The following is a 288,358-nucleotide window of genomic DNA, read 5'->3' as shown; positions in this document are numbered from 1 at the left end:
AAATTTATACCATGGATAGCTATTTATAAGCCCTATCAACTGAAATGAGTCATTTCAGGGAAAATTTCAGGAGCTCCGTAATATTATTGAGAAAAATGGCGGATAATGACTAAAAAACCATGTTTTTCACGGTTTTCTCGAAAACGGCTCCAACGATTTTCTTCAAATTTATACCATAGATAACTATTCATAAGCCCTATCAACTGGCATGAGTCTCATTTCTGGGAAAATTTCAGGAGCTCCGTAATATTCTTGAGAAAAATGGCGGATAATGACTAAAAAGCCATGTTTTTCACGGTTTTCTCGAAAACGGCTCTAACGATTTTCTTCAAATTTATACCATGGATAGCTATTTATAAGCCCTATCAACTGACATGAGTCTCATTTCTGTGAAAATTGCAGGAGCTCCGTAATATTCTTGAGAAAAATGACAGTTACTAAAAAACCATGTTTTTCACGATTTTCTCAAAATCGGCTCTAACGATTTTTTTCAAATCCATACCCTGTATAGTTATTTATTAGCTCTATCAACTGACATGAGACTTTTTCCTGGGGTACTTATGGGGGGGTCCACCCAATCCTTGAGAAATGGACTTTGTAACCTCCTTCTCGTGCATGAGGTAGGTAGGAACACGGTTTTTACTTTTTCTTCTTCCATATACCGTGGGTAGGTAGAGCAATTTATAAAAAGAACACAGTCATAGTCAAGATATTTCATCTGTAGAACAGCTGTTTTGACGAATTTAAAAAAAAAACATCGAATTTCACAATATTTACATAAAGGAAAAAGTACTCTGAAAACAATTGTATATACACATATACAGTAGTCTGATCGTAGTTGCAAATATGTTGCCGTCAATCGTCATTATGTTTTTCTCCTAAATTATTCTCGTTTGATATTGAGGCTTAGGTTTATTTAGCGAACTATATTGGAAATTTTAAGGTAGGGTTATAGAAAGGGCACTTTGTTCCGTGGATGTTTTTTTACAAGAGAAATATTTGATCAAAATAAGGGGAAAGGTTTTTAAGCGAAAATAGATGTAAAATTTTAAATAGTTCAATGAGCAAGGAAAGTTGTGTGAGTGTACCACACCAGATTTTTATTACAAGTAGTCTGTTAATATGTTGGAGTAGTTAGTGCGTGTAACTGTAAAAATGAATTAGTAACACTTGAATAGTCTTCATAAATGATGTATTATTCTACTTGTTTTCAAGACGCATGCTATGTGTTCTATGAAAACTTTGGTAAAGCTTGTGCGCAATGCACTATCATTCTGCCTCGGTATACATTCCTTCCAAATTAGACTGTTAAATGAACAATATCAATAAATTGTTTCGTTAAATTTAGGATTTTTATTTCTTAAAGTCTAGTTCTAAAGTTCTTAAAGGATTTTTATTGGAGTTATTATTATATTGTGGTAAGAAGCACAATTCGATATACTTATGTTTTCAGTAGTTTTATGGTTTCAACCACCTATAAAATATAGGTTTTTTTATAATTATTTTTATTTTGAGTTTTCTACAGTATAAGTCTGATTATTTAATAGTTTAGCTCTATTGGTTATATTGTGTTTAGAGACATAGGACAATAATAATAATATTAATGATAGTTGGACTGTAAGAAATGAGATAGAATACAGAAAAGAGATGAGACAATAAATTTTCCAATTTAATAGAGCAATGTTGTTTGATCATATTAATGCAAATAAACTGAGCTGGATAAGTATAATGGATAAGTAAGTAAGTTCTCTATCAATCATCAAATAATTAGATTTGCCAACTTGATGAAAAAATTATAAAAGTATATTTTTTAACAAATAGTTTTTCACGAAACTAAAACTTGAATAGTTTTTCATATTCAATTTAATCTACTTGCCATACTCAAATAATATTGAGATGACTTGACATAAGAGATCTGCTTCCTTATATTTTATTCTACTTACATATTCACTGTGCATATTACATTCACATTTATCAGTATCTATTTGGTACTATAGGACTGTAATATCCATTCTCCTTCATATTTCAACACTTTTCTTCACCATTCAAGGTGACAATGTTTTTGGTATTTGAATGCATGTATGTAATTGAAACTCATGATGAGTTCTGAGTCGTATTTTATTGACATTGAAACATATCCATACTATCATTATTATTCAAGTTTCAATGACATGTTTAAAGGTTGAGAGTGATTTTTATTGAAGTTTTGATAAAACTCTAACTTTGTGTTATATTGTAATATGTATGAGAACTGTTGATGGTTTAGGTTATTATAATATCGTTGTTCACTAACTGTTGAATCACTTCCTTTTTCATTATATATATATATATATATATATGTGTATTCCCGTGCCTTGAAAGTGTTTTTAGACATATATCTCATATATCCTTGAAAGAGTTGTCTTAAAACTTGGAAAAACTCTGATAATGGCCAAAAATATTTTTACAGATAACTTCTACAGAGTGAATTATTTCATCAATTCATTTCAAATTCAGTAAATAATATTCAATTCATGGTTTGTATTATTTTGCTTTACCATAACGTTCCAGTATCAAAATTAATATTATTAATTATCGATATTATTAAAATATCGATCTTACTTACTTCAATAACTTAAACAGTTCTTTTAGCGAATAACTCTACAACTTAAATTAAATGTTATAGTCATTCTTATTGTATTGTATTATTTTTAGTATATTACTGATTTATTGAAAATGGCCAAAGATGAAAGCTTTTAAATGTTTTGTAATGGAAGGGAACATTAAATTTTTAAGTGTATTTGTAGTTATCGTTGCATTTCCTTCTATGAACTGATAGCTCGATTTCTATTCTCCTTCTTGAATAAGGTAATCTTGCCCAAACCTATTCATATCATGAGTGAAGTGTTGTAATTCGAAGTTTTACGCTCCCCAAAATTGATGATTTTAATACCAATAAGTCAAATGAATGTCGTTCTATGTCAATTTGAATTTAAAATTTAAGATGAAATTCAAATTTGTGAATTTTTTTATTAAATAGTTCTATTCAATTGTTTTTTATTCCGTCTGGCTCAGGTCTGGTGTCAGATTTTTCAGGTCGCACCTGATCAATTTCAAGGTCTCTGACACGACCTGACGACTGTTATTAGGAAGTCGGGGCCGGTGATTAAACATTTTCATTTATCTCTAATCCATAAGATTATTAGAACCGATATGAATTCAAGTTATTTTGACTCAAACCAATATGAAAGGATTTGAACCTTCATTTCAAAGCATTTGTGAAAATGTCTTGTGAAATAATTTTTATTTTAAGATCATCATCGTTTGTTTGTCCTTGCGAACCAAAATGATGAGAATGTCTTCATTAAAAAATGTGAAAGATTCAGTTAACTAGATAATCAATCTTATGTAGATAGGCTGATTCACTGGTAAAATAAGTAAAAAATAATTTCAATGTACTTATTCATTCCATTTTATTTTTGATTACAGTTCTTTTTATGATCGACATTCCACATTGTTGAATTTAATAAATAATTGGAAAATCTTCTTTTCTTATTATCAAATAAGATGAGCTGTGTTTCACTCTTCCTATTAGAATAATAATGCTATTATATATTACCAAAAATTAAAGTCATAAAACTGGTTCTGTTTAGTGTATTTTATAGTGATGTTCACTTTATAATGGCAGTGTGTGGTTTGCAATTGTGTTGCTATCCTTGTCTATCGTTCAACAAAGCAGATAGCGCTATCTCTTTCACGCATTGCGATGTTGCCACATCGTTTATCAACAATGTAGAAATTCAAATTTTATCTAAATCATGAAAATTTATTATTACATCTTTAAAAAAATATATATTTTCTTGACAAATAAAATATGATTAACTATTTTCAGCAATAATGAACAGTCAAGTTTATCATCAGATATACCAGTATCAGCTGTTTGGGTGGCAAGGCTGAGATCTGGCAAACCTTTTCTCCTATCTTCCTACACTGCCATTATAACGTGGACCTCACTATAGGTGATATTTTTGTTACCCTGTATGGCATTATGAAACTGCATTTACTTTTAACTACCGAGTGGTTTAGAAAGTTTGTTTGTTTGAACCATATTGAAAATGTTATGTAACTTTTATAAGTTGTGAACTTTGGAGGAGATCTGTAAATGAAGAAGTTGATAATTTTTAAATAAAATCTTGAAAAAATATTCTATGTTTTTCAATAAATATTATGTACATGAACTTACAAACTGATTTTATTATTAATTCACATCAATCCTAGTTCTTTTTTTTAATAACAGCTGCACTTGGGCCCACATCTTAGCTGGCAAAAGATTTTGGGACTACAAAACTACATATCAGGATCACAGGATGTAAAATTATGTCCCCAACACTCAATCCTTATACAAAATTGTGCAAAATTGAAGGTTTCCAAAAAATCAATTCATTCGGAATGGTCAGTAGTCAACTGGTCATCTTATTTTAATCCGACTAAAATCACAAATTTGTACTTTGGTTGAAGCCAGAGGATCTCCAATGTTGATTATTATGGAATATCAAATATGGATTTGTTTCTTGAGCCATACTGCAGTTTTACTTTCTGGTCTGCTATACAGAAAGAGAAAATCTTTGGTTTTTACTGGAATGCTCATACATTTTCAGTCTGTCAATGTGTGAACACTCCCATAACAACGAATGGTATTATCTATCTGCTCAGCGGTTTCTTGAGTTACAAATATTGGAAAATTAAGCGCAGTCATATTTTTAATTTCATCTTGAAAGACTAATAACTTATTTCTTATTTGATTAAGTCTTGCCATCTTGTTAATTAATCATATGATTATCTTCAGGTTTTTGGGAAGGTAATTTGTTTTAATAAACGAACCTGACTGTCAGTTTTCAAATTGTATATTGGAGGTTTAGGCTACAAATTACACAGTCTTTGAAGAGTGTCTGTGTCACAATGTATAATAAGCTGAAAGTCACAAATCAGTCATGAAAAAATTGTCAGAATATCAAGAAGCCTTTTTCAGGCTGAAGGATCGCAAGTGTACAGATAATTCAATTTAAAGAGTTAGGTTCAGTAGCCTAATAGTTCAAAATGTAGAACTATATCAGATGTCTGATGAAAGGAGTTGACACACTTTTTTATATTTATTATTAGCACAAACTTGTATGACATGACTGTTTGAATTAATTGAAACCAGATTCAAGTTGGTGTGCATTTGAGACTACTGAGTAACAAAACGGTCTCTACAAATATAAATTCTGTACTGATAAGTAAAAAGGGGTTAAGTCACTAAATGTCGATTTTGACTTTTCTAAATGTTCTTATTCAGAAAAGTTTGCTCTTTTTTGGTATAAAGGATTTAAGTCTTTGTGGTATTGTTTTAGAGTATAGTTTTCTCAGAAAAATCATTCATGATTCATAATAATAAATACAACTCATTACCTTTAAGAGGTGGAATTAAATCTACACATTTTTGTTTACACCTGTATAAAAAAATGTCAATATGTGAGAAACCATTATTGGATGTAAAGAAATATGTAGAGCAACGATTAGCGTTCTAATACTTTCAAAAATGATTCATACATTTTATACAGAAGTTTTTGAACTTTGTTTTTGCTCTCCTGAAAAATCATGAAAACTGACTTAACACATTTATACTTATCCGTACAGAATTATCAACGTACTTTAAATTATTATCATTAATGATACCATCAATCGCTCAATTGTCTTTTATGAAATTTTTTCAGCACAAAGATACAAAATTACTCCCAAAAAAGTGAATCCAGTACAAACTGGAAATTCCAAAAAATTTATTGGGAATTTCAAGTTTTTTTTCTTAATATTCAATTACAAAAAGGCCTGAATTTGATAAAGCAGGCTTAATATTCATTTATTGAAAATGTGCAGTTTGTAAGAGCACTAGAGAGACCCTATTATCGCTCTCATAACTCACAGATTGTACAATCTATAATCACGGTGGAAAGAACACTTGATTCTTCTTCTATGCTATAATATAATAAAAAAGAATTTTCTTATACATGTATGAGATAAGAAATACACGAATGACGCATCATCACATCTGAATTACTGGACTAATTAACTTGAAAAATTTGCATAAAGATTGGTTCTTAATTTACCGAGGATGGTTATAGGCCTATTTTAAATTCAAGATTTCAGTACATTGAGTTTTAAATTGGTCCCTTGTGGAGCACGGGTCATCTGCTAGTATGAGATAAAATTAAGATTAGACTAAATCTGAAAAAGGAAAAATATTCATAAGCCTGAAAAAGTTATTAGTTGAGATAATAAATTAAGACCACAATGGAGGAGAAAAGATAATTCTATATAGTAAAATATAGATAGATAATACAACATATATACATTAGTATGAGTAAATAAATAAAACCAACTGGTATAAAAGAAGTAGTGGGAACTGAACAGGTAAACCGGTGTTACTTTGTACAATTTTTGAAATTTTAAATAGCTTGCAATAAATACTCAAGTTTGAAGAAATCACAAACAATATTTTTTGCAATGCTCCAATAGTAGTTTTCAATTTTTTTGCAATGTTCAAATAGTATTTTTCTTTATAAAAAGTAAGTATTTTTCTTCACTTCAATAAAGATATCTTTTTGGAAAATAAGAGACAATGTCAATCACATGTTGCATGGTGATTTTTTCTAACTTGGAAAAATATACAGATTATAGTTAATTTTCATGAGTTAGACAAAGTGAAACTGTTGACCTTCAAAATGAATAATAACATTAAAAACAATAATGAATCCGCTTTAAAAAAATGACAAACTATTCTTTGAAAAATATTCCTGTTCCTGCTGCCCAAAGATCTTTTGTAGCGTCGAGGCTTGTTGGCTGCAGCTATAGAATCTGCAACAAATCAGAATTCAGTATAAATGGTAGGCCTATGTGTTAATTTCAAGAAAGGTGGATATTTTTGTTTTATTGGATAGAGTACATAATTTTTATCATATTTAGCATATTATTTGCATCATATCCTGCATAATATCATAATTTTTATACTGAGACAAAGTAATCTCAAGTTTAACCTAAAAATTACCTTCTTGTATTAAGAGCAATGTTATAATTCGGAAAAAGGGCTGAAACAGGCACTTCGTTCTAGCGTGTTTCGGACGCTATTTTCCAACCGATAATCATGAAAATGGTACCAAATTGTTCAGAAAGATTTGGACATCTGGCGCCGTACCGCCAAATTCCAATTTTCCAACTATAAAATGACTTTAAAATTCGATGAACTTGGAGAAAATTTGGCAAAGTTTGACGTTCAATAGGAAAAAATTGATAAGTGATATCAAAATTTGTCGGTACGGCGCCAGATGTCCAAATCTTTCTGAACAATTTGGTACCATTTTCATGATTATCGGTTGGAAAATAGCGTCCGAAACACGCTAGAACGAAGTACCTGCAAAGAACTCTGAATCGAGAAAGCAACAATTCCCTACTAGCCTTTCGAAAAAGTGTGGTCGAACTCACTAACACAGTCCCAACTGCTATGATTGTGAGTACACACACTCACACCGGAGAACCGGAAAACTGGTTTTCGGTTGTCGAAACAATTGATTGTTTTTGTTCAATGAGATATTGCCCGTCTTCTTGTCTGCGCTATTGTGTTTTATGTTATATAAGTTACTATATTCATATAATTATGCTCTATTATTCTATATGCTTATACAGTAGTTTGACATCCATATTATTATTTATGCCCATTTCATTTCAATATCACATGAAATCTGTACTATATTCTATTTGTACAGCTATTTTGGAGACATGGTTCATTCTTCTCTCATCGAATTCTTTATTATCCATGTTGGGCCATGCATGGCAATTCAAATTCAACCCAAGAACTTTACATGAAACTGCCCGGAAAAATTTAGTTTTGGAGAGATCAAGTTTTACATGTTTTTTTCTTATACTGTAATTAGAAAACAACCAATCATTCCTAAATTCTCGAGAAAAAGTAAGTTATTGGATAATATGAATGAATGATAGTTCATGCTTCAACGAAAATTTCTGCAATAAAAAATACTTTTAGTATACTGCAAGATTTCCAAGATAAGCCAATTCTCTGTTCACTTTTTTTTAAATTTACATTTACTTTCTTTGAAGTGGTAATAGGGTACAAGTATTCAATTGGAAGAAAGGTGAAATGCAAAAACTAATGTACAGTATGACACTGTACATTGTCATTGTCCAGGAGTGGTAACGTTGTGGGGGGGGGGAGATTGCGCAGACTGCGTCCTTGTCATTGTAGTGTGGGGGGGTTTCCAATAGGGTCAATATTGTAACGACTGACGATCTTCTTGTTTGGAATGTTTTCTGAATCGTGCAGAATCACAAATACTTTGCTTCTGAATAAAATTATGCTTATATGAATCATAACTTTTTTTGGGTTTAGGCGCCTGCTGGCGCCTGCGCGGTAGATTCTATTAAATTCATAATTGACCAGAAATGAATTCGATTGTTTATAAAATAGAAAAATAGACAGTTATCAACTGTCCATTGTTCAGTTGTTTACAGGCCGTTGTACATGGTGATCTGCACTTGTTTTGGTGAATCAGGAATTAGGTACTTCTCGCAATATTTGCTACCGTATATTAGCCCAGTTCTGAATCGTGCTAATACAGTCACAAGTACTTTGCTTCTGAATAAAACTATGCTTATGAATCATTGTAGCGTTATAATATTTCGCGTTGTTGTATGATTTGAATTTTTGTGCCCTGTTAATTATTTATTTATTTATTAGATTACCACAAACAATATAATGATCGGGAAAGAAAAAACAGGTTATTGCCCAAAACTTTTTCATTTTTCCTAATTCAGTTTCAAATTGTGCAAATATTATACATAGGTTATGTCCATTTCAATTTTCTACACCAAATCACAATCTGAGAGTATGGATTAGAATAAAACAAACAATTTTAAATTTTGATAGATTGATAGTAAAACTTTTGTAAAAACATGAAAAACTCTTTAAATTCACAAAATAAAGAATAAAACCACTTAAATTTTGAGCTCGAAAATATAACGTTCACCTTAGCTATATAACAGCTGTTTCATGTTATCTTGGATAATAAAAACCAATTTGATTTATTATATTATTGGAATCATTTTTTGTTTGTGATTTTCCCTGATAATATACATAAATACATTGAAATATTTGATCCTGTACTCCAAACAATATTATAACTGGAAAAATTAATTCCTATCTAGAATCAAAATAAATATATTTAAATCTCAAGAATGAAGAATCATGATTTTTATTTGTCTATGCATAAACCATTTTATTAACAGCCTTCAGCACTTACTGTATCTATATAATACTAGTCGTCAGGCTCGCTTCGCTCGCCATATCCGTTTAGCCAGACATTTAGTCTGTACCCCCGACTGGATCGTCCTAACATATGATAAAAATGCACAAATGAAAAATGCAGGCGAGCGAAGCGAGCCTGCTGATCTCATTCTTGCATTCTTGGACAATCCAGTCGGGGGTCCAGGGGGCGGAGCCCCCTGGCTTGACGGATATGGCGAGCGAAGCAAGCCTGATGGCTAGTAGTAATATAATATTCCCAGGAATAGCTCTGATTGATGTAGCAGTACCCAATCAATTTTTCCTCGATAAATCAGGACCTCCTAAATAGGTATTTAGGAGGTACTGGATAAATTGGTATTTAGGAGGTCCTTGATAAATGCATTTCAATCTTCAACTTGGTGCCAATCTAACAAAGTCAACACAACTCATTGCCAATCTGAAAAAAATTTTAATTTAATTAACAGAACAACTGTTTCGAAGAGGAGCAGAACAACTGTGATCTCTCTAGATTATAGTTCTATATTAACATATGGTATGGATATTTCAATTATAATTTTAAGATATTGGAATAAGAAGAATATACATGCTAAAAGACGAACTTTAAACCCTTAAAAACTACCCTTAGAGTTAAAATATCGCCAAAAGATTTCTTAGTGCGCCTCTAAAGGGCCAATTGAACATACCTACCAAATTTGAACGTTTTTGGTCCGGTAGATTTTTAGTTCTGCGAGTGAGTGAGTGAGTAAGTCAGTCAGTGAGTGAGTGCCATTCCGCTTTTATTATATAGATAGTGCACTCATATTATATTAATGAACTTGTATGTCGATTTAGAAGAATTAGTCAAATGAAGTGTTCTTTGATGACACTGTTGAAGCAATAGAATACCATCTATAATAGCCAGGCTACTCAAAACCTCAAAAGCAGATCAGTCATGTAAGAGCAGCCGCAGAATGAGTAGACAATGCAGTGTATAATAATAATAATAATAATAATAATGGACTTTTCTAGGAATAGAAGACTGATGTGAGAGTGAGTGCGCGTGTCAATTGTGATAGTGGTGCTACTGAAGTAATGAACTTCTTTCTCTAGAAAGAGAAGACTGATGTGTGAGAGAGCGCATCGATTAAGAGAGAGTAGAGCTATGAAGACCGATGTTTTTGAGCCAGCATGCTTTTTCACTCCGTTCCCCATCTCATCAGTTAAATTTACCTAGTACTACACTTTTTGAACAGCCTTCCTAGACATGCCCCTTAACACAATCCAAACCAGTTCAACTATAGATATTATGGATATACTGATTGAAATATAATAAAAAGGCTAGAATAAAATGTAATCACCGATATCAGTTCAGTTGAGACAGTCGAAGAGGCAACTAGTGTTTTTGTAGCTCCCTTATCTCAGTTCTTATCTTGTGAAACTCAAACCAAGTAAGATGATCTGCAGCAAGTTTAATTGTGAAGTGCCGGATCGTAATGTATTGGTGTGTTCACAATGTAGGATTGATCAGCATTATGTTTGTCAATCTATTAAAGAACCGAATTTTAGAAAAATGTCTTCTGAAGCAAAATCGAAATGGTGCTGTCTGAAATGCAAGTTAGTTAGTGCAACTTCAACGGCGGCTGGTTTATCACCCGCTGATATACAATCGAAATCGTATCGAGCTCCGGACGGTAAATTTAGCGGCGCTCAACTTTCGCTCTCTGACTCAGGCTGACCTTGATGCGATAGGCCCTATTGTAAGAGAACTGAATCAAGAGGAACTGTCGTCATTCAAATAGGAATTTAATGAAATAAGGGAATCGATTGATTTTATGTCTATGGAATATGAAAGTTTTAAGGGTGAACTATCTGGTTTAAAAAATAATATTACGAGTATTAGGAGTGACAATAATCTATTGAAAAGTGAAAATGATCTACTTAAATCACAGTTGGCCTCTCTTCAGGAATATTCTCGCTGAGATAATTTAATTATATTGTTGAACTCTGATCGGCATTCAAAGATGCCAGATTCCCTGAACACACCCCCAGTAAATAGCTTGTTTCTAAATCCAACTAATGTGACAGAAATTTATGAAGTTATTGGTGAGTTGAAAAATAATGCATCTCCAGGTGTGGATAAAATCAGTCCATTTTGTCTTAAACTAATAAGAGATTATGTCGTTCGCCCATTGGAACATATTATTAATAGATGCTTTAGGGAGGGTTATTTCCCCAGGGCTTTCAAATCTGCAAAGATCATTGCGTTACATAAATCAGGTGATAAAACCAAACCGGAAAATTATCGACCGATAAGTATTCTGAATAGTTTTTCAAAAATTATGGAAAAAAGAATCTTAAATTACCTTAATTATAATAACTTTATGGAAAAAAATCAATTTGGCTTCCAACAAGGAAAATCTATAACTGATGCAATCTTACAACTAACTAGGATAATTTATAACAGTTTCAATACGAAACAAAAGACACTGGCTGTCTTTTTAGACCTTGCAAAAGCATTCGATACTGTCCCTCATAGTATTTTATTAGATAAATTGGAAAAATGTGGAATTCGTGGTGTATGTAATGATCTTCTAGCTAGCTATCTCCAAGATAGAAAGCAAACTTTGACTTTGGGTGGAATATCTGCAACAGATTATTTGTCTGATTTTGGTCTATCTCAGGGTACAGTGTCTCCCCTGTGCTTTTTCTGATTTACACAAATGATGCCCTAAAATTACCTCTTTCAAATTGTACACAAATTTCATTTGCTGATATTTTCAGCGCTAGTATTTTCGGGTAAATCCTGGATGGAAGTGTATCAGAGTGCTAATCAGGGTTTAAGAATTATTAAAAATTGGATGAATGATCATGTTTTAACTGTCAACTTGAATAAAACAAAATATATCACTTTTTCCTCAACAACAGAAGGTCAACCGGATGATGCATTACAGTTGAAGATGCACACCGACTGTATATCAAATGATATTGATAATTGTTTATCGGTTTATCTTTGTTTTATAAAATGAGTGGGGATAGGAATCAAACGTGGAATCTTGAACAAAATCAGCAGATAACTAGGCAAACTACAAGGATGCTAATCAGACTCCCCAAACCAAACAGCACTACCTTCCAGAGATGCTTTTTATTCCTTGGACCTAAATTCTTTAATATTCTCCCAGATGAGATCAGAAAGCTACAGAATCTCAAGAAATTTCTGAAACAAACGTAGAGTTGGCTATGGCTTCATTCACCATTAGAAGTAGAACACTACTTATTCAAAGTAGTAAGCTGAGAAACACATGGTGCTAATATCTAATCCATTATTGAATATGAATTTCAGTGTAGTATAGCCTTTTTACTTTAGTTACTTCTGTATCATTCAAAGTTTAACCTTTGCTTTGAGCTTTGATCTGCAAACATTGTTTTATTTATCACTGTTATGTCTCATCTTTTATTTTCATTTTATTCCTCTCTTGTCATGAATTATGTTGATGCAAAAATAATACTGGTGATTCTTCCTCCCATTTTTTTTCGCAGTTTGAACTACATTTCATAAGTATATTTAAAGAGAGGAAATGCTACAATCAATCAATACAATTACTTGATGATGGTGATTGAATGTGTGTGTGTGTGTGTGTGTGTGTGTGTGTGTGTGTAGGCTTTTTTCTCCTCTTATATCCCGATTAAACCTCAACTCCTGTTCACGGACAAGTGCTTCATGAAGCACTTAGTGAGCAGTTATTGTTCACATTAATATTATATTATATATTATTACTCACAATCTATTATTACATTTTAGATGGATTATTGTTGTATTTGTCAAGCTAGACTCTATTTGGTTTCTGTATATGTATTTATGAGTGTGAATAAATTTGAATTTTGAATTTGTTTGTGTCAACAGATTGAGAAGGTAAATTCTGTAAAATATTTGGGAATAATGTTGGACAGACATTTGAAGTGGGAGTCTCATATTAATTATCTGTCCTCTAAACTTAAATTTCCAATTTACAATTTTTACAGAATTAATCAACTCAAAGACCTTAATATAATAAGAACAATTTACTTTGCATATGCCCATTCTTTATTTCAGTATGCAATTGAAGCATGGGGCGGTGCATTTGACTGTCATTTTAATAAAGTGTTCACATTGCAAAAACATATTCTAAGGGCAGCGTTGGGTAGACCAAGAAGATACACAAGTCGGACCCGGTTTGAAGAATTGGATGTACCCACCCTCAGACAAATTTATGTAATGAAGATTATTTTGCATCTGAATAAAAATGTGAGTGATTTGGAAACCAGAAATACACCCTACCCGACGCGCCCATCAGTTTCAAATATGTTTAATATAGATTTAGTAAGACTGGAAGTATGTAGACATCAGTTTTTTTATTTTTGTAACATATTTTCTAACAAAATTCCGATATATTTCATCAATAGTAAAAATCTTCTCGAAAAAAATATCTGAATGGGCTGAGAAAAATATTTATTCAACACTTCCCAAATTCTAATAATTTAATGTAATAATTTATAATGTAAAGATATGGAACAATTATTCTCATAGATGTAGCCTACGATACTGTTGTCAATCAGTTATGGCATTGATAATATCACGTGGTATTGAGCAATGATTGTTTGTCAGAATATTGGCGTTTTATTGATAGTTCATTTTGTTGTTTTGGTTTTGTAGCCGGATGGGATATCTTATTTTTGTTTTTGCATTTATATTATTATTTTCTTTATACTAATCTTATTGTTTGTAGTTTTATTATTTTGTAAGAAAGTTTAAAAAATATATATATCGAAAATGAACTCACAGCTAGCGCACAAGTTCGCTTTGCTAGCTGTGCCAATTCTATTTATTCAATCGAAATGTATTATTCATTTTGATGATTATGTATCTACTGGTTATTTCAGTTATTATTGTATTAATGATTTGAAGTATTTCAAGTGATTTTGTATTTTGTATTTTTGTATTTTGGCAAAATAAAGATTTTGATTTGATATCATAAGTTGAAATAGGAAATAGGATTTCTAATACGAAATTTGCCGACAAAGAAATTACAAGATGAATCAGTTTGGTTTTATGTCGATAGATCAACTAATATTTCGAGAATCAACAAGATATCGATTGTAGAACTTCGATAATGATTGGGGCTACGGCTAAATGGCTATCGATGTTGAACATCGATTTCGGACAACAGATCAGAAATAAACGGAATTGAATATTTTCCCGTCAACTCGCAATTCGCAATAGACAATGTCATCCCAGTTGACGGTAATATTATGGAATAGTTTATCTCATGGATATTCTATCTATATTTTGATACTCCTACTTGCATACGAACTAGTGTTAACTGAAAAAGTAGTATGATATGATGAATACAGCTGACTTTTAATATGCAGCATTTATCATAGTTTGTTATTTCTTGTTATATCTTGTTTCATCACTAGTGTACACATTTTTCAATTAAACCCTTTATATCAATCTTAATATTGGTCATTTATATAACAATTTAATTAACAAAGTTGTACACTACTAGTGATGACACATGACGAAATCAAATTGAATGTTCTAATTTATCTATTATCTGCTGAGAACTTGAAAATAGTATAGGAATATATCTCATGAAGATAAAATATCGGCTAAGCATTTGTACCAAAGAAAACCAAATACTGCTGGTGATGCACTCAAATATCGAATTCATCCAGTGAGTATAGAATGTAACATGTAATGTAATGCAACTTCAATGCGGTTTCGGCAATTTCGAATAGGGATGCATGAGCATATAAAAGTAGCATACATTTTTATTGGAATAACTTGTCTGAAATTTGCCAAAGAATTCTAGAAAGTCCTAAAATGTCTCTACATGATACATTCAACCGTATTAGAGCTCTTGAATTATCAAGAAATCAATCGAAAATTCTCAAATCACATTCTCCTTGTTCAATAAATGCTACCAAATACTGTATGAAAGTGATAAAACCTTGATCTTATCTGACATCAAATATATTGAGTCTAATGCTATTTTGGCAAACTTGCTTTTTTGTTGCAAAGGTAATCCACGTTGTCTGGCTTGGGACATTTGCAGAAATTGCAAAAAGAAAGGTCACTTTGCTGATGTTTGTGACCACATAAATAGAAAATACCAAATCTGCATTAGTGAACAATTCAGTTCACGCACAGAAATCCTTATCAATGTGACTCATGATTTGGTAAAATCATGATTTCCATTTCCCATAACAATTGAAGCAAATAGGCTACTGAGGATCTACTGGATTGATTGATTGATTGATTGAGTACTTTATTTATGTAGATTACAATATATACTGGCTTATACACTCATATTCAATAGCTTACAATACAGCAAAATTATAGATGAATTTACATAATATAGACTAAGAAAATAATTATTGAACTGTATATGATATGATATATGATATATTTGCCAACAATAGCTAGAATATATGGAAAAGTTTTGAAGAATAAGCTTGAAAAAGAGATAGAAGGGAAGATTGGAGATGAACAGGCAGGGTTTTCAGCAGGAAAATCATGCGTAGATCACATTTATACCCTCCAACAGATAATACAAAAAAAGAGTGCCAAAAACCGATCAGTACATCTAGCGTTTGTAGACCTGAGAAAAGCATATGATACAGTACCCAGGAATAGACTATGGAAAGCTATGGAAAACCTACATATACCAAGAAACCTCATAAATGCCACAATGGAACTGTATAATGAAAATCAAATCAGAAATAAGATAGGTAAGACTGTAACTGCTCCTTTCCGAACATCAAAAGGCTTATTGCAGGGATGCAGCTCGTCCCCAACTCTCTTCAAAATATACCTGGAAGACACCTTAAGGACTTGGAAAAGAAAATGTCAAGGTATGGGTGTACCTATCAGGGGAGAACACCTTTTTACCCTGTGTTTCGCAGACGATCAGGTGGTTATTGCGCAGGATGAGGAAGATTTAAGTTACATGATGAGAAAGTTGAAAGAAGAGTATGATAAAGCCGGGATGGAAATCAATGTGGACAAGATGGAGTATTTACAAACGAATAGTGATGGCACACCGGATTTGTCCATTGACTGTAAAACCGTGATAAAAATTTAATAAATTTAAATACCTGGGATTTACCATAATGAAAAATGGTGATACAGACGAGGAGATAAAGATTAGGCTGGCCCAAACCAGGAGTTGTATTCGACAGTTGCACCCATTCATATGGAGTAAGGATATTCATAGGAAAAATAAACATAGAATATTCAATGCAATCGTCAGAAGTATAATGACGTATGGGGCAGAGGTTTGGGTGACAAACAAGAGAGCAAGAGATAAGATAAGAGCTGTTGAGATGGATTACTGGAGGAGATGCTGCGGGCTTACCAGAATGGACATAGTGAGAAACGAGGAGATAAGAAGGAGAATGAAAGTGGAATGGGATATTATAAAGTTGATTGAGGATAAAAGGTTGATGTGGTATGGCCATGCTAGAAGGGCGAGTGTTAGCAAATGGATAGGGATGGTGACTGATTGGAGTCCAATTGGGCGAAGGAAAAGAGGAAGACCTAAAAGATCATGGAGAAATGAGGTGGATGAGGCTATGGAGGCCAGGAATTTAAGGGATGGTGAATGGGAGGATAGGCAAAGATGGAGGTATATATATATATATGATATGAAAAGCAATTTATAATATAATAACTATAGATAATTATATTGTTTTTATATATAGACTAAGAAAATAATTATTGAACTGTATATGATATGAAAAGCAATTTGTAATATAATAACTATAGATAATTATATTGTTATGTATCTACAAAACTTGGCGGAGCTTTGAACATATCAATGTCCATTCTTTGGAAAGAATATTAAAAATAATAAAGTAAAATAATTATATAGGTAGATAAGATAAAATTATTATTGATTAATAAAATGGAGCAGATCAGGGTAATCAACTTTCAGTAATATACAGCAGTATGCAGTACTGCATTATCAATACAATTATACAATTCTAATACAAAATATACTATTCATTCTATAAAAGGTTTATAGGTTTATATTGGTGGGATGGGTGAGGGATGGTTGTCATGTGATCGTTCTAGGGCCGGACAGTTTCAGTCATTTGTTCCAAAAGATGTTTTTTTAAAGTCAGGATGAAGCTCGCTTGGCTCTCGATGGACCTGATAGAAACAGGAAGAGCATTCCATGCACGACAGGTACTGACTAAAAAGGATTTTGTGAAAATAGTGTTTCGATGGTTGGGTATCCTTAACGTACATTCTCCGGTTCTAGTATGTGAAGCATCTGACCTCCTACCTTCAGAAACAAATTTGAAATCATCTTTGAAATAGTTCGGATTTCCGTATTTCGAGATATCTCTAACACGTTTGACTATTCAAAAACGTCTTTGATCGGGAAGCTTCAATGTTGAACTGGCAATGTGGGCAGGGGTGATATGTTCATGACGTTGAAGAGAGTAGACGAAACATAGACAATAATTTTGGCAATGCTGTAGTTTATCATTCAGAGTAACTTGCATATCGTTGAGAACAGAATAACAATACATTAAATGTGGGAAGATAAGATATTGAACCAATAACAATTTAATGTTTCTAGGGAGGATATCATGCATTTTCTTCAATGAATGCATTGCTGAAAATACCTTTTCACATGTTTTTTTCACTTGTTCTGACCAGTCAAGACTATTCATAATAATTCCTAAATTTATCACTGAGCTACAGTAAGGAATGTCATTACCATCTACACTAATTTTGTGAATCGATTCAAAGTCAATATTGTTTATAAGATGATAATATCCAATTATAATGGGTTGTGTTTTGATGGGATTAAGCTCAAGGCCATTTTTTTGTCCATTCCACTATCGAATTTATATCCTGATTCATTATTCCAACTGTTTCATTAATTTTTGTTATGGGACAGCTTGAATAGATTTGAAGGTCGCCTGCATAAGTATGGAAACTGGAGAATTTGATAATGGAAGAAAGGTTATTAGCATACAAAGTGGAGATGAGAGGGCCTAAAATTGAACCTTGTGGTACTCCATGCATAACATTTTTCCAATTTGACTTGTTGTCACCAACAGAAACACATTGTTTCCTACCTAAGAGGTAGGATTTGAACCAAACTAGGGAGTTGTGACTAAAACCAAGAATAGCTAACTTATTTAAAAGAACTTTATGATCAACAGTATTGAATGCTTTAGAAAAATCAAATAGGGTGAGGATGGTGCATTTTCTTTGGTCCATAGCTGACCTTATATCATCAGTGACACAAAGGAGAGCTGTCTCAGTTGAATGGAATTTCCTAAAGCCTAATTGAAAGCTATGAAGCTTTCTATTGTTGTCTAGAAATTTTACAACTTGAGCATGAATAAGTCTTTCTAGCACTTTGGACAATGCAGGTAAAATACTGATTGTTCTGAAATCCTCAACATTATTGAGTGATGCAACTTTATTTAGAGGGCGAACCAGAGAAAACTTTCAGTTTTCAGGGAAATTGCCTTCTTCAAGTGACTTGTTGAAATTGTATGTAATGGTTGGTAAAACAGCAAATAACATCTTCTTGGTAAATTTAATAGGAATTTTGTCCACACCCATTGCATTACTATGAATACGTTGAATTGCTTTGAAAGTGTTTTTTTCTGAGATTTGATGAAAATGAAATTGATCAATAAGTGGTATATCTAAGTTTGTAACCTGCTCTTCAAGATCATTGATATGATTACCAATGACAACTCCATCACATTGGTTGGAATGTGAAACGCTGTTTCTGTTCTGGCTTAGGTATCTTATGGGAAAGTACACAGTAGATCAAATCATGTCCAGAAACAGCTGGGACTGGGATTTGACCTGTTTGAACAACCTCGTTGGGATCACTAACAATGAGAAGGTCAATGAGTGTGTCTGATTCATTAGTATTATGATGAGTTGGATCGAGAGGTAAAATAGTCATGTTTAGGCATTGGAAAATTGTAGTCAGTTGAAAGTAGTCAAAGTTACGATTTGTCATGTTTAAGTCGGTGTTCATATCCCCCATAACTAGTATACGGTTATAACAAGGCATAAGAGAAAGCAAGGCGTTTTCGAAATCTGTAAAATGACCTATTTTTGGTGGGCGATAACAGATACCAACGAGTAATATATCAGAAATAGATAAGGATCATTCAAGTAGCATGAACTCTGGTCTGGAACAATACTCCTGTTTAGATGTGATTAAAACTTTTGTTTTGATACCATCTTTCACATAAACTGCTACACCCCGACAAGCTTTATTTAATCTATCATTTCGGAAGAGATTATATCCAGGTAATGCAACAAGATTTGATGGAATACTAGGCTTTAAAAATGATTCGGAAATTCCAATTATATTGAAGTCCTGAAAACGGAAGATTGCTCTGAGTTCATCAACGTGGCAGCTGAGGGATTGGACGTTAAGGTGAGCAGCCTTGAAAAGTTTTTTGAAAGGGTGGAGCTTATTTGCTAGAAACATACCTGCGTCATTATTACTATTATTGAAATAATCATACCTACTTGAGGGCGAGCGAGCTGACGTGTCAGTGAGAGGCATCATGGAAGCAGCAGACCAACCGCGAACCGACCTTAGAACGACACATGACGGGGAAAATGGGGATGAAACTGATAAAACTTAACCTAAATGAAAAAGTCTCTTGATTCGAGTGCATTCTGTATGCCTTGACAGTTCGGCTCCCTTCACTATTTAAAAACACTAGTTCAAAATTCACTAAACACAATAAGATGTAGACGTTGTGATCTGTGGAGTTCCGGTGATGAATAATCCGAATGGTGAATGAGATGAAGATTGAGGAAGAACTGGTAGTGGTAGATCTAGTCCAAGTCAAGATAGAGCGAGTAAGTATCCAGTAGTGGAAGAATCGAGTCTAAGTGGAGGTAGAGCGAGAAGGAATCCAGTAGTGGAAGATCGAGTCAGAGTGAAGATTGTGCGAGAAGGAATCCAGTAGTGGAAGATCGAGTCAAGTGGAGACAGAGAGAGATGGAATCCAGTGGTGGAAAATCGAGTCCAAGTGGAGATAGAGAGAGATGGAATCCAGTGGTGGAAAATCGAGTCCAAGTGGAGATAGAGCGAAATGGGATCCAGTAAAAACTGCAAAAGAGAAGAAAAAGCCAGCAGAAAAACGAAAAAAATTTGAAGAAAGTTATCAATTGAAAAAAAACCATAATACAACTGATAATGAATAATGTTCGCATAAAATGGAAGAGGAATAGTATGATTTACTGTGAGAAAGAATCTAATATCAAATATGGATATTAGTAGAAAGTATTCAGATAGAAAGAGAAAAGGTAGAAAGAGAAATAGAGATAGAAAGAGAATTGAACATTTGAACTTGCTGGATAGCTAGTGGAAAAATCACAGGGGAAATAATGATAATAATAGGGAAGAAGAGAAGAGAAAGAAGGAATGTGCACAATTGAGAAGAACTTATGAAACTGAACTATAGAATGAGAAATAGAACATCGTATTGTGATCTTGAATTAATCAAGGAAAGAAGAAGAAGAAAAGAAAAAGGAAGAGAAGGAGAAGAAGAAGAAGAAGAAGAAGACGGAGAAGAATAGAAAAGAATAATAATCATCATCGCAACAATCACAACAGTTATAATAACTGTAATAATTACAACAATATTCTAGTAATCATAATAACTATACGATTAAGAAGAGAAATGAGAAAGAAAAAATAAGAAGTAGAGGAGACGATTGAGAAAGTGCTAGATTATTTAGATGAGTTTTAAATAGGATTGAACGGTGAAGTATGAAAAATATGTAATAGTATTAGAAGTATAATTAACTATTGGGAGTTGCAATAACGATGAAAGTAGTAAATTGAGTACTGTAGGTTTGTGAGTAGATATTTTTGTGATAAATGTCTGAGATAACGTTAAATGAAACACATCCCCTATATAAGCATATGAACAGACTATACCTACCCTTCTGTTCTATTAATAATTCTTCACACATGGCTTCCATTGTTCGAGCTGTGACAATAGTAGATGAGATCATATGTACACCTAATATAGAAGAGATTACAACCTATAACGTATCGCCTATATAACGAATGTTAATTATCCAATTTATTTGAAATTCAGCATTTCGAAAATTATTAATTATGAAACTTGTTTTGGTAAGAGATGTAATTAGTAAGAATAGAGATAATAATTTTCTTAGTACCCTCTGGAGTATAGCAGTTGATCCATAGAACGTAGTTTTGAGAATTAATATCAAGATAGATTATTAATGAGTATCAACAAATGTGAATTTCCTGAATTTGAAATAATTGCCGTATATGCAATCATAAATAGCAGTGAAAAGATTCATTCATAGAACAGAGAGTCAGCTCATAAAAAATGCCAAGGTATATCTACTGTGAAATTTATTAACGCGATTTTCCTATTATTGTAGTGAAGGGCACCTTAGTCATCGAATGCTGAAATGATTCAGTTTACCTTTAGATTTTGGAGGTCGGTCATCCTGTGTCGACTGTGTAGACCCTCTTGGATCCTCCCTCGCCGATACAGATCTTGATCCTCTCGTCAGATGACCAGCCGCAGCGTTGAGGATCCTGAGACGCTCCGTAGTCAGATCCTCGCGAATCGTGACGCCGGAACCCTTCAGCTTCCTCTTCGCGTCGAAGATCATCTTCCTGGTCCGGTAGCTGCAGAGTCGAACTATGATGGGTCGGTCCTTGGGTTTCGCTTGCCCTTGTTGAGGTGGTTGACGCCTTCCTACTCGATGAGAGCGGTTTACATCCGCCAGAGTCACGGGCAAGTTGAGCTTTTTGTTGAAGATATCAAGTGCCAGCAGGTCCGTATCTTCTTTGTCGCTTTCCGGGATGCCGAATATGCGAATAGAGTGTCGGCGACCATATTGCTCCAGATCGTCGACTTTAAGGTGACAATTCACCTCGAGCTCCCGAATTTTTTCATGCAGCCGTTGATTCTCAACTTTCAGCGCATGGACTTCTTCAAGAATGTTCTTCATAGCCATTGTGACAGATTTTTGAACGGACTGTTCAATTTGCAGTCGCATTATGCGAAGGGCCTCCTCAGACAATGAGGATTCAGAAATAGCTGGGGAACTCTCTGGCTTCGGAGCGTTGACCCCATTTTTAATGAAGAACTAGGAACGTTTATTGATGATAAATAAAAAGAGAGTGAGGTAATTGAAAAGATAATTTCACAATGAAATGAAGCTCAAAAAACTGAATAAATTGATGTATAATTTGTGGTGAATTGAACTGTATAACCCTACGAAATATGTATTCGAATGCGGAGCCGAACTGAGACACGTTCACTCACTCGACATAGCACACCACTGAGCATAGCACTGGACAGTCGTGGACACTGAGCTATAGCAAATTTTTTTGACACAAATTATGCATAAAAAGTGGGTTTGAAGAATCACCTTGTACAGGAAACGTTACATTGGGATCAAAGCGTTTTGCTCCAAGAACTCAATCAAGGAATGATTATTATAGAAATAACTTAACAAGGAAATCGGTATTCCAACGTTAATTTTATGCTAGTAGAAGATATTTGCGCAAATATAGACTGGAGAATAAACTGACAACTGAAAGAAACTAATGTCACTATCAAGCTGTATTTGAATTTAATTTATACTTTTTTATTCTTACATCCAAATTGTGGGTCTGAACTTCTAAACCATCTTGAGCTGCTAGTTTTCAAAGATATTTTTCGGTAATGATTATTCATTCTAAGGCTACAGTAAATAAACATTTATCATTCCATTGTACTACTGTATGGCTCTGAAACTTGGGGAATTAACAAAAAGAGACAGTCAAAGTATAAATGTTGTGGAATTTGATTTCTTATGCGCCGGAGTTGTGTTTCAATGATGGATCGAGTGAGGAGTATTGAGATAAGGAACAGAATAGGAAAACTGGACAGTAAAGTGTAGCAAATTGAAAAGAAGCGCGTTTTACGGTTGGGACACATACAGAGGATTGATTGATTGATTGAGTACTTTATTTATGTAGATTACAATATAAACAGGCTTATACACTTATACAATAGCTTACAATACAGCAAAGTTTTAGATGAATTTACATAACATAAACTAAGAAAATAATGATTGAACTGTACAATGATATGAAAAAAAAAGAAAAGCGATTTGGAATAACTATACAAGATAATATTGTAATGCATCTACATAAATTGGCGGAGCTTTGGACATATCTATGTCCATTCTTTGGAAAGAATATTAAAAATATACTTCCCAGTAACTCTCTGCCAAAACCGTTAGTTCCATTTATACGACTAAAGATTTGTTCACAAATAAAAATTTTGTAGAAAATTTAAGAACAAATCATATGATCAATAAAGTGATGTAATTATGCAATCAATTAAAAAAAAATATTGAAATGGAGTAGACTAATGGTGGATCAGGGTAATCAATATTCAGCAATATACAGCAGTAATGCAGTGGATATTCTAAACAATATGAGTTTATACAGGCCCGGCCCCAGAGGTGGGCGGACCGGGCGGCCGCCCAGGGCGGCAGATTTTTGGGGGCGGCAAATTTTAAGAAACTGAAAATTTTTAAATGCAAATAATAATAATAATAATATAATAATAATAATAATAATAATAATAATAAGTAATAGAATGCTTTATTCAACCAATAAAAATAAATAAATTACATTACAATCACATTCAAGAACACAAACGCATTTCACAATCATTAAACATTCAATAATAAATAAACAGAATCCTATGTGAAGATAAAATAGATAAAATAATACAATATTAAAAAAATAAAATAAAATAGGATATAATAATGAAAGGTAAGTGCCCTTGAAGAAATATTGATGGTTCATCCTTCTTTAAGATTATGCTTGTGCTTAACAGGATTCAGAAATTTAGACTTTTGCTCAAATTACCGAGAAAAATGCTCAAAGTAAACTGAAAAATATTTATAAAAATAACATAGACAACAGAGAATATTTATTGTAGTATTCTTATGTTTTTTATTATTTTTATTTATATGGATATCAAACGGTATAATCATTTAACCTCAAAATTCGAATTTTATAATGTATATTTGCTATTCTTCTCATTGCTTGCAGTTGAAATAATAATTATAAATAGAAAAGAACTATTATTTATTATTAAATCATGAGAAATCGTAAATGATGATTATTTAATTATGATTTAGATGAACATTATTCTTTTTTTGGATTTCTAGATTGGGATTTTATCATAAATGTAGGGTAGCCATTGAAATGATTCTTTTCTAAATCTAACCACAGTCATTGTTACCAACTTAATTTTTGTTTTCATGCACTAATCCTCTATATAACCCACCAACTATTTTGTGTTGCCATGTTGCAAATCTGGAGTACGCAATGTAATACTTTGCGCACTAGAGCGGAAAAGTGATTCTTTGCGTTCTGTAATCAGTGCAGGAATGGTCACTTTTCAAGGTAACTGTAGGAAAAGGAATTTTTCTACAACTGCACGTAAAAAAGAATTTACTTACTCAATTCTCCTCTTAAAACAGCTTATTATTTTCTGAGGAGAATCTATTTTTTTGTTTTTTTTTCTTTACTCTCGCAAATCATTCAGGCATGCGCAGAAGAGTTTCTTTATGATCGCCAATCAGTTGATGGCAAGCAGCTCGCCAAAGGTCAGATCTTAACCTAAAAAGTTGGTAATTGTAACTCCGCCGATATAAGTAATTTAACAGGTTTGGGCAGTTGTAGAAAAATTTTGTATGTGTAATTCACTCATAATGCTTCTTTATCGCTCTTGCAAAATTGATTTTTGCGCAAGCAAAAAACTGTTTTGCGCGAGCGATAAAATCGCGCATGACACTCTTAGGCAATTCTTTTGGCACTTTGGCACGACTGCCTTGAATAGAATAGTTCAACTGCACTTAGCTCTGGTAAAATTGTTAAAAATTAGAAGTTATTTATTTTTTTTAGAGTTGTTAAATTCACTTTTACTATTAACTAAACATATGTGTTTATGAGTTCTTACCAGTAAAGTGTGTGAGCTGTAAGTATTCGCGTAATAATTCGTAATTCTTGAAACACTGTGCTAGGTTAACCCATTATGATTTGATTGTTTGTTCTTGTCAATCATCATCTGCTGTGCTTTGTTTATCGGGACAAAACAACTGTTTACCGGTCCGCTTTTTGATTGACATATCAATTGACTAGCCGAATTACGGAACTGACAATAACAAGAATCTTATATTGTTTGTTCTTTGATACTCTGACCTTTCATAGCCGACCGGCGTGAGCAACAGTAGCGTCCTCTTGTCTCCATGACAACGCACAGGCGCTCTTATCAGCTAGCCAACTCTCGCTGTCAATTGGTCTACTGAGAGGCGGGAATTTTTTGAATCCTACCTATTCCTTCCACAACAATATTCAGGAGCTTCCTTCATCCGCCTTGATAGCTCTCTCGGCAAATATCCTCTGTATTCCTTTCTGTATTATCCTACATGCCATACTCCTTACCCCTCCCATAAAAAATGACGACACGCAGTAAACGCATGAACTTGATTCGAGGTGTTCAATCTGATCTTGATAATTTGAATGATGACTTATTCAATGAAACTGTAATAGATTTGGCAGTAAGAATTAGAGGAACTCTCTCAGTTTTGGCAGATAAATATTCCAGTGAGGCTATAATCGACTTGATCCCAGATTTAGTCGGAGTTCTAAGTAAGCTGGACGACTCTTTATCTGATGTCACCCGATTGAATAACAACTTAGAGGTTATGTCGGAAGAAAATAAACAGTTATCAAGACAAGTGGAGGTTGAAAGATACAGGAGGATGGAATGTGTCGAGGATTCTTTAAGCAATGAAGAGAGAGCAGAAGCGGAATTGAATTCTCTCAAATCGCATATAGAGTGTCTGGAAGCCACCAAGGCAGATTTGATCAACGAGTTGAAAACTAAAAATGCGATAATAGAATTGATACAAACTGAGGATAATTTACCATTGCATAGTGAGAATATTGATTCAGACGTAGAACAATACACAGTTGAAGGTAAAGATTTTACTAAGCCTAGGATCACAGCTAAGCCTAGAAAAATGCTGAGGGATATAAAGTCGGTTGAGGATGAGAATAGATTTTCTGTTTTATCCTCGAATGAATCGTCTCCTTCGAAACCTCATAGACAGCAAGTGGTGGCGCAGGTTCACAGGCCAGCATCACAAATTGAATGTGATCGAATGAGCTTTCCTCCAAGTAATAAACCAAGGCGAGTTTATAAGTCTATGTCGGGGATGAAAAAGCGAAATAAAATAGTAATATTATCTGATAGTCAGGGCAGATACTTTTCCAGATATGTTCAAGCACTTAATGATAATTATGACTGCTTTGTGCACACACAGTCCAGCGCTAAACTAAAGCAGGTGATTGAGGGAGGAAAGTGTTTTATAAAAAATATGACTGAGGAAGACTACGTGGTCATTTTGGCAGGAAGCAACGACATGCATGTGCATGAGCCCGGTCAGCTGACCATAATGCAAGGCCTAGATGCTCTGTTTTCTCTACCCAATCGGACAAATGTGATTCTAAACACGATTCCATTTCGTTTTGACAACACTGCCCTCAACGATGACATACACTTTGCCAATTCACTTATCAGAAATATATTGGAAAAGTATAAGGGAAAACTAAATATCACCCTCAAAGACACAAGTCAATATTTGAAACGCAGGTGCTTTACACGACATGGACTTCATTATAGCACAATGGGAAAAAAGATAATTTGCGAGGAAATTTTCAAAACTATTGGAAACTCAAGGATTTTATATGAAGCTGCTCAGAGTAGGAGTTTGGTCTGTTCGACAGAAATTGAATCTGTCCAGGACAGTCTTGCGGTGCGTTCTGAGGCAGTTACTGATGATGACTCCATCGTGGAATTTCGGGGGTTCTCACCCACTTGCCAGGAGTTACAAGGTTTCTCATTTACTCCAAGGGATTCAACAACTGACAGCGGTGAACATCCTTTTGCAGTACTAAGTGAAGCTGGTAACGTGAGTGACTCTTCAATTGTGAACTTTACAACTGCTCAATCACATTACGATGGTATTTTTTTAGACAACTCTCTATAACTGATCAACACGATCAAAACAATTTAGAGCTTAGAATGTGTTTACAGTCTAAAAGATGTGCAGGGTGTGTTTGCATATGTTTTGACAACTGTAATAAGAATTATTCATTTAAGCAGCATACTAAACAGAATACTAAATCTGTTCAAAATGTGACTCTTGTTGACACGTCAACGTTTTTATGTACTGATATAGGGGATACAACACCTAGCAGTAAAACAGTTACAGGGGCAATTATAAAAGGAAAAAGTTTTAAATGCGATTCAGCTAGCGGTAATATAAATATTCTCCACCAGAATGTACAGAGTCTATCTAATAAAATAGGTTTAATTGAACAAATCATTGTGGATAAGAAACTAGATATTTTATGTCTTACTGAGCATTGGATGACTGAGGTTGAACTGGAAGTAAATTCTAATCTAAAAGAACTTCAATTAGTTACTGGTTACTGCCGCACAACACGAATGCATGGTGGGGTAGCCATTTATTCAAAATATAGACCTTCACAGTATAGATTATTAAAATATATAAATAACATTTCTGTAGAGCTGGACTGCGAATTAGCAGGTGTAGAATTCTCAAATATTGATACTATGGTCATTACTGTATATCGTAGTCCTCAAGGTACTTTTGAAATGTTTTGTAAAATAATGGAATTAGCTCTTAGTTACTTGAATAAGAGAAACCGAAAGTCAATAGTTTGTGGGGACTTCAACTTACGTTTCAATGCAAATGACAAACAGGCAGATCACTTTGTTAATTTGTGTAGTATGTATGGCTTTGAAATGAGGGTTTATGAGCCGACTAGGGGGGCCAATTGTCTTGATAATGTTTTCTCATCCAGCTTCCAAGACAGTTTGAGTGTAGAAATAAGCAACTGCCATGTCAGCGACCACTTAGGACAGCTTATCTCAGTAAAATTCAATAAATCTCAAAAAAGCTTGTTGTCCTCGAGTAAGATTTATAGAAAAGTCACTAAAATAAATGAAAGTAATATTAATGTATTTAGATGCCACCTGTTAAAGGAAGGTTGGTCAGTTTCTATTTATGATAGTGATGTTGATACGAGCTTTGATGTATTTTTGAATACAGTTATATATTATTATGATCTGAGTTTCAACATGATCAAAAAAATTAATTCTAACTCAAGAACCGCTAGGCATTCTTATAATAAAATCAATTATTGGTTCACTCCGGAGCTGAAAGAGCAGAAAAATAGGTTGGACTTTCTGTATTTTCTTTCTAAAACACACTTAGATTATAGATATATGTATATTAGAGAAAAAAGTTCCTATAGACTAATGATAAGAGAAGCAAAGAAAGTAGCAAACAGAAATATTATAGAAAATTCTGAAAATAAGTCAAAAATGTTGTGGAACATTGTAAATAAAAGTAAAACAAAAAGAGAGGAGTTACCGCAAATAAATATATCTCCTGATAATTTTAATAGCTTTTTTGTAAATACAGCTGAAGAAATTAAGAAAAAACTTGTTAAAAACTATAGAGTAACATCGGCTGAACTATTAGAAAAGAAAAATATTCCTGAAAATATTAAGAAGTTCCGATTCAAACCTGTAACAGAAAATTGTATCTTGGAAGTTGTAAAGCATATGTCTACAAAGAATAGTAAGGACCACTATGGACTGTCCAATGCTCTAATAAAGAATATTATCAATTGTATTCTAACCCCGTTCACATGCCTTGTAAATAAAGTCATTGCGGAAGGGAAATTTCCCACCTCACTCAAAATCACTAAAGTAATACCGGTTTTCAAGAAGGGTAAACATGAAGATATTACAAACTTCAGGCCCATTGCTATAGTTCCTATTTTTTCGAAAATAATAGAAATTCTGCTTGGGAAGCAATTTTGCACATTTTTGGAGGAGAATGACTTGCTCTGTAAGACTCAGTTCGGTTTCCGAAAAGGCCTATCAACCACCCATGCTCTGATTAAATTGGTGGAGGAAATTCTGGACTGTTTTGAGGAGAAATGTTCTGCTGCTGTATCATTCTGCGACCTCAGTAGAGCTTTTGAATGTGTTTCACATGACATCCTGTTAGCAAAATTGAAGCACTTACAGATTGAAGGATTAGCACTGGATTTATTCTCCAGCTATTTGCAGGGCAGAACTCAATATGTATGTGTGGATGGTAAAAGCTCGGGTACTTTGTCTGTTAAGTGTGGAGTACCTCAGGGCTCGGTCCTGGGTCCTTTGCTCTTTCTTATTATGATTGATGATTTGAGCATCAATGTCCCATCGAAAATAGTTTTATATGCAGATGACACCACAGTTCTCAATAGGCATTCAGATGACACTCAGGCTGTGGCACTTTCTGAATCTAATTTGAAGGTAGTTCAAACGTGGTTGAATGCGAATGAGCTGCTTCTCAATGCAGATAAAACAACAACAATCACGTTTGGGCTTAAAAGTAGATCTGCTTCCAATAGCACAAATAATAAGGCTCAGAAATTTTTGGGAATCATTGTAGACCCTACTCTAACTTGGACCCATCACATTGCCAGTCTGAAAAATAAGTTGAGCAGCAGTGTATTTGCCCTCAAACGTCTTTGTGGTGAGCTGGACCAGGATGGCATTCGTCAGGCCTATTTTGGCATTTTTCAGTCGCATATCCAATATGGCCTAATAGTCTGGGGTTGTGCAGCACAAGCGCATGATATCTTTTTGTTGCAGAAAAAGGCTGTCAGAGTCATTGCCAAAGCTCCATTTCGTGAACATTGTAGAGAAATTTTCAAGGGATTGCGTATATCAACACTCTTTTCATTATACATATTACAATGTTTACTGTTCTTGAAAGCTAATCCCGATAAAATGGAGTTGAGAAGTGCTACACACACACATAATACTCGAACAAGTCAATATTTGAATTTCAATCCAATGTACTACTGTACTGTAAAGATATTCTATTCTAATAAATAAATAGCTATTTCCTATGCAAAGGTCAGACAAGTTCTACTTATTAAACAGGTGTGTTGAACAAACTTGTGTTGTAGCAAATGTGGTTTTAATTACTTAGCAAGATAAATAGGCCTGATACTCTCTTGCAGTCTCTTGATTTAGAGCTACCATCTTTATTACTGTATGTTTTCTTATTGTGTACCGTATCTGTTCCAAACATAAAAATAGTTTAATCGATATTTTATGTTACTGTTCTAGTCCAGTCAACAAAAGATTATAGAGTGAAAAGTTTGGAATACAATTTTCAACTCCTCAGCTATTTCAAGTATAGTAAGAGGATTAACATATAAAAAGTCCTCACCCCTACCCATGTGCTAAAGGGGTGGTGGTGGTTTGAAAGTACCATTTTTTCATTTTTCGCATATATCTCGGAAACTATGCATCTTATGAACATTTGTACTCTGTACAAAATTGAAGCTCATAAAATTACCAACAAGTTTTGTCCTCTACATTTTTTCCATATCTCTTATAGTTTCTGAGATATCCGCTCTTGAATGTGAGACATTTTTTCAAAAAAACACTTCTGCCTCCATTTTTTTCATCTTTCAGTTTTAGTTTTGAGTGTCTTGTTTGGTAGGAAGTTTAGAAACACCCCCTTTGTTCAGTTCCGCAGACGTTCCAATAGGTACTCAATACGAATGTCCATACTGAAGCACACTGCCAATTTATGATGACAGAATAGTGTGATATTCGAAAAAAGTCACTTGTTTCAAATCTTGAGATTTGACTCACAAAACTGAAACTGCTGCAACAGTTGTATGGGAATGCGTGAAATAGTCGAATTATACATGAAATGAAAGATAATTTAATGCTCTACTATCTCGTAATTAGCACATTCTTTTTTCTTCAATTGTTGAAAAGTTATAAGACTTGGAAGAGCAAAAAATGGAAGAAAAACTGGGTTTCAATAATGCATCACTTTAGAACATAATAATTATATATCTCGAAAAGTATCAGATTTATCGAAAACCTCTACCAAACAAAACTTGTAGGAAATTTATTAAGCTGTGTTTTTATGTAGTTGATTATGTCAATAAAACTCTTTGTTTCCATAATATAAGCATGTAAGTAATAAGTGGAAAATGCAACTTTCAAACCAACCTCATCCCTTCAGCACATGATGTAGGGGTTGGAATTTTTGATATTCTCACCTCCAAACTAGTGTCAACAAAGCTGCAAAGTCTAAAATTGAGTTCCAAACATTCTCTCCAAATTTCATTGTCAACTGATCTATTGTTGCTGACCAGAAAATTTCACTCTCACTGCTGCAACAGTCGTAGGGAAATGCGTAAATTAGTGGAAATATGCATCAACCTGAAGATAATTGAATTATCTTCAATTTGATGCTCCATCAGCTCATAATCAGCACGGATTTTTTTCATCAATCGTTCAAAAATTATAAGGCCGAAAAGATGAAAAAATTGGAGGCAGAAGTGTTTTTTCAAAAAATGTCTCACCTTTAAAGCGGATATCTCAGAAACTATAAGAGATATGGAAAAAAATGTAAAGGACAAAACTTGTTGGTAATGTTGTGAGCTTCAAATGTACTTCAAACAGAGTACAAATGTTCATAAGATGCATAGTTTCCAAGATATATGCGAAAAATGAAAAATTACTTTCAAACCATCCCCACCCCTTTAGCACATGGGGTAGGGGTGAGGACTTTTGATATGTTAATCCTCTTACTATCCTTAAAAGAGCTGTGGAGTTGGATATTTTGTTCCAAAATTTTCCCTCCATACCTTTATTTGAGCATTTGTTGCCTGTACTTATTCCTCAATATTTATATTTGTTTAAATGTCATTTTTAAGTTGAACAGCTGATAACCTTCGGGCAAATTTTTAAGTAAACAATTATTAGACAGGATACCTGATGATGGGGGGGGGGGGCGTTTGCCGATTTCGCCCAGGGCGGCAAAGTCCCTAGCACTTTGACTGCCACCTATACTTGAGAAAAAATGTCTGTTCTGGCCAAACTCCATTTTTCACATTATACCTATGCAGTTTTATATGTAATCAACAACTATTCATATTAGAACAACTTTTGATAAAAATTGAAGCTTCAATCGAAATTTTAAAATGTGGTGACACGTTGGTCTCATGCGGCAAGAATAATTGAACTTGGAGACCATAACCGCCATGTGAAGCCAATGTGGCACCACACATTTCTAATCCCTGCTAAGGTCTTTTTGTGGACAAAATGGATCACTATTCAGATAAAATATTCATGTCAATATAATAAAATTGATTTAGGTACCTATCTAATTTGAAAAAATGATAAATTATATGATAAGTTACATTTTTATTTAGTCAAAATAAAATATGGAAAAAATCAAACTTAGACTACTCAATATTACATGAATGGGCATCAAAAAACATTCAAGGTAAATATCCATGTCAATATTATGAAATTGATTTAGGTATCTAATTTGAAAAAATGATAAATTATATGATAAGTTACATTTTTATTCAGTCAAAATAAAATATGGAAAAAAATCAAACAGACTACCCAATATTACATGAATGGGCATCAAAAAACATTCAAGGCAAATATCAATGTCAATATTATAAAATTGATTAAGGTATCTAATTTGAAAAAAGTCAGAAGCACACTGCAAGCATTTATGTTTACGTAGTCAACATTGGAAACACAGACTTGTAATAAACAGACTGCTTTGTCATGGTACCAACTGCACAAAATGATAGTATAGTGAATAACATGTGTTATAAAAACAAAGCAAGCAGCTGATCTCATTATAATGCAAAACATCTGAATTATAAAACAAATAATATTGTGATAGAATAATTTTTTTGAGGCTAAGTTTAATTTCAAAATGTTTTTTTTTTTCAATGGCATGATAAAAATGTAACAAACTCGAATTTGCCCAGGCCACAGCGGTTTCAGGACCTACTGACCATGCACTTTGTAATAGCACACAAACAAATACAAAATGTGAAGCCACTATGGCATCATACGGCTGTATCTGAGAGAATTACATGTGAGTCCACAGTGGATTCACGCGGCTGGTGTGGACAGATACTGTGTGAGTCCAAGGTGGACTCACTCGGCAGTCAGCGTGCTAGGACCGTGCCTGAGTTTATATACAATTAATTCTATAATGGGTTTATGTTGATGGGATGGGTGAAGGAAAAATGTCATGTTATAGTTCTAGGGCTGAACAGTTTCAGTCATTTGTTCCAAAAGATGTTTTCTTAAAGTCAGGATGAAGCTCGCTCGGTGGACCTGATAGTAACGGGAAGTGCAATTCCATGCATGACAGACACTAACAAGAAAGGATTTTGTGAAAATAGTAGCTCGATGATTGGGTATCCTTAAAGTACTTTCCCCAGTTCTAGTATGTGGAGCATCTATCCTCCTACCTTCAGAGAAAAATTTGAAATCATATTTAAAAAAGTTCAGCTTACTGTATTTCAAGATATCTCTAACAAGCATGACTATCCGAAAAAGCCTTTGATCGGAGTAGGGGGAAAGTGAGAGTACTGAAGAAAAGCTGCCCCAAAGCTGGCTCAAAGCAGCCCCAAAGCTGGCTCAAGGCTGCCCCAAATCTGATTCTTGGTTCTAACCTCTGAACTTACTTAACCTAGCCATACCCCTAATCTCACAATAAACCTCAAATGAAGATCCTCATTTCCCACGTTTTTGGAAAAAACTAGATCCAGCTTTTTTTATTTCTTGAATAACTAAGAAACCGTTAATTTAACAAAAAAATTATAGGAATAACTTTTTCCAGTAAATCTAATTATGAATCCATTGACACCACATTTGTTAAGATTGAACAGAAAATAAGGATCAGTCCCACTCATGGGAAAAGTAGATCCAATTTCTTGAATAACTAAGAAACCATTAATTTTACAAGGATAACTTTTTCCAGTCAATCCATCTGTTAAGATTGAACAGAAAATATAGATGAGATATTTCAATTTTGAGCAGAGGTACTCTAGGTGAATGTTCCATTTGATATGGTGATTTACAAAAATACCAAGATATTTTATAAATTGCACTCTTTCTAAAGGTATATTTTCGTGGGCGACCTCATTCATTATTTGGGTGCCATTGTTATTTTTCTTTGATTTTTCTATAGAAAGTTCAAGATCTATTGATGGTTGACCAATTACGGTGGGTGAGAAAGTTATATATTTAGTTTTCTTTGCATTTAGGGTTAGTATATGATCTTCAAGCCATTGTTGAACTATTTTCAAACCATTGTTTGCAACTTTGAATGTTTCTTCCCATGTGTCTCCGCTAAAAATCAAAGTTGTATTGTCGGCAAAAGATAAAATAGTACAATTTTCAAGGTTTAATTTTAACATGTCGTTTACATAGATGAGAAACAAAATCGGGGATAGTACTGTCCCTTGAGGAGTACCGAACTGAGAGGTGTAACTGATGTCTGTCTGTCCATTTAAAGTGAGATACTGTTTCCTATTCGACAAGTAACTTGAGAATAACTTATTCACAGAACCTCTTACACCCACCCTGTCCAGTTTATAGAGGAGTATGTTGTGAGGAACTGTATCAAAGGCCTTGGATAAGTCCATAAAAATAGCCAGTGTTTTTTTGTTTCTATTAAAGTTATCAAAAATTATATTGTTGAGATGGATTACCGCATCTTTGGTTGAACTATTTGCTTGGAAACCATATTGATTGTTGTCAATGATTTTATGTTTATCTAGGAAACTCATTAATCTGATTTTCAAATTTTTTTCTAGTATTTTAGAAATATTACTCATTAAACTAATCGGTCTGTAACTATCCGGGTTTCCAAGGTCTCCAGTTTTTGGTAATGGTATAATTTTAGCTTCTTTGAATTTTTTAGGGAAATATCCTTCGCTTAAACATTTGTTAAATATATGAACTAAAGGTGAGGTTATAGAGGGTGATATTTTTTTGAGGAAAGGCCCTGTAAAGTTATCAACACCTGGTGTAAATTTATTCTTGAGTTGATCTATTAATAACTCTATTTCATAATCGTTTGTGGGAATGAGGAAGATACTTTTTACATTAGGATTTGCTATTGACTTGGGAATCTCTATATTGTCTGTATTATCGGTTATCTTTTTAGCGAACGATTCTCCAACACCAGCGAAATATTTATTAAGAGTAGTAGCATCTAGATTTATTGATTTTGAATTATTTTTCAAGTCGAGTAGTTCATTAATGTATTTCCAGGTTTTTTTAGAATCATTTTTGTGTTCCTCGAATTTACAGTTAAAATAATCAATCTTGCTTTTTTTTATCAGGGTATTGAGTGTATTTCTGTATCTCTTATATTGATTTATCAATTCTAATAAGTTATTGGGGTTTTTTAATAATTTTCTATGTAATTTATCTCTCTCCCATATTGACGCGACTAAGGCTGGAGTAATCCATTTTTTATAGGTTTTTTCTTGTTACTTATTTTTATGGTTTTAGTTCTAGCATGAGTTAGGTCTGTTAGTTTTTTAACAAAGTAGTCCACCATCTCGTCAATATCCATTGAATCATATATCTCTTTCCATGATTCTTTTCGTAAATCAGAGATTAGATTTACATAATCAATTATGCTTTTTGATCCTACATCGATATGTGCTGGTTCCTCATTAATATTCCTATTGAAATGCAGCGAAACACTAAAATGGTCCGTAATATTTGTTTTCAGAATAGTCCCTCTAACAACATTATTATTATTATTATTCTCTCCTCCCTTGTAAAATATGTGATCGATACAAGTACTGATGCCATTTACAGACCTAGTTGGTTTATTGATAAAAGATTTGAAACCATTAATATGCATTTTGCTCAAATATTCATTTGAAAGGCTATTATTAGCAAGAATATTTAAATTCATATCACCCAATACTATTATGTTGTAAATATCTTTCATACTCTTCAGAAATTTGTCTAGACTTTCGATAAAAGTTTTTAAGTTGAGGGATGGAGAACGATATATTGTAATTATTAAATATTTCACGTCATTAATCCAGCAAGCCATACCAATACAGTTAGCTTCTTCAATATGGACATTAATAAGCTCAGTTTTGATATTATTTTCAATGAACAAGCATAATCCATCACATTCCGAGTGTTTACTATTAGCATGAAAAACATTGTAACCATCTAAGTTATAATTGAAGCAAGCATCATCTGTGATCCACGTCTCAGTTAATGCAATCACATTGAAGCGAAACTTCATATTACCTATGTAGTGCACCAATTCCTCAAAATTTTTATTAATGCTTCTGATGTTGGTGTGTAGAATATTCAATTCCACGCCAACACTCTCAGACTGGTAAGGTAAAAAACTGAATACATCATTTACTTCGATTGTATCGTGAAACCCTATAAGGTTGTCAATATCCCAATCAGACATAAATGTAAGATAAGTGAATAAACGTATATTTTGTAAAATAAAATTTCAAAGTGGTTAAGACATTAAAGTAAAATGAAAAAATAGAGAGAAAAAAGTATCGGTTTTCCGATGAAAAGAAAAAAAAAAATCAGAGAGAATCAAGACATGGCCAGCCCACCGGTCCAGACAAAATGAATGTATGTACATCGACTTGAAACCTACCAATTTAGTTCATGCACAGAAACCTGTGATCAAATCCATTTGAATAAAATGAAACAATATTACTGAGATGATAAGGACAAACAGAGAAGTGGAAATCAGCATTAATTTAATTGAATCAATTGTTAGAAAATATTTCCAATTTTTCAATCAATTGTTAGAAAAATCTATTATCAATCCAAGTATTATTTTATCAATATTATAGGCCTTCAATTCTTTAGATTCAGAGAGTAGTAGCAACAGAGGTAATCGTGTCAATAATCCTCATCAACTAGCATACTAAATATACCTTGTAGATAAGATAGGAGAATTCATAATTTTTCTCATAATGATAAATTTTTTCAAATTATAATGATTTATTATTCTCTCTTAACTAGGCTACAGCAAATTGAAAAGCAAAGAATAGTAATTACATTACTACAAGTAATAGGCCTAGCATATTGGCAAAAAAAAAAACAAAAAAACAATTGAAACCTTTTCCATTTAATTGATACATTATTATCAATTGATAGAATATAATTAATAATTATTGTATAGAATATAATATAATTATCATAATTGGAAGATTGTGGAATGGAAATTATTCCTAAATTTATTTCAACAATCATACGCAATAATAAATAGTCTATTTGAGCTCATCAAAATAACAATAATTTACCTTGAGCAAAGTGATAAGAATGTAGCCAAGAGCCATACTTTGCAACTGAAATTCAAATAAAATAATTTATAATGATAATATTCCTCCTTCTCTCTAATTAACTATTTCATTGAACATTAAAATGTTAACTTAATCTGGACACACAAATCATGGTTTTATGTGTCATAATTGGTATTTTCTTCATACAGAAATTGATCTATATTATTTTTTACTTACACCGACATTGTCCTTATTTCTATTTGTGAGCTTGTTGAGGTCCTCCTCACACCTGATAATATTAACAGGACTGCCGTCCTCGTACCTGACTTTGATTCGGCCCACTCGGTCGATCCACACATGTCGAAACCCATTCTCCCGTTGTATCATCTTGGCTCTGCCGAACAGCTTACGTCTCTCCGCCATTATAGATTGGTTTTTGTAGATTGGACTATTTCCCTGCATGTTGATATGTTGAGTTGAAAAGTCTCTACATTCTTTCCTCTTTTTGAGCAAGGCATCCTTATCTCCTCGATAGACAAAACGAACAATGATGCCGGGCGCGGTGTTGTCTCTTCTTCTGGGGAGGCGATGACATGCATCGATCGATCTGCGGTCCAGCTTCACATCCAATGCTTTACCGATCTCCAGTATTCGACTCTGCACATCCTCGTTCTGCAACTCCAGAACACCGTATACTTCAAGGGTATTTCTCCAACCATATTGCTCCCGATCATCATCTTTCATCTCCAATTCCCTAATTTTTCCGTTCAGAACTGAATTTTCATTTTGTAGTTCCCTAACAGTTCCTCTTAGTTTAGCAATTTCAGCAGCATTTTCATCCAAGGTCTTCCTACAAGCAGCTATATCAGATCCCAACTTTTCCAGCAACTCATCCTTAACCCGTGTTTATATACTATTAATTGATCGACCGTTAGTGGATTATTGTCGGTACTTGAATTAGTGTTTGTTTTTGCTGGAGCACTGAGCTTGTTTACACCTGAGATAGATTTTACTGGAGTAGAGTCCGAATTGGCACGTTGGCGACGTAACTCACTTGAACATTTTTCACAAGTCCATGACTTTCCTGTGTCTTGAAATAATTCCAGATCATTGTCGGTGAGCTCAACACATACACCATGGAACACAATATTGCAGCTCGAACAGTTTATTTTTGATTTTAACGCACGATTCATCTGCTGGTTACACACTTCACAACTCATTTTTGTATGTCTAGTAGGATATGTTAAACAAATGATCACACTGCAAATTACTCACAACCAAAAAATAAAGTCTCAATATTTAAAATAACTAACCGAGTTGCGGCCATGCACTAAGATTCCCTAAAAACTTAGAAACATCGTAATTCAGTAATAAACGTGATTCAATGAAGAAAGCTACTTGAAAATGATTCAACTACTTGATTCAACTACTTGAAAACTCATCTTCTCTCAGGTTGTATTAAACATTTATTATAGAAATAGATCATGAGTGTTGATAAATTTGGTCGATATTTGTATGATAAAGATAATAATAGTGATATTAATGTTGATATCAAAAATTTGATTCAGAATTTTTTCTATTTTTTACAATGCATACCATTAGCTGCAACTTTCATACCAAACATCAATCTCAATAATGAAAAAGAGTGGAAGTATATGACTGATCCAAACTTAATCCAACAATTCTCACTTTTTTCTGGAATCTCTTTTAAAGAATGGTATGAGAAAAATGTAATAAATATAGATAGAAAAACTTAGGTTTAGGTGAGTACACCCAGAAAGAAATTGTAGGTGTAGGTGAGTACACCCAGAAAAAAATGTTGTTTTGGTTACCCAGACCAAGAACATTATTCAACTTTAATAAAATAAATTTATTTGAAAAATCTAAGCTCATATAGATGGCACAAATTTGACACTAGATCATCACAGTCAGTATTTGAATATCTTGTGCTTTGAAAGAAGCTGATAAATTGAATAATAATATAAAATAATATAACTACACTCTGTCTTTAACCAGCTAAGTTTGAACTACTTGAAAACTCACCTCATGTTTTATCGAGTAGAAAAAATATATAATAAAAATGTATAAGAAAGAAGTCAAGTCAGATATATTACTTGTTGATCAGAGTGTTCACCTTGATGAGAGTATTACCAAATATGAGTATATCACTCACACACCATATATTCAACAGACATTCAATTACAATGATGAAATTCGAATTTGTTGAAAACAAGAATATATTTATACACTTCCAAGTAGAAGTTTACTCATAATTGAAGGCGAAATCAAAGTGAAAGATAAGAATGATGTTGAAACCAAGGACTTTTCACTTATTAATAATGGAGTCGCATACCTATTTGATAAAATCAGATATGAATTGGGAGGGGTTGAGGTTGATCGCACACATAATGTAGGATTGACAACAACCATGAAAAACTATCTACATCAATGAAAACTCAATGAAAAAATTATGGAGAATGCAGGATGGAAGTTGACTGGATGGAAAAGTTTAGATAAATTCTGCTTTTGCATTCCTTTGGATATGTGGTTAGGTGTAATGGAAGACTATAGAAAAGTTCTATCAAATGTTTGTCAGGAAATTGTTCTATTAAGATCATCATCAGACTTGAATTGTATTGAATCAGAGACAGCAAAATCGGTGAAAATTGATATTACAAAACTACAATGGAAAGTACCCAACATACATGCTTCTGACACTGTTGATCTGCTGAGTTTGACACATAGTAATATACCAATTACCATTCCATTCAGGTCATGGGAATTGCATGAATTTCCACAATTACCTGAAACTACCAATCTTCAATGGACAGTTAAGACAACTTCGAACATATTATAACCCAGATTCATTATTCTTGGATTTCAAAAGAATAGGAAAAATGTTATAACTGTTAACAGGTCACATTTTGATTTCTGTAATCTGAACAATGTTAATCTCTATTTAAATGCTCAATTATTCCCCTATGAAAATATTGCTGGTAATAAACATTTATTGTATCACATGCTCTCTGAATTCCAAAATGAATACTATCCTTATAACAGCAGTACATTAATTGAGTATAAAACATTTGATGAATATGCACCATTGGTTGTTATAGACTGTAGTAAGCTGAATGAACTATTGAAATCTGGAGCAATAGACATGAAGTTAACATTGGAAACAACAAATAATTTCTCAGCAAAAACCAGTGCCTACTGTTTAATCCTCTATGATAATGAGTTTAAATATACACCACTGAGTGAAAAAGAGTGAAAAGAGTATTATAAATTTGAAAAAATCTTCTATAAAATAACAAAAAATTTTGTTAAAAACTAGACAATATTCAAATCAAAAGTATTAATGTCCCAACCACCTCCACACTATACAAATGCATCAATATTTTACCTTTAGTATCATCCCATTGATTACTAAACATTATCATCAATTTGTAGAATTGTTCTTGTCCTTCCATAGAATGATCTCCAACCATTTTCTTCAAATTTAATTTTGAAGCATTTTATATAATTATTCAATTTATCAGCTTCTTTCAAAGCACAAGATATTCAAATACTGACTGTGATGATCTAGTGTCAAATTTGTGCCATCTATATGAGCTTAGATTTTTCAAATAAATTTATTTTATTAAAGTTGAATAATGTTCTTGGTCTGGGTAACCAAAACAACATTTTTTTCTGGGTGTACTCACCTACACCTACAATTTCTTTCTGGGTGTACTCACCTAAACCTAAGTTTTTCTACCTATATTTATTACATTTTTCTCATACCATTCTTTAAAAGAGATTCCAGAAAAAAGTGAGAATTGTTGGATTAAGTTTGGATCAGTCATATACTTCCACTCTTTTTCATTATTGAGATTGATGTTTGGTATGAAAGTTGCAGCTAATGGTATGCATTATAAAAAATAGAAAAAATTCTGAATCAAATTTTTGATATCAACATTAATATCACTATTATTATCTTTATCATACAAATATCGACCAAATTTATCAACACTCATGATCTATTTCTATAATAAATGTTTAATACAACCTGAGAGAAGATGAGTTTTCAAGTAGTTGAATCAAGTAGTTGAATCATTTTCAAGTAGCTTTCTTCATTGAATCACGTTTATTACTGAATTACGATGTTTCTAAGTTTTTAGGGAATCTTAGTGCATGGCCGCAACTCGGTTAGTTATTTTAAATATTGAGACTTTATTTTTTGGTTGTGAGTAATTTGCAGTGTGATCATTTGTTAAACATATCCTACTAGACATACAAAAATGAGTTGTGGAGTGTGTAACCAGCAGATGAATCGTGCGTTAAAATCAAAAATGAACTGTTTGAGCTGCAATATTGTGTTCCATGGTGTATGTGTTGATCTCACCGACAATGATCTGGAATTATTTCAAGACACAGGAAAGTCATGGACTTGTAAAAAATGTTCAAGTGAGTTACATCGCCAACGTGCCAATTCGCACTCTACTCCAGTAAAATCTATCTCAGGTGTAAACAAGCTCAGTGCTCCAGCAAAAACAAACACTAATTCAAGTACCGACAATAATCCACTAACGGTCGATCAATTAAATAGTATATTAACACGGGTTAAGGATGAGTTGCTGGAAAAGTTGGGATCTGATATAGCTGCTTGTAGGAAGACCTTGGATGAAAATGCTGCTGAAATTGCTAAACTAAGAGGTACTGTTAGGGAACTACAAAATGAAAATTCAGTTCTGAACGGAAAAATTAGGGAATTGGAGATGAAAGATGACGATCGGGAGCAATATGGTTGGAGAAATACCCTTGAAGTATACGGTGTTCTGGAGTTGCAGAACGAGGATGTGCAGAGTCGAATACTGGAGATCGGTAAAGCATTGGATGTGAAGCTGGACCACAGATCGATCGATGCATGTCATCGCCTCCCCAGAAGAAGAGACAACACCGCGCCCGGCATCATTGTTCGTTTTGTCTGTCGAGGAGATAAGGATGCCTTGCTCAAAAAGAGGAAAGAATGTAGAGACTTTTCAACTCAACATATCAACATGCAGGGAAATAGTCCAATCTACAAAAACCAATCTATAATGACGGAGAGACGTAAGCTGTTCGGCAGAGCCAAGATGATACAACGGGAGAATGGGTTTCGACATGTGTGGATCGACCGAGTGGGCCGAATCAAAGTCAGGTACGAGGACGGCAGTCCTGTTAATATTATCAGGTGTGAGGAGGACCTCAACAAGCTCACAAATAGAAATAAGGACAATGTCGGTGTAAGTAAAAAATAATATAGATCAATTTCTGTATGAAGAAAATACCAATTATGACACATATAACCATGATTTGTTTGTCCAGATTAAGTTAACATTTTAACGTTCAATGAAATAGTTAATTAGAGAGAAGGAGGAATATTATCATTATTAATTATTTTATTTGAATTTCAGTTGCAAAGTATGGCTCTTGGCTACATTCTTATCACTTTGCTCAAGGTAAATTATTGTTATTTTGATGAGTTCAAATAGACTATTTATTATTGTGTATGATTGTTGAAATAAATTTAGGAATAATTTCCATTCCACAATCTTCCAATTATGATAATTATATTATATTCTATACAATAATTATTAATTATATTCTATCAATTGATAATAATGTATCAATTAAGTGGAAAAGGTTTCAATTGTTTTTGTTTTTTTTGCCAATATGCTAGGCCTATTACTTGTAGTAACGTAATTACTATTCTTTGCTTTTCAATTTGCTGTAGCCTAGTTAAGAGAGAATAATAACTCCTAATAATAAATCATTATAATTTGAAAATATTTTATCATTATGAGAAAAATGATGAATTCTCCTATCTTATCTACAAGGTATATTTAGTATGCTAGTTGATGAGGATTATTGACACGATTACCTCTGTTGCTACTACTCTCTGAATCTAAAGAATTGAAGGCCTATAATATTGATAAAATAATACTTGGATTGATAATAGATTTTTCTAACAATTGATTGAAAAATTGGAAATATTTTCTAACAATTGATTAAATTAAATTAATGCTGATTTCCACTTCTCTGTTTGTCCTTATCATCTCAGTAATATTGTTTTATTTTATTCATATGGATTTGATCACAGGTTTCTGTGCATGAACTAAATTGGTAGGTTTCAAGTCGATGTACATACATTCATTTTGTCTGGACCGGTGGGCTGGCCATGTCTTGATTCTCTCTGATTTTTATTTTTTTTTCTTTTCATCGGAAAACCGATACTTTTTTCTCTCTATTTTTTCATTTTACTTTAATGTCTTAACCACTTTGAAATTTTATTTTACAAAATATACGTTTATTCACTTATCTTACATTTATGTCTGATTGGGATATTGACAACCTTATAGGGTTTCACGATACAATCGAAGTAAATGATGTTTTCAGTTTTTTACCTTACCAGTCTGAGAGTGTTGGCATGGAATTGAATATTCTACACACCAACATCAGAAGCATTAATAAAAATTTTGAGGAATTGGTGCACTACATAGGTAATATGAAGTTTCGCTTCAATGTGATTGCATTAACTGAGACGTGGATCACAGATGATGCTTGCTTCAATTATAACTTAGATGGTTACAATGTTTTTCATGCTAATAGTAAACACTCGGAATGTGATGGATTATGCTTGTTCATTGAAAATAATATCAAAACTGAGCTTATTAATGTCCATATTGAAGAAGCTAACTGTATTGGTATGGCTTGCTGGATTAATGACGTGAAATATTTAATAATTACAATATATCGTTCTCCATCCCTCAACTTAAAAACTTTTATCGAAAGTCTAGACAAATTTCTGAAGAGTATGAAAGATATTTACAACATAATAGTATTGGGTGATATGAATTTAAATATTCTTGCTAATAATAGCCTTTCAAATGAATATTTGAGCAAAATGCATATTAATGGTTTCAAATCTTTTATCAATAAACCAACTAGGTCTGTAAATGGCATCAGTACTTGTATCGATCACATATTTTACAAGGGAGGAGAGAATAATAATAATAATAATGTTGTTAGAGGGACTATTCTGAAAACAAATATTACGGACCATTTTAGTGTTTCGCTGCATTTCAATAGGAATATTAATGAGGAACCAGCACATATCGATGTAGGATCAAAAAGCATAATTGATTATGTAAATCTAATCTCTGATTTACAAAAAGAATCATGGAAAGAGATATATGATTCAATGGATATTGACGAGATGGTGGACTACTTTGTTAAAAAACTAACAGACCTAACTCATGCTAGAACTAAAACCATAAAAATAAGTAACAAGAAAAAACCTATAAAAAATGGATTACTCCAGCCTTAGTCGCGTCAATACGGGAGAGAGATAAATTACATAGAAAATTATTAAAAAACCCCAATAACTTAGAATTGATAAATCAATATAAGAGATACAGAAATACACTCAATACCCTGATAAAAAAAAGCAAGATTGATTATTTTAACTGTTAATTCGAGGAACACAAAAATGATTCTAAAAAAACCTGGAAATACATTAATGAACTACTCGACTTGAAAAAAAATTCAAAATCAATAAATCTAGATGCTACTACTCTTAATAAATATTTCGCTGGTGTTGGAGAATCGTTCGCTAAAAAGATAACCGATAATACAGACAATATAGAGATTCCCAAGTCAATAGCAAATCCTAATGTAAAAAGTATCTTCCTCATTCCCACAAACGATTATGAAATAGAGTTATTAATAGATCAACTCAAGAATAAATTTACACCAGGTGTTGATAACTTTACAGGGCCTTTCCTCAAAAAAATATCACCCTCTATAACCTCACCTTTAGTTCATATATTTAACAAATGTTTAAGCGAAGGATATTTCCCTAAAAAATTCAAAGAAGCTAAAATTATACCATTACCAAAAACTGGAGACCTTGGAAACCCGGATAGTTACAGACCGATTAGTTTAATGAGTAATATTTCTAAAATACTGGAAAAATTTTTGAAAAATCAGATTAATGAGTTTCCTAGATAAACATAAAATCATTGACAACAATCAATATGGTTTCCAAGCAAATAGTTCAACCAAAGATGCGGTAATCCATCTCAACAATATAATTTTTGATAACTTTAATAGAAACAAAAAAACACTGGCTATTTTTATGGACTTATCCAAGGCCTTTGATACAGTTCCTCACAACATACTCCTCTATAAACTGGACAGGGTGGGTGTAAGAGGTTCTGTGAATAAGTTATTCTCAAGTTACTTGTCGAATAGGAAACAGTATCTCACTTTAAATGGACAGACAGACATCAGTTACACCTCTCAGTTCGGTACTCCTCAAGGGACAGTACTATCCCCGATTTTGTTTCTCATCTATGTAAACGACCTGTTAAAATTAAACCTTGAAAATTGTACTATTTTATCTTTCGCCGACGATACAACTTTGATTTTTAGCGGAGACACATGGGAAGAAACGTTCAAAGTTGCAAACAATGGTTTGAAAATATTTCAACAATGGCTTGAAGATCATATACTAACCCTAAATGCAAAGAAAACTAAATATATAACTTTCTCACCCACCGTAATTGGTCAACCATCAATAGATCTTGAACTTTCTATAGAAAAATCAAAGAAAAATAACAATGGCACCCAAATAATGAATGAGGTCGCCCACGAAAATATACCTTTAGAAAGAGTGCAATCTATAAAATATCTTGGTATTTTTGTAGATCGCCATATCAAATGGAACATTCACCTAGAGTACCTCTGCTCAAAATTGAAATATCTCATCTATATTTTCTATAAAATAAATAAAATTAAAAACAGGGAGATAATAAGAAAAATTTATTTTGCATATGCACATTCCTTATTCCAATATATCATTGAGGTGTGGGGTGGAGCTTTTGATACGCACTTGAGAAAACTGTTTGTCCTCCAAAAACATATTATAAGAGCAGCTCTAGGGAGACCACGTTTGTACCCAAGCCGAGATATTTTTATTGAATTTGATGTACCAACATTGAGGCAAACGTTCATGAAAACCGTAATACTCTACATAAACAAGAATCACTCTCTATTTTCAGCTTGCACTACCCCTTACAATATGCGAGTAAATCATTTCAATAGATACAATATGCTTTTGATCAAGCTCACTACATGTAGGCATCAATTCTTTTATTACTGTAATCTTTTCATCAACTTAGTTCCGTCAAATTTCATTATAGAAAAACCAACTGGTAAATATCACAAAACTGTGGAAGAGGATAAACAGGAATTTCTTTTTTAAATTAACACTACAATAGATTTAGTTACTCTTAAGTATTCTTTAGTTATTCGTAAGTTTTTGATGATGTTCAATCATATATATATATATATATTATATATATATATATATATATATATATATATATATATAATTATTTAAAAAGCCAAATAGAATAAGTATTCTACAATTAAGTTTTGATCTAATAATTAAGTTTAAGTTTTGCTTATTTGTTCAACACTTTGTAACTTAATATATTGTAATATTGTTTTGGCAATAAATTTTCAATTTCAATCTTTCAATTTCAATTTCAATCAGTTCAAACTTAGCTGGTTAAAGACAGAGTGTCACCTATGGATTGACTGGAAAAAGTTATCTTTGTAAAATTAATAGTTTCTTAGTTATTCAAGAAATTGGATCTACTTTTCCCATGAGTGGGACTGATCCTTATTTTCTGTTCAATCTTAACAAATGTGGTGTCAATGGATTCATAATTAGATTTACTGGAAAAAGTTTTTTTTATAATGTTTTTGTAAAATTAACGGTTTCTTAGTTATTCAAGAAATAAAAAAAGCTGGATCTAGTTTTTTCCAAAAAAGTGGGAAATGAGGATCTTCATTTGAGGTTTATTGTGAGATTAGGGGTATGGCTAGGTTAAGTTAGTTCAGATTACATTGGGTTGGGCAAGGTTAGAACCAAGAATCAGATTTGGGGCAGCCTTGAGCCAGCTTTGGGGCAGCTTTGAGCCAGCTTTGGGGCAGCTTTGGGGCAGCTTTTCTTCAGTACTCTCACTATCCCCCTACTGAACGGGAAGCTTTAATGTTGAACTAGCAATGTGGGCTGGGGTGATTTTATGATCATGGCATTGAAGAGAGTAGACAAAACGTACACAATAATTTTGGCAATGCTGTAGTTTATCATTCAGAATGATTTGCATATCGTTGAGAACAGAATTACAATACATCAAATGTGGGAAGATAAGAGATTGAACCAATAGTGATTTAATGTTTCTAGGGAGGATATTGTGCAATTTCTTCAATGTGTGCATGGCTGAGAATAACTTTTTACAAGTTTTGTTCACTTGTTCTGACCAGTCAAGAGTATTATTAATAATAATTCCTAATTTTTTCACTGAGTTACAGTAAGGAATGTCATTACCATCTACACTAATTTTGTGAATCGATTCAAAGTCAATATTGTTTATAAGATGAGAATATCCCATTATAATGGGTTGTGTTTTGATGGGATTAAGCTCAAGGCCATTTTTTTGTCCATTCCACTATCGAATTTATATCCTGATTCATTATTCCAACTGTTTCATTAATTTTTGTGATGGGACAGCTTAAATAGATTTGAAGGTCGTCTGCATAAGTATGGAAACTGGAGAATTTGATAATGGAAGAAAGGTCATTAGCATACAAAGTGGAGAGGAGAGGGCCTAAAATTGAACCTTGTGGTACTCCATGCATAACATTTTTCCAATTTGACTTGTTGTCACCAACAGAAACACATTGTTTCCTAACTAACAGATAGGATTTGAACTGAACTAACAAGTTGTGACTGAAACCAAGAATAGCTAACTTATTCAAAAGGAATGTATGATCAACAATATTGAATGCTTTAGAAAAATCAAATAGGGTGAGGATGGTGCATTTTGTTTGGTCCATAGCTAACCTCATATAATCAGTGACACGAAGCAGAGCTGTCTAAGTTGAATGAAGTTTCCAAAAGCCTGATTGAAAGCTATGAAGCTTACTATTGTTGTCTAGAAATTTTACAACTTGAGCATGAATAAGTCTTTCTAGCACTTTGGACAATGCAGGTAAAATACTGATTGGTCTGAAATTCTCAACTTTATTGGGTGATGCTACTTTATTTAGAGGGCGAACCAGAGCAAACTTCCAGTTTTCAGGGAAATTGCCTTCTTCAAGTGACTTGTTGAAAATGTATTTAATGGTTGGTAAAACAGCAAATAACATCTTCTTGGTAAATTTAATAGGAATTTTGTCCACACCCATATCATTACTATGAATACGTTGAATTGCTTTGAAAGTGTCTTTTTCTGAGATTTGATGAAAATTAAATTGATCAATAAGTGGTATATCTAAGTTTGTAACCTGCTCTTCAAGATCATTGATATGATTACCAATGACAACTCCATCACATTGGTTGGAATGTGAAACGAAATGGTCATTTATATTGTCCAATGGTAAATCAATTTGGGGATTCAATTTCTGTTTGCCAAGCCCAAATTCTTTTATTCCCTGCCAAAGTGATTGAGAGTCTTGTCTATTGTTTGTCATTGACGAATTCAAGTACCTAATCCTTGATTACCTTAATTTCTGTTCAACTCTATTTCTAAGGCTCCTATACTGTATCAAACTGTCCAAGTCAAATGTCTTTTTAAATTTTCGATGTGCTTTGTCTCTACATCCCATCATCTTAAGTATGTCTTCAGTCATCCACAGTACTCGTCGTTTTCTATTAATCCTCCATAAGGTGCATGTTTGTCATACAAAGGCAAAGTCCAATTCTCGAAAGTCTTGACCATGTCATCAACTGACGGTAATGCTTCAATTTGATGCCAAGGAGTTTGAGTCACATCAGTCAGGAAGGCGGCTTCATCAAAGTTTTTGAAGTCTCTATAAGTGATAATTTTTTGTTCTGGCTTAGGTATCTTATGGGAAAGTACACAGTAGATCAAATGATGTCCAGAAATAGCTGGGACTGGGATTTGACCTGTTTGAACAACCTCGTTGGGATCACTAACAATGAGAAGGTCAATGAGTGTGTCTGATTCATTAGTATGATGAGTTGGATCAAGAGGTAAAATAGTCATGTTTAGGCATTGGAAAATTGTAGTCAGTTGAAAGCAGTCAAAGTTACAATTTTTCATGTTCAAGTCGGTGCTCATATCCCCCATAACTAGTATACGGCTATAACAAGGCATAAGAGAAAGCAAGGCATTTCCGAAATCTATAAAATGACCTATTCTTGGTGGGCGATAACAGATACCAACGAGTAATTAATCAGAACTGGTTGAGGATATTCAAGTAGCATGAACTCTGGTCTGGAACAATACTCCTGTTTAGATGTGATTAAAACTTTTGTTTTGATGTCATCCTTCACATAAACTGCTTCATCCCCACAAGCTTTATTTAATCTATCACTTCGGAAGAGATTATATCCAGGTAATGCAACAAGATTTGATGGAATACCAGGCTTTAAAAATGATTTGGAAATTCCAATTATATTGAAGTCCTCAAAACGGAAGATTGCTCTGAGCTCATCAATGTGACAGCTGAGGGATTGGACGTTAAGGTAAGCAGCCATGAAAAGTTTTTTGAAAGAGTGGAGCTTATTCGAGAGAAACATACCTGCGTCATTATTACTTCTATTAAAATAATCATACCTACTTGAAGGCGAGCGAGCTGACGTGTCAGTGAGAGGCATCATGGAAGTGGCAGACCAACCCTGAACCGACCTCAGAACGACACATGACGGGGAAAATGGGGATAAAACTAATAATACTTAACCTAAATGAAAAAGTATCTTGGTTCGAGTGCATTCTGTATGCCTTGACAGGATGAGAGATAAGAGGTGGCCCAACAGGATACTGAATTGGGATTCACCTGGAAAAAGGTGGATATAAATAAATAATAGTGTGAGATTCTATGTAATGCTACACTTTGTAATGAATGTTTCAAGTTGGAAGTGAATCTCACTACAAAATGCACAATTTCATGCCTACCTGTTTACGGCTACAGTATAATATCCACCACTGCACTGTACAGCATAGCATACCAACCCTCTTTTTTGAATCAGTCTGGAGTCGGCTTCCATTCATTCCCGGAATGCTTTGGCCTCAGTCTTCTGTGATGGCTTCCTGCCAAACAAACACGCAATTTGTTTCAAGGAGGAAGGCAACATTTTTATCGTTCCAAGCCACTTTCTTATTTTACTCGGGTTCTCTTCCTATTATTGTCAGCTGCAATTGCAACCCTAGACAACGTTGTGAGCTTCGTCCGCAACATCTAGACAATAAAATAAGACTGACAATAAATTACTACGGCCTGATTAAAATAAGCTGACTGCTGGACGTTCCGAAAAACTAGTATTCATGGATACGGTACCTTCAATTTTATAGTTCGGTATGAGCAGTGGAAATGACGGTGATGTAATTATTCATAATGATATGAAGTTCAACTGTAGCTAACATACATATTTATTAAGATTCATTCATCCTTGTAAACCAATACCAATGTAATATGAAAGCATAACACATGATCTGAAAAGTAATAAGCAGAGAAGTAATCACATGTACAACTAACTAATGACTAAGTAATTCTCCAAGTCTGTGAAGACTCTGAATACTTTTCTACATCTTCTAAGTAAATATAGAAATATTTACAGCTCCACGCACATAATATTATTATCTTCATTTAAAAACACTACTATAACAGAGGCACATATAATGCTTATATCAGGCATTCAATTTATGAAATCTTCATCCAGTTAAGCTACAGTGATCTACAATAAATATAATATTATTTCAGCAATAATTTAATCGATGGACTGAATATTAATACGCGAAAATATGTTCTACGCCGAAATTAGTGAAATGATGTTCCACATGATGGTGGTGAATATTTAAAATTATTGAGTTGCAACCTCAATATTGGAATATCTTTATTTTTTCTTATTTGTTGCTGTTTAACGTCGCCTCATGTCTGCTATATGATTGCTTCGCCTACATTGGCCGAACCGATGACAGAGCTCAACCTTGATAGGCCACCCATTCACCAAATCATATATGGCTCCATTGCTCCATACCCTCTAAATACTCTGCTGCTAGATGTTTCAATCTTCTATTCAATTTACTAGAGATTGATAATGATATATGTGACAACCGTAACTAGTTTCTCAAAAATGTTTTAATTAATAATGATAGATGATTTCATGTTCTATATTTGATCTATATTTATAGAAAATTCAAGATCTTAAAGAACCGCAGTCTGTTCACAAACATGTCTTCATACTTTGCCATTCTGTATCCTATCATGTGATACCCAATACATATTTTTTTATTGAAATCAAAATAAATAGTAATAATAATATACATTGGAGGTGAATGTTGAATTGGCAAATGATCGACAGTACGTTATTTCCACTATCCAATCTCGATAGAATGTTTTATAAGAAAGGATATTATTTCATATTCTTTTGGAATTTCATCCAATGAAAGAACTCGGTTCAAATGACGATGGATAGATCCAACCAACTATAATATTATCGTTATTCGAATCGTATTCCATCTTCATATCGTTCAGTAGTTAGTAAATCGCTCCAGTTCATACTTCCGTAAAATTCATTGCATGGTTAGCTATTAGGTCGACTCATACCCAGCTATGTGTAGCTAGGAATACGTCTTCGGGAGACGTAGACGTTCTATCTTCTAATATTCTACCCTATGCTGGTGTGAACGGGACAGATTGATCAACATTGGGAGATAGGGACGGCTACGTCTTCCGAAGATGTATTTCTAGCTACACGGAGCTGAGTTTGTGTGACGAGGACCACCTTTAAAGGTACCTTTAAACCTAATTAGGTTATTTGAATTAATGAGAAGGCTATCTTTTAAAGAGTGCCCCAAAAGTTACTTTACAACTTTGATGATCCATGAAAATTTAATCAAGGAGGATATATTATGAGATCTGTATTTAGTGTTGTTACCAAGGGAAACACTTTACGTTTTTATTAGAATAATATTTCAAAGAACGGAATCGCGTCATAACAAACGATCTGACTTTAGTTACGGTACATTAAAAATGGCTGCCTCCACTGGACCCAAGAGGGCAACAACATCCATTCTTTATCCGAGATATGAAATCACAGAGATAGTTTATCTGAATTAATCCTAGCCTTGATACATTTAATCCATATGAATTCATTAAATTCATGAATCCATATGAATAGGATTGTCAGAGCTGTGAAATAACATTTCAAACACTATCATATTGTAAATTACATTAGACAAAAATGAATGGATCTAAAAAAACGCAAAGGGTGATATACTATAATATTAATAGCTTTGTACCCAAGTTCAATAAGTTCAACTTGTAACTTAAGCTCACATAAACCTTTTGGTTTTCAGCGACTCATATTCGAGTGGAAAAAGTAAGTGAATTTTTGGAAAAATGTAAAGTAAATTTTCAACCATCAATAAATAAACGTCAAGAGGTAACTGCGCACTGCGCAGCTATAGTTATATTAACTGTTAGCATAAAGAGCATCTCTCATTTAGGATTTAACTAATCATGATCGTTTGAAGTGAATCTCATAACTATAAAGAAATAAATTCCGGTGAAAAAAGTTTAATATTGGAAAAAGATAAATCCATCCATAACCAAACGCCAAGAGGTCTCTGTGCAGCCGGAATTTTTTGTGAATGTTTGACGTAGCACAGGGAGATATCTAGGAGGAATTGAAAACCACAGTACGTGTGAAAGTTCCCGATAATGGTTGGCCATAAATTGCTGCAGCCACTTGAAATTCAAGAGGCACGTGATTTTGTGTCGTCGCCTTCTTCTTAGTATTTTCATAATCGCAGCCACTTCACTGCAACGTCTGGCTTATTTTAAGGTTGATTTATCTACTTTGACAATTTGGACTATCTGGAGCTTAACTATAATAAAATTAACGGACGATAATAATTAAGCCACTTGGCAGCAACGCACCCTGGTTCACGCTTTTATTTATTTGTTCCTTTTATCACATTTATTGATTTCAATATCCCTAGTGGAAGTGATCAATAGAGATCAATAAAAAAAATGTATTGATATCAATAGGTATTTAGGGTCCAATACACATCAATAGGTATCCATGGATATGTATTGGCCCAAATACCTATTGATATCAATACAAATCAATACATATCCATGGATATCAATACATAACCAGCTGTATTGATATCAATACACATCAATACATTTCCATGGATATGTATTGATGTGTATTGGCCCAAATACCTATTGATATCAATACAAATCAATACATATCCATGGATATCAATACATAACCAGCTGTATTGATATCAATACACATCAATACATTTCCATGGATATGTATTAATGTGTATTGGCCCAAATACCTAATGATATCAATACACATCAATAGGTAGCCATGGATATCAATACATAACCAGCTGTATTGATATCAATACAGATCAATAGTCATCTATAAGCAGCCTGTCCCCTTTATAGAAAAAATCCTCTTTTAAATCTAGGAGAGCAGCTTAGGATGAAGATAACATTTGCAAGGATTATAATATTTCAACCCAGCTGCAACTGGCATCAGACAAGAGAGTATACCTGTTTAATTATCTATAATTAATATAAGTGAATTGGATTCATTGAATAGATGTTTATTGACATATTGATGAAAAATTAAGGGATGTAAATAGTTAAGACATAAATAATGTGAGAATACATATATATCGGGCAAACGGGTAGAAATTTCCATATCAGGTTTCGAGAACATATCCAAGCAATAAAATCTAAAAATTATACACAAAAGTCGGCATTTGCTGAACATTTGATAGATTCAGGCCATAATTTTACAGATATAAATTCCAATATGAAAATACTTAATTATGGTAATAAAAGTCAAAAACTGAATGTCAAAGAAGAATTTCATATTTATAAAGCAGCAAAATTAAACAGAGATAAAATAATAAACTTAATTCAATTAGACACCAATAACCCCATTTTTGATTGAATCATGCGAATTTAAACCCAAAATTTACAGTCCTGGTTCATAAAAACATTTGAATACACTAACATATGATCAAAATAAGAATCTTCCATTAGTATTTATTTAATTCATATCACTTGAAAATGGCATAAATGACCGAAACATGCTGTGATAAAATATTTTAAAAAAAGGGTACTGAGATTCTTATTTATTTTCTTTATATTTATAATGTGAGAAGTTGTTTATTAAAATAACTCATATGCATGTCATTTATCTATTAAGAAAGGTCCTTATTGTGGTGCTCCAGAATACTTTAATCTCTTCCTGTTTAAAGTAGCAATTTTTTGAGCTACATACTGGTTTATGTTACTGCACCTCAATTCAATCTCAATTTTTGAAGCATTCATATTTTCCTCCAGGATCCGGTGTTTGAACATTTCTAGAACAAATAACAGTTCAAAGTATACAATCTTTAAAAATTAGAAAATAAGGATTTTATTTCCTGAATTAATCTGCTAGCAAATTTATTTAATAACCTAAAAATGTATTTAAATATGCATGACTATCCCTCTCGTGAAGGAAAGTCCAAGATAACACAAGAGCGTTTTTTTTTACGTGAAAATTATGTCCTCACAGTTTTACATTGTAACGTCATATTCTGGTGGAAAAGTCGAGAAAATCCCATTTTTTTCAAAGTTGGAACATTTACACTTTTTTTCACGTGAAAAGTACGTGAAACTGAAACTTGAAAATAACGTTTTTTTGTTTCTACATTTCCACGTTATACTGAACATGTATACTGAACTCTCAAAAAAGAACATGACTAAAACGGTTTCTTCTACATTTCTTGTCCCACATTTGGTCATTTCTTTCACATGAAAATTTCCAAAAATTCACATGCAAATAACGTTTTTACAATATTTTATCGTGGAAAGATGGAGGATTACCTTAATTATTCTGAATAAATAACCTTTTCAATTCTTTATTTTTACATTAAAAAACTATAAATCTTATAAAACTTTTGAATAACCACAATATAATGTGAAGTAAATTCTCTACCCTAACTTTACAATATTTTTACACAAAACTGAATAAAAATTCAACTATAAAGTCCTATTCAGACAAATGGATTTTTCCTAGTAAGTGATATATACGATCTAACAGCTGGACACTATAATTACAAAAAGAAAGCCCATTTTCATTTGTAATCATTCAACAGCTGAAAAATTTAAAATATTTTTCATGTAAGCTTCTTTTTTCAGCTGTTGGACTTTGTATCAGCCATTTGCTTGTATTAAGGCCATTCCACACAGCACGTGGCGTGCGTGGCTGGAAGCACGCTAGCTACTTTTCAAAACATCGCTTCCCAGCTAATCAAATGAAGCAATTCACATAGCAGCCACGGCCACGCGGCAACGCTTGCTATACTACCGTTCGCTCTCTGAGCGATCTTTTCAAACGTGTCCGGCCACGTTTTGGTCCGAGCTTGCGCAGAACGTATACTAGACGTATACTATCGTATAGAACGTATACTATCATTGTCAGCCTCAAGGTCGCGCATTAAATGATGGAATTCGCCATAGGTCTTCCTTTTTTTATTGATTGGATGTACCCACTGGTCCCGTGCTGTCACCGAATACAATAAAACCAGCTCATTATCACTACTACTGCTGCTGTTGGATTCATCAAACCAAGGTAAGCCACAAGAAAATCCAGATTCACACCACGGGACCGTCGGAGTTGACATCTTCCTGTATACTGACGGGAAACGTGGCCGGTATAGCATCGCAACAGTCGTGGCGGTGTGAATTGGCATGTGGCTAGCGTGGCCGGCGTGGCGTGCGTCCAGCCACGCACGCCACGTGCTGTGTGGAATGGCCTTTAGCTTTGCATCACCAATGGGAAAAAAACATACTGTAAATGTCTGGATGGCCAATAGGGAGATTTTTGTTTTAATAAAATGGTGAAACAACAATAATTTATATTAAAATTGAATTCATTTTCAAAACATCACAGTCTTCAATCCTTCAATAAGTTGGAGACTGTTGTAGATATAATACTGTAACTTTCAGGATAAGTTATTGGTCGAATACTCCACCTTTTGACATACAACTGAATTTCAACCCCTCATAAGGGGGTGACTTGGGGGTTGTAACTCAAAGATTTTAAATGTAAATACCCATTGTGTATTATCTTAAAAGCCTTCTCAAAACGAGAAAGATGACATCAATAAAAATCTTCTATGCTACTTTTATCCAAAATGGCGGCTGATTGAAGTTTTGGTTTTTAAAGAAATAATTGATAAAATTCAATCAGCCGCCATTTTGGATAAAAGTATCATAGAAGATTTTTATTGATGTCATCTTTCTAGTTTTAAAAAGGCCTTTATAATGATGTATCACACAATGGGTGTTTACATTAAAAATATTTGAGTTACAACCCCTCATTTCTTTACAAACTGTAACTTCAATCAGCCACCGTTTTGGATTCAAGTTTCATAGTACATTTTAATTGATGTTATGTTTCTTGTTTTAAAAAGCCCTTTAAAATAATGTACCACACAATAGGCGTTTACATTAAAAATATTCCAGTTAAAACTCTTAAGTCACTATATTATACATTCTGAACCTAGTCAACCCCTTATGAAGGGGTTGAAATTCAGTTGTACCGTATGTCAAAAGTTAGAGTATCTGACCAGTAACATATCCTGAAAGCTACAGTATTATATCTACAACAGTCTCTAATTTATTGAAAGGCTCCCATACATATGACTCACCCAGTATGATTACTAACTTATAATGATTAGCACAAGCCTAGAGCTCATGTGGACATCACCCATAGAAAAAAATTGTTTGACTTTATATTCAGTTTCAAATTAATCAAAATTGAGACTTACTTAGATTTCTCTTTGCTGGTAAACCGGATTTTTGAAGACTTCAGCCAGTGTTTGATTACTGCTTCTATGTCTTTTTCTTCTGTGTTGGAAAATTTCATCACCACAGCTCCTATCAGAGATGAAACAAAAGTTTACTTATAATTAAACATATTTCAAATAATATTTTTTGACTGGAAAATTGAAAAAACACACATGTTGCAAACACACAGTCTCACTCTCTCTTATTATATAAAATATATTGCTAAAATGAGAGGACTACACCGATAGTTTTTCTAAATTGGAATAAGATATAAAGCTGTTGATATAAATTAATAAATGAATCAATTGCTTGCTGGAAAAAGTCTAAATAAAGCCTGCCGGTCCAGAAAACAGCTGAATAAATTCTAATAGAAAGCAATTAAATTGTATCTACTATAGGCTACTTCAATTCAAAACTATTCAAAGTATAAAATAAAGATATCTTATAATAATGCTGACTAGGTATTCCATTAAAATTTATCTAGCCTTTAGTCATCTAATCTATCAATCCACAGTCATATATTATTGATATTAAGTTCATTATAATAAGATGAGTGTAGATTAGTTTGTGGTGACTTCAATTGCTTGGGCTAAATAAAAAGTTTTGTTACACATTTAAATTTATATGTACCAGCATAACCCTGGAATGTGTCTGCCTAGAATAATAATCATCTTATTTCCAGCAATGATGAATTCAAGAGGCTTTTCTCTTATTATTATTAAGTTATGCCTACGGTATTAAGTGTTGTGTTATGATGTTATGTTATGGTAGCCTAGAATAGTCTTTCAAAAAGATTATCATTCAAATATATAAGTATTTAGACCTATAATAAATTTATTCTTTCATTTTAAGGTACATCAATAAAAACAAAATCACTCGACTTACCAATATTTCCTGGATAAAATCACAAAAATTACAAACTATTGCAAAATGCAAAAATGGTCCATTGTAAAATGCATTGTGCTGTGTTTGTGCTATTGTGCATCGCGTCATAATGATCATACTATTGATAAACCCAAAATGTTGATATATTATGAATACATCGATAAATAATAATTATCGACTATTAATAATAATATAATAATAATAATAATATAATATTAATAATAATATATTCTCAAACATCATCTACATCTTTGTTTGGAAATGCGTTATTCAAATTACATAGTTTGAATAAGTAAAAGTAGAATACAATCCTGATTTCTACATTTTTGAATGCAATAAAATCAGTTTACCCTGGGAAAAAAGTTAGAATTAGTTTGATATATCGATTGTTAAAACTTTGATATTTCCATTTCACAGTATCAATAATATTGATAATATATCGATATTTACATTTGATACCATAGTAATGGTGGCAATATTTCAAAATTATTGACAATGTTACTGTTATTAAAACATTTGATATTAATTTCAGGTGGAGATTATTGATTTTTTATGGGGGAACATTTGTGCTTGACACTGAAATAATGTTGGAAACGATAAAATAGTAGGCTGTTATTATTTGAATTGAAACCCCAAAAATCATTTCAAAGTCTATGTGAGTAATTCCGGATACTGCATGATTTTCCTCATAAACTGTGATCTAATTTGAAAGTGTTATAACTTTTCCAATTTTTGAATAGAATCATTTGAGATTCTAGGACAATGTTGATAATATAAACAGAAACGATTTTTTTCAGAATTTTTAATCATAAATTACCATAATTTCAAAATTTTAAACGTCAGTAGCCCCTCAACGGCACGTTTGACGGGATTTTTGCATACAGAAAAAGTGCTGGAAATTCACTTCTACAGCCGAATTAGTCATGAAAGACAGCTTTTTTGAACATTTTTGGGAAACTTGAAAATCAGTCACATTTATTTCAAAGTCCCTATCTGGATTAAAATTAGCGCAAAAGGTCTATTATATCATCAACAGTGCGTTGTAGACGATTTTTGCAAGAGACAAAAAGTGCTGGAAATTCACATCTACACCCGAATCAGTCATCAAAAATACATTGTTCAAGGAAAATTAAAAATGTGCCAAAATTATAAAGTTTTTAACTGCATTTAAAATTACCGCAAAAGGTCTATATATTGTTAACGGTGCCCTGTAGACGATTTTTGCAAGAGACAAAAAGTGCTGGAAATTCACTTCTACACGCGAATCAGTCATCAAAAATACATTGTTTCGGGAAAATTGAAAATCTGCCAAAATTATTCAGTTTTAAACTGTATTTAAAATTACCGAAAAAGGTCTATATATTGTTAACGGTGCCCTGTAGACGATTTTTGCAAGGAACAAAAAGTGCTGGAAATTCACTTCTACACCCGAATCAGTCATCAAAAATACATTGTTCCGGGAAAATTGAAAATCTGCCAAAATTATTACAGTAGGCTACCAAGTTTTTAACTGCATTTAAAATTACCTCAAAAGGTCTATATATTGTTAACGGTGCCCTGTAGACGAATTTTGCAAGAGGCAAATAGTGCTGGAAATTCATTTCTATACCCGAATTGATTAACAGAAAGCTTAATGTGAGACTTTTTTGGAAAATTCAAAAAATTTTCCATCAAAAATTTAATTGGCATGAAATTTTTGATGTGTTATAAATTATATTAACGTGATCTCTAGACATTCAATATTATTGTACCATATCAGTAACTACTTATAACATCAGGCCTCACAACTAGAATTTCAAAAATTTAATTGGCATGAAATTTTTTTTATCTCGATAACAGTGTGTTGTAAAAGATTTTGCAACAGATAGAAAGGGGTTGAAATTCGATTTTTCATCCGAACTGTTGGTCAGAAAGCCTAAATTGAGAGTTGAAAAAATGTTTGATTTTCACTTTTAACATTTTCACTTTTTATTCACGTGAAGAAACGTGATTTTCACATCGTGTGTTAACATGGGTAATATCATCCTGAGAGCTCAGAAACCGGTCCTTATTGATATCAATGAAGATTCTATATAATCAATAGAAGCTCATTGACTGTATTTACCATGATTTCTATTTGTTTGTATTTATTTTTAATGATACTCATTTACTTTTATTGATATCACTAAAAGTTCAGTGATAACAATAGATTTTCGTTGACTGTATTTACCATTATTTCTATTGATATCCATGAGCACCTATTGATATCACTGAACGTACAGTGATATCAATAGAAGCTCATTGACTGTATTTACCGTGATGTGTATTGATATCCATGAACTCTCCTATTGATATCACTAAACTTGTAGTGATATCAATATAAGTTCATTGACTGTATTTACCGTGATTTCTATTGGTATCCATGGATTTCTATTGATATCCATGAACTTCTATTGATATCACTAAACTTGTAGTGATATCAATATAAGTTCGTTGACTGTATTTACCGTGATTTCTATTGGTATCCATGGATTTCTATCGATATCCATGAGCACGTATTGATATCCATGAGCATATATTGATATCAATAGAGTTTTTCTATCGATTTCTATGGATCTCTTCCACTAGGGATTCCAATTGATTTGTTTCTTTTATCATGTTTATTCATTTAAATTTTTTTGAGAGGATGTTGCCTACTTATGCTTGAGGCTTGTGTATGGGTTATGAGAAAGATCATGATGAGAGATGTGAGGAGCTACTGCTCTTGGGGTGTTCCGAACCAATGAGAAACTCATATGCCCAATGTAAATGTAAAACTTATACTTTTTAAATGGAAAAAAACACAATATGTTGTTTTTCCGGTCAAATGCCCAAGTAAGGTAGGCCCACAGCCCACTGAAGTGAGTACTTTGATATCTAAGTAGAAGACAAATTGTATTTTAAATTTAATATGGGATAGTTTTACAACATCTCTGGTAACAAATTTTATTACATCTCAGTTGTATGATTGATGAAGGCTGGTAGTCTTACACAATAAATAAGAAATTGTTTCATCATAAAAAATAATGATATTCTCAGCGAATTCGGCTTAAGTGCATGACCGGATAACAACCGCTTCTTCAATTATTGAACGGATGTACAAAACTATTGACCTTATATCACACAAGATTCAACAGAGAGGCATAACAAAGACATTATAATTCTAGAATGAATGAATGAGACAGGATGAGTCCAACGGAAATCAATACAATTTAGTTGCATTGATTCAGCTTGATTCATTGAAGTGAGATCATCGAATTCCAATCAGATTTAGCGGACAGCGGACATTATATTTTCTTTGTCTTACTTTTACAATAAGCTTTCTGTAAATGGTTATATTGAATTTGTTGTCATGAAAATTAATATAATATTAAATGATTCTCCAAGAGGTCATCCGCGGAAAATAACTTATAATATAGGACAAATCACTTTTACATAAAAAACCTTATTGATCAGTAGAATAAAAATTTAGTAATTATTATTAAACGAAAATCCCAATTAAATGCTGTAAATCACCCCGAAGACTTCTGCTACTGTAAATATTGACAACAGGGTACACTGCCCTGTAATAATTCCATCTGTAAAAATTTAGTAGTTACAAGCTTTATTTGCAGTGAATAATGAATGGTTATCTGTTGAACTCTGCTGCTTTACGAGAAGCAAAAGAAAAATATTAAATCGTAATTTAAATTACATTTCTTTATTTATAATAATATTGTTCAGTTGAGAACTTTTATTTAATTTCCCTTGTCAGTTCATCTTGTGTTGAATGGATTGTAATTTTAACTAGAATTATCACTTTTAACTTCGAGTTTTCACTTCCGATTATCACTTAAACACAAACAAACCATACTCATTACAAATATAGAAATTAAACCGATTCGCCCCTTTCAGTTAGAAGGATATTTTTAATTCAACATTTCTTTCTCCAAGAATGGATGGTTACCTGTTGAAACTCCGTTGATTTATGTAGACACAAAACAATATTATATTTCATCGTAATTCATATTTCTTATTCATTGTTATCGTTCTTGAATATTGTCACAGCCTATTATGTTCTTAAATGTTTTGAGAAGCTAGTTTTGGTTGTTACGCCTAAACTAGTAAAAGTTTATTCATGTGCAAGATAACCAAATAAATATAAAAATCAAACAAACCATATATTTTACCATTATGTAAAACTATGAATAATACATATAATGTATTCAATTGACAATAAATCCTCTCATACAAGGAAAGATTCCCTCTACGCATGGAGGAGTTGCTGCAGACCAGTGAAATACAATTTAGTTGGATAAATTTCTTTTTCAGTATTATGCATTGTAAAAATCCAATGCCAAATTATATTTGCAGTATATATTTTGCATGCACTGATCATTGCTCAGTGCGTTTGTATCAATTTATTTTTACTGCTTCATTGTATTTTTTCTCTCTATAAGTTTTAGACCTGGGGAGGGATAATTGCAGCCACATCGAGAATCTGCCACCAGACCCGTTCGACACTCAAGTATTTGTCAAGTGAGCAGAACGTAAACAAATAATGACGAAACAAAGCTGGGCTCCTGTAGCCTCAAAATTCCTGTGACGATCTACAAGCTGCCGCACAAATTTGGGTGGCACTAAAAGATTGCGGCCCATTCGATACCCGGAGACCGGAGACCCTCCCGGTGATGTCTGGCGTGTTAGTATGCGAGGGTGTCATATATAGACAGGGTTTATGAGTTTCACAGACACACATAGTTTATGATATTGGGGTGAAAGTGGGTCGCGAGGGTGGCCCAGCTTCAAACTATCAGAAGTGGTTGAATATTCCCCATTGGCGTTCTGCATAAATGATACTGTCAGTATGAAGTGAATCTCACTACAAGCATCAAGCCTCCAAATTAGTCTCATTTATCTTGTGACACAACTCCAGACTGGTCCCACGTTGGCAATTTATCAAAGTAGACATGTGGCTTCTACCCCTCTTCGCACCAGATCACATTTTTAATAGTAAAATTTGTTTTTAGGAAAGTGCACCCGAGAGTGCTGCTGGGCAAATTGAACAAATATTTGTTTGGAACATTTTTTTTGACCTGGGATATAATATCACTCCAGTGTCTGAGAAAAAGGACCAGAAATATCTAAACACCTTTTAGAAAATCTGTCATATCGAACTATTGAAATAACTTATTACCTTATCTATCTACAAATATTTCCTTACCAAGGAAATATTTCCTTATCTTTATCTATTTGCCTTACGTAGGTAGCTTAGCGTGTATTGTTACTTGCGTTCATTCTGTCCATTACGCATAGTTTTGCCGGTTATGTAGACAATCTAATCACTGAAACAGCCTTGGAAAACATCCACGTCTGGAGCGGTGAGATCTCCTTATTTCAATTAAATGAGAGTTACAACTGTGTTATTTTTCAGGAACGCTGACATTTTAAAGTTATTCTCACTATCAGCGAATGTTAATCCGGGAAATTAATGCATCATCAATATTTCTAGTTGCATGATAGGATTCATAGAATAGTATCTATAATAAGTACAATTCTGTGGTAAGATCAGACGATCAGATATTGTGCTTTAAAATTATCATTATAAATAAGTATATAAAAATGTATATGAGTTGTTTCATATACCAACAGTGTACACGTTTTTCTGATTTATAATATCAGTGAACATAATCTCAATATCAAACATAAATTTCGGTATATACTTTTAAAATTTATGTTTGAATAAAATCACTTTCTCTTTCATGAATTTGTAGTTTTTCTCATTTTAGGCATAATATTATATACTTCTAGAAACAAAATATATATTTTCGTTTGGAAGTTAACTGATAGAACTAGTCACATTTGAAATCCACTTTTCTCAAGAATGGTACTTTTTTGTACAGTATACTCGTGAAGCTGCTACTTTTTTCATGTGGAAGGAATTTATTCGTTACGAGTGACAGTTACTTAACCCAAACCAGTTATATACTATATACCTAAACATATACTATAATGAAACTAGTTATAACAGTTGTTTAGTATACTGTGGTCTTCGATGTGAGTATAAATATTCAGCGTCGAATTGATTACAAACAGAATTTTGAGAAGCAAGCCGTCTAAACAATATGTCAGTCGCTTATCATAGCTTTGTGAGGTGGTCGTACTCGTGCCCACACTCTTTCTTTCTCTTTTCGTTATTTGTATCTCTATCTATTTCTATTTCCTATCTTCTCCTGTTGGTTTATATACTATTTTTTGTTCAGTGGTAGGAAGGATAAATCGACAAATCACCATAGAAATATGCAAGATGAGACCCACCCGTCACAGTCTCGAACATTACTGAACAGAAATGAGAAAAATAAGTTACAATTTTATTTTTTGAACAGGAAGACATACTTGACAGACATGATGATGTTCGTGCGGAGACACTAACTTTGATTTCTTCTCCCCCTACCGTCATCGTGGATATCATTTAGGGAGCAGAGACGGTACTAAAATTGGATTATTTATTGTAGCTGTGTGACGTCAAACTAAGCTCAAGTGCTGAGTGAATCATAGCCACCGCTTATAAATCTTGGAAAAGTAAACAAGGGATTACAGTGTTGTGAAAAGTGCGACACCACTCCATTATCATCCATCAGCTAAGTCACTTTCAATTAAACTGGCTTACTGATTGTACCGTTTTTACCAGTGTGATTTAAAACGACCAAGAAAAGCTATAAAAATTCCGACAGTATAGGCATCAATTGACTTTTTCATCAAAATATCGATAATTTTTATAGAGGAACTCAACACGGTGACCTCTAACCAAATAAATCCGATATGATTGACAGTTATGTTCTCAATTTATCGTTATATATCTCATTCGGAAATCCGGTATACATATAAAACCGACGTGAAAAATTCTTTAGAGGCTGTTTCCTGCAAAATTACCATTTGACTGAACTAATATCAGCTACAACTATTAAGATCAAACTACCTCGTAAGGAGGCTCTTAGTTCGTCAAGTTCACAGTTCATAATGTACCTATTTTTACAATTTCTTGAGATATTGAAACAAATGGAAAGAGTTATCCAGTTTGTCAAGTTTTTTTGCATGCTGATACACTGATACACAGTCAGCTATACAGTATAACACTAGTTTGGGTAAGAGAGAAGTTATTTAGAGATCAGGTTTTTATTCTTAAATAGAAATATTCTGGTATTACATTTTTATAATGTTCGAAGAAATATATGATAATGTATCCATTTGACGTACTGCAGTTCTACCTGAGCTAAGTATTGATGAACTGGAACCTTGATGAAATTAACGCCACCCACCTCGTAGACGTGTGATTTGTAGGCTCACTGTTTAACATCTTCAAGATGTTATCTTGGAACAGAAAACTATCCTGGGGGTCAGGGTAGAGGACCTCGAGTAACAAAAGCTCAGTCATTCTCTTCAAAACTTTAATGCAAAATAACGCAGTTTTCTTTGTTTTCGTAACATTTCATTTCAATCAAAAATAATATGGAGTGCTGATCATATAATATATTTTCCAACTCAATATTTGGCATCTCAATATCAGTAATGGCAGATCTGCATGTGTAGATTTGTGTAGATTTTATAATTCCACATGTAAAAAAAGTTGCTCGTTGAGAGTTGATTATATTTTAGTTACTTGGAGTAGGCTAGTCGCAGGTGTCAATAACAACAACTGTTGAACAAGGGTAAAGTGTGAAGAGTCATAGTATTAGTCTTAGTTTTTTTTAGTATTTTATAGCAATAACATTTTTTGATTACAACTATGACAACAACTATTGTGTAAGAGAAATACTAGTGAGGCATCCATCTACTTAAACTTCAAGGGATTTTTCATATCTGTTACAGTAGTGTAGTACGGATTTTATAGACGTCCCTCTCCATTTAGCTCCAGTAATTATTGATAAAATAGAACTAACTCCTCTAAGCTAGAAATTTTACCATAAAAAAGCATAACGTTCAGTTGACCAAACGTCGAAGTTTTGTTTGCATAATTTGTTCAAAGATATTGTTATTGACAGACAATATCTATAATTGTCTATATTGTTATAGACAATAGTCTATAAATAGACAAATACTACAGTTTGCATGATTTCAGATTCCTGCCAATATATTAAGTTGTAGTTGTTGAGACTGCTCATTACATATATTTTTACTGTTTCAGAGTCCTTGAATATACTTGAATATTCAACATGTTTTGCATCATTCAGCCTTCTTGGAAACCAATTTTATCTATAGTTTCAAGAGTCCACTATCTGATTTGTTAATATTTTGTTGAATTTGAACTAGAACCCTGCGTTCAACAAGAGCAAACCATCATAAATCGCTGAGAGATGTTTTTGCCTGTGAGCTCAATGAATTGTAATCTCTTCTCGTGGTTATAAATTTGGATTTCTGAAGCCCGTTTCTCAAAAGTCACAAGTTACCTTTTCACCTAAGAATTAACACTTAGCCATATTTAGAAGCCGCACCACAAGATGGGTCATGCCTGACATTGTTTCAAATCGTGTTTCCTATCGTTTCATCGTGGTGCGCGTACTATAGCAACGGACTTCTTATTTTCAGGAACGTCATATGTTTCCATAGTTGCTAAGTAGGTAATTGTCAACTTGTTAATTTTAAAGAAAATCGTAATATATGCGTTTTCTCATTCACCTGTTACTAGAGAATTTATTATTTTATGATTCCCTTCCAAGAATCGGTTTTTAATGGAAACCTTCATTGAAAAGCATCGGTAAAAAGTCGAATTACTTACCTATTGAGTTAGGTCACCAGTAAACTTCAATGAAATCACAGGTGACTGGAAGATATTTTGACATTGACAATGTAAAAAGACAGGTGAATTTTGCTTTAAAACAGAGAAAGTGATAATAAGTCTGTTACAATTTACAAGTGAATAAGTATCTTAATTGAAACTTTCGAGAAATGGGCCCCTGAACGGTGAATTCTACTCGACGTGGGTTAAAATAAATGAAAAATTGCAGTTTCTTCAGATATTAACATTGTTGGGAGACAAGAATTGTTTTGACTTGAGACAAACACAAATATGTCATCAAGTTGGCTAATTTTGCTTCCGTGGTTCGAGAGATATGAGCATTCAAAATTGTTTTATTTTCTCATTCTCATTTGTTGCGAAACCGTTTATTGTAGCAAACGGATTTTATATGATGCTAAAAAATATATTTTGTCAACCTCTACATATAGTTCAAACAACAAGCAATCTGATATAATATTATAATACATATTTTCGTGAAAAAATGCATTCTAAATAGAATGTCACAACTTTCTGACCGGATAAAGTATGTTGGTAAGGTTTTAAGGCTCTTTACCTTGAAAAAGGAAAGATTGGACTTCAAAAGAACAGAAAAAATAAATTATTATTTTTGATGAATGAATTGGGATTTTGATAAATTCTGTGTACTAAATGATTTAGTAATTGATTGAGTAACCAAACAGATCGATTCTACTAGCTGGTTTTGCGACTCTCATTGATTCCTCAGTCATGCTTGGCTAAGAACATTCTCAAAAACAGTTTATGAATATGGCCCTGTGAGCAAAAATGAAATTTGACATACTCATCCATCACCAATTAAAAACAAATTTTATAATCGTGTATGAAATTGTGAAATTGGTGAAACTGTAATTTACAAGAACAATTTAGCTGTTTGAAAAACGTTCGAGCTGCTTCTACAATATCTAATAATTCATTCCCTAGAATGTTTCATTTCAAATTTGGGATGGAAACAGTTTTTGTCATATGTCTTCTGTTTGTACTCAAGAAATGAATATTTTATTCTGATTGTTTATATTCTCACATGCAGGCCGTACTTGTTGTAAAAATTCAAATTGTTCAAAAATGCTCATTGTATGATATTATTCGAAGAAATATTTTTTATATCTGAACTCAATTATATGATGGCTCTACACTACATTTTTTCAATCATTAACTTACTATACACGCTGGTTTTCATGGAGGTGCAATGGGGGGGTTTATGAAGCTTATAATGAAGACGTGCTTATAATAAAGACAAGTTTATTATATGTGACATATATGGATTCATAGAACATTTTTTCTTTTGATTTTACAAAGAAGTATACAATTTAATCAAATTCAAATATATTTTAAGCTATTTTAAATTTTTATTGTCTTTCTCTCACTGAACAAGGTAAGAATTTCTCGTGTTAAATCGTATCCTCTATTCAGTAACACATTGAAGATACAGTATTGCACAAAAAATATTCTGTCTCTCCAAGAACGTTAGGCCTATTCTAGATTTTACAATGAGAACAAGTCCTCCATAAAAACAATGATGAATATTTACAATTACTCGCGTGACTCTCCATATTATACGACTCAATAACACTTGACTCCGTATGTGAACCAAATAATATATTTTTATAATCTATGTTGAGTAATCAGGTAAAAGAAAACGCCTCGATAACGTTTGCCACTAGATTGTATAGTCGCCTAATCAAGTTATTGAGAAATGTATGACAAAAGTCATAATTTGATTTGAATGAATTATTCAAAATTTAAATTATTTACATTTTAACTTCATTTGAAATTGACTGAAGTTACATTTTGTGCAAGTGAAAATGCTTGTAACTAGCTTGAGCTATAGTCCTGATAGAGAGTTGATGATAAATGTTGTAGTCCTTGTAGACTTGTCTCAGGAGTGCCGCTGTAGATGTTGAAATGGCTCATGGAAAAATCAGCTGATGTCCGGGAAGATTTGCTCGTTACAGCGCTGCTAACAAAAAAGAAACCTTCTAGAAAACTCAGTAACTTGGAGGTGATATTACCATTTTGAATAATGCCCAGCGCTCACGATGTGACTGATTTGCAACTTCAGTTAAGTGTTGCAAATGAGTGATTCATTTAAACGTCACAACTGTAATAGACTACTTGCTGTGACGTTTGAATGAATGGCCAATAGTGGGAGTGGCTTGTCTAGGCTAATAAGAATAGCACACGTTTACGATGATACCAATTCAGACGTTCAAAATGATCTACCAAACAAAATAAACCAAGCAATATATAATCCTATCTAATTGGATATAGGAAACGCTAAATCAATGAATTATAACGACTACTATTTCTTAATTTTGAATATCAATTATTATTGTAGATGCTATCGAAAATGTAGAAGATCAGTTTCACATAAAAATGTAATTCATATTTTATGGCAGTTGATTAATCTAAACTCAAAAATTTATGAGTTATATTACTATTATGTATATTATATTAATAAGTTACTTTTAGAAATATGTTAGAAGCACGAATTACAGATAAGAAAAACTGAAAGTTTCTTAAATAATAAATAGTGTCAGGTGTCTTTTTAAAATCAAAATAACTACAGTATCATGATTTAAACAGGAAAATATTGATATAATTACTTGCATCTTTCAGTGATGTTTTGCGAAGAGCGTTAGCGGGTATAAAATTATCAATATTAGCCTAATGGATTAAATGAATGAAGATATGAACCATATTAGATGAATGTGATTGTGAAGATGTAGATAGGGGTGTATGATGATGATGTATGAATATTGATCAGCTGCTCAATCTATTGGATGAGCTATACAACAAACTAAGACATCCATGTATCAATATTCTACATTTACTAAAGCCTTATCTCCTCTCTTCCATAAATGTCCTCTCATTTTAATATAAATATAAAGTGGAATATTTTCTGTAAGTGCAATAGAGCAATTATTTTAAAATTACTCCAAGTATATCCAAGATATAAAATGTACATTACTGGCTGAGAGAGAGAGTCATACTGTAGGACAGCAATTCTCAATCTCATCAAAGATCGTAATTCTGAGTAGGAAATTGGAATTTCTCGTAGCCTCTTGTCACGGAATAAGCATACCATAGTGCTTCTTTCCTTTGTGCTCTTGTTATACTGAGGGAGAGAGGAAGGGTTTCATTGTGAACTAAGCAACTTCTTCAAATCTAGACGTACTACGTTTTGAAAATCTGCCACTTTTTCAGCACCTTTGATTTAGTGTATCCACCTCTAGAATTAGAGAAATGTTCTCAAATAACATTATTAAGTGCATTCTTTTTAATATAATCTGCTGGAGTATGCAGCTACTTGAATTGTGGAGATTGTTGGGCTTGCAGCCAGAGAGTGCAGAATATAATATTACATTCTTTACTCTCTGCTTCTTGCTACTTTGATATTCGAGGCTATTGAACTTGATTTGCCAATGACTTCATTTCAGCTCTTGGAATTTCACTGTAATTGTCCATCTTAACGAGTTGGCAGTTAGAGTAAGGGTAGGTGAAAATTAAGTAAGGGTAAGTTAGTCAACCATGAAAAATTAAACAACTTAGTATTGAAACAGGTTATTGCCTAATCAAAGTTATTTCTACTGTAAAATCAACTCTCACTTTAGAGTTGATCCGGGAAAATCTGCAGTCTCTCCATCGTGTGGTTGAATTTAATAAGATATTTAGAGTTTTGAAAGTGAGAATGATTGCATGCATTTTGATGGTCAATTGAGTTAATTTTGGATAGAATGGCATTTCTCTATCACATCTTTATTAATTATTTGTCAAATGCAAGTTAGTATTAATTATTTGTCAAATACATTTTAGTAGTGCTCAACGTTTCAAAAATTAGATTTATTAGATGGATTTCAAAATGAAATTGAAAACTTTAAATCTGTCCATCGCGTGGTTAATTAATCGTTATTCAATAACAAACCATTCTAACAAGAAACATGAATGAGAATCGCTTTTATTAATTAATTATTACTAAATAAGATGTTAGTGTTAGAGTATCGAAAATGAGATTTATTGGACGGGTTTCACCATACATTGCCAGGCTTGATTAGAACGCATGTTGAATGCTAACCTTGGAATGGTGCCAGTGCAGTGCAGGGGGGTGCAGGGGGGTTGTGGTTGTGGTGCAGAGGAGGCTGAGTGAAAGGGTGTGATGTGATTGGCTGGCAAATACGGACTCGGTCCTTGTCCAAACGAGTTGCCTCTGCTTACGTTCACATATGCATCTGTTAACATATTAAAATATAGCTATCATGTAACATTGCAATTCATCGTTTAAAAAGGATTATAAACAATTATTCTATTTTCCTGGAGATCAAGGATGATGAAGGATTTTCCATGGATGAAGAAGATAGTCTCACTTGTGATTCTAAATGGAATGTCAAAATTTAGCTCTCATTTAATATCACAATAATTTATTGTTTACTTAAAAGGTATGATCCTCTACAGTAATGGATTTTCTCTTGATGAGGTTTGGAGTACTGGGTAGCCTAACCAATGAATTCACATACACATTAATTTGTAAAATGATTGGAATGTAGCTCTCATGGAACATTGGAATTCATTGTTATGAAAATGGCATTTTCAATTATTGGGCTTTCCCGATAGGACGAGGAAAGTCTTTACCACTAATTCATATTAACATCTGTAGAGACAGCGATCTGGAATATTTGAATTTATTGTTTGATAAATGATACGCCTTCAGTTAAAAAGTTCCAAGCTCCTTCTTCTGATTCTGATTTCTAGCACTGCCCCTCTGCTAATTTAAAAATATTTTGAGTTTTTCAAGAAAATTACACTGACAGTTGTTTTGTATTGTTTTTGAAATTATAATGAATTTGAATTGATTTGATTTACTTTCAAATTTTATTACTAGAAGGTAACAAAAATACTGGGTGTTGTACAACTGATCGCAGATCGCAAGAAAAAAAATATATAAAAAATAGTGTATGCATAAATTCTGATCATTTTGTATATCCTTTCTAAGTCTTTAAAAAGTTGGAGAAGTCCAACTTAACGTACCCGCAAAATCGCAATACTTTTGTTTTGGCAGATTTTAAATCTGGTCTCTGGTGATGAACGAATCACTACAATTTTAATTTGTTGTTGCTTAATAATATATATTATTTGTATCACATATTCTGAGAATACAATTAATTATATGAATTCTGGACCAAATGACATACTGTATAATAGTTATATGAATACAGACTGAAGACAATATGCTATCATACTAATGCTACAATACTATACGAATATGTAGATGCAGTATTATTTGTTTTTGTAAAGCCTCGTTCCCATTACTACAGATTACTATATTGTCTTCGTACAGTAACACGATAAAGGTTTGATTCACCTTCATTGTAACTCAAATAAAAAATGATTTTAGCATTCAGAGAAACGTGCATTATGAGTAATTTATATTTTATTCAAACTATTGTTCAGCGTGGCATAGTTGTATCAGCAATAATATATTTAGTGCAACAATAAGCAGTACTTCAATTTCATGTGAAATGAGAGAATAATTTTTATGAATTGAGAATAATGTGCTTTATGAGTCATTAATTCTTTTTAGAACTATCGTTTAGTTATTGTGGCCTCAGCAATAAATCCTGAATTTACGAGGATGGATTTATGGATAAACCACATGGAGTAGTTTTGTGGGAGAAATAGATGCCGGATGAAAAATATTATTGCAGTTAGTATTTATCTAGGATTTGTTTTTGAAGACAGGTTGACAAAGTTGCTGTCAACTAAAATGCCCGCTCAAATCTTGAGCAATATATCTGTATAGTCGTGTCTCAGATTATAGAGGTCTGGCTCTATAACGAGATTCACTTCAGACTGGCTGCTTTGGTTGGATGGGAAGCGTTGGTGTTGTTCTGAAGAAATGCTGACAGTATAAAGTGAAGCGACACTCCGACACAGTTTAGATTAATGACTCCGAAAGGAAACAATACGCTTAACAAACTAGGATCGCCACCTATTTATAGGCTTCGGTGCTGGCTGACTTCCCAACTTCAAATTCAACGTAGCTAATTCGACGTCAACGCATGAAATCATCCATAACCCTTTTCAATCGTCCGAACCGAAAATGAATCAACTGTAATTTTTCTCATGCATCCTTAGTAAACGCCTGACTAATATATTTATTTATTCTGACGATTTATTTGCTCCTTATTAACACTACACAATCAGTTGAGGATAAATACAGTCAAAAAGTTAGTCAATAATAATGTCAATACCAAATTTTAAAAGAATTTTATCCTATACATAAGCTTCTCTTTTATCAAAATTTGACTTGTGTCATGCTCTTGATTAGAGTTTTAGTTTACCATAGATTGCCAATAGTGTAACACCTGAAACCGGGTTCTTGATATTTAAAAAAATTGTGATTGTCACAACTTCAAGAATTTTTATATCATATGGGTAACTAGGCCTACAACAATTTCACCTTCATTACTACTCAAAACATAATTATACACCTTCCACTCTTTCTAGCATCAAGCTGTAGTGCATAATTTATGCTACTTTTGAACCGACACGACAACACTTTCTTCACGATCTGAAATCGTTTTCCAGATCAAGAGACGTATCTTGAATTACGAAGTTAAATGATACATAGATCGAATTTTCATATTATCATCTTGAATTACGAAGCTGAATTATAAAGAAATGGAGTTTTCATACAATCATATGATTTATGCATCACGCTGAACTGAATATACATATGTTATTGATAAAAAATATAAATCGCATTCTCACATATTGGCCAAGAGGTGAATGTGTATATTTATGTGTTTGGTTTTTGAGACAAGTATTAGTCAACGATGACACCACTAAGCTGGAATGGGGGAGCAAAAAAAGCCAACTCGTCAAAGAAGGCGACAGAGGAAAAGAGAAATGACTCTGGTGATTAATAGGGGATGAGAAAAAACAGGCAGCATTTTGTTACTGAGGCAAACACGATTGAGATGTATTGTTAGTTACTAAATTCCAATTAGTATTCGGTAAGTGGGACCAATTATTTGTTTTTCAACTACATCTCGTTCTATGAGTGACAAAGGCTAATCAAAAGATGACTTAAAAAACTAAGAACTCAGCCGAAAATATTTCTGAATCCTTTTACAATCAAATTGCTGCTACTTTGAAACTCGGAAGACCCAAGTATTCCAGTAGATTTTCCTATATATCATAATGTATATTATGCAATTTTCCTTGATTTTTTCAAAGTTTCAAATATAGGCCACTCTATTTGAACAATTTCTAACATCGTGCAAGGGTTCTATGAAGAAAAAAAATCATTTCAGAGTTTCATGAGAGACATGAGAGAACTGTAAAATACATATAACTATGCAAAGGTAACTAATGAAGAACATATAAGGTGAAGATCATTATTGAGGAATTGAATATAATATATTACTGATTTACTCTATTTCAAAAGAATATCTGAGTTGAAATGGTTAATGTTGCTACCTTTATTGGTCTCTCTTGATGTGAATTGGTGATGGTGAGGTCTAGTGGAACTGGTGGAAGGTGAAGAAGCAGGTCTGGGCTGGTAGTGATTGTTCACTATTTGCAGCTGATTTAATGCCTCGGAACCACTAAAACATACAATATGGTAAAATAATTGAAAAAATCATAAATTGAAATAATTGATACTGAAACTCAATAGAGAAGTCTATTTTTCTTTAACATCTCAGAACGCATGGATGGTATTTGAGATTGAAAAGGCAGAGCTTTTTATGAATGGATCTATGGCTCTTTTGAACGGAAAATATCAGTATAGTAACAAAATAATCTTTTAAAAGATATGATATTATATTAAAGAACTGGATAAAGCGCTAATGCTATGTGCTGTCTTCCAGATTATTGAACTCTCATGACTTAGTCGATACATCAATTTTACGTAGTTTATCAGCTTATAAAAGTTATTGAACCGCGGCTTACCCTACGGTTATACCTCGTCAGCTCATTTAAGTTGATGAACTAAATGATGATGATCACTCACATTTTAAATCATATATCAACTTATATACAAGGCTAGCTCATATTTCTCATGAACTCAAAATTGTTTCAGCCAGACTATCCACAAAAACTACTTGCTAGGTTAATGAATTATCTACTGGTAATGGTTGAGGAATCTGTTAATACTGTAGTTCAAAATATCAGAGAATCTGTATATTTTATAAATCATTGGATCAATTTCTATGCAAGTCATATATTTAGAGTCTGTGATTGATTTTTCAAGTGCTTTTAAAATGTATAATCGAATGAAAACATATAGATAGCTATAGAACACGTATGGTTGAGATATTTTTGAAACAACAATCTCAGGTTAAAAAAGATGGTTTACTTTGAGGTCACACACATATTGGAAACGTGACATTTTTGTTAAGAATATTGATTTATTAGTAAATTGAAATGATTCCATCATGCTTTTATGTAAATAGAACACATCGCAAGGTTTATTTATTCATTATAAAAGTTTATGAAGACTACAGGCAAAGCCCAAGACAGTCTTCATTGATATCAACAATTTAAGTCTAATTTATAGCGATAAGTAATTGAAATTAAAGTTAATTAACTAAGTAATACAGAAAAATTGAGTAGATCATTATCAGATTTAATATAGTAATATGAAATTATATCTTATTGGAGGATGATAATGTACTACATATTCTTGGTTATTTTATGACAACGTATATTATCATTTCGAAATAAAAATGGAAAGCTTACCAATCTTCTGGATCGCATTCTCTGAATCCTTTCGCAAATGGATTGCTGGCGATTTTCAGCTGTGTTATCTGTGATGAAATTAATAATACAAAAGTTGAATAAAAATAGTGTACAGGGCAGAATTTAGAAATTTTTCGCCCCCAGACTTAATATTTCACGCCCCAACTCTAGTTAGAGCTACCCTCCAAAAATAATATATCATGTCAAATATTTCATTTCCTCGAAATATACAACAAAAATCAATATTCAATAATACAGCATTTTATTACTGTGTGGTTACTTGAAAAATTGAAATTGAAACTCTTTATTCTTCAAAAAGCAAAATACGTAATAATATAAAACTTTAAGTTTATGAATTGGAGGCTCTTCTCAGGGGCATAAATGCCTGTGAGAGAGGAGCGAGTTGAGATAATATATAAACAAGTTTGATAAACATAAGTTTTATCAACTAAAATCAATAATATTCTTATAGTAAATTGATACAAAAACAAATAGAAAGTGACTACATCCTTGATAACACTTTATTATTTATGAGTATTTGATAAAATAAAAGGGAATGAGGAGCATCGAAATTGACTAGAATATACATTGTATTGTTGGAATAAAAACCTTGTATACTCTAGCTTATATAAGAAGAAAGAGAAGAACACATACAAAACGCTCACATAAATACACTCAAATATACAAAAGACAATAATAAACACGCACACAAACATATTTATATATGCGGTAGTTCAATGGATATCTAATAAGGTTGAGCTTATATGAGGTTGAGTTGAGGTGACACTAAAACAACTATTAACTTTGGATTTGCTACTGCTGCTATTATTTGATATTATGCTGCTGCTTGAGTAACATACTCTACATGGCATTCTTTTATGTTCAATCTCAACCTAACCCCACTTCTTGAATATTTATTTATTTATTTATCACATTGTGTACAAATACTTAACATGAGGAAAGGCTCAACAGGCTCATGCCCAAAACTGTCCCATTTCCAATTCATACTATATTTTCCAAATCAATATGTTGGTTATGTCACTTTAATTTTTCAAAATACAATACAATATTAATTACTACCTAACAGAAAGGAATCGTCCAGTACAGATTAATAAAGGCATTTCGTATTAATACTGTTTATTTTTTTTAACTATCGCGATGTTTTCTTCTAAAAATGTTTTACTCTTCATAGGTACCATTATGCAACATTTACAAAGCATCATTATTACACTTACATCATTACACCATACACCTTCACCATTTTTACATAAGCGTACCCTACGCTATTCTACAAATTGACAATTTCTGATACAATTCACACTACTGCTGGCCTCAGATACAAAACAATACCATAGATAAAGGATAAGCATAATATTCTATATTGCTTGTCTCTGACAATACAAAGGATTAGTATTTGTGATCTAAGATTAATATTTTGCATGAGAAATGCTGAATTCGCATAAAATGCTTCAAATTTATTGTTTTACTCACCCTTTGATTCTGATAAGCGGTTACAGCAGTGAATCGCGTCTCTGGAAATACAAATGTCTTGAAATTATCGACAGTTGATCCAGTACTGCTTCCACCAGGAGGAATGTAGAGTACGTGAAAGCGAGGTTGATAACGGTGCATAGAATTTAAAATTATCTGTAAGTAAGATCAGGCAATGTGAGCGAGAAAAACTCGTCTGGGTTTCGATTCTATTGCTTCATTTAAAATCTTTAAAAATCAGTCAATTCCAATTGGTGAAATTCATTTATAAATTATTAGTACATGGAGACAACAAATTTCCAATTTCACCTTGAATGTCTTATTGAACAGTATATATAAATCATTCTACAAATCAGGGAATAATTATAACCGAATCTAATGATATCTCATGGTTTATAGTTCTGGTTTTTTTCTTTAATTGTTGTATAGTTTATCAGATTATATTTATTGGTCAGTTGATTGAAATAAATTTTATCAGAAAGAAAGATTATCAGAGCCGAAGTTAAAGTTCAAAAGAAAGAAGATCAAGCAAACTACCATACTGACTTACGAGAAATTGAAGGAAAGAGGGATACGGAAGAGAAAGAAAAAGGTTATTTTTAGATTATTATTGTTATTAGTTAGGAAAGGGAAAGAACTGTACCAGAATTCAACCTAGAAGTGTACGTTGAACAAAGAATAAAAAGAAGAAAAAAGATAGGATAGGCTTAGCTACCACATTTCCTTTTCCGACACCCCTAAATAGATTCAACCTAGTATATACCTAATACACCTAGTAGATAGAATCAGGTCATCTTTTTTTTTGAGAGTGATGCCCACATGAGTGGGGTTTTAGGCTTGTACGTGGTCTATGAGGCGAATTTTAATGAGAGATGGGTGGACCTACAGTTTTATGTGGGCTCCGAACCACCGGGAACCGTTTTCTCAACTCATGAATCATATTCAGGGGAGATGGCTGAAGTGGTCACCCTTGCAACGGGGGTAGCAACCGCACGATTCTCAACGTTTCTAAGCGATAGTTTATCAGCGCGACCACTGAGTAAACCCGCTTCCCGAATATCTGATCTAATATTAATATATTACTGTACTGGTTGATGATCAATTCTATCTCAAAAGTATTTTATTCATGAAGAAAGTACAATCAACTCTCAATATTTAGAAATTCGAGGGACTCAATGAAAGTTCTATTAAACGAGAGAGATCCAAATATAAAAAGTTCAAATAGATGAGCTGAAGCAATAGAGAAATTCGAAATAAAAAGAGTTGATTAGAAATTCACCTAACAAATTAAATTGATGGAAGTATTAATTGACTACGGAAAAAAAATCAAATTAGCAAGAATTGACTGTATATTATCTTTTCATGATTTTAATAATACATCTTTATAGAATTGAGATTGAATATTCATTATATTCCTAGAATATCATACAAACTTTCCCGGCAATTTGGCAACGGTTTACAGATAAATACAAACAATTATTTGATCAAACTGCCCTGGCAATTCGGCAACTAGTTTGAAAAGGATAGAGCTACCTGCTTTGTATAATGACAGTTTACAGATAACGTTTGCTATGAACCAATGTTAATCAGCAACTGACTGAATGTGAATCTCTTTTTCTGCCAAACTTGTCTATAATATAATAATTATTTGTGATGTTCCCTGCACTGTAGCTTATGTGGAGTAATACAAGTAGTAGAAATTATTATTACTATGAGATTGGCGCCTGATTGACTTTTTAGTTTCAAGAAGTATGTTCTGGAATGAACAACGGGTAAAATTCGGCGTTGATCTATTTAGGAAATTGAAATTTTATTGCTGTTTACTTAAAGGGGGCGTGAGCCCCCAACTGTTGATGCAACTGGCTGGATTTATTGCAGTCTTGGCCACAACTCATATTGTTTATTTACTGCCTGTATGGAGAGAACTTATGATCTGCTTTTAAAAGCATGATCATTCGACTGTAGGGGTATTCACTTTTTACTGTCGCCATTCCTTATAAATAGCATTAATGTTTCACATTCAACCAATTCTGACAGTTTAAAGTAAATCTCACCGAAGAGTTTCGATCTGTATTATTTGTCAAACAAGATTTAGTCCAAACAATTATTGTTTCTCTTTATAATTTAGTACCAGGCCTATATTCATCACGTTAGCTTGTTTTCTCCGATATAAATAAGCTTGAAACATTGTGAACTATCGAAAGCGATGGTTGGTCGACTTGGAGAACGGAGATTGAGAATGATGATTGCTGCAATTCATTTGGTAAGGTATTTATTTTTGTTTTTACTAGGAGACTGAGAAAACAATATCATTCGGTACATAGTGCCTTTTTCCGTTACTCTTGAATAGAAATAAGAAATAGAATCACTTGATAATGGCATCATAGCCGAAGCATATTGTGAGTAAACAAATTTAAAAAAGGGTACAGTACTTAGATGTTTATTTTTATTTACATACGGTACATACTATACTCTTCTCCAAGGAAAAGATTCCAACTGTTAAATTGGAACGATAGCGAGTAGCGAGAGCATTCTTATAGAATAATTAATAGGATTAAGGCATTCATTTATTTTTTGCTGAGGATGATGCCCACATGAGCTCTAGGCTTGTGTGTGGGTAATGAGGCGGATGATAATGAGAGATGAGTTCGTAACTGAGAGATGACACATCCAATGAGTTCTTACCTCATTGTTGAGAACTTGGTCATCATTCAAGCCAAACAATTTATTTCAAAGTGATGAGATATATCAAAAATTGATTAAATATTAATGAATGAAAGTTTGTTGTTGTAAATATCAGTAACTCGAGGATTAATGGGGGAAATCAGTATAATCAGTTGTCTCCATTACTAATCAGGGGAAAAAATTAAATTTTAAGGAAAAGAAGAATGCAATTTGGGTTTGAATTCAAATTCAAGGTTTTGCGAGAAAGATATGAGGCGCAAAATGTTTTCAATTCAGGATTGTTTTTTTTTATTATTGCGGGTGATGCCTATATTATGCTTTTTGCTTGTGCGTGGGTAATGGGAAGTGCAGGTGTGAATTATGAGATGATCAAACGTCCATGCCTAATTTATGGGATTCGGCGGGATTCGAACCCGCGACCAGGTAACACTAGCAGACTGAAGGGTGCAACGTCTGTTCATAAAACACTGGCATACGCGCCTCGCAAATGAAAAATATTCCGGTTAGCATGTAGAAGAAAACATGGCCAAGGAAATATCAGTTAGATTAGGTAAGAATATAAGTGATATTGTAAATAGTTATAAGCCTAATGTAAGAGTACCCAATTCTATGATTTTCTACCCATAATTGAGCAGGAAATTATTGAAGCAGCGATATAAAATAAATAAATATATAAATGTATTGCAATATATTTATGTTGCATATAAATGAAATATAAATTTCAAGTTTCTGTGGAATAATTGCAACAGTTGAAAATGATTCAATTCCATTTTTTCTTTATCTTTACTCTTATTATCAGTTGAGGGTTGAAAACATAGACAGGATTTATGTTTTGCTGTGGGAGGGGCCAGAAGTGAAATATTAAATATTCAATAATTAGGCTAATGATTACCTTCATAGGTGAACCAAATACAATTTATATCAAAAACACAGTCACGTAAGAACAATATAGACCTTATTTGTGAATCAGATTTTATAATTCATGGCTAGACTTATATTAAGGTGAGCTACATCATACATATTTCATAACTCAGGTATGCAGCATATTCTTGACAGAGGAACATTCAAGAGTGAGAACTGTTCATTGTGAAGGTGCGTACAGGCTTATGCGCCACGAACATGCGTATTTCTCTTTTCATCAGCTAATATTATGCCTATTATATCTGTATTTTACTGTTTCTGTACAAAAAATGCAGAAGATATAGAGCTGATGAAAAGCGAAATACGCGTGTTTGTGGCGCGTAAGTCTGTACGCACTTTTAGAAAGAGGGGTTGTAGATTTCTGAAACCTGGTTAAAGTTATACACTTATCAATTTATAAACTTTATAAAAACCCAAGATTTGAAACCTAACTTCTAGGCTGGTCACATATTGCGACGACATGATGTAACCCCAGTCTGCTATATATGAGTTAACATCATATTATAAAGTAATGTTCATTATTTTATAATGAAGCTTTGTCTCATATTTGTTTTATAATGAACCTTTGTCTCAATGTTAATATTACAATATTATGATCATAAAAATAATATTATCTTATCTAGCAGACTCGTGTCCCGCCGTGTCGCGTAGGTATCAATATGGGACTAGCCCTATGGCTATTGCAATCCAATATGTTTAGAGAATCCATTAATTTTTCTACAAATACAATTTATTACACTATGCTCACATTATGGCACCATGATCTATTTGGAAGTATTGAAAAAAGAAATATTGCTTGGTTAAAGAAAGAGGTATGGCACATAAAACGAGTCGACTTGCTTCACTCACCTCCATTTACATTTTACATTCTTCCTTCAAATATTCAATAGAGTAAAGAGACTTTCAAGTTCGATGTAATTACTGCTCAATTACATTCAAGTAGCTTACAGTGTAAATATCTTTGTCTATTCTAATGAAGATTAATAAAAATATGAATTCACATGTAGAGACATACGTTATACGAGAACGTATGTATCATATGTTATATGATACTATAAAAGGATTTTTGTATTCAGTCTATTACTTTGAAATTTGACATAGGAATGATAAGTAGAGAGGTAGTTTCAAAACATTAATTCCATCCAACTTCATTGAGTTTCAATCAAATTGAAAAATCTAGAAGAATACAATGGAATACTGGGGAAAACCCTCCAATACAGCACCTAAGCTGAACCCGTGTATTGATTTTTAAGTTCAGTAGTTATTGAAAAACTAGGAAAAGCTCATTCCAAACGCTTAAGAAATGGGCGTATCACGCAGCAGCTAAGAAAACACAGAAGAACACTGGAAAACCGCTGAAACCCTTATTTTCGGGCGTAGGCCTATCACTGATAGACAAAGTTAATCTAGGCCCTACCGGTACTATTATATAAAATTTGAACATCTGTATCCTCGAAAAGGCTGAGAAAACGCAAAATCTGCTCAACATTTTTGAGGGACTCAAAACATCTTTATTTTTGAAATTTAATGAAAATATGAATTTCGGGAGGGGAAACCCCCTGGCAACGTCCTTGCGAAGGAGGAGAATGGAGTGTGACAAAGTTGTAAAAGAATTTGAGGATGCTTATTACATTTTAATGAACATCTTACTACTATTTTATAATTGATTACTTTCAACTCGGGTTTCATTCTCTCGGAAAAGGATACGCAAAACTTCTATTCTTTCAACTTTTTAACGACTGTCGATTCTCTGATCTCTTATTATTTTCTTGAATCCTATGGACAGTATAAGAGGTCTACTGTTCACAGAACTACTAGTAACCTAATAATACAACTACTTGCAAACATTTCTTGTTTATGGAGAAATATTAACTCATCCTAGAAGTTTGTTATCAAAGAGCATGAGTAAATGAGTGAATTCATATTATTACCTAAAATTCTACAATGTCTACAAGTAGTTTGATTGAGATTGATAGGACCATTGAGATTGATTAAATTTATTACATTGATAGGATCATTGCAGCAAGACATAGCCTATGAATGAAACAAATTCGGGAAGAAACATTATTCAATTCCAGTTTCGATGTAACTTACAGAATATTGTATCGGTGAATTATGTTAATCAAGAATGATGAGTCAGGTAATAGTAGACTATAATGGATAGAAAATGGACTAAATGTACCTAATAGATGGAGCTGAAGCTACGTTAACAACATGTGAAATTACTGGGCCATTAACTGATGTATATTCAATTTCAAGTCAATTCAATTTAATTCATCAAATACAGAAAACAGTACAAAGATGTGACAATCAGAAAAAACCGTAATTGATTTTTATTCTAAATATCTATATCAACTCTGTAAAATGCTGCTGGAGGTGAAGAAAATCCAAATATTCATCACTAGTATGAATTAAGTGTTATTTTTTTTAGCATAAATTTCTCACTTTATAGAATTTTAATAACGTACCTACAGTATGTGCTATGAAATTTCCCAATTAATAATAATATTGACTTTTGACAGATTAATGAAGAAAATTCAAATATTCATCACTATAGTGCGGTCCACGTTATAATGTCAGCATTTGATCAACATTGGACTTGATATCCTTGTCTATCATTCGACAAAGCAGATAGCGCTATACATTTCTAACTCCACAACGCTACCAGATCGTTATTTAACAATGTATAAATATAATCTGGCAAGGCAGAGAATCAGCAACGCTGTTCTCCTATCCTATTCCACTGCCATTATAACGTGGACTTCACTATAGTATGAATTAAGTGTTAGTGTTTCTTAGCATAAATTGCCCACTTTATTGAATTTTAATTACGTACCTACAGTATTATTAGATAAAATGACAGACTCCAATTAATTATTTATTTTAATTGATTCAATATAGAAAATTAATAATAACATTTACAAGACAATGCTGATATTTACCTATTCAATCTAATGACAATATTATCATTAGGCTAAATCATTTTTAGTTTCACAATTATTTGAAAACTTTTAAATTAATAGAATCATTGAAGAATAATGAGGATTCAGCTAAAAGTTGCATTGTTCACAAGTTTTATTCAACAAAACAAACAGTACTATCCACTGCATGCGGTAAGTTAATAGAAACTGATATTTTAATTATAACAAGAAACTCTGCTTGAAGCTTTTATATCGTAAAATCAATGTAATTTATGATCAAAAATCATTATAATTTGAAAACACTTGAATGGGCTACTTTTATAAATTAATAAAAAATATTGAAAATTGAAGTACCCTTTGACTGAAGAACGACTAATTTCGACCATAGGTCATTTTCATTATAATTTATTATTACTTAATAATAACAGCATTCTCACAATGGAAGTTAATGCAGAGTTCTCAATAACCATATAATACAATCAAGTTGGTGCTAAAAGAAAAGTTGTGTGCTGAAAGAAAAAGAGCTGGGAGGAGTGAGTGAGTGAGAACATGATAATATTAAAAATTATTTTTATGAAACGGTGGCTGTTGTGGTGGAGGGAGCAAGATGTGTGTACTCGTTTCAAGGCAAACTGGTTTTATTTCAGTAAAAATCGGCTGGAAGTTTCAAGTGGGAATGCGAGTGCGTGAATGCTGATTGCATGTGCGAGAATGCGCGCGCAACAGTCTAGATCTAGAAAGAGAGAGAATTATGAGAAGGGAGTCGACTGTGCGTGTGACGTATGACACTGTGACGTCAAGCGATGGTCCATCTCTACATAGACTTATTATTCTCTCTTCACTAAAGTCTGAGATATATTACTTTTAACATGAAGAGGAGAAACTCATTTCTCCCTCCACAGTTTGTAGCGTAGACACAGACAGACATCCTGCGCACAATTGGATGCGCCGTGTCATTTTGCTTCATGCTCTTGTGATGAAAACAATATTATACCTGCTGACCAGTATGTGACTTGGAACATTGCCAGCAATAGCTGGAAGGGGAGTGTTGGTGCGTCGCGTTGCAAAGCTCTCTCACACAGACACAAAAGAAGGAGAATGCTGCTAGGTAGTGGGAGTGATTAGTGGAGGATAGAGCATCGGACCTCTCCGTCTTCGAGAAAGAGCCGTGTTCTTAAAAGTAATTTCTCTCCCACTTTAACTGCACTGTGCTCTCCCATGCTTTCAGTCTATGGTACATCTCTACATAGATGGGCGATCTCCGCATACTACACATTTCAAATTCGGTGAGATATAAATCCATGACATTAATAGAATGGATTCTTCATGGTATTGTTGATCTAGTAAAACAAAAATATTCTGAAAATATCAATTTTTGAAAAAGTTATTCAATTTACCAAGAATAACCAAAAATAACTCAACAAAAAGTTATTTTTGGTTATTTTTAGTAAATTGAATAACTATCTTAAAAATGGATATTTTCAGAAAATTTTTGTTTTACTAGATCAACAATACCATGAAGAATCCATCCTATGAATCTCATGGATTTATATCTTACCAAATTTGAAATGTTCTGTCACAAAAATTCAAACTCTAGGCGCTCATATCTCAAAAGTAATGATCGGAAAAAATTTTTTTCCTGAGAAAACATTTTCATATTGATAGCTTAATGATATACAAATCGACAAACTTCGAAAAATATCACGAGTAGAAAGTTTATTTTTAGCCTTTGCACACCCTTAAGGCTCTAATCACTAAGGCTAATCTCAAATCTCTAATCAAATCAATCAGGCTCTTTTTATAGGAGAACCGAACCACTCTTAACTCGAGACTTCACTGTTCACTCAGGATTAGGATTCGAGACCCGCACTTGCAAGAGGCACCACCTACAAAGTCGGTTATAAGTAACAAATAAGAGCCAATCGCATTGAAATTCATTTCGAGAGTTCTATACACATCAAAAAAGGTTTGTTGATAGTAAAAATCTGTAAAATTGCTCACAAGTTGAATTAAAAGCTTGATAAAAGTTGAACTTACGGAATAATGAGTAGACTTACGGAATTATGAGCAAAAGCTTAATGGTAGTTGTTTAATATGACGGTAGATAGGAAAACATGATACAAACCGGTTGATACTGTATCTTTTCCGGTTCGTGTCATGTTCGGTTCGTATCATGTTTTCCTGCCAGCGCTATCTAGCGTCACAAAAACAACTACATTAAGTTTTTGTCTACTCATAATTCCGTAAGTTCAACTTTTATCAAGCTTTTAATTCAACTTGTGACCATTTTTTTCCGATTTTTACTATCAACAAACCTTTTTTGATGTGTATAAAAATCTCTAAATGAATTTCAATGCGATTGGCTCTTATTTGTTGCTTATAACCGATTTAGTAGGTGGTGCCTCTCGCTAGAGTTTTGTGTAGTGTTTGCATAAATACTCTGAACTTCATTTCTTAAGTATTCTTAAGGTAAGTACCCCCCTATAGTTAAATTCATGGTTAGGGGTAGTAATGCCCTCAACCTGTGTTGCCAGCTATTGATTCATTTTTTGGAGAATCATCGGAGTCACTCACGTGACTCACAACACGATGATTCATAATGTATATGAATATAAGTGATTCTCATAGAACATATAATCTCATGAACTTATCATTGTGCGAAATATATAAAATATCATAGTGCGAAATATCAATGTGACGACAATAATTTAGTTGATAATGATGGTTGAAGCTAAAAATTAGATGTTTTTCACAATACAAGGAGCATTGTTGTCAGGTGTACTGTACCTGGAAATATATGAGGTAGAGCGCTTCTCAGATTGTAGAGCACAAAAATACGCCCAGAGGGATTTTGAATTATACATCTAAATGGTAACAATCGGAGGATATTGTTGATTAAAAACTAAAATTCATCAAAATTGATTTTTTCTTTAAATTTTACTCATTTTTGATAAATCATAATTCAGTACTCATTAGAGATATAGAGTTCCAAATGATGATATCATTCTATTCAGATTTTTGTAATCTGAAAAAAGGCGGAGTAAATTTTTCTGTCCAATTAACGGATTTGGCAGAAATAGCTGAAAACTGGAAAATGAACCGAAAATTCGAGGTTTTTGGGTCATTCTGTATCTAGCACAAGGAGATTTTGCATGAAGAAAATGGTTCTGGACTTCTCTCATGTATCAAAATGATATATAAAAAATCAGAACTACAATAATGCAAGCACCAATGTATATATTTATTATAGTGTGATCCACGTTATAATGGCTGTGGATAGAGATAGAAGAATAGCGATGCCAATTCTCTGCATTGATTAATTATATTTCTACACTGTCAAAAACATTATTGTCGTCGTTGTGGACCTCGAAAAGGATAGTACCACCTGCTATGTCGGTTGATAGACAAGGATAGCAATACCAAAGTTGATCAAATACTGTCATTATAACGTGGACCTCAATATAGTGACTGGACTATACAAAAAAAAACCAGCATCAGCGCTCCAGGTGGTAGTATTGTCAACTTCCACAAAATTTCTGATTCGGAATTTGTAAACTAGGTTATTGACCAAAGCGAAGCTGAGGTCTTAGTTTTGTCTTGATCGGTTTTTGTCTTTTTGTTTGTTTGTACCGCAGTTAAGTTACAGTCGCAGTTATTGTCCGATTTGGATGAAATTTGGTGTGCAAGCTCTTTGAAACAAGGCACGGAAACGTATGTGTAACGATTTTTGGTAAGACCTCCGGTTTTTTTTGTAATATTTAAAAAAACCATAAACTAACCTCAAAAGTTACTTTGAAGATACAGCAATTCATGCTCCTCCTTTTTCGCATCCACTGTTACCAGGGCATGTTGTCCAAGACGGGTAGAGCGTAGTTTGACACACGGGTGGGTCCCATGTTCAAATCTCGTTCTGACCAGATTTTTTTGCAGACGATACTAATTGTTTTATCTTATTCTAATAATTTCATTATAAAATTATTATTATTATTGCTATATAGAATAATTAAATTGATTTATCAAATTAATTGGATAAATTATTAATATAAATCTTTAATATCAATACATAAATAACTATAATTATCTATGTTAAGATAACTCAACTATTTTAGTTGTGGACAATTTTTATAATCATAAAATTAATCAACTAATAAATCAACAACTATTCCACTTGTAGACAATATTTAACATCATAAACATTTCTTTAATCTCCAACTTCTTTTATTCATAACTATCAGTTATTATTTTAGTTATTTTTTAACTGAATTTTCAGTTTATCAAGTACAATACGGTAATTATTGTATTGTATGCATTTTGACGTGACAACGTCTTATAAATTGGTTTGCCGGGTGACACTTCAAGAAACTGCGTTACGTTCCCACGTTATGCGCTCACAATGAGAGCGAGTGAGAGCGTTCGTTTTGGTTCACGGTCGTCTGGAAATAGCATGAATAGAAGCAGTGGCGAGCAATGCAGCAGCAACCCGAAGGCATTCACCTGGAGAGAGAGTAAAACGGAGCAATCTCCTGCGACTGCGCCACTACTTAGTGAATAGGTTATGTGAATAGGTATAAGTGTAAGTATAATAGGTACGGTATAAGTGAATAGGTTATGTTGTAGTAATCACAATGTTGTGGTAGTTTTCAATCACAAAAGTAGTATAAATTGTTTCTCAGCCAATAATAATTTGTTTAACTTGAAAAAATGAGCGCGACTTGCTATGTAAAAAATTGAATCGAGCACAGTTAGCCCGCCTAAGAGCAAAAGAGACATAGGCCCAGTTGCACAACAGCCGGTTAAATTTTAACCGTGATTAATTTCGCGAGAACCAATCAGAGAAGGCGTTTTTGAAGAGACGGCTTCTCTGATTGGTTCTCGTGGAATTAATCACGGTTAAAATTTAACCGACTGTTGTGCAACCGGCACAGAGTGATTTTGTTGAGGATGTGTGAAGGTAAAAATAAAATTTTGTTAATATGAAATTCAGTGTGAGATTCTTTGTATAAATTAATGTTTTAAATATAATTCTTTGTAGACTATAAATAAATGTTTTAAATTGTAACTATTATTTCATCCTACTTTCTACTATAGGAATGAATATTCACATTAAAATTATTTTACCACTCAAAGTCGTTGTCACGTAAAACTTTCGCCCGTATACCAACTTTACAGGCAACTATGCAATTTTTTTGTGCATTTTTGTGTCGCTCTTCAGTTTCAAGTCTTTTGTTTTCTTTTAGGTATGAGTTTGGAAACCGATTTGTGAGCATTAACATTCTGCATGCCTATGCAAGCCATAACATTGAATCCACTTTTCATGAAAAACATCATTAACAACCTTATGTCATTGTCACCAACAAACTCATCTTATTCAAAATCATTTTCCATCTCACCATCGTTTGTGAGACGATTCATCATCTGAATTGCCTAGGCTACTGCATATTCCATTTTTCCGTCAGTTGATCGATTTCTTATAATTAATTATTAGAAAAGTTGTAATATATGTTTATATTGTAAATATGGAGACGATCCTTGATAAGTCCGGTGTCCCTGGAAACAGTGTCTCTAGCACTTTCAATGGAGAAAATAATAGATGACATGGCTAAATCTTCACAATATACTGTACTTACTGTACTGGCCCTTCTCATTAGATTGAAAGTTGTATTCATGAGCGAGGTCTACTGTTCGCAGAACTACTAGTGTTAATAGAATGCACGTAGTAACTTCAGCACAAGCAGGTAAATGCTTTCTATTCCTCAATTATTCTTCTTTAGATTATTATGACAAAAAATAGTGTATGTTACTTGGACGTAAATGTCTTTTGCAGTGCTCGAATGAAATTCTAGTCTCGGATAACGCCTCGACTAGAAATTATACAAGTAATTTGAAACAAGGCGCAGAAACGTATGTATTCAATATTTTCAAATTCATTCCCGTTTCAAGATGGCGGCCCTTTATTCGGAAATTTTACCCTAAAAATCAACCTAACTTTTCAATACTTTATCAGATCAGGTTCAAATTGTGCTCATTCTTCTCAGCTCTTCAAAGCGGTATTATTTCTTGTATCACATGTTGAAAATTTTTGGCATTTCGATTTTTTTACAAAGTCCCAATTCAAGTTTCCGATTTTTTATCTTTTAAACCGTGCTTCCGAGCTCAAAAGTGTAGAGGACCTTTATTCTTCAGCGCTCCGAGCTGGTCTTATTTCATATATCACATGTTCAAAATTTCAAAAATTTAGAATTCGATAATCCCCCTCCGTCACAAATTTCAAGTTTCAGATTTCTTATCTCTTTAGCTGTGCATCCTAGCTCAAAAGTGTAGGAAACTTTTATTTTCCAGAGCTCGAAGGCGGTCTTATTTCATACATTACATGTTGAAAATTTTGAATTTTTTGTCATTCAATTATTTACCCCCCCCCCTCCCTAAGACCCACATTTCAAGTTTCAGATTTTTTATCTTTTTAACCGTGCATCCTAGCTCAAAAATATAAAGAACTTCTATTCCTCAGCGTCCCCCACCGATCCTATTGCATTTATATCATTATACTCTAAATCCAATTTGATGTAGGCCTATATATGTGTGTTTGTGTGTGAATAGGCGGGCGTGTATCTGTTCTCTGAACTACTAGGTTTATGATATAAAAATTCGATTGCACTAGGTCTCATTCCTGGGATAACTCGCTGAAGGACATTAATAGGATAATTCATACTTGGAAAAACAGCTGAAAATTTCGTCGTCAGTCGATAATGGAAGTGAGTGTCATCATGTCATCAAAGTGAATTTGAATTTCGCTCCTACGGTCGGGGAACGTTGGCTGTTAGTGTGAGCGAAATGACGTCACAGATGTTCACTTTGTTATGTTCAATATGTGAGTGGCCAAACACATTCTGACCGCTGGGCGCAATCGGTAGATTCCCATTGATACGTGCTGGTCTGGTCTCAATACGCGACTTTTCAAGCACCACGCGTATCGCGTCTTGTCGTGTTGCTAATTTGCGCTGATTACTTTTACATGTTCTACAATAAATTGACGTTTTGCGTCGCATCGTGGCGACAGTGCCATTGCGACATGCTTTACAAAGTAAGTTGAGGTGACATATCCGTTTATTGGAATTTTAACAATGCGTGGACTTTCTTACAAAAAATACATCATGTGCTAAAGTACTATTCAGTTACTTCTACGACATGCGTAAGTGTTACAGCATGCATTCGATGTAAACATTAGAACCACCTTACGCTCATAGCACAGAGTCAACTCGGCCATCAGGCCAGCTTGTTTGAAACCAACAGGACCATTGATACAAATAGTCAGGATTATCCATTCAAATGAACAGGATTATTCATTTCCATGATGATTCGAATTCATCAGTGTAAAAAAGAGACGTTTTCGAAAGGAGATAAATACTATTGAACAAATTGAGATGGGAGAAAAAACATTGTGTGAAAGATAAATGCTTGATACTTACATGTCCGTTGTCATCGAGTTGGTTGTTGGTGAGTTTCAACTTATCGAAAGACACCATCTGTTTCATCCACTGCGCTCCGCTGGCGGGAGAATCCGGATGCACGTGAACCCGAGGGGGTGAGATGGGATCAGCTTTACCAGCCACCACCCAACTCGAACTACAAGCCAATGCACCACACTTCATTCGTCATTTAATTTATTTAAAATATCGTGAAATTGCATTATCATTACAGTAACAATGTAATGTACACAGTATTCAACTACTCTAACCTCGATGAGAGATATCTGCGTTTTTCAAATTACAATCCACCAGAATTCATTAATTCATTCATATTTTTAATCAATTTATTGGGAATATCATAATCGCATTATAATTATTATTAATGTATATACTTCAACTACTCTAATCTCAATTAGAAGTACTCAGGCATCTGCGATTTCCTTGAAAAATCCTTTTTCTAAAATTGAGTAATAGTGCCTTCTTCTGTTTTTTTGTGTTTTTCTGGAAAAATTACTGTTATTACCTAATACAATGAGATTTACTACTTATTAAAAAAACTTAGAAGATGGCTCTATTACTATTGCGGATTGTAGCTTTGGAATAGAGACATGTGGCGTGGTTCTGAATTGTGGATAAACATTGAAAAAACGCCTCTCATATCTTCAAAGTTGGTGATTGTTCACCAATGCAATATTACGTAAGCAGTGATTGAACGGAACATGGTGCCACACAAATAGGCTAGATGCAAAATAACTCAGAAATTATCAATTGATTGCTGCCATAATTCAATTTTTCCGAAAGATATATCAAAGTTGTCTCTTCTCTGGTCATCTTTTCAACGTCATTATCTTATCTGTTTCTTCTTAAAGTCATCTCTTCTGGTACAATATGATACAATTTTTTAAATATGAAGTTTGTTGGCAATTTGCATCAATCTTACTTCTACATTCATGAAAAATATAGAAATATAATAAGTCATTCCATTCTATTACTGTACAAGTTATTCAATCAATCAACTATTGTTTACTTCTTTACCTATAAACAGGAATGCTTTAGTTGAGTGAAAGAGTCGAACGAAACTGATTGTAAACTCGTAGAGACTCATTTTTATATTTGGCATTCCAGCCTCAATCAAATCCATGTTAACATCGCCCAGTAATTCCAAAAAACTGAACCTTGTCTTTGATACAATATTACCCCGAAGAGAAATCAACTCTCAACATAGTTTTCCGGACAACTCCAATTGAAAACTGATGGTTATTTTCAGGTATGAACTAATGTATTGAAACATAGCTGTGGACAATCAGTGATAACATTGAACACATCAGACATCGTGAGTTGTAAATTACATGTTTATGTGATATCATGAAGTTTCTCACCTGTGAAAAGCATATCTGTATCGTTTCTCATCAACTGGTACAAAATCCATCATGACCATATACTCAGCATTAGCATCCAAGCCAAATAACCGTACTTGAAATGTTGGAAACATTCGCCTAAGAGGAAAAAAATGATCGTCATTCAGATTTCTAATATAATGTAAGTATTGATAATATTATGGATATTGTAATGTAGATAATGCCTCAGTATTGCATTATTCATTATGAGGGATGAGAGTGAATTGAAAATGTATATATTTTAATAAACAATGCTTGATGTATATAGCTTTATGGATTCTTTTCAAAAGTACCTAATTCAGAAGTCTATCAAATTAACAGAAAAGCAAAAAGAAGATTAGGAATTTTCCTTGTGGTTAACATGAAAAGAATTGAATGTATAATAATAAAGGTAAAATTATGGTACAGCTGGACAGTTGACATCCCCAAAGCATCTTTAAAGCCAAGGATTTCATATCTGGCATATGATAATTTTACTGCCTGAATACCTTGCTGACTATTCCATTTTAACAGATTTTCAAATAAATCAAACGTTGATGGATCAGAACAGATTTATATGAGTCACACTCCTGGTTATCAATCAATAGGAGTTGGAATTGAACTGATAATGAACTTGATAAATAACTGATGAATTTATTTTTTTCGCATTTTATAATATTCACTTCGTTGAGCGAGATTGAGGCTCTGATGATCTTATGCTTGATTAATTTTTTATATATACAGTATATATATATATATATATATATATATATATATATAATATATATATATATATATATATATATATATAATATATATATATATATAGTATACACTTGAACACTTTTATACATTTGAAGACTTTTCAAATTTCTGATGCAATACGGTCCGTCTGAAGGCCTCTCGGACTCAGACATCAACATCCTTTTGCCAGACTCTCCCAACACACCACACTTCTATCTTCTTCCAAAAATTCATAAAGAAGGCAATCCCGGTCGTCCCATTGTTTCAAGCATAAATAGCCCAACAGAATGAATCTCTGCCCTTGTTGATTTCCACCTCCAACCCATTGTTGCCTCCTTACCCTCTCATATCAGAGACTCCTTCCACTTCATAGATATCCTAAGAAACACAACCCTTCCAACTGACCAACAACTCCTTCTTGTTACCATTGATGTAGCCTCCCTCTACACTTCCATCCCCCATTCTGAAGGCTTAAAATCCCTTGAGCATTTCCCCTCTCAATCCGAAGCCAAAAAATTTGCAGTGATCCCACCATCTTGACCAGTACCTCAAAAAACTCCACCAATCCCTCCTGAAATGTAACTATCCTGAAAGGTTGATACAGAGACAAATCTCCTCCAAAACTGGCACTAATCCAACCACAAAAAATTCCCAAATCCCACAAACTCCAAAGCTCTGTACCACTTTCTTCCCTGGAATTGAAAACCTCAAACCTGTCCTTGAAGATCTGTTCAATGTCGTCTCCTCCAATCCCTCTACCAAACACCTTTTCCAGCAAACACCCACCCTTATTTATAAGCAACCTCCCAACCTCAAGAAAATTCTCGGTAAAAACAAATCACTCACCTCTGATGAAATCCCAACTCCACCTGGTACCCTACCTTGCAAACGCCCCCGCTGTAAAACCTGTCCTATCACTGATTCTTCCATCTGCTTTACCAGTCCTATCACCAACTACACCCACCAAATCCATCAATCCAGTAATTGCATCTCCAAAAATTGCATCTACCTCCTTTCCTGCAACTTCTGTCCTGCCTTCTACATAGGTGAAGCCACCACTGCCCTAAACCTCCGGATCAACAATCACAGGGCTTCCTTTAAAAATAATACTTCCCTACTCATCCCTACCCATGGCTCTGAGCACAACAAGAACTTTGACCAATGCTTCAAAGTCAAAGTCCTTGCCACACTCCCTCCCACAGCCCCCACCATAGATGTCAAGACGAAAGAATTGGCTTTTATTTGGGTGCTTGGAGCTGCTTCTAGTCCTGGTCTCAACAGACAGCAATAGTACCATAGCTACCAACTGTTTAATTAAATTGAAATAAATTTCATCATATCATAATAAATTTAACAGCTATCAAATATATATTAAATGTTCAATAAAAATGAAAAATAAATTTAATTCAAGTTCAATTCTACAATTCCTTTCTCCAATTTTAGTCTAATTCTTTTTTGATTTCTTATTTTAAATACACCTTTCCTTATTCATAACTTACTCAAATCTTAAATATCCCGTTTGTAACCGCCCCCTAAATACCCCATAATGTCCCCTGAATCTGTACCCTTTTTCTCTCCATCCGTCTGCACGCATAATCTGTGGTCTCTGCTGCTACAATTGACTCTCCGTGCGTACTCTGTGGTCACATGACGTTGGATTTAAAACTGCAGTCTGCTCGGTTGAGGATGGAGACTCAGTCTCCGAAAATTTCCCTATTTCTAATGTAAGTTTTTAAGTGATTTCAATCTATTTATGTCTTGTGTCTCCTGTTTTAATTTATATTACAAACTTTAAAGTGTCTTCTGTTATATGCTATATATATATATATATATATATATTTTATATATATATATATAATATATATATATATATATATATATATATATATTCATTGCCCAGTACCTGGTACAATGAAACCCGCTTCAGCACCATTGTCACCAAAACAAGACAACATTCCTGGAATTTCACTCACCCAACAGCGCCAGCCCAAGCAAGTGGAGGGAGGGGGTAGGAGGTATGCTCTTCGACCCCGAATGTGGATTTCGACGCCACCCTCAGAAGATGTCGTCAGCGATGGCGACGAAACGTCAGACTCAAGTAAGTCAAAACAAACGGATGTACCTGGTTAATTCTTTTACATAATAATATATCCATCCGCGAAACACTCAAATGTAATATATATATATATATATATAATATATATATATATATATATATAATGTAATTACACATAGATATATCATTTAAAGAGGATAATAATTGAAAGCTACAAAGCTTAGAGAATTAAGCTAAGCGACTTCAATCTAACAGCCCTCTGCTACATTTATGGACAGTAGCTTGCATTTTTCGAAACTTAAAGATAAAGAAGATGGTTATTGGTGATGGTTGTGACATGCGATTGGTAAGTTAAAGCCAGACCGAAAAAATTTCTGACCTGCCAGCTTTGGTAACAATCATTTCTGTGCCAAGATCGTTGAACTCTTCCCATAACGCTTTCATTTCAAGAGTAGCCCCCACATTTGAAAGAGCAGGATGCTTATTCTCTCGACAGTTATTTTCCTTTCCACTTGCCTCTGTAAACAAAGTAAATGTTTTAAAGTGTAGAAGCCGAGTGGATTGGAAGCAAAAAGTAATATTTCGTCACGATCATCGTGAAGGTATGCAGTAAAGAGGTTAAAAAACTTTTGAAAAGTTCACGAACTAGAATCTTGAACTACTATTATAAGACCCCAAGGGTGAATCATATTAATTTTATATCAGTACAACCATAAAAATAAATGAGACATTCTGTATATGTATCCTTATTCTATGATACAATTTACCTTTCTATGCAAATTTTAAAACTCTGATTACAATAAAAGTCATTCAATTATGCGAATATGAGGACAGTGTTGCCATGTTCCTGTTCTGGCAATTCACAATTATTCTATGAAAATGACCTAAGCTCTATTTTTTGCTCTTTCTCTCACACTATTCGCTCACAGAAAGTCAGAAACTGCATACATATACTATTATATTATAAGAGTATCACTCTATTCAATGAGTTCGTGTTATGACGACCTTTCATTTTCATAAGTCAACAACTGAACTGCTTAAAACCATACACGCTGGAGTTTTATTGCAATAGTTCTAGTTTATTGACAGCGTATCTAGATTGTACAGTATATAAAAGCGAAATATCATAAATATATGTAGGAACTCTGAAATTTCCACAAGAAATGAATCTCACTCACTCATCAACAGAACTTAAAATTTACTGGTTCAAAAACGTTTAAATTTGACAGGTATGTCCAGACGGCCCTCTAGACTAGAGCCTAGAGGCCCGCTGTGAACGGATTTGACAAACATTTTTGAAAAAAACGCTCTTGAAAAAATGGGCGTTTTTTAAAAACGTTTTCATGCGTTTTATAAGCTTCTTCAACAACTACAAGACAAAAAATGTTTAAATTTGGTACACAGAAACACATATTCAGCTTGGGTCTAGAAATGATGAGGACTGTAAAATAAATTATACCGAAGATATATCTAATATTTTTTTTTGCGTTTGGAATAGGTATTCCCGGAATTTTCAGAAACGTCTTGAATTAAAAATCGTATGAGTCTTGTTACGCAAGTTCAGTCTAGCTCAGTGCCTCCAAATTAATAAGATTCCTCGCGAGTACAAATAAATAATCATGTACTTATCTGATGCTCTTATTGGATATAAAGTCATTAGGTGTTTTATATTCTGCTTTGTTGGAATGGTTTACCGAAGTTTTGTCTAGAAATTATCCTATACTTTCAATTCATTTCTTAATGTAATGAAATAAAAATATTCATCATTTGGTGGAGGTGGAGTTAGGCGGACTTAATTATGATGGAATCACCATTTTTACATTGGTATACTATAAAAAATTTCTGTATTATTTTATCAAGATTATAATTTATTCTCCTGGCATTTTCCTTATTTTTGCAGCTTTTCCATTATTTTATGGACAGATTTTCCCAATATTCACTGAAGTTTGTTGTGAGTTAATTTTTTTCAGGGTTTTCAAGTACGATTGAATTTGAATGTCTCAACTCAATTTACAGGTTTAGCTTGTGTAATGATGGCGGTTATCTCGAATTTTTATTCTGTTTATCTAGCTTTTCCATAATAATTATTATCAAACGAAAGTCCAAATTAAATGCTGCAAATCACCCCGAAGACCTCTGCTACTGCAAATATTGACAACAGGGTTAACAGCTAGATAGAAATTAGAGCTCATAGAAATGAGAGCTACTATCCAAAAATTATTTGCCAGCCCGAAAATCAAACCCGGTACCTCCTAATTGCTAGTCAGGAATCCTTACCCTTACACCAAACAGACAATCTCTAGATAGCAGCACTCATTTTATACGAAAATAGACCGAAATACGATAATTTTAATAATATCTTGAGCAAGTCTTTATATGTTGGAATCCTGATAAAAATGAAGATTATTAGAACTCTGAGATTCATAATTCAGATTAAGTGATTGAATCTAGCCTGATTGTTGTCATAAACGATTCTCTTCTGATTTTTTGACGTAAAGAAGCAAGCTCAAATGATAAATGCAGGCGAGGGAAGCGAGTCTGCTAGTCTCATATCTGGATGAGTCAGTTGGGGGTCCAGGGTGCGGAGCGATAAGGTAGGCCAAGCGAGGCTGCCGGCTAGTTTCAATATATTGCCAATGAGTTTTTGTCATTGCCGTATGCAAATCATTTGAAGGAGTTGAATAGTTTTCAACATTCAGCAAACAATATCTTGATAACAAAATTTTTTAGGTCATTTTTACATAGTGCTTTACTAAATTGAATCGAATGTAGACTCACAGGAGGAATGCAGCAGCAATACACATCGCTTACTCTCAAACCAGGGAGTCACGACTTCTCCAAATGCAAAAAGGAGAATGTCTTCTTTCACATGATGATGTGGAATTATTCATCACCGCCAAGATCTACATGCGTAAGTCCGATTTTCAAAAATATCCAAATATAAGGGTGTTAAAAAACTTTTGATAATCAACGTTTTCCTGCCAGCTGTTAATAATAATATAATTCATCTACCCCTCTTAAAGAAGTTTTAAAGTTCAAAAAACTTAAAACCCAAGTTTAAAGCTTCCAAAGCTTTAAGTTTGAGGTTCAACCTTTGTAGTTTTAAAACAATTTTCAAAACCTTTGCCTGCTGATATTTTCAAAACCTGCCCTTTGACGGGCTGAAGAATTTCATAATTTCTTCATAGAATTATTTTCCTTATTTAAGTCGGCAGGGAAACGTTGATTTCCAATAGTTATTTACTCCCTTATTTTAGGGTATTTTCGAAAAAAATGGTGGGGGGGGGGTTAATCCAAATATCAAATCAGGAATCGTATATATTCATTTTTGAGAAAGTGAGACTTTGAGAAAAACAGATGAGTCACACTAAGAGTCTAATGTGCCAGCCGTGGGATCATTGTGTGAAAGATACAGTAGGAGGAGGAAAATTTTCGTTAATTACATAGAAGCAGAAGCAGTGATCTGTCCATGTGGAATAGGCCTAACGCATAATTCATCACAAGAATTGCAAAGATCAAGGATTCAGGCGATAGGATTCAGGTTCCAGTGATTTATGAGAATGCAATTGCACAGGAATCTCGATTTTATCAGGTTCTAGAGGTTCCAACTAGTAATACTGATATTACAGCAATCTGTAAAAGCATTTCACGCGAATTTTGCTTGCTTTATAAGTGATTATCGGGGCACCGAGCTTCGCTTGCTATTTTTATTTATTGATAAACAGAACACAATTCTTTAAAATGATCGTGTTTATATTTTATGGCTGACGTCAGCTTATGAATTTCGGGGATGAAATATTTTGATTTTCCATAGACCGAGTGCGTCTCACTCACTTTTTTATTATCCACAGACGACGAAAGTCTCAGCTGTTTTTCCAAGGATGAATTATCCTTTTAATGTCGTTCAGCGAGTTTTCCCAGGGATGAGACCTAGTACAATCGAATTCTTAAATCATAAACTTAATATGTTCCAAATTTCGTGAAAATTGTTAGAGATGTTTTCGAGATTCGTTGGACATAAATAAATATAAATAACCAAATATAAAAATATATACAGAAATTGCTCACTTAATATAATAGGACTTCCACCATAGATGCTCTTAAAATGATGGGAGTTATTTTATTTTATAACTAGATTTTGGTTTGCTATGTAGGCCCTATTGAAAAACAAATTATTTTTTATAGTAAAATTGACAAAATGCAGTTTTTGACTTTATCTGTTTGAAAATATTTCAATTGGAATAATGCCTTACAATGAATTGTTTCAAAGTAGTTCTTCTCAACATTACGTTTATCGCATCGAGCTAAATTATTCATTTTTTGAAAAAAAGTCAGATTCTTAGACGCTTATAAAAAAGTAATCATTTCAGGCTCATTCTCGCACTGGGCTTGCCACTTGACAATGATTGGCAACTTGGTCAAGCAATGAACATAATAGATAAACAACGAACATTATGGAACAAACATCAATCATTCTACCACAGTGATTAATTTTGTCCTAATTACTTTCAAGAGATACGCCAAAAATCTGTTGGCGACCCAAGTTCATCTTTCTTAAAAATGTTAGATAAGTCATCTATAGAATGTTTACGAATTTCACTGGGTATCAGTTTTTATGATTTTCTACTACAGTAGAATATCTACAATAAGAATATCTATTATTCGTAGTTGACGGGACCAAGCGTTTACTAGGAATTATGCAATTATTAGGTAGGTGACGGATTATCGAGGCTATTGTAGAAGAGCAGAGAGAGATGACGGAGGAGGAGGAAGAGGAGGAGGAGAAGGGGGATAAATTTGGATGCTGATGAAGAAAACAATTGATTAATAGAATGCTGAATATTACGGATAAAATGGAAAATGATATTCAAATAGTTATTATGTATTAATATAAAAGTTTCAACGACTCATAACTAACGTTCACAAACTGATTACGGTACTTCACGTTGACGTCCAATTCAGTACTCAATTAAACTGAATTGTCAACAGACAGTTGCTTCGTCTGGCATTCTATGTAATCTCGGATTGATGACCTCATGGCTGGAGAATTAAGCGATAGTACACTGAAATTATCTTCTTCCATGGTTTATGAAAAGTTACAAATAAGCTCGAAGATTATTAACGAATAATCTATATAACGAATCATCGAGGGGGCCGAAATACGAAATGCTTTACTATGAATTGTGCAAGTTTTTTAGTTTTTTCAAGGGACTAAGCTTTCACTAAGAATCATAGAGGTCCGAATTATCGAGATTCTATTAATTCAGTATAAATGGTTATTCATGATATTTATGTGAATAGGAATTTACCGTCGTCTTTACTGTTTACCGGCTCTTTTGTCATAGATTCTATGAAAATTACCTGCGCTCTATATTTCGCTCTTTCTCTCACACAATCAGCTCAAAGGATATAACGTTTATCGTGTTCAATCAGTACTTGTTTCTAAAGTTCTAAAACTTATGCTGAACACTGAACAGCTAAATCATCATTCATCCTCAATGAAGCTTTTATTCCTAATTATCTCTCAAGATGTTGATACTTCTCTAATCTAAACAGTCTTGAGAACTTGTGAATCACTATTCCATCAGCCAATGTTCAATTCAGCGTATCACTATATCATTCAATTCTTTTCTCAATTATCAACTATCAACTCAATTGAATTCAGCTAACCACTCAATGCTCAAACTCCGTATTCAATACAGGTGTAAGTATCCATTATCCAAGTATTGGATGGAATTTTAGTATTTATTTATATCTGAATATGTTAGTTATTTTTATCCAATATAACAGGGGTTCCAATTCGTTTGTATACGGAAATGTTTTAGATTCCACGCCTGAGTGATGTGAGGGTACCAGAAAAGAAACTAAATGAAAATCGAATCCAAAATGGAACTAAGTTACTAGAACTGAGACCGAAACACTATCAACTATTTAACTGAAATGAAGTTATATGGATTTCACAGAAAGTATGTTGATAAAGATTATTTCTGAGGTATGATATTTCTGTACCGGCGGTATTTACTTTTGAATTATAGGTCTTCCATCTATATTTTTGATTTTGGTTCTTTTTCCCTAATAACTTACGTTACTCATTTGGGTGGGGTTTTATAAATTCTTGTCCGTAATAAGTGTTGAAAACACATAAATAAAGATTAGATCCTTATCTAAAGTTGATATTCCAATCTGATCACACGAAAACATCAACAAGTACTACTCAAAATACTATAATAGTATATTTTCGTTTGATGATCAATTTTTTGCTGAGTTTGTACTATTATTCTACTGGTTTTTTCTATCCAAATGTGACAAACACTAGTGTGAATTGGTATCGTTGTCTTCTATTTCTCCTGTATTCCAAATATGTAAAAATATATTTGAGCCTTTGCATATCCGTCTTGGGAGTTAAATTAAAAAAAAAAAAGATCGAACACATGCAGAAGAGTGAGCATTATACACTTATTGAGAAACTAGCCGGCTTATTCGCCTTGCCAGATTGGACCTCCGGCTCCTATCAGTTATAAGTTCAACAAGTTCTCTTCGCTCTCCTGCATTTTTCACCTGAATTTGACTTGCTTCGTCAAAAGTCAAAAGATATTTCGACTCTATTCAATTACCGGTTAATTTGAATTATATGAAGTGCAGGATTTTGAAAATCTCTATTTTTATCAGAATGAATAAATATTCAGTTATTTACCAATTGAAGACTTTGTTAAGATACTATGAGAATTATTATATTTCAGTCTAGTCATTTGAAATTTGAGAAAGGAATGATGTGGAGAACTCACGAAACATTAACATCCAACTCTCAATTATTCATTCACATGAGAAATTTGGAAGTATGTATTAAAAACCCTTTAATTTAGCATCGCTATCACCTTGGCTGAACCTGAACCTGTGTATCGAGTTTACATTTTCATGATCAACTGTTCGGGAAAACCCTGAAAGAACTCGCTTCAAACCCTTGAGAATATTGAATTGATTGATTGATTTTTATTTTGTGCTAGGTCCAGACAGACCTATGCACATCAAAATACTGTACAGCAGAAATCACATAGTAAAAAATAATAATAATACAGAATATAAATAACTCTGTTGTAGTTCTGACACTGTGTCACTTGTAAAAATTTGAAAATCACTTACTTTTCTTGGAGTGTTGAGGAATGCATTTCACTCCTGAAGAGGAGCTTCATGGAGCTTCAGCTTCATGGAGCTTCAGCTGATGAAGCTCCTCTTCAGGAGTGAAATGCATTCCTCAATACTCCAAGAAAAGTAAGTGTTTTTCGAATATTTACAAGTAACACAGTGACAGAACTAAAACAGAGTTATTATATAATGTTTCGTTATGGAAAGCAACATCAGAATATAAATGATGAATAATAAATAATGTAGAACGTCTTGTGTACCAAATTTGAACAATTTCTGTCTTTGAGATAATAAAAAAGCAGGAAAATAACGAGGAACATAAATTTTAAGCGTATATTTGGCGAAATATTCGGCGGAGCCTTTTTACAAGCGTTTCCAGACGGCATTTTTAGAGTCGGTAGGGCAGGAAACTCTCCGATTGGCTGATTGGATTGGCGCCTGAAAAAAACGCTCAATATAATCTGGCTCTAATTAGAACGTTTTCTGTAAATATGAGAAAATGCAGAAAAACGCTGAAAAAACTCAAATTTTGGGCGTATCTCTGGCGTTTTCAAAGCCCTTCTAATAGAAAACTTTTCACCTCAGCTTAACCTGTGTACCAAACATACACATTTAACCTGTGTGATTATTATTATTGAATATGAATCCTATCAATTATTGAAAAAATGAGAAAACTCTGGGAAAATGCCAGATTTTGATCGTATTGGTATTTTGGGTGTATTTTTGAGGATATTTTCAAGTCCTGTCATATCCAGACCCTAGCTCTGTATCAAATTTGAACGTTTTCTGTCAATTAGTTCTTGAAGAAGTTGAGAAAACGCAGACAAATACTGGGAAACGTTAAAACCCCGCTAATTTTGGGTGTATCTTTAGCGTTATTACAAAACAGAAGGGTTCCATCATTTTTACAACTGAACTAAATTTTTAGCTGAACTTCGGAACTGAATTTGGACATAATTATTCGGTTCATTTGCTCTCGAAAAATCTAACAAAACGCAGAAAATGCAGAAAATAACTCTCTGATTTAGAAGCTTATCTTTAGCGTTATATCAAAGTCCTTCAAAGACAAGATTTTTATACCCTAGCTGAGCTTCCATACTGATTTTGAACATTTTCTGTTCTTTTTCTTGATAAAGCTGACAAAACGCAAAAAAAAAACGCTGAAAAATGCAGATTTCTGGCGTGTCTTTGGGATTTTTTTCAAATCCGTTCTTAGTACGCCTCTATCTGAACAAACCTATCAAATTTGTACGTTTTCGGTCCAGTTGATTTTTAGTTCTATTGATAAGTGAATGAGTGCAATTTCGCTTTTATATATGAATTTGGGTATGGTAATACGCTAAATTTTCGCAAGAAATCAAGAGGTTAAGAAACGTGAACGAGTGCAATAAGTGAATGAGTGCAATTTCGCTTTTATATATGAATTTGGGTATGGTGATACGCTAAATTTTCACAAGAAATCAAGAGGTTTAGAAACGTTGGGGATCCCTGTAATGTATTTCAATCTTAATAATTATAATCTTCAGTTCAATGTGATTAATCGTATGAAGTTTAATGTCAACCAATGGGCCACATCATCTTAAAATATGTTAGCACTTCAAGTTGGAACAATATATAGAATATAGCTAATTAATATCTAATTATTTGACCAAGTGCTAATCACAAAGTGCTAATAGTGGAATCACAAAAAGACTTAATTTGAATAAGAAAAGTGTGTGAGTTCTTACCTTCCATTTTGAAGAAGTGATTGCTCTTTATGATTTGCAGCTACAATAGTTGTCTATTTCCAAGTGCACTTGTCTTCCAATCAGTGCAGCCCAAGCCCATTATTTTGTTCGCATTTGCACTTCTCAAATTGCTCTGAAGATGAGCGACTAATCACTTGCAAACACTTTTTCAATGCATCAGGTTCAAAATATTAAAATTATTCCCGATAACACAAAATAGGAGAATCACACTTATTTGTCTATACACTCAATATAAGGATGTTCTTTATAATAATATTGAAACACTGTCACAAAATTAGAGTAAAATACTTTCACAGAATAACATAATTTTGCATTCGAAGAGTAATGATAATAAGATAAGTTCACGTTCATTGAATAATAGTAAGATACGACTAAGTTCACTGAATGTCAGTCCATACGGTCTCAGAAAACCACTGAAAAAAAAACGTTAATAAAGTTATTCAAATCTCTGATAATTGAGCTCTATGGTATAACTACTGAGAAGAAAACAGAAATGATAGGAGGGTAAGAGAAAAACTTTTAAACTAGCTATGACCTATTTAAATGAGCCTATGAATTTGTGATCAATGTTGATACCTCGTGCAAATCTGCGATCAAATAATCTACGAGGTGGAGAGTATCCCCAGGCTCAAATTAAAAATGATAATGGTTAGTTTGAAACCAATCAAGCAGGATTAGATTAGTGAAAAAACTACGAGAATAGACGCAGTTAAGAAAAAGGTATTTTTTTTTTAAAGAAGGTAATAAACTTATGAGAAGAGACTTATGAGAAGAGACTAGAATAGAAAATGCACAGAAACCGGTAACGTAGAAGATGATTATGTGTTTTAAGGTAAAGCACAATCAACTAATTGTACTATTAAATCACGAGTGAATGAATATGTTTATTTCCATGTACAATCGACCAGGTACGAATTTGTATGACACGTATATTTTAAGTGAAGTTTCTTCTACGAATAAGAAAACTATCCAAGAATGGTAAAGGAGTACCTAATCTGAATGAACAAAACAAGAGGAGATTTAGATAAGATTTTTTAATTTATGCAGTTTTCAATTTCAGATTTTGATATTTTGAGAGAAAATGAATCGATATTGATGAAGTAATTGATATTTCAAGAGAATGGAAGTTTTTAAGGGCGCATGCATAACTTCAATAGAAGTGAATGGATTGGTGAGACGTAGAAGTTCACTTGAAAGCGAATTACTCTCGATAGAATAATTATTGATTGACGAATTCCAAATAACTCAAATTTCAACTTATTCAGGTAGAAGCAATAAAATATTTGACGAATTATTACGATTTGACAATAATATTATGCTAATTGGTACTCAGTGCCAATAGGGTTGAAAATACGCGAGAATTGAAATTTGTTAGACATTTTGAATTAAAACAGTAATTGTATCTATTAGATTAGTTCAGAATCATGATATTCAGGCAGTTTTTGAAAAAGTTGAAATTCTTGCCTGATTCTTCCGGGTGTTGATTACAAATATTCTGATTTTTCACGGCTGAGTGTTGCTTGCTGAGTCTGAGTTACTTCAATATTCTACAAAGAATTTTTCAAGAACTTGATTTCAACTTGTGCTGGAACTTTTTCCAAATCATCTAAAGTATCAAAGCAACATACTCTTTAACTTAGGGATGTTGACTGGAGTGGTGTTTTTCATGGAAGGAAAAATGCCAGATATTGCCGAGTATCGGAATCGGATTGCAAGCCAATTTTTATGGCACATGAACAAATTTAATATAGGCTAGTGAGGTCCACTTTATTATGACGGTATTTGACCAACTTTGGTTTTGCTATCCTTGTCTATCATTCGACAAAGCCGGTGGTACTATCCTTTTCTAGGTCCACAACGATGACAATTATGTTTTTGACACTGTAGATATATAATTAATTAATGCAGAGAATCGGCATCGCTATTCTTCTATCTTTATCCACTGCCATTATAAGGTGGACTACAGCAACCAACACAATTTTTTATATGTGTCATGCAATCTATTATCTCTCTGACAGATACAATAAAAATTGAATGTTAATATGATTATAATAAATAGACATAAAGAAACATTCGATAATGGAAAAGGTTAATGTACAGAGTGGAAAATGGTAAGGTTTTGTAATAGAAAGGAAAAGAAGGAATTTAGTTAATAACATTCTAACTAAATAATATTCGAAACATAGAGGAATAAACTTTTATCAAAGCATTAGATCAATAGGCTTACATTGAAAGTTTAAAAATTTGTGATATCTTTAATAGAGGAAGGTATTGGCTTTATACATGTACGGAATAGGAAATACACGATTGATGGATGTATCACTCATGAACTGATGTACTGATTAACTTGCATTTTGCATAAAGATTCGGAATTCACCAAGAATGGATATAAGCTACTTCTCATACTCTAATACTCTCATTGCTATAAATCAATTGATTTCAATTCAATAATCAAAACAAATTAACCAATTTGTAATTCAAAGTTTACGCAAAATTAAAAGCCCGACCAAACTGAGCTTGTCCAAGTGACTCCGTAGTGTAATTGGTGCCTAGAACGCACGGCTCATGAATCAAAGGTTGCGGGTTCGAGACCAATAAAAAATATATTTTTTTAAATTCTGATGAAGATTATCTACGTGTTTTTTTTCAACATAATGAATAATTATTATATTCTTTGATGTTTCCTGAACATAAGGAGTTTGCATTTTACAACAAAAAATTTCCCCAGTGCAAAGCACGGGTTATCTGCTAGTATTCTATACATTTCGAAAAATCATTTCAATTACGTATATCTCTGATTTTTAAAATAGAAAATCATAACTGAAGAAAATATGAACTTATAGCCTAATTCTCATCTCTTCGAATCTATTGAAGTCCGTCTATGCGCTTCCAATCTACTCGTCCACTGTGCCAGTGATTGGAAAAAAAACAATTCAAACTATAGTTTAGTATCTGAATAATATATTTGTTCTGAATAGGAGAAAATGACTGATAAAATTACGTTATGGAATTGAGGTCACCGTTTAAAATACTACATTCAACTACTCGCATTCATTACAAGATAAAAACAATATCTTAGAAGTTCTATACTTTAGGAAATTCAGTATTTGGGGTGATACCTACATTTAACTAAACAACTTTTAATAATTATTATTGCAGTCCTAAGAGTCTACTGATTGGCCAACTGTCTCACATGATTACAGATTTTGGGGGCTTCAATCGTGTAATTTTTTATATTCTTGAAAGACTTCAGAGCTCGGTTTTAAAGACTTATTGAAGAATGAGGACTGATTGCGAAGAGAAGTAGAAAAAGAGAGTTTTCGGATTGAAAAATCTGAGCTAGGAAAACTATGGACTAGCCTGTCATGCACAAACTAAGTTTTAATACACTGTTATGGATTATACATTAAAATTTTCTATCAGAATTCATGAAGGGATGAGAGACAATCCACAATTTTCTAATGCGAATTAGAATTTGTGAGGGGCAACCCCAAAACATTCCTAATCAAGATCATTCCCTCATAGGTTTGAAAATAGCAAAAACACCTGAAATAAGTACACTTGAAAATGTTGTGGTAGATGCTTCTTGTCAAGAAAGTAGCCTATTTTAGTTGGTGTTAGACAAAATACGAATGTGCTTTGATCACTTCTCAACCACGACACTTGACACTTGACCCTGTCGTCAGTCACCAGTCACTTGCAGACTCACCCGAGAGGTGTGAAAAGTCGGATCACTCCCAAAAATGCCTCCCTTACTCGAAAGCGCACGCCCAAATCACGGTAGCTTCCGATTGGTACATCCAAAAATTTGGGAGGGGCGATCGACCTAACATTAGACAGGCAAGGAAGAGGGTCGCTTCGTATTTCCGGCTATTTCTGCTTGTTTTCTACGATCTTGGTATGAGCAGACACTTTTTCCAACCACACCACTACTAAAATTACACATACAATCTGGTCATATTTTTTCTAGAACTCTTGGTATCATTGAGCCAATATTTTCTCATATCAATCATTTTATATGATTCAAATATGATCCCATAATTTATTTTTCACCAAGCTTATTAGTAATATTACTGACAACAATTAATAATTATTAAAAAAAATTGTTACAACCACTTATTTGTTAAAATATTTTTGAGAATTTTCTTTAGTTTGCTACACCACTACCAGTATCTAGTAAACTGTGTTTACTAGAATATACTAGACCTATTGCAGATAATTCAAGATTTTTTAATAAATAGAAGTAGTTGTATTAATTTCAAGTCATTATATTAATTGTGGATATCTACTACATCACCTTCACTACAACCCATAAAGTTATTTTTACCAGTTTATTATGCTCACCCTATTTTGAAATACTGTACTTTGAGGTAATTTCTGATTAGTATTCCAAGTAATTATTTTACAATCATGGATTTATTCTATAATTTATTCTGATAGTCTTCTATAATCACTTCAGTTTATATCCATTGCATTTCTATATCTTTTACAAGATAATATTAGGCCCATATATGGGATTGGATTATAACAAAATTGTAAATTCCACCTTTAATATAAATTTCTCCTCTGTAAACTCTCTCCAAAACACTTGTTTGATTATCTCCATTCTAATTTGCAAACTCACCAAAATACTGTTTCCAACCCAAGTATAATATCTTTATCTCTCTCTATCCCGGTCGTGTGTTGATGGGAAGGATATTATTTTTTATCCTTCTCAGAGAATCGACAATTAATTGTTGAAACACCGCCGGTTTATGAAGTTTCATCACAATATTATAAATCGATAGGCTATTCTAATAATTGCATTCAATCTTTATCCTCATTGATTTTTTATACTTTTTAATTTTTTATCGTTGAATAATTAGCAATACCGTCATTTAATGTAAAATAGTGTATACGCCAGTAAATATTGTAGCACAGATAAATAAAGAACTCTAATCTAATCTAATCTAATCTCCCTGTCGTGTGTTAATGGGAAGGATATTATTTTATATAATTTTCAGAGAATTGACAATTATTTGTTGAAACACCGCAGATATATGTAGTTAGATCACAATATTATCATATCACAGCTACACCATTCGAGATGCAGTTCTACCGGCAATAAAACCACAATATAATATCTACAATATTATATTGTAGATATTCAAATTGCATTCAATAGTGATTCTCATTATTCATACTTTGTAAAATAATTGTTGAATAATTACCAATACTGTTATTTAATGTGAATTTGTGTATATGTTGTTACATACATGGATAAATAAATCTTATCTAATCATTCTCTCTCTATTCCCATCAGTAAACTCACAAAAACACTATTATTAGAGGTTTGATTCTCTTTATTTCTTCATTTTCACTCTATTGGGGCATTGGGCTGGCTATGGCTATCACTCTTTACTACTCTATCACTTCTCTGTTTTCGTTAGGGCTACTCTTGAATAGAAACAAAAAATAAAGAATGCCCCTTTTTAAATTGTTCACTCACGACATGTTTTGGCCATGATGTGCATTATCAAGTAATTGAAAAAAAAATATTTTTATTCATATTTATTTTGATGGCATCATGGCCGAAACATGTTGTAAGTAAACAATTTAAAAAAGGGTACTTGGATTTTTATTTTTTATTTCTACTCTATCACTTTATGGAAAATTAAGAATGACAAAATCTCCATTAACTGACGCAGGCAGAGAAGAATTTAATGTAATTATATTCTATCATAGATAAAGGATAAGCATAAGTGAGCCTTTATATTTCTTGTCTCTGATTCTATCCTCACTGGTAGTTCTATTAAACAAAAGACTATTCTCACGACGTTTGCAGTTATCCACATCATTGTTGGCAAGCGAGATGGCTTCACTCATTTTGAGTTGTGAGAATTCATCAACAGCGCGCGAACAATCTATTAAGTTCGATAAACCGAGTTATCATCTAGACCTATTGAAATCAATCCACATATAATATATAAGCTAAATTAACAGTCGCCAATGTGAATTGTACAGATGGTTTCTAAAGACTAGGCTGCTCCAAATTATATGAGAATTTGAAAAAAAAAAAATAAAACTCAGTGTGGTCTTTTAAAATTGACCAGAAAGGCGTGCTCAACCAAAACGTGGTTGAGCAATGAAGTCTGGATAATTTGAAATAACTTTATCTTTCAACCAAACTCGAATTCCATTTTTAAAATCTATAGCTTCGATTTGTTTATTGCACATTAAAAAGGGAAAAATTGTATGGAATTTCAATTTATATGAATAAATAATAAAATCCATTATGTAGGGCCTATTTACATCTGAACACTCCTGTAAATGCCCGTCTGGAGCATACAACGTGAATACACAGTAACAAGTCAACTTAACTAACCAAGTTACTTGAATGATTGTGAAACATAATCCCAGTTCCAGAAATGTTAAATCCCCAGGTAACTATAACTTTTACCCCTTATAACTTTTACAGGAGTGGATGGATGAGAAAGGCAGCCATTCAATTCAATTTATGTTTTTATAACGTAGGCCTATGTTTCAAACCTCTTATTAGTTTCACTTGAAATTCTATTACCTGTGGTTGATAAATAAGCAGGTAACAGCTGACAGTTATTTCAAATGATCCATACCTCACGGTCCAATCTGTATTTACATTCCTGTTAATAACCATTAACATTCGCGAAAAGGGAAGCGATATCTATACAGATAGTTTTCGAAGGACTAGGGTCAAATAGAATTTAAAATAAAATTCAACATGGAGAATGAGAGGAGAGTTTCCACGATGACCCTTGATTACTTTGAGTTTGATTGTTGATAAGGTGTCCTTACTAATTGACAATTTTTTGGCATATAAACTGAAGGATCAACAGGAATTTACATCTAGATTAAGAGGCATGAAGATAAAGTATATTTTTCCAATAACTGATATGATTATATGAGTTCATAAAAGTAACTCGTTATTGAGAATATAATTATTATGATTTTATCGAGCTCCTAGGATGAAACTCATCGACCTTTGAAGAGAATCTAACACAAAATACATTCGACTATAATAACATAATAATTATAATTTAAAACATTTCAATTATTACCGTATCGGCTTTACATTATCATTAAGGAAAGATAACATATCTTATTAAGATAATAAGCACAACATAATTGCGCTATGAGACTGATTATTCCTAGTTACCACATGTATAATCAACACATTTTCCACTACTAAAGAGATAGAAAGATATGGACACAGTCATCATCAATACAAGATATAAGAGCAATTCATTTGGAAGAAGAAATTTAAAGTCGAACGGATACGATAGCAGAAAATTCAAACGAAGCAAGCGGCGTGAGTTCAGACTAGTGAATTTGAGGATTTTGGTCCCACAAAGTGTCAAATTATCAATCAATAAACAGAAAAATAAATTGAATTAAGTAAGACGAAGTCTCAATACTCACCGATTTCATTTGAGTTGCTGAAGAATATACTGCAGATCAACGGCCGGCTCATCACCTGATGTCAGAAAGTTATGCCTAAGAGCATTTTCAGCTGTCATTCGACGGTCTGGCACAAGTTGCAATTGTTCCGCGATGAATTCTGTCGCAGATGGGCAATGTATAATCTCCTTCAAATATATTTCAAGTGTATTGTTTTTATAATTAGCAAATTTTTTGTGATATTCCTTGTAGAATGGGAACTCTTTCGCTTCGGACCAAATATGCTCACTGCAAAATCCACAGATCTCCGATATTTTTTTCATTTGATCAGTGTCATCGTCTCCTCTGAAAAGACCGGGTTCCCTCGTGAAGAACTCAATAGATATAAGCCCCGAGCTCCACATATCAACCTTCTCGTCATATTTTCTAGATCCAAAAAGAAGCTCCGGGCTTCTATACCACAAGGTGCAAACATTTGCACTAAAGCATGCCTGACTCTCTATCACGACAGAACTTCCAAGATCGCCGATTTTTATAACTCCTTCATTTGAAATGAGTATGTTGTCCGCTTTTAGATCCCGATGCATAATTCTTTTACGATGCATAGCTGCTAATCCTGTGAAGAGCTGCTTTAACATATTTTTAATATGACTCATATCAAACTCGATATTCTTGTAGAAGAGGACTTTTCTTAGGTCTGCTCTGCAAAGTTCCATTACAACTCCGAATTGATCGCCGTGTTTTATTACCTCAATAAATTTTACGAAGTTCTCCTCATGTTTAAGCAGTTTCATTGCTTCTACTTCACTGTAATTGATGGTTTCAACACCACCTCGAGGTTTTTTGAGAGCAAATAATTTTCTAGTTCCGTGTTCTTTCCGCAATACTTTATACACATTTCCAAAGGCACCTTTGCCTATTTTTTCAACGATTAAGTATTTTTTTGGTGAAAAAACTGGATCTGGACAAGTGGAAGTAGTAGACTGATCCATTTTATAAAACTTATTTGTTTTAATCCACTTAACTCATTGGAACATTTCATTCAAGTCCGTAGGTACATGAACACTACCGTACCCTAGATAAACATGTAAAAATTATAACTTCACTATGGTAATTATTATTACGCATACACAAAACAAATTATATTTCATTGTTTAGAAATGCAGTTGTTAAGTTCTACTGACTTCTCCCGTATTCACTTTTTCTTTGATAGTGCTACTACAATAACTATTGAAACGAAGTTAAAATTATCAAGTACTCTTTATACAATAAGTATTTTATTAATTCACATGTTGAAGCATTTTGTGCACTTGTGCATTAATAAAATATTATGAAAAGGGTACTTGATGATTTTTATTTTATTCCAATAACATGATCGATAATTTGATTGAAAGTTAGGCTTTGAAATAAATTTGGAAATTGGATAGGAACTAAACGCACTGCTCACTTAATTCACTAGATAAATAGAAGGATTGACGGAGCACAATAAACATGAGTGTCAGTCACAACGGTTCGAAAGGAACTAAATGAAATCAATACTGAATAAAGTAAACGGCAATATGGCGTTATCTACTCAACCCCACTGCTACTCCATCATCTAGGAATACGATGGACCTAAGCATAATTATTTTCTTCCTTATTTAAAGTTTATAAAGTGATGAACCAGAAATCTACTTTTATAATCATACTCACTTCGTTTGAATGGTGTCTTTGTTTATTGGACTGTCTTCATTTCAAGTATCTTAGATAAGTATCTCAAGTATCTCAGCATTTTCAGAAAACAGTCGCCTCTCAATGGAAATAGGAAGTGTTTTTTTTTTGTGTAAAGACTGTCTGCTCTTATCTAAACTTCAATCTTATCTACGCATTTCTCTAGAGAAAACATTTATACAACACTGGCAAGTTCCTTTGCTTATTCTATGCTTGTATGATATTTGAAAATGAGAAATACAGCTTGCTAATCGTTTCGATAAAGATATGATGATATATACTATGATAATATACCCCCGATAATTATTCAAATTGATACTAGTGAGCCCTTGACTGAGAAACTCACTCAAAATGTATTGATATACTGTCAGCTGTTCTATTGAAGGCAGTAGAAGGTTTCATTGAGTTTCTTATGCATGCGATTGATAATCCAGCTGACAGCTCATTTGCGATTTGTGTTTATATTCTTCTCATGCACTGTTATTTCCTAATCCTATTTCTTCTAATCCTGTAATTTCCTAACAAAAGACGAAAGACAGAGAACATTAATTTTTTGCCCAACAAACTTAAACTGTATTATGGTTCAAATAATTCGTATTGTAATTTTGTAGTTGATTGATAAAAGCAGTCAACATTTATCGTCGAACATACAAACAAATATTCCCTAGCGCGGCTGGAGCACATAACCTATATAAATTTATCAGAGATGAAACGTAGAAGAAATATAGTAGCCAACACTTACAATTCATCTACCGTCATAACGTTAATACAACATAAAAATCCAACGAGTAATAAAATCTAATCAATTTATAATTTATGTGACGACTAGCCGCACGGCTAAAGGAATTTTACTTTTAGGAGCTATTAATAATTAATTCTAATATAATTTATTTTGAATGATCATTATTACAAGTAATAATTTGCATCACTAATAATAAAATAATAACTATTGATGTATTAATATATTCAGAATACATTATTCTCAAATAAATGAGTTATTTTTAATCTTTGTTTAAAAATGTTTTTCCCCAAACATATGACAAATCACAGCTAGAAAAAAAACTGATCAATCAGATAATAAAAACTATTTTGCTACAATTTTTATACAGTTAGGGTCTCTTCACACTTAGCTACGCTACACTGAAATACGTCCTATCTCCCAATGTTAAATCAAAGCTAAGAATGTGAACCGGTCAGATTCGTAGTTTGCATGTAACATTGTGAAATAAGACGTATTTCAGCGTAGCTTGAAGATTAAGTTTGAAGAGAAACTTAATCATATGTTTCAATCAGTGAGTTCGCCAAAATTCAAGATTATCAATATTATCATGGGCGTAGCCCCCCTGGCCCCCCCCCCCCCAAACTTCCGATAAATTTTTTTTTCCAGAAATTGTATTTAAATATATCTGTTCCACATACATGAATATTAATAAAATAAATTATAAGCTATCAGTTCACAAATTAGATAAATAATATATGTTATTATTGACCGAACGTTGTGAGGTCTGAGTTTAACTGGAATTTTCTTTTGTCTGTATGTATGTAACGAATTTACGGCCAAGGGCGATGATACAATTCGATGAGATTTGGCAGGAATATTGCTTTTTCAGCTGCGCGTCGATGTATACTCATGGTTTTTTGAAATTTTGCATTTTAAGGATATTATGAAAGGAAACGGAATTTTCTCCATATTCCGATATCAATAATATATAATCTAAATGAATGTGCTTTTTAAATTAAGTTTGTTTTTTCGGTTCTTTTCCAAAATTATTTCTTTAATATACGAATCTTCTCTATTCAAGTGATAATAATGTGAAATATCTGTTCTATTTTTTGCTTTGAAGCATCTAAATTTGAAAATTTACTTTGTGAACATATTAGTGGTCTGTAAATTTTGCGAAGTGAAGAGCTACAAGACTTAACCTATTTCGGACTATGTGTAACCATATCTAAATTGGGGAGAGGAATAGCACAAGGTTACCTTATTTTTCCTCTCCCTATCATTTATATGATGTATACTTATTATATGAATCAATAATCAATAAAAGTTAATCAATAAAAGTTATTCTGAAGATATGATTAGTCACACTATAGAATTATTCATAATCAATCAGCTGCCAAGTGGATTATTCATTGCATGCATCACACAGATGTCTGGAGAAGCCGTGTCTATTATTATTATTTTGAAGAACAGGTGACATCAGATACTTGTGGTTGAGAAAACTGCGTGAGGTCTACTGTTCACAAATAATAGTATAGATTGTTATAAATAAGAAATGGTTATCATTAATGCATGTTCCCCTCAACATGACAGCACTAGTATGTGCATCAAATGCTTACACAGTATTTTGCAGAGTATCAACGTTGTAATCTATTATCAAATCAAATGATAAGGTGTTCACTATATGGCAATTATGATTTCTGTAATTACTCTGATCTTTACCCTATATTTAAGGGGGTAAGGGGAGCGAGGGAAATGGTTGCAATTAGATCTACTATTATTTTGTAGTATTGTTCCATTTTAGAGATTTTTATTATTAGTAGTTTAATAATTATGATTTTCTCATCATCACGCATTTTTCACTGTGATAATTGCCCAAGAATAGCATTATCTTATAAATTTCCGTCTCAAGATGACGAAAATTGCCGCCTCTTCTATAAGATGTTGTCCATTTATGGAAATTTATTATTCTCTTGATTGAGAAAATCTCTCATAATAATTTTCAAGAATGCTGCTGATATTATATCAGCTGTTTTATTGAAATTAATTCAAATATACCATATGACTCTTGTATGATTTTTCCTCTAGTGATTATCGAGTCTATCTGTAGCATACACAATACAGCTATATTGAGAGCCTATTCTTTCTTGTCTGAAAAAAGACGAAAGAGTTTGTAAATTTTTTTGGCCAACGAGCTTGATCTAGTAAGGTTCGAATAATATCACTTTTGATAAAACTGCAACTCCCGCTAGAACCAATAATTCCTCCAACATCTTGTCGCTTGTAGAATATTCTATTCTATTCTATTGTGTACAAGCGAATGTGAGTACACATGGCTAGTTTACAATCCAACTCGCTAAAAAGCCGGCTAGTTGGCGTGTAAGTCGCCGGCGGAGTCGAGTGCGTCGATGACACTGGGCTAGTTTACGAGCTGCTAGTAAAAAAGCTGACTTGTAGCTTGTAAACTAGCAAAGAGTAATCGATTTGTGTTTTCAAAAATCTCACACTTTTATGTATCGCAAAAAATATTGAAGATATTACACAACTTTACTAGACAAAACTCGTGGGAAATTCATTAAGCTTCATTCTCGAATGGTACCAATAGTCTTGACGATGAGACGTATTGTTCCCAAGATATAAACGTGTAGGCCGAAGCAATAATTTATTGAAAAAAAAATAAGTTTTGAACAACCGTTAGCACAAGGGGTATAGGGAAATTCGATATGTTCACCTTCTAATCTTTTAGTCTCCTTATTTATCAGACATGAGTGGAATGAAAAAATGCATAACCCAACAAAAAAGACCTGTAATTCTGTTCAAAGGTTTTGAGTATATAGAAGGGACGGCTTACGCAAAGACAACCAGAATGATTTGGCGATGCTTGACGAGTGCATGCTCGGCATCTGTAAGGACTGTCTCTGAGGAGGCCAACATATTGAGAGTTGAGGGTAAACATAATAACTCTTCTGCTATGAGTCCATCCCCATCCCCTTCAAGGATATAGTGCGGTACACTATAGTGCGGTTACTGTCTTTTTAAATGAGAAGGTGGTTATGTGATTCATGATTTCGATACAGAGTTCCATGAAAAAAAGAATGGTGAAAACTACACATTGATATCTCAACCCCTATCATTTTCTTATGTAGAAAGTTGTAAATTATGTTGCATATTAACCAGCTGACATCATGTGTCAGCGCATGAAGGACTCTGTGATAGCTCCTAAGTAGCCTCAGCTGATGTTATGAATGAATTTTAGTTTTGCGAAAAGTGTGGAAGACATGAATTCGCAAAATCAATTGGGAAGGATTAACAGTATAAATTGTATGATAAAGAATATTTTATACGAATGAAAGTAGTAAGAGCTTTAAAGCTTGTGCATTTTATCCAAGAATAGTTGCAGAACATTCTTATTTTCTGTATAGCTTGCTCATTTTTTACAATAGGAAATCATTTCTTGTTGTTGTACAGAATTTAATAAACTATAGTTTGATCTTTTCAATTAAGACAATCAGAAAGAGATTCAAGAACTCAATTTGAAATCTCAAGTTTTTTATTCTTGACACTTGAAACAGGCGAATCAAATTTTAAAAATACATTAAACATCGAAGTAAGACTAAAGTGGTTCTATCCAAGTGTAAATCTTGATAATCCACACTCATATCTTAAATATCTCATCAAAAAATTGACTCAAGTGCTTATGTCAAATAACCAAAGTATTATTAATTTAGAAAATAACGTTTGGGAGACTTCATTAATGACACATTTTATAGACAATTAATTTATTCTAGGTGCAATTACAATAATTCGGATCTCACAGAAACTAACAGTAATGAACTTGACCAATATTTTACTCTACTTATGTTTTACCATTTCACGTATGTGCTGAATGTGGCCAGTTGGTGTTGACATGATTGATTTTTTAAAGGTCGACGTGTCCTCTGCTCCAGTAACCTTATTGATTATGTCAGCTGTTTTCTTATTTTCTAGTACAGTGAAATGATTTCCTTCCACAAAAATTACGCTAACAGGCTCTTTCGTATACTGAAACGAAAATGAAGCAATGTTAGTTTTCACAGCGTTCATACATTTTAATTCATAATATTACGAGTATGACAATGAAACTGTCATGATTTTACGATGATAGGCTCTTTAGGATAGCCTACTGAAAAATTTCGTTTTCACGGCGATCCCAACAAATTTGGTATTTTGTTTGAAAATATATCTAATTAAAATTTCAGAAATATATCCAATTATAGCGTTAGAAATATTAGTAATTATGAACATAATTATTAAACAAATATTACATTCATTCTATAATTAAAACTAAAGTGCGATTCATGCCAATAAGTCAGTATTGGTTTGAGAGGGAGCATCGTTGTCAAGTTTTATTATAATTACTGAACAGTGATAGCCAGGACCAAATGTTTTTGTTGTGACTGTACTGTAGTAGTCTCGAGTGGAAAATAGAATAATAATTGAATAGAAGAATCTATTTGTAACAAAACAAAAACACAAAAAACATTACAATTTAAAATAAAAATGGTAGCACAGAACAAATCTAGATGTGATAAAATGTACTGTGTATAAGAATAATGTAAGTATAAGTTTGATTTTAGATAGATTGTTGGTAGCAGTGAAGAATCAGCTATTAACAATGAGGAAGCCCTGAGTGAGAGGATAAAACAATAAATTTTACCAATAACACGAGCAACGCTACAGAGGGGTATGAATAATTTCTTAAAACATCTACATGAGTGTTTAGTCGAAAACGAGCACCACTTTCAAACTTTGTTCTTCGTACGTAATTTACATATTTTCGCCCTCTCTAATCACCAAAAAGGCAACATCCTGTGTACATGGAGAACAATTTGAGTTTCGTTCAGTAGAAATTTTAAAATAAAATACATAAAGATACAGTATTGGAAAGTGTTACAATTACAAAATAAGTTGACTATTGCAAAAAAGAAAGATGTTAGCAATTCAGAGAATTCTTTGAGAAAATAGGAGTTTTGTTAAAATCATAATCAATGAATGTTGGATGATTCAAATGATAATATATTAACGGTAAATCAATAATAAAAGTTCTGTTAACAAGTAACTTGTTATTAAAATACAGTCATTTACTCAGCATTAGATAATTGTCATTTACAAAGAAAACTAAAAACATATAGTTTAATACTTCTTGAAACCTTCTATGAGAGAACCAGAAGATGTCTAGGTCCCTGAAAAACGATTGAAAAGTCCTTGAATTCTATTTATTGGAGATTGTAGATTGAGAAATTGGAGATTGACACGAGCAAACAAAACGTGGAACGACAAGCTATGGTTGAGATGTATACAGAGTTGGTGGAAATAATGGAAAGCGCTTGATATTTTTTTTAAAAGGATAATTTTACAGTAGGTTTCATGGAGATCCTATTCAAGTTGAAAAACTACTTTTCTGCCGCTTAAAATTTTTATCCGCTATATTGAATCCAACTTCATTTTTTTAAATGGGAAGGTGGTCATGTGGTATATGATTTCAAAACAGAATTTCAAGAGTTAATGAATGGCTGAAAACGCACATTGATATCTCAAACAGTTTCAAAGATATTCACATTTGAATATACTATTGAACCATACAACAGAGAAATTAATGAGTGTGAATTAAAATACTTTACTTTTTGTTAAATGGTTAAATGTGGGAGTGAATGCCACTATTGAATGAACTATGAAGGGAAATAAGGGATCTAATATTTAGTTTGGATTTATATAATTTTATTCGAAAAACTATTTCAAGGGTATTTTAGGGATAGTCAAATGGACAATAAGTATTGCATCTTTTAAATTCTATGATTCTCAGGAATTTGTTCAGTAAGCGCTCTAAAAAAAGTATGTGGTGTGTGGTCATTACAATGAGGATTCGAAATACAGAGGCATACTCTAAGATACTTCTGACTAGTGATAAATATACAAAATATGACTGGTGAGATATCATTGAAAGGTCAACTTATTTTCAAGATGAACCCCATCTGCTGATTGCCTTATTACACAAAAATTCTGCATTTATGTTAAAGGAGAAATCCGAACTATAAACGACACCCAAATCCCTAAAAGACTCTACCTCCTCCAACAAAACACCATCTACACTGTAATTCGCTCCATGAGGAGCCACATGCCGGGTAAACGATAGAAAGATTCTTTTTGCTATATTTATAATAATAAAGCTTCATCAAAAACCTTGACAGCACCAAACCATCTCGTTTCAGAGGTTTTTGAAGGTTGACAATATTTAAAAAATAGCGTATTATGTACACTTTTCAATAATGTTGACCGACTAATAGATAAAGTTTTGAAATAATGTTTGTACATAGTTTTGTGCTTCCTGCTGAAGTAACCAAACCTACCCCTATCTTTGGATAATCTCTTAATCGCAAAACTGGTCGTTCTCTCTTTATTCTCTTGTTCCGCGGCAGTCTTGTAGTAAAAATGCTTGCCCACCGATCGTCCTACATTATCAAGACGTGTCCACTTCCATTCAAAAAATAATGTGCTTCTACAGGTGCGAACAGATTTACGCGCCGCGAGCACGAGCAATTTACTTTTAATCAGCTGATGCCAATCTTTTTATATCTTTATCTTACCGTTTCTGTACAGATACAGATATAATCAGCTGATCAGAAGTGAAATTTGCGTGTCCGCGGCGCGTAAATCTGTACGCACCCTACGAGTTCAAAAACCTTAAACTATCGCACTTCCCTAAAAATTGATCGGGCATTAAAAGTACCTCAATATACGCATATACTGTTCCTTGATTTTTTCAGTTCCTTTTGTATTGCTTGTGTTCCCGGTGCGGGTGTATGTCTCTAATTGCTACGTCTTCTGTATTGCTGTACTTTTCTTTTCATCGGCTGCTCCTCCTGTTTTTTCTGTGTTCCGCTCTTTGGATTTATGGTATTATTTTTTGTTTGCTGAGCTGTATTATCTTTTCTCTTATCTGCATTTAGCATAAGCAACATTAGCAAACATTTTCGTCAAGAGCTTATTCAAACAGTTTTCCTAGCTATTTTCTCCTCCTTCATCCCCTCTCAGATAAGAAATGTTGGCAGGCTAACGTACAGAAGTTGGGCTCCCGTTTCAATCGGTGTTTTAAGTGTGTTATTGTTAACAGTTTTTCTTCAAATTTTGACAAGGTGTGCTTTGAACAGCATTACAGCCGATCGTGTCAACTGATAGTGGAAATCTCTTTTAGAAGTGTGTATAATCCATTTTTAAAGTTTTACATTAATGTCTAAACCGAACACTCGTTTCGGAACCAAGGCCGTTGTTGGTGATAAGGCTGCATCGTCACCTGCCCAAAAGCAGCAGCAGCGTGCGCAACAGAACAAACAACAACAGAGAGGGGATACTAGCCGGCCTCACTCCTCTTCGTCTTGCTCGTCGGCTGCAGACGGCGTCCCCGTTGCCATGACGACCCAGAGCCAAATCACCGAGGCATTGGAAGCGCTGCTACTCTGTGATGACTTCTGCGATCGGTTTGCGGCGAGAATAGAGGACCGTCTGTGTGACAGCCTATGCGCGACCGTCACCGCTGCGTTAAAGGGCAAGCTTCAGACTGCTGTTGAGAGGATCGACATACTCTCCAAGGAGAATGAAGTTCTGAAAAAAAAGGTTGAGCAGCTTCAAATATCCAGTGACAACCGTTTGGATGGCCTCGCTCAGTATCAGCGGCGAAACAACGTGAGAGTGTCTGGCGTGCCGGAGACCGAGGACGATGACATATCGACGAGTCTGGTGGCCATGGCGGACCTCCTCAACTCCAAGCTGGGCTTGGAGATAAGGCCGGATGACATCGACCGGTGCCACCGCGTCGGGCGCAAAGCAAGGGCGAACGAACAGTCTGGTGCACCACCCCGACCTCGGCAGGTGCTCATTAAATTCATCAGCTATCAGCGCCGCAGCAGTGTAATTTCATCCAGGCACAAGCTCAAGAGCACCGGAATTTCAATTCACGAGGACCTCACCAAGCCAAGACACATCTTCTTAAGGCGAGTGGCTGACAAAGTCGGCTACAAGAACGTGTCGTCCCGTGATGGCAAAGTGATTTGGAGAGAAAATGGTAAAATTTTTACACACACTTTCAATGACCCAAACGATAGGATAAAAGTGGAAGACTCATAGAAACTGAGGGTTGAGAAACTGAATTTCTGATGGTTGAGGTGACGGTTGGCTCAGAGAACTTGTTGGTTGTGGTTGTATATCGTCCTCCCAAGGCAGGTAGATTGTTCGTTCTTGAAAACGACCTGGTTAATGTTATGCATAGGTATCAGCATGTAATCACTCTAGAGGACTTCAATGCAGACCAGATGAAGGATACATTTGAAAGTAGACAGGTGAGGTCCCTATTCGAGTCAATGAATATGACAATTCTCGATAGTTCACCCACTTTTCATAATGAGACTTGCCACACGTTGCTTGATCTTGCAATTGTCAGTGATCCAGATTTTGTCTTACCAAATGGTCAAATGTCATTCAGTATGTCAGCTCATGATTTGATTTGTATCATCTATAGTCTTGAACATAACATAAGATATACTTCAAATAGTAAAGGCAGGAATCTGAGGCATATTGATTTGGACCGTTGCTTTGCTGATGCTGTGGAAAAGCCTTGGCACAATATTGTGCATTTGGATGATATTGATGATAAGGTGAATGCTTTCAACTCCATGGTTTTGTCAATTTTTGATCAACATGCACCGAAACGTGACTTCAAGGTCCAGCGTAGACCATGCCCTTGGTTTAATAGGGAGATATCTCTACTGAGGAGTGAGAGAGACAAAGCTAGGCGCGACCATTCGAGGTCCGGCTGCAATGTAGACTTTGTAAGGTATAAGAGTTTGAGGAACCAGTTGAGGTCAGTTTGTAGGAGAGCTAAGATCCAATATTATAATCGGCTATTTGATGGTAAGAAATCTACTTCGGATCTCTGGAAGAACATTCGGAAGGTTGAGATTGTCCCTCCCAAGTCAAGAAATGCACCTGTAAATGTGTCCTTGGACCAGCTAAATGAGTTCTTCTCCACTCCATCACCGCCCTCTTCATTTTCTCACCATCTATTGAACTATGCCATGATAAACCAAACCAATCACACACTTCCATGTGAAAAATTCTTCTTTGCTTACATCCTTCCTGAGAGAATCTCCTCAATTATCCTTTCAATTGGAAAAAATAATAAAGGTGTTGATGGCATTCCAATAACGTTTTATAAAATAATATTACCCATCATCGTTCCGGCAATTACACACATATTCAACTTTTCCCTACAAATGGGAGTTTTTCCTTCTCTTTGGAAGCGCTCTTTAATATGTCCTGTCCCAAAAGTAAGTAGTCCTTGTTCCCTGAAAACTTCCGTCCTATTAGCATAGTTTGCACTATTTCTAAGGCGCTTGAGAGGGTTGTAAATGAGCAGACCTCAATCCATTCGATTTTTTCGATCAAAATCAGTCTGGCTATCGCTCATCACATAGTACATCTACAGCTCTTTTGAAAATAGCAGATGACATTCGTAATGCTATGGACAACCGTATGTTCTCTCTCCTTATCACATTCGATTTCACTAAAGCTTTTGATAACGTTTGTCATTCAATTCTGCTACATAAACTTGCAAATCAATGTAATTTTTCTTCTTCATGTCTCTCCTGGTTTGAATCCTACCTAAACAATAGATATCAATGTGTGAGGGGAGTTGATGGCAAAACTTCAGGGTGGTTACCTGTTGTAGCAGGCGTTCCTCAGGGAAATAATACTTGGACCCCTCCTCTTCTCTATTTATATGAATAATCTCCCTCAAATCTTTCATGACATATCATACCATATTTATGCTGATGACCTTGTGTGTTACAATCACTTTCCTTCCGACAGTGCTGCTGACTCTATTGCTGCGATGAATGTTAACATTCAGTATTTGATTGTTTGGGCTAATGCGCACTGCTTGAGACTCAATGCAAATAAATGCAAAAGCATCATTATCTCTTATGGTCGGTTGTATAACCAAATAGATTTCAATGCACTTCCTCAAGTAATGCTAGCAAATCATGCTCTCCAATTTGAAAGTTGTGTGAAAGTCTTGGGAATACAGCTGGATAAAAACCTGAATTGGTCAAATCAGATTGGTGAACTGACAAATCGAGTATTTGCCACGATGCACCAATTGAAGCAGTTGAAAAATTTTCTTCCAACCCACCTCCGCGTTTGACTGGTACAGAGCTTAGTAATTCCTATAATTGATTACTGCAGCATCGTTTATAACGACATTACTGAGGAGCTAAATTTGAAATTACAACGATCGCTCAACTACGCAATTCGGTTTATTTTTGATGCGAGAAGAGATGACCACATCACGCCATATTATAGGAGGCTGAATTGGTTGAAGTTGAAGGAGAGAAGACAAATACTTCATGTTGAGTCTTGTTTATCAGCTGATTGTCAAGGGGAGAGGTCCTCGGTATTTGAAGGAAAGATTTACACTCTTAGCTCATATTCACAGCAGGAACACGCGACAGCATGAGTACTTCCTTCAGATACCTCGTTACCGCACAGTTATGTATAATAACTCATTTAAGGTTACGGCTTCAAGACTCTGGAATGATCTGCCCAGGGATGTTATTTTTGCAGCAACCTTGGGTACGTTCAGGTCCAGGCTTGTTGCTGTGTTGAGTGAGACTGCTTAGAGATGTTTTCATCACAATCTTTTTGTAGATGTTGTGAATATTTATTTTATTTTTTATTGGAAATTTTCAATAATCGTTGAAGGCGATTGTTTTGTAGGCCTACAATAACAATAATTTTTTTGCTCGTCTTGCTGGGGTGTTGGAGCGTTTGATTGACACCTGCAGATACCTTTAAATCATAATACCTAATGGCATCTAATTTTCGTTGATTGTAGGCTAAAATTCTATTAGATAATTTATCCTTTTTTTCACTATATTGTTATGAATAATTATATGATCTTGTAGTATTATTATTATTATGAGAATGTAATGAAATCATGTCATGTAACCGTGTTATCATTTAAGATAATTTGTAAAACTGTAATTATTATTGTAACCATGTTACCATAGGCGACAAGCCTAGTAATAATTGAAAAATAAAATCTATCTATCCCCGAACCCAACGACACCTCCGGCTCATTATTATGTGCTCCAGAGGTGGCATGCGTATCGGTCTTATAAACTGACTCAACATTTCTGGCGAATTCGTCAACAATAGCAGAACTCCCCATTCAGCGACATCACTGTCTCCACAAAAGACGTTAGGTAAATCAAACACATTACGATAGTCAGTTCGAAACGCCTGATTCTTGAAATACTAACCATTTTCTATTACTATTACTACAGGAGAATTTTCAGAACTGGCTACATCTTCAGGGACATATTTTCCAATATGTAATAAGATTTTAATAACTTCAATTTTCAAAATATGATTTTAATACCTTGGAAAGTCCATAGTCTTCCTCTGTGTGCATAGCGACTTCGGATGGCCTGATAAGTGTTGTTGGTGAGGACAGTGAATTGTGTTGTCCGTTGTATTTCAGCACAGACTTGACGCGGTGATAAGCAGCGTTCATGATCAGTTTTTGGTAACGTTTGCTGTATTTTGTGTGATCGGGAGCGCTGTCAATCAAATTGTTTAGCCTTGTCTTCCAGTCTGGAAGATTTCTCAGCGTCTCTTCAATCTGCAATTAATTATAGAGAGATAAAACTTGAAATGGTAATGAATTTAGTATAACTGTAAGTTCTTGTTATAATTTGTAAATTCAAGACTTCAGATACCGTATATATTTCTTAAAAGAAAACTAATACTGTAGATTGAATAAAAAGGCTATAAAATTGTCAAAACCACAGGTTTTATTAAAATTAGAAAGTTTTATTGTTAGACAAGTCTTATTAAAAGTAGAAAGTTCTGTGGTTTTGAAAATTTTTTAGTATTTTTATTGAATATAAATAATTACCCCAATATCATCTTCTAGTAGACTTGTAGTTGCAATAGTAAAATAATTTGAAATTTGTTATTGTCTTCTCTCAATACCAATATTCAATTTTCAAATATCATTTTGATTGATAAATCCTGGAAATAGAATTATTATTAGAATATTTTCTATCTCTACTATCCTATTTGATTCTATTGTACATGGAATGTATGTCTCCCCCTAAGTAGTAGCATGTTTTATTACAGCTAGAGACTACTATTTTTAGAAGAGATAACAAGAGAAACATTGAGTTTTTGACACATAGTTATGTAGAGAGGGTCACATAATTTATATTTTTGAATCCCACAAATTCTATTACATAATATGCACATACTTATACCATTATCAAATATGATTGTTATTATCTTGAATTGTGAGGATAAAACAATACTGATTGTCAGGCTCTATTTATTCATTTATTTATTTATTCCAAGAAAACAAAGAAAGGCTCACAGACAAACTCCAGTAAGAACCTTAATGACATATATGATAGTATAGCATTACAATTAACATACGAAAAAGAAAACAAAAGAAAATATCGCACTTCATAAAATATTCACGATTCAGTATCTATATAATAAGAGAGAGTAGGGTTGTGTTTGTTCGCATCAAAACATGTCAAATTGTGGATTGCATACCGGAAAAACGGGAATGATTTAGATCTCCAAATTTTGCACATTGATTCTAAAAATATCAATCTCGTGCACCTCGAGGCCCAAATTTCAATTTTCCTTCTAGATTTTTCAGAATTAATGTATAAATTTCATTCATGGGACATGAAGTTTCATGTGGCATACATTGTTCATTGTTGTAAAATGTGTTTGTTTATAAGGAGTTATTACAAGACATTCAATTTAGAGCTTAGTCGTGGTTTAGCGGTAGATTACTCGACTTTGGAGCGAATGTTTCTCGGTTCAAATCCCGGTTCCATCCAATTTTTTTGTACTTGATTTTTTCCTTTGAAACGTATTATTATAAATTATTTTTTGATGGAAGTTGTTTTCATTATGATTGAACTTAGATTTCATCAAATAATTATTTTATGTAAAATTTTGTGACCAGTACAAATGAAATGGACATAGCATATGTTGTATCAATGGAATTCATAAGAAAAACATGGATAGATCACAATAAAATTAGTAATAGTTTATATTCTTCAGTTATAATGAATTATCAGACACAAATTCGGAAACGAATATTTATTTATTTCTTACAAAAACGAGGAAGACTACAGGCATTAAGCCCAAAACAGTCTTCAATTTAGTATTGTAGGTTTTTTGTTAGGTACCGGTATTTGGGAAATAAATGGCTACCTGATTCAAATCAAGTAGGATCTAATCGATACTAAAATTTATGTATTGAAAAAAATTAATATGATACTGTTAGGTTTTCAAGTATTATGTTAATGAAAAGAATTGGCTTATACACATACGGGACAGGAAATACATGAATGACGCATCATCTTGAAAATTTGCATATAAATTCTTAATTTTTACCAAGGATGATTATAGGCCTATTTTAGATTCTTCAAGAATTCAGTAGTTCAAGTTTTTAATTAGACCCTTGCGCAGCACGGGTTACCTGCTAGTAACTAATAAGATTAGAGGAAAACGATATTTGGGTTGGATTCCGGAAAGTTAGTAAAGGTGTATAGGATGAAAGATATATATATATAATTGTACAAAGAAAAAAGAAACATTTGAAAAAAGGAGAATTAGTAGAGCTCAAAAATAATAATTTATTCATCAATTGAGCAGCATAATTTTTCACAAGATTTTTTGAATGTATTAAAGCGGTCATAGAAGGGGTCAAGGAATGGGTTTAGTCTATTGTACAATCTCATTGTTCTATTTAGGTAGGAATTGAAATGGTGAGCGGTTCTGACAAACGGTATTTGAAATAGCATTTTAAGTCTTGGGCTACTGCATGGAACATGGAAATTTAACAAATTGATGAAATCTGGCATGAATATAATTATTATTATTTAGAATTTCATATAATAACATTAATGCTCTAATATATCTTCTGGTTTTCAATTTTTGGACTTTAAATGTTAACCTTAAGGTTTCAGTGGGAAAAGCTATATATATCTATTGATCTGATGAAACTTTTCTAATAAAAATTAATGTACCAGGAAACTTTTCCTGATAAAGACCCTATAAATGTACAACAGTAAATTCTGAAAAAGGGAATTTCTTCATATAATAATTATTTAACGAAAATCCTAAATAAATGCTGCAAATCACCCCGAAGACTTCTGCTACTGCAGACATTGACATCAGGGTTAACAGCTAGATGGAAATTCGATGAGAACTACTATCCAAAAATTAGTTGCCAGCCCGGGAATCGAACCCGGTACCTCCCAATTACTAGTCAGGAATGCTTACCCTTACACCAAACTGACAATCTCTGGATAGCAGCGCTCATTTTATACGAAGCCATAGCGGCTAACCAGGTACAGATGGAATTTAATTTCTGTAATTTATTCATAACTGTAAGGAATTATTGTTTTAATTTTTAACTCAACCGTAACGATGTGAGAGAGACAGTAGTCAATGACCTTGGCAAAAATTGAGACAATTTTAGAGCTAATAGAATGCCATAAACAAATATTTCACATAGATATACTAGTATTTTTCCTAGTTAATTGATAAAACAATTACCTCTTGTGTATCCTGTGGCCAGACCAATGCAATGAATCTCAAAAGCAGCTGAACCTGGATGTTGGTTTCTGAGAGATCGTGTAGGAATGACTCCTCGGTTATCATTTTGAGGAAGTCGGGTGAACTGTCAATGAGCACTGTTTTCCCATGGATACCTCTCTTTTCCAGGAGAGAAACCAATTCCATGGCGATTAGACCTCCAAAAGAGTAGCCAACGAGATTGAACGAGTCTTCAGGCCTTAGCCGCTTCAACACATGCTGTAAAAATCACAATGATTCTATTTCATTTTGACTATTTAATTAATAGTTTTATAATAGTTTAATCACCAACACAATATATGATTAGACGACCTCCTAGAAAGTTTAGCGTTCAAATCAGCACACGTTAAACCCACACCTCCAGCTACTATCCAACGCCACTGTTAGCCACTGATAGCAACTCAACTGTTGAGTCAGTGGTGTAGTGGAACCAGTTTCCTCTAATTTGCTCACCACACTGCGAGTGAAGAGGACTATTTTGATCGTAAAATAAATAAAGCTCTTGAAACATCGCACAGAACAATGATATAATTTTATAATTATTTACACAACAGAATAATTTTATCATTTTCACTTGCTGTTGAAGGATATAACTTTACATGCTAATTTGGCAAGACATACTGAATAGATGAGAACCAATTAGACACCTGTCGCTCCGATAAGATGGCAGTGATCAGCTGTCAAAGGTGGGAAGTTCTTGATGAAAACCCCCATAGAAGTGGTGGAGAAATCAAGATTTAAACTCAGTGTGACAATGTGCAGGGTGTACTCGTTTACTAGACTAAGGGAACCTTCTATTATGATTACAATATTGGTAAAAATCTGTTGAATCACTCGTTAGATTATAGGTATCTGGGAATGGTGATGGATGCTCATCAAACATATTGATCATCTGTTATCAAGGTGCAATCGGATGATGAGCTTTGTTTTTAGAAGATAGTCAAGCTTTCAGAGTTAGGAACCCATTTTGTGTTTGTCCTTTCAAGGCGAATCAAGTCTTTGATTCGGAGCCTCCTTGAGTTGTCGAGTAAGCAGAGTCGGTCCCTCTCAGGGGATGCAGTCCTTGAGAGGACGCGGAATCAATTTTTCAGATTCCTCTTCTACAGAAGGTTTGGACATTGCTGAGAGATGGGTTTCTTTACACAGCGGCTCATTGGTTGGAATTGATACTCTCAAGCTCCGGCGAAAAGTCTCATCTTTGATTCTTATTCGAAACATTCTATTGAATGATGTTGATTCTTCTTACCCGCTTAGGAGGATTGGATTCGTCATGCCCACTCTAATTATTTTTTCCCTTCTAAAATTGTTTATTAATTATTATTCATCGATTCACCCTTAATAAACACCTTTTCATCAATTTTGACCATAAAAAGTTCTTAGACACCAAACAATCAATGTTTCCATATTTGGGATCAGTGTGCTTGGAAAGGAGTTGGTAAAGTTGAACAGTATTTATCCCAACTATGATTGAAGAATAGGTGTAAAAGTACTTTAACACTCATATTATAGTTTTAAATATTCACCTACAAAATTGTTATTATAATACAAATGACTGGAATTGTGATATAGGTCTAATTTAAAAACTAAAATATTTAATTTAAATGGTAATCGGCTATATTGCAATAAAAATTGTCTATATGTTTAATAATCATCATAATTAGAATTAATAGAGATAATAAATCATGATATAATATATAATAATCAACAAGATGCAATAAATTGATTAATAATGATGAAAATTGTAGCAGAACCATAGTAATAGTGATAACTGCATAGATCTATCAGTATGCGAGTGTTTCTGTTTCTTTGAGTGAAAGGCCACAAGGGAATGTGTATTATAGTTCTCAGTTGTATTACATTATTTAATACATCTCATACGATCTTCACTGTAACTGAGGAAACTGTACTCACAGGCAACAGTGATTGAGCGAGATCTTCCACCGTTTCAAATGGTATTTCGTAGTTGAACTGTAGACAGAGAGCTTGCACCGATAAATGCGCGGCCAAAGGCTCGAGGACAGATGCAACACCTAAAAAATTGATATAAATATTTTAAATAGAATAGATAACATTCAACAGATCACTTTCTAGTAATAAGATGCAAATGAATAATTTTCAGGACTTATTACATGAATTGTTTATTTCTTGTATGAAAATACTTAGTCGACTTTTATACTCACATGACCAAGTAGGTAACTGTATGGTTAGTTTTAGTATTAGTTAGCTGTATTGGAAAGTTATTCATATTAGATAAGGAAAATTTATTTATGAGAGTTTGTTATAATAATTTGTATAGAAAGGACATTGAATTTGATTGAAGGTCTAATGCAAAGGAACTTGAATCAGAGACTAGTTGATGTTGCATTAGACTAGTTGAAATATTTGCTCAGTCTAGTAGAATAAGAATCGAGTATTATGATCTTGGAGTTGAGAAATAATGTCCTTTCAAAATTATTGTCATGGCTACTTTGCCTTCAAATTAATGCAGATTTGTTTTGGTATATGCTTTATAAATATCTGAAGATAAGTGGATCATACATGAATAATATCATAGACTTTCATAAATATCTGCTGATATATTTGGTCTGAAATAAATTATTTTCTATTTGGTCAGACATTTAATAAATTTGAATTTATAATGGACCAGGTAAAAAAAGTACAAACACCTCTAATTTAAACCCTCAGTTGCTTAAATTTTGCTGAAACTTATACTATGTAAACAGTCCTTATTGAATGCAATATTACATATGATGGAAAATCATACCCTCAACTCCTGGAATCAAGAAACAGGTTGAATGGGATCCTCCATATTCCTCTATGACTGATCCATCACCAATTAGTGAGGGCAATCTCACAACTGGTAGAGCAGCTGTCAGTTCATCACCAATTACTCGGATGAGATGGGAAATTCCTTGTTGAGGCATCAATTCACCCTTGATTTCTGTAAAATAGCAATGAATTCAACATTATTCATACGCAACATAGGGTAAAGCCGCTCGGCCGGCAACTGAGAGGTACCGGGTTCGATTCCCGGTCTGGGGACAGTTTCATTATACGAATTTCCTCCTTCTATTTAGTTCTGCGGTCAATATTTGCAGTAGCAGAAGTCCTTAGTTCTAAAGGCTGTATACGGAAAAATGGCACAAAGCAAAATGACTTTTTCATAAAATGGCATTCAAGTTTTTGGTTTGGGTTGAACAATGTTAGCCGAAGCAATGAATGCTCAAAAAAGGGCAAACCCCGCTGTTCGACGCTTTTCGATGTACTTTTAAGGGTAGTAAGGAGGTAAACATATCAAAAGTTCCCACCCTTACCCACTGTTCTAAGGGATCGGGAGGTTCAAATGTACAATTTTTTGGTTTCTCCCATATAACTCGAATCAGCAATAGCGACTATTACAACATTCATTGAAGTTAATATCAATTATTTGATAATTAAATCAAATAGAATAATTCTAGTAACATTTTGTATTACATTTGCTCACAATAATCACAGCATTTATTGAAATTAATTTCATTAATCTAAGAGAACTGGCTCAAGTTATCAATACAGTCAGCGATCGATCAGTGTTATAGTATGCGAGTCAATCATTTTGTTATGTTCTTTTGTATTAGAGGAAAATACTGCAGTTATAGAAAAAAATTGCATTTAGTTCGAGTGAAAAGCTTCTTTATTGCTCGTGCCATAAAGTGGCACTTTGCGCTATCAATACATGAAGAGTTTTTTGCAGTTGAATGAAACTCAACGCTTCTTGTTATTTGAATAAGGAAGAAAACATTCTTTTATTTTCTGTACCTGCATTCAAACCACCTTTTCCGGAGCTCTCTTGAGCGGCAATCTCTTTCAATTTGGAGAACGTCATTCCTCTGATATCTTGTGGAGTGAGGAAAACTTCAAACTCTCGTTCAAGCGTTTGTTTGATTTCGACAGCCATCATAGAGTCCATTCCCAATTCAGCCAGCGTCGAATGCAAACTGATTGTTTTCAGATCTCTTAAACCTGAAAATCACAACATAATAGGGCTATATGGATATCTGATAGTGGGGTGATACTAATAATAATTAAACGTCATGGAAAGAACTAATCTTTCCATAAATTTTGTCAAACTACTTTATTGTGGGTTGAAAAACTTCGCAAAAACAGACAATAGATATAATCTGTGAAGAGTGGAAATAAAGTCATTTATGTCTGTATTAATTCACTATTAAAAAATAATTTAAAGTTTTTAAAAAAGGGTACTACAAGTTTTTGTATTGATTTTATTAATCCACTATTCTAAAGGAAAAAACAAATATCTTCCATTGAAACAAATCTCGATGGAGTTTCGCATTTCATTATTTCATTTTAACCAGACAGGATTCCTGATAAATTAGCAGAAGAAGAAGCTGTATCGAACATACAGACTTTTTGCCACCCAAGTGATAAAAGCCTACTATATTTGACAAAATTCATGCCTGAGGATGCAATTAATACTACTTCCACTTAAATAAGAAATAATTGTTCTCTGATACCATTCCTACATGTCTGAAATGATATTTATGATTATAAATTTACTTTCTTACCATGCTCAAAGTTTAAGCAACATTCAAATACTGTTGCAATACAGGAGTCTGTGCAGACCTCAGATTGCAGGATTGATCTTATGGAGTACAGTGCTGCTAGATTTCACAGATGCCAGAAAAACTTATGAGCAAATTGTGTGAGAGAAAGAGCGAACTAGAAAGCGTCATTTGATAGAATCAGAATAAAAACGGCAACAGTGTGCTACTATTCTCATAACAAATAACATTGGCCATAAAGCCCCGTGCTGCAAACTTAGGTTCGCACTGACTATATTTTGAATTTATGAATAATACAAGGCTTCACCTAGGATATTAGCGACGGTGTCAATAATATTTCCCGCTATACCACCGGTAGTACGTTTCTCGGCAACTATAATACTGGAAACAATTGTACTTGATCCTTTGAGGAAGGTGTCCATGAGTTCCAAACAGTTACTTATTCCTTGCTGCAGAGTTCCAACTGCAATAAATAAGTCATACATAATTAGAATCAGTATTATTAAAAAGGTTGATTTTGATAATATTATATGCTTAACAATATCAATAATACAATAATTTGTAGTTACAACTGCAATTGAAAAATATAACCATAATAAATTGTGAATATGGAGAGATCCAAATATTGCCTCTGCATGTCCATTGTTTAAGCTCCCTGGAGGGTTGCCTGGATTGAACCTGGCAGATTAGGAGGCCATACTCTGGCTGACATTTTCTGCTGATCCAGAGGTGAAATTCGTTTCACTTTTTTTATTTGATAGTTTATGTTTCTTTTTTATTCTTATTGAGACAAATTCTATGAGAGGTTGTATATTTGTGTGTAAGTTTGTAGACATGCACATCCAATACCGGTTATTGTTTGCTTTTTTATCGTCGTTCAAATCACTGCGACACCATTTACTTATATGACGGTATTAATGACGTATTAATGGCGGTAAGAAGATTCCATTTCATTGAGGCCCGGTTTCTAGGAGACTTATTTAATCTAATAGACTATTAAATTTGAAAATGGATCATTGGATTTAATATAATAAATAAATAAAAATGATTACATTTGAAAATATTATTGTGGTACACTCACGTATGACAAGCTCCATGTTATCCTCCTGCATTTCAGCGACTAATCCAACATCTCCAACAGCTCCCCATTGAATTGACAGACCAGGAAGATTGTCTCTTCGGCGTGCCTCGCAGATCCTTTCCATTATAGAATTAGCCATTCCGTAGTTTGTCTGTCCCGGGTTACCCCTGCCGCAGCTAACACTTGAGAAGATCACAAATTGTTCCAAATTAGGGCAGAGTCTCCGTGTAATTTCATCCAGGTATTTTGTGGCGGTCGCCTTTGGTCCGAATGATTCTATGAAGTCGGCTTCAGTTTGGTTTTCAAACAAACCATCTTTCAAAACCTGTGGGAGTTACAAATAGTTTCTTAGTTCAATTCAATTTGATAGGTTGATAGTTTTATAGTTATAATGCTTTTTAGTTTTCAATAGTTTCAGTTTAATCGTATGTTCCATTTATATTATTTTAATAACAATCTAGCATCAAAGTGGCTAGATTATTGAATATTTTTGTCTAATAATGTCACCAAAAATGTTTATTTCTGTATCATCTGCTATTCATTGTAATTCTATAGGCAGCATTGTCAAGTATTTTCTTCCTATGTGATGTGTCTTCTTGAAAAAATCTGTCACTTTCCAAATCCAGTAAACGAGTACCATCTACCTTTTAGAATTTCATATTCATTTTGATATTTGTGCGCTCAATTCATTTTTCTTTGATGTGTAGAAATTGGAATTACGTATGATTTCCTATCATTGAGAAGAAGGTTTCTGTCATCCACAAAAGAAAGGCCAGTCGTGAATAGAGACTACTGCTTGAACACTTACGGTACTGTATCTGCTAACTGTACTACACTAACTGTACTGTATCTCCTGAGAAGATGTTTATCTTCTCATACATGAGATGAATGAATATTGAATCTCATGTTGCTTAGTAATTCTTACACGGATATCTATTGTAGACTGATATTAATTTATTTTTATGCATTCTTACCACAGCTAGATTAAAAATTCCAATAACAGGGCCAAGTCGATTTGCTTCTTCAATAAGTCCTTGAACACCTTGCCGAGTGGTGACATCTTGTGTTGAAATGAACACTTTTACTCCATACGTCTGCCAAATTCTGATTCTCATCGCTTGGTAGCCAGTACGAACACCTTTTCTTGATGTAAGAATGATATTCTTAGCGCCACGTAGTACAAGCCAATCAGCTAGCTCCAAACCAAAACCCCCGAGTCCTCCTACAGAACCAAAAATCATCAATTACTTTAAAAAAATATTTATTAATGAAGAATGTAATCTACTATTCATAACTCTTATTACAAATAAGACTCAGTCAATATTGAAAATTAATCACTTTATTGCATTGTCAAAAATGAATATCACTGAGAATTTAACGTCAAGTCCAACACATTATAAAAGTCCAACACATCATCAATGTTATCTATATCTATAACCTACTTATAAAATTCTAAACTGACTGACTCCCTGATCAAGATTTCTGAAAAATTACTGCATGGATTGCAACAAAACTTTGTTTTATGTCTTCCTTATACGTTCTAGAGGCTCACTAGGAAATCTTTTGGCTGAGAAATCTGACTAAATATTCAACTATGAGGGAAGTTCTAAATAATTTAAAGTTAGGTTCCTAGCATGTATATCCTTTATTTCCAATTTCATGAGATTCTAAATTATGAGAATACCATATGTTGAAACCTATGATTCGGAAGAGCACCTAGAGAATATTTTGGATGTATTTAAATTTTAAGAGGTCTTTTCAATTTTTTGAAGTTTTTCTTTTGATAACTAAGTATACTGACAAATGTTGAAAATTACGCCAATTGAACCAAAACATTTTGCATTAATATTTGGGATATTATTCATGTAACAACTGATTAGAGCCTTGATAATCATTCTCATAATATTTGCCATCACACTAGACAATGGAAAACAAATTAGTTGAAAGACCTGTGGAACGGAGAATGCAGCTACATTTTTCAATTTGGGGTGGGCCATGTTCGAACATTTTGACATTTTAAGCGATATATTTCGACCTATAAATACATGCATTATATTCAACATTCTCAAGCTTAAAGCTTGATTCACCGCACTACTAAGCGCTGAACTACTATTTGTACTACTTCAATACTACTACAACTGTTTAAACCTATAACATGTGTAGTAATAGAAGAACACAACAGTACCATTAACTTTGCTAGATCACGGAAAATAGCTTAAATAGAACCTAGATGCTTCAGTGATCTGAGAACAATGTCTGGCATTCTTCATTCAACCCCAATGTCTTCCTGTAGAGCACTGGAACTTCTTGAAGATGAACTGGGATTTCACTCTAGAAGAGGCTATACTGTCTGACTCTCTCCTCACAGAATTCGTGAGTTATTTGTTATAACTGATATTTATTGCTATATTTTTTTAATATTCTTGCTATAATTCTGATATTTTTTGAAGTATCAGTTCCTTTAGCTCTTTGCCAGAAACACAAGCGAAACCTCTATGAAGATATAAAGTTGAAGATTGATAGTGGAAATTCTAGTATGGAAATGAAAATTCTCCAAGATTTTACAGATTACAACTGCTTGCATGAACTGGAGCACGTGGTGGTCTCCATATCTAACAAGTCGCTCAGCACCTATGAGCTACCTCACCCAAGAACAGATTCTGAAATTCCCACTAATAATCATGACCTTATGAGAGAGCTATCATGCAATACAATTCATCTTTCTGATATTGCTGCTAAACTTAACGATCAGGAAATATATTTCTTATATAAATTGGTGTAGATGTTTTGTGCATCACGACTATAGCTAGTCTCTAGTCCCCCTCAGCAAAATTCTTTAAATTTATTTTGCTATTTGAGGGAATACGATAACAAATCATAAAATAAATTTAAATTACCAAGAACAATGTAGGATCCTTTCGAGTTACAATAGAAATGCGGCCTGGCCATCGATTTCTGGATACTAGACCTCACAACCTTTTGTGATTCTTCTTCTCTTATTTGCAAAAGAACTTTACCAATATGTTTTCCTGCTGCCATGAATCTGCAAAAATCAGTTTAAATTCTTCCATCATCATATATAAAGAAATTTAATTTGATATATTCACATAAAAATATACTGAAATATTACTTATGAATCATAATGTTTTATAGTTTGTTGTTTTCTGTATCATTAAAAAAATACATCTCAGTTCATAAGGATATGGAATATATCAGGATAGTTTGTTTTTTCTGTATCATTAAAAAAATACATCTCAGTTCATACGGATATGGAATATATCAGTTATAGCCTATCAGTTACCGATATATCAGTTCATACGGACTCATGGTCAAATTATTGATAATTTATTATGGAATGAAAAAATGATAATGATGAAAACAAATTTGCATAGGATGGATAAAATAAAACCAAATTAAATTGTCACAACCAGTTTGTATTCTATTCTGAATAGCCCCAATTTTTTAAATTAATTCTTATATGATATATTTATTGTGGTTGTGCTATTGACAATATCTCAAATCTATATATATTCTATTATCCGATATGGATACCTACCGTGAAATCACCTTCACGTATCACACAGAAATCTACTATACATAGATTACAGCTCAGTTTGATGCAATTATGCAGACAGCAAAAATCCCCAATCAAAACGTAAGTCATGTTTACTGCACTCCAAATTCAAAGATAGAGTAGAAATCTTAACACTTCAACTACTTATCAAACACCCTTTTGAATCAACCCAGAAAGTCTGATTTGAAACTCTGCTTGTACTCTAGATATTTTATGTTCGAGTTTAAGTAATAGAGGAGTAGAGGAGACTCTTGATGTGAAGCAGTTTAAGTTCTAAACTACGTATATAGAAGGGAATATTTTATTTGATCTCATTTCAAGTTTTGCTGGAAACTAACCTGAAAGCCGGTTCGACTTGATCAGCAGGGAAGACTGTTCTACTAAGTGGTTTCACAGCTCCAGTTTTGATTCCGTCAAGTAGGTACTTTTGCATCTCTTCCTTTAATTCTTTCGGAGCGAAAAATAGATTATCCAACATAATTCCGTGAAAACTGGTTTCTCTCAAAAATATTTCCATGCCTGAAAAACACAAAAAATTATACAAATATTATCACAATTTTAGCGAGAATCCTATCTTAAAGCACAGTTTAAATGTAACACAGATGGCAAGAAAGCGGTAATTACACTTTAATAATAAACAACTTATAAAAAAAAAAACATTAAAATATCCCAATACGCAGAATCAGAGGATTCTATTATTTTGAAGAAAGCCAATAGAACTTCGCCACCCCAATATTGACACATAGATTACATGATGTAAGCTGATGAGAAAGTAAATGATTATATTAGATTTCGTAATTTATGTTTAAAATTGTAAAAAAATTACAATTTTACAATTGTTATATTGTTTCATTTAAAATTGTGAATGATTCAATTTAAAGGTGCACAAACGGCTTGGTAACAGTAATATTTATTTATTTATGAAAACAAGGAAGCATACAGGATTTCTCCCAAAAATTGCTTCTATAACAACATAATATTACAATAGTTCATTATACATAGTAAGAGAACAAAAAAATTAAGAATATTAAAAATAAAATTGAATTCCAATGAAATCTGAATATTACTGTAGAGCAACACCACACCACAACAGATGCAATGAGTGGTGAATTTATATGATTTTTATACAAAAGAGAAATATTTATAAAATACTGAAAATATGTAGAATACAAAGTGCATCACTACAAGTTGCAAGACAGCAATAAATTTAAGTAAAGGAAAAAAACTATATATTATATATACTGAAGTTATTTGTAAAGTAGATATAAATCACAGAATATGATATGCATACTCAACTGTATTAGAAACACGATTATATAAGGAAAATTACATGATTATTACAAAAATAAAATTTACTGATACAAATAACTCTATGGCATTCAACACACTATCCTTATATCCTTATCCTAATCTGCTGATTAATATAAAATTATAAATAGTTCAATTTGAAGGTACAAAAACGGTTTAGTAATAGTAAGTATCCTTAATCCTTATCTGCTAATTAATCAGCTGACATTTATGTTAGATGTTATCAGTTGCTCACCAAGGGGATTGTTGTTAGCAAGATCGAATTTTCCAATTTCTAGGAAGCGTCCTCCCTTGGCCAAGCAGCGCACTGATGCTTGCAGTTTCTCCTCGGACAAGGAATTCAGAACCATATCAACACCTCGACCGTTAGTCTCCCGCATCACCATCTCTTCGAAAGAGGTGTTTCTTGAGTTGCCAATATGACTTTCTGGAATCTTGTTAACAAAAAATGATTTTCAAATAATATAGCAATGAGAAAAATATGCTAAACAATTTAAATGTTCAGCTATAGTCCAGTCACTATATTATACATTGGTGCATGCAATTTATATTGTAGTTCTGATTTTTTAATATATTATTTGGGTACATAAGAGAAGTTCAGAACCAATTTCTTCATGCAAAATTTCCTTGTGCTAGATACAGGGTGGCCCAAAAACCTCGTATTTTCGGCTCATTTTCCAGTTTTCAGCTATTTCTGCCAAATCTCGTAATCGGACAGAAAAATGTGCTCTCACCTTTTTTTAGATCATAAAGTTCTGAATAAAATGAAATTATTTTGAACTCTCTACCTCCAATGAGTACTGAGTTATGAGGTTTCAAAAATGAGTGAAATTTGAAGGAAAAATCAATTTTGATGAATTTTAGATTTTGATCAACAAACAATATCTTCCGATTGTTAACATTTAGATGTATAATTCAAAATCCCTCTAGGCGTATTTTTGTGCTCTACAATCTGAGATCTGGGAGAGCGCTCTATCTCGAATAGATTTCCAGGTACACCTGAGAACAATGCTCCTTGTATTGTGAAAAACGCCGAATTTTCAGCTTCAACCATCATCACCAACTACATTGTCCTTACATTGATATTTCGCACAATGACATAAGTTCATGAGATCATGTTCTATGAGAATCACCCGCTAGATGCACTTCATTTCAGTATTTCCTAGTGGAGAGGCGCGCTTAAGGACACCTCAAGGATCAAAATTTCAAACACTTATATCTTTTGACAAAATGCTCAGATTTCATCGTACTACACTTCATTCTTCTCGGCTCGTCAAGGCGATCCAGAATCATGCATCATATGTCAAAACTCGGTCGAAAAATGAAATTTTTATCCTTGAGGTGTCCTTAAGCGCGCCTCTCCACTAGGAAATACTGAAATGAAGTGCATCTAGGGGGTGATTCTCATAGAACATGATCTCATGAACTTATGAGCCTGTGAGCTAGAATAGCATTTATAAATCTTCTAGTGAGCTACCAAGGAATATTAGAATGAAGAAAGTACGGTAGGCAAAATGAAATCCTCACACTATACAGATACATTTCTAATGTAGGAATCTACTTATCTCAAGGCAAAAAGTAAAAGAAAAGTTGAAATGTACATTTCAATGAGAGCAGTGGAACTATTTTTGGTCATCAAGTATTTTCTTGATGTTTGGAGTGTACGTTGTAGCCGCCAGCCATTCTGATGCAGTTGTCCAAATGTTCATCAGTCAGTCTGCTCCTATATCGATTTTTTATGAATTTCATACTTGGAAAGATGATTTACACAAGTAAGTAGAGCTGACCATAGCTTTCAACTTCAATGGAACTTGAATAATATTTGGATATTTTTCTTTGGGGACTTGAGGCCAAATATTTCTAGTTGTAGAAAGTGATCTGAGAGACAGATCATTTTGAAAATCCACGAATTCCATTTCAACTGAAGCCTGATCTGCACCAAAATGCTTTACTACAAAAACTGAGAATTTTTTTGTATAGATATCTAAAAAAGAGAGTTGATGAATGGTACCATATTTGATATGCTTTTAAAATCTTGAAATCATTGATCAAACTGTTGTTCAAGTCTGAAAGAATTGTAACGTATTCTTGGTTATTGCTGCGGTGATGCGAAGGATTTTTCTCGTCATTATTTTCTTCAGACTGGGATATCAGTTTGAATATTGATGGAATGTTAGAGTTGTTTAAACGCTTGTAAAATACCTGAGGGAACGTTTGTCTGATGAATTGGCGTTTCTGTTGAGTTCCAACAGTTGTGAACACCACACATCCAGCCTGAAGCGCCACGTTGATCGCTGCCTGACCTACACCACCACTGCCTGCATGAATCAGCACGCTGTCACCCTTGCTCATACGTCCGGCCATCACCAGAGCGAAGATAACCTGCAAAAAGTCCCCATCTAAAAGTAAGAATTGTTTGTTTCTTCACATTGATTTCTACAGTTTTGCAGGTTTGATGCCTAATGAGATCAGACTCACCGTAAGAAAAGCTAGCCTCTGCTGTTTCCTCCTTTTCATTATTATCATGTCAAGTGCAGATGGAAAACGAATCCTTAAATAATCTGTGATCTTCACCAATAATGGATATCACCTTCAACTACGCAATACATAATGGGGTATCATTTTTTCTCAACATGACACTTCTCATTCTTGTCATGACTCATTTCTCATGAACGTTTAAAGGAATAAAAGTGATCGATTTTCATAAAAGGGTCTTCTGGATGTGTTTTTCATCATACAGAGTGATTATTACAATTATTATTCTCAAAAAAACAATTAATTGGCATGAACCAATACAGTCTATAAGACGCTGAATTATTATTCCACCTTCAACTATTTCACATCCGTCCAGTTTCTGGTGAGATACATAATAATTCATAAATGACTTCAAAACTCCTCACGTTCCACTCACTCTCATTCTGGCGGACCACAATTAATAACTGATACTTCAGACCTCAGACTGTATCAAATTTCGATAAAAAGTATTGTGAGCGAAGTAATATGACTGCGTTGTAAACAAGTAATAGCTATTGTCATATAAATAGTAAATTACTCCTTAGCTTTTCATAATCCACCGTTATGGTTCTACGAAGTGAGAAAATCTAAAGTGATTTTTGTTTGTAGGGATATTTGAAAGAGCAAGTTTATTGACATAAACCCCGTACTTAATCACTGAGGATACACTGGAACGAGTGTGAAAGACCTTCCTGGACAGAATATAAAATTGCCTCAGGGAAGAAGGACGCCATCTTCCTGACATAATTTTCCTCAAGTAAAGTAAATGGCATATATTCACAACTATTTTACCCATCTTGAATAGATAGTATCTTGAAAAATTAATATAGTTTTTTCTAATTATAAAATATAAATGTTCCTCGTGGTCACTCTGTATGAATTCCCCGTAAATCGATCAAACTTTACAATTTCTGTAATATTTTTCGTTAATCCAATGGTACTAGTGAGGAATATGATTTGTGGTAATTGAGATAATTCACTTATGTCAGCAAATTTGATAAACTTTAGTGAGTTTGATCATTTTATGAATAATTAGGTACTTCCTATTATTATATGGTGTTTCTAAACACCATCTGGTATTTTTAGTGTTTCTAAAGTAACGAATTATTTCCAGATCGATTTATTGTAAATTCCAAACTTTATGTTATTTTATTGCAATAGAAATCTGTTGATTTTAATCGATCTCTCCATTTTAAAATTGAACTATTAAATTAGAACCTGTACATAGTAGGCCCGGTATTACTTAATTTTGAAAGAGATGTTCAGAGACTCTTTTGTCAAAAAATAAATGAAAATCAACTCACGGTTCCATAGACAACTGGCACTGTGGCGGCATCTTCCAACGTCCAAGAGTCTGGAATCTCCCAAAGCAAATTACGATCAGCCACCAGCATGGATGACATTGCCTTGCTTGCAACCATTCCCATAACTCGTTTACCACTTGCGTCTCTTCCCGAGTACTCCAAACCTTGTATGCAATCCTGTTGGAGAAGTTACAACCAATTTTACAATTAATATGCCTGGAAAATATGAATTCCCATCTTGCCCTCCACGCCCAACAGAGGATGATAATTCAAATTCAAATTCATATAATCTTTATTCATACAAGAAAAACATACAGAGCAGAGACAATATATGCATAATGAATATCCCCACAAAGACGACAAGTCTGGGTGTGGGGAATTGATAGATGATTTTGAAACTCCTTGAAAAAATCTTGTTGGAAATGTTGAATCTTACATAAAATGCATTGAGAATTCAATAACTAATTTACCTTGAAGTTCAACACAGCATAATACCAATAATAATAACAGCATAATAACTTAGTAATAATAACAACAAAATAAAACTTAATAATAATAACTACACAGCATAATAACATAGTTTGATTCGGTTAATTTTGAAATGTATTTTTCTATCTATATGTTATACAAACATTTCTAGAGATTAATTCGATAATTATTTATTCTTAGAACAATAGAGCCCAACGATATATTACTAAAAAATGAATGAATTTATGCGGGAAGACTGTATTGATATTTAAGCAAAACTTTTTTAACCCCTAATTTTAAATGAACAGACCCAAGATTATGCTCTAACCATTTATTTCCTAATCATGAAATATTTTGAGTTGAAAATGAACTCCTCAGATCGAGATACCGTAACTTACACAAAAATAATACAACAATTTCTGAAAACTCTAATCTCGTAAATCCAAAATAAATTAATAACTCGCATCACATTTTATCAAATCTATATCTGACAATATTTGATTGCGACAATAATTAATTTCTAATAGTTAATCTTTCTAACCTGATTCATTCTTCCTCGAGCAACCACTTCAGGAGCTAGACGTCCAGTCGCAGTCATGATATCACGGAAATTCAACGCTGAATAATATATTGTGACAAGCTCTTCATCCTTTGAGAGTGACAACCTGTGAAACATAAGTTAATGAATGAATCGAGCTTCCTCATTGAGGAATGAACGAATGTGATTGAAAACTTATTACCTGTTTTCATTCATTATGGTGAATCACCACATCAGTCACAAAACAATTATTATAATAGAATAGGAAATTAACATCCAAGTGAAATCATAATAATTATATGCTTCAATACCTAAACATAGATAAATTGATTGATGTTTTGTTTGAGTTTTAAATGTCTTTCAATCTTTTATATTATTTATGGAAATTGATTATGAGCACTGGGATGTTGGTAAGCACTAAATGGTAGAAACGTTTTATGCCATTTGTTTTATTACTCTGAAAGATATATTATGTTGATTTTATTTTTTCCTTGTATTTTTCTTCATTCATTTTCATTTACAAGAATATTGTATATGAATTGTTTTTGGTTATCACCTAGTGGATATATTAATGTTAGCAGTTAACACGAAATTAGTTTAAATTATTTCTTTATCATTGTATTTTTTATTAGGAGTACTATTTCTACTTTTTATTTTTATTCATCTTGTCTTTTGGTTATCACCTAGTGGATATATTAATGTTAGCAGTTAACACGAAATTACTTTAAATTATTTCTTTATCATTGTATTTTTTATTAGGAGTACTATTTCTACTTTTTAATTTTATTCATCTTGTCTTCTTATTGTTTTTTATGTTTTAGTATTTTTTCACTTTGTATTGTTCTCTTTACGAACTCACAGCTAGCGCACAAGTCTGACTTTGCTGGCTGTGCCAAAACATTAAGATTTATTATAATTTACATTATTTGTCTTATGTATTTGGCGAAATCAACACAAATCCGTCAAGATTGTCTATAATAACGATTTTGTCTTATTGCATTGTAAATTTATACGATGTAAAGAAAAAATATTTTAAAAAATTTACTCTCAACAGTGAAGATGGATCACTATATGTTTAGAATATTCAATAGTCAATAGATGGTGAACTGCTTAGACATTTTCATTTTTTGAAAATTTACTCTCAACAGTGAAGATGGATCACTATATGTTTATTTTGTCTTTCACAAAATCAAGAATTTGAAAATAACTTGGATGACTAAAATGAAGATGGATCACTATATGTTTAGAATATTCAATAATCAATAGATGGTGAACTGCTTAGACATTTTCATTTTTTGAATAATATCAAGAATTTAAAAATAACTTTGAATGAAATAATATTCCACTATAATGCTATTTTTTCTACTGTATTCCGTATTTACTCAATTTTCATTATTGATTTAAAATTCAGTTATATTATAACTTTATTTTTTTTCATTGCATTATTCACCCGATGTGAAATATATATTTTTTTTCTTTATGATTTATTCAACCTGCAGATCACTCTCAAATTATTAATTTTCTGAAAACTATATTTTCACTATAAAATATGAGCGAGCTACCGGTAACGGGATTGTTCATAATTTTGTATGTAATGAGCAATAAAGAAATTTTTATTTGACTTGAATTACTGGAGTATAATTACGATTTTTTTAATGTAAAGAGATTAGGAATAGACCGTTTTGATTATTTTAGTCAATAATAAATATCAATTATAATAATAATTTCCTTGTTACAAAAATTAAATCAAAATGGTAATGTTCAAAAATTGTTTTAAAAATTCTTACTGGTCCAATCTGATGTTTCCTTCCAACCATGCCAAACTGGACAGATCTCCTCGGGTCAACAGGTTGACATAACTGTGGTGTGCCTCGACAAGTGAGTTTTCTTTCAGCAGCAGATGTCTATAGCTACCCCACTTTCCGTCCTTATAAACATTAACTGCCAAATCCTTGGACAATTCCTCTTTGTAGAAAGGATTGCTCACGTCAAATGGAGGGGCATTTTTATCGAGAATTAAAAACGATCTGGAAATTAAAAGGTACGGGTAAATGTTATGGAAATTACATTGAACTCAATAAAATGAGTTTTATTTGATGAGATAAATCTTAACTGATTCACCTATAGTCATCAAGGAAGTTTATTCATATACTACTAATTATGAAGTATTTCAATGCATGATTTCAACCGTCATTTCCCTGCTTACTTCAATATTATTTTAATACACTTGAATCATAATAAGTGGAAAAATTAATTCATTATTATTTATCAAATATGTTACATCATATGCTCTCTGATCTTTACTCTACTTCAAATTCATTTCTACTCATTTAAACAAATTTGTACTTATGTCTGTAAATATTTCTAAATCTAAAGCTAATGTGAATTGAATGAATCATCTTCCATCATATTCTTCTAAATAAATCCTCTCATCACCAAAACACAAGCCAAGGACTCATGTCTTATCAATGCTCGAGTTCAAAGTAAAATATGAGTATGTTAGTAATTTACCTGATTTTTTCGCCAGATCCCTCTCTTCTCAAACAATTGACCAATCCTATTATACCGTTGAAAGGCTCGTTCTGGGCATACACAATTATCCTCTGATCTGAAGGCACATCCTCTGCCTTGACTGCAGCTTTTAAAATTGGAAGCCATGAGAAATTATCTTCTGGGATATTGATGATCACTGGAGCGCTCTCAACCTTTTGAACCTATTGGAGAAAAATTTAATAATTCATCATTACTTTTTTGACTCACGTTTGATAATCAACTATTTCAATTCGCAGATTATTTTAATTATTTGAAAATTAGTATTGAAACCAAAATAGCTGATTTCATGATATGACTATCATCAATTTCAACGATCAACAATTTGACTTTGACAAGGAGACATTTTATGAAAACTAAAACCCTTTTCTCTTGCATTGAACTTACTTTATGATTGATTATCAATCAATGACAAATAAATATTATTCTTTATTACCAATTATAATTTGAGATTGAATTCATCTTTATTTTTTGCAATCAAGTAGATTGCGAATAAATATTATATTTCAATGATTGAACAAAACTTTAATTATTTTGTTACAAATGAAAATCCAGACTCATGTGAAAGTTATTTTTGAAATTCGCCAATTTTTATACGATTTGTTAATAAGTCGTTTAGCTTTCACCAATTCACTGCATGAATTTATCACCATAAATAGAAATAAAAGTCTCAGTACTCTTTTTTTGAATTATTTTATCACAACATGTTTCAACATTCATGCCATTTTCAAGTGATATTTTTTATATATATTTGATAGATTTTCGATATCACTTGAAAATGGCATGAATGTTGAATCATGTTGTGATAAAATAATTCAAAAAAAAAGGGTACTGAGATTTTTATTTATATTTATATTACAAGTAGCCCTATACAGAAAAGAGACAATTTATCACCATTCCTTGATGGGTATTGGAAATGTAAAAACGTTTAAACAATTTTTCACAAGCATTTCAATGTTTGTGGTTCTTTGATTTAATTCTTGAATGATTGAGAATTTACAAGTGTACTTTATATTAAGAGAATGTATACCGTACCTTTCGAATGAGGTATAATTTTTCATTTTCAGTTTGGAAGACAGCGCAAAGTTTTAATTCAGCTGGTATAACTGGTGTAGTCTTGCAATCCTCTCTTGCCAAAATAAATGCTGATTCCTTTACACTTGCTAAAGCAGCTTTCAAAGCCTGCAAATAAAATAATGTATGAACAATTGAACATGGATAATTACAATAAGTGTTTAAAGACTCAAACTCAACAATAGTATACACATAAGTAATATAATGAACATTCAAAAGTGTTAATACGTTTCACTCGAATTGAACACTGTATTCAGAGATGTAAAATTTTTCTATGATGAACAAAATATTTTGCCTGTTCTACTGGTAATGCTTTACTGCCACAAAACCCTGGGTTTCGATGCTCGGAGCATCATCTTCAGTTGGAGGATTTTTTTACTCGACTACTGTGAGGAAATTTGGAATTATATTTTCTCATATTTTTAATTCGCCTGGCGTTTCCTGGTTCCATCTTAGCTCGCTTGGTGTAACACCATCCTAATAAGATAAATATCAAAATACAAAAATATTCCAAGTTTAAAAGTAAATCCTGCGTGTAAAATCAGTTTTAAAACATTATTCTAAATTGGTGTTAGATTAAATACAATATTTATTCAACACAGCACACCTACGAGTAACTTACAGTATACAGTTTAATACAGTATATTGCAAGTTCATCTCATCAATACAATCTAAATACAAAATAAAAAAAATTGAATAGGATAAGAAGTGTTTATAACTTTTTTTAAATTTAATATTTTCTTACTTGATGACGATGTGCAGAGAGGACATTCGAAATGACCAGAAGAAGAAGAGTCTGATCCGGAGTGAGTTTCTTGTCTTCGATTAGAATTTCTGAGCTCAAATCAGCCAAAAGTGGGTTGTTCACATCTGAGAGAATGCTGTTATCCGCCTAAAGCAAAACATATCTCCAATAATAATAATCTAGACTCCAGCTTATAATGAACGATTGGATTTATTTTGATTACTGTTGTATTGAATGATTGTACATAATTTATTTATTTATTCTCATTTCATAATACACAAATCAAATAATATGATCAGAAAAGGACCAACAGGCCTAGCCCAAACTTTTCCCTTTCCGAATTTTGATAGAAGTATGTCTAAAATAATTAATAATCTGCAGAACAATATTATTTTCTTTATAAGTGTTTTATTGTATTCTGCAATCTTAATCCTTGCATCAAAATACTGAAGCAAAATTAATGTCAGTCACTAATTTTTTTATAAAATTAACCAACCTATAAATAAAATAGCCTATTGATTATTTTTATTAAATAACCAACCTATTATGTGAACTATATTATATTATAGCCATAAAGCTTAATTCCAAATATATTTTATAAAGTTGTCATTTTCAAGTTTTATGGTCATGATATAATATGGTTCACATGATAATAGGTTGGTATGTTGGCTATATTAGTGATGGGAGTATTGATTATTGTATGTTAGTTAGGTCACAACAATTAACTCGACACAAGTAGAAGTAATAGTTTTTCTTTTTGTAAGCATGATTGCGTTTTCATGTGAACCTTACCTGTATAAGGGGGAGATCTCCCAAGGTCTTGTTGATAATAGGTGTCAGCACAGGTGTGTTGGACTCTACAGATGGTTCCAAAACTTCAGCTGTCTTTACTTTCTGGCTGGGTACGTTTTCCAGAACGAGGTGAACGCAAATTCTGACAATATCGTTGATATCTGATTTCTGAAACGTTTCCAAAATTAACTATAATTAGCCAAGGAAGAAGTCATTTGAGATTTGAGGTGATACTGGCCTGTAATCAATGTGGACAGATTGAGCATTTGCACAGCTGCATCAGAATCCAATCAATTTATTCACAACACACACAAATACAATGATAAAAACAATATAGGCTACAACAAAACCATTACAATAACTGTAACAATGAAAATAACACATTATTGCAGAATTACTGCGACCATGTACACTCCAAACTACAAGAGAATAATTGGTTATCAAAATCAGCTTTACTGCTCTCTTTGAACAGTACAAAATGATTTATATTTGCTATGAAATACTTGAATTCAGTACATGAGATCTTCGTATAAGTCCTATGCCTGTTTACATACTATCTATTAAATTTGATCACCGTAAAATAGCATCTAACGGAGACAATGTCAAGAGAACCAATGAACTAATCGGAAACCAATGATTGTGACGTATGATTCAATAGAATCATAGAATCCTGTGTAATCAGGCCTCAACTTCATTATAATTTTAAACAGTATTTAACATTTGATTTTTTCTAGTTTGTAGGTTTTTATACTCACCTCGTTGTTTACGTGAGGAACAAACTGGTATTTTTCAAGCACTGGCTCAGCAGTTGCTTTCTTCCTTGCTATTGCACTAGCCTTCAGGCCTTGTATTTCTACACCACCTGACTTGATCACTCCGATATCCTTGTACATATAAACTGCAAGTTCTGAAAGCAGACAATTGATATTCTATGATTTAATCTATCACAATTATGACAATAATGTCTATTTCAGATTGTCTATATAATATTTTTATAGTGCCTCCATTATATTATTTTATAAATATAAATAATCTTTTGGTTTCATTATAAAATGTTTTATAATTCAGGTGCATTATTATTCTTATGTAACCAATCATATCGTGGTTTAAGTGGAAGAGGGGGCTTTTATTGTCTCAACTTCGGCCACATCACTTTTGATATTGTAAAGTGTAAATAAGAGCCATTTATCTATCTATTCAGCTATATTGGTGATTTACCGAGTGTTTGAAGAGAATAAGTAATCGAGAGAGGATACATGGATTTTGTCCTGACTGCGAGTGTAGTGAGTTAGCATATTGAAGGCACATACACACAGAAACAGACGGATGTATGCAGATTGGTAGAGGAAAAATCCCTCCCTAGTTGTTCGATTGTTGCAATGGTGTCCGTCTGTCTGCGTATGTCTTTATGCAGACGTTTGATTTGTACTCCATCTCTCTCTGTTGCTATGCTCGGTCGACTAGTATCTAGCCTACTAGGCTAGTATTTACTAGTAATATCAGTACTTATTGTGCAACATACTAAACTTGATAGTGAATACAAGTAGTAGTAACTAAGTTGATATTACTTTTATACATAATTAAGGGACATTTTACCTTTCTCTTCTTCAGGTAAACTGAACAAATCCTGAACGTGTTTCTTGACATTGATTGAAAGCTTCCTGATAGATGTGGGAACAAACAGTCCTCTAGTGTCTTCCTGTAGAATTTGCAGCTGAAGCATGTTGTCCATGAATGCAACCCAGTTGTTATGCCATGCAATTTTTCCTGTTGCACCTGTGAAGCACATTATTAAAACATTGATAAATTTATTCCCTTCAGAAACGTTGAGTAGCCAAATTTTATATGAGTAGTTTTGTGTAGAAGTGAAGGTAATATTGAGTTATTGAACCATATTGAATGGAAAATATAAGATAAGGAACTCGATTTTTTATTCGATATAAAAAATTAAGAAAAAACAACACAAATTTTTGGAAAGAGTAAGAAATAAGTTGAAAAAATAGTTGAAGAATGACCTACTCATATATGAATACTCATGTAATTGAGTAGGTGTGAGTAATATCAAGGATAAGGAGCAGATAAATTGGGTAAAGCTCTACTTTCCATAATTATTATTGAACGAAAATCCAAATTGAATGCTGTAATATTGTAAATGTAAATACTCTCTACTTTCCAATCAATTTCTGTTTCTGTTGGGCAGAAAAATAATACCATTGGTTCTTATGGGAGTGTTCACATATTAACAGATTTATTTATAGAGAAATCACTATTACTTTTTCCTTCTATTTTCTTTTGAACACGACTAGTTTCATCAAATCAATCCATTGAATAGTTATTCGCATAGTTATTGTAAATAGAAGGAATGGGTACAAGTGATTCTTTATAATTAAACTTTCAAGTAGCCTCATTGAAATACGTAACAGATATATGTAAACACCCTTATAAGTACCATTAGTATTATTTTTCTGCCACGCAGAGTAGATAGTAATTGGGAAGCAGGGATTTTTTAGACCTCAAATTTGAATTGAATCAATGATATCTGCGTTTATCACAGGCAATACATTTAATCATCATTTGAAATTAGGGTCTTATCAGTTTTCTTGATCATTATAAAATATTCAAGGAGCTGACTCCAATGACACGTATAGAATACATCTGACAAAACAGAGCTGATTATTATATATAATGACTCTAATAGTAGACTATTTGAACAAAAACCAGATTATATTGGAAGGAAATTTTATGACAGGTTACCACAACTCCGTATGAGTAATGATGATTTGAAGATCTTCAAAAAACATTTGAAAAAATATTTAGTTGATAGAGTATTTTATAGTTTTAAAAGAGTTTCTTATAAACCAAGACTAGTTTTGATTTACTTGTGTTGAATTATTCAAACTTAGAGTTGATTATGTAAAATGATTGACCTGACTTGTCTTATACTCCATAATTGGAGTATAACTCGAGTCCTCAGGACTTAATCTTTAAAAAAATCAATATTTTGTATTTAAAAATGCAAGGAGCAAGAGTAAATACTTGAAATTTTATATTTAAAATAACACAAGAATTACGAATCATGGAAGTAACTGTTATTGAGAGTTATTGTTAATGTTAACTTACTCGTATTAAGTTAAAGTTACTATTATAACTCGTATTATTTTTTTTATTAATATCTTTTCAACTATGGCTTTTTAAACTACCTATTTAAAACAAGCAGTGTCTTTAAAATAATCAAGAAGGGATTAGATAACTCGTTATTTTGAAAAAAATATTAATTTTGTTAAAATGTATGAAATCAGGCCAATTATTTTTAGTTATAAAATAGAAAACTATATTACCCTTTGAAATAAATTGTATTCTTAATCTATTATTTGAGCCGTTGACATGTGTGAACCACGTGCTTTTTTCCCACTTTTAAAGAAGAAACTTCTAGAAGATTCCTTTTCGAAAATAAATTCAATAAATGCATTTCCAAGAACCTGAAGAAAGGGTATTTTGAAACCGTTGGCTATTCAGAGAGCAAGTTCTGGAAGGTTCTTCATTGTAAATAGTCATAGGGTTAGAATAATAGGTCCTCGTGTGAGTGAGAGCGCATGCGTGTGTGAGAGGGAGAGAGTGAGAGAGTAGCTGAGCACGTAGTGATAGTGGCAGCAGTGGCAGCATGTATATAGCTTACTAATATATAGTGATAGTGTAGTAGAAGTTATATATGCATGTATTATAATAGGAATGGTAGTATTGGTAAAGAATATTAGTAGAATGTAGTTGTATTAGTTATTAATAAGCGAGCATGAAGTAATGAAATAATGTATGAATGAAAGAATGGATGATGATAACAGGAGGGCAAAAATATTATTATTGTAATTAAAGACTCAAGATATATATATATATATATATATATATATATTATATATATATATATATATGAATATAGATACATATAAAAGTGAAGTATTCATTGTCAAAATCGTTAATAAGTAAATTGATTATTTTCCCTACAACAAATTTGAATTAGTGTAATTGAATATTATTTAAATGAGAAGCTAACGTGTATACATGTAATGAATAATTGCTATTCTATACAAATTCTGTAAAATTACACCTGTATTTATTAAATTCATCTCAATAAATAATAAAGTATAACTTAATAATAAGATTACAATTTTGTAGAACAGGTATAAATACTGTAATTTTTTATCATATTTTTAAGAGGAGCCTTTAATTTTAATCATTTAGAAGTTTAATATAGGCTACCTAAAACAAGTATATATTTTCACAATTGTTGCCTGTCAGACAACATTTGTGGCATTTTACCACGTGGCGACTCTAGGCATGGTGGGGATGACCCACAAATAAGGGAGCAACTTGTGCTAGCTTTCTCAGTTTTCAGTAGTGCGTTTTGAGTGGAATTTTGAGTGTGAAGTGTCAAGTGTACTCGAACTCCCCACTTCAGAGGATTATAGAGCCCTGACTGGAAAAGTTCAGAAAGGTTTTGTGAGTTATTTATTTTACATTAATCCATATATTCTAATTACTAATATCTTATCCCACCAGCCTTTCAAGAAATCCCTAGTAGCCCACAAAATTTTAATTGAATATTTTCAAATTAAATTTTGTCATAAACTCCGGTAACTTTCATTTAACATTTTTTTATAACTACTGGTTTTTCTCTGTAATCTTTTATTCAAATATTTTATTAATTTTTTTGGCTCCTCTCACATAACATTGTAAACTTTATCATTTCAGATTTTGTCATCTTCTAATTCATTTATTTTAATATTATTTCAAATAGTTTGTTTTACCTTTGCTTTAAAATTTTAATTTTCTTTTTCTCAATAAATTTTCATTGTTATTCTACTTGGCCTTTCACTTGTATCTACCTTACTCATAACCCTGTCGAGTTTCATTATTTCATTTTATTTTCATCAATCTTAGAGGGATTGATTGGCGCCGGGCATAATCCCAATAAAATAGAGAAGAGAACTTAGATCTCTCTCTCTCTCTCTCTATTACAAATTCCTAATTATTACATCCCATTAGTTTGAACGTAGTAAGTGTTCATATTTTATTGATTTCAAAGGTACTATAATTATAAATATTAATTTTGATTATTCACCCAAGTTGTCAGTTGAAATCATGCTCTTGAACAGTCCCTTGTAATGGTATCCTCTCAGACGAAGCTCCTTGTAGATGTCCCTGGATGACAGACGTGGAAGCTCTTGGATTTCCTTCGATAGCTCGACAGGCTTCAAATCGATCATTTCTTCGTTGATGTCTTCTGGTACATAGACTCTACCAGACACGATGGCTGTGCCTCCCTGGACTACTTCGAAATTTCCACTGCCCTTCTGCACCATCACTAGGAAATCAACATTTCCTGCAGAAGAATAAGGTAATCCATTATTTAAGTATGAAAATTGAAGCAATTATGAAGTAGCAGAAAAAAATTAAGTCATTAATAAGAATAGCCTCAGCGGCTGCTGAATATTGCAAAACTATTTTATTATTTCATTCATCTATTTGATAAGAATGATAAACAAGAGGCTATAGTTACTGGAGTGACCTTGTCCACAGAGCCGGTTGCTATGTAAATTCAATCTAAATACTAGTCCAGCTAGTTTTCATTATCATTTAGTCCAGATTTTTTCATCAAATAATTTTCACTCAAATCCCTTCTATAAATAACAGAACTCATAATCACTTTAAAAATCTCACCTTCTTTAGGAATATTGGTGGCTCTGATGAAACGAACATTCTCGAAAACAACCGGAACCTCAGTGTAAAGTTCGCCTCTCATCATTCCTAATGTCTCCCAAACAAGTGTCTGAAACAATAATAATTAGTATCGATATATAGATATAGTACAACTTGTGTAATATACTGAGAATGACATCTCTTTGAAACATAATATGTCGACATTTTGATTCTGTCTATTCAAATTTAAGTTATTCTGTAATTTAATTTTGACTACAAATACTATTAAAAGTTGTATGGAAAATTCTGTATTGAAACGGCTACTCACATAGGATGCAAGCAATATTTTTATTCGAGACTAGAAGGTAACCCGTGCTCCGCAAGGGTTTAATTAAAAACTTGATAAACTGAAAACTTGACCTACTGAAATCTTGAAGAATTTAAAATAGGCCTATAACCATCCACGGTAAATTAAGAATCTTCATACAAAATTTCAAGTTAATCAGTCCAGTAGTTCAGACGTGATGATGCATCATTTGTGAATTCCCTATCCCGTACGTGTATAAGCCAATTCTTTCCTTTATTATATTATAGATTTTCATATATTACAGAGTATACGGTATAGTTTTTAACTCACTCACCAAATATCCCGTTGCAGGAAATAGATTCCTCCCATCAATGATATGGCCAGAGATGAACTCCATCTCATCATCAGCCAAAGAAACATTGATTAATCGCTCTCCTGATTTGATTTTTTCCTGCATGCGGTATGATGCAACATACCAATCTTCTGAATGCTCCCAGCTTACTAGTGGTGAGATCATGGGTGTACCTCGAGATACTGGCAATAATACTTCTTCGTAGAGTTTTGAGTATTCCGGATTTAATCCCAGCACAAACAATCTGTTGAAAAAATATTTTTGAGGAAATTTGTTCAATTCAAGGAGTCGCTTATGCACTTTTTAAGTAGTTTGAGGAAGCTACAAAACTTGTTGAAGGAAACAAACGTTAAAGAAATAATCAGAATTTTGGAATTCTTATAAGTAAAGTATATTTTGAAATAGAAGTACAAGAACATTAATCTTGAAATACTTAGATTCTGTTCACTAGGGAAAAATAAATTATGTATTTTGGTACATTCATCATCATAAATATACAGGGTGATTCATAATTATGGTAAAATAATTCAATACGTGATAGTAGAGGTAAAAATAAGAAAAAAAGTTCATACTTATGAGTTATTAGTTCTCTCCTCACAAAACAGCAAATTTTTGTGGTGTAATGTACTACATAAGAATACATTTTATTCAACTTTTATTTAAATTTAGTTTACACAGCTTACATAATTCTTCTCAGAATTAAATTCTCTACAATTTTTATCGCGAAAAATTATTTGATTACTGGTCATTAAAGAAAGTTATTGGGCATCAAACGTAGAAGTCTGTGTTTTTCTACTTAGATTTTTTGCATATTTCAACTTTTTTCTCAAAAACTACTCACACTACAGCTTCCAGACTAGTTTTATTCAATTTTTCAGATATTTTTCCATATGAATCCAGCATAAGTTTTTCAAAATCTAGTCCCCAAACAATTCAGCATCGGTGTATTTCACCAGAGGAGCTGAATTCCGGGCGAAATCTTTCATCCTGTATAGCTCGCTAATGAAGCGTTTATGGATATATGTTTATATGAACTTTTTTCTTATTTTTACCTCTACTATCACGTATTAAAATATTTTACCATAATTATGAATCACCCTGTATACTTCTGTTTCCTACACTAAAAGAGTTTCGTTCAGAGTTTTAATGAATGTTATCAATTCAAATATAATAACTTTCAATCAATCATTCATCTAACCAATCTGTGAGCATAAAAATCATCACTTGTTGGTGATTCTGATACGGTGTGTCTAATCATATTTCATAAGCCTAGGGTTCATCAAAAAGAAAAACAATATAAAGTTATCGGTGGTTCAAAAATCTTGGATTGTACAACATGTGTTCAAAATATCCATAGGAAAGAATCTGAATAGGCCTATATTGTAATCGCTCCATCAATCGCATATTATATATAATTCAATGCTGAAAAAGTGATAAATTATACGATGTTTTAATGGATGCATCACGATATGATTTCATAGAATATAGTTAAGTTGATATTGTAATATTGAATAAGCGACTTGAAACTCCACTCATTTATATATACAAATTTTGAGAGACTGAATAAGTTTAGTTAGAACAGCATCATTAGTTACACATTTTGTTGAACATGTTACACATATGGACACCTTGTAGTCCATGATATTTTGACTTACTTTCCGAGACCCATGAGTAGAACATTGTCTTCAACGTTGCCTTTCTGAGTCAATGCAACGTGGGAGCACTGTTGACCGAGAGACCTCCTCAAAATAGGCTGAAGCAATGCATGAGGAGCTATCTCAATGGTGATGGCTCCATTCGGAATGTGTCTGCAACCCTCCTCGAAAAGAACAGGGTTTAGAAGGTTGTTGGTGTGATATTCGGCTGAAGAAGTCTTGGCAAGAGGCTTTCCCCATTCTGATTCTCTGACCGAGGTACTCACCCATTTGCTAGACCTTGGTTTTGGGCTTGGAATTACCTGGAATGATTGTGAATTTCATCATCAGTTCAACAACCCAATAATATGAGTGAACAGTAATCATTAATGTATTGCTCGCATTGAAAAGTATTGAAAATAAAATAAGGTATTGAATGTAGAATTATTTAATAAGTGTAAAAATAGCCTACCTACAACAACTAAGATGTTTTTATCTGTTCAATATGTTTTCATGTACGTTATATAAAAATATGCATTTGAGACTTGCTTAAAATATGCCAAACACACAACACTTATAACATAAATACGAAATCTCGCACATTTATATTCATGAAAAAATCATAAAACATTTTAGATTATTTATTCTAACAAGAGGCTGTTTATTCATGTTCTCATCACACATGATTCATTGTGAAACTTTACTTTTTCAGGTTATCATTGGTCGTTGGGAATTGGAGTTCAGTTTTCTTATTAATTGTTTTCAATTCATTGTAGATTGGATTTAATAATGCATCCTCTGTGCTTTTACCCTCTTGTGAACGAAACTATCTCAACTCAATGTTTTTAATGTAATATATTTTAACAATACTTTGAATAATCTCGAATAATAGAAAAAATCATTCAAATGATTATCAAAGTACATAATAATATAACAAATCTTATTGATGAAACTATACTAGCATTGTCTAAAGAATACTTTTATAAGTAATCACTTGGATCCTTAATTCTATAATTATTTTCATTACAAATCTATAAATTTCAGACATTCACGTTCTCAGAGCAAAATTTTAGATATCTCTATGGAATTTAAGTGTAGGCTACACTCTTTTCCTATGAGATTTAAATATCAGCTGAATCGGCATCAAAATTATTCTATTTATCAAATAACTAACTTGGGAGTTCATTACATGCCTACATAATTTATTTTAAAATACATAGTATAAATACAAAATTAATAGATACACAAGAAAATGTAGTCAGTACTGCTAACCTTCTGGAGATATTTCAACAGTTTTGGTCCGGCCTTAGCGATATATTTACTGTGATAAGCGATGTTGGACACATTGACTTCTCTAGCAAACACATTCTTCTCATGCAGTTCACTGACAAAGCTCTTGATGAGGTCTGCGGGACCTGAAATCGTACAGCTGTCAGGTCCATTGTGGCAAGCAACCTCAATGCCAGCAGGGCAGCGGTCTCTCACGTCATTATAACCCATTCCTGAAACAATTTTATTTTGTATTAGAGTTATAAATTCAATATAATTAATATCAAATTTGAAAAATTATTAACTTTTATTTCAATTTTAAATCTCCAAGTCATGTTTTAGGTTTGGGTGAAAATGTTTAAATTACTAGTGGCCTAGTCAGGTAATCTAAAATATCCTATTTGATTTATTGAAGAAGCCGTTTAGTTACACCAGCACTGTGAGGACGAGTTGTCATGGATCACAACGATTCCTAAAGTGATCATTTCAACTGACGTCTGTGAATTTCTGGCATCATTCACGCATATCAAGTTTTCTGAATAAACTTGACCCATTCTTAAGAGATTTCTGTTGAACTATTGCATTTTGCTAGCAAATAACTGATAATGCTTACTTACTTAATCGAAGCCTTTTCTACCTTGCGGTGTAAAGTTTACGAGAGATTTCCATCTATCACGATCCTGCGCCAAACGGCCAATCACCACCCTTAGACTCCAAATTTCTCCGGAGGTAATCAGACAATCTTTTTCTCGGTCTTCCAGCTCACCTTCTTCCCGCTGCCTTACATTCCCATATCAGTTTTGGTAGCCTCTCCTCGCCCATCCTTATTACGTGGCCCAGCCACGTGCCCTTCCTCTATCCTCTGAGTAATTGGATTAGAGTTGACCACCGCTCTTATAGCCTGATTTCTCAGTCGGTCTCTTCTTGTCTTCCCAATCACTCTACAGAGGAAGCGCATTTCTTGGGCCTGCAGCTTACTCTTACTTCTTTCTGTCAAAGTCCACGTCTCAGAAGAGTATAACAAAGTAGGAACATATGTGGACCAGAAGACTGCCATTTTCGCTTTCTGGCTGACATCTTTCATATTAAGGAACCCTCTTGATAGCGCATAGTAGAGTCTACCACCAGAAGTAGTTCTAGAATTTATTTCTTCCTCCATTCTGCCCTCTTGATGAATGGTAGCTCCAAGATATTTGAAGTTGGTGACTTGTTCAATTCTTCTATTTTTCAACTTAATCTCTATCTCTCTGTGATTGTTTGCCACAGTCGTCACCTTAGTTTTGTCTATGCTTATCTCCATCTTCTTCCTTTCCAGTTCCTCATTCCGGATGTTTATGTTATGCTGAAGATCCTCTTCCTTTGCAACCAACAGGACAAGGTCATCTGCATAAGCCAGCTTTGAGACTTTCACTCTCTGTAGTCGCCAGTGACCTACTGTCAATCTTTTTTCTCTATCCTTGCAGGCCCTCATCACTCCATCCATCAATATGGCAAAAGGATACGGTGATAGAATATCTCCTGCCTTACTCCTGCTCTTGTTTCAAATTGCTTAGAGCAGCAGCTGCCGACACTCACATAGTTCCTACAGCTTCTGTAGTAGCTCTGGATGGCCTTCAACAAGTTATCATTCACTCTTCTATCTCGTAATTCCTTCCATAAGGCATTCCAGGGTACTCTGTCAAATGCTTTGATGAGGTCTATAAAACACAAGTACACGTTTTTGCCATACTCTACACTTTTTTCTAGGACTTTTCTCAGGATAAAAATGGCATCTTGAGTACTTCTACCATGTCTGAAGCCAAATTGCTCCTTCTCTGCCATGTCTTGCTGTCTGTCCTCCCTCTCATCTCCGTTCTCCATCAGCAGATCAGAGAAGTACTCCTTCCACCATGACATTACCTCTCGCTCATGTGTGAGAAGATTTCCTGCTTGATCTTTTACAAATTTTAAATGACATGGTTTATCTTTCCTCAGGCCCTTCAAAATTCTATAAAACAGTTTCTGGTTCTCTCTTTAATTCTCCTCGATGCACACCTCAAATTCATTCCAGGACTGCTGTTTCGCTGCCTTGACTATTTCTTTCACTCTTGCTCTTTGCGCTTTGTAATGATCATAGTCCTCTGCGCTCCGTGTTTGCAGGTAATGCTGCCACATCTCTTTCTTTCTCTTCACCTCTGCTTTGACATTTGTCGTCCACCAGCTTGTCTTCTTACCTTTCCCTCCAACTCTACTCTTCCCACACGCCTCCTCTGCGGCATTGATGAGGGTGTCTCAAAGAGTTGTCCAGCAGTCTTCCAGCTCCACCTGACCATTCACTTCTTGCCTTCCTCTTAATTTGCATTCTACTAACTCTCTATAGGTCTCTTTGACATGCTCCTCTCTGAGCTTTTTTTTTTTTTACAGCTCAATCGTTTGATTGGTTGGCAGCCTTCCATCTAAATCTGTCCATTGCTACTCTCTTCCATTGTTCATAGCTCATAGCACCCAGATCCTTCGTCATTTGTCTTAAGTACTGTAGCCGGGGTCTCCCACGACCCCTTTGTCCATCAACTGTACCTTCCAGAATACTTGACGTAAATGCGTCGTGTCTTATTATATGTCCAATCCAAGAATGTCGTCTGGCCTTGAGAAAATTCAGAAGAGATCTTTTTTCTGCCGCCCTCTGGAATACCTCCTCATTCGTAACTCTGTCTGTCCATTTTATTTTGAGCATACGCCTCCAACACCACACTTCAAAAGCATTCAGAGTCTTTTCCTCAGCCTTACCAATAGTCCACGTTTCAGACCCATAAAGAGCTATACTCCAAATGCAACTCTTTATTAGTCTCTTTCTTATTCCCAAGGTTAGACTATTTGAGGAAAGAAGCTGCCTTTTACTAATAAACATACCCTTAGCTTCTCTGATTCGGCGCTTTATATCCAGTCTATCTTTCCCATCTTCTGATATAATGCTTCCAAGATATTTGAACATTTTTACTTGCTTCAGGGCGTGATTATCTAATTTAATGGATACATTTTCTGTGACTTTTGAGCAGACCATTACTTCTGTCTTTATCTTATTTATCTCCATATCATATTTATTTCGTAGAATCTCATGCAAGGTGGTTAGAGCTCTTTCTAAACTTATTTTATTATCCGCTATTATAGCTATATCGTCTGCAAAACGAAGCATCTGAATCCGAACTCCATTTACCTTGATGCCACTACAGCACTCCTTGCATTCATTAATGGCTTGCTCTATATAAATGTTGAATAACAATGGTGACAAACTACAGCCTTGTCGCACTCCTCTCCTTATAGCAGCCTCTCTCTGCTGCTCACCTATCCTTAATAATGCTGTTTGATCCTTGTACAACTCTCGAATGATCCTTCTATCTCTATAATCTATTTTGATGTCCTTTAATACTTTCATAAGTACATTCCAATTCACCCTATCGAATGCCTTAAGCAGATCTACAAAAGCAATGTATACCTGCTCTGAGCTTATATGCTTTAATCTTGTATTCCACTTTCGGCCTTTCTTTCCTTTTTCTTTTCGAAATATTCTTCTCGACTATAGCCAGCTTCATTACCAGAAGATGATGATCTGTGTCTAAAGTGGGTCCCCGTAGGACTCTTGTATCCCTGACCCTGTTTGAAATAACGTTTGGAACAATAATGTAATCTATAATAGATTTTTCATTTCTTGAGCATCTGACCCTGGTGAAGCGATGTATGTCTTTGTGAAGAAAGTTTGTGTTGGTGATCGATAAATTATTATTCATACACAGATCGATCAATCTTTCCCCCTTATTATTAATTGTGCTTTCACCATGCTTTCCTATCACTTGCTCTGTTCCTTCCGGTTAGTTTCCTACACGGCCATTCAGGTCCCCACACAGTATTACTGTACTATTTGCTTCATCAATAGCCACCTGCAGCTCATCAAAGAAATGATCCTTTACTTGAGCTAATTGATCGTCACACGGAGCATATGCAATCATCAATGAAAAGGACTCGTAATTCTCTTCTATATCCACTCTCATGATACGCTCATTAACAAATTTCCAGTCCTTAATATTTTCCTTCTTATCCCCATGAATCATTAATGCTACTCCAGCTGCTGCTCGCTCCGCAATACCTACCTGTCCCGCTGAAGAACAGCAAATAATCATTATTCAACATGATACAGCCAGTTCCTTTCTTCTTTGACTCTGTAATTGCTAGATAATCAGCCCTGGTTTGCCTTATTTCTTCCGTCAATTCCATTTCCTTTCCCCTTAACCCCCCCCCCCCCACATTTCATGTACCAATATTCAAAGTTTGTAAGGATCGCCTGTTTTTAGTCCGTAAAGTCCTGTCCGTTTTCTCTCGATTTGTTTGTCTTTTGGTAAGTGTGATTTCAGAAGCACGGGGAACTGGCCCATGGCATAACTGATAATGCTATGAGTGGATATTCGATTGAGGTTGTCATGTTTCGGGGTGATTTACAACTTGCAAACAATTGACAATCTGGCCGAGCCAAACACGGAGGTTGTGGAAACACACTGCTCAGTTCATTCATTATACTAATGAAAAATAACATTAAAAACCGATGAGATGGTACCAAAAAAAAAAAAAAAAATAGGGCACCCAAATCTTATTATTCTATAAGGTGAATTTGGTATCCATTAACCCTAACACTAATAAAGAGCTCAATTTCATCAGTGGACATTCATTTCGTTCCTTATTTACCTTTCATTTTCTACTTTCTTTGCCATGTTATAGACCTCCTACTGTCTCTCCATGTACTTTCCATGTATCTAAGGAAGCTCATCTTGCAATAATTATTTAACTACCATCAATCATCTAATTATCCTACCTATAATTCCTAACTAACTATCTACTGACCAACTACTACTCTATATACTAACCGACTGCAGCCATAGCTCCCTTGATGAACTCGGTTTCTACAGAGGCCAGACCTCTGTAGTAGGCAGCAAGAATCATTTGCTCCGCAGTGAAGCAGCCATCGGCGTAGGCGCAACCAAGCTCACCCACCGAATGACCGATTATGCGATCTGGTCTCACTCCAATCGAGAAAAGAACATCGACCAGACCAATCTGGAAAGTGAGAGATATAATTTTTTGAAAATTGTTTTTAATTTTTTCTATTAACACTAGTCACTAGGACTAACCATTAATTTTCTTCTCTTATTTCTTATCCTAAAATATTCATTTTTATTGCTAAAGTCTTCCAGTGAAGTCTACAGTTCCAATATATAATTTCACTACTAATTCTTTTACTAAACTTTTAATTAATATACTTTTTTTTTCACTAGCACTACACCAACTCGAAGGGCTTTGTTCTCTTCAACCACCTTGTGAGTTCAGTGTTGTCTAGTAGTTTAGAGATATTATGTATTTATTCATTTCAATTACAATATATACTTTGGTGAAATAATATAGTCTACTTGAGACTGTCAGCATTGGTTTGATGGCAAGCATTGTTGTTATACATTATATGAAAGGAATACTGACAAAATGAATTTCCATCGCTTATTTAATATTATCGACCCATTATTTCAAAATAGCAAATTGAACCTGTAAATGTGTGAATATAGGGATACTAACGCTTGTTTTGATACGAATTGCTTTTAATTTGACTGACTAATTGATACCGTCTCAGTGACTGAGATAGGTTTTCGCTAAAGCCTTTCGATATTCAAGGATAAATGAGTACGGTAATACAAAAATATGAACGATTCTGATCCAGTTTTCTCAGGTTCTGATTGATTTCAAGCCAACTAACTATCGTTATGATATAATAATATAAATAAATCATACAATTTGTTAGGATGAAGCATGACTTACCTGAATAGCAGCTATTCCCACGAATGAGTTCAGAATATTATCGAATGTTTTCGGGTCTGGGTTGACAATGATATCGATGAGATTCACTCCCTTAGGCTTCAGAATGTCATGCAATTTGTTGATGGTATTTGCGAAAGTTGGTATCTTCATGAGACCCATGCCCATACTTGGCCACTGTGAGCCCATACCTGAGAAAATGAACCACACTTGCCTTTTCTCACCTGTGTAGTACTGTCGAAAAAAAACACAAAAATTGAATCAGTGCTCCATTATGAAAAATACACAATCTCTTCAATTCAGAGTTCTTGTAGAACTTTGTATGTATTTAGAAAACAAATACTCACAAAATAAAATTAGTTCTTCTTTATAAAACAAAACACACGAAAAGACTTTTCAGTTTGGGTTTAGTGAATCTTCAGTTGCTGAAATACTGGTCTGTGGAAGAAAGAATATAATAGACTAAAGTGCCTATTTTCCACTGAATTATTTTGTAATGAAATTTTCCAATTGGTGAAATACTGAGAAAGTAAGTTCCTATTTGCCAATGAAACGTTTTTTAATAGTTTAACAATAAAGGTTTTTATGATTACTATCCTACAGTACTCTCTCAATTAATTAATAACTATTCACAGATCGAGTGTTTCTAGTACTCTACACAACATACGTTAGTTTCTTCAAGATTCAAATTTGAGTTCCAAGTTTTCTATTAGACCATTGAAAATAAATTTTACATGTAGCCAATTCAAAATGAAATATTAAACAATACAATTAATAAATTTGTCATTCAATAACAAATAACACAGTCAATATTGAAAAAAAAATAAAAGTGTTTATTTTAGTTCTAATGGTTTTTAAAGAAGAGGTTAACGAAATGTTATGAATCTGATAATATACAATAAAATTGGCACAGGCATAGACACTTGACAAGTGGCTATAGTAACAATTTTGAGGGGATACCTAGCAGAAAATCCCGCTTCTCTATGAGGAATACATTATTTTGCTTTAAATAAAATCTAAATCTACATTATTTTCTCAGAAATAATTTTCTAATAGAAAATAACAATATACAGTACGGTAGTTGTTGTTTTAGGAGTGATGATGATTTTTACCTGAATGTCCCTTTTCAATAAATTATTGTTGTTGGCCAGAGTAAAACCTCGATAGATATGACCTGCAATGTCATGCTTGTGGATTTCGTGGAATAATTTGACATACTCAACATCGACTGGACGAGATTCGACCTATAATTCAGGAAGATATTATTCATTAGACGTATGCACTAAATTAACTTCATTGGAAATATTTTTAAAAACTCATGCAATAATAATGATGGTATTCATTGATTGAAGTAATGGAGAAAAAGTTTAAAAAACATAAAGAAGAACCTTTGTAAGAAGCATTGAATGTTGCACAGAATTTTTTAATAGCAAAATCTTAGAATAACATTGAAGAATAAATGAGAGGAAACTTATGAAAAAACAGATTCTCTTAAGAAGGGGAGATCAATCGAATAATCATGATAATTATTCGCTCACATAATTTATGTGAATATAACAATTACTTTACATTATGATGTAATGTAAGATGGAATTATGTAACTGATGTAATGTGTAATGTGATGAATTATGTAATGTAATATGTAACTTATGCAATATTGTATATAATTACATTCAATACGATTGTATTTGGGCTGCTACATCCACCTTTTGTTGATTTTTGACATTTTAAACAGCGGTAGATGTTTTTACTAATTTCTACTATAATCAGAAACTCCTGTTAATATTAATTAATTTACGTTGGCAAAATCTTTATCTGATTGTGTTTTTTTTTATTTCGAGCTGTGATTGAAATGATAAGATGATAAAATCCTCTTTTGATTGTTCATTTTGTCCTAAAAGTTGCAAATTATTTCAAATACAAAATATGTAACTCACTTAAAAAAATCTGGTGTGGTACACTCACACAACTTTCCTTGCTCATTGAACTGGGAGCCTCGATAATAATTTAGAGAAATAACATAATGACGATTGGCGGCAACATAATTATTTGAAACTACGATCGGACTACTGTATAATTATGTGTGTATATTATTATTGTTTTCAGAGTACTTTTTCCTTTGTGTAAATTGTGAAATCCGATGATTTTTTAAAAGTCGTCAAAACAGCTGTTCTACAGATGAAATATCTCGACTATGTATAATTTTTATAGACTGCTCTACCTACCTACCTCATGCACGAGAAGGAGGTTACAAAGTACATTTCTCAAGGATGGGGTGAACCCCCCATTAGTTTCCCAGAGAGGAGACTCATGCCAGTTGATGGGGCTGATAAATAACTATACGGAGTATGAATTTGAAATAAATCAGTCGAGTAATTTTTGAGAAAATCGTGAAAAACATGGTTTTTCAGTAATTATCCGCCATTTTTCTCGAGAATATTACGCAGCTCCTGCAATTTTCCTAGAAATAAGACTCATGTCAGTTGATAGGGCTTATAAATAGCTATCCATGGTATAAATTTGAAGAAAATCGTTAGAGCCGTTTTCGAGAAAATCGTGAAAAACATGGTTTTTTAGTAATTATCCGCCATTTTTCTCGAGAATATTACGCAGCTCCTGCAATTTTCCCAGAAATGAGACTCATGTCAGTTGATAGGGCTTATAAATAGCTATCCATGGTATAAATTTAAAGAAAATCGTTAGGGCCGTTTTTGAGAAAATCGTGAAAAACATGGTTTTTTAGTAATTATCCGCCATTTTTTCCGCCATCTTGAATTGAATTTTATTGAATTTCTTATTGTCGGGTCCTCATGGTATAAGGACCTTAAGTTTAAAATTTCAAGTCAATCGGTTAATTAGGAATGGAGTTATCGTGTTCACAGACATACACACATACACACATACACACACCACACACACACACACACACAGACCAACACCCAAAAATCATGTTTTTGGACTCAGGGGACCTTGAAACGTATAGAAAACTTGAAATTGGGGTACCTTAATTTTTTTTGGAAAGCAATACTTTCCTTACCTATGGTAGTAGGGCAAGGAAAGTAAAAATCATGAGTATTCTAGTACTTTCACAACCTTCAATAATTGAAGTAATTATACTGAAATTAACTTATTATCTTACATTGTCTTACTTATTATTTTGCGTTGCTGGGCATCCTCATATATTCATATGGTCCACTAGTTTATGACAACTATTACTTGTTTGATAATTTTAGTAATTTCATAGAAATTGAGTAGATTTATTGATACTTGATAATAGGTACTTTAAATATTAATAGTGATATTATAGATAATACTATTGTAGTGATTTGGAAGAAATTATAAATAAGTGAATTGGAAATTTAAAAATTATTGATTGATACTATTCCTAAGACTTACATCACTGAGCATCCTGTCTACTGCAATTTCGGTTCTTCCTGAAGCTGGAACCAGTCTTGGAACATCATCTTTTGGTGCTCCACCGTTCTTCTTTTGACTATTATTCCATTTGAGTAAAACGTGGCAGTTGGCTCCACCAAAACCGAATGAATTGATACCAACCATCCCTCCGTTCCAGGGTGTTTTCTCTGTTATAACCTAGATAAAACAAATTACAATCATATCATGCAGGAAATCAAACACAATAAATCCTATTAAACCAACAATTACAGCTCATATTTTATATTGAAATTTGAGCTTATATTCAGAGCTTAGATTTGATTATTGAAGCTGATTATTTTAATATTAATATTCTGGACCACAAAAGAGAACTCTTCGTCACAACTGAATTCTGGTTTTCATTTTAAACTAGAATATTTAATCATAATATTATTAATTTGTACTAAAATATTTTCAATTTTAATTTTTTAAATTAAATTGAATATATTTTGATTTCTTTACAAGTAAACTTTTCTATCTTTTTATCCATCTAACTAGTCCTTGAGCATTTTTCAGAAGTAAAATCTCAAATTCAGAACATTTGGCTGAAAATGTTTTATTAGTACGCTTCATTCAAATCCAAATTAATTTTGTAAAATGGGTATCAATTATATCTATATATATTTCAATCGTATTTATAAAGATTTAATTCTGGAAAAGTGTTTAAAGCACCCATTATAAAGACTTTATAGATGAACTCTTCATAAAGTGAAAATAGAGACTTGATGAAGACCCAATCTAAGAACAATAGCATATTGAATGAAGAAACCAACTTCAAATCCCACATCTTCTTTGATTACTTAATCAGCCATAACAAACTCAATAAACACCAATAACAGCACACCAAGAATTGTCATCCAAACCTTCTACTTGTCTATGAGTACAACCAGAAGATGGCGGACCTCGTTGTCACAGTAAGTGAATAAACTCATTTATTGAAGAAATTTGACTGCTAGTTGTTCATTTTATTAAAAAAGTGATTTAATAGTAAGCAGTTAGTGATGGAGAACAAAATTGAAGAGCTTTATGAAGATTTGAAGGGAATTGTAGATTTTGTAGTAAGAAATTGTAGACAAGAAATATTTTTAAATCCCGAATTGAAGTTATATGAACTAAATACTGACGCTGATTTTTCCGTTATGAAAAGCTTCAATATCTTTGCGAGGCTGTTTGAAGTTGATATTTGGAGGTATGAAGCCGGTTTCCATAGCGATTGCTACTTTTATTATCGAACAAAGTCCGGAAGCCGGCTCAGCATGACCGATATTTGATTTCACTGATCCAATGAGCAGCGGTTCTTTTCTTCCAACACAGAACACATTTTCCAACGCCTTCACTTCTTCTGGATCTCCCACCTTCAAACAAATACATCATTCAGGCTTATTTCAATAGTATTACAAAATTAACATCAATCATTAGTATCAACACGATACAATACAAAATAATACAAAACAATACAATGCAATACAACAGATCAATTAAATGGAATAGAATGCAATCATTGTAAAATCTACTACTGTGATCACAAAATTCTCAGAGGTACCTAGTCTTAGGCCTACGGCCTTGAAACACATGGAGCCATCTTCCATCACAGCAGTCTTAGGTATCATCTATAGTTCGTATATCCTCCTAAGACCACTTTAATCACAGAACGCAGATCGCCCTGAAGGCTCACTTTTGAACAATTTCTTTTGAACAAATTATGTTTTTATTTTTGTTTTTTATTTTCAACTAGAATGAATATGAACAAGGACGATGAAGTATAATTCAATATCCCATATGGTTCTCCAAATTAATGTATCAGAGTAGCGAACAAAGTTTATGGGAAAGGCAGAAACTGGGATTTACATAGAACAAAGATTATTATACCATTGAAATGATGAGTGATTAATTACATTGCAATGAAATATCATTATGAACTAATTACAATTTAAATAAATTACAATATACAAAAAGATACATTTGTCTACTATAAGATGACTTACATAGGTAGTAGACTGTACATAGACTATACATAGTATACCACCTGCACATTAGTATGGATTTCCTCCTTCTTATGATAATTGTGTTAAACCTGAGCCCGAGGTGAATTTTCATAATTATTTCATCTACGTTAAGTGACCCTATTTTTCTGTCTCACCAATGAATTTCTACATAAGAACAAAATCTGAAAGAAAATCTTCTCAACATCACTTATGAAATGTTGTCAGAACATATTTTTCTCACCTTTGTACCGGTTCCATGAGCTTCCACCCAAGCCAAAGAGCTTGGATTCACCTGGCATTCTTCATAAAATTCCTCGAGCAGCCTTTGCTGCAGTGGTCCGGAGGGAAAGGTTATACCCTGCTCTTTGTATCCATCGCAGTTGGTTTTAGCATGAACAACCGTGGCATAGATTCTTTTGGCATCCTTTTTCTTCTGCAAGTAGACGACTGTTATTGCCTCCGATCGGCAGTATCCGTTGGCTAAGGAAACAATAATCAATTTTGAATTCAAATTGGATGTGGACGAAAAAACATCAACTATTAAATCAAATCAAATTTTATTTCCTTGAAAAAATGAATTAACACAATACATGTTATGGACAGCAATACAAATTAAAATATTCACAGCATTATAACATAACTGACTATTATCTTGTAATATATTATGTGAGATAAAAATAATAAGAATTCTCAAGATCAAGTGATCTGCTCTTTACCAAATTTAACAGATTATAGTCCCTTCTGAATGAATAAAATACGCTTTTACATCTCCAGTGTAGTTGATTGGAAAAATGTAACATTGAAATATAAAATAGTCTAGAATGGGATAATCTTTGTAATATAGAGTGATCTGTTTTAATCAGTTATTATTATTTACTTCTCAAGGTTGTAAATGACATCTTCTATGAACAATTTTTTTAATTTCTCTTCTTTTTTATATTGATCAATTTTGTATTAATATATAGGAGCCTCTGTTGTATCATGGAACCAAAATTGATGTATTATCTTCTCTCTTGCTTTCAATATTTGTAATGAATAAATAATTAGGAGATGAATAACTAATAAAAATGTTTTGCAATGAAATTGAATTACTCTGTTCTAGATAAACTGAATTCTTCTTTTGCAAAACCAAACTTTTGCAAACCCAAATTATTGGCAAGCATCGATATCAAAGTATTTGTAAGAATACTTTGGAGCACTTACCTCCTTCATCAAAAGATTTGCATCTACCATCAGTTGATAACACTCCTAAGCGGGCGAATTGCAGCGAAACATAAGGATGAAGACAAAGATTGCAGCCTCCCACAATGGCGCTATCGCAATGCCCATATCTAATCGACTTGTAAGCATGTTCAAGAGCGTACAAACTAGATGAACAAGCAGAATCAACTGTGTAACTTGGGCCTGGAAGAGAAAAATAAATGCATGATAAATTAATTATGAGGTTCTGTAATACAGGAACAAGCTGTTCACAGTAGAAGTAATGCTTTCTTCCGTTGGGGCCTGAGAAGCGAGATATATCATAGATTGATTTTTCTGCCAGGACTAGAAACACACATTGCACATCAAACCATAGAGGAACATATAGAGTGATTTTTTTAGTCATGTTACCCTATTGCAAGTGTGTGGTGATTTATTATTTCTAATGAAGGAAATTTTTGATCTGTTGCACGAAGTTGGTAGTCCTACTCAATCGCTATAGAAAAGGCAGTGCGAGTTGATTATCCTTCAGCTATGCAACATTCTGTGTGGACTCCGGTCGTCTTATGAACAGAATGTCTTACACCATAAACATGATCGAAAAGAGGAAAATCGTGTATAATTTCAATGGGTGGACATTTTAATGATCTTCCGGCCATGTGACTAAAAAATGAGCAAAATATACATTTTCATGTTTACTACAACTGAGTTTCTGTTTTATTAATTACATTAAAAAATGGGTAACAGGACTAAAATCATCCACTATTTCACGAGACAGTAAAATAATAATATCAGATCCTGTAATAAAGGAAGAAGCTGCTTACAGAACATGTATTAGATACTTTCTGGTGCCTGATAAAAATATATAGAGGAGAATTATATTATAGTTAATGAGGAAATGTATCAATAATACTTACTTACTTACTTACTTACTTACTTACTTACTTACTCCTCGGCTCTACAACCCATTGAGGGTCTTGGCCTCCCGCAGTATGCCTCTCCATTCGTCCCGATTTTGAGCTTTCCTTCTCCATCCTCTGATACCCATCTGCCTCAAGTCATTCTCCACGTCGACAATCCAACGCATTCTTGGTCTTCCCCTCAGTTTTCTTCCTCCAGGATTCATTCTGTGGACTTTCTTTGCGCTCCTTAAGTCATCCATGCGCTCCACATGTCCTAACCAACCTAGACGTCTCATTTTTATTTCAACTACAATGTCTGGGTTGTTGTAGAGCTCTCGCAACTCTTGGTTAGTGCGGATCCTCCACTCTCCATCACTATAGGTGGGTCCGTAGGTTTTTCGGAGGATCTTTCTTTCCCAGACATTGAGTATGGTCTCGTCCCTCTGAGTAAGTACCCAGGTTTCTGCACCATATAGTACGGCTGGTCTTATGACAGTGTTGTAAACTTGCACTTTTAGCCTACTTGAGATAAGTCGGGAATTGATAAAGGTTTTTAAAGCATAATAACATCTATTCCCAGCTGATACTTTAGTTTTGATATCTATTGGGACTTCGTTTTTTTGTGTTATTACAGCTCCCAGATATTTGAATTCCTCAACCTTCTCAAAACTACTGTCTCCAAACACAAAACGTCTTTCATTCCCTTGGGTATTTTTTCTACTATTGTGCATATATTTTGTCTTATTATTATTAATTTTGAGACCTGTTTGCTCAGATCCAGTCTTAAGTTGGTCAAATCCTTCCAGTAGGGCTCTTTTACTTCTTGCTAGTAGGACCACATCATCTGCGTATGCCATGTATTGTAGAGTCCTATCCATGATGGTTCCATTTGGGTTAACTGTCAAACTCCGTATAACCTTTTCCAAACTAATATTGAATAGCATGGCCGATAATACATCTCCTTGTCTAAGTCCATTACTTGCCAAGAAACTGTTGGACAGGCTTCCCTGGATCTTCACTCTGTACTTTGTACCTTTCAAAGGTACATCAATTAAATAAAATACAAAAATATGTTATTTACATGAATTAAGTTACCTGGCAAACTTTGAAAAAACTGCTTGACAAGAAACCATGTACAATCATGTTAATTTATAACATTTGATATTTAATATTATATGCCTATAATGTAACTTTTGGTTTGATGAATGTGAACGTCCCAAATCACAACGTACAGTAATATATCAAAAGAGACTAGAAAACAATTATCTCGAATTAATTATGTCTATCATCTCTCAAGGTATGAGATTTTAATAAAAAAAGATTAGAAAAACAATGATCTCAACAAGAGATTTAAATAATCTCAAATTAATTATCTCTATAATCTCTCAAGGTATGAGATTCTTCTTCCATATGTAAAATTCATATATGTATTCAAAGAAGCCAAACAAAAAAGTAAAAAAGTATGTATACAGCTTATCTAATGGCTAATAAAACCTTATGTGAGTTTAGTAATTGTTCCAGCTCAACTCGCTTCTCTCTCACAGGCATGTGCTCATGAGACAAGCCTCCAAATTATCAATTCCGAATGTTATAATTTTTATGCATGTAACACAATTGGTCATGAATTAAGCAATAATCCACTGCAGTATATTTTCATCAATGAAAATAAAATAGTGTCGTATTTTCAATTAGTGATAATTATTTTCTATTTTCAAATAAGACACTGAGTACAGGAATGTTCAAATCATCATTTTGCATCGTATATTTAAAGGAAGAGAATTCTTTATTTCTTATACACTGGTTTTGAAACTGTTTAATTAAAATTTTATTTCTTCCAATGATTTAATTACAATTTTGAATGTTATAAATGTTTTTATTTATTGAATTTGGATTATATAGTACGAAGTTTGAATGATTTAATGTAGATAAGTTTTGAAAAAGATGTTTACCATTGATTCCGAACCAATAAGAGATTCTGTTGGCCAACATGGCTCTTGAGCATCCTGTGATACCAAATCCATCTACCTGCAACTTTTCGTAGAACCAAGTTTTTTCTGATTCACTGAAGCATGCTCCAACGAATACACCCGTTCTGCTTCCACGCAAACTTCTTGGATTGATACCTGTTGAAATTGATTACAAACTGCTCAACATTGAATTTCAAACACTATTATATTGAATTGAGATCTATTTTCAAAGTAGGTTCATTCACTTAACACAGTGTTTCTGTAGTATATTAAACATTTATTGCATTTCTTGGATACTAAGAATACTCATCAAAGCTTACAGCTCAATTAAATTTCTATAGAACTGCGCGCGAATTCAATATTTCTTGCTTTTGCTTTTTGCATCACAAAACAAATTAGATCAGAGATGAAAACAGTATTAAGAAAATATTTTACTTGAAATCTATACTGGATTTATTCGCCAAGAGATCATACCTCATCATTCAGTTAATGTTTTACTGCATGTCAGTTGATTGATGTATCTTCGTTATTCAGTAAAGACAATTATAAAATGGCACATTAATTTACACTTTATTCAGTAGATTTTAGATTAGCTATCATCTTTAATTATAGAAACTATTCAGCAGAGCAACTTACCTGCATCTAAAACTGCTTCAAATGCTTTCTCGAGAAGCATTCTGCACATTGGATCCATAACATGGGCTTGTTTGAAATGAACTCCAAAAAATGCAGCATCGAATTTTCGTATTTCTAGGAGTTTTCCTGTTCTTTGAGGAATTTCCGGATGTTCTATGGAGAGGAACAAATAAAAAACATATTCCATGAAAATTGAGTACAGATAATGAAGATAAATAATTGAAGATGTATTATAATTGAATTTATTAAAGATATTTGAAAATAAAAGTTAATTTTTCAACATCTCAAAGTTTTAATTTTCAGGTTATATCTTGTAGGTATAAATATTTCTTTATTTTATTCATTTATTTCATTGACAATCACGAATCATAATTAAAAAATGCATCAAAGTATTAGATGATAATAAATAAAAGCAGCCGTTTCACTTTACAGTAAAAAAATGATGGGCCTTTAATATTAGGTATCTGCAATATTTCCTTCACGCAGGGTCTTTACATGACAATTAATCATTACATATCCTTTTTGTACTATTTTCTCAATCTATTTTAGGGAAATTTTAAAAATATTCTGGAAATTATATACGCATTGAATTAATCTAATTTAAAAGATTCAATATGAAGCTATGACAAACAAAATAATAGAACGAGTTATAGTTATAGCTGTAGGCACAGGTTTAAAGAGAGGGATATGAAGATAAGGAATTAATTTTCTCCTATTCGATATTTTTTATCAGTTTAATCAATCCAATGTCATTCAACTTCATTGAATGCAACGGCATTCACTTTTCCTATGAATGCATTAGAAAACTATTTGAATAATTTCTGATATAAGGTATTTGATAGTCTTTCTAGGAAGGTATCGAGCTTTGATTGTTCCATTGTTTTCCCTCGCATTGAAAGTTAAATTAGAGGGCAACTTTTGACCTTTGCTTTTCTAAGTGGTGATTACGGATGCCTACATCGATGACATTAAACCCGTTTCAAAAACAGTTTTGACAACAGTTTTCACATTTTTATGAGCAGGTGCTCTTTATCAAGTCTTGTTGGATGACTAATCAAACACACATTCAGTCATTCATTCGTACGGCAAGCAAGCACTTATTATTAAACTGATTGGGAGAGGAAAAACAGGCAAACCCTCCACTTCTCCTCTCCTTGATTATAACTAACATAGTACGGTAAGAAAAAAGGTTGGAACATTTATACAAATCTATGTAGATTGATCAGAACGACAATGTTGAATTTGATAAGAATGAACTCTAATAAAAACACTTAATTTAAACTTATTATACTTATGAGTATAGAATATGAAAATTCCATGACAATTCTTCATTACTATTTCTATTTAAGAACAATCTTACAATAATTATTCCGAAATTATTAATGAGATGACTGTGAACACTGAGCAGTTATAAAGTCATAGAATGTCTTTCTCGAATTCTTGAACCAGAAATATGTGGGATCATGAAAATGGTTGATTTGAATTTCGTGAGGCTTTTTTTCTGTGTCATACTGCACCTCTCCATCAATAAATAAATTGTATGAACCTCATCATAAAAATCTATTTTATATTTTTTGGTGAGTCACTTTTTATTCCTTAGGTAATTTTAAATATCAATATCATAGACCAATCCCAAAAAAAATTGGGGAATCAATACAAACTTTCAACTTTTTATCATTTGAAAGAGTGAAACAATATAATATAGCCTACCCTACTCCTTACTATGTTTTCGAAGATGTGAGACATAATTCCCAAGATTATATATGATGTTAAACATACTTTTAAATCATTATTTAAATAATAAATTCTATTCTTATCAAAAATTATTCTAGAAACATATTTTTGCTTAAAAGTGTTTATATAAAATAATAATACAGGTTAAAGATGATCTTGAATACTACTTAACAAATGGTCTTTGGTATTTAAATATAACCAGTATTATTTAATAATCTTCTTCAAAAACATGAATAATATGTTAATATAGAACAATTGTCTATGAATAAATAAATGAATAAAAATTTGATAAGTTTTCACCAATTCAGCAACATTTTGTGTCTTATACTAACGTCCTTTCAGAAAAATCAGATTCGTTTCAAAAGATACTTTTATCTTTCAAATTGAAATTTAATTTCCCCAAAGAATAATGATGAGTTATCATTGATTTCCCATCATTCTGTATTTTATGACTGATATCATTTTAAAATGAAACTTTCAACTATGAATAAAAAGTATTATTAATCCTGATTATTCATTAATTTGAAGAGTTAAATTAATTGGTCGATTGAATAAAAAATAGTACCAAATGACTGGTAACTAGTCATTGGTTCTAGCTGTATAAAGATACAGCTGACTGAAACCCTAGAATTTGCTTGAAAATGAATTGGAATGAACTATATGCTAGATTTTATTCAATCGATGTATTGTGAGAACATCACTTACCAAGTTTCCAACGACGGTCATCGTCCGAGATAAGATCGACTTTATCGAACAATTTTTCTTGAAAGTCGCGGACATTGGCTGAGTCCGGAAAGAATCCAGCCAATCCTGTGATGACTATCTCATCACCATCAAGTGGCTGAGCCAGCTTTCTGCCAGCTGTCAATGCCTCACTGCACTGGTTGGGGGCAGGTGATGACGTCATCTGTGGAAATTAAGTTATCAATTTATTTACTTCAATCCTCACAAAACTGCTAATGCAATAAACTGAAAACATGCACTGCAAAGATGAGCCATTCACAATTATACAGAATAATTTGTACTACAAAAACTTCGCTGTGTATACTCAATAGTTTATCTGCTACCAGGGGCCCATTTCAAAAAATCCACAAGTTACATATTCACTGTTACATTAAAGCATACTTTTTTATTTTTATTTTAAAACAAAATTACTCTGAAACAAAATTTACTCTGATTTTTAAACAAAATTCATCTGTCTCTACTGTAATGTCAAAATCCCTTCCTGTAACATATGTGATTTCATTTTCAGTGACGTTCACCTATTATTTTTTTTAAATTCGATTAATTTTTTAATAGGGTAACCGGTTATAATACGGAAAACTGACAAGAATTTCCACATCTCGAGGAGGTAGAAAATTTATGCTTTTCTATATGCTTAATTATTCATGTGGATCTGATTTTTTTATAGTGAATCATGAAATTATAGATTATCTAGTGAAAGATGATTGAGGATTGAGGAATAATATTATATCACTATAAAAACACATGCATGATGTTCTCCAAAAGTAACAAGTTAGTCACTATAGAAGCATATGACATTTCCAAAGTAACAAGTTCGTTATTATGTTACCGTATAGTAGACGCACCACGAGATTGCATTTGAAACAATGTCATAAAAAAATATAGGTGAATAAGTAACTTGTGAGTTTTACGAAACGGGCCGCAGCTTGGGTTTATTTTTACTAGTTTTTCAGGTATTGCCACTGAGCATGCTGCTTGAGAATTTTCCTTTAATGAAGTGGAAATATACTTGAGAAATTAATACAAAGAACGATATAAAAAGCAACGCAAAAGGCACTGGCTCCTGATGTTCTATTCTGTTCTTATATGATCAATTACGATTTTACAACAACAGAATACAACATCGGACTAAAGGATATAACAATTAACTCCCCCCAAAAGAACAAACTCGAGCTTGGAAAAGGAGAAGATTTAGGTACGAAGGATTTAATTCATTTGCATTATTTATTTTATTTATTATACAATTACAAATACATTCAACTACTTGGAATGCATTGCAAAAATCAATTTTTATAATATCAATATCATGCCAAAGGCATAACATCAGGATATAATTCTATGAAAGATCAAGAGCGAGCTTGGGAAATGAGATAATTATCAAGAGAAATGGGTAGCTATAATCTAGAATTGAGTACATTCGAAACTATTCTCAGTTTAGAATTTACATTGTATGAGACATATTCTATTATCTTGAATTTTCAACTAGTCACAGACTAGATTTAGTCACAATCTGAGTAAATGAATATTGATTATAAAGTATAAGAAACGACACACATTTTGCTACTCCAACAAACTTGTATCGATTCGAACACAGCGGCTAGACTACAGAAAGACCTTTGTACAAAGTGAGATAAAATATAAGTCACTTTTTAATAGGCCCAGGACTGCAAGAATTATAATGTATAGACTCACGGATAAGAATGTTAGTCTAATATTTTTTTCCTTATTCTCCAATCAAATTGATTTGAATATCTATAATGGTGAACGCTTTAAGAATAAATCTATGTGACAAAAAATTATTGATCAGATTTCTCAACAACCACGATAGGCGAATTCAACGATATTATTCATTCTTCCTGTAATGATAGGGGTTACAAGTGACAAAGACAAGGTCACACGAAAGTTGAGCGAGAATTAATGAATAAATGAATATGGATTGATTGAAACGTATGTAAAGGATGCTTCAATATGAATTACAATATGCAAATGTGTGCATTCACAGATTCTCACGTGTATAATATTTAATGAGGGAAGGTGCTTTTATAATGAGTGAAAAGCATTCATCTTATTCATTTTGAAGTTTCCGGTAGTTTTATTCTATTTATATCAACATTGAAGAATGTAAATGAGAATAATATTGAGCAATATTATATTTGAAAATAGGGCTATCAATATTGTGAATGAATAAGAATTAGAATAAGATCCCACTGATGGATCTCTAGGCAAAATGAAATATATTAAAGGACTAAGTTACCAATACAAACTCTTAAAGGTTCCATAGGACTAGGATGAATGAACAATTGATTAAATTCATTCATATAAATTCAAGTTCATCTCAAATTAATTCAACTTCAAGTGGAAAAAGTTGAATGTAGTGAATTCGGTTATTGAAATATATTTCATTTCTGATCTAGAGGAATCCGAAGTCAATTCAAATTTGACCTTGTCCCACCTCGCGGAAAAATATTCAAATCAGTTTATCTCCAATCTCAGTTATCCAAAATCGATGTTCAACATTGAAAGCCGTAGCCTTGATCATTGTCAAGGTTCTACAATCGATATCTTGTCGAATTTCGATATATTAGTTGAATTATCGACATAAAACCAAACTGCTTGCTCCTTCTTGTGATTTAGTCGTCGGAAAACTTCCTACTAGAAAACTTATTTCTTAAAGACTTATGATATCAGTGAGTACATGTTATTTAGGCCTTTATATTATATTTCAATTTTTATACCTACAATATCCATAGTTGAGCTGGTTAGGGTTCTTTTACTAGTTGAATACAACAAGGTCACTTTTAGGTTGAACTTGGGGTGACTTTGTCCCAGTATAAAAATTGTGATATTATGAAGGATTTGAGGCAAATACAATTCATAATAAAATAAAAATCATGTATTGTACCTAATAAAACAAAATTTCACCTTGCTTGAGATTAATACGATCTTAATATTCTTTTTTAGCTGATTCTGCAGCTGGAGCCAACATGCCTCGACGCAAAAAAAGATCTTTAGACAACAGAAACTGAAATATTTTTCAAAAAAGAACTTGTGATATTTTTTTGAAGTGGATTTCATTTGTTTTCAATGTCATTATTTATTTTAAAGGTTAATAGTTGGTTTCACTTTGTCTAACTCTTGAAAATGAACTTTTTTCCATATATTTTGAGACAAAGTCACCACAACCCCTGGTTGACATTGTCTCTTAATTTAAAAAAATATATCTTTGTAAAAGTGGAGATAAATATGAACTTTTCATAATGGAAAATACTCTTCAAATGCAGAATGCAATAAAAAATATTGCAAGAGATTTGTTGCAACTAAAGTATTGATTGCAAGTGGTTTGAAATCTCAACCCCCCAAAATTGGGACAAAGTCACCCCGGTTTACCAGTAATGTACAATAATAAGAAAATTGAAATCAATACAGAAAAAAATGGTTTATGGGGAATATTGAATAATTTATAAATGTGAAAGCTGGAAAGAAAAAAGAAAGAAATAGGAAATGGAAGTGCATGAAAATATTTAGTGGGTTCAAGCAGTAAGCCTTCTAAAAATTGCTCAACTTTTTGTGCTTATAAATTAATAGTATTTGTCATATTTATTTATTTATTTATTGGATAGAGTAAACAATACAGTAGTCGGAAAAGAAAAAACAGGCTGTTGCCCAAAACTTCTCCAATTTCCTAATTTTGTCTTAGATTGTCCAAATATTATTTTTACCATTTATTAGTCTCAATAAATCAAACAAAAAGTGTAGATTCATGAGAGACCACGAACCTCTTCATACAGTTCTTCAAAAGGGAAATCAAATATTTAAACGTAATGATATTTCCAATAAATTAAATTAAATACAATTTTTAAAATTGTCAATCATTGTCAATCGTGCACTGGGCACGAATATGGCTGAATATAAAATTATTCACTTACTTCGCATAACTAGTAATGTGATATTATAATAAGCACCTTGTAATTCACTCAATTCATAACGGAATCATCTACTAATACATTATTCATTTGTAAATCAACTGATAAAGACGCAAGAAGTCGTACACTGTCATTTAGAATGTTGACCTAATTCACAGGCTTGAAGTATAACTTACTAGAAGTTTGTTAAGCTGAAGTGTAACGTAACTACAAGTATAACTTACTAGAAGTTTGTTAAGCTGAAGTGTAACGTAACTACAAGTTAGTTATGCTGAAGTTCAACTTAACTACAATAAAGGAACTTGCATGTTGAATAGTAGATGATCTGATGAGAAGGAGCCTGAAAATCAAGTGGTTTCTACTTATTTGGTGAATACGGTTTCCTTGACTTTCAAAAACTCTGACTTGAGGCGGACACCCACATTATGAGAAACAGTGTACATGATCAGTGCAGTAGAGATATAGATCCCATGAGTTCCAATGGGCCTATTTCCACTCAGACCAGCCAAGCCACTATGAATAGGCACGTAAACTGATGTGGGAATCCGCCTTTATGATGAATTATATGCAATTTTGACTTTCAGTCAAAATAGTGACATTTTAAAACATTTTCTATTGATTATTGATAGGCGAATTGAAAATAGAATTATAAGGCATGTAAATTTCCGAAGCACAATTCTATACTTTTCATGTTTTTTTATTATTAAGATTGTAACATTTTTCAACGAGATCTATCTGGTTATAGTGCGATTCAGTTAAATTATTATCAGGATAGATCAGAGTCTTACTGTATGTTGAAAACAAATAATTATGTGGGTACATTTATCATTAACTTTTCCATCAATTCACTGCAACATAGCAATTAAACGGAGAAATTACGGTAATAGTTTCAAAATTGAAGAGACTTTTCATGCGACAAACTTAATTGAAAGTTTCAAGTTTTCAAATGATCTCAATTCATTTCTACTGCCTCAATCCTATTAAAATAATATTACTCACCAAATTTCAATTTGATTTTTTTCTCAATAATTATAGGATAATAACTTTTTTTTAAATTTTCGACAAGCTTTATCCATACTGATACTTCTGCACACGCTTCGTCAATGAAATAATAAAAGTTATGTCACTTTCATACATCAAGTAGAAAATAATATTTTTGAATTGTGTATGGAATGGAGATTATACCATGAAATGATAGAAACGAATATTTAAACTCAAATAGAGTATCCTCCCCCATAATTAATTGCATGCTCTATGAAAATTGGTCTTGTTTAACATTTCCTATGCGTAGCCTATGTGTAGCTTGGAAAAAATAAATCTGGCTTGAAGAAATATTTCTACAATGAGTCACGTTGAATCTATGAAAATACAATTACATGTTTTATTTTAACAATCTGGAACTCAAATATCGTTCAAACTACTTTTAAGAGAGTAAAGATTTCCCAAATTTCAAATCATATCTATGACAAACTCTGTTTTCAATTAGATTAACGACTAAATAAATTAAATAACTATCAGTTCTAGTGTAATGTGGTTATGAATTTGTTATTGGAATAAATACGTAAAATGCAATTATACGATTATGTAAGATTATTTCTGCAGCTGGCTCAAGTCAAAAAAATATCTAAAAAACTACTTATTCATAGTTTTATTTTTTTTTAGTGTAATTTAATTTTAAGTTCATGTTTGTATAAATGGGATCTCTCTCTGTCATATTGGGAATTATTAATTTGTTATTGGAAATACTACCTATAAGGCTTGTCTTCTATAGTTGGATCAAGTCAGTTTTAATATTGAGAACTTGAATTAAAGGAGTTAGCCTTATATTATCTTTTGTTATAACTCATTAAAAAATTCATGTAATAACAAAAAGTGTTGAGTAAAGGTAAAAATTTCAGTCAACTGATTAGGATTGATCCTTCAACAAGAAAATTTGCCTCAAATAATACTCATACTATGATATACTTTTTTTAATGACATAACAATAAAAAATAATATTTTTTCTAGTAAAATGTTGATTTCTTCCTGTAGTTTGAACGTCAGTACAATAATATTATCGTTCAAAACAACAGGGAAAATTCGAATTGAATGACAGCAAGCAATTGTGAACGGTGGTACTTACTCTTGCTGTGATGTGGATGATGTGAAGTATGAACTCAGGTGGTTTACACTAATGACACATACAGTACTATCCAGACAAGAAGCAACCAACTAGAAGTCGCAGCCTGCGCTCCTAGTTTTTAACAAACTCTTGTTCCCACGCTTACCCACAGAACAAAAGCCCTGACATTGCCAGTTGCCCCCTCTAATAATCGTATGACTGTATACGTCCATACAAACATGATCAATTATTCGAAACCCATCAGATATCCATTGTTTCTATTCATTTTATTGACAAAAAACTGGAATAACTCGACCTTTGTGGAAAAATATTTTTTAGAAAGCATCGATTCTTTTCGGAAAGCCTCAATGCACATGTGCATTGATTTGTTCCAGAAAAAAGCTTCAGAAATCAGGATAAAATCAAGCCAAATTCAGTTTTAAAGTTATCTGCTGAAACGATACTCATGGCTATGAAAGTATTCAAATGAAAGATGTCTTGCCACTAGAGTAGCTTTGTTTGTATTTGAAGGCTTTCCCCCACCAGAAGCATTTTTCAGCAATTTGATAACTGAAATTAATCTATCATTGTTTGTAAGTGGTTGAATTCATATTCATGTAAATAAAAATTTAACCCATAAACTACATTTGGACTGTTGTAGAGGTTGGGATAGTTAGTTTTAGGCTTGAGGCAGTTGTTACTTTCTAAAAGTTCTGAAACTTGTACTGAATGAAAAATAAGTAAAACTACATGTGAGATATATAAAAAATATCTTTCTTACTTACGGAGAGCTATAGCTCTTATTGGACCTTGGACTCCTCAGCTCCGCCTCCAGTCATCCCTTTGACTTTTCCGTCTCTACCTCAAACTCGTCACATTTTTTCACACCCTGTGGATTTAAGTATTTCCTCCTTTCTTTCTGTAACCAGCGTGACATCTTCTCTTTGTTCCTTTTATTCTCCCATCCAGCATTTGCATCTGCATCCTGCACTGCTTCATCCTGCATGCATACATTTATTATTTGGTAAAAAAATTCAATGACTATTTCCAGCTACTTCTGGAGAAAATCTCTATTATCCGTTTTTCAATTAATCAACCCTGTTCCAAAAAAGAACAAATCAAAGTTTATTGATAAAAATAATTGCTATTTTTACAATAGTGCACAGTAAATGAATGATTTGATATAAAAAAAAACAAATATAACTAATGCTGTGATTCCTATCATGTTTAAAAATTACACCTGATATGGCCATCACACACCGCCATAGCGTAGCTTGAAATTTGTGTTTGAAAGACGTAGACAACGCTAATGTTAATCAATCTATCAATTTTCAAACCGGTGTAATTTAGTTTAGCATTATTAGATACGACGGTTACGTCTATCAAAAGACGTATTTGAAGCTACGCTACGGCGGTGTGTAGTGGCCTTTATGTTATTGTCTTGTTACAAAATATGTACAGAATGCAGGCTATAATATATAGTTTAATGAAAACATTATTTTCAGTTATTCTTGATACATAGGCTATTTTTTCAAGAGTTGTAATATAATTTCAAAATTATACGTTTTCGATGTAATTTCGAGCTTTGGAATAGCTTCAACGATGCTATAGACCTATGTCAATTAATGATGTCTTAGTTTATTGAGAAAATATCCAAGTTTTCCAATTTATTTTACAATATACTGTTCATCACAGTTTAAGGGTAGATTTCTAAATAACCTGAGAGCTCATGGTGTCCTCTCTTTGAAACATTTGCCTCCGGACCAAGACTGAACTGATATGGATGAATATTAGTAAGATGATTACAGCTAGTAATAACGATTGTTTTCAGTTCTAAGTCTAATCCGTGCATTTTTTCCCTTCTATTTGTTTTATGCATCCCACAAAGAAACATACTTGAGAATATGCTCTACCCTTTGATAAAGTCCTCATCTTGGAAACTTTCCAATCAGATTTTAGCTTGTTAATGATGTAATTCAATTATGGAAACAGTATCATCTGACACCTATTGCACCCTCTTATTAGTTTGGAAGTGATTTTGCATTCGAAATATCAATTATAACTAAAATAATAATAATAATAACTGACACATTGAATTTGTAAATATTTAATCTCAATCATTGAAAATCATCATTAGATCATTGATAAATACATTTTCTTGGCGAATAAAATATGATTGATTATTTTAAATAAGAAATGAACAGTTAATATGACATCAGTAACACTGGTATCAGCTATCCTCCTATGTAGAAGGCGGTGACAAAGCCTAAAATCGGCAACGCTGTTCTCCTATCTTTCTCCGCTGCCATCATAACGTGGACCTCAATATAGAGCTTCGCCAAAGTTAGGCTAGTATTTATAAATACAATACGAAATCATAGTAGAGTTCAGCACTGTTCATCATAAGTTGTGACAGCTCTTGGCAGCTATCACATACAGTAGATAGAGTAAAGATACAGTTTAATGATTTTACAAATACAATAATATAATTGTATGATTTGATTTGTCTGTGGCTCTTATCAGTTCACTTATAATAGTTGAAGATGACAAGTTTTCTTATATTTTTAGCACATTTATATTATTTCTACAGCTGCAGCAGCTGATAAAATTCTATTTTCGTCAATGCCACAATTACTAGAGATTCGTGTTTCTTCTATTTTATATTTTGTGACAAATTCATGCTAGATAGTGGATGATCATTTATACATAAATTGAATTTTTAATGATAAATATTGAATATTTTAAACGATATTTTAATCCAATTACAACCTGAATTTGTATAACTCTGAATAACATGAATATGTTGTAACTTTCTGTCTATTTGTATTGACATTTTTTTCAAATCAATTCAAATACAAATGGGTATGAATTTAAGGCCAAGTGAAAGTTGAGCACTGCTTTCTAATTAATATCCGGGCATCTGAACAAAAAATAATATACAGCCATGGTAGTGTGATCACACATTTTCAGTCTGCCAACGTGTGAACAATCACCTAAGAACCGATGGTTTTTCACGATTTGTTTCTGCTCACCTAGCTCACCAGACCATTGTTGAATTATAAGAGCAGAAATAAGGAGAATAAGTTCAGTCAATAAGATTGATGAATAAAGTCATTGGAACAAGCACGGTTGCCAAGTTGTCAAAACATGCTTAGTAGATACAGTGCTTTCAAAGAGGAAACTAGGTATGCGTATCATGAAGTGTTGATCACTCACTAAAGACTACAGAATGCTGTCCGTTCTAGTACGGCAACATTGCGGCCGCTATACCTTTCTCTGCTCCGCATAACCCTCCAAGTCAAAAGATCTTTTAATTCAACTGTAGGAATTGATTGAAAAAAAACCGGGCCAGTGTAGGCCAAAACATTGCAACAAGCGTCGTTTATCTCATTGGGATGAATAATATTTTTTCAATTATTCTTCTCTTCATCGACCTCCATACTGTTAGGATTAAATTTAGGATGGAAGCAGCATAAGGAAAATGCCTTTAGTATCTCCCTTCAAGTTGGATTATAATTTTGACCGATTAACTTTTAGGTATCGGGGCTTTTACAAAAATTAGGCTACCGTTAACTTTATTCAACTTTGGGAAAACACTCGTTTTAATTTAGCCTTTTTAATTCTTTAATTGTATATTTTTCCAATTGAATGAAAGAACTCCTCAGTAAAATTAGTTCAATATAAAAAAGTGCATAAGTTAATAAGATACAGCAACTAAAAATAAAAATATAGGCTATGCATAATAATTTTCTTTCACATTTGCAGCGTCACCACTACCTTTAGGCCTATTTGCTACATCATAATAATATTAGAAACGTCGATACAAGTTTAGATGCATCAACTAACAACAAAATATGAATAAATTATAAATAGACTTAGCCTACGACTTACGAGTAGTGAATTCGTTGATTAATTTAATTTGGTTTAGAATTAGAAGACAATATTGAAGAAATGAATCACGTCTTGTTTGCTTTCCGAAACCATCTTTTTGAATGCAGACGACAGAAGCAGAACTGATACGACCGACCATATGGGATAGCTATCTGGTACCAGTTCACATCTACAGAAGGTACACTCCCTTTATCAGCTCTACACCATAATGACCATAATTTTCTCTGATCAGTGCATTATATTATTTTTATTTTTGTGATGTAACTTTCTTGCTAGACCGGGAAGGGTTTCCTTGGTACAGTAATGGGTGTAATATGGTATGGATAATGGGATCTGGGATATGGAAGTTGCAACCAAATTTTCTTGTAAGATAGTCTGCAACTGCATTACTGCAACACTGCCAATAACAGCCTATATAAGTGCTTGTTCACTGCTACGACATTTACAGAGTGTAATTTCCCCCCCCCCCAAAAAAAAACAGATTCCAAGCTTTCGTAACCATGTATGTGATTTACAGTCTGTTTGATGAATATGAATGATGATGCTTCATGCCTTGCACCAAAAGGCGTCACGTATGTGTTGAAATAATTATGATTACTTAATTATGTTTATTAATGATGATCCTACAGTTCTGAATTTTTTTAAACATAGTATTTTGGTTCTACCAAGATCTTAATAAACTACGACATTTCAAACCTCGCGCGTTCAAGTTTCAAACAAATAGACAAAAATGCCCAACAGGTGCTGCTGTTCAGCTGGGAGAAGTTGGTTCAAGAGTTGGCATCACTGATTGCTGGTAAGGGAAAAAAAGAAGCGTGACCTTCAAAGTGTAAAACTCTGTTGAAAACTAAACTAAAAGTAAATAATGTTTTTATTGATTGGATTCTTCAGTTCAGAGCTCAGTGAATTAGTTATTTGAGGAAGGTTAAAATAAAGTTTGTGATTTTCAAGTATATGGTGGCTGAGTGAGTTCGTTGCGAGGCAAAATTACAAGATAACATAATAAACTGGTTTGTAACATTCTATTACTAATTATGAGTTTTAAAGATTTAACTAAAGTTATTACTGTACTTGTATGTTTTCAACTCAATGTTCACAGTCAATGTTAAAAGTGACTTATTCATGTTATTTAGCTCAATAATTTTCCGTCTCCAAAATTTATTTTGACAGTGTGGCATTTGAGGTTATACCTATTTTTTGTACAATCTTTTGCATAATTGCAAATTAGGAGAATTCTATTAAAATCACAACTTATGTATTCTCTCGAATGGGCTGAAGGGACTACGCCCTCTTCGTAAAATCCTCACAGTTATATCATTGTTCAACCTGGAATCTATTATCTCCAAATGAAGAAATCAACCCAAGTGCTCAGATTGGACCGACACAGTTACAACACTAGAAATAGACTGAACATAGACCTCCCTCAGCACAGACTCCAGAAGTACAGTAGGTCCCCTATGTACACTGGGCCTCACCTCTACAACCTGCTGCCATCTAGCCTGAAAAGTATCCAAGACAGGAAGGCCTTCATCAGGAAACTTAAGCAATAGACCATACTACAGCCTGGACGATTTTTTCGACGAGCACACCTACATACCATAAGGAATAAACGACCCCTACAAAAGGAACTGTATAGGAACTAATAGAAAATGTATAGGAACTAATAACAGCCGCACGGCCAGAATAGTAGAGTCGTCGCTAGGGAATTGCTCCTTCAGGCATGAGGTAGAAATATGGAAACGAAATGAAGGAGTAGCACATTTCCATCCTTTGGTAATCTATACCTACCTAATTAGAACTGGAATGATTGAAATTTGTGTGTACATAAAATAGATATAAGTAGTTACAATTTACATTTGAAGGAGAAATATATCAGTATATGAAACGAGGAAACCATAAATTAAATTAAATATATAACGACAATTTATTCAATTTTTATTGTCTAAACAACATAAATCCTCTCAGTTAGTAATGACTCTCAGTTATCCATTTATTGATATTCTTTATAATTTGAAACGGGTTTCCTTGGTACCTCTATGATTAGTCTTATTGGCATGGAATTAATGAGCTTTGGGGCTGTATAAATTATTTGCTTGCGAATACATCTGTATTTTTAAACATTATACCTAGTCCTATGGCTTTCATTATTCTTTCTAGTGAAATATTATCTGTATCTACAAAAGTATTTAAACGCGCTCAACATATAAAGTTGTCATACTGTCATAACACTTCTATCCTTGAAAGCGCTTATTGGGGGGTTTGTTTGTTTATATGGTGGGTTTGTTTTATAATTGATTTGAAGTTGATCAAAAAAATATTAAACAAACCCACCATATATCCCCCCAATAAGCGCTTTCAAGGATATAGGAGTTATAATATGAAAAATTGTAACAAATTTGGTCAAATATATTTTAAAAAATTAGCAACTTGTATTCATTTATTTATTCAGTCATGTACAACTATTACACTTATATGAGGAGGCACAATATGCTCATGCTCAAAACTGTCCCTTTTCAAATTTATACAACAATCAAAATCTAATTCAAGCTACTATCACTTCCACTATCACAAACTACTATCAAAAAATTACACTTCAAAAAACAAAATATCCTTCAATAAAAAATAGATATATCATAAATAACTAAATTCCATGGCATGGAACAGATGGCGCTAGTTAACAGGTGTCCTTTGTGATCCAAGAATGCCCATTAGAACAAAAGGCAGGGTCTACAAAACATGCATACGACCGGTTTTACTTTATGGAGGCGGAACATGGGCTTCGTTGAAAACACATGAGCAAAAGCTTCATACTAAGGAAATGCGCATGCTGCGGTGGTCAGGAGGAGTTACCCTTAAAGATAAAATCCGTAATGAACATGTACGTGGCAGTTTTAAGGTAGCGCCTATTGCTGAAAAACTTAAAGAGTCCAGGCTGAGATGGTATGGTCATGTTATGCGAGGACCCGACGATCACGTGGTGAAAAAGTTCCTCTCCATGGCTAAACAAACAAGAAAAAGAGGTAGGCCAAAAACTACCTGGATGACGAATGTCCAGAAGGACATGACAAATTTGGATCTTTCTACAAACGATGCCTATAATCGAAAGGAATGGCGCCTCAGGATTGGTAAAGCCGACCCCGCATAACGGGAAGTGGCGAGGATAAAGAAGAAGAAGAAGAAGATAAATAACTAAATTCCATAGAATTGAAAATTGTTATTCAAAAATCCAAAATTTTGAATAAAACTGGAGAATTTTGAACAGATAATTTCACGCACTATTCAGAACTGACAATTCAAACTGGACGTAAATCTATTATATGAAACTGACATCAAAATCACAGTAATTCCTTGTTAATAATAATTATTATTTAGTACCAAAAACAAAAAGTATTGAAAACCTGATAGAACAGTTTTGAAAAGATGAGAATATGATGTTGGGAGTTTCAAATAAATTTATAAGATTATTTCATATTCTCCACATTTCACAATCTTTGACAATCTTAATCAACTCATTTGCGTTTCTTTCCTTCTTTAAAAAAACTACTCTATTGTGTTTGCTATTGTTTGGAAAATGTCAAATGTATTTATTGAAAGACCCTACTACAGCTTCAACCATGCCTCAAGAATACAAGATCCTTTGAATACTAATTAATTTAATACTAATAAAAATGCATACTACAACATTGCTATTCATAATAGATCAAGACCCAAAATTGTATTTGATAATTCACACATTATAAAAATTATTGAGAAAGAGCAAAAGGCAGACACTACTTCTTTCTCGAACTTTTTAATAATGATCCAAGTACTGTATAAAGTTATAGTATGCGCTCCTACTCTATAAATTTTAGTAAAATCTCCATTCTAAAGCTGTATAAATCAGGACTTACGAATATTGATGATTCACAATTAAGACGTGGGCAGTTGGATTATGTATGTATATTATAATTATTGGAATACAGTATACGAAACAGCTTAATATAGAATACAATGAAAGTAAATTCCGATCAATTGTGAATGATAAAATAATTATCGTATGGGTTTTATTGGTGGAAAGATGCAATAAATGTTTCACATCACCATATAAATATTGCAGCATTTTAAAACTCTACTTCAATCTTGGTGTTACCAAATTTTCAGTGAACGGTTCAGGAAGGTATGGATTTGATATTTTGTATTGTCTAGTGCTGTGTGTTCTGACATCTACTACGAAGAAGAACAATATTTTATGCCTAATATTATTTATAGTCGTATTTTTTATTGCAGAAATCGGATTGCAGACACTTGCAAGAATGTCTCGAGAACGTGCCAATAAAAGGTTCTACCGGGTTGACAGTGCCCATGATTTTTCAACTTTCATGGATAAGGGTCAGAGGGCAGCTTGTCAGAATAGGTGGACTTTCGAAATAGCGTGGGAAGTTGCTAACAAAGGTAGAGTTGCTTATTTTGTTCTATTATAAACTTCTTTACCTCTAGTTATATTTAAGATTAATTTTCAATTCTTCCATAACTTGAGTTCTATGCCAGAGCAATGTGTATCTCTCCAATAAATCTTATTGCTTTCCAGAACAATGCTTTATCCATTTATAACTCCAGTCCGATTTAAGAACAGTTCAAAATCCCTTCAATTTTAATTGTAAAAGCAAAATAAAGCTATTTTCAATTTCAATTTTAGAGCAGTAGTTGATCTATTTATAACTTGAGAGCAATGAATCATTCCTAACTGAGCTCTGTTTAAAATCCATTTTGAGTCTCAGATTCTCCAGCAGTAATTGTAATAATTATTATTAATTTCATTCAAAATATGAGCGTTTATTTCCTTTTTGTGTTTACTTGTATAAAATAACCTGCTGTTGAACATTTCAGGTTTAGCGAGACCATTTTGTAATAAATTAATCATGCAATGAATGATTGATCTCTCAATGTAATATAATTATTTCCACAACTTGAAAGTTGAATTTTGTATTTTGTTCTCAAATTTGGATTTAATGAAAATATTATCAGCTGTACGTAAGTGGAAACCCTGAGCTGTTTCCCTGTATTTAACTTGTCAGACTTATCATTTCCACTTGATTGAGGTCGAACAATAATTTATTAGGCTAAGTAATTTTCAATAATATATTCTAACATTTTTAAAACTTCCTAACCAATTTAAAATTCTTTAAGGATATCTCCTTCACTGGTAATGGAAAAGTTCGATAATTATTTATTGGATATTCAAACGTTGGAGGCTATTTTATCGTTTAAAGTTATTTACTATTTTATCAGTTTGACGTCAGCATTCTATTCAAATTTTTAATTGTTTGACATCTAAATTTTAGGCATTAACTCAGCCTAGTGACCCCTGCAACCCATTTTTTGTTAATCTTTAGTTCAACCTTGCAGAACTATTTTTTGGGATTGACCGACAGTTTTAGACGTGTATATGGCAATGTTCCAATGTTTTTCCAATCAAGAATAAATTTAGATTCGATTGAATTGCGAGCAAGATAACTTGATTGCTTTCATTTTTCGACGCTTTGAAAGGTCAAGGCCAGTTCTATGCCATTGCTTATTCACTTTTTATCACTCATTGTGACAAATTATTTTTTCAACTATTGTATTTTGGATCTTGATTTAAAAAAAAAATTGGATGTCGACATCAAGGTAGTGAAACGGATCACTATCCCAAAGTTGATTCTGGCTACAATTTAAAACAAGAGTATCACTTGATTAATATAAGCAAACCAATTGATATAAACAATTAAAAAAGTCAAACAAGCAATATAAACAAATGAAGAACTTATAGACTACCATGTTTAGATTGAGGATAATGATTATAACAAGATGAAGGCAAATTAAATACCTACCGTAATTAAGTCATAATGTGATATTATAATGTATTCAATCACTATATTCACAAACATTATTCTACTTCAAAACTAAATTTGAAGTCAGTCAGGTACTTGGGTTTGCTTCTAAATTCTGACAGCAAAACAACTCATAAAAACATGCATATAGTTATGAAATTGGAATAGAAATTCATTTATTGATTCAGAGGTTTCCATCCTAATTTGAACTATTTTAAAAAACAAAATATTGAGTTCACTTTTACAATATCACTTCTACATTTTACTTCTTAACACAAGAAAGTTGTAGAAATACTATTGTAAATTAAATACTTGTTAAGACAAGTAAGTTGTAGAAATGAACAAATTGAATAATAAAGTCTAGTTATTTCATAATGGACAGTCAACGTCTCAAAAATTATAAAGTTGGAACATTCTGAAAGTTGAAAAAGTAGAAGTTGGTTTTCAGAACAATGATTCATATTGTTGTAGTTCCTGACATTGTTATCACTACTGACTGATATGACATGTCTGATATATGTTTGAAATGTCTGATTCACGAACAGTAGACTATTCCACAACATTAATCAAGTTATCTGCGTTTCAAATAGTATTAGCTAGACAAAGGTAATTTTAATAAAGGTATATAATATACTGCTATAAGATAAGGTTAATATAAGGAAGTAAGTTTGGTCTAATAATGTGAATCTATTTCTTGATTCTTGATTTATCGCTGTTAGTTTAGTCATGCGAGTGACGAAAAGCTTCAATATCCTGTATGGTATATTTTTGTTTTCCTTGAAAACATTTTTCAAATTACCATCACTTCCAATACCATGATAATTAAAATAGTTTTTTCTTTTTTATATTTTAAGACTATTAGATTGAGCATTTTATTGTACCATGGAGTTGATAGAGTGGTCTAGTGGTCTAGTGGATAGAGTGCTTGCATAGCAGCCTAGAGATCTGGGGTTCAAACCCTCTCATTACCAAAAGTTTTTTAAACAGATCACTCCCGTGTTATCGGATGGACACGTTAAATTGTCGGTGCCGGCTGAGGTATGACAGTCGTAAGGCCCATTGACGGCTTGAATGATATATTCAGGCGGTGGGACCTTCCCGCAAGAGACTCCCCACCAACAAAAGCCATACAAATTTACTTTTATTGTACCATGTTGTTATTCTGTTAGTACACCAGAAGATGTTTCTTTATTTATGAAATAACAGTCCTATAAGTGGAATTGACAGTATAATGCTTGTTTCTCTATTCTCTTACTTTGCTATCATATGTTATGTAGCACAAATATTATGCTATAAAAATTCAATCAATGGCAAATACATATTCTATTCAAAGTAAATATTATATTGTAACTATCCTGATAGTTGAGTTGTGTCATGAATTTTCTGTTAGTTTGGATATTTCTAATATTGCTCTTTTAATCTAAATGAAATTCAGTTTCAAAATATCTCATACTATTTTCAATATTATTTTTGCAGTCGGTGGTATCTACACTGTTATACGCTCCAAAGCCTATGTTTCTACTGAAGAAATGGGAGACCAGTACATTCTTCTCGGCCCATATAAGGAGCATTGCGCTAGAACTGAAGTCGAAGAAGCTGATTTTCCAGCCAATTCTCCCCTGCACCTAGCTGTCAGTCGTATGAGGGACAGGGGTTACCAGGTAACTACAGCATTCTACTAAGGTTAGTAGATAGGAGGTTGAACACTCACTCCACCCAAGTTGATAGACCGTAAAACGTTCACTAGTAGCCTAAAACTCGAGTCCACTTGGAATTGATAATGGTGTTATTATTAACCTGTTTTTATTAATTGTTATTTCAACCTTGAACTGGCGACCATGGGTCTGAAAGAGCCTTGATGATTTTTGTTTTCTTATAGTGGCAACCTGTTTCCTCAATACCTCCAAGTTAGTGTATCCTGAAAAGCCTTGATTGACTGTCAGTGTATTACCTCTCTCCAGATTTCATTCATTCTTAATTAAAGTTTTGTTTGAGTCTTACATACCCACGGTCACCAATTGCATTACTTTTTTAAAGCCTGAATTCAACAAAATGGCATCTACCTGACAAGGAACAGCAACAAATGATCAAGATTTCTCTGATACTATTAGAGATATTCTACAGGAAAATAAAAGTGACACTAACTTATTTGATGACAGTAATGATGGCCTGAATTCTGTTCTCAGTGACTAGCATACAAACTCCGACATCAGCGAAGCTGACAATGGTGATGAGCTGAGTGAAGCTGAAGAATTTTAGTAGTTAGATAACATTCTCAATCACCTGAAGAACAACAAATTAATACATATCCTTGGTATGGCTAAGGAACAAGCGAATTTAAATGGTCAAAGAGGGCTCCACAGCGCACTACAAGAACTCAGAAGACATTGTCAGAGAGCATCAAAGTTCAAACCTGCCCAGAAAATTCCCATGATTTTATATCGTCCTTATTATATTTTTTTCATTCTCTATCCATTCAGTTATATAATTAATCTATATGTGAAAATGAGAAATTGAACTATCATACCAAGCTTATTTTTTTACAAAAACCCATTCATCTTATTTTAAATTTGTACATTTACTTTTTTAAAATACATATTAATATTCAAAAATAGGGTTAAGCTTACAAAAACTATCACGCTGCCTTCTCACAGTTGTCTGTTATAACATACACTTGCAAAAAACTATTATTTCAAATTGATTATCGTTCTATTGAAATTATCAAAACCAGACCTAACATCACCAGATATGTTGCAAGTCTGACACATCACCAGTTGAAGTTTAATTTATTCCATAGTGTGCTTTTCAAACCCCCAATGATATGTCATGTGAAAATGAACATAATCTTGTCAGCAGGCCAAACATATACAAAAGGTGTAGCAAACGAAACTAGACTCTCAAATCCATATATATAAAAATAAATATCTGTTTGTGTTTGTTGAAAATGCCTTCATTTACCGTACATAATAAAACAATAAAACCATACACTACAAGAGAATGTATATCAGAAATGTAACACAAAATTTTTGACATAACCCGAAATGATGTCTGTCAGGAATCGGTATCATGCTATCATTTCATATACTGTATACATTTCATTTTCATCTGCTAAAAATTTCAAAATAATGCAAAAGTTTGCACACATGCAATTAAATTATTAAACAGTCATAACCTACTTGAAACCGAAAATTAAATAAAAGTGAATAAATAATACTACTCTCTCCACGACTACATATTTTAATAATTGAACTCCCTTATTAACTCATTTCTAACAGAAGCTGACCTTTCCACATACCGCGCTAGCATACTCCAATCTTTTCCATTTAACCATTCTATCATCTCCGAATCTGTTAGTATGTTTTTGCCCAGATACATTTTCCGTACCCCCACTAGAACTGGACAAACCCCTAGGAAATGCTTTATGTCCTCTCTCTGTCTCAAATTCACATAGAGCACTGCCATTGTGCCTCTTCCCTCCCACTACCAAAGTTCAAATTTAGCAGCGCGCCACGTGCCTTGAGTATGCATCGTCTTTTTATCAAAGTTCAGTTTCAGATAGTTTCTTCCTTTTTCCTTGTCCAGTAGGATATACAGGGTGATTCTTAATTATGGTAAAATAATATTATAATATGTGATAGTAGAGGTAAAAATAAGAAAAAAAGTTCTTATAAACATATATCCATAAACGCTTCATTAGCGAGCTATACAGGGTGAAAGATTTCGCCCGGAATTCAGTTCCTCTGGTGAAATACACCGATGCTAAATTGTTTGGGGACTGGTTTTTGAAAAACTTATGCTGGATCCATATGGAAAAATATCTGAGAAATTGAATAAAACTAGTCTGGAAGCTGTAGTGTGAGTAGTTTTTGAGAAAAAAGTTGAAATATGCAAAAAATCTAATTAGAAAAACACAGACTTCTACGTTTGATGCCCAATAACTTTCTTTAATGACCAGTAAACAAATAGTTTTTCGCAATAAAAATTGTAGAGAATTATTTAATTCTGAGAAGAATTATGTAAGCTGTGTGACCTAAATTTAAATAAAAGTTGAATAAAATGTATTCTTATGTAGTACATTACACCACAAAAATTTGCTGTTTTATGAGGAGAAAACTAATAACTCATAGGTTGTAGCTGATTGCAAATAAAATATTCGGTTTTCTGTGAAAAGTTTTATTTCTATATGAAAGTAACATATCTAAATGACATTTAGACATGACATTTGACTAAATTATACCAAAAGACTAAAGATGATTTTTAAAGTTTAAAGATGATGTCCGTTGTTCTGAATGCATATGTTCAGACGTCTTCTCATCGATTGTCAGACCCGTTCAAATATTCCAGGAGTCTGCTTTATCATTTCTATTCCGTTCAAAATCCTTAATCTGAGTACATCAATGGTATCAATCTGAGTTTTGTATACTAAGGTTTTCAAGTTTCCCCAAAGATGAAAATCCAAAGGATATAAGTCTGGTGACCTAGCTGGCCATAGTACTGGCCCACCTCGGCCTATCCATTTCAAGTTTGTGTTAACAAGTTTTTCTAAAAACCATCAGCAAATACTAGCATGCGGAATACAGTCTCGTGGCAATAGAGTATGAACTTTCTGGAGGTGGTATGGATGTAATTGTTGCTCTTTTAGTATCCTCCAAATAAATAGATTGATTGACATTAAACTGCACTGACAATTCTCTCGTGCTCTTCTCTGGATGTTCATAAATTACATGAAAAACTTGTTCTCCTAACTCAACTGTCATAGTAGATCGGGGTCTGCCTGCATAAATGTGCTCTCTGTCTGAAACAGAACCTGTTTCAGACAGACGTTGATGAATAGTGGCAAAAACCCTTGAACTTGGACATACTCGGCTAGGAAAGTTCTCTTGATACTAACGTCTTGCTTCAGTATTATTACAGTGTCCCATCCCATACATTAAATGGACATCAAAGAACCTGTTTCAACAGACGTTGATGAATAGTGGCAAAAACCCTTGAACTTGGACATACTCGGCTAGGAAAGTTCTCTTGATACAAACGTCTTGCTTCAGTATTATTACAGTGTCCCATCCCATACATTAAATGCATGTCAACTAATTCTGAGTATGAATAATGTCTAAAATTACCTGCAATTTTTAAAAAAGTTAACACTTAACACAAAAGCAAAATGAAATGGTTACAAATAACTGGTTAATAGATTAAACAAAAAACACAGCGCGGTCACAGTAGGCCTAACTTACAGTTTGTTGTTTTGTTCAACAGTGAGCTAAAATATTTCTGAAAATAATTTTCAGCTGATAATTTCTTTTAAATATTTTCTTATTTTAAACAAAATAAATCAGCTGTTATTCAAATCCATGTTTTATTTGCAATCAGCTACAACCTATGAGTTATTAGTTCTCTCCTCATAAAACAGCAAATTTTTGTGGTGTAATGTACTACATAAGAATACATTTTATTCAACTTTTATTTAAATTTAGTTTACACAGCTTATATAATTCTTCTCAGAATTAAATAATTCTCTACAATTTTTATTGCGAAAAACTATTTGTTTACTGGTCATTAAAGAAAGTTATTGGGCATCAAACGTAGAAGTCTGTGTTTTTCTAATTAGATTTTTTGCATATTTCAACTTTTTTCTCAAAAACTACTCACACTACAGCTTCCAGACTAGTTTTATTCAATTTCTCAGATATTTTTCCATATGAATCCAGCATAAGTTTTTCAAAAACTAGTCCTCAAACAATTCAGCATCGGTGTACTTCACCAGAGGAACTGAATTCCGGGCGAAATCTTCCACTCTGTATAGCTCGCTAATGAAGCGTTTATGGTTATATGTTTATAAGAACGTTTTCTTATTTTCACCTCTACTATCACGTATTAAATTATTTTACCATAATTAAGAATCACTCTGTATAGGCTATGAAATTGCGCAGAAGTTGCTCTTTATAAGCTAGACATAACATTTTCCTCTTTCATTCTCTCACACAACAATTCGAGCTCTTGTTCCCATTCATTCCTGTCTATCGCAAATCCGGCCAACCTACATCCATATTTCTCATCCCTCATCCCAACTTATCCATTCCTTAAACTAAGATGTCCTATTCTCTATTATTTTCTCCGCTAGCTTTCTAGGCAGTCTATTTCGTACCATATTCAATGCCATGAATGTATATTCAACATGCATTCTTGAAACATTTAGGGCCGGTTTCCGAGCTCGGGATCTATAAGTTCTGGACTTACAGAGTCCAGGACTAAAATAAGCTCTCGGGTCTAAATTGACTTTCTGAGTCATGATTTTATCTTCTAAACTCCGTGGTCTATTGAGTTCTCGACTTATTTGAGTCCAGGACTTTAACGCAGTAAACATGAGGGAAATTCACAATATTTTGCTGTTGTATTGTTGGCATTATAGCAAAATGGAAACAGCTGATTGCCGCGGGATAGTTCAAATGAGCATGCTCTCCAAACTATTTTGTAAAAATACGTTTCGATATCTTTGTAGGCCTATTCAAAGCAAACCTTTGAAAGGTGAATGAATAAACATTTCATTTTACGTAATGCTATTATTGATCATTGATCCTAACCAGTGATTTTGGAATAAAAATTTCATTAGGCTATTGAGTTTGAAAAAAACTATTTGTTTTGAAAAAAACTGGAATAATAATTTATTATTATTATATTATTAATATGTTGGATATGACATTGATTAATAACATTCAGATTGAAATATAAATTCCAAGGCAATCCTTGTACTATTTTTCTTGAACATTTTTAGGTTGTCACATTCGTAAAATAAGGTTAGCTTTTTACGCATAATTCTGATACAATTGTATTGCAAAATAAACTTGCAAACTATAAATTATGAATTTAGATGGACTAATCCAAATAATTTAGATATTCAATGACATCTATTTGGCTTTTCACCTACTCCAAAACAATAACTGAATTGTGTTTGATCAGTTAAGTCTAGAACTTAAATTTAAACCCTACCACAGTCGAGGGTTTAGAATTACGCTGTTTTAAGTTCTGGACTTGAAGATTTTTGATAAATCCTCGACTCGGAAAGAGGCGAGAATCTAATTCTGGACTTATAAGCCCTTCATTCAGAAAGCGAAATTATAAACTCCAGGGTCTAACGTGATCTCTAAACTCCAGAGTCTATTCAATTGCTCAACTACGTTAACGCTCTGACTCGGAAAGTCAATTTTCTGACTCCAGAGTTTAATGCCAGTTAAAGTCTAGAACTTAGCTAAATCCCGAGCTCGGAAACCGGCCCATAGAGATGCTGGTTCCATGTCGAGCTCCAACTGCAATATATAGTTGGGTGTGGATCTTGGCAATGATAACATCTTCTTAACTAAAAATCTAGGTAATGATTCGAGTATGTCTCAATACTTGTATCCCCATACTTGTGCTCCATAGACCGCCACTGCCTTCATTACTGCTTCATACACCTTCTATTTCGCTTCTATTCCAATTTCATTTTTCGCTATGAAACTTCTCCAGGCCCCATTAATTGCAAACTTAGCCACAGATATGGTACGTGTTCTTTCACATGCTCAGCAAATGACATCTTCGGCGTGAGCACATCGCCCAAGTACTTATACCTATTAACCACTTCAATTCTATTCTCATTCAAAAACCATTTCTCATAGCTAGCCAAGCGACATCCTCTCCTGAAAACCATAATCTCAGACTTATCAGTATTGATCTCCAACCCCCATCTGTCGCAGTATTCGCTCAAATCGTCTACCATGCGTTGTAAAGCTTCCGGCGTTGTGGCAAACAAGACAAGGTCGTCGGCGTATAGTAGGGCTTTCACATTAAGTTCGTCCATCCAAACTCCCTCAACCATGTTTTCACATAAATCATTCACAAACATAGAAAACAGAATTGGTGATAAGATACATCCTTGCTTTAGGCCGCTTAATGTCTCAACATAGCTGGTCATCTTCGTACCACACCATATGCTAGCTTTGGTAGACTTGTACAATTGGTGGATTATTTTGATGAACTGATTGGATAGCCCTAAATCGTACAATTTATGGATGAGTGCATTTCTATCAAATTTATCGAATGCGGCTCTCAAATCTACAAAGAAACAGTAAACTTTAGCACCTTTCCTTTGCAATTTGAAGCTAATGATACATGAGAGATTAAATACATTATCCATAGTGGAGTACCCCTTTCTGAAACCAGCCTGGTATTCACACAGAACATCATTCATATGCACCCACTTTTCGAGTCTTGCCAGTAAAATTGTTGCAAACCATTTCGAAAAAGCATTAACAAATGATATACCTCTGTAATTTTGTACATTTGCCGTGTCACCTTTTCTATGGACCGGGAATATTACTGCCTCTGTAAAGTTGGATGGTACATCTGCATTCCGCAAAACGTGATCGAATAAACAGCGCACTTTAACCCTTCAATTCGACTGGCATATTTTTGATAAAACTCAATTGGAAGACCATCTGTACTCGGTGCCTTGTTATCTTTTCATCTTCTAAGCGCACTCTCAATCTCTGGTATTTCTATCAAACTATCCAACCTATCATCTCTTCTAAACGGGATTGCATAATCTATTGACATTGCAGATTTATTTGGGGTGAAAAGATTCTTAAAATGTTCAGTCCAGTCCTCTGCATTCATTGTTCTATTTATTACTCGTTTGTTGCTTTTAAACATTTTTACTGTATCCCAAAATGTTTTAGATTCTCTAATGTTCACTAATTTATTGCACATATCCTGATAATAGCTCTTTTTCTTATTTCGGCACAAATTCTTATATTCATTCTTGGCCTGTAGATACACATCTTTAACACAACTAGCATTGGTTCTCCTGAATAATTTAAGATTGTTAAAACTAGGTACTCGTGCTCTTTCACACTCCCAGTCACACCACACTTGTTTCAATTGGCGCTTCATTCCACTTCTATGATGCATTCCATTTAAACCTCCCTTTATCACGTTCAAAACTTGCGCGGTCCCAGCTTCAGAGCTATTAACATCGATTACTAAATCCTGTAATTTCCTTCTCACACGTTTTTTATAAATTTCTTTTTCACCCTCTATCCACCTGTATCTAGGTAGAAGAGGCAGATAAGCTTCACCCTCTTGCAACTCAGAACTGGTAATTTGTAGTTCGATGGGAAAATGATCTGAAAATATAACTGAGTCTACTTTGAAGTCATCTATTAGGTTTAACATTTTTTCAGATACACAACAAAGATCGATCACAGATGCTCCCATGCTGTTAATAAATGTTAATTCCCCTTTGACGTCACTCTCTGTTCTACCGTTCACTATTACCAGATCATGTCTTTCGCATAGATCTAAAACTGTTCTACCCCTTCTATTCACTATAACATCCTTTGATTCCCTGCTGTTGTTAACTCTCACCCCATGTCCTGTTAATTCATTAGGAATTATTTGACAATTTCCTACCCTACGGTTAAAATCGCCTAGTAGAATAAAATTCTTATCTAGCCCACATTCCTCCAGCAAATCCCACAATTTCCAGCAAGTCCCCATCCCATCTATCCTGTCAACTATTCAAATATACTGCAACTACATATGCATATTTATACCCCATCAAAGTTGACTGATAGTACGTTTGTATCGCCCACAACCTCAAACCTCGCATTTTTCTGTAAATTTTTTCTACTGTACCCCAGCAACGTTCCCCCACTAGCTCTACCTCTATTACTCGCTCTCAAGGCCGGCATAAAACGCATATCGTATTCGGAGAATACATTCACAATTAATTCACTATCCGATTCTTCTAAAAAAGTTTCACACAAACTAAAAATATCGTAGCTCTTAATAAATCTTATAAAATCTTAATCATGCACCTTACCTTTCAAACCTGCTACATTGTAGCCTAACAACTTATAATTAGAACAATCATTATTATGACTTCCGTTGGAAAAACTCAAAACCCTGGCAGACAACACTTTCCTACTTAATAGATACAATATCCGTGTCAGTTCCGTCTCGATGCACTCCTGACGCTCTCCCTCCATCCACAATTTTCTTGAAACACTTTTCAAACTCCAAATGAAACATCTCTTTTATTTTAGTTAGTCCATCTTGTTTTCCTGCCTTCAATCCGTCCTCGTCTGAATAAGTGAACACTTGTCCGTCTATGAAAAGTCTATCCACGTTGACATTCACTTTTATTCCTTCTACTGATCGGGACAGCTCTTTTTTGCATTCGAAGAGTATTGCACGTGTACGGCGAGTTTCGATACTATAGTCCCTATGAACGACAAAACTTGAACCTTTCAGCCTATATGTGTTTTTCAAGATGCAGTCAAAGACCCTATCCACTGGTATGTGAGCTATTATAGGAGCACCATCCTTCTTCGCACCTAGGATGTGTGCTCGATTCACACCTATATCTTTATCACACTTCAAAACTTCTGTACAAAAATCCTTAATCACAGCATTGCAACGTACATCATTTTTAATCTACTTGAGTCCCTTAAAAATCAAGTTATTTCGTCTGGACCGATCCTCTAAGTTATTCAATCTTTTTATCAGTTTATAATTATCTTCCTTCAGCGATCGCAGTTCTTCCTTGATCTTTTTGTTTTCTGCGTTGAGCTCCTCGAAGCACTGCATTATGCCCTTTTAATCCAATTTTGTAGCCAACGAACTCAGTTTCTCATCAAACAACTTGCTAAGTACAGAATCCATGTTATCTAATTGTTGATCTATGTGTGGAAGAGCACTCGATGATGAATTAACACCTGACGAGGAAACTGTAGCACGTTTTTTCTCCTGCTTCTCACCGTCCGGCGAACTGAGAACACGTTTCTCTCTTTTACTCCTCGATGGTGCAAGATATTTATCAACCGTATTTTGCATTCGTTCAAACGTTCAGTAAATCACCAGTAATTATAACTTTCACAACAAAACAAACCGTCACAAATAGGTTAGAATTTTAACACGAACAGACGTTTCAACAACAAGTAGATAAAGCGATAAGAGACAGTAACTAAAGTCGACTGACCTCTGCCGTGGCTGATAGCCGACTCCCCTGTGTTTGTTTGTTTGTTCCCTATAGACTCGAAAACCACTTGACAGAGCGGCATGAAACTTTGGGAATATGTTGTGTGAATATTGGGGATGGTTTCTGACCAGAAATTTTAATAGGGGGTCTAATAATAATTATCTATTAATCCATTTTACAGTCCTATGTTTTCGAAATTTTCGGCCGAGCGGCTACCGAAGAACAGAAAAATGATCATGATTCAAGATGATATGATTTAGCATCTAAAGTTACCATCTGTATTATAAACACGTCACCCTGTGATAAATTGTGTACTGGTATTAAAAGGGTAGTTTGGAGTTGGTGTAGTTGATTGGTACCAGCTGTAGATAATCGTTCCATAGAAGACCTACACAAATAATTATCACTCCCCTATCATTAAGAAACTGGAAAATGTTGGAAAAATTCTCCTCATGAAAGAGAGTTGTTCATATTGCATTCATTAATTACTGAAGAAAGACAGACTAATTTACATTTTATCAAATTTAGCTTAGCTTATATTCATCCAAATGGAAGATGGAAAGAATATGAAATTCGGTGTAATTCATCGTACATTGCATATTTCCTGGACCATCTATTGACAAACAACAACTATGAACGCATTAAATTCATCTTTGAAACACTGATTTAAGCTATTTATTTTTTTTCAATTCAAAACTTTACTGATAGATATCACTATCAATCGATTGAGAAGAATATGTTTTCGGAAGAATAAATGCTGCATGACTAAGCACATAGGAAGTCCGTATTAAGATTTAAATAAAAATATTGATTGTCAGATAAATTTCATGATTCAAGTGTGACATGAGATACACTGACTTTTTGGCGGTACGAAGTTCGCCGGGTAAGCTAGTTGTTTGATAAATCAGTGGCTTTGGCAATTAAAAGTAGCTTTTTTAATTTGTTGGTCATATCAGGGAATATGAGTTGAGATACTACTAGAGGTATTAAGAAGTAATATGGTATTTATCAATCGTTTGATGTGTAGAATATCAATGATTAATAACAATTGATCATTCGGTTGGGTACTACAGAATACTTGAACAGTTGAAGTTGTTGTATACATTCATAAGAATGTTTACCCTATTAGCAGCTCTTTAAGGAGAATGTTCCTAACTTATCTCTCATTTTCATATATAATTATAATCACTAAATCATATTTCATCGAGCCGTAGCCTACTACCAAATTTGATTGAAATAAAATTGATCTTATATAAAATTCGAAAACAAAAATATAAGATTCACCATTGATTTGATATCGCAATATTATGATAGTGAATTTTGACGATTGATCTATATTTTCAGCTGCATACTGGAACATGGCTTGTGGACGGAAACCCCCAACTAGTTCTGTTCGACATCGGCTCAGCTGCATGGAAGCTAGACGAATACAAACAAGAATTATGGCAGAAGGCGAATGTTGGTATCCCACACTTGGATGTTGAAGCTAATGATGCTGTTATTCTCGGATACCAAGTAGCAGAATTCATCGCAGAGGTGAAATTATTAAAATTCTCCATATCAATTTTCCTCTAATTTATCAAAACTCTATTCTATTCTGCTCCTATTCAGATGAGATAAGTTGTAGAAATTGCATTAGTCATTGTGACTGAAAGTATGCTTGGTTTTAAACCACGGTAATTTTGAGAGTCAATTTTAAAACATAGATTTATTCATTGAACGACGGTTAAGGCCCCACCGTTCAATATATACAATCACAATTTTATACACTGTATTTTTATTCCATGGCGAGCTTATACATTGCAAAATGTCAAGCAAAAAATGTCCAGGCAACGAATGTTCAAAAAAAGTATGGAGGGAAAAGTTTGGAGAAGTTTTTATCCCATGTCGAGCTTATACATTGCAAAATGTCAAGCAAAAAATGTCCAGGCAACGAATGCTCAAAAAAAGGTATGGAGGGAAAAGTTTTTATTCCATGGCGAGCTAATACATTGCAACATGTCAAGCAAAAAAAAAAAGGTGCAGAGGGTAAAGTTTGGAACACAATTTTTGACCCAGCAGCTCTTTTAAGGATATTAAGGGAGTAAACATATCAAAAGTCCTCACCCCTATCCCCTGTGCCAAGTGGGTGGGGGTGGTTTGAAAGTACCATATTTTGTTTTTTTGCATATATCGAACAATATGCGTCTTTCGGAAATTTTTGTCGAATACAAAATTAAAGCTTACAACTTAGCCTACAAGTTTTATGCATAATATTTCTCCATATCTCTTCTAGTTTTCTAGGTATGAGCTCACGAAGGTGTCACATTTTGATGAAAACCCCTTCCGACTCCGATTTGTTAATCTTTTTCACCTTTTAACTTTCTAACATTTGATTGAAAAAATCCAAATCAAGCTGCAAAGTCAAAAATTGTGTCACAGACACCCCCTTCAAATGTAATTGTCAAACAATCAATTGTTGCAGCAATGAATAAAATATCACCCCCTACATTGAAGCTGCTATAACAATGGAAGGAAAACTTGGAATAGTGAAATAATACATCATTTCAAAGAGAATTCAATTCTCTACAAACCTACGATAAGCATCAGTTTTTATTATGCATTGTTGGAGAGTTATAAGCCCTGAAAGAGCAAAACATTGGATAAATACCTGTTATTTCAACAATCACACACCTTCAAGAGCGAATATCTCGAGAACCGTTGGGAATATCACAAAATTCGACTGAACAAAAAGTGTAGAGAATTTATCAAGCTTTATTTGAATAGTTATTTAAGTCGGTTAAACGCATTGTTCTCAATATATGAGCGTGGTAGCAAAATGCTGAAAAATGCAACTTTTAAACCACTCTCATCCCCTTAGCACATTAGTTAGGAATGGGGACTTTTGATATGTTCTCCACCTAACTAGTCTCAACAAAGCTGCAAAGTCAAAAATTTTGTTTAAAACATTCCCTCAAGATTCCTTTGTCAATTGGTCTATTGTTGCAAAAATGGAGATTCCACACTCAACACTAAAGCTGCTGCAAAAGGTGTAGGGAAATTCGTAAGAGCGTGAAGTTATACATCAAATTGAAGAGAATTTAATTCCTTATAAGCTTATCAGCATGAATTTTTCTCGTTGATTATTAAAAAATTATAAGAGCAAAAATATAAAAAAATTGGTGGCAAACGTGTTTTTTTCAAAAATGTCACACCTTCAATAGCAGATATCTCGAAAACTAGAGGAGATATAGAAAAAGTTGTACAATAAATATTGTAGGAAATTATGTAAGCTTCAATTTGTTATATGCCAGTCAAGTCCGTAGGATAAGCTACATAGTTTTTGAGTTTTATGCGAGAAACCAAAAACCACCTTTAAACCACCCTCACCCCCTTAGTACAGGGGGTAGGGGTGGGGACTTTTGATATGCTTACCTCCTTACTACCCTAAACAGAACTGCGGGGTCAAAAATTGTCTTCCCCACTTTTCTCTCTATAACCTTTCCTTGACTGGACTATGTCAATTGATCTATTGTTGTTAAACTGAAGATTTTACACTCAACTCTATAACGGCTGCAACAATCGTAGGGATATGCTTAAAATGATGAAATAATACATTAAATTGAAAAGAATATGAGCTCATGATTAGCACGGATTTTTTCAATCAATTGTTGAAAAGTTATAAGGTCAAAAAGATGAACAAATCGGAGTCGGAAGGGTTTTTATTCAAAATGTGACACCTTCGTGAGCTCATACCTAGAAAACTAGAAGAGATATGGAGAAATATTATGCATAAAACTTGTAGGCCAATTTGTAAGCTTCAATTTTTATTCGACAAAAATTTCCGAAAGACGCATATTGTTAGAGATATATGCAAAAAACCGAAATATGGTACTTTCAAACCACCCCCACCCACTTGGCACAGGGGATAGGGGTGAGGACTTTACTTTTGATATGGTTACCCCCTTACTATCCTTAAAAGAGCTGCTGGGTCAAATATTGTGTTCCAAATTTTTCTCTCTACAATCTTTCGTTGACTGGACTATTATTACTGATGCAGGGTTTTTTTCTCTAGAATGAGAAACAAATAAGAAATTGCCGACTACTGTTCATGGAAATCTTCAATCACTAAAAAGTGGTAGACAACATCTGATTGGTTTTATTCTTGTTTATTGTTATATTTGATGTATAGTTTACGGATCGAAATTATAAGGTTTTGTGTTGGAAACTTTTATTATTAAACATTAATATATTAACAATTTAATAAAAAGAATATAAAAACTTGTAGTACCCTTTATTATTAAAAACTTTAAATTATTTATATTTGTTGTATTAAAACATTAAATATTTTCCATTAAAAGTTTTTAATAATTAAGGGTACTACAAGTTTTTGTATTGTTTGTATTAATTTGTGAATACATTTTAATAGGCTTTCATTTTGAATTCAAAATGATGTTTGAATCCAAACATTAACTCAATATAACCTCTATACTATTTATTTTAGATCAGAGTTGGGAGGAGTTTTGGACAGATGCTTGTTGTATCTTACCGCTTTGTATTCATTGTCTATGTCTTTCACTTGAGGTTTATATCTATGATTTAAGTAAGGTCTATGCCCACTGTTTAATTAAGGTTTCAAGGTAGAGTGAAATTAGGTTTAGGACATCTAGCATGTGATTTTATAAACCTATACATTTTTCGATAATGTTTTTTTAGTTCAGAAATGCAGCTGAAGAACTGAGCAAGAGCCCTCCACAAATTGTAGCTCACTTTCATGAGTGGCAAGCCGGAGTGGGTCTAATTGCTCTGAGAACTCGCTTGGTGAATGTTGCTACAGTATTCACCACTCATGCTACGTTATTAGGGCGTTACCTATGTGCTGGAAACACCGATTTCTACAATAATCTGTCAAACGTGAGTAATTAAAAAAAAAAACATTTAAAGGTTAAATATTTAAAATTATGGAAACATATTGTAGGTAGTGAATTTTATCAATGACAAAATTAAAATATTTATTCACCCAAATTATAAGGGCGAGATGTTGGTGATGAATGTTGGAAGTGAAAGTGAAATTAATGTTTTCAAAAATTGTTTTTTTTGTGATTGGTTGATTTATTTTTTATGTTTTTGCGCTTGATGAAAATCTAGGTCAAAATATGTTCTAAGATAAGATACTAAGTACTACTTACTACTAGTTTGTGAGGAATTCAAAATTTTATATTGGTTGCAGAAAAGTCTGTTGAATGAATGAATGAATTGTATTTGCCAAAACAAAATACAAAAAAGCGTAATATAAAAAAGTATATGCTACTGCACTTAAACCAAGATACATAGATTTATTTAATTAGATATAATAACAAAATGATATCCTTTATATTATAAATAATAGTTATCAAATGAAGATTTAATTTATTTTCACATGCATAAGTACAGTAGGTGAGGCAAAAACACCGGCAAAAGGAAGATTCCTTGTGCGCCAGTGTGAGTCGTAAATCAGCTTAATCAGGGATGTAATATATAAACTTGAATTTAGCTTATGAAGTGTTCGAAAATGTAATTTAGAATATGAAATTGATTATTATATAAAAGTCAACTATTGAAAATAATTAAAGTTCAGCCATGTCTCTATGGCTCTTTTTCTGTGTTTATTAATTCGGAAATTATTAAGTGGAAATTAACTTTCTAGTTTATTTATGAATAATTTACTGCTAATGTAGTAAAGTTATAATTTATGTCATCGGCTAGAGGGAAATTATGCTCATATTTAAAACTGTAATTTGTTATGCAACTAAGATATAACTGTCGTATAGTTTTAACATCAAATTCACTGAACAAAATCTCACTATCATAAGTTCTAGGTTTCTTTAAAATTGTCTTTATGATGAATTTTTGTATTAGAAAAAGGTTTTTAATATGGGTATCGAAAGTCCCACCCCAAACTACTAAACCATATCGCATTAGGGATTCTACTAGTGCCGTATATTCCTGTTTGCATTCTGAAAAAGAGCACATTTTTCAATTTTTTTTTCATTTTTCAAGATATGTATTTTAGTCTCTTACATAATAAGTTTACATGGATGTCCCATTTGGGACACTCATCGATCCATATACCAAGATATTTGAGGTTTGATTTCTTATTAATAACAGGACAGGAGCATCTATCAATGTCTGGTTGATTTATTGAAGAACAGTTTGAATGGATTTTTAACTAATATTGATTGTTAGGTTTACCCTCTCTATTTGCTGGAAAAGCTATGGTTTTTTCTACATTTAAACTCAAAGCATTGAAGTCCATCCAATTCTTCACAATATTCATATCATGTTCTGCAACAATGAAAGTATCATTCCAATCATTTTCTGAAAATATAATAACTGAATCATCAGCAAAAGATGAAATTCTCCCATTTTTTAGCTTAACATTTAGCAAATCATTTACATGAAGAATGAAAAATATTGGTGAAAGTACAGTTCCCTGGGGCGGCCGTAAGATGACAGTTTCTCTATACTTCTATTGTTATTTATTGTTAAAATTTGGGATCTATCTTCCAAGTAACTTCTTATGCATTTTAATGAATGACCTCTGAAACCATACTTCTCCAATTTTTTGCAAATTTTATCATGTGGTATGGTATCGAAAGCCTTCGATAAATCCATGAAGACTGTAATGTTAGGAAAAATAATGAAAAATGTCACATTAAATATTATCAAGTTAACTTGAGAGAGAATTGATTTTGTAGTTCAAACTTGTCGATCTCGTACCGCCAAAACAAAATTTTAAACTTGCCGCCTTTTAATGTCAATAAATCAGGTTGAATAAATGAACTCGATTGAATTGTAACAATAGTTTATTTAATTTTTTATAAAGTTTTGACATTGTACAAATTAAATAACCAGATTATAACTTAAAATTTAACTTTTATTTGGTTGATACATTGAATTATATAACTCAGATTTCAGTAGCATTGAGATTTAATTGCTCCAGGTAGAGGAAGTTCATAATATATCCTGTTTGATTCCGTACCTTTTTCACCTGAGATTTCCACGAGTTAGAACAAAAAATTTGGTTGCTCCACATTTATTGATAAAATTTTAATTAATAGCTTATTATTTCATTTATTTGTTCAATTAAACATAAAGTAGAAAATTTGTTTATTAATGTAACTTTTGAAAGTGTCAATTTAAATTTTTTAAGGTGATTAAAATTAATAGTGGAATCTTGGGTAAATTCACGTGAGTAGAAAATTAATTAATCTAATCTATTTGAGAAAATCAGTAAAATTTGTTTATTATTTTAAAAATTAGGTCTTGTCAAAAAGAAAACATAATTCAGAGAATAGGTTTGGTAGTAATAAGTTTTTTATTGTTTAACATTCTTCTATTTTGTAAACTTGAAAAGTTTTCAATAAAAGTAATCAGATGCAATGTATTTTATTTATTGCCAACGCATTGTCAACTTAATGAAAATGGTAAATTTGTTAGTTTAGGATCCAGAGTAGAATGATGAATATTTTTATTAGACAAGAGGCAAAATCCTTCTTGGAAAATAAGAGTATCAAATGATTCTATCTCTGAAGTGGGGTTTCGGTGCGGATACAATCAAAGTAGACACACGAAACGCTCCAAGACTGCAAGTGGTTTTTTCTTGGAATTTAACATATCTGTTACATTGTTTACAAAATATACTAGCGCATCCTCAGTACTTTTATTAGATCACTTTTTTCTATTAGAAAAAACGACTAGCAGTCAGATATTTTACAATAAATGAAATAATCACTCACTGTGACAACGTGATCTTTCGGCAGGTCCGCCATCTTCTTGGTAACAACCAATATTGTAAAATATCTGACTGCTAGTCGTTTTTTCTAATAGCGAAAAGTGGTTTAATAATAAGCAGTTCGTGATGGAAAACAACATTGAAGACTTTTATTAGGTTGGAAACCATATTGGTTCTTATTAATAATGTTATTATTTTGTATGAACTTCATTATTCGTTTTTTAAATAAATTTTCAAATATTTTGGCAAGGATATTAAGCTTTTGCTAATTAAGCTTATTGGCCTATAGTTACCTGGATCTTTTTTATCACCTTTTTTAAGAATCGGTTTAATGTTTGCTTTTTTAAATAAATTTTCAAATATCTTGGCAAGGATATTAAGCTTTTGCTAATTAAGCTTATTGGCCTATATTTACCTGGATCTTTTTTATCACCTTTTTTAAGAATCGGTTTAATGTTTGCTATATCAATTGAATCAGGAAATACAGCGGTTTCAAAACATTTATTTACAATGTAAGAGAGGGGTTCAGCTATATCTGCTATCTGCTTTAGAGTTCTATTATATTATCAGGACCCGGACAAGAGTTATTTTTCAGAGTTTTTATAGTTTATATCACCTCCGGTGGATTTACGGGACTGAGAATAAAAGATGCATTTAATTCATTGGTTCTCTTATATGTGAAATCTGATGTGGTGGTATTTTGATCAATTTGAGCAGCCAAGTTTTTACCAACTTGCGAAAAATATCTATTTAATTCAGCTGAATCTATTTCTGGTTCATCATGTTTATTTTTTGTATCATCAATGATTTCATTCATGCAATTCCATAGTTCACGTTTATCACTACTGCATTCCTCTATTTTTGATCGATGATAGTTTTTTTTTGTTTCATCAATTAATCTGTTTAATAAGTTTTTATATGGTTTAAGATCATGTTTCAGTTTTGTGTTGAAATGTTCTTTTATTGATCTCTTATATAATTTATCTTTAGTTCTTATTAATTTTATTAGTCCAGAAGTAATCCATGGCTTCAAAGGCTTATATCTGTGTGGTATTTTTATTTCCTGACTAGAATTTTCAATACACTTAGTCAAAACCGAACAGAATATTTTTAGCAAATCGTTAACGTCATTGGATTGATTTTCACAAATACTATCCAATTTTTTATTACTTAATAAATCCTTTAATTTTTATAGTTAATTATTTTCTTATTGCTTATACAGTTGATTTTTTTATCTTGTTTAAAATTACTCACTCCTAAATGTAAAGTCACTGAGTAATGATCAGTAATAGTTGTTTTAAATATGTTTCTTACCGCACTGTCAAATACTTTATCAGTTGTTTTAAGAAATATGTGGTCTATAGACGACTCTGTTCGATTTGTAATTCTAGTGCTGCCATTTATAGAAGATCTAAAGCCATTTCATTTTAGATTATCAATATATGAAGTTATAATATTATCGTTAGAAAACATTGTTAAATTGTTATTGTTAAATTGTAACTGTGATTAAATTGCGTTTGAACGCCACAAAAACAAATCAGAGAGGTGAAAGACGTCTTTAATTTGCACTTAATCCCAGTTAAAATTTAACAATACCTGTCAAATATATATATATATATATATATATATATATATATATATATATATATATATATATAAATGAATGTTTGTTCGTTTGTATGTTTGTATGTTTGTTCCCTATAGACTCGAAAACTAATTGATGGATCGGTATGAAACTTTGGGAATATGTTGTGTGAATATTGGGGATGGTTTCTGACAAGAAATTTTAATAGGGGGGCTAATAATAATTATTTATTAATCCATTTTACAAACCTATGTTTTCGAAATTTTCGGCCGAGCGGCTACCGAAGAACGGAAAGATGATCATGATTCAAGATCATATTGTGATAATATTATTTAGCATCTAAAGTTACCAGCTGTATAATGAACAAGTCACCCTGTAATAAATTGTGTACTGGTATCAAAACGGTAGTTGTGATTTGAAGTTAGAATAGTTGATTGGTACCAGCTGTAGATAATTGTTCCTTAGAAGACCTATACAAATAATTATCACCCCCCTATCATTGAGAAACTGGAAAATGTTGGAAAAAAAATATTCACCTCATGAAAGAGAGTTGTTCATATTGCATTCATTAATTACTGAAGAATGACAGACTAATTTACATTTCTTTATTTAGCTTAGTTTATATTCATCCTAAAATGGAAGATGGAAAGAATATGGAATTGTGTAATTCATCGTACATCGCATATTTCCTGGACCATCTATTGACAATCAACAATTATGAACTATAGAAATTACTACCAATTGATTGAGAAGAATATGTTTTCGGAATAATAAATTCTGCATGACTAAGGACATAGGAAGTCCGTATTGAGATACATTGACTTTTTGGCGGTACGAAATTCGCTGGGTAAGCTAGTAAATTATAAATAAGAAACGTCGTATTCCCAATATGTTCAGTCATGTTCTGGAGTAGGGTCAACATTTATATTGTAAGAATAATAGTTATTGCGTTAGTAACAAGTTAGTGAATGTGTGTAATCTGAGTCAATGTGATTCATTGTTAGGTATGATGTAATTGATTATGAATTTATAATTACTGCTCCTATGCTTTGTCATAAAGAATCAACGCATACTCTAGTAGATAAACGGGGCTGGGGCTGGGCACGCTTTGCCGGATTTGACTGTTCTTCAAACAAAGCGTCCACGTAGTTCTCTGTCATCAAGCTGTGGTAAAAAGTCGATAAGTCAATGATTAGTACATTTAGAGCCGGTTTCCGAGCTCGGGATTTAGCTAAGTTCTAGACTTTAACTAGCTTTAAACTCTGGAGTCAGAAAATTGGCTTTCCGAATCAGAGCGTTAACGTAGTTGGGCACTTGAATAGACTCTGGAGTTTAGAGATCACGTTAGACCCTGGAGTTTATAATTTCGCTTTCTGAGTGAAGGGCTTATATGTCCAGAATTAGATTCTTGCCTCTTTCCGAGTCGAGGATTTATCAAAAATCGTTGAGTCCAGAACTTGAAACAGCGTAATTTTAAACCCTCGACTGGGGTAGGGTTTAAATTTAAGTTCTAGACTTAACTGAGCAAACACAATTCAGTATTGTTTTGGAGTAGATGAAAAACCAAAGAGATGTCATGGAATACCTAAATCATTTGGATTGCAATAAAATTGTATCAACTATGCGTAAAAAACTAACCTTATTTTACGAATGTGACATAACCTAAAAATGTTCAAGAAATATAATACAAGGATTGCCTTGGAATTTATATTTCAATATGAATGTTATTAATCAATGTCATATTCAACATATTAACAAAACAATAATAAATTATTATTCCAGTTTTTTTCAAAACAAATACGTTTTCAAACTCAATTGCCTAATGAAATTTTTATTCCAAAATCAAAGATCAATGATCAATAATAGCATTACGTAAAATGAAATGTTTATTCATTCATCTTTCAAAAGGTTAGGTTTTGCTTTGAAGAGGCCTACAAAGAAATCAAAACGTATTTTCACAAAATAATTTTACAAAATACATGCTCATTTGAATTATCCCGCTGCAATCAGTTGTTTTCGTTTTGCTATAATGCCAACAATACAACAGCAAAATATTGTGAATTTCCCTCATGTTAACTACGTTAAAGTCCTGGACTCAACTAAGTCGAGAACTCAATAGACCCCGGAGTTTAGAAGATAGAATCGTGACTCAGAAAGTCGATTTAGACCCGAGCGCATATTTTAGTCCTGGACTCTGTAAGTCCAGAACTTATAGATCCCGAGCTCGGAAACCGACCCTAAGAGTCTCGCCGTTTAAACACATACAATTTGTAAGACACTAGTTCAAGTAGTACCTCAGAAACTCAACAGTTAATATCAATCAAAACCATCGGTTTACGGTTCTAAATTTTTGTCTCATTTATTATTGATACATGGCGATAAACTTAATGGTTGTATCTTCTATTATCGTCACTTGTTGAATTTGATACATTTTTCTTTTTTAATTTTGCAGTTCAGCGTCGATGAAGAAGCCGGCAAAAGGCAGATTTATCATCGATACTGCATGGAAAGAGCTGCGTCACATCTGTGCCACTCGTTCACCACTGTATCTGAAATCACTGGTTACGAGGCCGAGCATTTGCTCAAGAGAAAAGCCGATATCATCACACCGAATGGATTGAACGTTATCAAGTTTTCAGCACTGCACGAGTTCCAAAACCTTCATGCACTGGCTAAAGACAAAATTCATGAGTTTGTCCGTGGACACTTTTATGGGTGAGTAAAGTAAAAATAATAATTTTAGTTTAAGTAAAATTAATTAATAGTAAAAATAAAACCAAAATGCAATGAAAAACCCTAACTGTGAAATAACATTCGTGATAATATGAACATTGAAAACGAGACTAATTGTTTGTTTTCTCTCATTTCTGTTTGAATGATTTCAAGATAACACTTCAAGTCCATACTGGAACACTAATATCTATCGAATAAAAATAATGAATTGATAGATAGTGTCTATCAATGGATTGCTGTATAAGTTGGGTTGAGAACATATTCAGGTTCAAGTCTGTTGTTTCTTTCTGAAAGTGTTATGATTGTACGCAATGTAATATTTTTTGTAGTAAATAATTTTTTATTGCGGATGTGGGCATCCATGAGATTTCAGCTTGTGCGTGGGTAATGGGAAGTGTGTGGGTGATTTTGTTAGATGATCACAAGTCCATGCCAACAGCGGGATTTGAACCCATGACCAGGTAACGCTAGCAGATTGAGTGGAACGCACATAGTGTGGAGGGAAGCGGTTGAACACAAATATATTTCATGTTATGTGGCGCCAGCATGGTGCAGAGATTGAGGTAGAGGTGAACTTCTTCCATAACATGGAATGTATTTGTATTACAGTGATGTACCTCCATCCCACTTTGACCTCTTCCCTTTACTATTTGCGCACCCCAAGTCGTCTCGGCTATCCTGACCGATTATAAAGGAATGAAACCATAATTACAATACACTGCATCAAAGTATTGTGGAAAATAATCCATATTGTAGACGTACAGTTTTAGGAGGGTTCCGAACCACAAGTGGTTTTTCAACTCATGAATCATATTCAAAGGAGGTGAATCAAGTGATCGCCCTTCCAACGGGTTTATCAGCGTGACCATTGAGTAAAACCGATTCCCGATTATTTTTTTTGTTTGATAGCATCGTTACGAATTTAATTTATTTTTCTATTTTAAATGCGTGTTAAGGTTTCCTTTTCTAAACTGCTTTATCTCCACTACCTGTTATTATATTTTTAATTTTTTCTAGGCATTATGATTTCGACCTTGATAAGACTTTGTATTTTTTCACTGCTGGTCGTTATGAATTTACAAACAAAGGAGCAGACATATTCATTGAAGCGCTGGCTCGTCTTAACCATTATTTGAAGGTAAAATAACTTATTTATACTTGTTTTATTCATCTGAAGGCATCATTGCAATCTTGAAGGCTGGTTATTCCATTAATGTCAAAATTTGATGTTTCATTAAGTTAGCTTCCATGCTATTATTGACTTATACATTAAATGTACTAGGTATCATTGACTTATACATTGACTCTACTATCATTGACTTATCGACTTTTTACGATGTACAAGGGTATTGAAACATCAAACGTATGTAGAAAAATATGATTTTCAGTTATAAATTTTATTATAATAAAAAGAGCATGTTGAACTGTCAGCTCAGTAACAATTGAGGAAAGGAAATTAGATTGGGAAATTAATCGTTAAAAATTCGGAAGTGTCCGAAACTAAAAGAGAATAAGTTTGAATTTGCTCTAGTGGAGGAAATGATTTTCTATTTTCTACAGTTAACAAGATATAATATAGATTTCAAAATTGTTGCATCAAAGTTCTTCTGTTTATGTTGAGATATATCGATTGCTCATAATATCGATGTGGGATACTTTGCAGTAAAAACTCACTTCTGTCATAGACGAATAATGTATGATTAGATCAACATTTTCTCTATACTTTTCTCTCTATATTTATTCAATTGTAATGGGGAAATTATTATATTGATTTTCATTGAAGCAATGATAAATCATTCTATAGGTATTTATGTATATGTAGCGACATTATGCTAAACTAATTTTATTCAAATGTATCGATAATGTAATCGAATTCTACTTATTTTCAGACATCACGTCAAGATGTAACGGTTGTTGCTTTCATGATATTCCCAGCTAGAACAAACAATTTCAATGTGGAGAGTCTGAGAGGTCATGCAGTAACCAAGAGTCTGCGAGATGCTATCAATGAAATCCAATCAAAAATGAGTAAAAGAATCTATGAAATATGCCTCAGGTAAGTGACATTTACTAAAGTTGACATTTAGTGCGTTTACTAAATGCGAGTAAAACTAAATACATATCTTTTTCCCCTAACTGAAGTGGTCAGCCTCCTGATGAGCTTGAGCTGATAATACAGTCATAACAACATCAATGTTAACTGCACTTGTCCAACAATAGAAAGAGTTGAATCAATCAAATATGTAGGTGTTTCCGTGGATCAGTATATTAAATGGGACGTTCACATTCAGAATCTATGCTTCAAACTAAAATATTTGATAACAATTTTTTACAGAATTAACCAATTAAAAGACTTGAATATTTTGAGAACGATTTAATACGCTTATGCTCATTCACTTTTCCATTATAATATAGAAGTATGAGGAGCAGAGCAGCGTATGACACTCATTTTAAAAAACTTTTTATAATACAAAAGCACATTATTAGAGCTGCGCTTGGAAGACCCAGACTCTATCCCAGCAGATTAATATTTGAAGAGATGGATCTACCAACGTTACGTCAAACTTATGTGACAAATTTAATTAGTTTTATTAATAAAAATTCACATCAATTTACCCGTCGCACAATCCCTTATAATATACGGCCAACTGTAGAAAATGCTTTCAATATTAATTTTACTTCATTAACATCTAGTAAACACCAATTTGAATATCAGAGTAATAAACTAATAAATAAAATTCCGGAAGACTTTATTAAGGATAAAATAACAAAAATCAAATTGAGATTAATAAGATCGTGGGTAAAACAGAACTATTATTTTAAAATTGAGAATTGAGTTGGCTAAATCAGTTTTTGGCAATATTAATTGTGTAAAAATTATTAAAACTTGACAATTAAATTATTTTTCTGTGTATCTATATTTTGTTCATCAAGTACTTGACTATTTATAAAATTCAACATCCATAGATTATCATCCATCAACAAAATTGTATCATTTGTACTGCTGTTATTAGATTAAAATATGTATTTCTTATTTTTAGAACTCGTGGCTGGAGCTCAAGGCTTCTTTTTCCAGTCACGCCAAAAACTATTGTAATTTAATGATTATTTTGTTTGTAAAAATATTTCTTGTACTGTATTTGGCAATAAATTCATTATATATTGTAGTTTGAAATATGCATTCCAAAACTGAACTACAGTACTTTCAAGATACCATCATTGAAGATTTTAACGAATTGATTTTTTTATTTCTTAAAAAAGGTATCTCACACATTCCCCCGTCATTAGACTGTGCAAGAGATCAGTGCTAAACTACTTTTCAAAAAACTGTGATTACTAGAAGGAATGACAAAGTTATTTCGAGCGAAATCATGTTGGCCCTGGAAATAACTTTTCATAGTGTCTACTTTCCAATGCTGAAATTAATTTTCTGTACCAGTGTTCAATATCACTAACTGTTTTAGACATTAATAAATGAATGACTTGACATTGAAACATTTATTAATATTAAATAAAACATCAAACCCACTACAAAAACTAAAAAAAAAAAATTATTAATATAAGACGGTGAGAGATCTATATTATAGACCTCTATTATACTATACTATATAGTATATTATATATAGTATAGTATTATACTATATGGTACTAATAGTATTACTACGATCTATATTATAGACCTCTCACCGTCTTATATTTCTTTAACAAACTAATGATTCTTGAATATATATGGAGGGACACTATAAAGATTAAAATCGGCATTGATTGAATTGGAAGCGTTAAGGTTATTTATTCTTCATTAGGCGGAGTTAAAACTACTACTAAACTTTTAATGTATATTATCATCTTTAGAAAGTAAACAATGTAATTGCTTTTATAAAATTTTAATCTTAATTCGTCGATCTATTTTAAATGATTAAAATACTACTCGTGTACTAATACTAATACTTGGGTAAGCTACCATATTTGAGTGAGTCAATTTCCGTAAAATCCATTTTCATGAATCATGATTTAATATTTGATATCTTACGGCCCAATTACTCAGTTAAATATATTATTATGATTGATTATAGAAAATCAAAATGTATAGATTGTCGAAACTAGTCGTGTTGTTTATATAAAAATATAACATGTATGAATTCAGGGCTACTTACTTGTATTTATAAAATAGAATTATAGTTATAGTAATGTTACATTACAATTTGTATTCTTGTTTTTTAATTTTTTTTCGATTTTAAAGGGTACCTACTATAATTCTATTTTATAAAAATATAACAGCAGTAGTAACTTTGTACAATAAAACATTCAAGTAGCACTATTAACATACTCTATTAGGATATAATATGATATTTGTGTATTTGATAAAAGTGTTGATCAACGATCCTTGATGGCCATCTTTTATAAAATATTTTTTATTTTTGAAATTTTAACTCAGATCTAATATGGAATCAAATCTTCGATGAAAGTTTCGTCTCATTACAAGGATAATTGAATTGTTTTTTAGTTCATTTATTGTATCAGTATCAATTAGGTACTCAAGAGAGTTCATTGAGTATTATTCATTAGGGTTATTGGATTAAAAATCCCGAACACGCTATATTTCCACACGACCATTGTCGGAGTTCTTATTTAACACATTATTTATGTTTGGCCAAATATATATGATAATTTATCTGTTTCTTGGTGCAAGATCAATCTCAATTGACATTGACAATGGCATTGGTAGTTCTTGTGTAATGGTTGTCAATAGGCATGGTTTTTGCTTACTTTTTTTTAAGGAAATACAATTTAACGGGTGTTTTCTTTAGAGGTATAGAACTTTAAATTGCAATCAAACAACAATCTATTATTCGATTCAAGCTACTTTTTGTTACAAAATAATCTTGTTGTATTACATTTATACGTTGTATTACGTCCGATTACACTGGATTCAAAGTACATTAAATAGCCTCGGACGGGACCGGAATTTTAGGAAGGATAGGAAATGCAAATATATACGATTTGGAACATGGAATATTCGAACGCTTACAGGAAAAGAGGTTGAGTTGGTAGAGGAGATGAAGAAGTATAAGATAAAGGCACTTGGCTTGAGTGAAACAAGAAGGAAGGGAGTGGGACAGAAGGACTTGGATGGAGGGTATGTTATGCGATACTCAGGAATACCAGAGGGAAGAAGAGCTAGTGGTGGAGTGGCTATAGTCATGGATGGAGACACCAACACAAGAGTTAAAAGCTGGGAGGCTGTAAGCCCTAGAATTATCAGAGTGGATCTTGACCTAGAAGAGAAAATAAGCATCATTCAAGTGTATGGCCCAACGGAAGATGCTAGTGTGGCTGAAAAGGATGAGTTTTGGCTACAACTAGATAGAGTCACCATAGAGGCTGAAGAAACAAGAAAACTTGTGGTGATGGGAGATTTCAATGGGAGAGTTGGAGCTGATCAACAGGACGGGCACGGAAGTATGGGAAAATATGGATGTGAAACAATAAGAAATAACAATGGACAAAGACTAATTGAATACTCAGCACAGCACAATCTTCTCATTGGAAACACTTGGTTCATACACAAAAGAATTCATAAGATCACATTTGTGGGAGAAGGTAGGGAAGCTGAGAGTATGATTGACTATATTCTGTACCAGGGTGACCTCAGGTATGCTTTCAAAGATGTCAAAGTCATCAGAGGAGCTGAACTAGACACTGACCATAGGTTACTAGTGGCAGATACTGGATTTGCAGAGAGGAAGGTCGAGCGACAGCGAGCATACACAAGAATAAAGCATGAAGAACTAAGGTGTATTGAGAACAGAGAAAGATACAAAACAGAGTTGTCAGACCAGATTGCAAATATGCAGAACAACTGTAATAATGTAGATAGTTTCTGGAATGAGCTGAAAGATGCTATTACAGGTGCTGCAAAGGGAGTGTGTGGCGAAAAAAGGCTGGGAAGGTTTAAGAGAAGGACAAGATGGTGGACAGAGGAGGTTCAGATGAAAGTGAAAGAGAAAAAGAAAGCATACAGAAAGTACATGATGACTAAGAGGCAGGAGGAGTACAGAATGTATGTTGAGAAAAGGAATGAGGCAAAGAGAACTATAAGGTTGGCAACAACTGAATGGGCAGAGGAATTGAAATCAAGGCATATGGTCTTAAATGTCAAGAAAAGCAAGGTGATGGCAGTGTCAAAAGGAATGAGAGATAATATGCATATTAGGGTGAATGGAGAGGAGATGGAACAGGTGGAGAAATATGAATACCTGGGTACAGTGATTTCGGAGGATGGAAGGATTGATAGGGAGGTGCTGAACAGAGTGAGAAAGGGAGCTGTTGCCTACTATGCAATAAAAGACTGTATATTTGGAAAAAGAGAGCTTGATAAAAAGATAAAGAACCAGGTGTACAGAACAATAATAGAGCCCATCATGCTATATGGAAGCGAAAGTTGGCCAATAAAATCAAGCCACGAAAATAAGATAAGGACTGTGGAGATGAAATGCCACAGAAAGACAGTTGGTAAGACTAGAAGGGATAGAGTAAGAAATACTATAATAAGGGAAGAAGTGGGAATGAGAGATGTTGGGGAAAGAATAGAAACGAGGCAACTGGGTTGGTATGGACATGTACAACGGATGAGGGACGAAAGCAAGGCAAAACAGTTTGTAAATGTTAGAGTACAGGGAAGAAGAACGGTGGGGCGCCCGAGGTATTCATACGAGGATCGCATTGAGGAGATAGGGAGAAGAAGAGGGAAGACGGTTCCGGAGATGAGGAGGATGGCGATGGATAGGGATAAATGGAGGAAGTGGACCGAGGCTACCCCAACGCTGTAAGGCATACTGGGGAGAGACAAAGAAGAAGAAGAAGTATTACATTTTGAATATTATTTCTGGCATATGACCGTCGCGGCTGTCTCGTATGTAGTCCAGTCTGGGCGTCCAATCTTCTATGACTTCTCCAACATATGTGCCCGTATATCGGCAATAACACGGCGAATGTTGTTCTCCAAATGGTCAAGTGTATGTAGCTTATCCGCATAGACCAATGACTTTACATAGCCCCACAGAAAATAGTCTAGTGGTGTTAAATCACAAGATCTTGGAGGCTAATTCACAGGCCCAAAACGTGAAAATAGGCGGTCACCAAACTTGCCTTTCATTTAATTGATTGTGGCACGAGCTGTGTTACATGTTGAGCCGTCTTGTTGGAACCTTAGCTCCTGGACATCATGGTTGTTCAATTCAGGAATGAAAAAGTTAGTAATCTTCCATAAAGTTGATGGACACATATCCATATGCCCATCGATATGGACACATATCGATGGCGGATGGACTCATTCGGGTCTTCCTCAATGCTACGCTCTACAGTAGCAATAGCTTTTTCTGTACGCACCATACGGCGTCTATGGGGATGCGAGTTATCAATAAGAGTAAACGTGGTGCGAAAACGTTCCATGGTAATCGAATTATCTGCTCTGATAGACAATTTTGTCGACGATAAAATGGATGTAGGGCGCGATACGTATTCCGCAGAGAACCATTTTTTTTCGAAATAAAATTGCAATATTTGCAAGCATTGTTCAGAGGGGAGTTAATTCATGATGAATTTCCAAATAAAACTGAGAATAAATCACTTAACAACTGATGATTCGGTCGCCATCTTGAACATTAATGCCAACTTGAAGTTCTATACCTCTAAAAAATCGACCGTCATTTGTGTATGTACTAGTAGGCAGGAATAGCATGAGCTGTGAGATGCGCGAGAGGAGAGATAATGTAGTGAGAGTGGGGAGGCCACTCGAAACTAAGAGAGGGGAGGTGGCTGGAGCTTGTTGAGACGGAAAGGCTCACTGTCGCCTTTCCTACTGCTTATGCTATTAGGCCTATGCAAACCGGAGCGATGTGCACCGTACGGAGGTCAAGTTGAGACTGAGTCAAATGCTTCCCCCACCACTAAAATTCTCTCTCGGGCTACGGCGCATCTTGAACTTAGAGCTCATGCTATTCCTGACGGGTTGTATAAATGTCATTTATTATTCTTTTTTTTGTAGTGGTCGCATGCCAGACAACGAAGAATTGATGACAAAAGATGATAAGATCAAGATCAAAAGATGCTTGTATGCTCTACAAAGAAATGGACTTCCCCCAGTCACCACTCACAACGTCGTCGATGATTGGAATGATCCTGTGCTAGGCGCTGTCCGCAGATGCAATATGTTCAACACCATTCATGACAGAGTCAAGGCTAGTATGATCTTCCTTAGCTTGAACCCGCTGTATGCCACTGACTTTTTTCATTCGCCGCTTCCTTATTCTATACTCTATACAATTATATTCTATACTCTATTATATTATATTATATGAGTATACAATTAAATATAGCTGTTGAATATGGAATATAGAATTTAATTCTATACCGTACAATTGAGTCTGAGCAGTTTTGTCAAGAAGCGCCGTCTGCTCCCTAGTGCTTTTTGTACATAATGCTGGATTGTATTGTATTCCAGCAATTTAATGTATTGACGGTCAAACAACTACTGTATATGAATACATAATTCATTTTCACTTATATATAATATTACAATGTGATAATTATTGTTTTCGAGAATAATTGTAATTATTGAAGTATACAATTATTCATGGTCTTTTTTGTCCGTGTGATAATTAAGTTTAGAATGATTATTTCCATTTCATTGTATATTGTTGTGTGCAGAAATAGAACTTCATTCTATTATTTTAAAAAATGTTCGAGTACGTAATTAGAAACAAAGGAAAATTTGTTTTTTCATCCTTAGAAAAATATTTACGGCCTTTTAAATTCGCTAACATTCCTTCCAATTAAAAATCACTATGTAATATCGTTGGAAGTGTGACCACTTGAGCCAACTCCTCTGAATATGATTCATTTGTTGGAAAATCGCTTCTCGGTGGTTCGGAACCCACCTAAAACTGTAGGTCCATTCATCTCTCATTATCATCTGCCTCATTACCCACGCACAAGCTTAGAACTCATGTGGGCATCACACTTAGCAAAAAAATTAATATTCTTATTTGGTGAAAATAGAAAATAAATACGGTACTTTAGTAGCACACTTGCTCTTATGTTCTCCCGCAGTGGTGCTCTCAATAACAAGAAGACTTTGAACAATATTAATCAATGCCAGGTACAGCATATTATTAGGTTCATATTATTATCAGGTCTAATATATTACATAAATCAAAACATTCATTTATTCTATTTATTTATCTGATAATATGACAATAGTTTCTAGGCTCAAGCATTATCTTTATTTCTACTTGATTTTGTCTCTTGATATTTTTTATATGGCCGAGTTGTATTTCATGAGTTATATTGTACCGGTATTTGGAAATAGTTGTGATTTTTCATTGTTGATAAGTTGGAAAGTTATACTTGAAAAATATTGTGATTTAGTTATAAACTACAAATAGATTATTCCTTTGCACTCAATTTATTATTATACTGGGTGCGGCATCATAATTTCCTTTTTTGAAATGTGCACTTTTCAGTTCGTTGATGACATAGCGGAGTGCTAGTAGTCACTTTAGAAAGTGGTGGTTTTGAAGTTTTGTTCTTGCACAGTCCAGTCGCCATCATGCGTTGGAACAGCGAGGAGCGGACGTTCACCGTTGAGGCCTACTTTTTAAGTGTCTGTTCAGTGGTTGCAGCACAGCGTGCCTTTCGGAATCGGTTTAATTTAGCCCCTTAGGTCCGTGTTCCAGACCAGAAATAAATTGCTTCGTGAGTTACCACGTTTAGAAAAAAAGGTAGTACAACAAAACGAAGATCTAAAGTTCCACGGCCCATTTGATCACGTGAAAACATTGTAACAGTGAGAGCTTCAATTTTGCAATCTCCAAGGCGTTTAGTACACAAATATGAGTCTCCCTTGGACTTTTCGATCGTTCTGTGAGCAGGATTTTTCACGAAGACCTTCCTTTCCATTCATACAAAATGCATATAATATACAAAAAGGCTGTTTCTAAGGAACACTTCCCAGAATGCCTTATCTCAATTATAGGCGATTTACAATGACCGATTCGATCTCTTAACTTGCCCCCGTGTGATTTTTTCTGTGGGGTTATTTTTAAATCCCGTGTCTATGTACCGTCCGAAGGTCCTCCAAGATTCAATGAACAACATACAGGTAGAAATTGCCGAAATTACGCCTGCAATTCTTAAAAGAGTGATATAAAGTGCTAGAAATTGGTACTCTAAGTGCATCCAGAGTGGGGGCGTCACCTCCATGATATTCAAATTCAAATTCAAAATGTTTTTATTGCCGTGAATAAATAGATGTATTGACAAAGTCATCAGGTAAATATATACATTATACATACATTTCACGTAGATACTCAAAACAGAGAAATACTATCACAGCCAACAGTCCCGCGTACTTAGTATCTTCACAGTTATATACAGTCATATTTCTAATTGGCAATAACAATATTATAATAGAGGTCAAATGTTAACATGAAATATCAGCTGCCAACAAAACAGAGAAATACTATCACAGCCAACAGTCCCGCGTACTTAGTATCTTCACAGTTATATACAGTCATATTTCTAATTGGCAATAACAATATTATAATAGAGGTCAAATATTAACATGAAATATCAGCTGCCAACATCTCCTCAATCGAATAAAAAGCCCTATTTTTGAATAGTTTGGAAATTGCGTACCTGACCGATCTAGAGTTTTTATCACGGATACTTTCAGGCAGTTTATAAAATAATTTTATACCGATATATACATACATATTTTGTGTTTTGGAAAGTCGTACCCGTCCGGTATTTATTTGTTTACGCTCTCTTGTAAAGTGCTGATGTACATCGCATCTTAGATCGAATTGCCTCAGATTATCTTTGACAAATGTCAGAGCTTGCAGCATAAATATACAGGGCAGAGTCAATATGCCGTTTCTTTTAAAGAATGGCCTGCAGGAATCCATTCTACCAAGATTAAAAATGGTTCGCAAAGCTCTTTTCTGACACAAAAATACGTCACTGGCACCACTTGAATTGCCCCACAATAGGGTGCCATACTGTAAATGAGAGTGGAAAAGAGCAAAATATGCCATCAACGTTAAACCAGCACTAGTACACAATTTCAACCTCTTCAATAAAAATATTACTCTGGATATACTCTTCATAACTACATGAAACAATACTTTCTATTCTGAAAATAGAATAAAACTTTTCTGACACTATCAATGCAAGTTTTGATAAAAGGAAATTATGATGCCTTGAAGTATTCTTCTTCTTCTTCTTCTTCGATGGCGCTACAGCCCAAATCGAGCCCTGGCCTCCTCAATTCTGCGCCTCCATTCGTCACGATCTCTTGCCTTCCTTCTCCAGTTCCTGATGCGAAGGAGTTCTGCTGCATCCTTGGAAATACCATCCGCCCATCTCAGTCTTGGCTTGCCCACCGGTCTCTTGCCTCCTGGCTGTCCCATATATATTTTCCTGGGGGCGCGAGTGTCAGGCATCCGCTCCACATGCCCTGCCCATCTTAAACGTTTCAGTCTGACATATATGGACAGGGGTGGCTCCTTATAGAGTGCAGCTAATTCGTTGTTATTTCTTATTCGCCAGACACCCTCATCACACACAGGTCCATATATTCTACGCAGCATTTTCCTTTCCCAGCGGTCTAAATTGCCTGCTGCCTTTGATGTTAATGTCCAAACTTCGCTTCCATACGTGACCACTGTACGTATTATGGACTTATATAATCTAGCCTTTATATTTCTATGGACGCTTCTAGACTTGAATATCTGCAGCATAGAGAAGAATGTTTTGTTCCCCGTATTGAGCCGCTTCTGTATTTCTTTCATCTCATCACTGTCCGCTGTTATATTAACTCCCAGGTAGGTGAAGTCTTTCACGTTCTCAAAGCTGTACTCACCCACCAATAGGTTTTGTTCTCTTCTGTTGTGCTGACGTCTGCTTTGATGTAGGAACTTGGTCTTATCACAATTCACCTTTAGACCAATCTCATTAGCTGCATTTTCCAAGTTTGTGAACATTTCTTTGACTGCTGCCACTGATCTTCCTGCTAGGTCCAGGTCATCTGCATACCCTAATATCTGCTGGGTCTTGTTTATTAATGTACCACTTGTATCTGCCAGAGTCCCTCTTATCACCCTTTCTAGTGCAAGGTTGAAGAGAACTGGTGCTAGGCCATCTCCTTGTTTCAGTCCTTGTTCCACCTCAAACTTATCTGTCATTTCCCCATCTATCTTCACCTGACAGGTGGTCTTCTTCATTGTTGCTCTGACAAGTCGTACAAGCTTTGTTGGTATGCCAAGATCAAGCATGGTTGAGTATAGCTTTTCTCTGTCGATGCTGTCATAGGCCTGCTTGAAGTCTATGTATAGGTGGTAGACATCTATATTGAACTCCCAGAACTTTTCTGCTAACTGTCGGGCAACAAAGAGCTGATCTGTCGTTGACCTGCCTGATCTGAAACCAGCCTGATACTCTCCTAGTAATCCCTCAGCATACACATCTATTTTATCTTTGATTATTGAGGTGAAGGTTTTATATGCTGTTGATAAGAGAGATATACCTCTGTAGTTTTTGGGCTCAAGTCTATCACCCTTTTTATAGATGGGGCATATGATGCTCATGTGCCAGTCTTCAGGGAGGGTCTCTGTTTCCCACACAAACTTTATGAGATGGGCCAGTTTTGTTGTCAATTGATCTCCTCCATACTTGAGTAATTCTCCTGTAATTCCATCTATCCCTGGGGCTCTGTTATTCTTTATTTTCTTCAGTGCCTTCACAACATCATCAACCGTGGGTGGTTCAATGATTATTTCATCATCAATTACTTCTAATCTCTGGTCTGGCAGTACATTTTGGTCTAGGTTGGGGTTAAGCAACTGACTGAAGTAGGTCCTCCATCGCTCCATTATGCTATCTTTATTTCCAATTATTTTTCCATTCAGATCCTTACAAAGTGTTGTTTTTGGCTTGTATCCTTTCTTGAACAGGTTTACTCCTTTATATGCCTCTCGGGGGTCTTTCTTCTCAAAATCCTGTTGAATTTTGGTGACCTTGTTGTTGTAGTATTCTCGTTTTTTCCTTTTAATCACACTTTTAGCCTTTCTTCTAAGAATATCATAGTTTGCTTTTTTTGCTCTAGTTGGCCTTTCTATATAGTGTCTCCGGGCCTCGTTTCTTTTCTGTATGGCCTCCTCACACTCATCATCAAACCAGCTCTCCCGTCTTGTTTGGGTACTATATCCAATAGTCTCCTCTGCTGCCTGGGTAATAGCCCTCTTCAGATCCTGCCATTCCTCCTCTGTTGTTCTATTTTCCTCCTGTGCGTGTACAGGTAATTGAATGAGATTCTCCAGTGCCTCTTGATATTTCTTTCTTTCACCTTCCTCCCTCAGTTTATCTACATTCAGCTTTGGTGGCCTCTGCTGCCTTTTATTGTCTTTACTGCGAATTCGGCATCTAAAATCAATTCTCACCAGATAGTGATCAGAATCACAGTCCGCACCTCTGCAGCTCCTTATGTTTGTGATGCTTGTAGCTGCTCGTCTATCCACCAAGACATGATCAATCTGATTATGGTGCTGGCCGTCTGGTGATGTCCAGGTCCACTTGTGAATTTCTTTTCTTGGGAACTGTGTTGAGGCAACTATCATGTTTCTTGACATTGCAAAATCCAGGACCCGCATTCCATTGTCGTTGCTCTCTTCATGCAGACTATGCAATCCTGCCACTCTCTGGAATACCATCTCCTTACCAATTTTTGCGTTCCTGTCTCCCAAAATCATTTTTATATCATTAGAAGGCATGCTATTGTATGTCTGTTCCAGCTTGCAGTAGAATTCATCCTTAACAGCTTCATCTTTATCTTCACTTTCGGCATGCACATTTATTAGTGAGAGGTTGAAGAATTTTGTTTTTACCCTTAGGACGCATATTCTCTCATTTACTGGCTTGAAATCTATAATATTCTCCTTCATGCTATTTTCCACCACAAATCCAACTCCAAGTTCATGCCTGTCTCCCTCCTTGCCACTGTACATCACAGTGTGAGACTGAGTGTCAAACACTCCCTTGCCTGGCCAACGCATTTCCTGTATAGCAAGTACTTTTACTCTATACTGTTTCACACATTGTAGTAATTCTTTCAAGGCACCACTTCTGTATAAGCTTCTCACATTCCATGTTCCCATAATCAAGTTCAAGTTCTTTTTCCAAAATTGTTTTCCGAGTATCCTGTCCGATTTCCGAGGCTGTTGTTGAGGTTTCGTAACAAATTGGTTTTTATGGGGTAGGGTCGTTGGCCCCACGCCCAACCCCCAACCTGGAGGACCAGGTCATTTTTTCGGGTTTCCCTCCCTAGCCTTTGGTAATCCAATACCTAACTACAAGGCCTTGAAGTATACTGTATTATAAAAATTATAATATAGTATGTAATTTGTTTATTATTTTGGAAGAAAAGAACGTTTCTGATATTTTTCTTTATTGGATTGCAGGTTGTCTTTCATCCTGAATTTCTGTCATCCACCAACCCACTGTTCGGTCTCGATTATGAGGAATTCGTCAGAGGATGTCATCTTGGTGTGTTTCCCAGTTATTATGAGCCATGGGGGTACACTCCAGCTGAATGTACTGTCATGGGAATTCCATCCATCACTACAAACCTTTCAGGTGGGCTCACACTATCAAATCAAATACATCTTTATTCATGAAGAAAAATATACATCCGCAGAAATAAATTTAAATTAAGTGAATGTTCCCCACAAAAACACAGTCTGGGTGTGTGGAACGAGTTCAGTAAATTACTGGTATTGCAGAAAACGTTCCAAGTAATAAAACCGTCTGTTAAATTATTATTTCATATATAAAAATAAAATATATATGAATTGATATAAAATATAAATGGATTAGCACAATTGAATTATGAAATTAAATGAGAACAATACTCGATGCACACTGAGAATATATTTATTGATTTAAATCGTAGCAGCTTAATATTGGAATTCCCTCTGCTACTTCAGATGGATATCGTCCAAACTGAGCTCAATGATCATAACTCATAAGTGGATACAATTAGCTGTGTTGCTACGTCCCTACCAATTTCTAAAAGCCATCTGCTAAGACAGCGTTTATAAGTATAAATGGTGCCAGTGTTTTCCAGGTGCTTCAGATAGTGTATAATACCAAGGTTATTGCGTTGTCTAGTATTATGAGCATGCAGTGTTGAAGTGGAAATTGTGTGCTTATTGTATCATATGTAAATTTACAATACTTTGATATAAATCTGTCTAATTTCAAATACCCGAAAGTCCCGATAAACCAATTCCGATGAGTAGCGGCTATCCGCTTATGCGGTTCAAGCATTTTTTATATTTGCATGCTAAGCAACAGTAAGAGGATCCAAGGTGGCAGAGGACGCTCCACCCCTTCATACTATTATCCATTTATCTATACAATAAATAAATAATATTTTATTATCATCCGACTAAAAAAGAAATATACTTCAAAATCACAAATCATGGAATATTACATAGCCACCTCCAATAAAAGGCCCTGGCCTACGATATTGCAACGTCGCAGTGTAGGCCTAGAATCTAATACATGATTGGTGAAGAAGATCAGCTGGTATTTTTTAAAATCTTTTTCACCAATCATGTATTAGATTCTAGGCCTACACTGCGACGTTGCAATATCGTCGTCGGCCAGGGCCTTGTATTAGAAGTGGCTATGAATATTATCATCGAACTGTATCCGAAGATCTATAATGCAATGTCCAATGATACAATCACTTGGAAAATTGCATTTAAAAAAAAATAAAAAAAACCAACCTTATTTATTCTGTCTGTCATTCTCATGTTATACTTTAAACATATAAATAAGTATCCTAAGATCCATTTTTAATTAAGGAAAATTGCATTTTTATAGAAACTCAGCATTTATGATTCCCGTATTTCATTTCCAGGTTTCGGTTGTTTCATGCAAGAGCACATTGCTGATCCCATGTCATACGGTATTTATATTGTGGATAGAAGGTACATTGGTCTTGAAGACTCTGTCAAACAGTTGGCTCAGTATATGTTCGACTTCTGTCGTCTGAACCGTAGACAGAGAATCATCCAGAGAAACAGGACAGAACGTCTGAGTGATCTTCTCGACTGGAGAAACCTGGGAATTGTGAGTAAACAATCAGAAAGAAGATTTATTAATAACATTTTCCTCACTCATACTTTCAAATAATCCTTAAATTTCGTAAATGTGTGCCTTTCAAATAATCCTTTAATCAAATAAATAATGTGTTTCAAATAATTCTTCAACTAAATGAGTATTTGCTTTCCAATTAATTTTTGGACGGTCACCGTACCAGAAACAGAAAACATATTGCATTTAATGATCTAGTTTCCAAAAAATATAATGTAAGTGCTTCTTCATAAAATCAATAATAAGTACATAATTTATAGTTGATGGCTGTCAAAAGTATATTCTATTCATCATAGGGATGTTTGTGCTCTTATCAAATAATATATTTCTTTGACGATTGAGATAAAATATTTTTATGAAATAGCAATAATTAGAGTAGTAGTAGAGGCTGATAAGTTGACCACACATGAATGCGTTGAACAAAAACAAAGAGCAAGTATTGCTTGATTGCATGTAGAGGAAGATTGAGTATTGAATGTAATTTATCAATTATTGAGTTTTTAATACAGCACTAGGTGCAACCCACGCTTCGCAAAGGTTTTTGAAAAACAAAAATAGATTGAGCTACAGTTTTATAGTTCCATGCTGAAAATTGAAAGTGTCTTTCAAATTTAGAACAGAAAATCTAATTGAAAAAATATTTAGAAATAGGATGATTTTATTTATTTCATCAGAATCGCATGAATATAATCTTCATTCAAATTGAAAATTAAAATAACTACAGATGGAAATAAATAAGAAATTGCATTTATTCAAATGCTAATTAATGAATAATTATTATTAAACGAAAATCTAAATTAAATGCTTTATTTCAGTAGCAGAAGTCTTCGAGGTGATTTACAGCATTCAATTTAGATTTTCGTTTAATAATAATTATCAATTATTGTATATTTTTAAATAGTTTTTATCTACTTAATTAATCAAGTAAATGTGTGCTTTTCAAGTAATGTTCCAATCAATTTAATTTTTAAAAAACTAGGGAGTTCCTCCGATCGGCTAGATTTCAATTTGAACTATGGACTGGAAGAAAACTACCAGTCAATTCATTTAGAAAATAATTCATAAATGCACAATTCTTCATTACTTTAATGACTTTAATTCTTTATTACTGACTATTCTGACTATTTCTATGTGAATGCTTGCAGTTCTACAGACAAGCCAGACACAAAGCATTGCAGAAGGTTTACAAAGATGTTGAATCATTCGAAGAAGAATACGAAGTTCGCAGAAACAGCTTCAGTTTTCCCAGGCCTATTTCCGAACCTCCCTCTCCCTCCGCGTCTCGTCATACTACTCCAGCCAGTTCTGTCCACGGCTCAGAGGATGAAGACGAGGTGGATGATGAAAAAGAGGTAACATAATTTATGGAGAATGTTTTGAAATTGTATTTTGTTTCTTGTTTGATCTTTGATATCCAGGATTATAACTTTGACGTAGTGAAACCACCATTCCGATAAATTGAACAGAATAAATTTATAATATTTTGTCATATAGTAAATCATTCTTGAGAGGTATGGTTTACTCACATCAAATAGTCCCATTCATAATTTTATTATTAAGAAATTTGATACTCACATTGAATTAATTTGTTGAAATTATATGTTTGTCATTTACTCTTTGTACAGAGTGATTTTTTAGTCCTGTTGCCCTATTTAAAGTGGGTGGTAATTCATTTCTAATGAATAAAAATATTGTTTTCAATTAGTATACACACGGCAGTGCGATTTGATTATCCTTGAACAGTGTAATATTCTGTGTGGATTCCAGATGTCTTATGAACAGATATCTTTTAGTATAGAGCATGAACATGAATATTATGGGGAAAAGAATCAAAGCGTGTATACTAATTGTAAACGTTGTAAACTTCAACGGGTGGAAATTTTGAGCATATTCTTTAATCTTTAGTAACTAAGAGATCACTAATAAAATATCATATTTTTCTCATATGTAACAACGGTAAATTTTTATTACTACTGAATTTCCGTTTTATAAGCTAATTAAAAACTGGGTGACAGGACTAAAAATATGCTATTGATTGAGTCATACAATAAGTACATCATCAAAAATGATTGGGAGAGAAAAAAATAAGGTAACCTTATTGCAAGCCAATTGCAATTGTTTTTTTAACGGCAATTGAATACTATCTTTCCAATTCTCAAGGTTCTGCAATATGGTACTGGGAAAATTTTACTAGTAAAATTCCAAAAAAGGTATATCATTTGGATACCATCAATTATAATATAGTTCGTTACTCAAATCGATATTAAATGGTACCCAATTTGAAATATTTTGCGTTATCTTTGAATACATAAATTTCTCCAAATTCAAAATATATAGTAATGAAATTCTTGGTACTGCTTTCATAAAAAATAATTACTTATTTGAAAACTTGAAATAATATTTGTAATGTATTGGGATTATGAATTATAGGGGATGTAAATAAATTTTTTATTATATATCATAATTATACTATTATGTATTGGGTTTAGGAATAATTTAATTGGGATTAAGAAAGGGATTGTATATTGAGATCCACTTTGGAATGTCAGCATTCCTTATAAATAATATCAATGCTTATTATTCAACATACTTTACACTATAAAATGAATTTCACTAAATAAGTAGAAGTATACCAACTAGGGACAGATCTACTTATATATAGAATACGTTGGTTTTCTTTTACAGCTGGCAGAATTGGCAGTGAAATAATAAACTTGGCGTTCCCACTCCAATGCCGAAATTAGTCACTCAGGAACTGAAATACTACATCACATATATCACCAAACTTAGTGCAGTGAAGAGAAGAGTCGAATCCGACATTCATCTCTAATGAATAGGAAATGTCTAGGAAACTAATGTAGTAAAATTATGGAGTTTCATTTATAAAATATTGAAATAGTAGTCGATTCTCCACAAATGGTTTTTCAGAAACGAACCACCTGCCATCATTGTGATTGGATTTAACCACCATTAATGTGTAGCTTCAAGCAGAAATTTTATAAAACCTAATAGAGTCTATTTTAGTCATGAATACCTTTTAAAAAACTGTTTATTTTAAAACATCGAATTTTCTAGTTACGAATTTCGAATCAATTTTTTGCAGAAGTTATATTTTGAAAATTTTATTGTTGTCAAACTGTTAAAATATATATTATATGTTAGCCTTCTTGATAATTTATCACTATTATATTGCGATTTTTTAGATTGACGTTCTATTTTTGAAATATTGTTATTAGGAAAAATAAAAACTTATCCTTCTTATGGAGATCAACACTGACAGGTTCAGAATCGGCTTTCATTTCTAGGCCAATCTTTTCTCATTTAAGTGCTTGACCTTTTTTTTAATAATTCCAAAGTTGATTGAGTTTAAACAATGCCATTGTTCACTGAATTGCCCGTCAAATCTTCGTTCATTCAATCACCTTTGGAGTCATTAAGAAAAAAGGTCCAGCACTTCATTGAGAAAAAATTGAAACTGGAAATGCTAGTCGATTCTGAGCCCGTCAGTGTTGATCTAGACAAGAAAGATATTGAAATGTCGGTAAGAGAAATCCTTTGATAGTAGCTTAGTGTATGTTAGTTTTTGCTAGATATGTTTTATATTCACCGCATATTATTCTCTTTTATCTTTGAAGCATGTTTCACTATTGTTTTTTATCTTTATATTCTGTTATATTTTCCTCCCTACAGCATTATTTGTGCCATATTCGTAATTTTTATTTTTTTTAATGTTCAAATGCTCAACGTTTTCAACAGAGTAATTTTGATAAAACGCACAACTATTTATTTAGTTTGTTCAAAGGCTGAGTAACTAACAAAGTTACCAATATATGTTTAGAAAAATTTCAATTTACGTACATTTTCAGATTTGATCAGTCAGAGTAACTAATACAGTTAAATTTAAAGTTTACAAGTAGAATATAATGTTCTGAAATAAATAACGCTTGAAATAAAATAACTAATAACGTTTGCGAAATAGGTTTATATATAAAAATAATGTTCAGCTATGAACATTATCTGTGTTCAAATCTATGAAGATCAAAATTTTTAAATGGAAATTCACAATTATAAGTTGATACGTACCAGAAAAATTTAAAAAACTTTATTTTCCAATCCTAATTCCAATCTTATCGTGGTTTTTATCAACTACGGATAAGCTGAAAATAATGTAACTGAGCTAATCATCGTTGAGTTTACTTGAGGCTAATATTAAATTACTTGAGTCTAATATTATTTTCCAATATTATCATTATAGTGTATTTATACCCTATCAGAGATTCATAAAAATATCTTGAAACATCTCATTTAGAAAAAAGAAAATTATTTTTTGAACAGTCTATTCAAAGCTTCCATATCAGATTTATAAACTAGATTTTATATAAACATTGTTGTTTTATGTGTGTCATCTTAGTTGAATGATATCTATCCATAGTAGAATTATACATAGCACACAATAGAAAAAGATTGATTTGTAACTGATAATATAGCCTATATATAATAAGATTGTTTCTGAGCAATCTATTAACTATAATATAGGTTTTGATTTGCTAAAATTATTTCAATTGAGTTTTCAGTCATATGTATATTATTGTCATAAATAGCCAGTGATTGATTAATAATCTGGTTGCCATATTGTCTTCAATTTAATATAGGTAATAGACTATAAAAAATATTGATACCGTTGATATTTGAAGTTGATAATATATATTTTATAAAATATTTTTAGATTTCTGTATTGATTCAATGTCAATTTATAGTGTTCTATGTTGACTTTGAATATTAGCATACATATATACAATAAACTATTTCTTTTATTTAAGCAGCGTTTTAGGTCATCTACTCCTCATGAAGATTTGATTTATCTTTTCGGCAGGCCTACCTTATGAAGTTTGTTGGATTCTATTTAGAAAGAACTCTCTTTATTACTGAGTTTGACCTTTCTAATCTGTTGACGTTTTTGTATAATTTGTAAATGAATATACTCTAAATCCATCACAAGTTACCCATATTCTAATTGAAATCAAGCCCAGCCCACCCACCTATATACGTCACCGTATATGGATACAAGATTTTCTTATCCAAGAATTTGCCAGGGAAAATTATTTTAAACATATCTCTCAAATATATTGTAACGAATATGGTGCACTGCGTCTAAACATGAACTCGTTGGTTCGTTGGAACTTGTGAAGGGCGAACTGGGCAAGGTTCCAAAGTTACATTGAGAACAATATAAATCGAATAAGACCTGAGGTCTCCAACAACCATCGACTGATCCCTAGGCATCAGCAAAAAGTCCATTCCCAAGGGATACACCAGAAACCATATCTCATGCTGGACTAAGAAATGTAGGAATCTGTTGAATAGGGTTGAGGAAACTGATGATCAAGCAGCTGCGGATGAACTCATCGGTGAGCTGAATACTGGCCGGCTGGAGGGATGTTACAGCAAAGCTGAATTTTAAACATTCCAGCAGAAAAGCCTGGTCCCTCATCCTTCGCATATCAAATAACCCCACTCAAGCCGAAAGTCACCCCAAATAGTGTGGCAAAGAATATAGCAAACCGAAAATCAGTAGATTGGCCAAGCAAGAAGGAAAGGGACAACTGAGAGGGCTCAAATGAGAGTGAAGCTGCTGCTTCTATTAAAACAGTTCAAAGCACCAGTCTTAGATGGTATACTTCCTGATTTTGTAACGCACCTTGGCAACAAAGCTGTGAAGTGGCTTTTACAGTTTTACTCAAGGGTGATTGAAGGCTGCAACCCTCCTGAATGGAAGAAGTCAAGAATTATTGCACTGCTATAGCAAGGAAAACTGCCTGATAATGCCAACAGTAATTATAGACCAATAGCACTGCTATTTAAATTTTTCAAATTATTTGAGAAATTTATATTGACACGTGTAGTTGAGCAGACAGGGTTCCGACCAAACAGGAGTTGTACTGATCAGGTGCTTGCTCTCACTACATAAGTTACCGTACCGACATTGAGAGAGGCTATCAAAATAAACTAAATAATCATTGCCCTGACTGCAGCTTTTGACACAGTTTAGAAATCAGGCCTTCTGCTAAAACTGGGAAAAATATTTAGCTGGTTAAATAGTTTGACATACATTATCCTTTTAAATAGGACTATCAGAGTTCACATTGGAGATAGAATAAGTAAGAAGAAAGTCCTAAACAATATGAGGTCCTACAAGGTTCTGTACCATCTCCAGTTGGTATAGCCAACTACCCTGTTTGTTTCAAGTGTACTTCAGTCTCTAGATTTTCTTATTTTTCAATTAATTAATTAGAGAGCACAGTGATTAAGCACAGTGAGTGTAATTATTAAGCTGATTAGTACCTGCTGAGTGTATCCAATATTTACAGACGTGTGCTGGTGAGTTTGTCAATGTTGGAATTGGAGAGCGATTTGCACGGGAACTGTTGCTTGATTAGACTCCATTTTTGTCGCTGGTTTTCGCCTGCTTTTGTTTACACGGAGTGTTGGTGTAGAATAGTGAGCTTGGGTTTGTGATTCCATTGAGCGAAAATCGAGATAACGCCGGGTGAGGCCGGCACGTGCGGCTTATCTGTAGCTTGGCTCTCAATCAGCTGTTCTGTTAGCACGGGTTTCGTTGCCAGGGCGACCGCTGACGCTAAATCGAGAGCATCTGGTCAGTTAGCTGTCAGTCTTTCGTGCCGCCAAACTTTGAATTGGGAAGTACGCGTTTATTCAAGTAAGTTACAAGTAAGTTACAATACATTCTGGTTCATACACGAATCTACAATAAATTACAGTACAACAGCCAATTATGCAGCAAATTTCACATATTATGAAAACTTATTAATTACAATGAAGATTGAATGCAACATTAGAATATTGATAATATAGTATTGTAATATAACTACATAAATCAGCGGTGTTTCAACAATGAATAAATGATAATTTCAATGAATAAATATACACCCCACTATATATTATATGTGTTGGGGTATAAGTAATTAGTTGCTTATTGCGTGTAATAATTACTATTTACAAACTTCATTCACTGATATGGGATTAAAGTTTTTTATAATAAAATTAGTAAAAATGTATAATACAAACAAACAAAATTATGGAATTAGTAAATAAATATTAATGTTCTATTAAGGATAATAATAAGAAAGGTTATTTTTAGAAAAATGAAAAACAGTAAAGAGTGGAATGAAGAATAAATAGTTTCAATATTTACAGTCTAACTAAATTTTCACAATTTTCCACTCCAATATCAACCAACCAGGAAAATAAACTTTTCTTGAACCTGTGTCTATTGAATTCTTCCCTAATGTAACTTGGTATTGAATTATAAATTTTTGGTCCCAAATATGTGTAGTTTCTTTGCCCAAATGTAGTGTTCATCCTTGGTACTATTGAATACGTGTTTCTCTGCCTTGTTTGATGGTTATGATCTGCCAGTCTTATGTGTTCGTTGTTTCTCCTCATTCGCGTGATGATAGCCTGGATGTAGAGTTGTCTTACACTCAGTACTTTACTGTCCTTGAAAAGAATGTTCGTGGGGAATTGATTCTCCTTGAAGCCTATTATTTTTAATATTCGTTTTTGAAGTTTATAGAGAGGTTCAACATGTGTAAAATTCGTAGCTCCCCAGATAATTATGACGTATCTTAAAATTGATTGCACTAAAGAAAAATAAACAGTTTTTAATGTCTCATAGTTGAGGATTTTACGGAGTTGATAGAATTTGTAGAGAAGCTTCCTGATCCGGGTAATTGATAGATTAATGTGCTTGTCCCATTTGAATTTGTTGTCCACTATTGTTCCTAAATATTTTATTTCATTGACTTGTTGAATTGAAGGGCAATCACACGGGTTGTTGGTGCTTCCACAGTGATGCAGGATTATTGAAGAATCCGGTGGTCTCGTCCGTTCTGTCAGAGAAAAGGCTAAAAATTTCGTTTTTGTTGCATTTACTGTAAGCAAATTTTCTCTTAACCATTTATCGACTTTGATCAATTCTTCCTGTGCCAGATTAAAAACTTCCTCCCAGGTGTTTCCTTCAAATAGTATACACGTATCATCAGCAAAAGCTATTACTCTTCCTCTTATCTTGATTGAACATAGCTCATTTGCATATGCCAAATACAGAATTGGCCCAAGAACTGTTCCTTGGGGAATCCCAAACTTCATCGTTTCCTCTGAACTGAGATGTTCTTCAACTTTGACTTTTTGACGCCGGTCACAGAGGTATGATCTAAACCATGCTAGAGGAACTCCTCTAATTCCCATGGCTTCTAATTTCTTCAGCAGCAAACTGTGATTAACAGTGTCAAAAGCTTTTGCTAGGTCCAGGAACACTGCTGCACATTTTTTGTTATTTTCTAGCTTATCTGTGACAAAATTTGACAATTCTAATACCGCATCTTCTGTACTCCTCCCCTCACGAAAACCAAATTGATTCCTAGATAGTAAGTTGTTTTTTTCCATGTAATTCACAAGACGTTTCTTTACCAGTTTTTCCAAAATCTTAGAAATATTGCTTATAAGTGAAATAGGCCTGTAATTGGTGGCATTTGTTTTGTCGCCTCCTTTATGTAATGGTCTAACACATGTCTCTTTCATAGCTTTTGGAAAAATTCCTTTTGACAGACTTAAATTAAATATGTGAATTAATGGTTTTACAATTACATTTTTTATCGACTTCAATGTTCTATTATTGATTCCATCAAGTCCTGGAGCACTGTCATTTCGCAAACTACTAATAGCTTCAAGAAGCTCATCTTCAGTTACTGGGTGAAAGTAGATGGAGTGTAGAGTTCTTGTAACAGGTTTATATTGGGATATGATTTGGTCTAGTGGTTTTCTTAAGGAATCTATTATTGTCTCCGCCATTTCTTCACCTACATTTGTGAAAAAGTTATTCATGTGGTTGAGCACAGTTTCTGGATTTTCCTTTAGATTGAAAATCCTATCATCTATTTTAATAGCATTCAATTTCATTTTTGTTTTTGATTTAGAGTCAGTAGCATCTTTGATTACTTTCCACATTTTTTTATTATCCTTTCCAGCTTCATACAATTTCTCTCTATAGTATTGGTCCTTTGTTTCATGAATTAAAGCTGTGAGTGTATTCCTATACCGACGATAGAAGTTGGTTAAGTTAATGTTGTTTGGGTCTTCCTTTCTTCTTTTGTTGAGTAGATTTCTGTTTTTTATTGTTCCTTATCAGAACTACATTCTTGTGAGTTAAGCCCTGTGCTTCATGAATTGTATGGACTTTAACTGAAGGGTGAAGTTTTGATTGCAGCTCTTCTAGCACTGTTTTCTTCTCGAGCTGAGTGAATGTAAGAATCAGAGTGTTAGGTTCAAGTGGTCCAAGTTCTCCATTTGTTATTGGAGGTCTGACGGATAACAGGACCTCATTTTTCGTACTAATGTCCTGGTAGTAGCTGGAAAGGATGTAGCAGACGTCTATTGGACACCTTCTAGTTACTGTTTGATGGATTCTCTTCTCACAGAGAGATGAAATGTGTGACCATTCAGCTGTTAATTTACTTCTCTCTATGTAAGGTATTTGGTTTGAATCTCCTAGCAGAATAATCTCAGAAGCACCAGCGAGAGATGAGACAAATCCCACGAAACCTGCATGCATCAATACTGCTTCATCTATGAAAACACGTTTGTACTGCTTTTTTGATCCGTTTATTATAAAAGATGAAACTGTTCTATAATCCTGTTTAATTATTCTTTCATATTTATTTTTGTGAATTCTATTCACCTCTTGCCTAATTTCATTTATTCCAGCTCTTGTCTGACACAAAATGAGATCTTTACCTGGTGTATGTTGCTGAAGGATAAAGTGAGTTTTACCACACCCTGGAACTCCATCCATCCAAGTTATTTTTGGCATCTTACAATTTGTGATGTCAACTTTTAGAATATTCTGTCTACAGCTGTTTGTCTTTCTTTCATACTGCATGCGTTTCAATACTTTTAATCCTGTCGAATTTCAATCCGGAAAGTTCTTTATTAGTTTGTTTTTTCTCTCTGGCCTTCTGAGATGTTATTAGTATTATCATCCTTCCAATCCCTGTTACCTTGTTTGTAACCTGTGTTTCTCAGGAGCTTCCTTATCTCGACCTGCCACGAAAGCTCTCTTGGCGTTTTCCTTTATTCCTTCTTCACCTATTCCTTATAATAAGATAATTTTATCATTTCAAGGATTCAAATCAATTTTGCTTCTTGTTTCACATCGAAATGCTCACCAGACGGGCTCGGAATAATCTGACTAGACAAACTTGCGAGGAAGGAATACATCTAAGCGAGGGCTTAATGCACGAAGAAGTGATTGACTTCGCTATTCAAATCCATAGTGCACTGAGTATCATATCTTCTCGACACTCAAGTGAAGATATCATAGACGTCGTTCCCCACCTTGTTAACATTTTGAATCGTCTGGACGCTTGTCTGAAGATAAATAGCGATCTTCAAATGGATCTGACTGAGATTTCATCTGAAAATTCTCATTTGAAAAAGAGATTAGAGAACGAAAAAAGGAAGAGAACTTTATGTTTAGATGTCTCTTTGTCTAATGAAGAGAAAGCAGATGACGAAATTAGAGAACTTAATTCAAAGCTGAGTTCAATGATGACTTATTGACGATTTAAAGGCGGAAATTTTTTCAAAGGATGCGATCATAAATTTATTGAGTCTTGATGCTCAAATTTCATCAGAGAAACTGTCGAAATTGAAATCAGAGTTTAGTTTGATGAAAAGTAATAGTTCGTCTTATACTGATTCCACAAGTCATGATGATTTTATAAAGCCGAGAGATAAAGTAAGAACAAGGCCCTATGATACTAGTCCTATAATCTTGAATAATCGATTTTCTCCTCTCTCCTCAAACGAGTCGTTAACATCCTCGTCTACATCGAAAGCACTCAGAGTGAAGGCACAAGTGCATGAAGCTGCTACACCTGAAAAAGAACTTAGAAAACCCTCCTTGAAAGTCAGTGAAGCCAGTCACGCTGGGAAGAAAAGGAGATTGACTGTATGGTCTTGCAGTCAAGGCAAGCAGCTAAGCAAGTACTTGCAGCAGTTGGATGACGAATTCGAGATATTTGTCTATACTAAGTCTGGTGCCAAGCTGAAAAATGTTATTCAAGATGGACTTCAGTTTGTTCGAGATTTTACTGAGAACGATGTATTTATTTATTTATTTACTCTTATGGCTTTTATCGGCAGAGAGATCCTTTCGGATGTTCTGCCTTGCCGTATTACCCAATGTCATTTCCTATCAACACTCAAGTTTATAGGTTATGTCTTGGGTTCTTCATTTTTCTCACTAAAAATTTGCACTTTCACTTCCTGAGTTCCTATTTTATAAATCTTGAAATCAAGAAAACTATTTTCAAACACAAAATCACATTTAAAAAGCAAAAACTATAGAAATTTTGATGATAATATTGAACTGAAAATTTCACATTACAATTTTTTCCACGGCAACCAAAATAATACAATATTGAACGATGTTATTGTCATTTTAGCGGGCACTAACGATACTCATTTGTATGAGCCATATCAACTGACTTTTCTACAAGGGATGACTCTTCTACTCGACCTCGATATCAATACCAACATCGTTGTGTGTGGTGTTCCGTGCCGTTATGATGCCCCTACTCGGAATGATGACATACAGCATTTCAACTCCTGCATCTCTCGTATGTGCACAACTATGATGGCGTAGCCAAGCTCCACTACTTGGATATCAACGTCTTCCTCCAGAGAGCTCATCTCACGAGACATGGCCTACATCTCAATAGACAAGGGAAAAGACTTCTCTCAAAACAATTGACTATATTCATTAAGCAGAAGGTGATGAATGGTGTTGTAAACTATTATTCTCCAGTTGCCGTTGTAAAACATCTTCCCTCAAAAGTGCAGGTGTTTAAAAACTGGAATGTGCCGGTATCTCCTGTGATTCAACTCATTGAAAGAAGACCCTGTTACACCCCCTCTGCCAAATTCTCCCGTATCCTGCAGTCCTGAGCCTATTGAAACAATACCTACTGCGATGAATCCAATAGATCCTCCTTTGCAAGTGAGCTCAGCTGATACATTGATAAAGAAGACCCATTCAGGTGTTCTGGATTGTTCTCTCCTGACAAATTGTAATCGGGATACTGCATTCTCGATTAATGAGTACGAAGCAGATATCAGTAGTTTTTCAGTCTAGATTCCCCACCCTCACCCACTATGGGCAATGCGAAAGTTACACAATAATAAAATTGCTAACTTAGTTCACTCTTCTACTCCCATTGTGGGTGCTAATCCGAAATTTACCGTACCTAAACAAAACAACTTTAATACATTTCAGAACGGAAAAATTGCAATCATGCATCAAAATGTCCAGCATTTGCCATCACGGTTAGATCTGTTGAAAATTAATTTGGAAGAGATAAGACCGGATATTCTAGCTATGTCTGAACATAAGATGTCAGAAGGTGAATCAGCATTGTTGAATATACCCAATTATAAGATTATCTCTAAATATTGTAGATGTAATAATGTAGGGGGTGGAGTCATGATTCTTGTGAATAAAGAGAGAGATTTAAAAAGTAAAAGCGTAAACCTACCAGAAATAAACTTAATCGCTAAGGAAAAAGAATTTGAGTGCTGTGTTTCAGAATTTTCTATTGATAATAATTTCTCCTTTGTTTTGGCATGCTTGTATAGGACGCCACAGCACTGATTTTTAGATCCTTTCTTAGATAAGTTGGGAATTTTACTAGAAATATTATGCAGGAAGTTTAAAAATGTTGTATTGGTAGGTGATTTGAATATCAATGTTTTGGAAAAAAATACTACTTATCATAAGTTGAATAACGTGCTGAAAATGTTCAATATGACCTATAAGATTGATTTTGCCACAAGAATTACTGAAACCTCTGAAACTGCAATAGACAATTGTATAACCAATATCGATGATAATAATGTAAAGGTATCTGGTATTATTACTCACATTTCTGATCATGACGCTCAGCTATTTGAAATTAGGAATATCAACAGACCAAAAATTAAGAAAACTTAGCCGTAAGTTTGATGATTGCAATTTGAAAATTCTTATAAGAGATTTACAGGAACGTAATTGGATAGAGGTTGGAGATGATACTTTTATTTCTATTTTTGAATACTTTTTTGATATTAATTTCCCAAAACGCTTCAGAGATGAGAAATGTCATAAAGGAGTGTCATGCACTGATGTTGTAGACAGAAGAGATGAACTGGTGAAACTTGAGAGAGAATATATTATAGAATTACTAAGAGCGAGGATGTTAAACTTCAAATTATTAATAAGAAAAATGCTCTGAGACACCTTATTAATGTAGATAAACAGATTTTCCGATAAAAAATCACAGAAGTCAGTAATAAAAGTAAAGTAACTTGGAATATGATTAATGCTGAGGTTCGCAAAAAACAACTAATTTTTCTAATATTAGTAGTATTCTGAATGAAGGAGATCTTGTAACCGATCCCTACAACATATGTAATGTTTTCAATAACTTTTTTACAAGGGCAGTTAAGACCCTTGTAGTACCAAATATTCCAAACAGCTCTAGTCTGTTAAGTACACTTAATATACAAAATAATAATCATTTCTCCTCAAGATTCAGACTCATACAGATTTAATCACATGAATTAGCAAAAATTATTATGACTTTTGAAAGTAAATTCTCTTCTGGACCTGATGACATTCCAATGGCGATAATAAAAAAAGTTCTACCCACAATTATTGAGCCGTTGACTCATGTAATAAACTCTTCACTGATATCGGGCTATTTCCCAAAGACTTTAAAAATAGCCAGAGTCATACCGATATTTAAGAAGGGCAATGCCAAAAGTCCTGAGTGCTTTAGACCAGTTTCTGTCTTATCAGTATTTTCAAAAATATTGGAAAGGGTGGTGTATGACCAGTTGGTAAAGTATCTAGAGTCCAACAACATACTGGACAGAGAGCAGCATGGGTTTCGATCTAACAGATCGACTATCTCAGCAGGAGTAGATTTTGTTGGGTCGATTATAGATGCGGTGGATAGGGGGTGATAAGGTAATGGGTACTTTTCTGGATTTGACACGTGCATTTGACAGTGTCGATCATGATGCTTTATTAGAGTCACTCAAGGGCATGGGAGTGCTGGGGAAGGAGCTGTCCTGGTTCCCATCCTACTTGAAGGGTAGAGAACAATATGTGGAATTGGAGAGGATTGATGTAACCCCTTCAATTAACTTTAAAATGAAGTATCGCTCTGAGCTCAAAAGTCTCCATTACGGCGTCCCGCAAGGTTCCATATTAGGCCCTTTACTGTTTCTTTGTTACATTAAGGGGTTACCTGAGGTGATCCGAGGACAGGCATCTGTTTGTCTTTATGCGGACGATGCCAACATTATTTTTACGGGTAATACAGTACAGGATGTGGAGAAATCATCAGCACAGGGTCTAACAGCAATCAATAAATTTCTGAACAGCCGAAATCTCCTCCTAAATCCCAATAAGTCAGTTGTAGTCCCTTTCTCAACTAGGCAGTGCAGAGGTGTTTCAAGTCCAAACATTATATTGGATGATAACATCTTAGAGCATTTTTTAACTAGCACAAAATTCCTAGGTTTGGTGATTGATGAACATTTTTGTATTGGAACAAGCATGTCAATCATGTGCTGAAGAAAATATCACCAGGCCTGTTTGCTCTTAGGCGTATGACCAATGTGTGTGGGCTGAATGCTCTGAAAGCAATTTACTACGCATTGGTTCATTCCAATATAGCTTACGGCCTGTGTATCTATGGCTGCACATCGAAAAAAAACTTGGACAAAATATTAGTTGAGCAGAAAAGAGCACTGAGAATTATCATGAACATTAAAAGGAGGGACTCGGTGAAACAAATGTTTTTTCAGCTAGGCATATTGACAGTCTATGGGCAATATGTTTTCGATGTCATAATGTACTTTAAAAAATTCACTGATTTAGAAAAGAGAAGTAGTATTTCACATAGATACATAATACTAGATCCGGTAGTATCGTACAGAGACATAATTTAGATTTTTTAAAAATGAAGACAACTTTCATGGGAGATAAATATTTTAACATGCTGCCCCGAAATTTAAAGTCCATAGAGGAGTTGACAATTGTTAGAGCCAAGCTGAAAAAATATCTGTTAGGATTGTCCTTATATTCATTTGAAGAATTTTTACATATTTGATTGTGATGAATTTATTATTGACTGTTTTGTGTGTTTTATTTTATTATGTACCGTATGACGTTATTCAATGTATCTGTACATTTGTTGAATAAAAATATTTGAATTGAATTGAATATGAATAGCCCATTGAAATTGTAAGAGATTGTGGAGGGGGATAGGCCTACTGTAAATTTGCAAGAAAGTTCATACTATGTTCATACTATCAATTCTTAAAGAGGAAAAAAATGTAATCAAATTGTGATTTCTTATTGAATTTAATAGACTAAAATTTGCATCAGCTTGATGTTTCATGATTTTCAGCAGAGAGGCATTGCTTTGGAGAAGAGTGGAGCGGCGATTGTAGAAGTAACAGTGTTTTTAAGTAATGCTTGTATTCAATTATTATTCAAATGATTCAAGACAGTGCGGGGAAGGTAGAGTGATGCAGAGGCATAAAATTGAACACTAAAAAAACATTACTTTTTCCAACGCTCTCACTCATACAGCTATCATCTCCGCTCCACACTATGTTTTCATCTTTTAAAAAAGTTCAATGCATGAGTATCCAAACAGAGTATAGTCGGCACCACGCACTGGTAACTTATTATTATTTATTTACTGTAGTATTAGTTATAATGCCATGGTAGGATTGTAAAGAAGATTTGAAAAAAGCCGCCAAAACAATCGAATTAGGCCATCTAAAGTAGTCTAGACACTATAGATGGCCATGATTCCAGACACAAATGATCTTTTTTTTGTAAATCATACAATCGACAATTCCTAAAGTAATACCAGGATTATATTGCATTTATCGAATTGTGTTTAATTAACCACGACGAATATTACTCATAAAATTTTTATGTATTTTTCAAGAGTGACCTGACGCATGTTTCAAGAGTGACCTAACCTGTTTGAAAAATCTGCTCTGCATTCTGCTTCTGCTGCTATCTGCTAGCTGCTGGGCTAGGTGGTAGCGAAGGTCGTTCAGTCAAGTGTTTGGGTTTTGGATTTTAGTTTATTAATAAAAAAGTAATGGCAAACAGGATTTTAACTCGTATATCGTCGGTTTCAAAGCCATTTATTCGAACTTTTGATGCACAAGAAACTATTTTGAGACATGTATGTTACTGTTATTGAAATTTATGCTTATAACCTCAAATTTTCATGTGATAATTATTGATATGATATTTTGATTCCTGTTTTGGCTATGACTAGAATAGTGTAATAATTTATATTTTTGTACAGTAAAGAGTAGTATAGAATTGAATAAAATTCTATTTTTGCAGAAAACAGGTGACCTTAAGCTAACCTTAAAAAGACTGCGTGATCAGAGGCATTCTTGTAATTACATATTTGTACAAGTTAATATAAGTTACAGCCTAACAAAAATAAGGTTATCAGAGTTACAAGAAAATAATATGACCTAAGATATACCAAAATGCCAACAAAATTACATAGTATATAAAGTAAGGTACCGTACTTCTGGAAGATATCCAGGTATGTTTAAATATAGGTCTTCAACATTTTTATCGAGTTCGGAGGACTGAATTGAAAAATATGGCAGAAAGACGTACTTTCTTCCTTTAGACTAATAATTACAAACCTATAATTTAATTGAAAACTTTATACTGGTATCATTAGCGCCTAAACTCCTCTGAAATTCTTGATACGAATAAGAGCACCAAATAATTCTAAAAAAAATATACTTAATTATGGTCTTTCCGCCATTCTTTTTCGGTTGAATCAACTCTTTGAAATTGACAACTGTATTGGGGAAATTTGAGCACACACTCATCTCTTTCGCTTACATTTATCTATATAATCTCCTACAAAAATAACCAACTCCTAATTTGATTATCATGTTAATAAAATTGATTTGTTTGATTTTCCAGGAAGCCACAGCGACTTCTTTTGACATCCAACATAAAACACCGCCTCAGAAGAAAGTAGTGAGTATAATTATGTGATACTGGATTAGTATCTTATGTCACATGGATGGGAAGGGGCCTTTTGCAGGCGAGAATGATGTTTCCAGTCAAGGCGTTAGCCGAGACTAGAATTCCATTCGAGCACTGCAGAAGACATTCACGTCCAAGTAACGTACACTATTTTTTATCATAATAATCTAAAGAAGAATAATTGAGAAATAGAAAACATTACCTGCTTGTGCTGAAGTTACTACATGCATTCTATAAACATAACCTAGTTTACAAATTCCGAATCAGGAATTTTGTGGAAGTTGACAAAACTTACACCTGGTGCGCTGAAGGTGGTTTTTTCGTAGCTGTTTTGCTGTTCCTATTTCGGAACTAGGAAACTTACTCGACTGTAAAGAAAACATATGGTTTCATTACAATAGAGTATGCTGTAATGAGAATATGTTCATTTGTTCTGCAAACATCTGTTTACCGGCTTGATTTCATGCATGGAAAACAGATGAGATTGAATGACTATGAGAAAAAATACAATTGTAAGAATACGGTAATCTGTGAACATGCATTTCCTATCATTTTTTCTGTCGTAGGTGGCACCCCCATAGCCTAATCAAAAATATTATAAACATTATAGTATTGGGTGTTCCTAAAAAAGACAAACTTCGTGGCTGGTTTCCTTACATCAAAATGAAGAAAAAACGTAATTTTCCAATTTATAGGAGATGTTACTTAGTTAGGATATTATTGTTCAACGGTATTTAAAATCAAAGGAAAATTGTAGATAATTCAATTCTAAGTGCCGGTTGCACAAAAGCCGGTTCCACGAGAATCAATCAGAGAATCCGTCTTATCAAAAAGGCCTTCTATGATTGGTTCTCGGGAAATTAATCACGGTTAAAATTCTGTGCAACCAGTTGCCTTTCCAGTTACTGCATTGTTTAAAACGCACCGAAACCTCATAATTATGGCATTTTACTGATCAGAGCAGAGCAGAGATTTTTTCAATGTGCCATTTTTGTCTGTTCTGGTTCTGTCTGATGTATGAGGTGTTTTCTGCCTATATTGGTGTGTTTTAGCAGAGACAGAATATAAGTATATAAAATGTTGTATTCTTGCGTCTCTGGTTTTATAAAAAAGTAGCTTTTTATATTTTCTTCATAATTGAATTATCTATTATTTCCTCTGTTTTTTTTTATATTTATTGGCTGTGTGAGATGCCCACATGAGCTCTAAGCTTATGCGTGGTAATGCGGCGGTTGATAATGGACCTATAGTTTAAGGTGGGTTCCGAACCACAGTTTTAAAATACTGTCAAACCTTGAGTTAGTATCCCAGTTATGTACATTTTACATAATATGTGTTTAATATTACAGTATTTGAAAGTTTTAATACATAATAAAATCGAATCTTAGGAATACATAGGAATCATAGGTAATAGTATTTATTTTGTATTCAAGTTGGCAATGAGTAAATTTCTCTCAATCATGTTGAAAATAAGTTTTTAAATTTATTTTATTAATTCATTTGCCGTGATCAATATTGTTGTAGGACAAGATACCTGTTGCTAAATATGGCGGAAGACATACGGTCACAATGCTGCCGGGAGGTGGTATTGGTCCTGAGCTTATGGGTTACGTGAAGGAAGTTTTCAGGTAAAGTAATTTTCGAAATTTCTTTAGTCAATCAATCAATCTCATTATTCAAGACATACATTGTACATGAATGCGTCATCCACATTAAACAATACTAACAATTCTGAAACATACAGGTATAACCAAGAAAGATAGAAAGAAACAATAACAGCCAAGGTAAGTATCTCTAATTTCCCTGATAAAATTCTTAAAAACTATACGTTTCCAACTTTATTAGGTACTTTTTCAACTTGGTTTTGAACCTTGTCCTATCCTCGCTTTGATGCGTCTCGGGAGGTACCTCATAAATTGCAATTAAGTAGATCATTCACATAAATTATGTGAAGTAATGATGATAAAACAGTTCCCTGAGGGAAGTTGGCGAGTTCGGTGGTACTAGTTTCATCATTTACAGTTAGAGATCGCGTTCTTTCAGACAAGTATCTCTTAATAAGGTCAAGGAAGACTCCCCTAAAACCACATATCTGGAGTTTATCAAAGGAGAATCACTTTAAATTGGAACATGTTGGTATTATTAGAAATGTTTTGGTAATTTTAGATTATTTATTTATTCAATATCATTATTAACTCGTTATGAATGTTTGAGAATGGAACAACAATCTTAAAGCCCTAAACTGTTCCTTTCCTAAATTTTGATAGAAATAGTCGAAAGGTAGGCGAGTATCACAGAGATGTTTAGCCTGCATTGCAGTAAAACCACCCCAATTGACCGTGCACCTCGGTCGGGGCACTGCACAATTCCGGTGGTACGTGGGCCTGGTCGGGGCCCGGACGTATCCTCTAACTCGTCAATAGGCCAGGAGAAAAATACTCTTGGTTCCCAATTGTATACGTCTCCAAGGTGGGCGCTTGCACGTCCACACAGTCCCAAAAGGGGACGTTAGCGTTTCGGAAAGAAGCACCAATGAGAGTGGTTTCTCGACATGCTATTATGCTACTTCCAGAGACGGAGACGCTACCTAAGTCCCACAGTCTGGGTTCCACCACAGTCTGGCGCATGGGAATTTCGCATGCCTTCTACTCTCTTGAGACGGGGGTACCTTAATTCCCATAGTCTGGTCTTCCGCTGGCTCCGAAACTCTACCGGATAGCCTTCACTGTGCCCAGCTACTCCCAGAGACGGAGAATTCAGGTGACTTGGTCGAACAATGAACCTCCCATAGTCTGCCGTACACCCATTAGCCAGGCTACTTCCAGGGACGGAGTCACACAGTCATCAAGTGTACTATGGTTCCCTCTGATTGGTGGTTTTCCCCTTCATCATGAGAACCAGCACCCGTGGCTGGGGGATCCAGTACTTTCTGAGACGAAGCGAGGAACGAAATCCAAAGTAGCTCTCAGAAGAGCTTCCTAGGAGCTCAAGCACCAGCCTTATCCCTTATGGACCTCGAAGTACAATTCCAAAAGTAAGTCCCAATTCGCACAGAACGAACATCCGGCAGGACATCGGTCGTGGCGCAGGTGTGGTCACTTTCTTGCCCGCACTGCGTCTCTTTGCCGTATCTCGAGGCGTACAAGAACGGGCCACTCGTTCAAAATCGAGAACAGACAAAAACTGTTGGATTAAATAAAATGGAATCAAAATAACACTATCCCGCCCGTCTGGTATTGCATACGCCACGTCTCTGCCCTACGTCTCTGCCCGATGTCTGTTCTAAGTGAATTGGGCCTTACTTTTGGTATTGTACTTCGATGTATCATCAAGAGGAAGTGTGGCATGAGTAGTCTACACATGCAAACTGTAACATCTGCCAGTGCGTTACCAGCATATTCACCGTCAAAGAATTTATATGAATACATTTTTTGGGCCACTCTGTATATGACCAAATAACGCATATGACCAAAGCAAAGTCTTCATACAGATCTTAATATAAATAGAATTTCGTTCGGACGTCCGGCGTCCGCTTGGCTTTACTTGAGGGCTAACACGAGCCTTGGGGGTTCATTCTGAAAAGCAGCTGAAGCTATAATGTACGTCCACGATAAAGCATTAATCATTATATAGGTCTTATTATTTACACTATAGTCTTAGTTTAACTAAATTTGTACTTATCATCGATATATTTTAGTAGGCTATGTGTGTGTGTGTTTATCTAATCACCGTAGGCTACCGCTGGTTTATAGTTGATAGTGCCTTTAGGTAACCATAATGGTCCGCCAATATATTCCAGTGGGAAACTTGTGATTCATTAACAATCAGCCTCTAAAATGTCGAAATTTAATAAAAATAGGCGGCCGCTGAGGGGTTACTAAAACTTCTTCCTAGGGGCTCTTTTTGGCGGCTCATCTTGTTCCCAATGCCCGTAAAAGTGATATCCTAGTAAATAAATTTGAAATTGATTATAATTTGAAAGTTTGTTTCAGATTTGGTGGAGTGCCAGTCGATTTTGAAACCGTGCAAATTGATCCAATTAGCGACAGTAATACTGATTTAGAGTATGCTATCACTTCGATTAAGAGGAATGGAGTCGCTCTAAAAGGTGTATTCAACTATTTCAATTAATAAATTTAGCATTAAATAACAAGTGCTGTTTTTGTAAAAATATAAGTTCAGGTACGCAGTTTCTGTGTTTGAGGGTTTACATAAAAGGGGGTCCACCACGGGAAAACTTTTTAATTGAGTCTCAAAAAGGGTGTCTATACAAAAATTGGTCTATAAATTTGTCTTTACCAATTTGGTATAGCATGGAAGAAATTCAGGAAAATGTTAACAAAGTATTCTGTTGCTTTTTAATTTTTTGTCCCAAGAGGTAAGGTACCGCTTTCCGGCGCATACCGTTACAAAAACAGTACTGCATACAACCACAGCCACCTCTAGGATGCCACGGACTAAGGTGAATAGTATTAGAACTTGAATCGAATCAGCAGCTTCTCCGCCGTAGTTGAAAGCAGTGAAAAGCGATTAGAAAGTGAAAGATTTGTATATGCTTTGAAAGAAAGTATATGCTTTGAAAGAAAGTATATGCTTTGAGCTTGCATGCCGCAGCTGACAGCTCTAGGCCTAGCAAAATTGTTGCTAAGTCTGCCGTACTGCAGTACTGCCATTGGGCATGGCATTTATTAGATTGTGATACAACTTCATCAGCGTTTATTCATAGATCTATCAAATTCTATTTCACTAATTATAAAAGATGTGTTTCTATTATTTATTATATTATAACCTGCGTCTGTAATTCGAACTTTCCTTTTTCAACTTATTCCGTTATATTATTGTACTAATACACTTGAAATGAGAAGTTGAGATGGATTCAGATTAGGATAAGTGAGGAATTAGTGAGTGAATGAATCAGTGCCATTTCGCTTTCATATATAGGCATTCTCCAAGTAGTTGTTCTAATATCTCACTCGATATTAATTTGTATTAAACATAACTTTGCTGATTAGATTCACTTAAACTTTCAGCATGTCAACTTTTAGTTGAATAAGAAGCATTAGTAGGAGGGAATGCTGACAGTTTTGTATTACTATTCTTACCAAGCGTTGATTAGTAATCTTAGAATCAATTTCTACTTTCCAGGAAATATTGAAACAGGTAGTTTGGATACGACTGTGATATCTCGAAACGTGGCTTTGCGAAATGAACTCGACCTCTTTGTGAATGTTTTGAACTGCAAATCGTACCCTGGAATCTCAGCCAGACACCAGGATATCGATATTATTATCATCAGACAGAACACTGAAGGAGAATATGCTATGCTTGAACACGAGGTATTTAGTTAATTATACAACAATCAAAAGTTTGTTGAACATAACATTCTATTGCCTCATCAATAGAGTATTTTTTTCATTCATGTTCATAGGAATACTTGATAGTTTTGATTCAATAAACTAGTATCCTTTTGAGAACCAAGAAAAAAAATGGTATTAGTTTATTCAAATAAGGAAAGAGTAGAATTATATAGTTGTGTTATGACTGATTTTGGGCTATTATTCAGACGGCTTTATGTGTTTTATTCTGAGTAGAATATTTTACAATCCTGTATTGTTCTAATTATATGACTATTTTTTGTTATCTTTGTTGCAATTACCCTCACACTATCAGATTTATTTTGTATCAGAATTAAACTTGATCCGTAGTCTCTAGTTAGATAGAAATTTTTAAAATATTAATACAAATTCAAATCTTAAATTAGAATAGTGCACAGGTCGATTTTTGTTCTACGGTACTTGAAAATCGAATTTTGCATTCCGTAAATAATTTTGTAACAAGAACCTGATATTAATTACTGTACGGTACTGTTAATTTTTCCGGCAGTATATCTCAACATTTTCTAGAGGTGTAAGCCTAGGTTTTTCGAGGTTGGTATTGAAATTTGATTTTCCATACCATCAATATATTCTTTAGATATGTTCTATTACATTTCTTCAGTCACTCAAAGTAACATTTTTTCCTTTTTTGAAACTAATAAGTGAACTATTTGATGCTTTCGTTTCAAAGTCTAGTCTGAATGCAATAGTATTCAACATTGTGCAGTTACAATCCATCACATTTCAAAGTTTCAAAAAATATAAAATTACTCCAAAATTTTGAATTTCAAAAACAATGTTGATTAAATTGTATTTGAGTAATTGTATTCATTTGCAAGTGAACTGTAACTGTAAAGTCTTCCAATGAGAATCAATTCTAGTTTTACATTGTATTATTCAATCCAAATTTAGGATATTTTCCGTATAGATCTTATCAATTGATAGTTTTAGATAGTCTTATAAAAACCCATTAGTTTCTTTTATTTTCTCAGATAACTAGATATATTCTTGATAAACATATTTGTTGATTTTTTAAGGTCTTCATTGATAATGTATTTATCGTATCATGTATGTGGCGTGCGTGGCGAGCATGACAGTGCTCTCCAGTAGCGCTGCCACCACCAGGTTTTTAGGGTCCTGGGCCCTGCTACTTTTATAGGATAATATTATTAAATAAATACGCAAATTCACCAAAACAATCTCACTCTATTGAAAAATCCCATAACAAACATCTTTACTTTTTCTCTCTCTCTAAACATAATCACTCCTCAATCACATTACTAAAAACTTCATCTCACTATCTCACGCATAACCTTCCTCCAGCGCGTTTTGGAATGTTCTTCCTTTAGTTTCGCCTCTACACGGTCATCACTCTCTCAACTCACCGGTTCAAAAGTCCAATTTGGTGGCCTGAGTGATGACTCCGCTATTCTAATAATTATTAACCTATGAGAGCGGGGTGTTTGAATTGTTACATCACCCCTCCGCATGAAAAAGATGTGGCATGTACATTTACTGGCACATCTTTAACTTAAGTTGAAATCAACATTTAAATCTTGACAATATCGTTAAATTAATATAGTTAATACATTTTCATATTCATTACATTTTAAAAAATTATAGCATAAAACTCAAGCAGAGAGAGTATCATAGTTATACATTCGAATGATGAATCTAGTCCAATTTTACAAACAATAAATTATTGGGACAGAGCAAAGCAGGGTCCATCTTAACACATTAGGCTACCATAAAGTTCTCCCACATAAAGTTTTTAACTTTCTAATCATTATAGTCCCATCACACATTGGTCACTTTTGAACACCCAGCGATTTTGATACTTTTGAGTTGACTCTTAGGCAGTGTCGTTGCCGAATGTTGTCTCCTGCATTATCTTTTCGAGGTGACCGCCTCCTTCAACTCGGATGGTGGTGTGCCTGTGGCTCTGTTGCTCTGGCCTCTCTGTCCGTTCGCAAAAGGCACTCCTGCGAGACAACACAAAACTTCGACCAGTATCAAGCTTATACTTAATATCGTACATATCACTAAATTCAGCAATAAATTGTCAATTTCCTATTACACTAAACATAAATTATTCTCATGTTTCGATATATTAGATTTTCCTAAGTCGATGCTGATTACTTTATTGAATACAATAGGCTTCTTCATACTTCTAACATTTTACTTTCAAAAGAATTTTCAACTCCTAAATTAATTTTAAAATAAAATAATAGATTAAGTTATAAATATATTTCAAGTGTTCATAGTTACTTTGGTGTGAATTAGAGCAAGACATGAAAATTCTTCAATAATAGAATATTATGCATTTCGTTTTCATTTATTCAGTCCCCATTACAATTGATAAAATTAGTGAATCAAAGTTTCATTATTGGTTTCATGTTTAGTTTCTTATTATTAGTTTCAATCACACAAATCATTCGTCCTCAATCATCAACATTCACTTAGTCCAGGCGCTGGCTTACATTGAGCATACATGAGAGAGGCAGAGAATTTGACTTCGGATTATTATTAGGGGGTCTTTAGTGTATATGAAACTCGATGTCGTCACGTCCCAGGGTGGTCGACATTTTGGGGGGGAGGGGGGTAAGTTGTAAAAAACGCGCGCTTATAAAATCGCCTGTCCTGCAGTTACTATTCATAGTACAGCTTTTAATTTTTTCTCAAAATTATGTACACATAACTGGATTTTAATGTGGTCCTGTACATTTTTGCGATAAACCGCATAGTTTATCCGTAAAAAAATAAAATATCTCGAAAAATGTATTTTTTTATTATGTACTTTTTGTTATTTCTCGGATATTCAAGTCATTAGCCGACTTAGAGGAAAAGGCTCCCAATAAACGTTGTAGGCCGTTTCTTCCTGAATCCAATTATATATATATATAGTTTGGGGGTTACGATCATAGATGCGGCGGTGGGAGGGGGATAAGTAGCACAGTTACGCTGCGGCGCGGTCCTCCCCCATGATTAATGCGCGTAATGGCCTGTCTATCGCATCGCTCCTACTAGTCTATGCATTCAAATTATGTATTTCAGGAACGTTATCTTATGTATTTTCGGTCGCTGAACACGATTTTTCAACTCTCAAGCCTCAATAATTGATAATTCTCATCATAATATACAAATTATGGTCAAAATTACAAACTTCATCTCATTATCATTATTTATGATTACATTGTAATGAAAAACCATCTTGTTAGGAATCCTATTTGTGTTTCTCAGTCGATAAAAAACTGATATTCCATTAAAAGAGAATAATTATTCGATTTAGTTCAATGATCACTTTGGAATTGCGAAAGTCAAGTAGGCCTAATGGAGTGAGTTAAACAAATAATATAGGCTACCCCATATAGAGCATCGTAAAACAGGAGTAAAATATTTTCTTAATATAAATTTACAGTTGAAGCACAAATAATGCCAATTACTACCATGTGATATGACTAAATTTTTGATTACAAAGGAAATACAACTCTAAAGCTGCGTTTACACCAAAGTTATTAACGAGATGTTATTATAACTTAATTTTTATAGATTCTATTAGATTGAACATAACTTATCATACACATGATGGACATGTGTTTGCCAAGTTCCGTTCAATCTAATAGAATCTATAAAGATTAAGTTATTAACATTTTGTTAATAACTTTGGTGTAAACGCAGCTTTACCAACTGATTTCTGTAACTTATATCTAGGAATAGATACTTTTCATCTGGCTGAGTTTGACTGATTGTCTTGGGGTGGTACTTGAATGAAAGTGGAATGGGAGATATCTTTGTTGAATCTGAAATATTTGGAGAGAATACTGTTGGAAATCTATTGAGTGGAGATCAGTATTATTAAGGTGTGAGAGCAAGCAATCAATTCAATGAAACAACTACAAGGACTCATGAACGATTCAAATACGAGAGATTGTCAAAGTATATTTGAAAGAAGTCAGGAGCTGTTTGTAGAATTTTTTTAGAATCACAATGCAAAATCAATGACTACTTTAAATTTATGACTGATTATTGTAACATAGTTTAAGTTATCTTAAATTATATTCATGCTCATAAGGAAGGACTCTGGTATTGCACATAGAAACTGTACGAGAAAAGATCCCATACTTTTCTCATTCAATCACACAAACTATGTTATGGAGTCTGTGTTATATCTAGAAAATATAAAAAAATACCCATAGAAGTAGAAAATAATTTCCAATAAGGGAACATTAACTCTATACAGTCAATACATTGACTCTCTGTTAAATGAAACCTTGAAAATTTAATAAATATTACAACCGATCATGCTTTAGAGCAAACCCTCATTCGATCATCCAAAACTGAGTGATTGGAATAGCTAGTTCTTCAAAGGCTTTCCTAAAATGGCTGCTACTATATAAATAAATCTTCCATCAAAGATATTTTGTTCAAGTATGTTGACATCATTATGGATATCACTGGAGATTGTGAAGAAAGTCATCGAATGAAGTAAAACAAGAATAATGAGAGATGAGAATGATTTCCAGAAGCATAACCTTTTCAAGAGAACATAACATTTTTCTTCAAGACTCTGATGGACAACAGAATCTGCATAATGTTATCAATTGTCTGGAAGCAAGTGAAGAAGTGTGTGATCCTCTTTTGAACTTATAGAAAGAAATAGTTATTCGGTCTCCAACGAATTTTATCTGAACATAGTTGTGGCAAATTGTAAAAGTGTATTCTCACCTATAAAAAGAAACAGAGTTCTTTCATTCTCCACGATGCAATCAGACAAAAATCCTAGTCTTAGTTAATTCTAGAACAAAAAGATCTGATCTCTGTGTTTTTACTAGGTAGCTGTTTAAAGATAATTCAGCATTGAAGTTTTAGTGCAGCATGCATTTTTACAATAACCGCAATCTCTGTCAACATCTGATGGATATTTGAAAAAAACTCTTAATCTCACTTGGCCCATGAAATTGTAAGTGAAACTAGTTGTGGATTTGACCAAATCCCTAAATATCATTGACAAATTTGCATAATGATGACATGGCTCTCCTGAATTCAACTCCTACTTTACTTTTCAAAACTTCAATACGCTGCAAGATTATGGAAACTTTGTGATGAGAAGAGTTATGAAAATTCTCAATAAAGATGGAGTGATGCAGGTGGACATAGCTTTTCATGTCTATGGTCTAAAATCAAACAAAGGTACCTAGTGAACATATTAGAATCAGCAGAGTAAAAGAATCACTCCAATAATATGCTCTCCAAACCATCGAGACTTGATTTCTAAATCTGTGGCAGAGATTTATCAATGTGACATGCAAGAATCTATAAAGGAATAATCCATACGTTGCAGGAATACATACATTCATTCATTCATTCATTCATTTGTGGATAAAATTACAAATCATATAAATATGTTTGGGAAAGAATAACAGGCATGGCTCAAAACTATTCGAATCCCAAATTTTGATACTGAATAACTTGTTACCATTTCAAAACAGTCTGAACGGGAATACCATAATGGATGAATCAATCAAAAGTTAGTGAAATATCATTATGATAATACTGTTAGAAATAATATGAATATATATTTAAATTTCCATTTCATTTTGATTTGACACATATGTATTGGGTATAATTTCTCAAAAGTTCGCGACAAACTGAAGATTCACGAAAGATTAACATTTTCATACTAAACAAAATCATTATGATAATGAATGAATGGACTCCATTTCCACCATGAAGAACTAAGAAATTCCACAAACATTTCATGGAAATTAACTGACCACTATATCAAGTAAGCGTGGCCAGTGTGTAATTAATAATTTAGCCTGCTGCGCATCACAATAAACTTATTTGAAATAAAAACAATAAAACATAAACACATATAAATATTATCATTATTCAATCTTAATATATTTCTTGAAACCCAAGTTTCGTTTATTTAAAACAGTCATTTCTTAGTTTCCTTGCAGACTGAGATGAAGTTTGTAATTTTGACCATAATTTGTATATTATGATGAGAATTATCAATTATTGAGGCTTGAGAGTTGAAAAATCGTGTTCAGTGACCGAAAATACATAAGATAACGTTCCTGAAAAACATAATTTGAATGCATAGACTAGTGGGAGCGATGCGATAGACAGGCCATTACGCGCATTAATCATGGGGGAGGACCGCTCCGCAGCGGAACAGTGCTACTTATCCCCCTCCCACCGCTGCATCTATGATCGTAACCCCCAAACTATATACAGGGTGATTCATAATTATGGTAAAATAATTTGATACGTGATAGTAGAGGTAAAAATAAGAAAAAAAGTTCCTATAAACATATATCCATAAACGCTTCATTAGCGAGCTATACAGAGTGAAAGATTTCGCCCGGAATTCAGTTCCTCTGGTGAAATACACCGATGCTGAATTGTTTGGGAACTAGTTTTTGAAAAACTTATGCTGGATTTATATGGAGAAATATCTGAAAAATTGAATAAAACTAGTCTGCAAGCTGTAGTGTTAGTAGGTTTTGAGAAAAAAAGTTAAAATATGCAAAAAATTCAAGTAGAAAAACACAGACTTCTACGTTTGATGCCCAATAACTTTCTTTAATGACCAGTAAACAAATAATTTTTCGCATTAAAAATTGTAGAGAATTTAATTCTGAAAAGAATTATGTAAGCTTTTTTCTTATTTTTACCTCTACTATCACGTATTAAAATATTTTACCATAATTATGAATCACCCTGTATATATAATTGGATTCAGGAAGAAACGGCCTACAACGTTTATTTGGAGCCTTTTCCTCTAAGTCGGCTAATGACTTGAATATTCGAGAAATAACAAAAAGTCCATAATAAAAAAATACATTTTTCGAGATATTTTATTTTTTTACGGAAAAACTATGCGGTTTATCGCAAAAATGTACAGGACCACATTGGCAGCCAGTTATGTGTACATAATTTTGAGAAAAAATTAAAAGCTGTACTATGAATAGTAACTGCAGGACAGGCGATTTTATAAGCGCGCGTTTTTTACAACTTACCCCCCTCCCCCCAAAATGTCGACCACCCTGGGACGTGAGGACATCGAGTTTCATATATACTAAAGACCCCCTAACAATAATCCGAAGTCAAACTCTCTGCCTCTCTCATGTATGCTCAATGTAAGCCAGCGCCTGGACTAACTGGCCATCACTTTCACACTGCATACTTACTCAACATTCTAATCATTCGCACCGTGTTTTAGTTCTTTATTTTTGTTCCTGTCTCTAGTAAACTTGCTCTAATTCTTTCTCACCAAACATTTGAAGTTATCATCTTGAAGTGATACAAAATAAATATACATGATAAAAATAAACTTCAACTTAAACTTCCTACTGAATATTATCATAAATAAAAAATAAATGAATAATTTATCATATGGGGTCATTCTTTTACATTTAATATGCTATATACATATAAAATATCTCAATAATCATGGTAATAATCAATACACTACATAATCGCTATATCTTCTTGGTTTTTTCCTTTTTCTCTTGTGTTTCGAGTTTGCATCGTTATCTGATTCATTTTCATCATATTCTTCCTCTTCTCTTACTTCGTCATCGTTATCGTCGTCGTCTTCGTCTTTTTCCTCTTCAATTTGCTCTTCTTCGTTTTCCTTATTGACTTCTCTTTGTTCTTCATCTTCTTCCTCTTCTTCTTCTGGATCGTTTCTCTCTCGAACTTCATTTCCAGCTTGCTCATAGTACAACGCTGGTTTTATTCTGTTTACATGTACAACTACGTTCTTTCCTCTTAATCTCAATACTACATTCAGTTTCGATTTAATTTCTACAATTCGATACGGTCCTCTCCATAGCTTTGACAATTTCTTCACTCTCTTTCTTTTGATTTGTAGTACATAGAGATAAACTTTTTGTCCTACACGATATTCACTTGTTTTAGATTTTTTATCGTACTGCTTCTTCTGCGTTTTCCTTGCCTCTTGGCACTCAACTGACATTTCTTTTATAGTTTGTAATCTACTTCTAAGATCTCTGTATCCTCAGTTAATGTGAGATCAGCTTCAAGCGGTGTTCTCATTTTCTTTCCGAATACCATCTCATAAGGTGTGTATCCAATTGATTCGTGCTCTTGCGAATTGTATGCCATATTCACCATGGGAAGCAACTCATCCCAGTCATCTTGATTTTTGTTGACATAATGACTCAACATTTTTGGTAAAGTTCTGTGAACTCTTTCCGTTCTACCATTACTCATTGGGTGATAAGCTGTTGTTTGTAATTTTCTTATTCCTAGAAGTTTGCACATCGATATCATCAGATCAGATGTGAAATTAGTTCCTTGATCAGTAATTAATTCTATTGGTACGCCGATTCTTGTTATCACTCTCTGTATTAGTGCTTGTGCAATATTCTCAGCAGTTTTATCCGGTAGGGCGATAAACTCTCCATCTAGTAAAATGATCAATTACTGTTAGGATGTATCTGTTTCTTGACTTTGATAACGGAAGTGGACCTAGAATATCACATGACAGTCTGTATCCAAATTCGGTCACTTCTTTAAATTCTCCTAAGGGTGCTTTCGATTTTCCGTAATCTGTTCTTTTACTACATTCTTCACACGCTCTTATAAAATTAGTTACCTACATCATTCTTCATTTTAGGCCAATAAAACTTTTCTTGAATTCATACAATTGTTTTATTAATTCCCCTATGACCGACTTAAGGAAGATCATGGTGAAGGCGAATAACTTTCTCTCGAAGGCTTCTTGGTATAACAATCAACTTCTTATCATGTTTCTTGAAGTGAATGATCCCTTCTGGACTCAATTTGAAACTAGGATACTCTCGAAGGCGCTGACACTCTTCGTCTGCTCTCTGCTTCTCTCTTATGATTTCCAAGTCTAACAATGGAAGATTCTCAACTGCATTCTAACACCAGGCTTGTGAATTACTTTATAATCGTACTCAGCTACCTTCAAAGCCCATCTAGTTAGTCTACTTGATGGATCTTTCAGTGATAAAAGCCACTTGATAGCACTATGATCGGTATATAAAGTGAATGATCGACCATAGAGGTAACATCTAAAATATTCAACAGCCCACACAACTGCTAATAGCTCTCGCTCTGTTACACTGTAATTTTGTTCAGGTGAATTGAGTTGTCTAGATGCATATGCAATAACATGTTCAACTCCATTGATTTCCTGAGCTAAAATTGATCCAATTGCGAAATTACTGGCGTCTGTGCTAAGAATAAATGCTTTTGAAAAATCTGGATAAATAAGGAGCGGTTCTGTGATAGTTTTTCTTTCAACTTTTGAAAAGCGGTTTCACATTCTTCATCCCAGTCAAAATGTTCATTCTTTTTAGTTAATTTTGTAAGCGGTTTAGCGATTTCGGCGAATTTTGGAACATGTCTTCTGTAATAACTGCATAAACCTACAAAACCACGGATCTCTTTTCCATTTTTAGGTCGAGGAAACTCTTTGATTGCTTCAATTTTTTTAGGACATGGCTTGATTCCATCTCTGGTGACTATGTGACCTAGAAAACTTATTTCTGGTTTAGCAATTTGACATTTTCTCAATTGAACACTCAAATTGACTTCTTTAAATCTATCCAATACTTCGGCAATATCTCCAGTGTGCTGATCTATTGTAGGGCTAAGTATTAAAATATCATCCATGTACGGTAAGCATGCTTTTCCTTTCAATCCTAATCCTTTCAAGAATTGTAGACTCTACCTTGAGTCTACAATTCTTTGAAACACTGCTGGTGAATTGATAAGTCCCATTGGCATTCTTGTATATTCATAATGTCCATCAGGAGTACTAAAAGCAGTTTTTTCTTGACTATCAGAGTCCATTTTGACTTGGAAGAATCCAGAATTCATATCAAGTGCTGTAAAATATTTGCTACCTCCTAATGAATCTAATGTCTCGTGGATATCAGGTAAAGGCCATACTTCTGGAACTGTAATTTCTCTAAAATCAATACACATTCTGCAAGTAATAACACCATCAGGACCTGGCTTTTTCGGAACAATAACAACTGGTGCTGACCAAGGTGATGAACTGGTCACAATGATTCCTTTGTCTAGCTGTTCCTGAATAAGTTTCTTCAAAACATCTCTCTGTGAATGTGGTACCCTGTACGGTCTTTTATTAATAGGGGGGTGATCACCAGTATTAATTTTGTGTTCTACTGTTGATGTACAGCCTAAATTCTCAATTCTTTCAAGACTAAAAATGTCAATATATTTGCAAAGTATATTTCTCATCTTAATTCTCTCTTCATTATCCAAATGACTCAACTTTCCTTCTAATTTAGCTGCAAACTCCTCTGTTCTGTTTCTAGTTAGCTTCACTTCTTTATAGTTAGCATCGTGTTCATCATTGCTTGATTGAGACTCTTCAACATTACAAATTAATGTGTTCTTATATAATGTTAAATCTTCATTGGTTACATTTGTTACTTTAGTCCAACACATACCATTCATTACTTTAGAAAGACTTCGGGCTATTAAAATTCCATGAACTTTGACTGTTACAGGCTCTGTTATTATTACTTTGTTTTCTAATTAATTTTTCAATTCTGTATTGTTTTTTCCCAATTTGATTTGTAATATTCTCTCCGACCTAGCAGGTATTGTGAGATTGGTTCTACGATACGCATTAACATGAACTGTCGATTGTAAGGGTAATTTTGAAGTTATCGGTTTTGATTGGATAAAATTGTCTTCTATCTTTGAATTTGTAAAATCTGTTTGAGTACTTCCTTCAATTTTCATACTTATAGTTTTTGATTGAGTATTTTCTTCTTCAACCTTCATATAGCCACTCTTTTTGTAACCTTCATTGGAACTGTTTCTTTCATAAAGTCGCGCAACTTGCCTTCCTTCCATAAATAATATACTACGATCAAGGTCTATGACTGACTTTTTAATGTTGAGAACATCATATCCCAGTATTGCAATATAGGTGTCTGGTAAGTCAACTACTATCAAGTCGCATTTTACCTCCATTCCATTCAGTTTTATAACTTGCCTCACTGTCCCATGCACTCGCATAAGGGCTCCAGCGATGCCTCTAATTAGGATGTTGCTTGGAGTGATTGTGCCAGTTACGATTTGTCTTGTGATAAGGGATACTTGTGCTCCCGTATCAACTACAATCTTTCCTTCCACTCCTCCAATATTACCATCCACAACTAGTTCTTCGGCACTATTTTGGCATAATGTAGTTACAATTTTAGGCTTACTTCGTCTCGCCTGTCAAGACCTATTACAAAAGTGATCTGAATTTACTAATGTTTGGGGTTCCCAACGGCGGTCTTGAGCTCCCCGTTGTCGTTTAACAACTTCTCTTGATCTTCTCGGTTGTCATTTATCTTTTCCCCACTTCCCCAACAATTGTGTGCAAGATGTCCTCGCTTTGTTGCAATTGTTACAAAATTTATCTGCGGAATATTGTTTCATTCTACATTCAATTTCTAGATTACCCTTCTTCTTACAAAAGTTACAAACTCGAATGCCCACTTGTTGAGTGTCAGTGTGTACAACTCTCTTCCTACAATGTCTAGCGATGTGTCCAATCTTCCCACAGTTATAACAATTTTTTTGAGTTATTGTGCTAAATACTTTTCTAGATGGCTCCTGTTCATTTTGGAAGGGTTTTTTTTATCTAAGTTGAAAATCGCTATGGATGTTGCTACTTTAACATCTTTAAAGGATGTTGGGAATTCTATGCGAGTTTGTTTCCCTATTTCACCATGTAATACTCTTAAGAATGACTCCATGGTTCTCCTATAAGCTATATAGTATTTTATCAGCTTCATCACTTGCTGTTACTCTAATCGTCTTCCTACTAATGTTCATGACTCGGTCTGCATATTTTTCAATTGACTCTCCTTTATTTTGTTGGACTGATTCTAATTGTTCATAGTAATAGCTAGCGACTTGGTAGGCTATCACCAAAACGCTCAACTAAAGCTCTAATTTCAACTGCAGATTTTGCATTCCTACACCTATCATCTGACTTGAAAAACAATAATGCACTTCCAGTAAGTTTTAATCTGATAATTTGTGTCTTTTGAAATTCTGACCAGCCACACAATTGAGAGATTCCATCAACAGTGTAAAGAAAAGAATAAATTTGATCTGACTGATCTCCATCGAATGTTGGAATACTGTTAACTAAATCGAAATTTGGTTTGTTATTTTGCTCAGGGGGTGTAACAAGTTCTACATCTACTAAATTTGTATCTGTTCTATTTAGGTCTCTGTTAACAGTTTCGTTTAGTGTGATACTAAGTTGATTTAATCTAGCTGATAGCGCTTCAAAAGCAGCTTGAACTTCTACTTCCTGCCCTTCAAAATTAACTCTCTCAGCCATTTTAAATTTTTATAATTAACCTTTCATTTTCGTGAATAAATAACTCTCATAAACAATAAATTTAATCTATCAGCTCTGTGTGACCTAAATAATTTCATCTTTGATCTGAAATCTTTTCATCTTATATGATTTTATAATAAACAAAATTGATATCTGACCTGATTGATTCAGCATAAATAAACATTAATAATTTGATATGAGCTCTAAATAAACTGAATTAACTCTCTCAGCCATTTTAAATTTGTATAATTAACCTTTCATTTTCATGAATAAATAACTCATTAGCAATACATTTAATCTATCAGCTCTGTCATAACCTATCATAAAATTAATTCATTGGGAAGTCTATCTCCAACATAACAATTCGATAAATAAATAAATAAATAAATATATATATATATATATATATATATATATATATATATATATAATAATAACAATAATATTTTCAATATAGAAAGAGCTGTATAAATTTCTCACCAAATTTAATTGATGTCTTCATCTCCATTGTAGAATGCCGCAAACGTTGCCCCAGTAGTAGATCCATGTTATTACAGTTGTCATCCGCCGAACAGCTGGTAGAATGTCAGCGACATTCTCTATGGAGTCGTGTAGCCTGAAGAGCGATGAACCTGGTGACGTATTCGCCAACACCCAAAAGTTGGAGGAAGCCCACGTCACACCTCTGCCAATCCCCACCCCAACGTTTTCTTGGTTCGCTGCCCGCGTTCTGCTGACTCAAGACATTTCCGCTTTCCAGAGTTCAACAATCGCGCTCGGTTTCATATTTCATCCGAATAATTTTCGAAATCACTGTTCAACAGTCTTTAAAATTGAATTTAATCATTTTTCCAGCTGCATCATTTTTGAGACGTCAACGTTTTTTAGAAAATATTACTGAAAGGATTTGATATATTGAACTATGAGTTTGAGAAATTTTGCCCTTTGTCCGAATTCATGTAGGAATAAATTTATACTGTTCATTATTTTCGTTAATAAGGTTCTCTTCACAAAGTACAGGAACACATAATACACATAATCAAGAGTTCAACAATATCACGTCCACATATTCAAAAGCGAATTAAAATTTAGTAACACTTTATGTGTTTTGAAACTTTGAAACTATCTTAAAACTATATATGAAAATATCAAAAATACTTTTAAAAAGTTTTCAGAGTTCGGATCCCACCGCCAAGTCACCACTTGTGGCGTGCGTGGCGAGCATGACAGTGCTCTCCAGTAGCGCTGCCACCACCAGGTTTTCAGGGTCCTGGGCCCTGCTACTTTTATAGGATAATATTATTAAATAAATACGCAAATTCACCAAAACAATCTCACTCTATTGAAAAATCCCATAACAAACATCTATACTCTCTCTCTAAACATAATCACTCCTCAATCACATTACTAAAAACTACATCTCACTATCTCACTCACAACCTTCCTCCAGCGCGTTTTGGAACGTTCTTCCTTTAGTTTCGCCTCTACACGGTCATCACTCTCTCAACTCACCGGTTCAAAAGTCCAATTTGGTGGCCTGAGTGATGACTCCGCTATTCTAATAATAAACTATGAGAGCGGGGTGTTTGAATTGTTACATGTATTCATTTTTCATTACTTTTTTATTTTAATCCGCTATGTATTGTTTTTTGTTGAAGAGTGTGTATGGTGTGGTTGAAAGTATGAAAATAGTTACTGTTGAAAACTCAGAACGAGTATCACGCTTCGCATTTGAATATGCCAAAAAAGCTGGTCGTAAGAAGGTTACTACAATCCACAAAGCGAACATAATGTAAGTGATTTTCTGACTAGAATGAATAACTCGCTAAAAGCCAATAATACTAACAATATTTTTACTTGAATCTTTTGCACTTCAACTCTTGCATTATTCTTTTGAATGAATAATTTCACTCAAATTGATAAATAATTCAATATTTGATCAGCAGATATCCTTAAAAATGCCAGTGATATCTCAACTTTGAACTTTCTTTAAATTATCTTAACCTTGGTTATACTCAGTAGCCTATTTCAAGAAAAATGATTCAATCTTAGATACATGTACTCATTATGAAAAGAGATTAAGATCAAAAAATCATATACTAGAATGAATCACTGGATATTAAAAAATATGAAAACATTTCTTCAATGTTCAATGTGACTTCGATTAGGTGCACAGATAACATCTGATAACTTCTTAATCCATCCCAAACTGTGTGTTAAGTTACTTCTGTCTTAAAAGCTACAACAGCTGATATATGTTTATCAATATCAAGAGGTATGGGAAAAGCATACTTAACAACAAAAATGTGTTCCTTACTATTTGATTTAGAAAAACTGGATGTCAGCTAATGCAGCTTCAGTGAAAGTGTATTCTTATGGTATGAATTACAAAATTTCTAGCTGTCATGTGTGCACCTAATGGTAATGGCCGTTTTCTCACTCACCGATTGTCGACCAATATTAATTTATCGTCACGACACCCACAATGTCATCCGATAAGCTGTTGATGAGAATTACCCAATCATAGGACATTCTAAGTGTCGTGACGATAAAATATTTAATTTTGGTATTTCAAGTGTGAAAACGGCATAAATTGAACGTTTATGATTTATGTTGATAAAATTTAGTACCTTGTGATTAAGTTTGTTTGTGATTTTTCATTGTCAAACCATTTTGCGTAATATATATGGAAGAAGGCTATTTGAATTTGAGCCATTCATTTTCAAACATTCAGTACAGTAATTATTTCTTAATAATTAGCTCACCTATTTTTAAATATTTTTGTCACCTAAATTTTTTGTACGGTAGCTGTATTGTTAAAATGTTTTTAATTATTAGTTCATGTTCACGTAGAACGCTGGTTATGGTTCTGATTTAATCTTTATGCTACTTCGTCCAAATTATTTCAGTGTTTTATAGATCACTATATTTTGCATGCTGCTTAGATTACTTCGATTTCTATGCTATGTTAAGTGTATTCTTCGGAATATCCTCATGTCAACTAGTCCGAGGGCAAATATTTTAAATGTAGTTAATTAATCATTTAACTCGTTGACTATTCAGTATCTTTCAACTGAAGGGTCTTTTTCAGTCGCTAAGGTCAATGTGTTTGATAGGCCAAGGCTAGAAAGGTTCGTTAGGTTGAACAATATCAAGTTTTTCATCAACTGTTTTTAAATTTTTAGTGAGAAAACATGAAGAACCCAATATATAACCTATAAACTTGAGTGTTGATAGGAAATGACAAAGGGTAATACGGCAAGGCAGAACATCCAAAAGGATCTCTCTGCCAATAAAAGCCATATGAATAAATAAATAAATAACTGTTTTTGTAATTGTGAAAAACTGTTTTAAACCACTGGTCTAATTATAAATTGTTTAATTGTTCATTAAAAGTTTTTTGTTACTTGTTTTATAACTATATTTTCAAATAAAAGTGAAAATAGGGTTTCAATGTTTGCTTTCTCAGTGATTTTCAAAAATTAAACTGTCATTGAGTTGAACATTTATGTCTGTATTACACCCTATTTTGGTGAGGTCCACGTTATAATGACAGTATTTGATGAGCATTGGTGCTGCTATCCTTATTTATCATTCGACAAAGCAGATAGCTATCTCCTTTTCTACCTCTGCAACATTGCCAGATCGTTTTTCAACAATGTAGAAATATAATTAATCAACATATTCAATCTCATTTATGAAAATTTATTATTAAATCATTAAAGAATATATTTTCTTGACGAATATATTATAATTGATTTTATTTTCAACAAGGACAGTTGATATTTATCAGATATACCGGTATGAGCTATATTCTTCAGAAGGCAGAGAATCGGAAACGCTGTTTACCGATGTTTCTCCACTGTCATTATAACGTGGACCTGACTATAGGCGCCTAGGCTAGGTCTGTTTTATCACGAATGCCGTTTGATTGTTGATAAGCCAATGATTCCATGTTTTGTGATTGCTTGATTAATTGATCAGCCTTCATTGTAACGTTGGAGGGCGATGTTACGGCTCTCTCTCTCTCTGTAACTCTCTCTCTCACACATTTATAAGAATACTTATGCATGTAATCTCATTCATTATGTTGTGTTTCTGAACAGGAAACTATCCGACGGCTTATTCCTTGAGACAAGCCGTAAAGTGGCAAAGGAATACCCGGAGATTGAGCACAACGACATGATCATTGATAACTGTTGTATGCAGTTGGTTTCCAATCCTCATCAATTCGATGTCATGATAATGACCAATTTGTATGGTACTATTGTGTCCAATGTTGTTTGTGGTTTGGTGGGGGGAGCTGGACTTTTGTCTGGAAAGAACTATGGTGATCATGTGAGTAGCATTCGAACCATTTTTCAATACTCAAATGTAATAATATGCTTGTTTATTCAAGCAACAATATTGAATATCCATTCCAATACAATGCACCTGGAGTGTTTAATCACCTGATAAAACCAAATAATTTTTTGAAATTGAATATTCCATTCTATTATTCTATAAATAGAATAATTTACTATGTAAATGGATGATAATCACTAATGATAGCCACCATTAATATTCTATTCTATTATATAATATAACTATTATATTTAACAAATTTTATTACATATCTAATTCAATCGCATTTTATCTGTACAATGGATCCAGACTCCAGAGTGTTCAATCAATTACCGATAGGCCTATTTATATAAACAGATGGAAATTAATGAGAAATTGAATTTATTCTAATGCTAATTAATGAGTAATTATTATTAAAACGAAAATCCAAATTAAATGCTGAAAACCACCCTGAAGACATTTAATTTGGATTTTCGGTTTATAATAAGTATTCATTTGAATAAATGTAATTTCTCATTAATTTCCATTTGTAGACTGGCTGGCCGCTATGACTTCATATAAAGTTTGCGCTGCTATCCGGAGATTATCAGTTTGGTGTAAAGGTGACTAGCAATTAGCAGGTAACGGGTTCGATTCCCGGGCTGGCAAGTAATTTTTGGATAGTAGCTCTCATTCACATCGAATTTCCATTTAGTTGTTAACTAAATTTCTGTTAAATTTTTAATTTCTATTTTATTTATTTCTGGGCTGAAAAGTGGGCTCAAATCAATTTAAGTGGATAACATAACCTATAATTTCTATTCATTCATAACTCTACCTTCATTGTATTATCATTCATCCCATCATCATCACCTAGGCTTAAAATACTTCTAGAAAGTCGCCTTTGTAAAATAATAAAAATAAAACCCTGTTGTCAATATTTGCAGTAGCAGAAGTCTTCGGGGTGATTTATAGCATTTAATTTGGATTTTAGTTCAATAATAATTACTCATATTTATTTATTTATTACATTTCCAACGGTATACACCAATTTCAAAAGAATACAATTAACTATCTAATTAATATATTAACTATCATTAAGCAACATATTAATTTCATTATTCAATTACAAGACGAACATATAACAAAACCAATTCCTCTATTGAAATAATATGAGGTATTAGCCTGTATAAGTTTCTGGTGAAGTTTAAAAGAAAAAGCAGTTGTGGACTAGTACCTAGTACCTTTACTGTTATTCTTATTGTATTCAAATATGTATAGTGAGACTCAGCTTTAATGAAGAGTATTTTAAAGGAAATAAGCTTGTATAGACAAATTATTATATTATGTACATTTTACTATTGTGAGATTAAAACTGAAGTTATGTACGGTAATATTATTAAATTGATGTTTCTGATAGCATTGTTTATGCATTGAAGGAATAAAATAATTATTATTTTTATTGTTGTATTTAGAGAAATTTGAAAGTATACAGATTTTAAAAATGATAACGATTATTTTTGTGTGCCTCGAGGATATGTTACGCTGTAATGAAAATTCCAATCCAGTGGTCCAACCATATCATGTACACTGATTTTATTAATTTTTATGATATGTATTCATTATTTATTCATCTTTGTATTCGTATAGCAAGCACTTATCATAAGAATGATATTGGGAGAGGAAAAACAGGCAAATAATTTACTCTCCACAATTGAGACTAATAATTTATAGTTTCAGATTGATGATTTGGTGTAGACATTGAAATGGACATAACCTACATAATATTTGGACGATTTGAGACAAAATTAGGAAATAGGAGAAGTTTTGGGCTATAACCTGTTTTTTTCCGACTTGTTTGTTCTATTCAATAAATAAATAAACAGTTTGAATCAAGGTTAAGTCACTTTTCATCACAATTTATTTGTACTGAAAATTATTCATCAACCAATTTTTTACTTTTTCTTGTTTGCAGTATGCTATTTTCGAGCCAGGAACCAGAAACACTGGTACAGCTATTGCTGGAAAGAATATTGCAAATCCAATTGCCATGCTAAATGCTGGTGTGGACATGTTGGAACATTTGGGACATTTCGTGCATGCTGATATTCTGCAGAATGCCATTGACAAAACTGTCAATGAAGATCGTATTCATACGCCAGGTTAGTAGCATCTTTATCTGCATTTGAAAGTCACATTCACAAAAAACTTTTAAAGTAACGGTCAAAGTGCTGACAGTTTACAGTGAATCTCACTAGATATGCCCACTAAACGTGTTCACGCGTTTATAAATGAGGTAGTGTCTTTTCTTTTTAGAACAGGAGCGCTTAATTTTTATGAAACAATCCTCAAATTTTTAATATAGTGTTGTCTATTTCTTCTAAACTCGTTGTCCTCTATATTGCAGTATTTTGAAATGCTATTGAAGCAATAATTATTCACATCTTCAGTCATTATATAAACTGTATTTGAATAGCAAACAAGATTCAATGGTTTAGCTACACTTGAAATTTGAAGGATTGTAGAATGTTCATTTATATGAAATATCGATGACCTTGAATGGTATATGAATGAGATTTTATTTAATACTGTTAGGATGGTGAAAGTTTGTTAGTTTGGGAGAGTGATGCTTCATAGATATAATCCTCGAAAAACATGGTAATGTAAGCATGTTGAAAATGAAAATTATGGTTATTTGAATGATGATGAAATGAAGTTGTAAAGAAATAAGGATAGGCCTATTCAATATCCAAAGTGTGAGAATTCAAGAGGAATATAAGATTTTGAAATGAACAAGTTGAAAGTTGGATGATTCTTGATTTGTTTTCAATAATCAGTGCAACCTTTAGCACGCCAATGATTACTCTAATCCATCTTCCCAATTGCTGGTATCAGAATCTTCCTCCTAATTTTTCATGAAAGTGATAATCGATGATATGATATAAGAAAGACAAAGCATATTATTTTCAGAGTTTTGTCATTGTGGGTCAGCTCTTCTTACCTGTTTCATAGGGGTGTCCATTAAGCGATTCCCAACTTTGTCCTACAGCTTAAGGTGGGTTCCGAACCACCGGGAAGCGATTTCACAACTCATAAATGGTATTTATAGGAGTTTGGCTCTTGAAGTAGTCACCCTTACAAAGGGAGTATCAAGTGCATGGAGTTTAACTTATCTCATGATAGATTATCAGCGCGACAACGAAACCAAATCGCTTCTAAAATGGAATAAAATAATCTATTGGCAAGATTCATTTTTTGAGGACCTATCAAGGAAATTTGGCATGGAATATAAAATCATTGAAATGGCAAAGGTGATCCGAGAGTCCGAATTTTCGTTAATCTGGTGCACAGATCAGACTGAATCTCATTGATGACTTGAGTGATGTTGACTTATTGAGGGTATCGATGAATCACGGATAAAGTTCAAATCACACGACATCGCCTTTGCGCGGAATAACCATGTCCGGAAATCGTACTTTTTGATCTTTTGAAATAACATAATATATTGCCCAAATCTAGATCGTCCAGTTTGGGCTACAAGAAGTCGATATTCATTGGCTATATTTGCAAATTTGAAGTCGGATCGGCCGAGGCGACTACCACTGTTTGTCCTGCACATTCTTGTGCAAAACGATACGTTATTCTAAGGGTGTTTGTTCGAACATTCATCGAACCAGATTCCTCAAATCTATTCACCAGCGATTTGACCTCTGGGAAGGGCGATTATTGCGTCCCTAAAATGGACAAAGTTCTTGGAACGATGCTGCACCAAGAACTATTATTTTGATGAAACAATTTCATAATTTGTACTTGTTGGACGCTATAGAATTTTATTTATGATTTGCATAATAAAACGTTGCTTCACTGAGCAATTCTTATTTTGTTAAAACGATTTAATAATGTGTACTTGTTGGAAGTTATAACTTTTCATGATAGAAAAATCATGAAAATAGGGAAGACAAATAACTGGAAAAATGAGAACAAGTTTGTTACTTGTAGCTTCATCTACACGGCCGAAAGCAGCTGTCACAGTTAGGAAATCATTAATGAAACAGTCTGTAGTATTTCTGGTTTAATTTTTTGCAGATCTTGGAGGAACAGCTGCTAGCACAGATGTTGTCCAAAATATCATTCGCCATGTACAAACCGCTACAAAGAATATGAAATGGTAAGTGTAATACTATAATAATTACAGTATAAATAATTTTATCATTATGTATTTGTACTATAGTTTCATGTTATATGCTAATGCACTGTACATCTATTTCTTATCAATCGGGTAGCTTGTGGTAATTGATTTTCATTTCGTCTTCTTCTCTTTTCAAGTTGAATGGTTTTGCAAGTTAATTCCTCAATTTTATAAGTTTTTGTCATGGGCTGAGACTTTGAACCGCGATCGATAATGATTTATCTACGTCGGTTTAGAAAATTATATTCTCTTTATAATAAAAAATGTCGCAAATTCGATGAGAGCCAGTGTAAGTATTTGAATGAATCAATTTTGAGGCAGTTAGCATTTATACGTCAGCAGGTTAGTTTAAATGTTAACCTTAGAATGAATGCTACCTGAAATGTTCAAAAATCTATTTTTTAAATGAATTTCCTTGAGAACAAATTATCTTTTCAATTATCTGTTACTTCTGTTTGTTTTGTTATTGTCCGAATTATATAGTGATAAAAATTTTTATCAATTCAAAGCTCAAAAGTGGATTGAGTAACTTTTCGATCACTCTATACTGTTGCATGCTGTAGTAGTTATAATTATTGATCAATAATTGTGTAAAAGTGTTGTAATTTCATCATCATCATCATCATCATCATCATCATCACTCATAAACTTATTTTTATGACCATCACCTCCATTTTTTCTTTCTATTCAGTTTTAAATAAACTATGGCCTCTCTTCTTTCATGTGGACTCCAATAATACAGTTCAGTTCTGGTTAACCACTATTGATTCGAATTAAAGTATTCAACGCGATATCGTTATTTTAATATCAAAATATTTAAAATCCAATTAAATGCTTTTCCTTTTTGTTACAACATTATTTACAACTCGTCTTTTGCTTAAACAAACGTAAAACATGTATTATAATTTAGTCTGTGATTTATTATTTCGTTTTACAAAAATCATCCTGCAGTGGAGTATTTCTTCCTTGTGGATTAAGCTTCTTATTACTTCATAAAAATAGAGTCAGATTCTTCCATATAGTCATATTCACTTGAAATAGTCAGAATTCCTTATGATTAGCATCATTGCTTACAATTCAACCAGTACTGACCAGAACTCCTTAAACAGCTTCTAATTTAGAACTTACATAAATATGTTGAAGAATGTTATATAATAATATCTAAAATATTAAATTCTGAGTGGTAAACTCTTTCCAATAAACTCAATATTTTCTCGTTTCAAGGAATAATTTTATATGATGTATATATTCTATATTCAATCCATCTTAGTTCAAAAATTTAAAGCTGATTTTTGAACCGAAAAGTGTGTCAAATTGTACATGAATGACTAACCTGTATTTGGAACTGTGTCATATAGCCTGAATCTGAGATAAATGGCTCAAGGCTTGCCTTATTATTTCTCTACCAATGTTACGTATTTCTAGTGTCATTTGTAGGTATGAAAAAATAATGAAGTGTAAATAGTTATAAAAGGTAAATCGCATCATTTGGATAACCAGAACTCTATTGATTGTACTTTTTATTTGGGTTTACTGTTGTTTCTGAATGTACAGTGAAGTCTTGATTTTAGTTTAGATCGAAAGGTCCCTGTTTTTAGTTTATTAAACCTTTTAATTATCAGGTTGTTATTTTTTTTAATTCAGGTATTTTCAGTAAAATCATTAACATTTCAATATTCAACGGCCTCAGCGATTGGAATAATTTCAAAACTTCTCAATTTCATGTAAACGCAAGTCTGTCTTCAACTGAACACCCAATTTGATCGTCTGTCCTGTCAAATGGCCTGGCAATGCATTACAAAGATGTATGCCTACGCTAATCAATATTCATATTGCATCATATTATTCCATACTGTGTTACGCATTATATCGTTCAGCATGTTTAGCATTATATCTTATAAACATTTTTGACCATATATTTTCAATTGAAAACTTCTAGAGCACCACTATTGAATAATAGAAACGACTACTGTTTTATATCAATATTCCACTGTACCTTCATATCTGTTATTCTTTTTTCATTAATTGTCATGACAGTTCAATGTTCATTGTCTGTTTTCTTTCTAATGTTTTGTTTTTTCCTATCTTCATTTAGATGGATGACCAGATCATCACCACTTCAAAGTTCTGTCTTAGTTTATGTTATAGTTTACTCTTCTTGGAAGAAATCACAGCCCTTTCCGCACAGCTTTATCATCGTACTATTTATGTCAATTTTATTTCCATCCCATTTTATGTGAATGCTGTATTTATGTTGAACATCACTGTTATGAGTATTTTAGTTGGTGGTATTTTGTTGTAATTATTCATCATCATAATTATTGGTAGTTTATTACTTCAAATTTTATCTAGTGATTCTATTTTATCTGTTTTAAAGAGTATATTTTATTTTTATGTAGATACATAGTATCATTTATAGTTTGTAATGGAACAGTATTTTATTATTGAAAAATTGACTTTGTCATGCCATAAGTTCACAATAAATTTTTCATTTCTTGAGAATCGATTTTGATTTATATCTTATAAGAAAAAGTGCAAAATGCAATTTTTTCATATTGTGTATGTCTTGATTCTTCTGGAACTTGCTTTCAATATTCCATGAGAATTTAGGATAATTATATCACATGATCAATTCAGTTTTCTTTGGTTAAGCTGTAGTCTACTATAATATATAAATTCACTCGATATCTCTAGTAGTTCTCCCATTACCTAGCATGGTGCACACCAACAACGGTCCATAGAAATACAATCCGAATTGATTCATGATTTCAATAGAATAATCAATTCATTTCAAATATTTCTGCATTGGAAAAAATTAAATGCAGGTTACACAACGTAATAAACTTGAAATTAACACTTACAGTAACAAAAACAGAAAATGATAATATCACTTCAAATTGAAAATAATTATACTATAAGATAGGCCTAATAGAATGTGCTATGACATAGCGTTGGGCAATAAGGTATGAATAATTTGAAATAGCAGTTACACACTCATTTGTAAACGATACTTATTTTTTTTTCTTCTGGTGTGTATCTTCAATATTGCCATTTTGATAATTATAGAGGAAAAAGTTGTAATAAAATTGATTGCGTTCGGAAAATAACATGTATTGAATGGCTTCCGTTTTTGTCCATACACTTCTGTAGACATTGCGAGAAGTTGTCCATGTTCCTCTGAAGCGTTGCACATGGTATCGATCAAATTTCTTGTGTTATTATATCACTCATGGCTTTTAATGTAGGTATGTTTATGAATACACGTGCTTCTAACTAGTCGCAAGTCACAAGATGACAGGACCAATTACCGAAGATTCCTCTCCACATCTCCACGCAACGAAATGGGGCGTCCAGGGAAGATGTCAATGTGGCAGAAAAAAAATTACGCATCATTGTTGAATAACAATCTGATTTGACAGTGCCTTTTTCTAAAAAGAAGTAAGAGCCAATAATAAAGTTTAGACTAATGCCTCACCAAGCAATCAATTATCCTCCGCGTTTGCTACAAAAACAGCAATTACAAACATAAAACCCTAATGTTTTCTCTATGACAGATAAGGCAAGGTTATCTCTTGCATGGCAAACTGTTATCAACTTCCCACTTCTACAGGAGTGTTTGGACAAAACGGACGCCATTTTACACATGCTATTTTTCGTACATAATCAATTTTACTACAATTTTTCCTTCTATTGGCAACATCCGAATTTTTTTAAGGTTTCGTTCAAAAATGAGAGTGTAAATGCTGTTTCAAATTATCCTCACTTCATTGCTCAACTCTGTATTATTACTATACAATTATTGAATAAAAGTGAGAATGGGTTAAAATCTAATTCATTTATTGACAGTAACTACTGAACTAGGGATGTATCAACAGGTATTCACCATAATTACAGAGTTTTCTCACTAAATTACGAAAATTTCGCTCGAATTGAATCTTGTTTCCAAAATTCAAATTATTTAAATATTTACGTGTAGTAAAATGAGACATGATTATCACACTGATAGTTTTCATAACTAATTGATTGACAATATTACAAAAATATTGTTTTCCTCCACCTACTGTCTAAAGTACTTACTTTACTCCCTGAAACGTAATACTAAAGTGTATTTGGTCCGTACGTTTTTAAAAATTATTTTATTTGCAGTTTTTATAAAAATGTAGTGTATATCACGAGTGAAAAATGTTTTTTCTCCCTCAGGAAAATTGTTGCCCTCGGCTTCGCCTCGGGCTTCAAACTTTTCCCTAAGGGAGAAAAAACAGCACTTTTCACTCTAGATCTACAAATAACTATTTCTCTGTACTTTCTGATCTACTTAGGACCGTATTCTTATTCCAAGTGTGAGCCTAAATTAAGCAGCTGATGGATATAGAATCAAGCTGCGTTGGAATCTATAATATAGTTACATTTTGAGTTCATACCAGCAGAAACTGTAATTATTCAAAGACCATGATTTACAGTAACTTACTGTATTTTTTTCAAAATTAACGTTACATTTCGCTGAAAATTGTTGAATTTATAGTGCAGAATCGGAACGTTAGTGCCAGTCTCTTCCGACGCAATGTACAGCTGATTGTGTGCTTTTGCATGTTAGCTGGTACAGAACACTGTTCGCCTATCAGTCGACAGTTTCCAAAGAAATTAAAGTTAGTGGCTGCTCTTAGAATGTGCCTGTTTATATGACCCTAGTGGTGTAGGCTTTATTCCTGAAGAATCTACAGTTTTCTCTGACCGTCATTAACTTCACTTAGATCAAAGTCAAAAATGTCTGTATATCTTCAAATTTTATATTTTACAATATAACCTCAATGTGAACGCATTTGAGAGCTAGGCCTACATATAGCACGATGTAGTGCCATTTGGATTATTACAACAAAAATTTAGGGTGAGTTGATACATGACTTGAGTTTGCTCACTTAGCAAGACTGAATTTGGAAACGATAATTCTATTGATAAGCGCTGCCATAAGCAGTTTTTCAGTGTGGAGTTTGATAATTTTAATAATAACCTCCGTTTTGATGTCTGCTTTACTTTCATCTAACATACCTTCTATAAATAGTATTTGCTTCATTTTAACACTTCTTCATTCAAATGTAATGAAGTTATTAGTTCTTTACCATTTTGAAGATTCCTTTTTCTATTGTACTAGGATCATAACTTTATATTATTACTTGAGGCATACTAACGTATCACTATTATTCAGAATAGATGGGTGTAAAATCTGAGTTGAAACTGGTCTTCTACTTTATTCTCTTTGAAATTTATAATGATACTGTAAACTTTTTTTGAATCTCAGGATGGCATGTTTTGTAGTTTAGTTTTTTTAGAATATATGTAGTTACTAATCATAGTCATAGAACAATTATCCAAAATCTATTAATTTTATTTTGCTTCCATTAAATTTTTGCATGGCGGGTTTTACTGCATGGTAAGAGAGAACAATTCACACTCAAGGACCTAAGTGAATAGGTTTTTTCCCCAAAACATTAGGTTTTAGTGTTTTGGAGTTCAGATTTCCAGTAATTGAGAACTCTGATTTATTTGATCATAGAATGTACTAATAACTCTCAGCATAATGTATGCTAATGTGCTGCATGTTATGTAATGGAAGTCAGTTTTTTAAATTGAACTAAATGGATGGTCTGTTATATACTAAAAAATTATATCATATAATTTAATATTATGTATAGAAAATATATTTTTGAGTGAATACTCTTATGCAGTTTTAAAACTTGATTTCCTTTAGACTGTCTACAAACGAAATACAGAGCTCACAATTCAATTTCGAAATTATGATTAGTTTTCATTATAAAACTACTACTAATTAATTATTATTATTATCGTTAATAATGATGAAGATTGATGAAATGATGAAACAGATCAATGAAACAGAATGAAAAGATCATGGTTGAAACAGAATGGATAAGACTCGTCAGAAATGTAAGAACAGTTGAATTATGTAGTCCAGTTTAATCTAAAAAAAAACATATGGCTACTTCTTTGTACTGAATTCCTGGTACTTTAAAACTATAACTTAAAAATGTGTTTATACATCCTTAGTGTTTGACTGTATATTTTTCTTGTTCTTCAATAGGAATGTTTCGGTTTCTAATTAATGACGTTAGAAGGCAGTCAATTTGTGGAAGAAGCAACTTTATGTCAATCTATCTTGCCAATAGATGGACTGCACCATGGTCCAATAAAATTAGAACAGCATTCAAAACGACATCTTTAGACTACACGATGATTAAGGCTACTGGAATTTGTGTCTGAGAATTTTTTTTCTCTGAAAAAGTTTTTTTTTCTATTCAACTTTGTGTATATGTATCCAGAATAAGGATACGGCCAGCGCACACAGCAACAGTATGCAGACAGACGGAGGAAAAATCCCCCCTCAGGTTATCGAATGTTGCAATGAATTGTTATCGAATGTCCTTTTGTCTGCCGACGTTTTTTCTAAGGGAGATTTTCTAAACGTCTGCACGCCAACGTTTCTCCAGTTTATCAGCAGTACCGAAAAAGGCACTGGGTTTGATTTCACAGTTTATTTACAAATGTAAACAAATCTGAAATGCTTTCTGGTTAAACGTTAGTTTTGTATGCCGACGTCTGCGTTTGACCAAAACATCTGTCAGCATGCATACGTCTGTGTGCGCTGATATTGCGCTCACACTGCATATGAATATCTATCGTACGAAACCGATAGTACGAGTTGAATGCCATTATAAATGTTGAATTAGATACCTTTTCAGAAATTTAGGCTTTAATCAACTAGAACTGAACATGAATGGTTGAATAGGAGGAATCAACAAATTGAATAAATAACGGGTGCTATGGTTGCACCACATTCTTCCCTTGTTTGAGAGAATTCAAATTCAACAGTTCTGTGGTTTAGGTGCCAAATAACGAAGAGAACTGTGGATTCACGTCCATCTTGATGACGGATCAATGCATACTCGGGATTGGCTTGAATGAGTTCAACCTGTTCGACTAAGGGTCGCTTTTTGATCTTCTAACTAGCTTCTTCAACCAGACTGTGCCAGGGGCTGACAAGGGTGGACAAACATTTGTGCATGCGGGGTTGCTTTGGTCGTTGTACACAGTAGAGAACGGATTGAGTGTAGTGCTCCTGGAAGGGCTGTTTCCCACCTGCAAATCGACAAGGCAATGGCAGTTACGATTTTCAATATAACTCCCACGTATTGTTCCGCCTGCCCATTTCCTTTAGGGTTGTAAGGCGTTGTATGGCTATACCTTTTGATCGTAAGTGAGTTCCAAGACGATCCGACATGAATGACGATCCTCGATCTGAATGTAAGTACAAAGGTAGACCAAATAAGACGAAAAGGTTATAGAAACGTATTTGATGACTGTCTCGGCCGATGTGTCTGTACAAGGAAAAGCCTATGGAAATCGGGAGTAATATCTACTATAGTGATTAGATACTTCTTTCGCGTCGATGATAGAAGTGAACCTTTGAATTCAATATTGAGTTGTTCAAAAGGTCGTGTCGATTTTATGAGTGAACCAGAATTTTTGTGAAAGCGAGATTTCAACTCTGAACACACCTGGCATTTAGAGCATGTACGGCGTACGTCGTCCAGTGAAAAGGGGAGATTCTTTATTTTTACCCAATGATGAAGACGAGCGACACCAGGGTGAAATAGGTCATCATGATATTTTTGTAGGGTGTGGTCTTTTAAACAGCCAGTTGTTGCGCAAGCTCTTGAAAGTGCGTCAGCGGGAACATTAAGATTTCCTGGTTTATAAATGATATCAAATTTATATTCTGAAAGTTTGAGGTGCCAACGTGTGATTTTCTCGTTTTTTATTTTATTTGTATGAGTTGTACTGAGCATGTATGTCACTGATTTTTGGTCGGTAATCAGAGTGAAGGAGCGCCCTAGTAAGTAATGCCTCCATTTTCGAATTGCTTCAACAATAGCATAATAATATACCTCTTTTTCGATTGATGAGATGAATCTCTGATTTCGCTTTGAGATAACGATCTTTAGAAAAGGCTACTGGTCGATCAATTTGAGAAAGAATAGCACCTATTGCTTGATCCGAGGCATCGGTAGTTACAGTGAACCGGGCGTTGTCATCAATGTGCACTAAGATTGCTCAAGCTATTTCTGATTATGTATGCATTAATTTGTCATCAAGATGGACGTGAATTCACAGTATCTCTTCGTTATATCTCATCGCAGTCTCTCTGTAAAGAATAACGTCAGTTTATTACTCTATGAAAAATTGAGTCTACCTGAAAATAACAATATTAAGAATATTATTTGACGCTAAAGCCAGTATGTCCCTAAATCCTAAATTTTTCAAGCTGATAACTTGGTATGATAATGAGTATGGTTATTCTTGTAGAATCATTGATCTCATTAAGCACATGCAAGATAAAGAATGTTGATATGTGAAAAATATATAAGTTACGGTATAGTATTATTCAAATTTGAACTATATACTTCTCATCATGTTATAAATGGTATTACAAATATTGAGTAATTTTTATATTAATCCAACAATCAGCTGTTAATAATCAGTTAATAAGCTTTAATTTTCAAGCGAATACATCCGAAGTGAGAAATATCTTAACGTGCCTAAACGTTGGAAAAATTCTAATGCAGTGTGAGCACTCATATCTATTCCAAAACGTCTGTATTGTTGTTGCGTTTCTGTACGAATGCGTATGCAGTCATAATGCATCCTCAAATCCACTCTTTATCCCATGCTTGTGTTTGCCCTATCCAATTCGTGTGATTTTATACAATCTATTAAACAATCCCAAGTATTAATTAATTTATTTTTGAAAATTGTTTATTGTAACCTTTCAATTTGGCACCTATTTAGATGTTATGTTAATTTTCATATTACCACAGTATCAAGAAATATACATTGTTGCCATCATCTAGATTGTCTTCATATTATTTGCACTTCCTTCCTACCATAACTATCGAATGATAATCTGTCAAATGAGAGCTGGTATCCTGTTTAAAATAGTAATAAAGTCAAAATTATGTTCAATAAAATTATGTTCATGGTCTCGTATGTTAATAATTATTATAATAAATCTGTTCCTGAGAGGTCAGCTGGTAAGGAAAAAAATGATGAATTATGTGGACTACTCAATTTATTTTTATCTCTTAATTTCATCCATTATTAGCACGTGGTTGGAGATTGAGAGGGTTAATCGCTGCATTCCATTCCATCCTCAATTACAGATCAAATCTCAATAAGTTTATTCTCATCAATACTCAAAGAGGCCTTCAACAAGTCAATATGGCAAAATAGTCTCTCCATTTCCTTTTCACCTGATAAACATCAGTTTTACAAAATGATGTTTCAGCGCACAAGAAGATAGGTTGAAATTTAAATAAATAACCATAAACAAATTGAAGTTTATATATGCATCAACTATGCAGCTCAAGGGGCTCATTATGATCATATTGATTTGTTCCAATAATTAGTTATCATTTTAACAGTCACTGCATCATTAATATGTTTATCTCTTGGTTAAATGGATCAATAGTTACTTTACATCTCTAAATAATTATACAAAAAATGTGGCTTACCCCTTCTCTTCATCAATATCCATACTCATCACAGATTCATCCATCGTGATACTAGACAATGTTAGATTATATTTGGAAATGTAACACATTTACAGCCCATCAACAAACTTGAAAGCCGTTTCTACATAAAATTGTAATTAATTTAATTCTTGAGAATAAATGAGATTTGCACCAAGATCTATGACAGCATACAGCCTTATCAACTAATTATAACTTGAAATGAGCATCAACTAAATAACTAAATGGTCATTACCTAGTAAAGTTTGAAGACTACATCAAGACTAAAAAACTACAATAATGATAACTAAATAACTACAGAGTTATGAAAACTAAGCCTCCAGCACTTGGAATGTTTGGAAATACAGACTGACAGCAGGATGACTGACAGGTGGTTTTCCTATTTTGCTGTCCAGTCATCCAGGCGGACTGCCCGAATTATAATTCCGTTTTCCAAATTTGCTTGGAAATTTGAACTTTCCTTCCAAGTCCACCAATATTTTTCTTTCTTGTTATACAACACAGAATCAAAAGCAAGTTAGTCACCTCCCGATAGAACGAAAACCTCTGAAAACCGTATGGTTCGAAAACCTCAGCAATCAATTTTGCAACTAGATTTTCTCTACACAGATGTATAAAACCTAAAATTTCCCATAACGGAAGTTTTTACTTTCCAAAAAAGCCCCTCTCCGAAGATTGACGAGTAGCCACATGATTCCTTTTTTCTTGTTTACTGATCCAAAATATTGCAATACCATTTATACCAAACTATTCCAGCACCCTCAATTGCAAGTGACAGGAATAAACAAGAATCTCAATGGAACAATAATAAAACCATTGAGTTAGTGGGGCAAATTTAGAGAAACACATTCCCGAGGGAAGAATTAATAACATAATACTACAGAGACGTCTGTCAAGTTGCACATTTATAACAAATAAAATTCAAGAGAGAAGAATGAATTGGCTAATAAGACATTATGATATCACTCCTTATCGTGCTGTTTTGAGCTCTGTATGCAAGCTCAAGAAATGTGTTGTCACACCATTAACACTACAACGTTAAAACCATGCTTATTTTGTTGTGACCCTTTGAAGGGTGAATCTTTGAAAATTTATTGAATGAAAAAGACTAAGAAATTGTCAAAATGTCTCATTGTCAAAATTTTGACAATTTCTTAGTCTTTTTCATTCAATATGAATAATTACCACAATATCAACTTCTAAACTACACAAAAAATGTGAAAATTTATTATATCCAACCTCAAAATTAATCTGGATGCTGAGCTAGGTACCGATATATTTTACTACGAGTCGACAAGATATCTGTCAATGCGCCAACGTTTTCTTCTATACTCTGTACAAAATTACTTTGGACATGGGAGGGACATACGCAGCAGAGAAGGCACACAGAGGTTGGGATACAACGGCGGTGAAGTCGTCCTTCTGAACCGGCCAGCGATTTCCAGTGAGTATTCAGGCGCTCATGTTAAACTTATGGAGTTTCCTCTCTGGAAGCATTCAGTCGACTGACTCTAATCGACAAATTGGCAACTGCACTTCTACCTATGACTCTATCCATCACTGTAATTGGCTGATCTCCCTCAATTTCTATGTGCCGCATATTCCTCCAAGTCAGAAGTAATTTTGTACGGAGTATAGTTCCAATCATCAAACCCAAATTTCTCTCCAGGGAGGTGATTTTAGTGGTGGTTCTCAGTATAAAATAAAAATTACTTTTTTAACACCACCTTTATAATCCCAAAAAATATTTTTCGCTATTCTGACATATATTCATGATTAGTCTTACATTCAGCACAACTTTGAATCATAAAAAGTGGAAATTTCATCCAAACAAAAAAATTATTCTTGACTTGAAAGTAACCTTATTTTGTAAACCACCCCCTAACTGGTGACCAAAAAATTATTTAAAAAAAAAACGAAAAAATTCTCCCAGAGAGTAGAATCGAATGGCAAAAATAATTTTTCTGATACATTAACAACAAAATTTGTTGAAATCATTTAATGATTTCATTTTTTCACCCCTTGAAATCAATCCCTGTAATGAGAAAAAATAAAAAATGGGCCATTTTACCAGATCCCGCTCTCTGTCGACTACAGGAATCAATAAGAAAGAAATATCTATGTTTTATGGAAAGCCACCCCAAAATCTCACGGTTTAAAAAAAATAGGGGATGATTTCGATGAATCAACATTTTTAGGGTGGTTTGAGCTAAAAATAAATCATATCCCAACCTCTCCCAAAACACCTTAATAGAAATATTTCATACAGGTGATGAGTGTGCATGCCATAGTAGGATTCAACTGACCCATTACAGAACTTGCAGTCTCACATTGCTTGACTGAATGCTGTTTGTGTATATCCTTTGCAATGATTGCAAGTTCCATTTCATTACCACTTTCTGAATTACTTGATTTGGATGTACAACACTGTTTAACTTTTATTTCTAAACTCTCACTCCAGCTCTATACCAACTCATCTTAGTAGGATGAAAAGGACAGACGGTGAACAAAATCAGCTGTTTTGAATCTATCTTTCCCACCCCCAGCGTCGCCCCCCCACCCCCCGCCCCTTAGCTGAGTTGTGATGTCACGTGACAGCTGGTTAGTGACGTCATCAGCTGATCAGTGACGTCACTTGCCCTCAAAATTTCCTGCCACAAATTTCCCTCCTTTTTTTTCTTTTCTAACCTCAAACTAGATTTTTCCCCCCTGGGTAACATAACCACAAAAATCTTTTCCCACCATAAGCGGAGTGCACGTGCGCGCTGCGCATGCTCAGTGTCACCCCCAGTTCAAGTATTGATTTGATTTCAGACAACACACAATTGTTGTGCATCTAATAGGCTATTGAAATTAAATATTAATAAGTAGTACCAACACTATTGATTTCCTCCTTACCCAGTAAGGAAGCATTTTCTGTATCACCAGAGTCCAAG

The 288,358-nt window shown here is 33.4% G+C and overlaps 6 protein-coding genes across 11 annotated transcripts in view; 4 read left to right on the top strand and 2 right to left on the bottom strand.

Moving 5' to 3' along the window:
* The window catches only part of LOC111052190, a 12,892-nt gene extending 8,671 nt beyond the window's left edge, over positions 1-4,221 (top strand). The window contains exon 2 of the mRNA XM_022338824.2: positions 1-4,221. This exon is cut by the window's left edge and continues 1,894 nt beyond it. The gene's annotated coding sequence lies outside the window, so the exon portion shown is untranslated.
* Positions 4,222-68,492: 64,271 nt separating this feature from the next.
* On the bottom strand, positions 68,493-113,477 carry LOC111052496 (T-box transcription factor TBX1-like). 5 transcript variants are annotated; one of them, XM_022339192.2, is made up of 10 exons: positions 108,107-108,280; positions 104,540-104,973; positions 96,049-96,187; positions 92,873-92,989; positions 91,494-91,650; positions 77,501-77,656; positions 76,010-76,077; positions 74,747-74,874; positions 71,343-71,496; positions 68,493-69,224 (listed from the first exon to the last, which is right to left on the bottom strand). In XM_022339192.2, exons 2-10 carry the CDS (start codon positions 104,544-104,546, stop codon positions 69,083-69,085), a joined length of 1,068 nt encoding a protein of 355 aa, XP_022194884.1. In that variant the 5' UTR covers positions 104,547-104,973; positions 108,107-108,280; the 3' UTR covers positions 68,493-69,082. The 5 variants fall into 5 exon arrangements, with proteins under 5 accessions (XP_022194884.1, XP_039298911.1, XP_022194882.1 ...); XM_039442977.1 differs by having other exon boundaries at positions 108,120-108,267; XM_022339190.2 differs by having other exon boundaries at positions 68,499-69,227; positions 108,107-108,266.
* A 4,691-nt stretch (positions 113,478-118,168) lies between these two features.
* On the bottom strand, positions 118,169-183,513 carry LOC111052494 (fatty acid synthase). The gene is made up of 38 exons (XM_022339189.2): positions 183,357-183,513; positions 177,273-177,474; positions 174,834-174,986; positions 174,180-174,353; positions 171,332-171,532; positions 170,370-170,608; positions 169,268-169,498; positions 168,105-168,302; positions 165,821-165,952; positions 164,712-164,942; positions 163,772-163,961; positions 158,883-159,112; positions 157,632-157,933; positions 155,959-156,220; positions 155,339-155,447; positions 154,740-155,000; positions 151,220-151,399; positions 150,379-150,530; positions 149,624-149,791; positions 148,832-148,978; positions 148,048-148,194; positions 146,974-147,176; positions 146,250-146,489; positions 144,466-144,589; positions 143,457-143,633; positions 141,841-142,020; positions 139,874-140,072; positions 138,669-138,849; positions 137,654-137,799; positions 135,731-135,978; positions 134,757-135,081; positions 133,983-134,138; positions 132,912-133,115; positions 131,881-132,057; positions 131,028-131,146; positions 129,078-129,335; positions 125,878-126,120; positions 118,169-118,448 (listed from the first exon to the last, which is right to left on the bottom strand). The coding sequence occupies exons 2-38, from the start codon at positions 177,472-177,474 to the stop codon at positions 118,260-118,262; spliced, it is 7,278 nt and encodes a 2,425-aa protein (XP_022194881.2). The 5' UTR covers positions 183,357-183,513; the 3' UTR covers positions 118,169-118,259.
* A 4,514-nt stretch (positions 183,514-188,027) lies between these two features.
* On the top strand, positions 188,028-237,376 carry LOC111052493 (glycogen [starch] synthase). Its single transcript, XM_022339188.2, has 13 exons — positions 188,028-188,236; positions 191,493-191,657; positions 194,552-194,736; positions 205,434-205,625; positions 208,785-208,982; positions 215,880-216,142; positions 217,178-217,298; positions 218,050-218,216; positions 224,208-224,400; positions 230,677-230,851; positions 232,143-232,354; positions 233,524-233,730; positions 235,064-237,376. Exons 2-13 carry the CDS (start codon positions 191,519-191,521, stop codon positions 235,085-235,087), a joined length of 2,076 nt encoding a protein of 691 aa, XP_022194880.1. The 5' UTR covers positions 188,028-188,236; positions 191,493-191,518; the 3' UTR covers positions 235,088-237,376.
* LOC120354523 lies at positions 189,928-190,371 on the top strand. The gene has a single exon (XM_039441850.1). The coding sequence runs from the start codon at positions 189,928-189,930 to the stop codon at positions 190,369-190,371; it is 444 nt and encodes a 147-aa protein (XP_039297784.1).
* A 10,936-nt stretch (positions 237,377-248,312) lies between the features above and the next one.
* LOC111052492 (isocitrate dehydrogenase [NAD] subunit gamma, mitochondrial) lies at positions 248,313-284,743 on the top strand. Of its 2 annotated transcripts, none has more exons than XM_022339186.2 (10): positions 248,313-248,712; positions 249,486-249,542; positions 251,076-251,179; positions 253,544-253,659; positions 254,697-254,887; positions 268,970-269,103; positions 271,418-271,649; positions 273,610-273,796; positions 275,721-275,802; positions 281,918-284,743. In XM_022339186.2, the coding sequence occupies exons 1-10, from the start codon at positions 248,626-248,628 to the stop codon at positions 281,937-281,939; spliced, it is 1,212 nt and encodes a 403-aa protein (XP_022194878.1). In that variant the 5' UTR covers positions 248,313-248,625; the 3' UTR covers positions 281,940-284,743. The 2 variants fall into 2 exon arrangements, with proteins under 2 accessions (XP_022194878.1, XP_022194879.1); XM_022339187.2 differs by lacking the exon at positions 281,918-284,743 and adding an exon at positions 277,919-278,325 and having other exon boundaries at positions 248,329-248,712.
* The last annotated feature ends 3,615 nt before the right edge of the window (positions 284,744-288,358 follow it).

The sequence above is a fragment of the Nilaparvata lugens genome, chromosome X (genome assembly GCF_014356525.2).
Source record: "Nilaparvata lugens isolate BPH chromosome X, ASM1435652v1, whole genome shotgun sequence".
Lineage (NCBI taxonomy): Eukaryota > Metazoa > Arthropoda > Insecta > Hemiptera > Delphacidae > Nilaparvata > Nilaparvata lugens.
Note: the sequence above shows the minus strand (reverse complement) of the source record. Positions and strands in the feature narration are given on the sequence as shown.

What these genes read in the sequence shown, in the direction of transcription:
- LOC111052496 (XM_022339190.2), bottom strand. An exon ending in ATTGTTACCAAAGCTGGCAG is followed by an intron (nt 92,990 to 96,048) that starts GTCAGAAATTTT and finishes TTTTCCTCTTAG; the next exon opens with GCGAATGTTTCCAACATTTC. An exon ending in GAATGCGATCCAGAAGATTG is followed by an intron (nt 74,875 to 76,009) that starts GTAAGCTTTCCA and finishes TGTATGTTTTAG; the next exon opens with TGGTTCCGAGGCATTAAATC.
- LOC111052494 (XM_022339189.2), bottom strand. Translation starts at nt 177,474, where the DNA reads ATGACGTCATCACCTGCCCCCAACCAGTGCAGTGAGGCATTGACAGCT. An exon ending in TTATTGGTTCGGAATCAATG is followed by an intron (nt 171,533 to 174,179) that starts GTAAACATCTTT and finishes TTTCTCTTCCAG; the next exon opens with GCCCAAGTTACACAGTTGAT. An exon ending in CAAGTCGAACCGGCTTTCAG is followed by an intron (nt 137,800 to 138,668) that starts GTTAGTTTCCAG and finishes TGATTTTTGCAG; the next exon opens with ATTCATGGCAGCAGGAAAAC.
- LOC120354523 (XM_039441850.1), top strand. Translation starts at nt 189,928, where the DNA reads ATGCCCATTAGAACAAAAGGCAGGGTCTACAAAACATGCATACGACCG.
- LOC111052493 (XM_022339188.2), top strand. Translation starts at nt 191,519, where the DNA reads ATGTCTCGAGAACGTGCCAATAAAAGGTTCTACCGGGTTGACAGTGCC. An exon ending in TAGCAGAATTCATCGCAGAG is followed by an intron (nt 205,626 to 208,784) that starts GTGAAATTATTA and finishes ATGTTTTTTTAG; the next exon opens with TTCAGAAATGCAGCTGAAGA. An exon ending in GTCTTAACCATTATTTGAAG is followed by an intron (nt 217,299 to 218,049) that starts GTAAAATAACTT and finishes ACTTATTTTCAG; the next exon opens with ACATCACGTCAAGATGTAAC.
- LOC111052492 (XM_022339186.2), top strand. Translation starts at nt 248,626, where the DNA reads ATGGCAAACAGGATTTTAACTCGTATATCGTCGGTTTCAAAGCCATTT. An exon ending in AAGAAACTATTTTGAGACAT is followed by an intron (nt 248,713 to 249,485) that starts GTATGTTACTGT and finishes TTGATTTTCCAG; the next exon opens with GAAGCCACAGCGACTTCTTT. An exon ending in GCTACAAAGAATATGAAATG is followed by an intron (nt 275,803 to 281,917) that starts GTAAGTGTAATA and finishes GTTCTTCAATAG; the next exon opens with GAATGTTTCGGTTTCTAATT.